This window comes from Sebastes fasciatus, chromosome 14, assembly GCF_043250625.1.
Source record: "Sebastes fasciatus isolate fSebFas1 chromosome 14, fSebFas1.pri, whole genome shotgun sequence".
Taxonomy (NCBI): domain Eukaryota; kingdom Metazoa; phylum Chordata; class Actinopteri; order Perciformes; family Sebastidae; genus Sebastes; species Sebastes fasciatus.
In genome coordinates this window covers 12,093,760-12,382,117 of record NC_133808.1, presented here as the reverse complement: position 1 = coordinate 12,382,117, position 288,358 = coordinate 12,093,760, and the positions used below count along the sequence as shown (strand labels likewise).

General features: G+C 41.0%; 7 protein-coding genes and 1 long non-coding RNA gene across 33 annotated transcripts in view; 5 read left to right on the top strand and 3 right to left on the bottom strand.

Annotated features, from left to right (window-relative positions):
- The window catches only part of arhgef7a (Rho guanine nucleotide exchange factor (GEF) 7a), a 37,223-nt gene extending 36,030 nt beyond the window's left edge, over nt 1-1,193 (top strand). For both annotated transcript variants that reach the window (XM_074658862.1, XM_074658861.1), the window contains one exon: nt 1-1,193. This exon is cut by the window's left edge and continues 283 nt beyond it. The gene's annotated coding sequence lies outside the window, so the exon portion shown is untranslated.
- Nucleotides 1,194-2,245: 1,052 nt separating this feature from the next.
- Nucleotides 2,246-4,235, bottom strand: LOC141782460 (uncharacterized). Its single transcript, XR_012597119.1, has 2 exons — nt 3,669-4,235; nt 2,246-2,975 (listed from the first exon to the last, which is right to left on the bottom strand). It is a non-coding gene; the product is annotated as an uncharacterized LOC141782460 (long non-coding RNA).
- Nucleotides 4,236-7,292: 3,057 nt separating this feature from the next.
- On the top strand, nt 7,293-106,268 carry sox1a (SRY-box transcription factor 1a). 5 transcript variants are annotated; one of them, XM_074658868.1, is made up of 5 exons: nt 85,428-85,628; nt 87,786-87,851; nt 88,562-89,807; nt 93,806-93,854; nt 104,950-106,268. In XM_074658868.1, the coding sequence occupies exons 3-4, from the start codon at nt 88,956-88,958 to the stop codon at nt 93,824-93,826; spliced, it is 873 nt and encodes a 290-aa protein (XP_074514969.1). In that variant the 5' UTR covers nt 85,428-85,628; nt 87,786-87,851; nt 88,562-88,955; the 3' UTR covers nt 93,827-93,854; nt 104,950-106,268. The 5 variants fall into 5 exon arrangements, with proteins under 5 accessions (XP_074514965.1, XP_074514966.1, XP_074514964.1 ...); XM_074658864.1 differs by lacking the exons at nt 85,428-85,628; nt 93,806-93,854; nt 104,950-106,268 and adding an exon at nt 7,293-7,308 and having other exon boundaries at nt 88,562-90,302; XM_074658865.1 differs by lacking the exons at nt 85,428-85,628; nt 93,806-93,854; nt 104,950-106,268 and adding an exon at nt 11,184-11,297 and having other exon boundaries at nt 88,562-90,302.
- A 20,261-nt stretch (nt 106,269-126,529) lies between these two features.
- On the top strand, nt 126,530-173,228 carry LOC141782457 (phospholipid-transporting ATPase IH-like). Of its 6 annotated transcripts, none has more exons than XM_074658858.1 (31): nt 126,530-127,021; nt 139,472-139,594; nt 139,854-139,943; nt 142,422-142,502; nt 143,126-143,233; nt 145,606-145,734; nt 146,929-147,032; nt 147,156-147,206; nt 147,334-147,398; nt 147,504-147,585; nt 147,685-147,835; nt 147,926-148,123; nt 148,219-148,392; nt 149,855-150,021; nt 152,198-152,269; nt 154,068-154,141; nt 154,264-154,367; nt 155,220-155,401; nt 155,864-156,097; nt 157,243-157,420; nt 157,517-157,619; nt 158,571-158,716; nt 159,115-159,174; nt 161,116-161,243; nt 161,349-161,484; nt 161,992-162,015; nt 163,000-163,065; nt 163,338-163,441; nt 163,536-163,701; nt 164,326-164,439; nt 169,380-169,517. In XM_074658858.1, exons 1-30 carry the CDS (start codon nt 126,983-126,985, stop codon nt 164,401-164,403), a joined length of 3,417 nt encoding a protein of 1,138 aa, XP_074514959.1. In that variant the 5' UTR covers nt 126,530-126,982; the 3' UTR covers nt 164,404-164,439; nt 169,380-169,517. The 6 variants fall into 6 exon arrangements, with proteins under 6 accessions (XP_074514959.1, XP_074514958.1, XP_074514960.1 ...); XM_074658857.1 differs by lacking the exon at nt 164,326-164,439 and adding an exon at nt 167,230-167,454 and having other exon boundaries at nt 169,380-169,510; XM_074658859.1 differs by lacking the exon at nt 169,380-169,517 and adding an exon at nt 167,230-167,366.
- A 1,221-nt stretch (nt 173,229-174,449) lies between these two features.
- mcf2lb (mcf.2 cell line derived transforming sequence-like b) lies at nt 174,450-235,105 on the top strand. Of its 14 annotated transcripts, XM_074658849.1 has the most exons (35): nt 174,450-174,582; nt 175,720-176,322; nt 204,636-204,719; nt 207,089-207,203; nt 212,144-212,234; nt 216,539-216,658; nt 217,485-217,601; nt 218,629-218,778; nt 218,877-219,001; nt 220,299-220,413; nt 220,506-220,625; nt 221,720-221,911; nt 221,999-222,190; nt 223,355-223,514; nt 224,382-224,452; nt 224,554-224,639; nt 224,815-224,881; nt 224,969-225,084; nt 225,914-225,983; nt 226,082-226,174; nt 226,265-226,357; nt 226,448-226,573; nt 227,732-227,953; nt 228,042-228,134; nt 228,649-228,727; nt 228,886-228,985; nt 229,126-229,232; nt 229,510-229,602; nt 230,003-230,065; nt 230,613-230,678; nt 230,838-230,915; nt 231,294-231,403; nt 233,544-233,656; nt 233,764-233,867; nt 233,983-235,105. In XM_074658849.1, exons 2-35 carry the CDS (start codon nt 176,244-176,246, stop codon nt 234,060-234,062), a joined length of 3,690 nt encoding a protein of 1,229 aa, XP_074514950.1. In that variant the 5' UTR covers nt 174,450-174,582; nt 175,720-176,243; the 3' UTR covers nt 234,063-235,105. The 14 variants fall into 14 exon arrangements, with proteins under 14 accessions (XP_074514950.1, XP_074514952.1, XP_074514949.1 ...); XM_074658851.1 differs by lacking the exon at nt 230,003-230,065 and having other exon boundaries at nt 224,382-224,443; nt 228,916-228,985; XM_074658848.1 differs by lacking the exons at nt 174,450-174,582; nt 175,720-176,322 and adding an exon at nt 189,429-189,980.
- Nucleotides 235,106-238,944: 3,839 nt separating this feature from the next.
- Nucleotides 238,945-248,412, top strand: phf11 (PHD finger protein 11). Of its 2 annotated transcripts, XM_074658824.1 has the most exons (17): nt 238,945-239,204; nt 240,465-240,569; nt 240,667-240,800; nt 240,889-240,926; nt 241,009-241,094; nt 241,515-241,585; nt 241,690-241,739; nt 241,822-241,904; nt 242,014-242,036; nt 242,641-242,717; nt 242,816-242,910; nt 243,657-243,693; nt 243,795-243,859; nt 244,141-244,279; nt 245,815-246,183; nt 246,292-246,363; nt 247,261-248,412. In XM_074658824.1, exons 1-17 carry the CDS (start codon nt 239,094-239,096, stop codon nt 247,335-247,337), a joined length of 1,632 nt encoding a protein of 543 aa, XP_074514925.1. In that variant the 5' UTR covers nt 238,945-239,093; the 3' UTR covers nt 247,338-248,412. The 2 variants fall into 2 exon arrangements, with proteins under 2 accessions (XP_074514925.1, XP_074514926.1); XM_074658825.1 differs by lacking the exon at nt 243,657-243,693 and having other exon boundaries at nt 242,816-242,904; nt 243,764-243,859.
- LOC141782448 (RCC1 and BTB domain-containing protein 1-like) lies at nt 248,160-263,509 on the bottom strand. 2 transcript variants are annotated; one of them, XM_074658827.1, is made up of 13 exons: nt 263,414-263,509; nt 260,402-260,638; nt 257,600-257,750; nt 257,346-257,512; nt 255,572-255,730; nt 255,374-255,481; nt 254,408-254,550; nt 253,613-253,803; nt 252,270-252,396; nt 252,014-252,165; nt 251,783-251,913; nt 251,025-251,117; nt 250,255-250,386 (listed from the first exon to the last, which is right to left on the bottom strand). In XM_074658827.1, the coding sequence occupies exons 2-12, from the start codon at nt 260,525-260,527 to the stop codon at nt 251,073-251,075; spliced, it is 1,500 nt and encodes a 499-aa protein (XP_074514928.1). In that variant the 5' UTR covers nt 260,528-260,638; nt 263,414-263,509; the 3' UTR covers nt 250,255-250,386; nt 251,025-251,072. The 2 variants fall into 2 exon arrangements, with proteins under 2 accessions (XP_074514927.1, XP_074514928.1); XM_074658826.1 differs by lacking the exon at nt 251,025-251,117 and having other exon boundaries at nt 248,160-250,386.
- Nucleotides 263,510-265,586: 2,077 nt separating this feature from the next.
- On the bottom strand, nt 265,587-288,125 carry kpna3 (karyopherin alpha 3 (importin alpha 4)). Its single transcript, XM_074658819.1, has 17 exons — nt 287,927-288,125; nt 283,579-283,623; nt 278,842-278,931; nt 276,439-276,468; nt 276,289-276,341; nt 276,095-276,190; nt 274,127-274,212; nt 272,376-272,462; nt 272,112-272,281; nt 271,752-271,796; nt 271,497-271,628; nt 271,231-271,359; nt 270,359-270,463; nt 270,014-270,085; nt 269,544-269,706; nt 268,570-268,664; nt 265,587-268,471 (listed from the first exon to the last, which is right to left on the bottom strand). Exons 1-17 carry the CDS (start codon nt 287,993-287,995, stop codon nt 268,373-268,375), a joined length of 1,566 nt encoding a protein of 521 aa, XP_074514920.1. The 5' UTR covers nt 287,996-288,125; the 3' UTR covers nt 265,587-268,372.
- Nucleotides 288,126-288,358: the final 233 nt, after the last annotated feature.

Below are 288,358 nucleotides of genomic sequence, written 5' to 3'. Positions count from 1 at the left end.
CAGGTAATTGTGTGCTTGTTTGAGATGGATGTGTGTGTTTGCTCTACGAGGAGTGTCGTTACTGGTGAAAAAGACGGGAACCACTGCGACGTGACGCTGAACAGGCTCGACCATCTATACCACGATAACATTCCAACACCAAGCAAGATGGTGAGGAGATGACACACTTAACCCTCAGGGTGTCCATCACTTCAACATCCACCATCAGTGTCTTTGGTCGTGTTCACTGGAGAGAAGTCTTCTTCCTCTGTTTACAATCATTTAACGGTCCGCTGTCCACTGGTACATAAATGGTACTTTAATGATGTTAATGGTCACAAAGGCTTTGGACAAGTCTGAACTTGAACCATACCATTGCATAACCTCTCTTATGTTATTTAATTTTTTATGATTTGATTTTTGTTCTGTCTTTCCCTGACACACAGGCTTAGGCTTCGTCTGAAATCACATACTATGCACTACATACTCAACATGTGTACTGTCGTTCAACATACTTTTGTGTGAATAAACAGTAGTATGTATCTTTTCGGAAGCATTGAGCAGTAATTTACGTCGTCACTTCCTGAGAGCCTCCTTGCCGGTTGGAGACGTGTAACCATGGTAACTCGAGCCAACTTCATGTGACCAAAACGACTGTTTGTGAGAATCAAAGTCTGAATTCATTTAAATGTATAATATATATAACACCTAACAAAGTGAAATCTCAGTTAAAATGAAGCGTAATTGGCGTTACAGAGCTGTCCGTCAACGTCTGTTATGAATGTTGTCATCACTACCGCATTGCATTGTGGGATATTTATGCTGCCGTAGTGTCCAGCATTGCATACTGTAATATTTCACCGGAAATGGTATGCAATTCGCATACTATTAGTTTCATACTAAGGTTTGGGACATGCTAAAAAATCTCACACACTGTTTTCTAGCATGTTAGTATGGGATTTCGGACGCAAGCTTAGCCTGGTGTTATTAGCCTGAGGTGAAGCCTGTGGCAGGGAACTCATCTTTTGTGTCTGTTTTTATTTTATTTTTTTTGCCTTTTTTGTCCTCTCTATTGTTTGACCTCTTTGCGGTTTGACTTTCTTTCTAGGGATCCTAGGGAATTGTAAAGATATTGGACTTGTACTGTATAATGTAAATACTGCTAAAAGATGAGCCTTTGTCCTTTGGGAGAAATAAATGTGTTTTTAGAAGAATGACTTTGAGTTGCGCTAAATCTGCTCCAACACCATAAAGGAACAAGAAAACTCTGCTCTCTTTGTCTCTCAGACAAAGACACACACACACACACACACACACACACACACACACACACACACTCTCAAAAGCACCATTGGTGCAATCTGAAGGTCGGCGGTTCGACCCCCGGTTCCTCCAGTCCACATGTCGAAATGTCCTTACTTAACCCCAAATTGCTCCAGAGGGCAACATATGAAACGAGAAAGCCGAAGGAATCCATTGTTATACTAGCTTGTCATGAAGGATCCTAAATAACGCTCCAAACTTGCACTGAGTTTTGGCGAGGAAAAACGGTCTTGGCCATTTTCAAAGGGGTCCCTTGACCTTTGACCTCAAGATATGTGAATGATAATGTGTTCTATGGGCACGAGTCTCCCCTTTACAGACATGCCCACTTTATGATAATCACATACACCAGCACACTGACAGCTGTTAACTGTTGGGCTGCAGTTTACCATGTTATGATTTGAGCATATTTGTTATGCTAAATGCAGTACCTGTGAGGGTTTCTGGACAATATTTGTCATTGTTTTGTGTTGTTAATTGATTTCTAATAATAAATATATAAATACATTGCATAAAGCAGCATATTTGCCCACTACCATGTTGATAAGAGTATTAAATACTTGACAAATCTCCCTTTTAAAGGTACATTTTGAACTGATAAAAAATGTGTGATTAATTTGCAATTAATCCAGATTAACTCTGGACAATCATGGGATTTATCGTGATTAAATATTTGAATCGATCAACACCCGTAATTATAATACAATAATATAATATATATGTATCTGAAATAGATCATTCTCTATGAGTACTGTTACGTTTGGTACTGTTAATACTTTTGTACTTTTACTTAAATAACATTTTGAAAGTAGGACTTTTGCTGTGGTATTAGTACTTTTACAAGATCTAAATACTTCTAGTGTGTGTGTGTGCGTGCGTGCTTGCGTGTAATTTGCTGATTTGATGGAGGAGTTAAAGCAATAATAACAGGTGACGACTCAAGTTGTATGCAGTATCAATTCTATTGAAATATTTTCATGACAACCTTTACAGATCACATGTCATGTTTAACACTTAATAGATTCAGCCAGTTCAGGTACACACTCTACACAGCGTTCCAATGAGAAACTCGTCCCGCACTCCTTGCAAGTGTGAGTTTGTTCTCCAACATGACTACTCTGATGAATCTGTAAATTTTCACGTCGCGTGAAAGTCTTCCAGCACTGCTCACAGGTGAAGGGCTTCTCTCCAGTATGGGTCTGCTGATGACGCTTTAAATTTTCAGAGCGTGCGAAACTCTCGCTACACAGGTTACAGGTGTAGGGCTTCTCTCCAGTATGAATCTGCTGATGACGCCTTAAATTTCCAGCCACTGCGAAACTCATCTCACACTCTTCACAGGTGTAGGGCCTCTCTCCAGTATGAGTCCGCTGATGACGCTCTAAACTTCTACGATTGCTGAAACTCTTCCCACACTGGTCAAAGGTGGAGGCGTCCTCTCCAGTATGAGTCCGCCGATGAACCTTTACATTTCCAGAGGGTCTGAAAAACTTCCCACACTGGTTGCAGGTGTAGGGCTCCTCTCCAGGGTAGATACTCTTAGGATGCTCTGAGTAAGACCAGTCACAGGAGTATGGTTTCTCCACAGTGTCGGCACTCGGCTGTGGATCCACTTGTTCTCCCACAAAACTCTTCTCATCCTCGCCATAAGGTTCGGCTGGATTTATGACCATCTGTTGCCATGAGGCAAAAATATGTAGACAGAGAAAGATAGAAAGAGCATAAGAGGATATTAGAGGTGCCCTGTCAATAAGTTGTTTTCCATATTAAAACATCAGAGAGGGACAAAGACGCGCTGTGTTAAGTCATCGTGAATGTTATAAAGTATGTTTGTTGTACACAGATTTAACCACGGTTATAGAAACAGGAGACTCTCCCTGGTGATGTAACGATCCTATAGGTTTATATTATAGTTTGAATGATTTCAACTTGAGAAATCATGTTTTGTCTGTAATTTTGGCATGGCGGACCAGTCTAGATACCACAATACCCATGAGCCTCAGCCGCTGTTGCCATGGAACAGAAGCCAGTCAGAGGTGTGAATCATAGCAAATTCAAAACACTTCATTGTTACAGTTTAGAACAAAAGATGCCATAGTTGCTCAATTCACCCACAATTTAATAAGAATAAATAGATATAAGCTGCAGATTGTGTTTACAGTAACATCATTTTAAGCTCTGTGATTGGATGTTTCTTGCAGAAATGCACCTTGGGAGTCGTAGCTAACGTCTTACGTTTTTATGTACACACAATGTCTTACACCTTTGAGTTTTTATACAATAATCAGATTTCTTTCTGTCAGTCATGTAACATTGTCTAAGGGACTTTTACTTGAGCTAAACAGACAACAACTCTTTATGTTTACCTCTGCTGGTGAGCTCATGCTCCTGGTGGTTATCTCCTCTTCTTCCAGATATTCCTCCATCTGTGATGTCAACTTTGTCATCATAAAATAAAGACAGTAAGACAGAGAAACACGACTAAACAAGTAAGCAAGATAATCCAGTCAGACATGTGTAACTTTGAATAATAACACACAGACATTGTTCCTCCCTCCCGATGCATTTTTTAAATAACTGCACTTAACTACACAATTAATTACAAACGTCTGATAAATATTAGTGAAAATAATGAACAATTTATATTAAATTTACATTTATTTTACCATAAAAAGAAGAATACTATAGAAATGTATCATTTCTGTACATACAGCTAAAGCAAGAGAGAGCCAGCTATATGTCTGTTTAAAGCCAGCTGGTGAGGTAGCCATGGTAACCGTGGATACAGCTAAACCCACATCTTAATAACAGAGTTTGTTATCCTACATAAATAAGGCAGTAGCTAAATCCAATCATTATATAGAGAATATAGTCTAGTCCTGCTAAGCTAGTCCTGCTAAAAGTTATTTTGAATTCAACAGTGTGTTTCACAACACAAGTCTTTACTCTAGCTTCAACTTCACAAGAGGACCAGCAACAAACTTATAAATCAGCTGATTCCTATAGTTATCTTAAATGCTAAAATGTTTTACAGTTTCGTTGTGCAGTGTAACATTGAAGACTAAAAGTATACATCAGTTGCACAAAGCTTATCTTGTCCTTACCTTGTTTCTGTGTAGATGAAGTTGAACAGACTGCTGCAGGTGATGATGGATCTTCACTGAGCTCAGAGTTGCAGTTTGACAGATGCACTGACGGTCTCCATGGTAACCGTGACTTAAATCCGAAATTAAAAATAAATAAAAAAATAAAATAAATAATAATTTAAAAAATAATAATTAAAAAAAATAAATAAATAAACGTGCTAAACAATGAAGCAGTCAACCTTTTAATTCAGAAGATTGTGTCTAAAATATTTATATTGGAGATACTATAATATACTGACAGAGAAGTGCTATAACAAAAATATTAGAAACACATTTCCTGTTTCTGTCCCTTCATGTAGATGTGTTTGGTTTCCTTAGTTGAGGATATTTGGTGGGAGAAAGCTTGGAAAATGTGTGATAAATACTGTATCAATAACAAACTTAAGGAAGTGTCTTTTAAGATATTACATAAAGTTTACCTGGTAAAACTTGAGTTAGAAAGATTCAAGCTGGATATTAAAGTTTGATTATATATATATATATATATATACTGCTCCTATTTTTATACTTCCTTCTATTTAAATGGTTCATATTTTGTTACACTTTGTTTATCTCTTTTTTACTGTGTTAGCTGATGCATCTTGTTTTTTTGCACTATCCCCTTTGCTGCTGTACACTGCACATTTCCCCACTGCCGGACTAATAAAGGTATCTTATCTTATCTTATCTTATCTTATTTCTGTGGACTTGAAATAGAGACTATTTCCCAATGCTAAAAACAAAAAATCCATTAAGACTTTTAAATTATTAAATGAATATAATATAATGTATATAACATTAACTCTGGCATTATGAAATGTATATGCAATTATTTTTGTTTTGTCTTCTTTTTGTCTTTTTTTTCAATTTATGTATCTGTTTGTACCTCTGTTAATGAGAATGTGAGAATGAGATGTGTTAATGAGAATATATATATATTTAAAAAAAATTAAAACAAGTGGAAAAAACATCATTTCTGCTTGGATTCTGTTTTTTCTTTAGGCCTACAGAGCAGGACATTTTTATGTTTTTTTGACTTGTTGTGAATGTTAATCATCCTTCAGTTGCTGCAATGATAACTATATTGCATTTTTATATTGCAAACAGCTACCATGGAGCTAAGCAGCAGCTAGGTGGTTAGTTGTGTCTTTCTAGCCAAACAGCTACCAGGGAGCTAAGCAGCAGCTAGGTGGCTCATGATAGCAAGATGCAGCCTGCAAGATGGTAGTGTCTTGCTTCAGGTACTGTTCAGGTAAGGAGTGTTTGGCTTTGATATTTGAGGGTATTTGTAATGGTAATGTGCTAATGTGGCAAGTATTAAGCCTCATATTGTATTCCTTTTCTCTTTTTTGATCAAACTTTTGGTTTTGCAAAGCAGGTTTATTTGTTTATTTGTTTTGCACAATTTAAGACTATACATAACAAAAAAATCAATGAATAATATACAGTGCAGGAAGAGGGAAAAAAACACACTGGGCTTATCTGAAGCCTCCACCTAGAGACAAGAGTAATATAAAGAAATAATATGACTACATAATAGTGATAACAAACAATTAGGACAAGATATATATAATAACAATAACAATACAGTAAATATATCCAAAAAGATAAGTGTGTGTGTGTGTGTTGCGTGGAAGTGTATGGTTAGTGTTTGTGAGGAGGATATTGATTTAAATATCTATAAAGACTTTTGGGCAATCGTAACCAAACAACATTGTGAGTGGGAAAAAATAAAAAAACATAAAAACAGATACATGGACAACATGGGGAAAAGCAATTACAAGACAGCAATTAAATGACCCTTTAAACGACTTTTGAAACATTTGACAGATGAACAGTTTATTGACAGATGTGAAAAGGTTGTGAACTAGTTGTGTCACTCCACCCACACGCAATACACTGCCACAGTATCCAACACACCCTTCGTAAGAGAAAGGCGGTCTGTTTTAAAACTACTTCCGTCCGCTATGTTGCCCCTGCACTGCTTAACGTTATTTGCTAACTGTTCAAACACTACTGCTGTAACAAGTGTGTGTATTCCGTCCTGTCCGTCTTGTGCTCGCTCTACATAGACATGAACGAGCATCGTTCAAAACAGTGAGGTGACACACGTCAGCTAAAACCACAATATCACTCTATATTTCAGCTGCTTGGCAGTAATGTTAGCTGACCAGACGAAGGTCTCTCCATGAATCAATGCTGATCCTAGTGCTGGCTTTTCCTGCTTCAGCCTCCCGACCGCGGCCGGAGGGAACAGGGAAGACACTTGAGTTTTGGTCGGAGACGATAACGTTACTCATTGAAGAGCCCCGTCACTTCACAAGACACGGGAAACCTCTGTTGGTCTGGAGGAGCTGCAGCAGTTATTTCTGCACAAACGTCCACTGTACATTCACTAGATATTCTCAGAGCTACTAACTCTCCTGCAGTGTGTAGTGTGCTTGTATAAACGTGAGAGTGGAACGAAATAGCGAGAACGAGCGCGGTGTGTGACTGAAGGCAGGCAGGCAGGCAGAGGAGCAGAGTACAGCAGAGACTCCGGCCCTGGAGACCAAAGCTATGGTCTCCCCCGCGTCCTCCGACTGCGGCCAACACTGTTTTGCAAGACGGGCTTCACTAGATAGAACTTTGCTGTTTTGGTGCTTCCGTGTAGTTTGTGTTGGAGTCTGAGTCTGAACAGCGTAGCCACACGTGAGCGCGCATGGGACACTGACCAGGATTGATTCATATGTGTAAGAAGTTACAAACAGCCCCTTTAAGCCTGAAGAAGAGTTTTCCTCTCTGTTGGCAGAATCGGACCTTCAGCAGCACCTGTTCCCAAACAACTCCACCGGGATGTCAGAGATAACTCGAGGATAACTACTTCTCTTCACCAAGCCAGGTATGTGCTGCTTGTGCAAACAGATACTGTATATCTTGAGATGTCTTGGTTCTGTTCAGTTGATGTTTTTTGTACTTGGCAATATGGCTGAGGCTGCTGCTGGGTCTTTGTTCTACAGTTTACACTGCTGTACTGATGGTAGCAACACTACTAGGCCTAAGTATTGGTGCCTTCAAATTAAACTCGTGAGCTTGTGTTAACAACACGGGAAGTCGTATACACAATATGCATGCCATTCAAGTGGTTAAGTCGTGAGAACGCCGCTGCTAAGCAACGGCAATATTAACGTTACTGTCGGCGTCTAGAAACCACAGAGGAAAACAATTTAGAAAGCTAGCAAGTGGGAAACATAATGCAAGAAATGCAAAGGCATAATGACAGAGGAAAAAGATGAGACTGTTGGGAATATCAACATTTTCCTCCGACATATTATAAAATGAACATATAATAATTCAATGTAATAACAATATACGACTAAAATTACAATATATTCACTTATTATGTACCGAAAAATTAACTTCCATGGCCTCTGCCATTTCTGACGTCAACAAACACGTCACAACTCGTGAATTTGGAGCTTTCAGAAACTTTCCACTTACAAGGTTGTGAATACCACAAGAGGGGGGCGTTCATATGGACTCTTCTCGTGAACAAGGTAAACACGACCCCAATTGAAGGCACCATATGCTTAAGTTTAAGCAATATTAATATATTTTCTTTGGCCACTTGGGGGCAACTGAACAAGCTGTTAAAAAACACTGACATATTTTCACCTTATCAGTGTTGGAATTACAGGGGAGCCAGGTGTTGGGGCTTACCTTTCTTCCAAAAGAGACCTGTGCTTCCCCAGGAGGCCACAACATTTAGAGTCAAATTGAAATCTAATGTCCTGTCATTGGTTATTTTAAATGCGTGTGCTGCTCCTCTCTGGTCAGAGCAGCTGACTTTATCTTCTGTCAATAATGTGTGATTGATCTGGACATGTGCTGGTTGTTTTTTATGTATCATGGCTTGCTTTGTTTTGTGCTGGTGTTATTATTGTGCATGGATTTGGTGTCAGATTGGCGATTCTCAATAGTTCTCAACTGGAGCGCATTCAGTTCAGCATTCTCAGAATTTTTTCCTTGTAATATTTAGTATTCGAGACGGTGATAACTAAATAAAGCTATTTCTCATGTAGCAATTCATCTTGGCTCCAGTATCTGCTTGTTAGCTCTTAGTTAGTTGGTTTTATCATCACTCTCCAATCTCTGCTGTTGCTGAAGAACGTGTATGTTTGCAGGTGATGACGGTCAGACTTATGTGAATACATATTCAATGTTCGCATTATGAATCGTTCCACATGAGCTGGCTGACTGAATTGAAGTTGGAACATGAAAATGACACATGGTGGCATTTTGAAATGAATGGAAAAAGTGCAGAAAATAGGTTCGCATGGCAATGATATTGATTGCATCTTGTCGTTGACCTAACAAAAAAAAAAACATTCATTGTGTGTGTTTGTATGCGTGCCACCTCTTTTTGAAACGACCGGCCTATTGAAATCTTTTGTGTACCCTGATAATCGCGACGAGCTTTTGTGGGGGGAGATGATCCCATTCTGCTGCTGTTGGATGAATAAGCACAGATGTCAACCTTTTCACTGTGACTCTCACCTTGTCCACTCATTAGGAATGAAAACAGTTGCCTTTTGTTTCACGTTGAATATTACTTCATCGGAACAACAAAGGCACAATTCCCATTCATCCTGTGAAGCAGATCTCGGCAGATAAAGCCGGGCCAGCGCTGTCGAGCTCTGACCTTGTTGGCCCGACACTCTCGCAGTGTTTGGCTGGCCGACTGCCACTCAGTCCCCAGTAATGAACCAGAGCGTGAAAAGAGCCGCTGCTTCGCTACTGGGAAGTTTACCTGCAGGTCTCTTAGCTGATGTTACCTTATTTTCCAGGTGGAAGCACATTGCTGTAACACTTGGGCTCCAACTTTCCTTTCTTTCGACTCCCACTTTACCACGACAAACTTAAGAGCCTTCTTCTTCCTGTCAAGTGTCTGGTTGGTGAGAAACTTGTGAATTGAAGAGGCCGACGTGTATTATCAGGATTCTGACCTGCCCCAGCCCCTCTTTACTCTCTCTGCCTCTTTCTTCCTATACCGGGATGGAGTGACAGCTTGTCACTATGGGTGCTCCACAATACGGCTCAGACTCCCCGACTATTGTGGAGCGCAGAAAAAGCATCAAGGTCTTCCTCTCTCTTTCCTTCACTCCTTTCTCTCTCTTTTCAAAGCAGAGAATCAATCAGCTGTACACACACACACACACACACGACTCACTTCTTTTCCCTTCCATCTGTCTATTCAGCAGCCAGTGATCATTTAGACTTGACATGTATTGTGAAAAACTGAGCTGCTCTGCCTCTTTCTTCTTCTCTTTCTTTCACTCCCTTTCTCTTTCAACTGTCTGTCATTAATGTCCAGGTCTTACAATATACGAACAGAGGAGAAGAAGAAAGCGAAGAGTGAGGGATGAATTGATGGATGGGAGGATAAGCACTCAGTGTCCTTTCTTTAAAGATTTGTTATTGTACAGTACTGTCTCCCAGTCATTTTTGGTTGGTGTTTCAGTCTGAAAGCCCGTCCACGTGCTCTTTTGTATGGGAAAGCAATAAGGCCCCATTGAATGAAGCTGAATGGACCTGCCATCCTTAGGGGCTGAGGCCTGAGGACTCCTATTCTTTAGCCCCCAATCTAATTGGAGCTGAAATGAAATGGAGGTTTCTTATGAAAATAGGCTTTGTTTGGCCGCAAGGCTGGTAATTCATAAACAATAAGCAGGGCCCCATTGTGTAGATAATAATATATTCATGCTGCTGGAGATGGGGAGAAGGCAAAGCGAAGGCTGAGGATATATAAGGAGGATAGGCAGAGACACGGATGGAGAGTGGAGGGATGAGAGGAAGGGGAGGAGGAAGACTAGGGGCTAATAGCAAATAGTGGGTCAGAGAAAATTGGTAATGGTTGGGTAGAGGCAGAGGACTTATTAGAGGAAGTGAAAGGACTAAAAGTGGGCAGCAGTGAAAACGGAGTGGGAGTTGGGGGTGAAAATGACGGGAATAGGAGAGAGATGGACAAGATAAGAATGAGGCGAGGAGGGCGGGAGATTGGGAAATGGCTTTGAGTACTCCCAAGCCTACAGGTGACTGGTTTGGTAGCGGTGGGGGGAGAAGGCAAGTGAGCGAGAGTATCTAAAAAATTAAATAGGTTGCACAGTGCAAATCTGTGTGGAGTTGAGAGCGGTGGAGCTGATGGAGTGGATTGGTCAAGTGCAGAGATGAAGCAGAGCAAAGCAGTCAGTGTCTAACAGGCGAGGGGGAAAGACGAGAGAGAGGAGACCAGTGTGTCTATGAAACTGACAGGAGGGCTTTCACCGCCTGGAGACACGATGGAGTGGCTGAGAAAAACAGGTGAGCTTTCATGCCACTTTGATGCATCAGTCTGCGTAGATTATCTCTCACTATTATCGTCTGTAATCGCACAGGTCATAGCTGCTTCTGTGAGATGATCCTCAGCTGAGTACACACTCAAACTTAAAGAGTTTCTCTGTCCGACATTCTCAAACAGAAGGACCAAAACAAGTGCTGGACTTAAGTGCTCTGTGGAGTGACGGACTGACCGAAGGGGACCCCGCTTCCTGTATCTGCTCTGAGCAGCTGTCACAGTTCATGTCACAGGCTTTTTTACCCATTTCATCGGGGGAGTGATTCCTACAAACTGTGCAACTGGAGACCCCCCATTCCTCTGGATGCTTCCTCTGTGCTGCAACCTTGACTTCCGATTTTTTTTTTTGTCTTATCTTTTTGACTAACAGTATAATCCTGGACAGAGTTTTGTGACAGTGGAGGGAGAGGATTGTTGAGGACTTGAATGCAAAACTGAAACTGTAAACACGTCTGATTTGATTTTACTGCCTAAAGAGATAGATGTCTTAACTAATGGTGAGTAAACCTGGCATGGCATTTTAAGTGGGTGGACTTGAACTGAGTTTGTGTGCGTCTGTCTGTCTGTCAGAGTGTGTCAGGGAAGTTTGCATGCTCCTGCACAGACACAGGAAAGATTTGATCTGCATGCGTGCACACAGTATGGAGAAAAAATGCAATGTAGTGCAATGTCAAGTGTCCGAAGTAATCCACGTGGTTTAACTGTGGTCCACAGTCCACACCAAGTCTTTCTTATGAAAGTTATGTCAACACTATGTGCAACTTCTTAGCAGTGAAGGAGTCGCTAAGATATTCAGAGAACAGAAAATGTCATATTTAATTATATAATTAATTAGTCCTGGTGTTAACAGGACAGTTAACATATCACTTTGTATCCTCTTAAGAATGCACAACAGTTCTTTTATTTATGATTTATATGGGAAGATTAAAATGTTCTCTAAATATTTGTTATACTGACTGACGGGAAACAATTGTTTAAACAATGCATTTATCCTTCTGTTTCTTGTTGTTAGATGGGTGTATTGGCCAAGAGGTGGTGGTATTTACTTTACTTAGGTCCAAATGTGTGATCCTTGTGCACTTGGTACCCTGAGTTTTTAGGTTGAGCCACTAGATGTCAGTATTTATCAACATATGAACCACAATTGCAGCACCTCACCTCTTGCTCATTCCACCATGAGACCAAATTCAGCTGAACATATGCGCCTGATATTCTCTTGGTTTACTTGCCTGCGTGTGCACATGGTGTTTACGCAAATTAATTGATCTCAACAATGTGACTATATAATATAAAGTTAATTAGTAAATTAGTGTGAATGCTCTGTTTTTTAATGCTTTAGCAGTGTTTTAGATATTTAAAATGATACTTTCACTAGCTTAATCTCAGCAGGCAGGTTGAAGTCCCTGAAAGAAAAAGCGGAGAAATTCCCTTTATGTTTTGGCCTTGGCTAAGACTGTAGACTTGAATATTTAATTGCATGTCACAGTAAAGGTTATGCATGTATTCTTAATATAGTTACTTCTACCACGAGATGGCAATCACACATAATGAAAATCCCCTCAGCTGTCTGGATCTGTGTGTGTGTGTGTGTGTGTGTGTTGGGGGGCATGGAAGGGGCTTGGTGTTTATGCTCTCCACATGTATGCTTTTGCATATAACAAGATGTCTTCACATTGGTGTTTTTGGATTTGTTTGCCTCTATCCTTTCGTGTGTGTGTCTTTTCATTAACCTGCAGTATTTAGTGAGTATCTGTGCTGTAGCGGAGCTGGATGTTTCCCCGCTTGAGGTCCTTGTTTGTTTTGTTTATTTGCATGCAGCAAAGTGGTTGCTGGCGGTGCTGGTCACTACAAGTGGCTGGCATTCGGCGCCTGGTAATCAGGCTGCGGGCAAACTGGGTGGCAGCGCTCCGAATGGTTTGCTGGAGATTATCCCAAAATTATCCATGAATTATCCCCCAGAATTACGCCATTCCTGTCAGGCCTTGTCCATTGATGGGACTCGGATGAGGGAGAGTGTTGGACGAAGAAGTGTGTGTGTGTGTGTGTTGCACGCGTTGTCAGGGGGAGATTTGGATGGAGCAGCGTTGGTGTCTGTGTCATGGAGCGTGTATTTCTCTGTGTGTGTGTGTGCTCTGTAATGACTCTGGCAGTGTTGGTACATTGGGGTAATGGAGCATGTTAATCCACATCAAACAGCTATTAGCAGCAGATTTTACTCATAAAAGTCACTAGTTACAGTACGAGGAAGGACAGGAAATTAACACACATCTAGCAACCTGTGTACTTTTTTATTTTAATTTTTTTACTCCCGCGGCCGGTGCTTTGTTTTTCCAATAGGCATTTTTTTATTGTGCCAAAAAGAAACAATTGTGCTCAAATCTAATGCAACAGAAGTTTGGCGTCCAGCCCTCTAACTAAACTATCATCAAATCCCTAAAATCTGCAACAAGCTGCTGTGTAAATGTGTGTGTCAACATTTTCATGAGAGGTATTTATTCCCAGAGCTACAGGTTTTCATGCCATTTGGAGCATTGTATTAAATTCATTTTCTGTGTGGCTGCTGTCACTGCACATCGCGCTGTCATTATAGTCTGGGTAGATAGGAGGGACTAGTTCCCTGCTTGTGTGTGGCTGCTGGAGCCCCAGGAGGATGAATAGTGCTGGTGAACCTCTCTGCGATAAGTGTTCGGTAAACGGGTCAGTGGATTGTCCTCCGAGGCTCAATCTGAGCTATTTTCCCTGACTGAGAACACAAATTATCCTTCGCATTCATCCCATAAACAGACCACCGGCGGCGCAGACTCCACGTAGTTTGTTGTGGATGTGTTTGTGGGCTCAATCACCCTGTTTTCTTGTGCTTTGGCTGAACACGAGGCCGCTTGTACATGTGAACCACAGTATGGGATAACACATGCACGCTTTCACCCACTCAACAACAAAGTCCATATGCAGCGCTGGCGAGCAGATGAAAGCACGACTATTGAAGATGAGAAAACAATTACAGTAGATGACGTAGCGGGTGCAAGTGGAAGATAGAAATGAAACACACACACACACACACACCGGCAAGAAGAGGAAAATGGTGAGAGGCAAAGGGGAAAGAGAGGGAGAGGCCAAGGTGGCGAAAGGTTAAGTACTCTTCTTTTTTTTGGATGCTGTACTTCCTGCAGGGCCTTGTTCCTTGACCTGCTGGTTAGGGGAGGGAGGTAAAAAAAAAAAAAAAAAGAGAGGGAAGGGGGGAGAAAAGGCTAAAGCTGCATGTGAGGTTGCAAGGTGAGAGCTAAAATGGGAGGAGTATTTGCCTCTGGCTGATGGGGAACAATTGGACACACAAGGAGGCACGCACACACACTCGAACCAGAAGCAAAAATGGACATTCTCACACAGACACACAGAGACACACACACACACACACTCATGCACACACTTAGAACTACAGTCCCAGCAGGCTATGAACTTCAGTGCAGTTGTTGCCATGGCGATACACTGAGTTGCTGACCCCCCGACTCCATTTTTCCTGCCGCTTGGCTATTGAAAGAGATGATTGACAAGTGTCCAAATGTCAGCCGACCCAGCCGGCCGCACAGATGGGGGGGTGGAGGGGGGGATGGAGGGCGGGAGTGGGGGAGCCATTTTATGTTACTTTCACTCGCAGGGAGGAAGGTGTGTGCGCGTAGAGATACATATATGCATGCATTGAGTGCCAGTTAAGGCTGAACAAGTACTAACAAATAGTCCTTAAACATAGCAATCACAATAAATTGGGTCTACCCCCTGATGCTAAGAATACTTTGAACGAACAAATCACCAGAGATACAAACACACACACGTACTGTAGATGTATTTACACACACACACATATACTGACCGGCACAAAGAAAGCTTCCAAATAAAAGCCCCTTTTGAATGCGAGACAGGGTCGTATATTTGTCTTTTGAGCTGCACTGATAACCCATTCAGTGAAAAGCTGGATTGGTCGGTGGTGGTGGTGGCTATTGAGTTTTTTAGTGTTTAGTGCTCTCTGCTGTGCCGTGTGCATATTTATGTGTGCAGCCCTGATGGACTGAATCTGCATAAATAAATCCACTTACATCAAATATGATAAACCGTAGTTTACATGTTGGCGGTGAGTCTTACACAAACAGCTCCGTGTTGTCTACAAGGCTTTTTTCTTATTTCTATATATTTTTTTCCCCACCTTTTTACCTCCTGGTTTTTGTATCCTCTCTCCCTTTCTCACTGTCTCATTGTCCGCAGGCTTAAAGGGATCAGTCTTATCTTGATCACCCACAGCAACACATTAACCTCTCCTCTCTTATCTCTACACTGGTCATTAGTGCCAAAACCCTTAACGTCCTATTGACAAGGGCCACCAAACTCTGCATCTGTGTGCGTGTGTGTGTGTGTGTGTGGATGCGTTGAGTTATCGTATGTGACATGCGGTTGAGATCTGCTGAGTTGGTGATCTGAGCCGATAACATTATTAGCCTGTGGTGTGTTATGTGTGTGTGTGTGTGTGTGTGTGTGTGTGTGTGTGTGTGTGTGTGTGTATGTGTGTGTATGTGTGCAAAATATAACAAGAGAAAGTGAGAGGGGGAAAAATGCTGTAATATTTCTTTAAAATGTATTTGAGATTATGAACAGGTGATAATGGATATTTATGTGCTTTTCTTTTTGTGCTTTGAAAACATCTGGTTAATGAGTTTCTGACTTATTTACTCGATAGCATAAAATAAGGTCTGAATTACCCTCTCCTCCCACCTGAATACTTTGCAGAAAGATGTAATAATTCAAAAGCTAGTCATCACGTTTTGCCATGAGACCATTTAGAAAGTATTGAGGGAGAATAAAATGTACTTCCTGTCTCTAATGCGGCAGTAGTGGTGTTGAATGGGTTACTCCATTTGCTGCTGATGGAGCATTACACTTCAGCTCAGTCAAACAGCTGTGAACAGTAGCGAGTGTATTGCAAATGAAATCAATTCAATGATATCATGTCTTGACACACAGCAATCAAATCACTTATAGCAGTAATATTAGCACCTGCTTTAAACACTCCTTGAAGGGTTTTGAAAATACAAAATACAACAAAATATATCCTTAAATAAATCAATGAATTCGTTTTTCACTTCAATCTGTTCAGGGTCACAGGTGCTACAAATGTACAATATAAAGAAATAATAAAATGTTGTTGTTGTTTTGAATTAATATATTAGTGTCTCTTTTCCAGACGCATCATTAAAATCCGTTCATTCTGACTGGAAAACAAAATCCCGTTTCTGATAATACATGTCATGGAGGAATTTAGTTTTGAGTTAAATGTGTGCCACTGTTTGTCTCTAAATGCAGTACTTATCTGTCTGTCTGCTCCTGGCCCCGTGTGTTAGTGGGGCTGACAATCTAACAGGTTAAAAGAATAATTGCAACTCTATTTACCCCAAACAGCCTCTCCTCTGCACATAATTACATCCACACACACACACATGTGCACAGACACACTATCACATACTGAGGCACACTCAGAGAGAGAGAGAGAGAGAGAGGAGAGAGAGAGAGAGAGAGAGAGAGAGAGAGAGAGAGAGAGAGAGGGAGAGTCCCTGCACTAATATTTAGGTAGTAACAGTCATGTGTTTGAGTGAACCCTCCTCTTGTCCTCCTCTTCAACGCAAAGCACTGTTAACCACCGGCACTCACTGAGAGAGGAATACACCCCGCATTGACCGCACTCATCGGGTTGTGGGTGTGGATGTGCTGTATGTGTGCGTGTGAGAAAGATTGAGAGATGTGTATGTGAAAATATTATGACAATACCATCCTCCAAGGTGAGGGGCTCTATAGTAAGAGTAATTTATGAAAATACTGTGAATAATAGGACTGTCACTAATGATTATTTTCATTATTGAATACTCTTGATTTTTTTTGTTGAGAAATCGATTGACTGTTTAATCTATGAAATGTCAGAAAAATGACTGATTCCCAAAGCTGCTTGTTTTGTCTAGCCAAAAATATTCGGTTTTCAGTGATATAAAACAAAAAAATTGCACTGGGAAGGCTGGAAATAATAATAATAATAATAATAATAATAATAATAACAATAATAATAATAATAATAATAATAATAAACTTTGGCCTTTTAGCTTGAAAAATTACCTAAAGAATTGATGTCAAAATCATTGCTCTGACTAATTGATGGACTTATAAAACAATACATATACTGTATATACATATCTTTTTCAGGAACTATAAATAATATTTATTGACTTGTTGGGATTATTTTTATAAGCATACTGTCTTAATAATTACCGCAAAATTATTATGTCAGTGCTTCATAGAATGGGATCAGCCTAATCAGTGATTAACTCCACAAATTCAAGTTTTATGAAGCTCACTTTTACTCAATAATCAGAACCAGACTCAACTTTATTGGCCAAGTATATTTTCACAAACAAAGAATATGACTGGTTTATAGTGGCTGCTGTCTTATAAACATTAACATACAGCCAAAACAAGGACAACAAAGCCGAGCAAAGATTAAACTTGAGGGGCAACGATTGGTTGACTAATCGAGAAATAATCGTCAGCTATTTTGATAATCAAATCATTATTAATTTTCATGCAAAAATTGCAGAAAACGCTCTTTTCAGTCTCTCAAATATGGAGATTTCCTGCTTTTCCCTGTTACATATATATTATATTATATTATTAAACTTAACATTTTTGTTTTTTGAACAAAACAAGACAGTTAGAGACATCATCTCGGACTTTGACAAACTGGGATGGACATTTTTTTTACAATTTTTCTGACATTTTATAGATTAATTGATTTAATCTAGAAAATAATCGGCAGGTTAATCGATAATGAAAATAACCCAAGTTGCTGCTCGATTAAACATAACTATTATGTGCAGACAAGTAGGTGAGAAGCTGTATATTAATAAAAACAACAAATAATATCTATACAGGTCAAACTGTAAAAAATAGTGCTGTAATTATTTTTTGCATCGGTAATGCAATAGTTAGTTTAGTGTTTTATGTTCAGCGCATGCATATACACATCTATGGACAATATATAGACAACTTCAATTTACATTTGACAGTGATGGATAATATGTAAATGTTATTGCACAATCTGTATATTCAAACTCTAATATATATATTTATAATTTGTAGGTTCTGTAGATGATTTTAATAGAAAAACATTATTTACATGAACGTTATATATATATATATTTAGACTTGTGCTCCAGGTACAGTCTCTGTATCCAGTCTTCAGGTGTGTGTGGTTTCAGCCTGCAGCTCAGTGATGCAGTGCCTGTCCTCGGACAGTGGTGGCGCTGCTGCTGCATTGTGATTAACGACTGCTGCGGCTATACTGTGGATCCACTCATGGCCCCGGCATTACATTAGGAGACATTATCTAAATACTCAACAAAGTGAAATTGAATTTAAGGCTCCGTCTCCAGCCCCCCCCCAGCCTCCCCCACCCCCTCTGCTGGTTAAACTGGGCCGCTCTCGGATCCCATTCTCTCCTTATTGTTGGAGCAAGTCGAGCAGGATCCTCTGCTCCTCATCCACTCTCAAATTGAATCAGTCTCAATTTGACCTTTTATGTACCAGAATCTGCTACAGATGTACAGTACGTGCATGCAAGTAACGTTTGACACGTGTGTGTGTGTGTGTGTGTGTGTGTGTGTGTGTGTGGGTGGGTGTGTGTGTGTGCGCGCCCACATGTGCCCCCGTGTCAGCTCGCATTGCTCACAGTGAAGTGGGGAAACAGCATCTCCCTATTTGCCGCAGAATAGACCAATTAGTGTTTAGCAACAGAGCAGGAACCCATGTGAATGTGTCATTGATTAGCAGGATTTGGCTAATCATCACATCTCATAAACTCACCCGCTAATGTCAGCTGGATCTCCTACAGTACGCCTCCTTCTCCTCGCTCAATCTATCCCTCCATCTCCTCTCCTTCTCCTTTCAGCTCCCTCTTCCCGGCTGTCTTTCCGCACTTGTCTTTTTGCCCATCTGTCTCCGTCTGTCTTCTCTCCCTTCCTTCCTCTGTTTTTTCTCCCCTCTTCTCAATTTCTTCCTTCCTCTCTTCTTCTTCTTCTTTCTTCTTCTCTTTTTTTCCCCAACACTGGAGGGTTTACAGTAGAAGGAGCTGAGCGGATGCTGACTTTCCTCCTTGTGCATCAGGAAAGGAGAGTCTGCACTGCTGCTGATCTGTAAAGGCACTATGTACTTTTTCATTTTAATTGTCCACTCTGCTTTTATATTTTACTGTCTTTACTGTACTCCTCACCATTGCTGGGAAAAAAAAGCATCTTTTCATGTTTCTCAATTTTTGACATCTCCTTAAAAGACATCTTCAACAAGAGAAAGAAAATGCCTCACACTATCACTATCAGCCATCCAAAACTATGTTTAATTGTTTAATAACCTTGTTTAATTGAATTTTGTCATTTCAGGTCAAAACAGAGAGAAAAGACATGAAATAAGGTGTTAGAAAAAAACAACAAAAGCTGATGTCTGTGACGTGCCTTATCCCAAATCTAAAGTAAATTTTACGACCTTGGCTTCAGATGCAACTGGGCAAAGTGACAAAGCAACAGTATGTTGTTATGAGCGAAAATGTGTTTTCTTTTTCGCATTTAATTAACAAAATGTCACTTGCTTTCAGAAGATTTTAACTACTCTTTTATTATTGGGCTGCAACTAACTATTATTTCCATTATTAGTTAGCCTGCAGATTATTTTTCTTGATTAATCGATTAATTCTTTTGTGTATTAAATGTCAAAAAAAGGGGAACAATACCTTTTACACTTTCTTAAAAGTGACATTGTTGCGTTGCACATAAGACAAAGAAAAGCAGCAAAACCTGACAATTTAGAAACTTAATAGTTGCAGGTTATTTTGGATTGACTAATCATTTCAGTTCCAGTATATTACATTGTTTTTATTTGTTAAATAGCACAAATATAGCAAATAGAGGACAAACCTTTACTGTTATAGAAAATTGTAATTTGACAATAGTGACCACAGTGTGATGATTTTAACTGCATTTAATAAATTGCCATAATATTTTAATTAGGGATACAAAACCGAACTGTTCAATGATGTAAATAAACAAACTGTGGGCTTGTTGAACTGTTGCACCACCATATTAAATACAGGCCTGCTAATTATTTGATGAGGCGCCAGAGACGTAGAAGAGACAATTATCTGAACATAGGCCTACTTGACCATTAAGTATCCCGCCTTATTTCATGTATACAATCAGTGTTATTGCTTCATATAATATAGAGATATAATTTAATACTATCAATCAATCAGTCTTTATATATTTTGGAATTCAAACACTTTGGAAATGGTTATGTTTTTATTCTCCCTAATGTGTAAAACAAACCAAACCGAGGGCTTGTAGAACTCATTTTAACTGAGCTTGTTTTTTAATAAATCTCCAAGTACACTTAAATCTAACCACTTGGATATTAGCTGTGATACGAACAGGAAGAAGAGTTTTTCTCGATTCATTTCATCTCTCTGCTTTTGAATAAGAAGAAATTAAATTAGTGGTTTTGGAGCTTTTGTATGTTGTGTAATAGGTATTAGTTATCATATTAATTAGCATCTGTTTGACACAGTATGGTGGCCAGCTGGGAGCATGAAGGAAGACATGCGGTGTGTGTGTGTGTGTGTGTGTGTGTGTGTGTGTGTGTGTGTGTGTGTGTGTGAGAGAGGTTGCAGGGGGGGTGAAACTCACAGCGTTTGATTTGTTGTGTTGCTAATGTGACACTGATTATACAGGTCAGAGTAAAACAAAGCGGTGAGACGCTGCAATGCTAATACAGACGCCGTGATAACAGGGTTGTCATCACACACACACACACTCTCTGAAACACAGATAGGCCGATATACCTTCATGTGAACGTATACACATGTACATCTATGCGTTCTCGTGTCCTTGTGAAACACGTGCAAAGACACACCAACACACTCATGACACACACATTCGCAGGTCATGGAAAAACGTCTCACAATGACTTCAGCAAACCACACTGAGCCGTTTCTTTTTTTTTTGTTGTTGTTTTTGTAAGAGGTAGACTGTTGCCATGGAGAGAAGAGGTTAGTGAATTTGACCTATGCTATCATGCTAGCTTTGGTCCCGCAGCTGTAATTTCAAATGAGAGAAAAAAAAAATATGTTTCTCACTGAATTGATTTATCCCTATGTTTATGAGTAGATAAGTGCAGTGATGCTTAGATGGAGGGTTATTTTCATGGGGTGACTCTTTTGTGTGTATTGTGTTTATCTAGGCCACTGTTGAAGTAGGGAGTACTGTAGCTCTTTTGCTTTCTTTGTGTTTGCGTGTGTGTGTGGGTTTTTTTTTTTCTGTATGCGCGGCTGTTGTGTTTGTGTGTGTGTGTGTACGCCAATCTCCACCGCAGGTAACGGCAAAGGCATGGGAGACATTGTGGTTTTATGAAGAGCGGTGCGTGATCAGACTGCCCTGCAGCAGTAACGAAATCAATCACAATAGGGAATGGAAAAACTAAAAGTGACTAAATAACATACGGTTTGTTCTGATTTAGTCACCGCATAACCTGCTCTTCCATTTAAACTGAGCCGGTCTCGTGGCCTTGGTTCAGTTTGCACTACCTAGAAGAAAATAAAATGCATTTCTTCTAGGGCCCCGATGATACACCTATCTCCCAATGCGATACTATCACGATACCTGGGCATCGATTTGATAAGTATTGCGATTCTGCAAGTATTGCAATTCGATATTATGATTTATTGCGATTTTTGTTTACTTTTTTAACACTAGAATATGAGGAAAAATTTAATCATACACTTCTAGGGACTTTTACTTTGGAAACTATCTAGATTGATACAATAAAAATGTTTGATTTTCAGTATGTATGTATTTAGAGATGTCCTGAGTAAAATGTATCAGTCACTGTCAGGCATTATTTATTAATTTCTTTCCAGTAACCCAAAAATATAAAGAATAAAGACATTTCCCTCACAATTTAGTGGCAATTTCGTTTTAATTTTAAGGGACATGTAATGTTTTATACTTCTTGTTAATATAATCCAATCAATCTATTATTTCCATATATGTATTTTGTTTAAACAGTTCCCTTTGTTAACATCTTATTTTGAAACACGTGTATACTTCCGCTAACTTCATCAAGTCCGTCGCTAGCTCGCCGGTCCGCTCCGTTCTCTTTATACATCCATGGTCAGCTCCATCGGGGCTGTTTGAATGTATTTAACATGAATGTCAGCATATGGCTGCTCTACAGTTGTAGCGTCGGCTGATTTGACCACGGAGATGAGAGTGGCGGCTTTTCCCCATCCCTAATCTCTTATTACCTGCAGCATCATCCAGTTTAACATCATTTTACACAATTAATCCAAAACAGAATGTGTGTGCAATATATAGAAGACGACAAGAGAGCAAATAGGGAGCCAAGATATGGTCGTCTGTCTGGCTTTTGGGGTAATTTGCCGAGGCGGGTGAGAATGTTGGTCGAGATGGGCGGCGACTTGTCAATCATGTGTCTGACAGGGCCTTGTATAGGTTGTCATGTTGCCCGGCAGCAGAGGCAGAGGAGCACACGGACCCGGGGGCCACGCGGGGGTCACCGTCTGCCCTAAACGGTCCCCTCGACAGCACGGGGGTGCAGATAGGCGAGGCGTTGCTCCGAGGAGGTCAGCCCAGGGGTGATTCAATTCTCTGTGTTTGGGCGTCGGGAGATTGTGTGCTCACCTCTGTCAACCCTTCCACATACAGGTCAGCAAAAATAAGATGGGAGACTCACAACAGCGGAGACGAGGGTCGACATGAGACAGAGAGTATAACCTGAATGTATGTATAATTCACCAAACAAGGTTGTGTCTCTTCCATTCTTTCTCCAGTCGTCTGCGCAGGCAATGTACTGGACACCAATGTGCCTCTTATAGTTCTCAGCTGACCCTTAAAGGCCCCAGTGGGGATACCGAGGGGGTGACTTTGCTCCTGCAGCCTGGGAGACTTCCATATTCATTGTTTCCCTTTTTTCCTCTCTTCATATACCTGTTATCTCTCTTTCATTGTCTGTCTGCACTTCTCTATTTTACTATGTACTCTCAATTTGTCTTTCAACTTTCCTCCCCAGGGACACTTCCAACCTTGCTCCTATATGCTGAGGGTGTTTACACAGGTCAGTGTTAGGTAGTGTGTGTGGCCCTGTCCTTATTGGGATATAATACCAATCAATCATGTGCTAATTCTCTCAGGAATGTCAGCAAAGTGTGGACTATGGAGGTGAAGGTTTTTGCAGCAGTGATCAGTTTGCGTTGAAGAGCTTGAACATGTTGCACCTGCTAAAGGACACAGAAGTAGTAAGTCCTTCAACCCAGAATATTATGGGCATAAAATGACTATAATTGAGGACTTGCACACAACAAATGTGTGTGTCATATCACATCTTCACTCGTGGTCTTTGTGTGTGTTTGTGTGTGTGTGTGTGTGTGTGTGTGTGTGTGTGTGTGTGTGTGTGTGTGTATGCGTGTGTGTCAGGAGAACGAGTGGGATCTACCATCTGTTAGTGAAGGCCAGTAGACCGTTGGAGCTGTGCTGCCCTACCCTTGTCAGTGGCAGCTGTGTGTGTGTGTGTGTGTGTGTGTGTCTGTTGCACATGTATGTGAATGTGTTTGCACAACATTATGTCTATGTGTGCGCGCGTGTGTGTGCTCACTATAATTACGACCGTCATGGGTGTCACAGCACGATCAGACCAGTAACGGTCATCATGTGTTGACACTTCTAGTTTCCGTTCCTGCCTTGTGTGGTTCTGCAACAGCGAACCTCTGACTGACTCGTACAGTAATGGCTGTGGAGCGGCCGTAACTTGATGTTTTGATGTTTCGCTTGTGTCTAATGCTCGGTTTATTTGATTTAATTGATTTAATCTCTGGCTGCAACTAACGATTATTTTCATTTTTGCTTAATCTAACAATATTTACTTGATTCATCGATTCATCATTTGGGCTATAAACTGTAAGACAATAGTGAAATGGCCGCACCTAAGGGGACGTCAAATTGCTTTTGTCCAACCACCAGTCCGAAACCTAAAGATATTCTGTTTAGGATCACATCACCTAAAAAAAGCAACAAAACAATGAATCAATTATCAAAATAGCTGTCAATTAATTTAAATTTATCATTGATTAATCGACTAACTGTTCAGCTGTCAGTGTCTTATTTTGGTGGCACAACCCCGATCACAGATTAAGCCTTGTTTAAGTGAATAACGTGAGGATTAGTAGATAAATCTACTAGTTGATGGACAGAAAAACAACTATTTTGATAATGGATTCATTTTTCAAGTCATTTTCGAAGCGAAAAATATTTTTATATCATTGTTAAAGGAATATCTTTGAGTTTTTTGACAGGCTATTTGAATATGTCACAAATTTTAATGGACATTTTTCTCTATTTGTCGACATTTTGTGGACCGAGTGATTCGTCAATGGAGAAATTAATTAGTTATGTGCAGCCCTAGCGAGGATTGCCCTTTTCCATGAAGTACTGGATTATATGACTGATGTATGAGCAGTGACCACAAATTAAATGTGTCCCTGACACCTACTTGTGACTTGAAAAAGTTAGCCAATGGTTAAATTGAGCCAGGAAAAAAACATTTCAAGGCTATGATGAGCAGACTGCCCCACATTTATATGATTTCCTTTCATTTCAGTAAAAATCAACATACAGAGGTTCTTATTTTGTAGTTGTGAGCAGGGACACTTTGGAAAACTGTGGGTGCACTATGAGCTCCTGTTTATTTACTGTACTCTGGGTTTGATTTTCCCAACAAACCTCATAACCACAATGCCACTGGACAGCCAACTCTGTGTCGGAGCTTCCATGAACACACCACCAAGGAAGATTCAAGGATGTCCCCACTTGCAGTAACATTATAAATTAAGTAAGGGATAATGTACAGCGAGCCGGTCATTGTTATGAAAGAAACCACGACAGGGCGTGCAACAGGGTCTCATCGAACTGAAGGGGTTTCTTTCACAACAATGACCGGCTCACTGTACATTATCCCGCTTATTACACGGCTACTTACTTAAGAAATCAATAATTTGACACAAAAACGACATGAGAACTCCGCCCATAGCAACGGTCTGCTATACATAGCAACGGTCTGCTATAAAGAATTAACAAACCGTGGAACGCCGTGATTGACCAATCAGAATCGAGCATACAACACAGCTGTGTAATAAGCAGATAAAATGTTTACTTTACTGGTTAAACTCAAACAAGGTTAAAAAAAACTTGATGAAACTCAATGGGCTTAAACACGTGAAATGGAGTGGTATTTTAAGATGAGTAAAATGAAGCAAAAGACACGTGTTCTCGGCATGAGTTGGGGAAATGTTCCTGGGTCTTTGAAAATAAATACTCTAAATCCAGCTCACCAATCACCTGTTACTTTTGACTGTACAATTTCTATTTCAGTCGAGCATCCTTCACATAAAGAAGAAATGATGATTCGATTTCAACACTTGGATTAAAATGTACAAAACAAACGATTTTGATTTGTTAATGCGGTAATAATATGAGTTTTTCACAATCCTAGCTTGTTCTCAGTTTGAGGCATTTGCCAACTTTTCAAATATAACTAAACCCGCTAAGTGTCTCTTCTTCCCCTTCATCTCTTCTTGTTCATTCTACCCCTCCTCTGCTCCCCCCTCACTCCAATCCCAAGGGCAAGCCAAAGGCTGACAGCTTTGTTTGTGTTCTCCACTAAGTGATTTTTAATCAACTGGTCTGCATGAGTCCTCCCAAGGGCCGGAGCAGCAGAGGCTGTGAGAGATTGAGCTGAGGGCTGGTGGATGCCTGGCGGGAGATAGTGGAGGTGAGAAGAGCAGCACATTACGTCCACAGTAAGCCGGCTAATTTTGAAAACGCTATTTATGTGTAAAAAAAACCAAACAAATATGTGTCCACATTAGCGTTTTCAGGTTGATGTTGTCTGGAACTCTGTCTACTCTGTCTGAACAATAAGAGAAAGGCCAAATCGCTTCCCTTTACTGACAGCAAACAACAAAACTGCTGACGTGATCACCTACACTTTTTTTTTTAATTCAACCCAACAAATTATTTAATTGTTCTTATTTACATATTTTTTCTCCTCTGCCCTATACACACACTCTCTAGACAGCGGATTATCTTTGAGGTTTCTACAGGAAGCAATTGTGAAACTGCGAAAACGGTATTAGACAACAAATTCAATTGTGATTACAAATCAGAAAAAGAAAATATGCCGCTTAGTTAGAGCAAAGTTATTGTATCGGCCAATATTCGCTCTAAATAGTTTGATTGGTGGGCTCTATAAAGGCCGATCAGAAGAGACGATCAGATGACGCATCAATTCTGAAATGAAATGCTTTTAATACTCATTTGCCTGCTTTCTCTCCTGCTCTTTAATTTGCTCTGAAAGCGACACAGCTGGACACACACGTGGGCCCAGCGGTAGTTTCACCGTCTGTCTGATCTATTTTTTCCACAAGCTTGATGTGAATACGGCAAGAAAAAAACACACTGGTAATCCATTAAAACAAAACAGACTTAAACGATATATTCTATATAAATGATAAAATAAGCATTCCACGCTTGCCTCCTCTTTTGATCTTCCTGCCCCGAGAGAGACGAGCAGATACACACACCGGTCATAATATCCGGTGAAAATAATTTCCTCTAAGCACAATTTGAATTGTATTAAAATAATGGGGAGAAATTTCCACATATCTTTCTATAAATTAATCTTCATTTAGGGAGAGCAAACCGTTTTGTTTTTTTTACCGCTGTGAAAATTTTATTTTTGAAAGGCTAAACACCAACAAATATGGATTGAAGCAGAATATTTTGTGACATAAAAACATGTCGTGAATTTTAGAAATGCTATGCAGCCACCACTGGAATGTAATTCTACAAATAGTATAGCCAAATATTCACTACCGAGCCTGTTTGTAACCGGTACCAACAACGTTATCTTTAGTTTGTGTTTGTGTGTGTATGCCGAGACTATCCCAACGCACTCTGTGAAACACGAGAGCAGAGCGGTGCGCCGCTACAGAATAAGTATAGGGGAAAACTTGGACACCTGTTGCTGCTTCTGTGGAAATTTTACACTACTGAAATAAAGTATTGAATATATATTGAAATAAATTTGGCGGTCTCCTCCCTCCCTGAATTAATAGTTGGATTGGATATCAATAACATTATCGTTAAACTCCACAATACTCAATGAACGCTGGTTGGCGGCATGCATATTGAGTGCTGTACTCAACTGTTGGTTAGGTTAGTTTCTCCATTTACGGCAAATAACATTAGCGCTGGCAACTAACGTTAACGTTTGTTGTCGTTAATGTTATGGTGGCCGAGGAAGCTGCGGCAATCACAAGGTAGCCACACCCTAAAGCATATCCTGCTTTATCGTCTATTTTGCTCTAAATGGGACCATAATTTACTAAATGAACATTCGGCTTCACTTCTCAGACCCCGGAGTTGCCCACTGGTCGAATCACAATTTTCCGACTGCAAAGTCATCTCACAAAATCAACATAATTACAGCTTAATGACAACACCTTTATTGTGTTGTCAGCTTTAGTAACATGTATATGAGTCGTCACAGAGAGAGTTAGAGGCCACAGGAAGTTCTTAACAAAAACTTCTTGTTGCTACACAGTCCCCAACAATGTCTGTGCAGGCTTATTAGGGATGCACCGATCCGAGTTAGGGATGCACCGATAGCGATACCTGGGCTTTGGGTAGTGGCCGATACCGAGTACCGATTAGATACCAGTGTTTAATTAACAAGCTGTATGCCTCACTGTGTAAAAGTGACTGGGATCATTCTTTTATGTGTAAGGCAACAACAGGCTTGACTTAAACATCGCTTTATAAAACAAAAAGTAACAAATAAATACATAGATACATAACATAAATTTAGTGACTTGTTATTTATTATTAAAATAAGAAATCGTACACCAACAACTTGGCAAAGAAGGAATTACAATTCAAGTGTAAAATGCAGAAACAAATTGGTCAAAAGTTAAACAGGAATTAAAATGCCAGTATATGATATATATAGTATAATGTATACTGTAAACATAGAATTGATTTGAATAGATCGTCCGCATTGTCACCGATATCCGATTCAGCTATTTGAGTCAGCATCGGCCCGATATCCGATCCGATATTGGTATCGGTGCATCCCTGAGACTTAAGTTATTGTTTCCAAAAAGCTCAGTTTTTTCCCGTTCATATTAATGAACCATTTTAATATTTATCCCGTCTGGGGACTGTTTTTGAAAAGCTTAGATTTTGAGGAGAAAAACTGCTGCTTAGTGTGAAATTAAGGGCAGAAATTATGAATAGTGGAGGCTGGTGCAGGCCTGGGACAAACAGGTGGTGCTTTAGAAAATCAGCAAAGTTGAATTGGATTCATTTATTTCCGTATTACAGTCTTTTCTATGGACAGGGCTGCCAACTTTTCAATTCAGTTCAGAGGGCGATAGTAAAATTACTTCCTATTTTACATGTTCACTCATAGTCAGGGACATCCTGAACAGGACCACATTGAAAATTTCAGCAAACCTTTAAGAGTTTGACATGGGGACATTTTCATTTGTTACAATGTATTTTGAGGAGATTTTTCATTAAATTTTCCAAAAAAAAAAAGTGTACTGTGAAATAACTTTAAATTTGACATTGTAATAGTCAGGGTCATTCTGAAGAGGACTCCATTGAAAGTGTCAGCAAACCTATTAATGATTTTTTTTTATGACAGTTCAAATATGAGGAAATTATGAATGTTATAATGTAATTTGAGCTTACTTTCCCTTAAATGTTCTCCAAAACTGTCCAGTATAATATCTTGAAATTGTACATTGTCATAGTCAGGGACACTCTGAACATGACTCCATTGGAAAGTTCAGCAAACCTCTGATTGAAAACATTCATTTATTTAATTCATGAGAGTTTAAAAATGAGGACATTTTCAATGTGTTACAATATCATTTGAGCTTTCCCTGTTCAGTAATGTATGGTAAAGTGACTTATGGTCATAGTCAGCATAAAATGAGCATAAAATGTGAGAAATTATTGCTGCAATGGTATAAGGTGCCCCAAAATCCAAACGACGGCTCACTTGACCGCAGTGTTTTAGGGTGCTGCAGCTCTGTCTTGTCTGTCCGTGTGCTGTCGGTGTCAGTTTTTCATGCTGTGACGTTGGCAGCCCTGCTATGGGGGACACTGAAGAGTGAAAATGCACATTTAGACTTTTCTAACTTCCTATAAATAGTCTTCTCCCAGTTAGAGTTGGGCCATGACATTATATCGACTTGTTGTTTTTTGTTATACTGTTTTTATTGAGTTAAATATCCATTTAAACCTGCAGAAGGCAGAATATTTTTGGCATCATTGGGCAAAAATTCCATAATAACTTTTCAGCATATTGTAATTCAAGTGCTCTGAGAGAAAACTAGACTTCTGCACTTCCTCGTGGCTGTGTTTTCAGGCTTTAGAAAATCTAGCCCATGGCGGGAGACTTATGCCAATCACAGGTCATTTCAGAGAGAGAACATTCCTATTGGCTGTTCAGTCAACGGAGGCAGCTGTAAATCACTCGCAAACTCTGATTATTGATTCATATTTGATCAGCGCTGCCTACTTTGACCGTTTGATCGGAGTTTGTGAGTGATTGACAGCTACTCAGAGACGTCAGGCTCCAGCTCGGCTCTGATTGGTTGTTTTCCTCCGGTCTGTGAAATCTTCCGATGCCATTAGGAGCAGGTATTCAGGTATTAGCTGAAAACAGACATTTACATCTGAAAATGGAGTATGTCATAATATATATGGCTAATAGTGATATAAAATGATTTTATCCACATTACCATCCCCTTGTCACAGTCATGGAAATGTCAGTTTAAAGTTTATTATACGGAGGTTTCCCTGCCACTCAGCTGACATTTTAAACCACGTGGTGCGGCATAATATTGAAGCGAGTGTGTACTGATGGATTGCCGTCTGGCGGCTGTCAAAGTGGAGGCGTTGAGTCTATGATGCTACTTATTAGGAGATGGGATTAGTCTACAGATTATTTATGTTGTTATTTATGTGGTAATCCACAGACAGAGCGGCGACAGAGATTCTCACCTTATCAAAACATACAGCCATCAAATGTATCTACATGCAACATAACGCATTCAGCCCCCTCTCTCTCTCTCTCACAGCTCTCTTTCCTGAAAGGCTGAAGGAGACTGATGGAGAAAATGGAGAAAACACAAGTTGAAGGATGTATAGCAGTCATTCATGACTGGATCCGTTCCCCTGTACTTGTTTTGCTTCATAGCTACCACAGTGTCATTTAAAGCACTTAAAGTTCAGGTGTAAAAATATCATGTAACAAGCCCTGTAGCAGGACAGAGTGGGGAGAAATGACAACGTGGATGAATCAGTTCGCTTCCGCACGGAGCGAAAGAGAAAAAGAGAGTTCTGTGTTCAGTTTTTTACCTCTCCTTATTTCATTCAATCCACTTTGAATGGTGGGGTACTAGTAGCCGTAAGAGCTGTACTTGTGTTTTCCCATTGTTAAACAACCTTCAGGGATAATGGCAGTACTACCTATATAACCAATCAGGCCTTCGAGTTGGAGGTAGAGACAAGAGATGATGGAGAGGCTGCATCTGTAAAAGCATGAGATGTTGAAATATGATTCCTTCCTCGCTTCATCACTGCTTGGACCCTCTTTCTCACCGTGTTCCTCCTCTTTTCGAAATAAGTCACACTTTTGCCTCCTTTTTCATGACTGGATTTGTCCAGTGATCGCATCACGGAGTACCAGTTGCTCACATTTGGACAGGGCTCAGGTAGAAATGAGATTAGTCTTCCTCACTGACTCAACTTTAGCACCAACAGATCACGGCGTACGATGCACACTGAATGCATCCAGCATCCTATACACACACACGCACGGACTCGCTCAGCTGTTTGCTATCCCGAAACGTCTGGTCTCGTTCCCTCTTTCTGCTCTGCAGAAGCAGCTGTGGAGGAGCAGAGATAACTCTTAACTTTGTTTTGACACTTTTGATTAAGGACCATTGAAGGAACACCTGTATGGCGGGAGGGAACAATGCGCCGAGCCCGTAGAGAGATTGATTTTGTGCATTAGAGAAGCAGCCTTTGTCTAAAGCCACGAGGCCCTTTGTTATGCTAACCAGCCGTGGAAGATTTCCAATTCAATTTCACCTGAACGCTGGTCAGCAGCACGCTCCATTGTATGGCGTCCCTCGGGCCCCGGCAGCCCCCCCACCACCACCACCGCTGCCACCGCTGCCTCTCCCCTGTCGTCTCTCAAACTGCAATTTAGCCGCTGAGGAGGGTGTGTGTGTGTTGGGGTGTGTGTGTTGGGGGGGGGGGGGGGCTGTGGCCTAGATTGACAGCCGCCTAGATACTCTTGCCACAATATTCACTGCATCCCGTCCTTGTGTGTGCAGTGGGCCGCGGAAAGGATCACAGTGAAATGAGATGATATTAATTATCCTAATCCTGATAGCTCTCTCTGGAACTCTGCTTCCACTCATCAGTCTCAGGAGAGGACTTGGATGGTCAGACAGAGAGAATGTCAGAGAAATGAAATGAAAGCCGACAAATTCAGCAGAGAATACTCTCAACAAAAACACTGCTCACTGAATAAGGTAGATTTGCTGCTCTGTCTGTCTTTCGCTTTTCTTTTCATGATTTCATGGTCGCTTAATTGCCCTTCTATTTTCAATATTCCGCTCTCATGTGGTAATTGAGAGTTCTTTTTTGGCTCATTGAATATCTTAATTTGAAAAAAACAACAACCTGTAAGAATAAAAAATAGTATAAAAAATATCTAATTCCTTTTTTTAATTCATAATTTTATTTGTCTTTTCAAACAAAATGGAAATTATTTATTTATTTATTTATTTAATTTATTTAACTTTTATTTAACCGGGAGTAAAAACTCATTGAGATTAAAAATCTCTTTTCCAAGAGCCTAGATAGGTGGCAGTCTGTTGCAGACATTAAACAAACATCATTTAAAAACGGAGACAAAGGGCAAATTACAGAATCATAAGGTATCAAAAAAAAACAACATTCAACAGCATTCAAAACATCTGCAGCCAGATGTGCTTGCTTCCAAGTCTTTCAGAAGCACTTTAAAGACATTCAGTGAGACCAGCTCTCAGAGATTCAGGTCATTTTGTAATCGATTCCAAGAAGAGGGAGCAACATACTTGAATGCCCTTTTTCAGAGCTAGCGACAGACTTGGCGAAGTTAGAGGAAGTATAGACGTGTGACTATGTCCGGTTTTCAAAATAAGGTGTTAACAAAGGGAACTGTATATACAAAATACATATATGAAAATAAGATTGATTGGATTATATTCACCAGAAGTATTAAACATTACATGTCCCTTAAAAATTAAAAAGAAAATACCACTAGTTTGTGAGAGAAATGTCTTCAATCTTTGATATTTAGATTGCTGGAAAAAAAATAATAAATAATGCCTGACAGTGACTGATAAATTTGACTTCAGGACTTCTCTGACTACATACATGCTGAAAATCAAACATTTTAATTTAGATGTTTTTCAAATTAAAAGTAAAAGTGTATGATTCAACTTTTCCCCATGGGCTAGTGTTAAAAAGTTAACAAAAATTGCAATAAATCATAATATCGATTCACAATACTTGTAGAATCAGCGATAGGCGTATCGTCCCAGCCCTAATTAACCTGATTAAGTCCTGTGAGCAAAGACAGTAACTTCCCGTACTTTTTTGAAGGATGCAGATCCGTAGGTAAGATGAAAGCAGACCAAGAATAGCCTTATAAATAAGAATACGCTAGTGTTTCAGTCTACAGGTGGACAAGGCAGACCATCCTACCCGAGCATACGAAGAGCAATGGTGCGTAAGGACTTTAAAATTCATTATAAATCTCAGTGCTCCATGGTAGACAGCATCCAGCGTGGGTAGGCTTTTAGAAGATGCATGAATCTATAAACAACACAGTCTCACGGCAGTTCGTGAAATCTATTTGATTCATGTACATAGACACGAATTTCCCTTTTTTTTGTGATGCTCAGCACAACTTTCAACAACACGTGATGATTTCCACTCCAGTCTTTTCAAAATAAAACTACTTAGTTAGGATATGGAAAAGATTGACTTGGTTAGGCTTAGGCAACAAAACTGCTTAGTTAGCTCTAGAAAAAAGGTTGTGGTTTGGGTTAAAATAACTCTGGAAGTGCAGTAACTTAAGTAGGAAAGTTTTGTGGCAAATAAATCAACTTTGACTTGTGGTTTCACACGGGACACGAACACAACACCTGGTCTCCTGTGTTTTTTGACCCACCCATCCACCCCGACCTCCTACCTAAGCAGCGTTTCATGCTGACCATCACAGAACAATATGAAATTTGTGTCTATGTACACAAATTTATACATTCAATTTCATGACTATTTCACGAACGTCTGTGCGACTGTGCTGCTATATTACATCGCCGTAGTCCAGCACAGACATAAAGGTGGCAGCGACGAGTCTCTTTTTAGCCTCGAAGGAAAAGCAAGACTTGTTTCTAAAATAAATAATGATAATAAAAGACTTTCTTCTACTTTGACTAAGTAAAACATTCATCCTCTCACACACAACAATGACATTATTATTTATATATTGCCAAATTTATTTTCTGATAAAACTAAAGGAGGAGCCTTTTTTTTTTAATTGAATATCTCTGCAATAGAACCCATGATAATTGAACCAGAGGGGAGAGGCAGGCTGCATGAATAGGCCTGTATTACATAGAGATTTGTATTAAGATCAAGCCTCTACAGTGATGAAATAACACAATGCTCAGCTGCAACCATTTACTCCGATACATGCATTAAGAGAAACTTCTTAACTCACTCATTATGCTTGATGATTGTATTATTTTAGTGGTGTCACACTCCAGTGGGCTGGATTTGATAACATGACTCTCAGAGCTCGCAGTCATTAATTAGTTTTTTCTTCTTCTATCATGAAAGAAGCTGCTTTGGTTTTGAAGAGTGAAATGCAACTTAAAGATTCTTTCAAGTCCTTCTTGAAGTTTCAGTTAATGCGTCTGTGAGAGAGTAGCGTGTATACGTACTGATACCTCCTGCTTCCTGTGTCTGTTCTGTATTTGAGTGCATTGTACACAGTAGGGAGTCTCCTGTGCAGAATTTCTTTGTAATAACCATTCATATTTCAGCAATCAAATACGGCGTTGTTTGTACAGTTTTATTTCACCACGTTTTCAAATTAATTGATTTATCTGTGCGTTTGCATGGTTGTTTTCGATTCTGATAGTTCTTTGTTCCGTAATGCGGCACATCAGCACAAATGTGTGCACAGAAAGGCCTAATCCTGGCCTGAAGTGGAGGTACAGTATATTTAGAGCGTTTTTGATTGTGAAGGTTGTTATTATTGAATTTGAGTGACGATCACGGTCGTTTGATCATGAATCAATGCCTCGCTGTTCGTCGCGATGCGCTCGAGGGGGGACGCGGAAGTGTAGAAATTGTTTCATGGGGCATTTTGTGTTTCTTGATCTTTGAGGGGCTCTTGTCTTCTCTCTTGAGCTCGCCCTGTAGCCTGATGAGACCCCTGCAGGCACCAACCTACCCCCCCCCTTTTACTTACTCACTCACGCCCTGAAACCACTGCACCAGACGAAGTGAAGTGAGGAGAATAGCTGTTTACCCCTTGCGCCTGAGGTATCAGTGCCAGCATAGAGTGGCACATCTTCTCCCTCCCACCCCCCCACCCTTCAATAGGCTTGTGAAGTGTGAAGTATATTTTTGTTCTCGTGTTTTTACACCAATTTTAATTCCACAGCTGCATATCTGAGAAGCAGGATTTCCTTGGTTAGCTTCCCAGATTTTCTTTCTCTCCATCTTGCTATTTTCCCTCCCTTCTATCCTCCCTCTCCCTCACCCACCCCGTCTCCTTCTCCTAGCCCTACAATCCCTAACCTCTCTGTGTCTGTCCCCCCCCCCACCCCTCCGCCCCGCTCGCTTCACAACAACCCCCCACCCCCTTCCGTTGCCTGGGGGCTGATTATTTTAGTGGAAATACCGCCATCGTGTACCGCTGCCAGATTCTGCCAGCCCAAGCCTCTGCCACCCCGCCCCTCCCTCCCCGCCCCCATACCCACATCCCTCCACTTAGAATAACCAATCTGATGATGTGACAGTTTCTTTCTCCCCGTAGAAAATCTGCCTCTAACCCTTTTTCTCTCCCTCTTGCGTTTTGGATTCCAGCGTTGTTTGACATGTTATGGAAGGGTTTCAGCTTCCCACCTCCGCAATCCTCATTCTATCCCAGGGAAGCGGTTGGCATGGGAATCTAATACTTGGCAAAGTGGGCAAGGAAGGAGGTGGTGATGGAGGGGAGGGGGTGATTTAAAAAAAAAAAAAAAATCTTTTTAACACACTCAATTTCTGTGTAGTTTTTCCTAACTCAAATATCCTCTTCGTTTCCAGCCACGCGTTTTGATTTAAACTTTGATTTCCCCTCTTTTTTCTTGTGTTTTGAATTTGTTGTCGCGCAACTTCACACCAAGTTAAAAAAGTAAATATAGAGTATGTTGTGAGTGATTATTTCTATGTCTCCGAGTGCATGCATCCATCTGTTTGCTTGTGTGTCATCATGTAACTATGCCAATGGTCTTTGGTTCTTAGGTCGATGGTCATCGGTTGCCATGGCGCTGGCAAGGAGGAGAAATCAGGTCCGGTTACAAAGCTTTGATGAGAGAGACATGAAAGCCTCTTTCTTCATAACACCAAGATGAACCATAAGAGTTGTAACTTGGATGTATCCGTCGGTTTGCAGACGTGAGGCTAAAGCGAAGTCTGAAAGCTCGCCCTGATGTCAATCACGCACTTAACGCCAGATTCAAAATGCATCTTTAAAAAATTTCACTTCGCCAACCGGTGCGATGGTGGTTCCGTGAACTAATTTTTTGCCATCATCTGTCATCAGCTTCATTGTCATGCAATCATATAGTTAGATATTTGCCAATTATGATTCACTTCTGTTGGTTTAAGGTATTTTAGGCACAGGGAAAGCCTGGAAGAGGTTAATCAACGCTCTCTTGTTACATTGTCTCAGTTAATGTATTGCCCAAAAGTGCTCTCTCTCTCTCTCCCTCCCTCTCTCTCTCTCCCTCTCTCTCCCTCTCTCTGTCTGTTTTTCACAATGGCTCAGCCTTGGTGGGATCTGGCCGCCTACAGATAACTGCAGTCTTTGTGCAACCCATTCTAAGCAGATACATACTGTACCATTCAGACAGGGTTAGGTTATTTATTTGTCCATTCTGATCATTTACATGCATTTCCATCATACGTCCGTGAACTGATATGTTTATTCAGTCGCAAATCCGTATGGTTTTTGCATGCCACACAATGCACATAAAAAGTGATCACACAGAGGCTGCAAATGTAAAATAGTGGTAATTTAATCTTGTATCAATCAATGTCCAATCTGCAAAATGCAAATGGGACACATATGCAAGGAGATGGGTGTAGATAGCCTCCGCGTCTACACCGAGTTGTTTATCAATGTGCGGTTCCTCTCGGCATGCAGAGCAGCCCGGCAGGCCCCCAGTGTGAGGCTGAGCAGGCAGAGCTGTCATTGTTTAACGCCTCCCCTGATTAGTTTACTCTCGCCTGATTAGAAATTAATTAAAATGATGACACAGATCCCAGCAGAGGAGAGGGAGGAGGTGGAGGTGGAGGAAAATGAGGGATATGCGCTGAGGGGGGAGGGAAGGAGGGGACGAGGTGAAAAGAGGGTTAGTGGTTTGTTGGTGACGTCCATTGGGAAGGGGTGATGTTAAGTCAGGGAGCTTTTAGCAGGAGAGTGTGCAGTAGGAGGAGGGGGGGGGTTTGGTGTGGAGTGTGTGGCAGGCATGAGGGGTAAGTGTTTCGGGGCAGCGGGGGGTGGCGTGCAGGGAGTGGTGCTCTGGCGGGGGACAAACATGGCTTAATGAGTGACTCTTGTCGCAATCAGAACATCGTTTCCTCATGCATTCTAATGAGCTGGATGTTGCGGAGGAGATCGGTTCGCACTCTAATTTATTCAATATATTTTGTGTATTCACCCTGTTTATTTAATAACAGGGACCGTGCACACATTAATCAACATCTCAGCCATCATCACATTAGCACAAATATTCCAGAGTGACTTTTTCCCTTCTGTTCCGCCTGGGTCATGTCACAGCTTCTCAGGACAACGCTGCTGCTGCTGCTGCTGGCAAACATTGTGCCGCCGCTGCTATCTGCTTCTTGTTTATTGCATCTGTAGACATGGTGAGTGTTGCCGCGCGAGTCAGAACAAAAGCTCTGAGTATTACATCGAGGCCTGATAGCATCGCCGTTGGGCAAATATCAGTGGTGTAAACATTTGAGTGTGTAGCTGAGGCTTACATGTCACCCATGGATGAGCCTGTAATTCTCCCTCCGCTAATAATGCTCCCTGGAGTCCCGCCCCGTGTTATCCCACCACAGCCTTGTTTGTTGCTTTCTCCCTCTCTTGTTTTCTCTCCCTCCATCATTGTCTCAGTGAAGGTTGGGCTGACCAGAAAGCACGGGGAGAGTTTATCCCTCTTAGCAACCAACTTTTGATCTCTAACATCAACTTCTACTTTTCCTTTTCGCCTCAACCGTCATTTTGTCCATCGCACGGCAGTGTCTTCTCCTCTTTTCTACCTTCTTTTTTCCCCCTTGGCCTCCCCTTACTCATGTCATAATGTAATCAAAGGGTTGAAAAAGGTAGCGCATGAGGCCATGGGTGCGAGTGTGTGTGTGAGGGGGGCCGTGTGGCGCAGAGACTAGTGGGTTTCCCATAGCAATGAGGGCCCGTGGTTCTCCTGGTAACCTAATTGGCATGTGTTTCCTGGCAGGTCTTATTGTGGCCTCTCCTAATCACTGTCCCCAGCCCTAACAAGAGCGACCTACAGTATTGCTGCCGCACTGAAGGAGCATGTCTTTTGTTGTTTTATTTCTTTCTCTTTCTTCCTCTTGTCTGTCCTCATCCCCCTCGTCCTAACAGAGGGACTCGTTGAGACAGCCTGATTACCACAGTCAGATCCAGAAATGTGCATGTGTGTGTGTGTGTGTGTGTGCGCGCGCACATGCATGTGTATATGAATGAGCTTGCCGTTTTTCCCCCCACTATAAAACCAGTTGGTTTATCGAGGCAGACTCCTGCCCAACTGAGCATGTAAACCCTAATTGGGAAATGCTTTAAATAATTTCTAATTAGTACAAGTGTGGTAATAATTGGCTGGGTAATCTGAGGATTAATTAGCGGTGTTGTGTATGTGTGTGTGTGTGTGTGTGAGTGAGTGATTGTGAATGAGTGCATGCGTGTGTGCTCGTTGAGCACGCGTGTGGGTCAGTGCGTGTGTGTGTGTCTGTGCGCTCGCGGACACACTCAGTCGGGCCTGGACGAGCGGTTGAATAGACCCCAGGTTCTGCAGCTTGCTAATGGAATCCTGCCCACTCAAGGAGGTCTGTGGAGGAGGGAGGCCAAGACAGAAGCAGCTTTGTTGGCCAAGTTGTACTGTGGGTGGCCCCCCTGCCTGCAGACCCTCATTTGTATCACGGTGGGCATCCACCCCCTCTCTTATGACCCCCACCTTATTTAACAGCTAACCTCGCCTCCACCTCCCCTTCACCTCGCCCAGCCGTCCCAGCTCCAGCCCCCCCTCGTCGTGCATACTGCTCTCATCTTCTTTCTTTGGCTAAATGACACATTTTATTTTCTTTGACCCAATATGCTCCCAAGCCCGGCTGCTGCTCCCCCCTCTCCCCGTTTTCTTTTTTTTTTTACCTAGACGTATTCTTCTCCCACTTTCTCCTCTCCAGCCATGTTCACCCTCTTCTACCCACCTCCACATCTCCCTCTTCCCATCTTCCTGTGGAGGAGAGGGCGAGCCAGCGCCAGGGCTCTTGAGTTGTGTACTTCCACCTGGTCTACCCTCTAATTACTGCATCCTTTCTTTTGAAAAAAGAAATGGAGAAAAAAAAGAAGGAAATGAAGAGCAAGGAGAGTACAACCACTTGTTGCTCCAAGCATTGCTTTTATAACACTCCCCATTGTCTGGTTACAGGCCTATTCCTGTCTCAACTAGACCATAGCCCTGTCCAGACCTGGCTTTAACATGCGTTTTGGGTAATCCGATCACAAACGGCTCTATTTAAATTTTTTATTTAACCTTTATTCTTCCGGGATAGTCCCATTGAGATTTGAAATCTCTTTTCTGTGGGAGTCCTGGCCAGGATGGCAGCATAAACATTTCTCATATAACAGACTAAGCAGCAAAAAGTTAAAAACAACTTGAAAATTTCACATAACAGAGACAAATAACTGACTTAAAAAAAAACAAAAAAACAGCAAATTGCAACAGCCAATGAATTTGCATTGTCTGTCAGGACCAGTACAAGTACATTCAGTGTTCAAATAGTCCTTAATCCTGTTTTTAAAATCTTGCACTTTTATAAAATAATGTAGTTTAAAGTGTCTCTCTGTAGCTGACACCAAGACGAGGGTGCAAACACTTTAAAAGTACTTTCACCAAAAATGGTGTGGGCTCAAGGAATGGTGTACCTAATTTGTCCACATGACCGAAGGTTGCAGCTACTGATGGTTTTAGGGGTCAGTAGAGAACATAGATCAGGAGGCAGTTCATGTAATGTGGCCTTATAAAGAAAAATGTACCAGAGCTCCATTCTGCGGTTATATTAAGTTTAAGGAGGACAAACTAACTTTCTCATACAAACTGTGAAGATGTGAGCGGAAACCTGAATCGGAGAGAAATCGTAGCACAGCATGATATACTGAATCTAACATTTTCAAAGAAGATGACCTTGCATGTGTATATAAATTATCACCATAATCAATTTCTGATAAAAGCGTCGCTTGAAGTAATTTTTTTCTTGCACCAAAAGCAGAAACACATTTATTTCTATAATAGAAACCGAACATCAGCCTGAGTTTTTGCATGAGACCCGGTATATATAAGTTGAGGCTCGTTCAATCACCTTGTTATTAAAATAACAATTTGATATACACCAGCAGCTGTCTTCTTTGACCTTGAGAAACGCATCCTTCTGGACCTGTAAGTACGTCAGTTCAGATCTGGCATTGGAATGTGACTTCCCCGCTCTATATACAAATAAATACGTGCATTATTTCCGTTTGCAAAGACCAAATTTGTTTTTGTGTTTGTGTTTTTAATGATTTGATTTACATACTTGTGCCAACCAAATGAAGCAGTTAGTTAGCTAACCCAGCCATAGCTAGCTAACCTAGCTATAGACTGAGAAAAACAATTTGAATTCACTGTGCCGCTCAATGGCTACCTGCAGCTACCGGCAACTTTAAAAGTGGAATGTTTTCTTGCATGTTACTCAGTGAAGGAGTTGACGTCGTGATTCAGTCAACACACCTTAAATTTCCGTATGACAACTTTGACCATTAAATCTGTTTCTATTTGCTACATATGATCAGCCATAACATTATGACCACTAACGAACATTGATTATCTCGTTACAATGGCACCTGGCAGTGGGTGGGATATATTAGGCAGCAAGTAAACATTTTGTTCTTGAAGTTGAAAAAATGGGCAAGCGTAAGGATGTGAGCGGCTTTGACAAGGGCCAAATTGTGATGGCTATACGACTGAGTCACAGCATCTCGAAAACTGCAACTCTTGTGAGATGTTCCCAGTCTGCAGTGGTCAGGACCTACCAAAAGTGATCCAAGGAATGAAAACCGGTGAACCAGCAACAGGGTCAGACCCAAGGCTCATTGATGCACGTGGGGAGCGAAGGCTGGCCCAAGTTGTCCGATCCAATAGAAGAGCTACTGTAGCTCAAATTGCTGAAAAAGTGAATGCTGGTCCTGATAGAAAGGTGTCAGAACTCACAGTGCATCGCAGTTTGTTGCGTATGGGGCTGCGTAGCCGCAGACCGCTCAGGGTGCCCGTGCTGACCCGTGTCCACCGGCAAAAGCGCCTACAATGGGCACCAGAACTGGACCACGGAGCAATGGAAGAAGGTGGCCCGGTCTGATGAATCACATTTTCTTTTACATCGTGTGGATGGCAGCGAGTTTGAGGTGTTGACTCGGCCTCCAAATTCTCCAGATCTGTGGGATGTGCTGGACAAACCAGTCTGATCCACGGAGGCACCACCTCGCAACTTACAGGACTTAAAGGATCTGCTACTGACGGCTTGGTGCCAGATACCACAGAATACCTTCAGAGGTCTAGTGGAGTCCATGCCTCGTCGGGTCAGGGCTGTTTTGGCGGCAAAAGGGGGACCTACTCAATATTAGGCAGGTGTACATAAAGTTATGGATTCTTGTAATCTTGCGTCGCAACGTCTGCTGTATTCCCATGTGTTTACTACGTGTTTATTTGCATATAGAGTGAGGAAGTAAGATCTGATCACAAGTGGTCACTCAGGACCAAAGATACAGCGGGGGAAAACAACGTGCGGAGCCGACGTACTTTCACCTCTAACTCTGTGAATTAAGGGTTTATTTCGACCAAACCAGAGTTGCTGATTGTTGGAAAGACTAACCACGATGGTTTTGGTGGAACCAGGAACAACAGATTTTGCAGCTGTGAACACAGATTTTTCAGTCAATATAGCACCCGCTGAGGAATTTGCTTCAATCGACTACATTTTACCATCAACACTGACTGGACATCCACATAAAAGGTGGCACATTTTTCCTTTAAGTCTCCACTCGTAACATATTGGAAGTTTTCCCATCCACCTTTATCTCAGCACTCACAGTGTAAATCACTCTCCCTCCCACTCTTGTCACCTCCTGCCTCTCTTCTCTCACTGTCTCTCTATGTGACAGATGGCTGTCAAGGCCGCACAAATGGGAAGCAGTAAGCAAGTAAACAAACAAGCCGGGATCAATATGGGAGACTAATTGGGACGACCTCTAGCTCACCTGATAGAGCGTGCGACCCATGTAGGCTGAGCGGCCCGGTTTCGATTCCAACCCGCGGCCCATAGCTGCGTGTCATCCCCTCTCTCTCTCTACCCCCTTTCCTGTCATCATTCTCCAGCTGCTCTAATAAAAGCCTTAAAAAATATCTTTAAAAAAAGGATTCCGAAAGGAAGAAAAAGGCCACAAAGCAGCGTCACTCCCAAATAATGTTATTGCAATGAATAATACTTATTCATACATAATTATTGATTTATAGATGAGCACCAGGAGGAACACGTTCACAAATAAAGCAAGGTTAGTTTTTTCTTTATTTTTAGCTTTTCTTTTCCTTTTCATGGGTGTGATTTGATTTGTTTTGTCTGAGTATTAAGTCTAAGATTTGGGGCATAGGGGGCAACAATATAATTTAATGAAATGTGTTATGTACTGCAAGAATGACAGGTTGGACAAAAAAAAAAAAAGTGAAAATATGCGCATCGCTGATTCTTTTAAGTACTGATTTTTTACCGTACTTATTTCCATCCTCTCTAAACTTGGCATGGCTTTATGGTGTTTCTGTGACTGATAACTCACAGATTTAGCTAATGGTGCTTAAAGGTGCTTATCACTTCCTTGCTAATCTGGTGGTTCGTGACATACATTAACAAAGGTTGTAGATTTATTATGGCACCGCCTCCCTCTCCGACGCTAACACACACATGGGGAGGATGTGGGTTTTACAGTGGGTTTAAAACTGTCCCCATTTTCTCAGTGATGGATACTCAAACTATGAGGCTCGTCCGGGTGCTTGGCCCATTCTCTGACATTTACTGGGCTGGTACAAGGATGTACCCTTTCCCTTCCCCTCCTCTTCCTACCATTCCTCCCAGTTAATCAGACTGGTGTGAAAAGGAGGCTGATAAGCCCATTGTCTGGCTGACAATGTCTTGGTGATAGGCCCGTAGTGGCCAACTGGATGGTGCTCTGTCCCCTCTCCTCCTGCATCAACTCATCCCACATTTCCGTGCCCTGAACCCCTCTGTCCTCGCCCCCTCCTCCTCTCTCCTCACCCCTTTATCAACCCTTCTTCACCCTTTCCTAAAAACTCTCTTGCCCCCCGTCGCCTTTGCCATGCCTGCACCTTTCCCCTCCTGCAGCCCCGTGCTATCCCTCCCTGACCCCTCTCCTCTCTCCTCACCCTGCTCTTTCCTCTTCTCCATTGAGCGGCGCAGAGCCACCAGAGGGAACTCATTAGTGCACTGCTCCCAGGTTAATTGGCTAGCTCAAAGAAAAGGACTGAGAAAGAAGAAATGAATGAGAAGAACACCCACTCTGTCCAGGGAGAAAAGGGAATCGACCTGTGTGTTTCTCACGCTGGCAGCTCCTCTAAACAGTGATGCAGCTGCTGTCAGGCCAGATGTGATCCTCTCCCACTGATTAGTGCTGCGGTCCAGTTAACTGTTCATGCAGAGGGGGCAAGGCCCTGGCCTCTATTGTTGGATTTATCTACCGTGGAGCTATGCAACAAATCTGTAAGGCGCCCCATGTGACAGGTTCATATTTCTCTAAGAAAGGAAAAAAAACGATAACATCAAGCTGAATTGAAAGTGTTATCCGTCGGCTATCTGGATGAGTCTATGCAGAGATGGCAGCTGTGGACTCGTGCGCGTTCATGTGTTAACATGTCCACGAGAGACTCGCCAGAGTGTGTTTCAGACCAGACCCAGAGGGCACGGCGTGGCCCTCCATGTCCTAAGAAACAGAGGGAAATGACTCTTGAGGGAGTGTGTTGTAGGAGTGGTGCTTATGACAATACCAGGAGTGTGTGAGTGGAGTCTGGAGTGCTGTCCACTCTTTAATTAACCACGCCGCTTCCTGTCACCTCGGGCAACCAGCACATGGCAGCCAGAAAACGACTGGCCTCACAGTGTCAAAACAATAACAAATAAATCTAGATTACATTCATTCTGGCACATGCTAGTGCTGGGCAAAGTGGTTGGATTTATTATCAACAAAATAATGAGGATATGTTCCACTATTGATATGAATCACTACAGTACAGTATATGGCAAATATGCAAAATCACCATAGTATAATTAAACAGCCAAGTCGGACAGAAATAGTCACAAAATGTAATGTATTGATTCGTGTACGAAGACCTGAATGTTTTTTCGTGATGGAATTTGTATGTAATCCACGTAATTGTGAACCAGGAGTAGAAAAGTGGCGAACGCTACGTAGGGAGGAGGTTGGGATGCATGGGTGGGTCAAAAAACACAGGAATTTCACCAAGGAGACTGGTGTGTGTGTCCCGTGTGAAATCACAAGTCAAAGGTGACTAATTTGTCACGTAACTTCCGTACTTAAGTCACTGCACTTCAGGTGTTATATTAACCCAAACCGCGATCTTTTCCTAAACTTAACTAAGTAGTTTTGTTGCCTAAGCCTAACCAAGTTGATCTAGTAGTGTGTTTTACAATGATCAGCAAGGTAAAATTCCAGTTTCTGTCAATAGAGTTTGGTGGCAGTTTTATTGTATATTTTGTACGTTAATGTATTATAATAATTGTTTAAATCCCTGTTGAGTTTAATTATTTTTTAATAGGCATACATTTGCCATTTTGGACAAGTAAGTTTGGCTATCGGGTAAGTAAAACATCTCATCTACTTGCCCGAAGGGACTGAAAACGGTTAATGTCAAGTCCTGAACCTTATGCACTTTCACCTGAGCTACAGATACTAACATGACATATTATTGGAAGAGGTCCCTTGAGGTTCATAATTGATGGAGGAATTGAGTTTAGTGGTAGGGGTTATGGGTAGACAAAGTGCTGTTGGAGGACACGGGAGGCCTGAGTAAAGAATAAACAACGCACATCCCTTTTCTCTCTCTCTCTCTCTCTCTCTCTCTCTCTCTCTCTCTCTCTCTCTCTCTCTCTCTCTCTCTCTTCTCTCTCTCTCTCTCTCTTTCTCTCTCTCTCTTTCTCTCTCTCTCTCTCTCTTTCTCTCTCTCTCTCTTTCTCTCTCTCTCTCTCTCTCCGGTGAGATGATAACAGGATCAGTGGTTCACTGGGCTTCAGCCAGCGCAGGGATCATATTCATATGAGAGGGGTTGAGACTCTCTCCAGATTGGCTGCTGCACCTGACAGTGTAGAGGGGATTAGGAGTAGGGATAGCAACAGCGTTAGTCACAAGCTCATCTTCTGCCGTCTTCACTTGCTCTGCCTCGGTTTGTTGGACATCACTCCTTGTAAACCCCCCTCCAACTCCAACCCTCCTTGCTTCGCTACCAACACACACACACACACACACACACACACACACACACACACACACACACACACACACACACACACACACACACACACACACACACACACACACACACACACACACACACACACACACACTCCCCCTTGTCTTTTCAGCTGGGAAAGAGAAAGCAAAAAGCAAGACAGGGGGGCACTGCATAGATTCGCTGCCATTGTGTGTCAATCATCCTGTGTCTGTGTGTCTGTGTGTGTGTACATGTGTGTGTGTGTGTGTGTGTACATGTGTGTGAGAGAGAGAGAGAGAGAGAGAGAGAGAGAGCCCTTGCCTCCAGTGATTAGCTCTGTCCATGCTGGGCTCTTGCTGCTTACAGAATAATACAGTAAGGCCTCGAGGGGCAGGAGGGAGAGGAGAGGAAGGTGCATGGTCTGCCTATAGCCCTGTCGGCTCAGCGGTCAATGGTTTGTGTTATTGTGTGTGTGTGTGTGTGTGTGTGTGTGAGTGAGAGAGAGACTCATCTGTTTGTGTGGGAGTGTATTTTTGGAAATGAATTCAAGCTGAGTTGCTTGGTTTTGTTAGGCGACGCATGAAATAAGTGGATGTCCTGAGACTGGAAGTTTGAACACACAAAAAGAAAATGGAACAATTAATACAGTCAGATCACACACACACACACACACACACACACACACACACACACACACACACACACACACACACACGGGATATTCCTTCATCTGCAGGTCAGTTAGCTGCATGATGCACCCTCCTCTCTCTCTCTCTCTCTCTCTTTTTTTATTCTGTAGTCTCTTGCTCTCCGTCTCCCTCACACACACACACACACATACACACACATTTTTTTGCTCATGTCATAAGTGGGTGTGCAGAGTATCGCCTTGAGCTGCAGATGAACATGAAATAAACACAAACTAGGGTAGTGACAGTTTTAAATCGGCTTTAGATCACTATGAAAGGTAAAGGATTAGGATGCTTTTTCCAGTCCTGAGGAGATGGGACACAGTCTTGGAGGAGAGCCCACTCCTCTCAGCCCACTGTGGGCCGGGTGTCTATCTTCTAATCTTCTAAAGCACTCTTACACCATTTGCATGTAGTATGGCCTACATAGTTAGAGCATATGCCCGTCTATATAGGATATGATTTTTTTTTTTTAAATGGATCTTTTACACAATGATGGAAGAATAATTTTCTTGTGTGATATAGTTGTCAATTTCACCCTGATTTTTGTTTAATTTCTACCTCAGTCTAGATTACAAATTGTCCACTGCAGGCTGTTTTAAATGGTCTGTTCTGAAATAAGGTTCTTTGTTTTTAATAAACATTTATTATGTTATAGGCAGTTTAATGTGCTGTAGTGTGGCCTTCAGATCATTAAATCATTCAAATGTATATTTGTGTTATTATTTCACAAATTAATATATTTATTTATTTATATGTTTATATATATATATATATTTATATGTTTATTTATTTATTTATATGTTAATATATATATATTTATTTATATGTTTGTTTATTTATATATATTTATTTATTTAATTTTGAATGAATTTCGTTATAAAATGAGGACAAACGATGACAAAACTTTTCGTCATTGCTTTCATAATTTAATTAAATCCATGTATATAGTCCGTATGTTTCTGTATCTAATTGCAGTCTAATAGTGACTCTATAGGCTACCGTATAGGCCGTACACTCCTCTTTTGATTCTCGTGGGTTTTGTCAGCTTTTTTTTTCCAACCAAATCAGGCATGAAACCGTCCCGGGAAGACGTTTTTTCTGTTTTTTTGTTTTGTCCTTATAATGCTTTTCTTTCAGTTTCCCTTTCGAGTGCACGTAGGGAACTCGCAACAAAATCAAATTAAATTTCCCATTGAAAATGTTGCTCTTGTTATTCAGATGCTGGTTTAGGGTCTTTTGTGTGAATCTAATTATTCTCCACTATCAGGCCGGTCCACAGGGTAATTAGTCACTTCTCACCAAAGTCCTCCCTGCATCCTCAGATTCTTATCACCATAACTCTGACATTTTAAAAAGAGACATTTTTCTCTCTTTTATGATAGCCTGGAGTTTTTCTTTTCTTTTTTTTTTTTTTCATTCCTTCGCGTCTGCTTATTTTTTTTTTTTTTTTTTAAAGCAATTTGGTGATACAGTACGCGCGTAAATAGCCATTTCTCTCCGAAAATGCGCCTTTCAATTGTGTCGTTTTTGGAGGAAAAAAAACCCAAAAAAACCCGAGGACGTTGCTGTCTGTGTGGGGGATCCTGTTTTTTTGCAGCAGAAATGTTGCCAATCGGAGCAATAATGGCGCAGCAGAGTTGGGAGGTGAGGAACAAGCGAAGGAATCAAAAGGAGCACATGAATAAGATGCTTTAAGGTGCTTTAAGGTCCGGAGCGCATGCATGACTCTTTATGAAATGCACTTGGGGTAAATTGGTAAGAGTGGCTATAACAGTCTCTCTCTTACAGGAGAAACACGTTTTTTTTTAATTATAACCACAAATATCATAATAGGGGCCTATAAATAAAATAGCCTAAAGAACACTTCCTATAGGAGTATTAAAGGAATATAGATGTGATTTGCTCAATCTTCTCCATCACCTTTTTTTTTTTTATAGTTTCTCTATTTTTAAAAATGGCCAGTAAAATATTTATTTTTCCTTCAGCTCCTGTCCCTGCATATTTACTTGCTGAAAATCGACACCGGCTCCTGATTGTTGCACAGCATGACATGATTTTTTTGTCTGCAAGCATTTATTTTATTGTATTTTTTGTTCCCTGTGTTTCCCTGTGTTGTTTTCAAGAGCATTTTTTTTTTTTTATATATCAAATAGTAAAGGCTGTGGAGTGTGGACTAATAACGGCTCAGTCTAGTCAGTGATTAGGCATGGCATACAACCCCCCTGGTTGTAATTTAAAAGAAAACTTTTTTTTAAATATCTAAATCGGTTTAATACTGTCTGATGCAGCAGTCTGTGCAGCACCAAGCAATATTTAAATTTTCCAGAGTATAAATATTAAGTTTTTTTTACAGCAGTGCTATACTCCTGACTACATCCTCTACTTCTTCAATCCACAATGCTCATTTCTGCCACCTGTAGGCTGTGACCTTTAGGCAACAGGGGGAGTATACACCTCATAAAAAATGCCTGAAATATTTGTGTGCATCAAATCTAACATCCAGCCAAATAGTCAGGGCCCTGCAGTCTGTGGTGGCTTTAACGAAGCAGACAAAATATGAGTCACGTCCATTAAATAATTACAATAACAGGAGAGGAGCGGGCAGACAGACAGCAGCGGTCAGATCAGCAGATCATGGCTCAGGCTCTATCAGACTGACAGCTGGAGCGGTGACGACTTACCAGTAATTAAGATAGGAAGATAACAAAAGCAACATGAGTGTGTGTCTGTGATGCGGCAAGTTTTGCATGTCCGTATGTCTGCCTGCAAATATCAATTTATTTGTGTTTGGTAGACTACCTGGCAAGTGTTGATAATATGTGATTTTCAGAAAAAGAGAGAATGGTGGTGGGGGTGGAGGGTGTTTTCTAATCAGAGTCACTGTCGTTTTGTTGTCACCTGCTCCCAGACAGACAAAGTGGCATTTCCTGACTGTTCCCATCCCCGTCTGAGTTATCTGACACCCAAAAAATACGGCTACGGGGAAGCAGGGAGACGAGGCACCACAGCCTTATCCCGGTAAGGAGATGGCTTCTTATCAGATCAGGCTAGGAAGTTTATTTTATGGAGTAAATCTGTATAGAGGGGATAAAGAAATGACACATCCCTTGCGGACACAAAGGGAGAAGGAGATTAGTCCTCCAGCAGCATATATGGCTTTAGTTCAACCTGACAGGCAGCGGATTGAAAGGTCATGAAATAATAATCCCCCTATTCTTCTGCTCTAATCCTACGAGGGTGTGTTTCACTATGGGAACGTATAGGCTGAGGCTATGTGCTGCAGGGTGGATGTTCATTTAGTGTTGTCACTGTATTTAGATAGGCATCCAACACTGATTTAAATTAATTAGACTAATTATGATTGAAGAGGGATTTTTCTTATGATGAATGTCAGTGCCAGTACGTCTGTCAGTTGTTAGGGGTTTTTGCTATTTTTGTAGTTCACGTTTGTACATATGCTGGAGGTTATTTTCTCTGTGCCTGGCTTTTTTTTTTTTATATATATCCGACAGGTTGGAGGTTAAAGGGACATTAGAAAAAATCTCCTATGCACCACCTCACACACACATCGAGCATCAGGTGTGATGCAAACACACACTTCAAGCCATTGTGTGAGTTTGTGTGTGTCCACGCATGCACACGAGGAAGAGGGGGAGATTATTATGCCATTTAGGGAAGTGTGATCTAACACGGTGGATGTGTGTGTGTGTGTGTGGGCATGTGTTTGGAGTGTGGTGGTGGGTAGAGAGGTGAAGGGAGGGGGCAGAGTCTGCCCAACAGCCTGATAATCAAGCATCGAAAATGAGAGAGAGGGAAATTCAATGCAAACTAATGTGTTCCACACAATTACTCGATTAATAATTCTTATTCCATTACAGTGCCATGGAGACTCAGAGAAAGAAAGAGAGAGAGAGAGACGGTGGGAGAGAGAGAGATTTTCAGAAACAGGGAAGGAGACAAGAGAGGGAGGCGGGAGGGGAGAGAGAGAAAGAGAGAGAGAGAGAGCACATCAGGCTAAGAGATCTGCAGTGGCTGTATATTTCCCAATGCCTAGTTAAGGCTGCAAGGCAGGGGTCAGGAAACTTAATTATAGCGTAAGTGGATAGAAACTGCAGAATGATAAAGAGAAACATGCAGGCAGATTGGAATGGCAAGGACAGGTTTAATACTATTTTCTATTTTCTCCTGTCTGCCTCCCTCCCACAATACAAGCCAGACCTGCAATCACACGAGGAAGCGGCCCATATACCCCCGTCTGACAATAACACTAATGCATATCAAAATTACATACTCGACAACTGCGAGGCATTTTGCATGGCCACTATTACTTTCCAATTTTGTGAGTTCAAGAAAATACATATCCCATGTAATGGTGATATCAGAGGAACTTATTTCCATGCTGCGTGTGTCAGAGCTCCAGATAAGCGTTCACCTGTGGTTGAACAAGAGTTATTAAACCGTATCTGCCTGGATGGACCGGCTGAATAAATAATCTTTTTTAATTTGTAAGGTCTGACATTAATTCTTCCTCCTTTATTTATTTCCCTTAATATCTCAAAGTCCAGATTTTTTTTTTTTTTTTAGGAAGCCACATGTGTGTCTTGCAATTCCTTGTGTCTTGATTTGGATTTCAAATCAGAGGGCCTCAATGGGGCGGCCCAATACACACCGTCCGCCGCGCCGAGCTCTGCAATCTATTTGCACTGTGTAAGATTTGCATATCTGCAGCTCATGAAGCAAGGCTTTAATTTCCTCCTGCCGGAGATAAACATCACCTTGTTGGAGCAGATGGGTGGAGGCAGGATGGGGTCAATGAAGAAGGAGCAGGACAATGGCGTTGGTTCAGGCACTGAATGGCCAGAAGTAATAAAATTGCACAATTTCCATACGCTGGCCAATTCTTTCTTTTCTTTTTTTTGATAAATTAGGATCAAATGTGATATAAGGAGATGCTGCAGCATTCTGTCTGTGAGGGGAAGAAATGTCGGAATTATATTCAGTTTGTAGCATACATATAGAGGACTGACAGTATATTCCTCATTTATAAACTATGCTTGATTCCTTCGGACTTTGAAAAGGTGAAACAAAATCACTTATTTTGGTAGATTTTTGACTAAAGCTCCTAACCTGACTATAATCTTTAATGTTAAGTGACTTTATTTCAAACTAATGCCTTTTATACCATCATCTTCATATATATTGTCTTGGTCAATGTCTACATTGAATATAATTAATACTCTCTATAGAGCTATATTCTATTTCTTGCTACTGTTGGCATATTGTACCGATCACACTAGACGAGAGGTGCCATATTCTATGAATTAGAACGTCAACTAAGCACCTTTCTTATGACAATATTAGCCACAATGGAAATGATTAATTAGCTTCAGATAGATAGAATTTATTCAGTGTCTGAGCTGGAATTCAGTTCACATATAAGAAGGTAAATTGGACGTATACGGTTAAACAAAGTGAACTTTTCTTTCATTTTCACTTTAACTCATAGGATGTGCATTGTGGGAGCTCACACATTTGTATTAGAGGGGGAGACAGGGATAGCAAGAATAGTTTTTTGAATACTGAGCAGCTCATGCGGGAGTTAAGCAAACCTCTTGTTATTTGGATTTATAACCTTGTAATTAAAGTACTACTACAGGGGATGGTTCCGCGGGCAAGGCTGGAGGTTACAGAGGGTTAGAGGAGGTAGATGAGGTGGAGAGAGAAGAATACTCCCGTCTTTTGTTCGCTCGCATTGTCTTATATTTATTTATTTATTTATCAAAGACACCTATGCAAATCAGAATCCCAAGTCATGGATCCTGCTAATGACACCAACAAGAGCAATTAATTAAAAAGCAGATGCACATATACACACGAGCGTTGCACTTTGTACATGTGCAAGCCCTCATGTAACAAGTTCATCTGATTTTCAAAGACGCCACACAGTCGGATAAGGCGAGGAGAAGAGAGAGAGAGAGAGAGAGAGAGAGAGAGGAAAAAAGGCAAGAAATCTGCATCACAGTGTTAATTTAATCAGACTTCAGTAATACCTCTTCTTCTCCTCTCTCCCTGGGCAGCTTCGCGGTTTCTCTGCTAGCTTGAGGAGAAGATGAAGGGAGCTTTCAGCCTCTTAGAAGATGAGGGTTAAAGAACGGAGAGATTAAGGAAGTGAGAGTGCGAGTGAAAAGAGGGCTGGGGATTATGTCATCTACAATTGATGTGCTCTCTTAATGTACCTTTAAACATGTGCCACCGGGGCCCGCTTTTATAATATCTATTCACTCATGGGAGGTGGGGCTGGGGGGGGGGGGTTAAAGTATTAACTCAGAAATACTTTGCAACATATGTGTGGCTCATGTATTGAGAGGAGTTATCAGGGTTTGTGTCACTTTGATATGTATACGGCATGTGGAGAGATCGTCTTTGTCAAAGGAAGTCCATTTCTGCTCGGCTTCCCATACACTGCCATGCATTGTACTGATCTCCATATCAAAAAAGAGATCCTTTATCAAAACGATCATAGGGACAAAATGTGTCTTTATTCCACGTCTTCGGCTCCAATGGAAATGTTCCCGCAATCTAGTCCAACTTGGACTATGAGCAAAGGATTTATTAAATTGACTGATTCTCCTCTAACCGCCGAATGAATTGTCTCTCAAATTGCTGCTTGTCTCAACAAAATGACAGCGGAGAGAGTGTGTGGAAGATCTGCAGATCTTATCCATGAGAATGTTATGGGGTTAAGTGTACTTGGAGGTGTGTGTGCGCGCACGTACACTTGTCTGAGTGTCTGTATAGTGTGTGCAACCATTCGATTAAATCCACAGCTATCACTAACAGGATTAGCTGAGTGGACAGCAGAAGTCTATCATTGCTTATTGATTTCCTCTGATTCCCATCAGGCCATCAGGGCAGGACATTCTGTGAGCGGCCCCGGTGGGAATCGCTACTGCGGGCCGGGGTTAACGTATTGTGGCGAACGTATCTGAGAGGCTTCAAAGCAGGCACCCATCGTTCTGTGTCAGGAAAAGTCAAATAAGTCAAAGCTATCAGGGGCAACAGATGCTCCCGTCTCTCCTTCCTTCCATCTCAAGTGAAACACTCGGGGGGTCAATCTAATCAATGAATCACTAAGACAGTAGTGTTGAGCAAAAGCAAGTGAGTCTCTCCTGACGCTGCGGAGGACGATTTCCTTTCTCTTCGGTGGTCAATTTGTTTGGTCTAATTAAAATTTGGCATTTTGTCTTACCGTTGCCCAAATCTGTCCTGTCAGTTTGTGTTAACAAGTGTTCAGCTGGATTTATACTTAACACAAGGCCGTAGATTAATAGTTCAGCGTCTGATTTCACCCCACGATATCACCACCGCAACAGTAAACCGGTATATCATATGTGATTAGATGCTTTAATTACACTCAGTGGCCATTTTATTAGGTACACCTGTACAGTCCAAGGCAATCCAATACAATTGTTCTGGCATAAAGTCTACTACACTGTCATTTTAATTAAATTGTAGGGCTGTCAATCGATTTAAATACTTAATCGCGATTAATCGCATGATTTTCCATGATTAATCGCAAATTAATCACACATTTTTTATCTGTTCAAAATGTACCTTTAAGGAGATTTGTCAAGTAATTAATACTCTTATCAACATGGGAGTGGACAAATATGCTGGGTTTATGCAAACATATGTATATATTTATTATTTTAAATCAATTAACAACACAAGACAATGACAAATATTGTCCAGAAACCCTCACAGGTACTGCATTTAGCATAAAAATATGCTCAAATCATAACATGGCAAACTGCAGCCCAACAGGCAACAACAGCTGTCGGTGTGTCAGTGTGATGACTTGACAATGATTTGCCCCAAACTGCATGTGATTATCATAAAGTGGGCATGTCTGTAAAGGGGAGACTCTTGGTTACCCATTTCCATTCACATATCTTGAGGTCAGAGGTCAAGGGACCCCTTTGAAAATGGCCATGACAGTTTTTCTTATCCAAAATTTATTTATCCTCCTCAGATTGATCGTTAATGCGTTATAGTTTTAACTTTCACAGCCCTATAAAATTGTTGATTAATTACGTTTATTACACGACTGTGTTGAATACTCAATTCTGATTGGTCAATCACGACGTTCTACAGGTCTGTTATTTCTTTATAGCAGACCGTTGCTATGTAAAGCAGAACGTTGCTATGGGCGCAGTTCTGATGTCGGTCTCTGGTGGACTATTTTTGTGTCAAATTATTGATTTCTCAAAAAAGTAGCCATGTAATAAGTGGGATAATGTACAGCTAGCGGGTCGTTGTTGTGAAAGAAACCCCTTCAGGGCTCCGCGTCGGGGTGCAGCATCGCCCTGTCAGGGTTTCTTTCACAACAATGACCCGCTAGCTCTACATTATCCCTTACTTAAATGATTTAATTAAACATGTTTTGGCATAGAGGTCATAGTTAATGGTTGCATCGCACTGGATTGCATTATATTGAGAGATGTTTCTAGTATTCGGCTCCCCTCATAATGTTAATAGGGAAGACAACACCTCAATATAATGTAGTCCAGTACAACACCACCTTTAACTATGACCTCAACTGTAAACTTATATAATGTACACATTTCAGACAGTGTCACCAAAAACTGAGTATGGTAAAGATAGATGATGTGGTAGGGCTGTTGTATTATCTGTGTCACAAGGATTCACCTCACTGTAGAATGTATTGTTGGGAAAAAAAATCACCTGTATTGATTAGAGATGTAACGATCGATCGATCTGGATTGATTCAATGATCATATCATCTTTCAGAAATATCTTTATTTTTAGATTCCAATTCAATGCATGTTTGTTTTACCATTTCCGTCCAAGCCCGCCGGGCCTAAGTTAAGGAATAACTGAGTGCGTAGGCTGTGTGCGTATCGTTAGCGAGTGTGCGGCTCAAAGAAAGAGAAAGCGCGAGTTGAGCGTGTGTGACGGTGAGTATGAAGTTAGCAGTAACGTTATAGCGGTGAACGTAGCAGTGCAGTGTGTACAGTTTAGGCTGTTTGTCGATGAATAAATGCTACAACTCCTCAAGACCCAAGCCAAGTTCCTGTGTCTTGCCTGCTGCTGATTGAAGTGAAGGGGGTTAGCCCCAAAGTTGGTGACAACTTTGGCCCAGGCTCACTTAAGGTGGACTGATCTTAAAGGTGGACCAGCTGTTCTTATTTTAGTGACAAGCCACTGACCAGCAACCAGACCTCCAACAACTGGAGGTCTGTTTTTATTCTTTTTATTTAAATGTCTGGAAGAGCCCAGTAATAAAATTGTCAAATCATATCTTAGTTGCTTATTGTGAGGTGATATAAATGTAACTGATTTTGTTAAATGGGCATACAGTATGATGTTGTCTCATATCGATCGCAGACCCCTGAATTGAATCTAGTCGAATTCGTATTGTGGCAGATTTTGTGATACAGTATCAGCAAATATTGTATTGTTGTCCAAAGAATCTGTATAATATTTTCTTGTGATGAGATATACAATATAATACTATAATCACATAGATTCTTGTATTATAATGCAAGAATCCATGTGATTATTTGCACAGTAGAAACAAAAATGTATTTGGAGTTCCTCTTTAAATCAGCCACAACAGACGAATAAGTGACTCTTCTGATGTTCAAGCGTCACAAGTAGATTGAGTCAAACTGAAAAGGTGACGACTGGATTGCATTGACAAGTTTGTTTGTCCAAAAGATTCCGTACACATTAAAAACTCATTTGTTAATTGCAACCATTTTCCTCCGTCACAAATGACTCCACCTTTGTCTCCTTCCTTCAAGAATAAGAGAAGAAGGAAGTGATGGAGCACGGAGGGATGGAGGGCGTAGTGCGTCTGTGTAAGAGCGACATAGAGATACTAACGGAAGATAATAATCTAGGGGAAGCTGACAGCAGTTCACCCTCGATGGCTCGGGTGTCAAAGGCTAAAAGAGGTCCACGGAAATTTGTGAAATTAATAATAGCGTTTGTGAAAGGGTGAAGAAGACATGTTCGAGGAGGTTTAAAAGTGTACCTCTGGATGCAGCTGTGACAGGACCAGAAGAATTAGTTCCAATTAAAAGTGGTAATTGCTTTGCTAATTTCTCCTATTCATTTCTCGGAGTGTACAAAGCATAATAGGCAAAATCTTTTAACCCTTCATTGCCTTAAGTTCTTCTCTCATCTTCTCTTTACTGATGCTCCTCTTGTATTTTAATTGTCCCCCCACCCCCCACCCCCAACCACCTTAATGCACTCACCTGTGATGTCTTTTGCCCAAGCGAGGATTCCCAAATAATTTTTTTGACACTGGCAGTTTGTGAGAAATGATAATTGCATCATGGATTATAGTTTATTTGGATCATGGTGTAACAGATGTATTACTCATCAGCATGACAAAATAAAAGCATTAATATAATATCACCAATAAATTTTAATTCTCCACGTTTTGTTAAAGAAAATAGGTAATTTTCTATTTTTCAAAAAAGGATAAAACCATTTTTGGGGTTAGTGATGCTAGGAGACAACTATCGTGGTGCGCTCCTGACTGCAGCACGTCATAGCCCTGAAGCCTGTGAATGCTAATCAATCGGGCTGTCAATCGATTAAAATATTTAATCACAATTAATCGCATGATTTTCCATGATTAATCGCAAATTAATCACACATTTTTTATCTGTTCAAAATGTACCTTTAAGGAGATTTGTCAAGTAATTAATACTCTTATCAACATGGGAGTGGACAAATATGCTGCTTTATGCAAATGTATGTTGTATTTATTATTGGAAATCAATTAACAACACAAAACAATGACAAATATTGTTGTGTTGGTTGTAGTCCACTCGGAAAATGGAAGCTGGCAAGCTGGCTAAATAGCTTAGGAACTTGAAAGTCTGATTAACTAGCATTACTTTTTGTTATTCCATCACCTGCACGGCAGCAGATTCTTGTGATATCACACCAGAATCACAGAGAGGCGACTGTTAGTTCAAAACAACAATGGTGGTTCTTAAAGAGGTTAGTGTTGATGCTGTAATAGCATCAGATATATCAGAACTGGAGAGTATTTCTTCATTGAAAGAAGAGCAAGGAACAGCTCTGAAGGGTTTTCTCGATGGAAAAGAGGGTTCTGCTCTTCTCCCGACTGGCTTCGGCAAGAGTTTGATTGACAGATGTTTCATCCAATCATCTACCAAGTATTTTTTCGAAAGCACCTGCCCTGTTCCAAACTGTTTCCAATGACGGATTCTCAGATGCTTCCGTGTAACAAATCATCTGGCGCGTCAGGTTAAGAGTCATCGGCAGCTCCTGCACACACTCATGCCCCATTCATGTAATATCATAGTTATCGTAATTGCGATTTTTCTCAATGTGAATACATCAGCTTGCAAGTCGTAATTATGACTGTGAAACTCAGATTTTTCCGAAAAATTCTCTGATATGTCCAACATTGTCATTATGAATACAAAAGTGCCTGAGAACCAAACAAATATGGATGTGCCACATATTTTATCCCTGTTGAAAAGTTTTTTTCTCATCCAATGCGAGGGCAAATTGTGATTTGTGATATTGGGCTATACAAATAAAATTGACTTGATTTGACTTGACATCAGCAAATGACCCTTGTTCAGTGTAATTTAACCCACATTGAATGTATATGGTGTTTATTGTCAACGCAGACTATTTTAATCCCAAAAGGGGGCGGTGTAGCTAGCGTTTAGTGTTGTGCCTGTTTCATGAGTCCAGCTGCGCTGATGGCAACGGAATAAGAATTAGTAAAACTTACCTTTCTTCTTTTGGTAATTAAAATTTCGACCAAATAAGTAAACAAGTCAAAACAAACACCAAGGATACTGATTTCTTAGCAAAAGTAAATTTTAATCTCAGTTTAAACATTTACTAAAACACACCAGCTTTGAAGCTCAGCATTCAACTCACCAATGGAAACTGCCTCATCATTGTCACATATTTTGAATGAAGGAAGCACAGCAATGCACTTTTTTCCCCATTAATCAACACATCATTGTGTTGTGACTGGACATTACTACTGCAGGGTCATAGAGGAGGATTTCCCTCAGAATACTTGTCATGTCTGACTTGATTATAGTCCGTACACGTGTCAAAAAAAATATTCCGGTAACAAATGAATCTTCTCCTCTGCTGTAGCCGACAAGGTGGTCAGCCACGTAATTTGTTCCCGTCTATCTCAAAGTGTGTAGTGTAGGCAGTCCATTGAATTCCCATCCGTCATGGTTAGTTACACGCTTGTCAGCTGCTCTCCCACTGCCCAGCGGTCTAGCCATCACCCCTGACCTGGAAGCATTATATCTAAATCACATTACATGGCCCTGTGTTCTTTATTTCCCTTTTGAAGTCACCAGAGTGAGACATCTGTCCGGCCTTGTTTGAGTTTACTTCCCACTCAGCCGCCACATCTTAATTAGCTGATCTGATTTTCTATGTTAGTGTGTGTGTGTGCCTTTTGTGCGCGTTTGGGTGTGTTTGACAGTGGGCATCTATGTTTGTGTCGGCTGATAGGGGTTTGTTTGTGGGCTGAGGGTGATTGACAGGCTGATGGGAAGATAATACGCTGAGAACGACAACCAAAAGGACCTGGAATTCATTCATTGTGACGATAATGAATCCGAGAGAAAATCCTTGTGTTTGTTCATTAGCCATTGAGGCTGGATGACACGGCCTTCCAGGCACTGTCAGCCACAGATGTCCTTCACTGAAGGATTCTGCAGCACCTGAGTCCTTCCTGGCTAATAAGGTTGTAATTAGCACAGCAGCGAGAGCTGCATGGCCCTGAGATGAGCTGGAAAAAAAAGAAAAAGTAAACTTCTACTCGTTTTTTAAATCAAGGCAATTCCAGCTCCACTCAGAACCAATGTACAGTTTTTTTCCCAACCTGGAGTGTGTGTGTAAGTGTGCACTTGCATGTGTGGTGCAGCCTCTCAACATGAGACCAAATGTTTCCGTGCAACCCCCATCAATTCGTGCTCTTTGCGATCTACCTGGAATTTAATGCGACTGAATGCTTGCCTAACGTTGGTGCCTATACCGAAAGGAAATTGGTTTCAGTTCTCTTGTGTCCTTGTCAGTGCCGTTATGTGATTACGGCCCAGTGTACATACTGCAGTGTCCCTTTTCATGTCCTTTGACATAGTTTTGACTAAACAGCAGAAAGAGGAAGGTAGGAAAAGTCAATATAAATTTTTAGCAATGTGAAAGACGGAGAAGTGATCTCTCACTTCTCCGTCTTTCACATTGCTAATGTGGAGTCTTTTTCTTCAACCTCCATCTCTGGAGGTTGAAGAAAAAGACTCCACATTAAGGTCACGGCCCTGAACCTGTAGCTAGAAACATTGTGCTGTAAAATAGTCTCATTTAGACTCTGCTAGAAAACTAATTAGCCTAGCGGCACTCGACCCCTACCATCTCTCCACATATAGTCTGTGGGCTGTGTATGTAGTGCTCAAGGCGTGCTATTACTGCATTACAATGATTCTACATGGCAACTCTCAGACATTTGTGTGATCAGGGCCATTAGACTCAAAAATTAGACAGCTATGTTGCTCATTGGATTTTGTTCAGAAAGTCCAAATTTGACACTTAATAAAAGATCACTGATGTGCCGGGTATAAACTGAGCTGAGTGCTGTCAGTGCCTAGTTGAAATGGTAAACACTTCCAGCAGTAACCAAGATATTGTGCATGCACAGAAATAAACCACTGATAAAATACTCTCTATTTAATCGCCGTGCACTCTATCTTTGACAGCTGATACATATACAGCATTTACAACAACCGAGGTGGAACCCGCTTTAAGTGATAGCTCATGTTGTTGGGAAACTTTCACATTTTATTACACAAACCTTAATGAATGGTGCAACCCTAACGCTGGCTCGTTTGCAGACCTGCGGTATCACCTTTCACTTAACCGGTCTCCGACGGTCTACCTAACATCCATTTTTATAAACACAGCAAAGTGAACACAGTTAAGACCCCGTTTTATCTTGTGCTCACATCCGCTGCCCCTGAGATCCCATGGAAATGTGCAGGCTAGAAAAATATCTGTCTTTTAGTCCGGGCAAGAAGAGGGAGCAGCTAAAGATAGGATCAGGTTCTTGTAAAGGGCAGGTGAAAGTTAAGTGAATCCAAGGGTAAGCAAATCTTTAGAATAAGACTCCGCTATTGATGGAGTAATGTTCAGGCAGTGGTTGAAATTTTCACTCTGCTATTTTCTGCTGGTTCTCAACTGGCATGTAGCATTCGGTTGGGGAAACACTTCATACATTGAAGCTCTACAAGTAATATACCACTTTCTGTGGGCCTCGGTGAAAAGGACACAATCGGGTAGCGTGCTATATACTTCATGCTGTATAAAAGCACTCCCAATTAAAATCTGAGAGGACCACGCGTCTTATTTCCATATGGTATGTGCTTTGTTGGATTACGTGGTGTTAAATGTGTCTCCATGTCACATTGAAATGAAATGGTTCTTTACATTGAAACATCCATATATGGATATTATTTTTTCTCCTAATATTTACATCTCGAACAAACGTGTCAGAAGCAGTGGGCATACAGGGGAATTGTTGCCTCCCGTGCAGAAGGAAGTACATTGTCTTTTGACAAAAGACACATTTTTCACAACATGAATCAACCGAGAGGCCGCTGACTCTGATTGACATTTTATTGTGACATTGATTGCATCACAGCCAAATTGATCACATAGGTTGAGCGTGATAGGGTGAAGTAATTTTAAAGAAACAAACCGTAATAATTGTATTCTGACCAATCTATAAAAAGAAAATCTTGATGAGAGTGGTTTTCAGAGTGCAGAAAATTGCAAGTAGACTCTAGTATTAACAGTGACCAGCAAGAATTACCAAAAAATGTGTCATAGTTAATTGCACTTCCCAGCAAATCCAACATGCATAATTATACAAGATTGTAATACAGCTTTTAAACAGCGTAGCCACATCACAGGATGTGGATCTAAGGTTTTTCATGCCGTAGCAACGAAGTGGCAGGAGCTACTGGCATGTAGGGTGGCACCAAAAAGGTCCTTTTTGTGACATCCGAACGATATATCAGCCAAACTGTAAACATTAATAAACTTAAAAGTATAGTTTGAAAGTTTTGAAGTGGGTTTGTATGAGGTACTTATTATAGAAGCAAAGCAATGTACTGCTGTTGACATAGACTGTATATAAGAAGTGGACGTAGTCACCGTGTCATCATTCATTGGTTTGTTGTTGTTAAAGCCTCAATATTGGCATTTTGGCTGTCGTCATCTTGTTTTTTTTGCAATCAGAAGTGACACAAGGGTAGAGCAAAGTACAAGTGAACGCTGAATAAGACTAAGAATAAGATTTGAAGGCGACCAAAATGTTACAATTAACTTTCATGAACCGAAAACACACTGTGAGAGGGTTAAAGTTGTAAGACAAAAACACAGACAACTCCCAGACCGGACAACGCTGTCACAACTTAGTCACGCCCTAAAGCATCCCCTGCTTTATGGTCTATTTGACTCTAAATGGGACCATAATTTACTAAATAAACATCAGGCTGTATTGAAGAAGACTTAAAACTAGCGATTGAGACCATAAACTCATGTTTACAACGTTAATGAGGTAATGAATCAAGTGAGAAGTAGGCTCATTTTCTCATAGACTTCTATATTATCAGACTTCTTTTTGCAACCAGAGGAGTCGCCCCCTTAGGAATAATGCAAGTTTAAGGTACTTCCGCTTCGGCTTTACTTTTCAGACCTAGAGGTTGCAACCTGATTTTACCCACCTAAAAGAGATATATCAGTATAAGTGTATGCTATATTTATATTATTACATATTAAATATTTTTCGACAGGGAACTAAACTGAAAGTGAAACTTATCTGTACTGTTTTTGTTAATGGAGTCTGGTGGCTTTGAAAAGAGCATAGATAAGTTTTAATTTCAGTTCAATTCCCCGTCAAAAACGTCTGTTTGACGACAAGATAAAGCAGTGAAAATATTCTTAATATAGCATACACTTAAACTGATATTGATTTTTTTAAGTGAGCCTTTCTTTTAGGTGGCTAAAATACAGTATACAGTACATTACTTTGCTGCTGTGCGGTAACTCCTGTCTGTTTCTCCAAACTAGGGGCGTGCTGACCGTCATCTACTGTAGGTAATACACTAACTATGGACAAGTATCTCATACAACCCCACATCAAAACACCTGAACTATCCCTTTAAAACACACTCAGTTGCCAGTTTATTACTGTAGGTACACCTAGCTAAAACTAATGCGGCCTAATACAACAGTCCTGCAGTAAATCCTATTTTCATGAAGGTTATAAAGTTCAGTTTTTGTTGAAACTGTTTTAGAGAGGTGTTGAATTAACTCTGATCATTGTGGAGGATGAAGGTTGAATTTGATTGTGTTATACTGACAGGTGTTATTACTTTCTTGTTTATATCAATGACTTTTTTAGAGCTACTTCATTAATCCATCATTTGGGAAATTCAGTTCTTAGGCTTAATAACAGAACTCTGTATAATGCAATTCAAGCACCAAAAAACTAGATCCTCCAAAATGACAATAAAATTGAATCAACTGAATCAAAGTTGAAACATGTCTGGAAGTCATTAAGAGTTACACACAACTGTAGCACATAAACCTGTAATAAAGGTGCCCTATTTCCCCTCTAATATTCTCTACATTTTCAAATGACTGAATGAACATTTATTAGGGTAATCAGTAAATGTGTGTACAACATTTAATATTACTGCAAACAAAAATGTAATACACAATATGAAATTTCCCCACATTTCAGCCTTCTTACTGCACGATTGCTGTGTGATTCTTCTACTATGAGGATTGCTTGGAGAGATAACATTATTTCCTTTATGGTTGTATATGTCTCTATTATGGCCTGGGCATTGTCCGAAGGTAAAAAAAAAAATCTTTCTCTTCTGGCGTCTACAGAAAGTGACTGCATTTCATAATAAAAGACAACTGAGAAGACATTATCCTCGGTCATGTGGTAAACACTTGAGCGGTCCCCTCACCTTTCCCTCTTCTTTCTCGATCCTCGCCTCATCCTCCTCTCAGAGCAACCTTCACGACCCTCGCTTTCTTCACCTGAAAGGTTTTCTATAGTTCTTCCGTCTCCATCACATCTTCTACGCCTCTACAAGCAGGAAGCATACAGAATTTCAATTAGCTTCTTAATACTGTATATTACAAGCATTATAAAATTGACACAACAAAAAGAAAAATACTTTATTAGTGTTATAACTTCTAGCAGCCACTTAACTGCATGTAAGCTCTAAAACAGCACTAGCAAGTTGTGTTCACTTGCCAACTTCCAACCTGTAGATCATCACATCACCTACTGCAGGAGTAAAAGTCTGCCAGAGGCGTTTCCTCACAGACTGAGAAGTGATTTTTGCTGGTCAGCCTTGTAAGCATGTAAACTTGTTATGTGTAATTTCCTGCTGTAACATAATTTCTCTCAGCAACATGGTTTCTAGTATACATGTCAACATGTTCACTGATGTACTGTGGGTGTGTACAATTGCCCCCTAATTCAGTAGTATAATACAGTACACCAAATTGGATTTCTGACACTGATTAGGTGTATTGAACACTGAGCCACTGATCAATCAATGAAATGCAACACAATTCCAAGGAGGCTCGTTAAAATGCCATGAACAGCATCTCCCAAGAGTTAGGTCGGCTATAATGCAAGAGGTCCTAACAAATATACCAGTAGGCCTGTGTGTGTGTATTTGTTGTATCTTTATGGAGAATACAGGTAGAGTTAAAAGACAATATATAACAATGCAACAACGCACGTCTTTTCCATGTTTTGTTTCTTTTACAGGAGAACATGTACAAATCTAACTGAAATTGCCTTAGTCCTTAAATCCTCTTTAAATGTTGCTACGGGATCACTCAAAGCAAATGGTGCAAGCAACGAACAGAACAAATCTACACATTATCTTTCAAAATTGTATCAAGCAAGCATTTCTTCCAGATTTATCCTTTTAACTGCATTCCCTGCATATTAACTTAAAATCTGAAACCTATCAGTGTAAAATATTCAGGGAGATTTTTTTTAAGTGTTGTTTAAGTAAACGCCCTAAATTACTGTAATATAACTCAAGAAATGTAAAAGTTACAAATCAAAACTTGCTAAACTTGGCTAACCCATACCGGTCTCTTACCCTGTGCAATACTCAACATGCGTCGATGGATAAACTGGTGAAGAAATAGTTACACCGACCTTCCCTAAAATCACAAATTGTTGCATTTACATTTCTGTTTCCATATCGATTAAACAAACGAGATTGAACAAAGTGATGGACAGAGCCAGGCTAGCTGTTTCCCTCTGTTTCCAGTCATTGTGCTAAGCTAAGCTAATTGTCTAATTGAATGCGATGGAGACACATGAGAGGAATCGATTGACACATAAAAACCCCGAGAACCTCCATCACCGTTCACAGAATAAGAGTGTCCGTATACCCACTATAGTTGCAAGAGTATACACACCGCTTTTAGCTCCTTCTATTCTGGTGTTCTCACTCCAAGGCCGTGTGCCATTCAGGCTCTCAGAACTCACATCCAAACCTCTGCTGCCTTCAATTAGCATTTAACTCATGAGTGTCAGTCAGTGTCTCCTTGTTCACCAAAGTAGCTGGGAATTCAATTTCTCCCTGTCCTTACAATCATCTGCTCCCCCTCCGTCCTCCACCTCTCTCTCTCTCTCTCTCTCTCTCTCTCTCTTTCCTGTGCTGTCTTTTTTTTTATTCATAGTTTCACTCATTGAGCTGTTGAAGCAAATCTAACATTTCATTTAGATAATTAATCTGTGTAATAAATCAATAAGACTGTTCATTTTCCGTCATCTTAAACAAGAGCAAGTATGCATGAAAAAGGGCAACAATAAGAAAATACTAGTTAACTGATTTGGTGATAAAGTCTGAAACCTGCCTACACAGAATTATGATGGACACAATGTCAAATATTCACACAGCAATTCATTCAGCAAGACGTGTGCTTTAGATTACTGGCTTTGGGTAAATCAACTAGAGCTGAAATGAGTGGACGATTAATTGATTAGTCGATCAGCAGAAATTTAATGGGCAGCTAGTTTGACAATTTGAATACCCATTTAGGTATTTCTACAAGCAAAATATGCCACATTCTCAAATGTGAGAATTTGATGCCTGTCTGTCATAAATGATAAATATTTTCGGGTTTTAGACTTGCGGATAAACAAGATATGTTAAAATGTGGTCTCTTAGAAAATTTTAATTTTTTATAACATTTTATAAACAAAATTATTCATCGATAAATTGAGAAGATAATCAACAGATTAATTGATTTAATCAGAATAATTTTTTGTTGCCCTAAATTATATGCATCATTGGTTTGATGAGCAGCACAAACTTAACAGTTTTATAAAAGCATTGTTCTACACCCCCACTTTTTTGTTCCATGTAGCCTACAGGTGTCCGCTCATACATATATTGCTTTTATTGTTTACATTTTATTCTTTAAAGATTATTTTTGTGGCATTTCACCACTTCACTGACAGTGTTGACAGTGCGTCTTAACCACTCGGCACCATCTATTTTTTATATTACAGCTGCGCTCCTAATATCAGTGATTTAGATACTGTCAGAGAGTCTAATCATCACTTTGTCAGTCAAATCAGCAAAAGGCTGTTTTTCAATTCCCTGCATCATTTTGTGCTTAACAACTTTCAATAAAAGCATTATGAGCAGTTAGGCGGCCGTGCACCAACTGAGCCATGGATGTGTTGCCCTTAGGGTTGCACCGATCCCACTTTTTCAGTCCCAATACCGATAGTGATACCTGGGCTTTGGGTATCGATCGATTCTAATACCAGTGTTTAAGTAATGAGCTGTATGCCTCACTGTGTGGAAGTCACTGGGATCATTCTTTTATGTGTAAGGCAACATCAGGCCTGACTTAAATATTGCTTTCCTAACTTTTTAAAACAAAATGTCACAAATAAAGACATAGATATACATTTACTGAATTGTTATTTATTATTAAAATAATAAATCACACACCTTGGCATACCAACCTGGCAAAAGAAATTAAGAGGAATTACAATTCAAGTGTAAACCTTTTTAATACAGCAACAAATTGGTCAAAACTTCAACAGGAATTAAATTTCAGTATATAATGCGTATAATATATAAACATAGAATTGAATTAAATAGATCGGCCCCATTGTCACCGATATCCGATTCATCATTATGGCGCTTCGGTATCAGTATTGGTGCATCCCTAAGTTTCCCTGTTGCACACTTCTGTGCATTTCAGCAAAACCAACTTAGAAAAAAATTGCTTCACTTACTGTATGAAATCCATCACAGTGAACAGCATGATTTAGTTTTATCAAGGTCACAGTATGCTATTATGGATGCAGTGCAGAGCGTTGTTTTTGTGTGTTGCCACTTCAGGTACTTGTTGGAATATGAGAAAAACACATTTATCAATCTCTAAGACTATTGCATGTTTTGGAAAACATTTCCGGTTCTAAGTGAGATACAGCCTTGTATTCTGCTTTTTTTTCTGTCTACATTTACTACTTGCTGTTTACCAGCTAAGACCAATACATTCTGTTATGATTGTTATGATTCTGTTATGATTATGTTTGCTGTGACAGTACTTTGCTGAACATATTGCAAATGTACAGAAGGGGTTTAATATATCAATATGCCCTTAAAATGATATCACAATATTACAAGATATTTGTTTTCAATATTTATGACCATATACAGGGATTGTTTTACTTCTCTAGCAACCAATGATTATTTTCATTATTAATTAATCTACCAATTCTTCGTGATTGATCTGTTAAACGTCAGAAAATTGTGAAAAATGTCCATGATAATTTTCCAAAATGACATAGTGATGCCCACGGTGACTTCTGCAAATTAATTCTTTTGTCCTGCCAACAGTCCAAAACCAAAAGATAATCAGTTTACAATGATGTAAAACGAGAAAAATCTTAACATCTTCACATTTGAGAAGCTGGAACCATCAAAATGTTTTAATTTTTGCTTGAAAATTGACTTACATGATTAATCGATTTTCAAAATAGTTTCTGATTAATTTTAAAAAGTCAATGGACTAATCAATTAATAGACTAATCTTTTTAGCTCTACTCGCATCCCTAACTGACTGTGACTGATTGACATTTGCCTGTAGTATTTTCTTTTTTCTCCTACAATTTACCACGAAGCAAACGTACGATGTGGTCGATCAATTTTTGTCACCTGAGCTGAATCCGATCCTGATATGTCTCACAGTTAATGTAATTACTAGATGATGGCCTTAGATGGTCTTTATTGTGGGATGTAGCTCCTCTGCTTTTTTAATTTGAATGCATGTTATGAAACCTCTTCCACATTACTGAAGTCACTCCTTTTTTGTTTTTGAATTTTTTGGGGCTGGAAATAGACATGAGAGAGAGGGGACGACATGCAGCAAAGGGCCGCGGGTTGGATTCGAACCCTGGATCGCTGTGGTAAGGACTCAGCCTTAGTACATCACCAACTCCTCCACAGCCAGCATGTATATAACAACTTAAGAGTGTCCATATACAGTGTTGTACCCACTGCTTTAAAGTACTTCCTGTTGTTGTTCTTTCGTTCCAAGGCCGCGCGCCACTCAGGCTGCACTCGCATCCCATCTGCAATCTGCATCTGCATATGGGCGTTGTCGTAATAATGCTGTTACAGCCGCCATATGATCAGTTATTCAATTCATCTGTCTGAGACTATAATCATCTCTTTCTCAGTTTAATCAACAAATGGTTATTTTACCATAATAACTGACAATAAAAAGCACACCAAGAGCGGTCCAAACTTCTCAAAACATCTGCATACACGTAACAAGGACACACATATGGCACACACACGCGCTGGTCCATCAAGCCGCACTCCATCTGTATATCCAAGGGTCTCCTGCGACCTTCCTCCCAACAAGGCCAAGGGACATTCATACTGATTTATTCAAAGGGACGGTTCTCATTCAATTTTCTCCATATTCATAAGCGTGTTTCGCACCCCCGCTCTCGTTTTCCTTTTCAGCTTTAAATTAAAGGTACAGGAACGAGCCAGGCCTTTCATCTAGGGCTGGGGGTGGAGGGCTGGGGGAGGAGAGCAAAGGCGTGTGTGTATGTGTGTGTGTGTGTTGGGTGGTGGGGGGGTGCGTCGGGAGGGAGGGATCGGTAGTGGTGAGACTCTCTCCACTCCGTATTTATTAGCCCCCTCTCCCTCCCCTTTGCCCCCCACCCACCACCCCCACCACCCCCCCTCAGCGACACCTGGCGAAAAATGATTCATTAATTCAAAAAGCAGCATTTTTGAAAGCCGTATTTCAAAGGCTTCGACAGGAAAGCGAGAGGAGCTGAGTGGGGTAGGGTGAAGCCGGGAGAGCTGAGCGAACGGGAGGGAGGAGGAGGTGATGGAGGAGGTGGAGGAGAGGGCAGGGGAGGGCAGAGCCAAGGTGTTTGAAGGGGCAGAGTACACTTCAAGTTTCTGTCACGCCAAAGATCAAGCTGGGGATTGGGGGGGAGAGAACGGGGGAGGAAGGTAGAAAGGGGGTTTACTTCAAATTTAGTCGGCTCATACTTACTCGATCTCCATGCAGGTGGCTTTCATTTAGCAATTACAGATAACAATATAGATAGATAGATAGATAGATAGATAGATAGATAGATAGATAGATAGATAGATAGATAGATAGATAGATATGCCTATTATTAAATATCTGTTGGCTAAATAAGAAGATTCTTCCAAGTCACTGTGGCTCCGACGCATTAACTAACACACACACATTTATACACACGAGCGGTAAACACCAACAGCGGGATCATGTGTCGGCCACTCCCAGTCCAGCTGAATCTTTCATACGGCTGCAGATGATGTGGTTAATTATAGATGGCAGGACAAGCCGGGATCCTTAGCCTCAATTAGACAGGGCCACAGGGTTACTGACCTGAGCAACGACTGTCAGTGCCTATTACACACTACACATGGCCAGTGACAGCGAGAGGGGCTGTAGGTGGAGGGCAGGCCTGGGTTACAAGGGCTACTGCTGTATTCTTTTCTTTGCCGGCGAAAAGCGCCCATAGACGCAGACGCACACACACACACACAAACACACACCCACACACAGAAACCCACAAATCGAAACGCAGTTCTCTCAAGCAGGCTGATTTTGTAATCAGTGGAATTAATCACATTATTAGCTTATTACTCTTGTGTGATTTTGTGTGTGTGTGTGTGTGTGTGTGTGTGTGTGTGTGTGTGTGTGTGTGTGTTTGCACTCACAAAGTTTCATAGTTTGTTTTTTTCTTGTTCCAAAAATAGTGAAGTTGTTGAAGTTGTGTAATTGTTAAGTTTATGTCTGTCTGACCATCCTGGTCAAACTGTAATTGGTAAACACATTCTATAACCTGGTGAGATTAAAAAAGCAGAGATGCAGTGGCTCTACTCTCACGATACAGTGCACAACTTGGATCTTATTTTTTGTAATTTTTGCCATTATTTCTTTTAATTATGATAACTTTACAGTTTATGAGTAAATTGCTGAGATCGCGGAACACGGCAACATCGCTAAAAAGAAGTCAGACAGAGAAAGAAAGAAAGAAACGCGAGCAGGCCAACAATTATCCAGGTTTTTAAACAAACCTCCACATTAAGGCTGGCCCACCCAATCTTAAAAGATTTTGAAATTGTGAGAGAGCTCACACATAACATGACATGTTGGTTGATTTAACAATTTTGTTCCTATAGTGTGTGGAGAGCAACAATTTGGCCAAAACAGCACACTAACAGATTCCATTCATGAACAACAAGAATCCCGACAAAAAAAACGTGACTTTAGTGTAAACAAACATGGAAGACGACGGGCAGGAAGAATTAGCGTGTTGGTTTTTGCACTACTTTTTCACGAAGGATGGATGAATGAAGTCATGGAGACATGTTAAATAAACACTTGTGTTGTTGCCACAAATCAACAAGTTGGTCCTCCATGTCTGTGGTCCATCTTACTACTACTTTGTGCTTTGTGTTTTTGCATTAGTTCATGCATTAGCCGCAATGACGTCAGCTTGGTTCCCAATTGGCTAACGTTCTTTCCCACGTGACTGCGTCGTCAGCTGTCCTCGGGGTTCCCCACACACAACAGGATATCGGTTCGTAAATAGTGAACATGTTTAATATTTAGGATTTGAAACCGGTGCGGTCAGGATCGACTTCAGAGCTGATCGGGGGATGTAAAAAACACTCTTATCATACGTCACACCACAGGAATATCTGGAAAGATAATATTTAGAACTATCAAAAATCAGGGCTTTGCTGACGATTGTCGAGAGGGGGAATCGGTCCCTAAAATTGGCTTGATTCTCGTGTAGTGTGTACCCATTAGCTAAACCTATCTGAAAGTGAAAATGAAAGTGAACTGTAAAATTATGATCCAAAATGTCATTCAACTTTGACCTACCATGCTTACAACGGTAAGTTTAAGTGCTCTGCAAAACAACACATATAGCTGTTTTCTGATCTGACACCAAAACAGTTACAAAATAAATCACATTTATGATCTGACAATGTTATGGCTAAGGTTTTGTAAGGAACAATTTCCCCATGTTTTTGTGTCTTGGTGACTAATAGGAATCATTTTTGAAATTGGTTCAGTATTGAGGGAGAACACTGTAAGCGGCAGCATCAATGTAACATTACGTCCACTAAAAGGGCTTGCTTTTGCCACTGACCGGCTCAGATTGTTATTATAAGTGTCTGACAACATTATGGAAAGGACCCTACAGAGAAAGAAAAAATGTTTTTCTTACCTTTCGCTTGATCTGGTCTGTTTGTTATTGTGCCCAAGTCCCGCTCAAGGAGAAGTCTTGTGAAATCTGAATATCTGTATATTCTGGCACAAATAAATACCATTGAATTCAAAGACCTCATCCACATTGTTGAAATCATCTAAATATTCAGCCATGACATTGAAAATCTTTTAGATAACACAAAGCTACGCTTTCTGTACTCCAACACAACAATCTCTGCCCGACTGGCACTCGCGTTTCCACCATGGATGTACTCCACTATTCCACCGCTGTCTTCTGGCAAAATTTCAGAACGAGACTTCTCCTTGAGCGAGGCTCTTTAATATCAGACACTTATAATAACAATCAGAGCCAAAAACCAGCACTTTTAGTGGATGTAAATGACGGTGCCAGCTTGCCCCAATGGCACCATATTGCTGCCATCTACAGCGCTCTCTCTCAATACTGGACCAATTTCAGAAGTTGTTGTTCCTATTAGTCAGTTAGACACAAAAACATGGGGAAATAATGTCCAGGGCTGGGACGATACACCTATCTCCAGATTCGATACTATCACGATACTTGGGTGCCGATTTGATCTGTATTGGGATTTTGAAGTATTGCAATTCTACAAGAATTGTGATTTGATATTACAATTATATTAAGATTTTTGTTAACTTTTTTTAACACTAGACCATGGGAAAAAGTTTAATCATACACTTCCAGGGACTTTTACTTTGGAAAATATCTAAATGAATACAGTAAAATATTAGATTTTCAGCAAGTATGTAATCAGAGATGTCCTGAAGGCAAATATATCAGTTATTGTCAGGCAAGGCAAGGCAAGGCAGCTTTATTTGTATAGCACATTTCAACAACAGGGCAATTCAAAGTGCTTTACATAAACATTCAAGAACATTGCGACAAAGTGCAAAAGAACATTAAGACATAATTAAAACAGTTATAAAAACATAAAAACATAAAAACATTAAAGATTAGAAAATAAAAACAAGCTAAAAATAAAAGCTAGGATAGAAGCTAAAATAGCATAAAACACAAAAGAGTAAAAGCTCTAGTGCAGTATCAGATCATTATCTGGTTTAATAAAAGGCAGCCGCAAACAGGAAAGTTTTAAGCTTTGTTTTAAAAGAACTCAGAGTTGAAGCCTCCATCCATCCATCCATCTGCAACCGCTTATCCCGTTAGGGGTCGCGGGGGGGCTGGAGCCGATCCCAGCCGACATTGGGCGAAGGCAGGGTACACCCTGGACAGGTCGCCAGTCCATCGCAGGGCTGACACATAGAGACAGACAACCATTCACGCTCACATTCACACCTACGGGCAATTTTAGAGTCCACAATTAACCTAACCTGCATGTCTTTGGACTGTGGGAGGAAACCGGAGTACCCGGAGAAAACCCACGCTCACACGGGGAGAACATGCAAACTCCACACAGAAGGGTCCCAAGCCGGATTCGAACCTGCAACCCTCTAGCTGTGAGGCGCCAGTGCTAACCACTGCACCACCGTGCAGCCGAGTTGAAGCCTTATTTATAAAAAAAATTCCAGCAACATAAAAATCAAAGAATAAAGACATTTCCCTCACAAATTAGTGGTATTTCTTTTTTTATTTATAGGGGACATGTAATGTTTTATACTTCTGGTGAGTATAATCCAATCAGTCTTATTTCCATATATGTATTTTGTATATACAGTTGCCTTTGTTAACACCTTATTTTGAAAACCGGACATAGTCACATCGGGGCCGTTTGAATGCATTTAACATAAATGTCAGTATATGAGTGCTCTACAGTTGTATCGTTGGCCAGCTTGACCGCACGTTACCGCAATACGATAACGTTTCCTGTCCATGACAGAGTTAGCATGCAGCTTTAGCCATGATGTCTAGCTCTGCTTTTCCTGGTTATGTGTGAAACCCAAAATGTTTCCATACTTTACTGTATGTGTAGTGTTTACCACTTTGGATTTAAAATGTGAGGCTGCAGATTGTATCCATGCAGACCCTCCGCCGTTTTCTACTTCCTTGTTTCGGCTCGCTGCGCTTTGTTTTGGTTGACGGATACGGAACGGATATGACGTCACGTTATTACAACAATAAAAGTGGTAACTTCCTTCTACCTCCATATAGACTCAAATGAAGCAAATATATCAATTCTGGCATTTCAAAATCGTAAAAAAAAAGAAAAATTGCAATACATAGGTGAATCAAATTGTTTCCCCCACCCCTAATGCTAATACAAGACAAAACTTTTGAACACTCTGGTGTAATTGTCTAAACTTGTTCTTTCACTTTCAAACACTTTCTCTTGCTGTATCATCCTGCGTTGTGATATCTTAGAATCTGGTGCTTAAGCAAGCGAGTCTAAACATCAGTGTCACCCACAGCTCGGCACAGAGCACTGATATTTCCCGTGTTTTTCTCACGGAGGTAGCTATTGGTGTAGTATGTCCCATTCCCAGGGTGTCTCTCGTAATACTGTCTCTGGGAACAAAACCAGGCAAATAGCCCTGAAATCTATCATATAATGATCCAGCCCTAATGACTATGGCTTCAGGAATAGGACAGTCCAGTTAATCACTGCTGTCTACCTTAAACTCTGTATCTTGTAATTACAGTGTCCTGCTGGCCCCCCGTCTCACCACTTTATCCCTCTATCTACTATATCTACTCTCTACAGGAAGAAAGTTTCCATGCAAAACTATATTTCCCTGAAACTAAGGTTGTGTTTTGTTCAGCCGTTGCCAATTTATTTTGCTCGAGGATGCTAAGTTTCTATTTGTTGATCAAAACTCCAGTTAAAGCCACTGCCTCTCACATCAAACCAGCCTCTCTGCTCCCCATCCACCTCCTCCTCACTCCCTGCTGCCTTACCTGTACTCACCTGTGTCTGTCTGTGCGGGTGAGTGAGAGCCAAGCCCCCTTTGGGACCTGCTGATTAGGGTATTAAAAATAAATGGGCTCAGTTTAGGGGGGGTTTGGTGGCACGGTGGTATATATTTCTGTTAATTTTTCTTTGCCCCCACCCCCTCCCTTTCTCCTATGTAGTGACTGATCTGGCAGAATATGATAGCATGGGCTGTCACGGCAATAATTAGGCCTATTTTCCGTGAGGTCATCTTACAGGGACGCTGGGCGGCTGTGGTTCACACACAGGGTGCTCTGTGCTGCTCCTCCTGCCCCAGAGCCCCCAGGATATGATCGTCCGCGCAAGGCAACAAAGAATCACTCCGCAGCAAATGAACGAAACATAAAACACCTACAATCTGATATGGACCGCGGTTCCCAACGCTTTATACGCTGGGAGAGTTTACCTCGCTGGGCTTTCACAGCTCAAAATCAAACCGCCTTTTATTAAATTGTGTCCAGTCTAAAATATTAAACAAGATCTGAAGGAGGATTAAGTTGTCAAGGGAATTACCTGTGATGAATTTCAAAGGGAGAGCATGTTTTTTTTTTAGTTTGTTTGTGCACCAAAGTCAAGTAATTAAGTGTGAAAACTTTGTCTAAATAAAACCTTGAAGTGTGAGGTAGACATGAGGGTATTTGGTAATGATTCTGCTACCAGAAAGCCAACAGTGCCAAGTCAGAGCGCAACATATTTCAGCTCCATTGAAAACACTCCCTGGTTGGGTCAACAGCTGCAGGCTAGAATTAGAAATCAATTATTCAGCTTCGACAAGCTCATTAAGTCCCTGAATAGGATTTTCTGTTCTGAGTCTGCCTGCTCATTTCTCCTAGCTTGCAGTTTCTAATTAGTATTTCTTTTCTCTTTAAAGTTTGATGGGAGTTTGGGTGAAAACGTGGGCACTGACTTAACACTCACAGGCCCGCTGGCTCCTCTGAACAGTATCATTATCTGTAGAAGAGGCTGTATCGGTACATTGGAAGACCACTGAGGTTGTTTGCTTTCATTTTGGGCACCATCTAATGATTGGAGTCATCAGGCTAAATTAGGCATTAATAATCAAAGGAGTGTAATCTGGGTAAATTAAGCATTAATAATCAAAAGGATGACTGGAAATTATCACACGCAGTAAATGAAGCAGCGCTAATCAGCAGGAAGAAAGAGGGCACAAGGCCGACAAAGTATTTTGAGGCAGAAAACGGAAGGATGTGTGCGGGAAAATGCATTTATAGTCAGCTCCCGTTGAAGGACTGTTCCGTGCTAAAATGATTGATGTTGTCATAGAAACTTCCATCCGCCCCACTCGATGGCATCCTTCGAGTGAAGCCAGACATGAAGCTTGCATTTCATAATGTCGCCTACTGTTGCCTACAGCACCTACAGTGCAAGAAGGCTTATTAGCAAACCTGTTCCATCCCTCTCTCTCTCTCCCTGCTCTGCCTCCTCCCATCCCTCCCTCTCTCCCTCTCTCTTCTCTCTCCCTCTCTTCCTCTCCTCTCCACATTGTGTCTGTCTATCTGATCCCGTGGCCTTTTGTTGCGCTATGAAAGGCCTGATGCCACACTCATTATTTTCTCCTTTATCTCTCTCCCCACTGCTCTGATTAGAACAGTCGCCCCTGACAGACGCCCTCAGCCAGCTCCTATCCATTACACTGTGTGTGTGTGTGTGTGTGTGTGTGTGTGTGTGTGTGTGTGTGTGTGTGTGTGTGTGTGTGCGTGTGTGTGTGTGTGTGTGTGTGTGTCATGTGAAGCTACCCACCTATATCAATCATAAGTGTTTTCAGCACAGTAAATGTCTGTGTTATAAAGGAATATATGAAAACATAGATATCGCATAAAGGGGAAAATTAGGTGCATTTTGATAATTTTGAGGGTTTTATGAAGTAAAATTACACTCTCTGCCTCACATGCACACAATACACACTCTTTCTAGCGCTCACACACACACACACACACGTTCACACACCATGGGAAAACTGGCTTGTCCAAGCCAAGTTTTCTGTTTGGGCTTTTGTGTTTTGATGCGGCAAAGTTGGAGGGCTCTGAATTCTGAATGCTGCTGAACTATTCCTGTGGAAAAAATACCCAGACGTCTGTTGCTCAGCTTTATGTGTGCATGTATGAGGATTAATAGACCTTTACATCCACTTTCCCTCTCTTCCTCTTGTAGTGAAAACACCGAAATACAAGTACGTCACAGACTTTCGGAGGTTGTATTGTAGAGGGAAGATGCTGGCATCATATGAAACTATAAAACCTATGGAATCCATTGGTACCAACCATTTCATACTAGCGTGTCGAGAAGGAGGTTAAATAACGCTAAATGCGCTAAATTTTGGCATGGAAAAACTGGGGGAAATGGCCATTTTTTTCAGGGTCCCTTGACCTCTGACCTCAAGATATGTGAATGAAAATGGGTTCTATGGGTACCCACAAGTCTCCCCTTTACAGACATGCCCACTTTATGATAATCACATGCAGTTTTGGGGCAAGTCATAGTCAAGTCAGCACACTGACACACTGACAGCTGTTGTTGCCTGTTGGGCTTCAGTTTGCCATGTTATGATTTGAGCATATTGTTTATGCTTAATGCAGTACCTGTGAGGGTTTCTGGACAATATTAGTCATTGTTATGTGTTGTTAATTGATCTTCAATAATAAATATATACATACATTTGCATAAAACAAGCATTTTTGCCCACTCCCATGGTGATAAGAGTATTAAATACCTGATAAATCTCCTTTAACGGTACATTTTGAATAAATAAAAAATGTTAATTAATGAATTAATTAATTTGAGATTAATCACGATTAACTATGGACAATGATGCAATGACCCGCAATTAAATATTTTAATCGATTGACAGCCCTAATATATACATATATAAATATATATATATATATATATATATATATGCCCGTTGAAGTGGGGACATTCACATTTTGTCAACCTTACAGCGTCATGGTCATCTTGTAATATAAGGTGTCATATATACAAAGTGTGCAGAAAACCGGCAGGGGGAATTTAATACATCAGTCGCTAATCTCCAATAAGCTGTTTACAGTTTAATTTATGCATAAATCAGCCACGCTGAATTATGGGAAACACTTTCAAATATTTACAGATACATGTAAAATGGAACAAAAAGCCTTTTTCACATATATTATTTTCTCATAGGTGTTCTCCCTCCCTGAGTACTGAATATGTCATTTGCTTTTAAATTGCATTATCATGCAAAATGAAGCAGAAATTTGATGAAACTCAGATGGATTCACCTGAGTTAATGGAATATGGGTTTAAGAGGGAACTAATTATCCCAGTTTAGCGGGGAGTGAATGTATTTCTTTGCAAGGCCCGATTTTGAATGTAAACATTAATGGCCTCCTTGATTAGCATAAGAATCGCGTGTTATTGTCCTGCTCACTCTGCGTCCTATTGGATATGCATCTGTGCTGCTCCAGACACACGCACACACACACAGACACACACAGACCACAGGCTTTAATACACTTATTACCTGCCTTATCTACTAATGATGCCATTTCTGTTTTTTTTTTTATTGTTTTGCTAATCCATAAAATTAATTTCTCCAATTAAATTACAGTTTTAAGGACCAATAGCATTACTGGAAGCTTCTTTTTTTTGTAGCAGCCAAGACATAAACAAAAACACAAACAAAAACGAGCTCCAACTGTTGAGGTAAAGGACGATATTTAATAGAAGCACAACTGAAGAGGCTGAGTCATTGTGATGTCCGTTCCTTTGCTGTTCAGGCTCTCTTGGGGAAGTGTGAAACGAACCAGACGAATATGCCGTCACGGTATAAACAAAGGAGGAATGAAGGGAAAGAGGAGGTGTAAAAGGAAAGAAGGAATCGTGGGACCCAGGTGAAGAGTTAAATTAAGAAAAGGAGGCGATGAGGAGAGTTAAAGGGCAGGTGAAGAAGGGAGGCTTTGACTTGGGGCCTCCCGGGGACGATGACCTTATTTCAAATTCTGGGTGAGGGACTATAGTTAGGCAACTGAGGAGCCCCCCTCCCCAAGTCTCAGATACACACACACACACACACACACACACACACACACACTCAAACCCACTTTCAAGGCTGAGTTTAGGAATAGACAGCCTCCCCCCCTGAAGTCCTGCAGCTCCCTCAAAGGCCAAGCTGCTGCCATTGTGGTTAGTAAAGCTACACAATAGGTTACAGCGTACAATATTTCTCCAAGGTTCAACTCCATATCCTTGCTGGAATAGTAGCAAACTAGGAACTAAATCCTTCTTTAACTATTATATGAGATTGTATGGATATGTTTCCCGTACATTCTGGATATACTGTATGAGGCCTTTGCCCTGCAGTATGTTTATATGCACAATGTAAATTCAATGCCTGTGAATAACTACACTAAGGCTACTGCGTGGGAAGAACATTTCCATATTTCACAATAAACCAACTTCCCCAGTGAGTTTACAAGATATGTTTAACTGTTGGGTTAATGTATTGAAACATGTGTGGTAACCTGCAGGAAAAATCTTATCAGCAGAACAAATTAAGAGATAGACAAGAGGTGACTTACGCCCTAATCACACAGGGGGACCTCTAGCAATTTGTAATAAATGAGGTCTGTGATCTTAATACCGTGCAAATCCAGTGCTCGAAGTGGGCCGGTAGTGTACTCAACCATACGCAGTAACGACACTTCTACATTTTACTCCTTGGCGTACCGTGACTGGTTACTGTAATTTATCGATACAGTGTTCACTGTACTTTTTGTGTCCTTTTTGTAAAATAATTAGAGAACTGTTTGTCATAACTTTTTTTTTATTTGTGAACAAATATAACATTATTTAAAAGATAATTGAATCTGCTCCTCTGATTTATAGAATATAATTTTACAGGGCAAACATTTCCAGAAGAATTGAATAAAAATAATAATTTAATAAGTAATAATAATGGTCCAAATTGTTTTTAAATTACATAGTTTTAAGTCAAAAACCTTCAAATTTTCTTTAAAGGGCCCCCAAACTCGATATAGTATCTTTTATTCACTGTGGAAATTCAGAATGTGTCTGTATAATATGTAGGAGCATCTTTACTGGGACTCCCAAAACCTGAATGAATAGCTCACATACCTCAGCTCTGCATGCATACCTGCCTGTCTGGCTGGCTGCTGTTGATTCCAGGCTATAGGCATCCTATAATATATTATAGAGTGATACGACAAATAACTCAGGGAAGCACTTTAAATATTAACAATATGAGTAAATATACAAACACACCACCTTAACCCTATAATGTTCCAGTGAGAATATTATTGAAGTATTATAGGCCAACTATAGAAGATGCATAGCCCAAGTATAATAATATATTAAAATCACAACTGATTATGACTGAAACAGTATAACATGCTTAAATTAAAGAAATTATGAATAAATAGGAGTAAGTCATAAGAGATTGCTGATAGCAGCCGATACACACGCCAACATGTGAATTAGGGGAGTACCGGCCCTTATTTTTTCCCCACTTCAAGCACTGTGCGAATCAGCCTTGTCCATAATTAGTCAAGTAAAAATTCCTATTTAAAAATTCCAAATTACTTACCGTATTTCGACAAACACAGAGGTTATGTGGTGATAATTAGTACTGTGCCAACCGGCATCTGTATTTTGTAATGTTCTTACCTTATGTTGACTGACCAGATGAAGGAACTGGTCTCTGCTGGAACCAAATTCACCCCACTCTCATTTTCTCTCCTCTAAATCCCCAACAACTGTTTTGATGTCTTCTAATCAGCACAGCACTGAGATTGCTCATGATAAGGTCTTCAGTGACATTCACTTAAACACAGTCAGTGGCAGAATTTCAGTCTTATTATGAGATCTCACGCTACATGTCCATCGGATCCAGGACGCTAGGGGACTTGCTGCTCCACTCCGGTGATGTATGATGGAATGAGTGGTCCCTGGTTTTCTGCTCACCGTTTCAAACAGGGAACAACATCACGCCAGATCATAAACTTTCTGTTATTAAGTCTAAACAATCCGGCAAAATCTATTTCTGAAAACATTTTAGGCAAGAAATGGGCTATGCTACTGCTGAATCTCATTTTGCCTAATTTGACAGCTTGGTCTAAGTTTAATGAGCCGGACGCGTCACGCTGGACCGGCTCATTTGCCCCTCCAACTTGCCGCACACTCCCACCATGCACTGGGCGACTGCTTCGCCTGCTTTCCTTAAGAAATGAATGGAAAGGGTTGAGATGCCCTCAATCACCGGATTTAGTGGAAAGGTGCCGTCAGTGCTGCATTTGACAGGGTCGACCACAACATATTACTAGGCCGACTGGACAATTGGGTGGGACTTTCTGGCGCAGTACTCAACTGGTTTGAATCCTACTTAAATGAGAGGGACTACTTTGTGTCTAAGGTAAGGTAATTACACATCGGAACGGACAAATATGACATGCGGCGTTCCCCAAGGCTCCATTCTGGGGCTTCTTCTGTTTAACATCTACATGCTTCCACTGGCTCAGATTATGGAAAACAGCAAAATAATTTGTTTGAGATATTTGTTTTTGCACCCGCTTCGTCAACGGTTTGCATGATATACATGTCATCTTATCAGCATGTTGGACGATACATTAATTTCTACCTAATGCCGTTATTTCTTTTTAATGCCTTTTTTTTGCCAATACGGATGACGCACCGATATCATCGTGCATCCCTACCACCTGCTCTTTAATGCAGCGTTTTTGGCTGCAGGGATTTTCAAAAGACATTGATGCCACCTTTCAAAAGCCCTTTTACACAAGCCGACTTGTACTGTTGTACATGTTGTAAAATTAAAGCTGCTTTGTTGTCGCCCCCGAAATAGGTTTTGCTGTATAGGAACACTGCTTTGCATCCAGTTAATTCTCATTCATACAGACTAGTATTCCTGCTGTTAATTAAGTTTTGCTCTCTTTGATCATGACCTTAGTGGGTCAAAACTCCAGCTCCAAACTCCATTTGTAGTATAAAGAACCACTTTATTATGATATGCATGTGTGTATTTGATACATTTAAAATTATTAAATGTATTAATTTTATATTTTTCAATCTTGTGATTGTTTCATACAAATCTTGAATGTTCTTTGTAATGTGTTGTGATGACCCCGATGAAGGCTACAGGCCGAAACACAATGGTTTCGCAATTAAGTTGTTCTTTATACTACAAGTGTTGCTGGAGTTTTTACCTCTTCAGACTTTTCCCCTTCTCTGTACACCTTTTTAGAAGTTGTTGAAGTTGAGCCAGAAACTCCTACGCTGCTTTGATCATGACCTTAAGAAAATAAACTGTGTACGTTGTTTGAATACAGTTATGATAATTATAACCAAAGTAGTGCTTTACTCTGACATCCCATCCTTTACTCTGATTCTAGTTGACTTAAAAGACAACATGGGTGAGACATCCTAAAGGTCAATTGAGCAAACTCCATCTGATGGTGAAGATCATGTGATAATATCAAAAGCGCCAGGACAGCTACTAAATGGACCTTGTGGTGAGAATGTTTTTCTCAAATGGCTTTTTAGTGGTAAATGCACAGTTTAGGAGGGGTCTTATTGGTGTGAAAACCAGAACACCAGTTTACACCACCACCAACAATGATGCTTTTTACATCATTGGCCTCTTCCCAAACAGGAAGTAAAACAATACAGGTTCTCTATATGATATCCAGAGCATTAATATAGCTGGAAACAACTATGTAAAGATATAGAGTATTGTCTACATGAGCAAAGAATGAAGTCAGAATATGCTTGGCGTTCAAGTGGATAAGTCGTGAGAACATCGCTACTAAGCAACGGCAATATTAACGTTACTGTCCGCGTCTAGAAGCCACAGAGGCTAACAATTTAGCAAGTTAGCAAGTGGGTAACATAATGCAGGAAATGCAAAGGCATAATGACAGATGAAAAAGAAGAGGCTGTTGGGAATATCAACATTTTCCTCAGACAATTATGAAGAAAAACAATATAGGACTAAAATTACAATATATTAACTTATTATGCACCGAAAAATGACCTTCCAAGGCCTCCGCCATTTCTGATAACGTCAACAAACACGTCACAACTCGTGAACTCTGAGCCTTCAGAAACTTTCCACTTAGGAGTTCGTGAATACCACAAGAGGGGGCGTTCATATGGACACTTCTCGTGAACACGGTAAACACGACCCCGTTTAAATGCACCAAGAGGGGCAGCTTCTTCGGAGTCAGATTGTCCACTTTAATGTCCGTCAGAAAGTTGGACGACAGAACTCTGACAAAAAAGGTAACACTACAAAAACATGCATAGTGTTAGTTCCCCATCTGCACATAAATAAGGACATTTTAAACTATATGAAGTATATATTATTAATAAAATAATGTCAGTCATCCTAATAAAGATGAACATAAAGTCTCATTTTACAAAAGCTGCCCAGACTTCAGTTTAGTGCGGTGAGGAGAGCTCTCTTTACAAGGCTCTCACTTTTCATTTCTCCCAACATTGGTTTCCCGTCATCCACCCCTCCCTATCTTTACCTCTGTCACTCTGTTTTGCTACAGCCACTGCAATTTAGTGCCGAAAAGTGTAAAAACATGCATCACCACCACACCAGCTGAATGGGCTGCAGAGTGCATCATTGCTAACAAGGTCTAAGGGCCAAAGTGGTTAACTAAGCGTCTGTCTCACTGCCTTCCTCCCTCACAGTCACTCTGGCTCTCTTTCTGTCTCCTGCCTCCCTTGAATCACCCGGCTGCTTACACCGCCTTTACAGTATCCATTTTTTGTCTTGTCGATCTCTATATCTGGACAACATGACGGATTTCGCCATCATCAAAGAAAGATTTTCCATTAATGGGCCTTGACCTTGTCTGACTACTGTACTTAAAAACCTTCTCTGCTGCTAGGCGCACTTTCCCCTAATCACTCCCCTCACTCCTTGACCCTCCTTCCCTCCACACCCCCAACTTTCCATTTCACCTCGTCTCCTCGCCATAATCTCCAGATTTCTTTTTTTTTTTTCTTCCTCCTCCATAAATTTTCTGCTCCTCTCACCTTACAAGAACCCCCCTCTGTTGTTTGTGGGGGCTTGCCTGATAGCCATTAGTGTTACACCCTATTACATGAGTAATGACTGACTGTGAGCTCTAATTAGAGATGTGTTAGGGAGAGCTGACTTACCCCCCTCCTCTCCTCCTCCTTCCTGCTTTTCCGCAGAGCTGTTACTGTGACTCCATCACCGTGGCGACACCATTAGCACAGCGCCTCTAAGAGTTGCAACTCCTGACTGTTAAAACCATTACGTTCATTACAGACCAATCAGAGGGGAAGGTGTTATGGCTAATTGATAAGCTGAACAGTGCATAAAATCTTGTCTCTAATTGCCCTGCGGGAAAAGGAGAAAGCGCCCTGGGAGAAAGAGACAGTGAGAGAATGAAACAGAGAGAGAGAGAGAGAGAGAGGAAGCGACTGGCGTGCTAATTTCAAAATCTGATATTTTTCCACTCGAATAATTTAGGCTTACAATATGTCTTCATCCAAACATGCTGTAGATTTTTTTTTCCCTTCTTGAATAATGGGATGTTTCTTCTGGGTTTGTCATCTGTGATAAGATGATTATCTGAAAGGTCTGGGGCACATTGTGAAGAGAGTCTCGCCTTCTCTGCTGGAGTAGGTAATCCTGGGTAATAGCATTATGGACACAGTGTTTTCCTAAAGCCCATGATTATCCACTGCTGTTTGCCGTGGGATTGACATTGGCCTCCCTGGTCTCTCTCTCTCTCTCTCTCTCTCTCTTTCTCTCTCCTCTCTTTTTTTCTCACTCTCTTTCACACTTTTTCATGTCATCCTGTCTCTGACTCACCACTCCATCAAGTCCTCATATGCTCTTCTCTTACAATTCCACCAAGAGAAGAAGATGAAAACAGAGCACATGGAGCAACAAAAGAACAAATTGCTTGTAGACAAGGGTGCCCCAGATTTGAATGGCATGTTATGCTCTCTGTCGAAAAATCACACTTTCAGTTTGTCAGTTTGGGGTTACCATCCTGCTCTAAAACTCAATAAGGACACGATGCATTATGCTATTACTAAAATATGTTTACATAGAACCTAGTTTTAGCCATTACTAACACTAAAGATTCTCAACAATTGATTTTTATGCTTTAATGTCTAAGAATTGTATGTTGAACATCCTGTGTTCTGTTACCTTAATTGTCTTTTACGTTATATGTTCTTATTCTGCTTCCATGTTCTGGTGAGCTAAAGACAATTTTCCACTTTGGCGGGACAATAAAGTCTTCTTCCATTCTTTTCTATTTTTTTCTATAGGCGTAATAAAACATACCGGATTACATGCTTTCTTTTTCAAGCGTGTACCTCATAGTTTTCAATATTGAATCATCTCCACAAACATTTTAATTGTTTGTTTACTTCAAAAGCAAATAAGATAGATCCATCCCTTGACTTTTTTATGGTGTGTGTGTGTTGCTTTCCTCGCTGTTTTAGAGCTCTTTAGGTTTTTGAGTGTGGTGTTATAGAGGTTTGTGTGTTGGAGAGAGACCATATGAACTGAGCTAAGACCTCTGCTTTTAGCCGATTGGCTCACTCTTCCCTCAACGCTTTTAGGCCTGAACCTGACCTGATCTCTCTCTCTCTCTCTCTCACTCTCACTGTCTGTCTTGTTTTTTTCCCCTTAATAGTTTTCAACATTGCCTTTTACTTAGCTTTACCACTTTGTGTCAATCTGCTCGCGTGGTTTGTGTGCGCGTGGTACTTATTTGATGCAGTACATCTCGCAAAGTGACAAAGTAATCTGTGGGGAATCACTAAGAATGGCAGGATGTATAAATTGTTTTAATCTGCAGCTAGGGGATCTTTCTCTTGGGCGGAATGTATATGAAAAGGTTGGTTAACCATCATGGGTTTATTGAGTGTAAGTCAAGAAATACAACAAGGGTTATCTTGACATTTTAGTGTATTCTCACTTTAAAATTAGAGATTTTTGAAGGGAATGTAGAGACCTTGAATGAGCTGAGCTGTGTCACGTGTGTGTGTGTGTGTGTGTGTGTGTGTGTGTGTGTGTGTGTGTGTGTGTGTGTGTGTGTGTGTGTGTGTGTGTGTGTGTGTGTGTGTGTGTGTGGGTGTGTGTTGTATCAAGTGTGTTTGTTTCCCCACCTAGAAGCTGTCAGAGCCACATGCTTGCAAGCTGTGCAGCTTCATATAAACTAAATCTAATTGGATGCTGTGGACTTCACAGTGTGAAGCAATATTTGAGGATCACATTGTTGGACACAGTGTATGTCCCGAGTAAAAACAGCCTCCAAAGTCAATACCTCCCCCCCCCCAACCTCTCCTCTCCTTGCATCCTCCTCTGTTCCAGGATCAGTAATGGGAGTCAGTATCCAGGAGGAGGCTGAAGGGGGGTGCAGGACTCCTCCCTAAAGTCCTCGCCCCTCCTCTCCTCCCTGAATGCGGCACAGCTGCCTTTCAGAACCCCAGCAGCTCCAACTCCTATTCATCCTGGAGAGCCAAAAATGAAAAAAAGAAAAAAAAAAAAACACTGGCTATTTATTAGAATACTTGTTTTGTATTGTTCTGTGCCACACAAAAGACGCTTCATTGTGTTATAGAAGCAGGCCCCCTTTTCGCAGAGAGTGGAAACAATAACTTGGAATTGTCTTTTTTTAGAGTGTATAATAATAATAAATGTCATTTCTTCTCGTCTCTGCCCCTCAGTGTGTGTTGAGTGGTGGTGGTGGGTTTGGGCACCGGGCACGGATGGCCTTATTGGCACTCGAGGTGGCCAGATTGTAGTGGGAGTATACGGTCTTTACATGAGGCTTTGGAGGGTTTAGGACGGCTTTAGGATGGAGTATGGAGGGAGAAATTTGCCCACTCTGATCTGGAGTAGAGGGAACGAAGGGAACATGCGTAAGTTTGCACATGACAGCTCCTTTTACGCACAATTTAGTATTTAACCTGTGGATGCTTTATTATAGGTATCTGTTGTGAGAAAAATCTATTTCTGCGGAGTGGAATTAATGCTAAAAAACAGAAATTGCGCACAGATTGCGCATACTGAAGTGTTATTATTGGCAAGCTTTGTTTTTAGGCGCTCTGCTGTATTCAATTGAACGCAGATAACGTTGTGCGTCTCGCTGCAGGCTGTGGTTTTATTTTGGGACAAGTGAGAGAGACGCACCGGCTGCACAGAGCTGAACAGAGCGGACTGACTGCTCTCTCTGATGCTACTAGTTGCTCTCTCTCTATAACCGACTTGATTTTTCCGAGGTGACATTATCAGATACTGATCTGTTCGGGAGTGAGTGGTTATCACATGTCTTTGGCTGGATTAACGAGAACGATCTGTTGCATGATGTAAAAATATGGAACAGTTTTATTCAATTGTGAGATGTTTTACGCGGCTCGGTGGCTGTCGGTAATAAGGTTACATGATGGAGGAGGCGGGTGGTTATTGAGGTGGGGGCTGATCAGCACATCATTGGTTTTTTTAAGGGTGTGTAGATTGAAGCTCTTAAACAATGACTTTCTCTTGCTTTACCTCAGTTTATGTCCTGGTCATCAGCAACTCTTTTTCTTTTTTTTTTCCCCTAAGCAAAACACCATCCCTGTTTCACGCGCGCTGACACACACGTGGACATTGTTGTTCTGGTTTATAGGTTAACTGCTTTATAGAAGAAAAGATCCCAAATTAAAGGGGGTGAACCAGATACAATCGCTCTCGTTTTTGTGTTTTGTGCGAGATTTAGAAGTTTTGCTGAGATTAAAAGACAGAACGTGTGAGACTTGGAGTTGTATTTATTCACAATTCTTCTCTTATTTAATTTTATTTAAGGTGGGGGTGTATGGATAACTGCTTTGACCCTTGCTCCCCCCCTTCCCCAGTCGTGCACCACCATCGCGGTGCGCACATCCTGTTGCTGGAGGCCGCGCACAAAGGAGCGAGGAGGAGGTTTGAAAAGAGGTTTGTTAAAAGAGGAGTAACTGATGGGGGCTGACAGGGAGAGTAAACAGGGGCCACCGGGGTCCCAGTGTCACTGGAGAGGCTAATCCACTACATCCATCTAAATCCACTACATCCATCTAAATCCACTCCACAATGAGAGGAACATATAATCATAATAATAATTCATTAATAATCCAGATCGATCCTTAAATCTACACCATGACAACTGGTCCCTTTTTTATTTATTTATTTTTGTAATCAATTTACTTCATCAGATTTAATGCCATTGTGGATTTGTGACGTATATTAATTTAGACCTATTTTAATATATGCTTTTAAAAAAAGATGTATTTTGTTAAATTTTGAAATAACAAATATGCCAAATTATATTGGCTTGTATTACTCATCTGGTTTGGTCAATAAAATATGAATCCTTGCTTTTAAATTCAGAAATAAATATATAGGCTACATACTTTTTATGAATTTGACTTGTCATGTGATAAGTATTAATATTGAGTGTTATTTCCATTTCTTTATTATAAGAAGAAGTCAGTGTTGTTTTTCTTTATTTTAGTTGGTTTATTTGTTTTGTGGTGTGATGGCTTCACTGGTCCTCTTGTTGCTCTCCAGGCGTCATCATTATATTGTCATCTTCCTCAGGCCTTTAAGCCACATGGCTGGAAAACGTTTATTGACCATTGTGATATCCCGTTAACCCTATTACAACACAGACTCATGGATCTGTCCGAGTGATCCCGCTCCCTTAGGCCCTAAACACAGAGCTACATCAAGCTTAAGCTCCAATTAAAATAAAAAAAAAAAAACAGCAAAGAATGATAGAATGATTAAATCGTTAGTCTCGCCGCGGGAAGTGGTATTTCGTTTTCCCTTTCAATTAGAGGTTGATTGGGCTTTTCAGAGGAGGTCAGCTGTGAAATCTGGATTAGATATGCGCGCAGGACTCGGAGACACATAGACCGGTTTTCCATCTCACGGTTTACAAAACGGGCTGCTGGGTGTTAAATAATGGACTTATGGTGTAAAAAAAAAAAAAAAAAAAGTCCACTGAAAATGACAACAGCAGATTTTACACGTGGCCTTTCTTTTCCATCTTTACGCAGAGACACACAGACCTGCAGGACTCATCCACCGCCGCCAGCAGACGGCGGTACCGGCGCTTTGCCCCGGTAATCTCACGTCATTATATGGCTATCCATCCATCCTCAGGGGCTTCTCCTCTTTTAGACCAACAGCTTCTTTTTTTTTTACCAAATCTCTTTCACATCATCTTCTGCGTTGAGTGTGTGTAATTTCTCCTCCTGACACCTACTATTACTACATACCTTAATTATACCTGGAGGGAGAGAGCGAGAGAGAGAGAGAGAAAGAGAGAGGCATGGTCTGAAAAATGGATTTTGATTCCTGATGTTGAATTGGTTTTGGGCAGACTGTAGTGTAATTCCAGTGCTGGCAAATACAGTTGGGCCCAGGTTTTTCTAGGACTCACAATAATCCGTTAAAGATAGGAGGAAATGTTCTGACTTTCAAGCACAAATATAGAAAGTGGAGAGTAAAAAATAATTGCAACCCAAACTTTTATTGAAGCCTGCATGTGGATTTAAAAAGCTGCTTGATATGGAAGCTATATTTTACACAAATAAAACAAGCTATTCTTTTGAAAATATGTTGAGATATGTTTGACTCATGGTAATAACACACTGCATCATCACTGCTAACAAATCTTAGTTATTTTTGTTTAGCTGAAGTCTCTGAGAGCGTGTTTGGAAATTTCAAATGCGCTTGTGCTATTTGTGGGATTGACCCTCCTTTTCTGCCTCCTCCTCCTCCTCCTCCTCCTCCTCCTCCTCCGGTGTGTTCTTCCTCTATGGTCCTCTAGTCACCTGACCAAACGCCATGCAAATCACTCTGCTGCTAGAGCCCCATTGGCCTGCTTGTGGCTCATTTAACCGAGCTGTCAGTGCGCATCATATGGCCGCCCAGCTTTAACCAACTTCTCCAACTCCGACAAGGGAAAAGTGGCTCTCCAATGCGCATTCTTCTATCTTCTATCACAGTGGATGTGAACCAAACCCAAGGCGACGACGACAGGGGTTGAAAATACTGGTTGGAGAAACATTTTATATCCACTTTTCGGATTAATTTTCATCTTGAATCGTTTTGGGGGTTAGAATAATAAGTTTGTGTGCGCACCTGATCTCGTGCGCGCCTATAGATTTGAAATTGACTTTTTTTTTCTCTGTTGGTGGCAAAAGTTTAAAACAACAGCTTGAATGTATAGCATGATGATGGAGACTGACCTTCATTCCCCCGGCCCCCAAACGAACACGACCACGGGGCAAACGGGTCCAAACGGCGGCTCCAAAGCGAACCAGGAGCGCGTGAAGAGACCCATGAACGCCTTCATGGTGTGGTCCAGAGGCCAACGCAGAAAGATGGCACAAGAAAACCCCAAAATGCACAACTCTGAAATCAGCAAGCGACTGGGCGCCGAGTGGAAAGTGATGTCCGAGGCTGAGAAGCGCCCTTTCATCGACGAGGCGAAACGGTTGCGCGCCATGCACATGAAGGAGCATCCGGATTACAAGTACAGACCGAGACGGAAGACCAAGACGCTGCTGAAAAAGGACAAATATTCCCTCGCCGGTGGACTTCTTTCTGGGCCCAGTAGTGGTGGTGTTGGTTTAGGGGTCGGAATGGGTTCACCTGGGCAAAGGTTAGAGAGCCCCGGAGGTCACGGAGGCTCCGCGAGCTCCGGCTACGCGCACATGAACGGCTGGGCGAACGGTGCGTACTCCGGTCAGGTGGCTGCAGCAGCGGCGGCAGCGGCGATGATGCAGGAGGCTCAGCTCGCCTACAGCCAGCACCCTGGCTCTGGACATCACCACCACCACCATGCACACCACCACCACGCACACAACCCGCAGCCCATGCACCGCTACGACATGACTGCGCTGCAGTACAGCCCCATCTCGAACTCTCAGAGCTACATGAACGCGTCTCCGTCCGGCTACGGAGGAGGGTTAACCTACACACAGCAGCACTCCTCCGGCGTGTCCTCCTCCTCCTCCTCGGTGGCCGCTGCCATGGGCACGTTAGGGTCGCTGGTGAAGTCGGAGCCGAGTGTAAGCCCTCCCGTCAGCAGCACACACTCACGGGGTCCTTGCCCCGGAGACTTGAGAGAGATGATAAGCATGTATTTACCGACCGGAGAGCCGGGAGACCCGTCAATGCAGAGTAGACTCCATGCCTTGCCGCAGCATTACCAGAGCGCCTCGGCAGCTGGAGTGAACGGGACGGTCCCTCTAACACACATTTAAAAAAAACTCACAGAATAATTGAAAAAACTTGCAAAACGAACACATAACCAAATATTTACCTCTTTTCTAAAAAAAAAATAACCCCCGGTACCCGAGAAACTACCTGCATTTTTTTGTACAGAATGTTTATGATATTGTAAAATGAAGGGTAAATAATAGTTTTCTTTTTGAATAGCCACCAGTGGAGTTATATATAATGATGCTGAGATATTGTGCTATATCATCTTTTTGTCCATTACTTCACAGTCTTAGTTGAAGGGTTATACGCCAGGTTCACATTTGGGGTGGTATTTGGTTCAATTGTCTCATTTTTTGGGGGGGGGAGTGGGGGGGTTCTTGTAAGTTATTGATAACGTGTCATAATCTTAAGAAAGTGCTTTAAAAGATATGGGAGAAAATCACGTTCTTTAAAAACATTTGTGTTCATTTTTGCAGAAGAAAAGCCTGTGTCTTAATTCTTGGGAAAATCATCTCTTTTTATTGTAACACTCTTAATTATTGTAAATTGTGAATAATTTTAATATTTTCAAAGGATGACGGGCAACTGCTGTTGTAATTTAAAGTGCTTTTCTGCTAAGTGAAAAGCCCTGATACTGCAATGAAGAAGAATTGAATAAATTTCACCAGATGTTGCTTTGATTCTTAAGACAACGGTCTTAGATTGATTATTTTTCACAATGTTCTCACAAGGGTTGTTTTCACGTTTTAGGACACAAGAATATCACCGAGCCTCTCCTCTCTCTCGAAAAAAATAAAAAAATAGCCACCTGTTTAAATTTTGACACCAGAGATCCCACGAGCTTTTAAATAGCCTAATTGTTTGTGCGTAATTGTGCGTAAAAGCTGCAGTCTGTAGGCCTCCGAGGAAACCATTTTGGTAGAATGATGATGTTTCATGGGCTAAACTCTTTAATTACAGATGTTTTAAAAAGCTTTTTATTGTGGCAGGCCAAACTATATTCAAGATGAATATTTAAGGAAGATGATGGGCCACATTTTCCTTTTAATATAAAAATGATTCCTTACACATGACATTATATTTTCTGAACGAATCTGCTTATATCAGAGTACGTGAAGGCCTCATATGAAAAACCACCTGTTAGTGTTATTAATGAAACCTCCTCATTTGTAAACAGGAATAAGAGGTTTTACTTAAATTATGCATAACAATTAACTATAACTTCCTCCCTTGTAATTGCTTATGAGCTGTGGCATTATTTATTGTAGCAGTATGTATTTATTTATAGCAAATTTAAGCAGCAGAAATGGTTTTATCAATTTTTTATTTGAACCAATTGATATTCATTTTATTGATTAGATTATTTATTAGATTGCTATTTTTTCTAACGAATTACAAAGTTGTTTGACTTTCATTTCTTGGTTAGATCACATCAGATTTTAAATAACGAAATGTTCTTTAAAGAAATGTAACAACCTATCAATATAACTCATTTGCTATGATGTTGACTTTTTAAAAAATGGGTTTATATATAAGATTTAAAAAAATATGAATATCAATTTATACATCAAATTATTAAAATAGATTCATATCTTTTTGATGCACTAAGAGACATTTGATGTAATTTTACTGATTCTGTTTTGAACTCGACGTAAATCATAAGACTCGGGCGGGAAAAAGTAAATAACAGTAATATATAATGAACACTTTAGTGATAAAAGGATTGATCTAAAAGAATAAATAATAATAATAATAATTAAAGACTCGATTTTCAGTGATCTTTCACCTGAACTGGTTTATTTTACATCCACTGTTCTCTGGACATTATTAAATCATCCACTTCATCTGTCTTTTGGCATTTAATTGTTTATACTTGAGAGAAAAAAAAATACATGAACTGAAATATGATATAGCTTAATTAATATATTGATAGATCACCACGTAGCTATTAACATATTGATAGCTACGTGGTGATCAACAACACAACAGATCACAAACATCTTAATATCTTTAGCTGTTTGTTTATCTTGCGATCAAATGAAGTGTGTTCAAAGATGATAAATGTAATAACTATTATTTTATCCTTATTGCATGGTCCCATCATCTTTTAGTTTAGCTGTGAGGCAGGAAAGTAAAGGGAACCGGGGAAACTACACGAGGCACAAACGGTGATTTGAACAATAAACTCATGTTTTATTATAACCACTGCAAGAGACATGGAGGAATAAACCATCTGTCATTGTAAAGGAAGAAGAAAATCTTTAATGCCACATATATGCCCAAATGTAAAACTCAGTTGCACAAAGCAGAGCATGAAATAATCCAAGATTCAATGCGTAATATCCAAAACACGCGTTGACCCAAAACCAAACCAAAGATCCAGCCTAAACTGTTGCACAAACTGGACTTCAACTTTCCCAATGGCCAAAAGCACGCTCGTGACAATGATGGGGTTACTGATGACTCATCAGAATTTCACAATTGTAGATGTTTGAGATTTGACATGAGTTACCTTTTGTACAAAAAGCACCTTCATTGCGGATTAGAAGTGTTTAAGGAAAAAAAGAGATGTCATTCAGATTATTAATCCTGTTAAAATAATGAAAAATTGATCTTGAAAAAATGACGTAATTTTTTGACAGCTGGTTTTTGACGTGTACATCTTTTTTAATCGCCCTGTAGGCCTCATAATATGTAGATACAGGGCTAATAGCCATACACATGCAAATGAGGAAGGGAATTTATGCCTATTTAGGCATTTTTTTAAAAATCAATTAATCTGAAATACATAGTTAAAGGGGCCTATTTCACACTGATGAAGACTTTGCATGGCATGTCAATTAAACCTGTTATAGGCCTCATAGTAAAAAAGCGTGTAACTGTCTGGCTGCGCGTTAATCTATTGAAAGAAATCAGAGGAACAATGTCTTGGAAATTATAGTTTCAATTCCAAAAAAAACACAAATAAAACAGTCTATATGGAGACATCTCTACAAGCTCAGCGCGCATGCATGGCCTCGTGTGTTTTTGCATCTGTTTCCATCTTATCTGTTGATGTGAAGAGATGCGGATTAACAGTGAAAGCATGGAGAGGCGGAGCGCGTCACGGCGCATCGCCAGGCTAAAAAGAGGAGCGTTCTGGCAAATTTAACCCGAATAAATTACACCTTGAGGTGGAAAAGAGGGGTAAGTGTAGGGTGTAGTGGCAGAAATGTGTGTGTGTATGTGTTTGTGTGTGCGTGTGTTTAGCTGACCGGCCAATAAATCTCTCCACCGTGCGCTCCTCTTATCTTGTAGCCACCGATATATTCCGTGCTATAGGAGGCCATCAGCTCCAGCGCACACTACTGGCTGCTCGTAAAGCCCCGATCCCTTGCACTCCCTGTCCTAAATGGGGATAATTAGCGTCACTTTATCACGCCTCTGCATATTTTCTCCCCCCTTTTCCTAAAAAAAAAAAAAATTACCCAAGCAGGCTGCTCTCTGTCACAGAAGATTATGGAGACAGATTGCACAGAGCGAATGTGCCCGCACGAGATTAGCGCGGAATAGAGAAAGCAACTGGGCCAATGAATTCCTCGGAAGGGGCCTTATCGTGCAATTACACGTTGACATGTTTAACAATCTTGCTGCCTCTTAATCCTGCAGTGCTGCTCTATCTACCCACAGCTAACCACCATACAGCTATATAGCACGGCACACACAGACAACCTAATGCACCGAAACACAGCAGCACAAATGTGTCCCGAAAAGTTTATGAGAAAAAATTTGATTCATTTTCACAACTTTGTCCAGCAATTCAAAAACCTTCTTTTTTTTATTTTCTTTTTTTTTTATTTTTCAGATTTCTCCGTTGTTGGAATAGCATCTGCACTGGAACTTTTTGACAAGAGGTGAGATATGAAAATAAAATGGACACAAAAATGATATTTTGGTTTATTGTTGCCCCCTATAAATCATTGTTTCACTTTAATCGAAAAGTGACAAAAAAACCAAGAAAATATGTGTGTGCCATGTCTATCCAGATTAAGAAACCAACGTTGTTAGGAGGAGGCTTGTGAACAGCAGTCTCCCAATGTCAAAGTCAGACGCTTTGTATGAGTTTCAGAGTCAAAGTTGTGTGTTTAAAATACCAAAACATCCATCCAAAGCTCCTATGACTTCTTAGGAAGGTTACACACCCTGGATTGGAAAAATATTGACAGTCAGTGAAATTCAGCAGCTAAACATATTAAGCAAAGTATATCAGATATAAACTCATAAACAGGTTTATAACCTACTGGTAAGAGTGGGATTTATTTTACCTAACTGTACTGACATTCCCTGCTTAAACCACATTTAAATGTTACATGTGATGCTATACCTTAAATGCATCTAGAGTTTATTTTTTTTTATAATAATTTTGCTGTACTTGTGACACATTTTCTTAGTATTTAGTTTGTTGACAGAATCACCTCATTTCCAGCTGACAGACGTCTGCTGTCAGAGCAACGTTCCAACTCGAAAAGGGACAAAAACACAAGAAAATATGTGTGTGCCAAGTCTATCCAGATTGGCGATTTTACGCACAAAAAGTGTCCGTTTTGTTAGTTAAACGTAGACTTTCCCATCTCTCTGCCCAACACACACACACACACACACACACGCACACACATACACACACACACACACACACACACACACACACACTCACACACACACACACGCTCCCCCCCCCCCCCCCTCCTGCCTGGTGTTACCCCGTATATCTGGGTCTGTGTGGGAGTGATTGTGGAGCTCCACTGGAGGAATTTGGCAGCGGCCCTGGTTTGGAGAGCCGCCCCACGCTGAGCTCCATTCAGCGGCCAGCGCGCTGTGAGGTTGGGAAGTTTCAGTCAGCCGTACAACTCAATGGCCCCCACAAAGGCGATTACAAGCCCCAGCGCATTCCTGTAGGGACCTGGGAGCGGCGCAGGTGCGAGGGGGTCCGGGGGTAACCCCGTCAGAGAAGTGATAAAAACGGGACACAAAACCAGCCACTCCACAGGAACCGGGGAGTTTTGGGGAGGAAGGAGGAGAAAGGAAAGAATAAGTTTGAAGAAGATGGAAGTTTTGGGGGGTTTGGGGTGGGGGGGTGCAGCATACTGAGTGGCCTCACTGTCCATCACTGAATGAAAGGATCTCTATCAGGATTTTTACTGAGGTCATGAGTCCCCCCAGCACAGCCCCATCCATCCATGAAAATTTGCCTAAATATCTCTATTTGAAAACACAGAGGAATTCACATTTTATTAATTGATTTAAGTCCCCTTTTCTGTAAACTTTATTATGGTCTAAATGTTTCAAAGCTTTCTGCCAGGTATGTAATTCTGGTGAAAAATACTTGGTAATCCTTTTTTAATACGCTATATGTTTTTATTTTAAGACATTTAGTCGATAAAGTATTATAATTAGGGCTGTCAATCAATTAAAATAGTTATTAATTAAGTAAGTAAGTAATTAATTGCACATTTTTATCTGTTCATACTGTACCTTTAAAGAGAGATTTGTCAAGTATTTAATACTCTTAACATGGAAGTTGGCAAATATGCTTGCTCTATGCAAATGTATATATTTATTATTTGAAATCAATTAACAACACAAAACAATGACAAATATTGTCCAGAAACCCTCACAGGTACTGCATTTAGCAAAAAAAATATGCTCAAATCATAACATGGCAAACTGCAGCCCAACAGGCAACAACAGCTGTCAGTGTTTCAGTGTGCTGACTTGACTATGATTTGCCCCAAACTGCATGTGATTATCATAAAGTGGGCATAGTACCCATAGAGCCCATTTTCATTGACATATCTTGAGGTCAGAGGTCAAGGTCCATGACAGTTTTTCCTCGCCAAAATTCAGCATAAGTTTGGAGCGTTATTTAACCTCCTTCCTGACAAGCTTGTATGACATGGTTGGTACCAGTGGATCCCTCAGGTTTTCTAGTTTCATATGATGCCAGTATCTTCACTAGCTTTAAAACTGATCTTGCTACAACCTAAAAACCGTAAGTACGTTAATGTGTTAAAGAAATTAGTGGCATTACCGCATTAACTTTGACAGCCATAATTATAATCTCAAAAACCCAACATGTAGACTGCTGTATGTCTAATCATAGTGTAAACTCCTCCTGTCATTAAACCCTTAATTAATTAATCAATAAATGTATTAATTAAGCCCAACATTTGGGGGGATTTGGGGGCTGACCTCGGTGTCTACAGCCCAGCCCCCAATATGGAACTGAAAACTGCTCTGAAAAACATCAGCCTTTATTCTATGCAAGTGAAATAAGTCCAAGCTATACATCATCCATTATGCTCACATTCACACCTACAAACAATTTACCTACACCAACAATTAACCTAACCTGCATGTCTTTAGACTGTGGGAGAAAACCCACGCTAACACGGGGAGAACATGCAAACTCTACACAGAAGGGCCCCAAGCCGGATTCAAACCTGCGACCCTCTAGCTGTGAGGCAATAGTGCTAACCACTGCACCACCGTGCAGCCCCCAAGCTATACAGCTGATGTAAATTTACTCTCACATAAAGGCACTTTGTGAAGAAGACTATGAAACTCTTCCCATTCCTGCTTTGAAATAACTTAACAGGGTCAGTCAGTTTGTTTAAAGGGGACATATCATGCTCATTTTCAGGTTCATATTAGTATTTGGGGTTTCTACTAGAACATTAGTACACATTATTGTGTTATAATATACCTGTATATTGTACATTTAACTTTAAAATGTACAAAATAGTTATTGTCAATTTGGTGCACTTAAGAGGCTGGATCTATAAAGAACTTTGTGCGAGATGGGGTCCGGTTTTCAAGACGGGTCGGGTGGGTTGCCTACATCGCCGCAGACCCCTGACGCACTTGATGACAGTTCGCCTCGGTTGACAGTCGTGTCGGGTCCTTCCCCGTTGGGAGAGAGGGCACATCGAGCACTGAAGTGGCGATGTGCGGGCCAGGGTTACTGTAAAGCTCTCTGCCAGAGCCGCAGGTCACCTTCACCCCGGGCCTTTCCAAGCCAGCACCAAGGAGAGGTCCCATGAGTGGATCCCCCCCCCCACAGCGGTGAGTGGCTGTCCCCAACCTACCGAGCTGTATCCCCCGGGCAGACTGTGTGGACCCCACCCGCTGAGAAGTGTAAAACTATTTTCGGTTCATCATGAAATTGTGGCAGAGACTACCTAGACTGTGGCGGGCTGGATGTCAGATCAGTTTGATTTCATTTGAATTAGGCTATACAGTCGTTGATTATGATTGGATAAAGATCCATCATGTTAGACGCCATAGACATTGTCGCCAACGTTCTATGACCGTAATACCATAACACCTGAAAATGGGGGGACAAAAAGTCTTGTCCTCCCCTATTCCAGCGCCAGTGGTTACACGTCATGCCTCTTTTGCCTCAGGAATGCTGGCATGCTATCTAAAATCACACACCGGGGCAGCTTTATGCCGGCTGTAATGGCCGACCTTCTCTAAGACAGTATTGCGAAATTTCTGTTTAAAAAGGCTTAAGTTAGGGACTAGCTGTGAACATCGTGGATTTTAGCAGAGCCAGATGTTTCCCTCAGGCGATAGGCAACAGTTGGCTAAACTGTTGGCAGACTTTATAAGGTGATAATGTGTATGGATTGACTTGCTTTTGGAGCCAGCCTCAAGTGGCCATTCGATCTGCAGTTTTTGGCACTTCCGCGTTGGCTTTATTTTGCAGTCTCGGAGGTTGCCGCTTGGCCTATAAGGAGGCCTGCCTGTTAAGTTGCCCTCCTTATATGTTGTACCCATAAATTATCTGATAACATACAAGAGCCCAGGCCGTTGGGGTGAAGACCATCCCTCCCAAAGAAAAATCGGCTGTTCCAGAAATCAACAAAGTCAACAAACATTACATTGTGGACTCTACAGGTTTACTGCATTCAGGTGTGGAAACTAAGAGTTCAGCTAAATTGAGCCATGCCCATAAGGGAGTCGAGGAGATTACTGAAGTCAGGTTTTAGTATTACCGAGCTCATGCTGGGAATATCATTGCCTCCGACATGGACGATAATGTCCCAAGCAAAGGGTTGCTTCAGAGTGCTACGATGCTGGGAATCTCGTCCATGATATCAGTCACCTTAGTGACTGGAAAGCAAAATGTCGCCACTAATTTAAGGTGGACCAGCTATTCTCATTTTAGTGACAAGCCGCTCCACTGAGTTGCAGCGGCTGAGTCAAGTGCGAGACCTAGTGGTAAAATTCACAATACCGGCCCGGTGTTGTGGCTTAATATCAAACGTTTGAACATTTTTACATCGGCCCAACTCCACTGCGGAGGAGCTGAGGACGGAAGCAGCATTGCCCGTAAATGACACCAAAACATAGCAGCATTCTGTTCATTTGGTTATGGCGCTGTGAAAAAAATGCTTACGTGTGATTTAGAGACATGTTTTGCTAGCAACAGGAGTGAATGGAGAGTGAAAAAAAAGCATAAAAACGTAATCCGCTAACGGAAGCACAGGAGCAATTGATCACGATTTTCACCTTTGAGTTGGACATACTGTATATCACGGCTAGTTAGCGACACAACCCAAAGTTCAGTATTGCATTAACTGTGATTAGAGGTTAGTGCGTACCAGAACTTTATCCAGCGATATATCTCTGTCAATTTTTACTGTTAATGAAAAGTGAAATGCACCGATGGAAAGCTAAAGATGTTCTATAGATGTTTTGGTTGTCATTCTATCATGAGGGCAAGGAGGTGAAGGTTGCCCCTGAAGTGACCATGCTCCTTTTTTCAGTTTTTTGCATTTGTCTCTGGTTAAAAGCTTTTAAAAAGCTCCCTTAAAAAATAAAGAGGGAAATAAATACATGTCTGTGATCTTCTGACATCTGATCTAAGCAGCTTGAACACACCTTGGAATTGGAATAAAATCATTTTTCTGCAATAAATAACAGTACTTAGTGCGTATTTGGTGGCCATTTTGAAAAATGACAGTGCCCCAATATCTATATCTTTTCATAACATATGAACCTATGTCTGTGCCAAATTTGTTGCTTTTATCGGAAAATGTACAATTGTTATGCTTAACTGCCCCGCTAAATATGTCAGTGTTGTGTTTTGCAACTTGTTCCACTACCCCCAAGTGGCCAAAAAAAATATTGATGCACCTTTAAGTTTAAGCAACTAAATCTTCTTTGTTAAAATTAGGTGAAGATCCCTTTGTAAAAGAAACCAACGTTGTTAGGAGGAAGCTTAACAGCAGTCTCCCAATGTCAGAGTCAGACTCTTTGTATGAGTTTCAGAGTCAAAGTTGTGTGTTTAAAATACCAAAACATCCATCCAAAGCTCCTATGACTTATCGAGGCATAGGAAGGTTACACTCACTGGATTGGAAAAATATTGCCAGTCAGTGAAATTCAGCAGCTAAACATATTAAGCAAAGTATATCAGTATAAAAACTCATAAACAGGTTACCTAAGAGTGGGATTACTTTTACGTAACTGTACTGACATTCCTGCTAAAACCACATTTAAATGTTACATGTGATGCTACCTTAAATGCATCAAGAGTTTATTCAAAATATTTTTTTAATAATTTTTCTGTACTTGTAGCACATTTCCTTAGTATTTAGTTTGCCCTTGTTGACAGAAATACCTAATTTCCAGCTGACAGACGTCTGCTGTCAGTGCAACGTCGGAGACTCAATTAACACCAAAACACCAACAAATTGCTTTGCACTGCTTCATTTGAATGAAATGCCCACTTGTTTGCACCTCTCCTCCCGCCTGTGTGCCGTGTGCCACCTCTGTATCCAACAGAAAAATACCAAACCGCATCTTAAGGGCAGCAAAAATCAGCTTGTGGTAGTGCTACTTGCTCTAGTTGTAGCGCTGCTATTAAATTCCTGCTGACATCTGAGGAGAGCAGGACAAATATATGTGATAAGCCTGCAGCCCCCAGTTTGAGAAGTGCACAATGATCCACTGTGTTTAAATGATGTGGGTGCGACAAAATAACCCCACTCTCCTCCACACACATCAGACTGCATGGTGGCTTATAACTAACTATGATAAGTTTATACAGGAGATACATTAATCTTTTGCATCGTGGCCTCCTTCCAATCTCTCTGGAAAAATGGTGTTTTATTATTTTTTTCCAATATTAATTGTGATATGATGTGATACAGAATTATTTGAATTAACAGATTGATGTTATATAAACAGCTTAGATATATTGGTGCTAGGGCTGTCAAAGTTAACACGATGATAACGCGATTTTTAAGTTTTAGCAGGCTCAGTTTTGAAGCTAGAGTGACGATATTGGCATCATATGAAACTAGAAAACCTAATGAATACCAACCATGTCATACTAGCTTGTCAAGAAGGAGGTTAAATGACCCTCCAAACTTACGCTGAATTTTGGTGAGGAAAAACTGTCATGGCCATTTTCCAAAGGGGTCTCTTGACCTCTGACCTCAAGATATGTGAATGAAAATGGGTTCTATGGGTACCCACGAGTCTCCCCTTTACGGACATGCCCACTTTATGATAATCACATGCAGTTTGGGGCAAGTCATAGTCAAGTCAGCACACTGACACACTGTCAGCTGTTGTTGCCTGTTGGGCTGCAGTTTGCTATGTTGTTAATTGATTTCCAATAATACATATTTACATACATTTGCATAAAGCAAGCATTAAAACAAGCAACCATTTAAGGTACATTTTAAACAGATCAAAAATGTGTGATTCATTTGTGATTAATCACAATTAAAAAATCGATTGACGGCCCTGATTGTTTCTATTTTTACTAGTTTTATTGCAGCATCCAAGAGAGTCAGCAACTGCATAATAACAATGGGTCTGTAGATGTATTTGTAGATTACTGTGTTGCAAAATAAAACTGGCAACATAAGCAGAATGACGTGATCGAACTTTCTTTATCTCCACAAACACAAACTCGGTTGCAGAAGCACACCATCTGGCTTTGGCTGCAGATTTTTTTGTGCCATGCTTTCAGGTCTTGCCGCTCTGCACTATCCACACAACAATAATACTGTCACCGTAACAACCAACCACAATCGGCATTTTATTTTGGACAAGTCAAAAGACCACGGCAAACAGTTCAATGTCCGTTCTGTTTCTATGAATATACTTTCTCAAGAAGAAGTCTCACAATTTGGTGTGCCAATTTGTCCATGCCCCCCTGTGATTACAACTGTATTAGTGGTGCAAGACCAGTAATGTGATTGCCTAAGAGGATGATGATTATTCACCATATCCTTCAATTTATATTCCACTTTACCCAGCCCTTTATACCCCGTATACAGCACTGCAGCTCCTAGCAGGTGTGCTTGGAAAACCGGTGTTCATTATAACTTGGATTTTTTACTTCTGGCCATCAGTTCTACAGTATTAACATTGTACTCACCAAAGTAATCGCTGAGATCTCAGAGTGCAGCTACGTCGCTAAAAATAGGTCCAACAGGGCAAGAAACACTAGCAGCCAGACAATCAGACGAGACCCCAAGGACGAGTAATCAGTGCATCTACAGCGAGCGTACCTCTCATTCCCCACCGGAGTATCATAGACAAGGTGTAATGGATGCAGAGATGAGTCTCATGTACTGTAGACTACCTTGTTAGGTTCACATAAATGTATAATATGAGACATGAAAATGTAAATGAACAAAGAAGTCTTTCGTATGAAGACATAGCACTTTGAATGTCTCTCCAAACACTTAAATCAAAAGAAGAGTTACAGGAGCGTGGATCTTTTAAAGTTAAACTCCATTTTGTCACAGTCTCCAGGTATCTTTTTCAGGTCAGACAAACTTTGATACCAGTGTCCCAATCATCTGATGCAAACAGAACAACAAGGAAGGGTCACACAATATGTTTTAAGGATCCTCTACAATCCTCCCGTTTTGTCTACTTGAAGGAAGGATCTTTGGCCCATGTTCGTTTCTTTTTTTCTCTTTCAACACAAGTGGTTCCACAAAGAGTTTCTTTCATGGAGACAAACAAACTTTGACAGCACAGGTCGGACTATTACAGGTGCCCAGGAGCCAAAGAGGGAATTTAGAATAAAATGTTAAAGCAGCAGTAGGCGAGATAGGAGCAAATATGATTAAAAAAAAGTTATTTTATAAAAACGGTCACTATATCCTGATGGAAGTGCATGAGACATACAATCTGAAAAAAATCATGTTCCTCTGTGTCCTCCGGTGCTCTTAATGTCATCTGCAAGATTTCAAAGGCCGGAGGAAAACAACCAATCAGAGCCGAGCTAGAGCCTGCCGTCTCTGAGCAGCTGTCAATCAGTTTGTGAAAGAGTTGTGAGGAGTTGAGGAAATACCAAGCACCGCCCACCAGCTGGATTCATATTTGATCAGCGCTGCTAGTTTGACCGTTTGATCGGAGTTTGCGAGTGATTGACAGCTGCCTCCGTTGAATGAACAGCCAATAGGAACGCTCTCTCTCTCTCTCTGAAATGACCTGTGATTGGCCAAAGTCTTCTGTCACAGGCTAGATTTTCTAAAGCCTGAAAACAGAGCCATGAGGAGGGGCAGAAGTCTAGTTTTCTCTCAGAACACTTGAATTACAATATGCTGAAAGGTTATTATGGGTTTGCTTTAATGAAGAGAAGTGACTTCCTGTTCCTCACTTAATAGACCCTAGCTCAATTCAGATACTTCTGTTACAGTGTTACATGTACACAGTGCACACTATGTGCTTGCGTAGGTTGGGAATTTCGACAGGGTAGTGTTGTCTCAAATTGCACACGGCTTTTGTGCCACGGATATCACGCCGTATCGACAGTAATTCCATTCAAACGGGTAAATTAACCCAATAATGGCTTCTATCTGACTATAGTGGTACTTAGTGGAAAGAAAACACATTTATAACTTAAATTTGTATAGTTTGGTGTTCGCGGTTTTAATCGCCACTGCTGCAGCTTCCTCGCCCGCCATTTTCACAAGTTTTCAAATGAGTTGGTGGCCCCTCCCCTTCTGCTACGTAGCAAAGATGGTGACCGTTGAGGGTGAGAAGTGTCCAGCGTTCCACCCTCAACGTTTTGACCGTTTTGAGTACAACAGCCGGGTACTTAGAGTGCACTTCATTTTGCCATACTTCTCAGTGTGAATGCATTTATGCACTCAAAATAGCAAGTGTAAGTACGGAAGTACGCAATTACAGTAACAGAATATTGATTTATATTCAATCAGCGCTGCCTAGTTTAACCGTTTGATTGAAGTTCACGAGTGATTGACAGCTGCTAAGAGACGGCAAGGCTCCAGCTCGGCTCTGATTGGTTGTTTTCCTCCAGTCTGTGAAATCTTGCAGATGCCATTAGGAGCACCGGAGGACACCAAGACAAGTGATTTTTTTCAGATTAACCTGTCTCATGTCCTACTGTCAGGATATAGTAATCGTTTTATAAAAATAACTTTTTTATAATCATATTTGCTCCATCTTGCCTACTGCTGCTTTAATAGATACAGTGTTATATTGTCAAGTATTTTAATCTGACTAACTCTGTAATCCTACATCTCTCTTGATAGCCCGGTCGCACGAAAAGGCGTATGAATGACACGATAATGCGAAAGGTATTTAGCGTGCGATAAGAACGCCTTTCTTGCTTTTGGCGTGTCATTTGCACACCATGTAGTCTGTACTGACTGCAATGTAAACGCAGCTTTGTAAATATGCTACGCTCGTAGAATAAAAAGCGAGAAAGACCGTTAATGGTGGGTGGGAGGCGATGCAGATGGTGATTAGTGATATTTGTGACGTGTTTTCCGTACTTATGTTAGGTTGTTTCCGTACATATTTTATTTAGTTTCCGTACTTATTTGAAGCCTAACCATGACATTTTTCCTCAACCTAACTAAGGGTTTTTTGTTGCCTAAGCCTAAATGCGGACGTTATTATAGTTTTGTTGTATGGCGTACAAATGACACGCAAAAAGCCTAAAATACGTCCTCATGACACGTGGAATGTCTGTGTAATGTCGTGCTATTTATGTGCCTTCCTGTGAAACCGGGTTGATCCTGATGACGTAACCTGTTGCAAGATGTTAACAGGGGAATCTATCCCATCTCTACCATCCATTAGCATTGTCACTGTGAGCATGTTAGCCTGCTGACGTTAGCATTTTGCACAAAGCATCGCTGTGCCAAAGTATCTGTAGACTTTTAGTTTTGTTCTTATAACTACACGTTACAAATAGCTCACTGTTTGACTGACAGCCTCTTGCTCTCACTGATTCTCACTAACTCGACAGTTTACTCAATAGAGGATGGCGAACGACGCACCTGCAGTGTTTCTCTATCACTGGCGCGCACACATGCGTACCCACCAGATGCTGTAAAGGATTTCTGCTCCTCTGTGGCAGGTGATAATTCTCCGTGCGGTAGAGAATGAGGTTAATGTGGGGTCAAAGAGTTCAAATAAGAAACAGCAGTTTTATGGTGCCTGCTGCACGCTGATAGCCGTTTGAACCAGCTGACCTTTGAACCCAGCGGGGTCAAGTGATCAACAAACCGGCTCGTTTAGATAGGTCAGATTGGAACAAGTGAAAGATGTGTATGTCACAGCAATATGTCCGAGAGGAGCAGATAAATAGTTTTTAATGATTATAACCCTATTCAATTTGTTTCCAGAGCCATTAGATTGTTGTCAGCTATCAGACTGTTTAAGGTGTGGGATAAATTTCAGTAATTTTAATTGATAACCTGTTGGCTATTAAGTATTCAGTTGACTCAACCATGTATGCGTGTGTATTTATCTATTTATGAATACATACATGTACATATTGTACACTGTATGTATTCTTTATATTATAAACCTACAAACTACAGGGTTGCTCTGTTCTTCTGTGTCTTTATTTATTGGCTTTTGACATTTGATATCCCCACAAATCAATATCCTCTCTTTGTCCATCTCCCTCTTTCTCTGTCTGTCTCTCTCTTCCAGCAAACTGTCCATCATGGCTATCACCAGTGGACATGGATCACTGTGGGGCCTGTGATTAACAGATAGCACCTCGTCTCCTCTGCTGGCAGGCCATCATTACGACGAGCACTAGAAGATAGGTGCTGTGGGCGAAAAGACCTTTAGGAAAATGTCAGCGACAGTCAGAGCCCCAAATTTCCTCCATTCACTCTCTTTCCCATGTGATGCTACCTACTCTAAACCCCTTAATTACGCAACCCCTTCCTCCTATTGCCCAATGTTTTGTATCTAAGTGCAGTGTCTGATTTCAGAGCATGTGGAGGTTTTATTTTATCTTTTTATCTTCTGCGGCTTACCTAAAAATCAGTTAAAAAAACAGCAACAAAAAAAAAAAAATTCCAGCCCTGTATTTCACCCATCTCAATAAAAATAACAACAACAAAAAAACAGCTCCCCTTTCCCATTCCCTTTCACTGGAGCCAGCTTCACTGTCTTAATACTCTTAGTCCCTCAGTTGGCATGTTTTCCAAGAACCCGCTGCATTTTCAGATTTGTAAAATCCGTCAAAATGCCTGTAATGAATATTTCTACAGCCTTGAGTGTATTTAATGTGCTGTGTGACCAGCCCAATGAGAAACATGTACTGATCTGGCACTAGGGACCAGAGCATCAGTAGACTGTGTGGTAAACAGTAAGAAACATTTAATTTGATCATTTAAAAACAAACCTTTTATCAAGAGAAGAAGAGGAATTAAACATTCTAGGGCTGACCTGCATGCTTCAAAGCTTCGACCGTTGCCATAGTAATCAACCTCCAAATCAGTATTTGAATGCTTTGTTTCTTTTATATATATATAAATATATATATAAAAGTATGTAATAATAATGTATAAATCCCCAAATAGCCAATGAAATAAGGAATAATCCCACAACATTATTAATTATTCATATTCAACATTCATTATTATTAGTTATTCTCAGACAGTCTATTATGAATAGAGGTGTGTGTGTGTACAGTAGTGCGGCAACGGCACTGTCCCGAAGCTTCGAAGCCCAAAAAATGGTATTTGGGACACCTCTATATTATTCATATATATCATATATCTCATCTTAGGTGTCAATTAACATCTTTCCAGTGCATGAAGCGACATGTCATGTATATTTCTATTTTAAATTTTCAAACTACTATTAGTGCAGTTTTCTTAATGGGTTAATCGTCATCTTGTGAGACAGGTCTTTGTTATACACTTACATTGTAAAGACTGTTTTATTGTAGCTTTTGCTGGAAAAAAAAAGAGATTACATATTAAATAAAATCTTGCATCTTATTGCTGCCTAAGAATAAAATATTGTGCTTCCCGTTTTTTCTTGCACATTCAATTTGGGAGGTAAATTAACACTTCAAAGTGAGAAGTTATGGAAAAGTTTGAACGTTTAAACTATGTGTTAATTTCAAGGCTTAAATGCGCCCTCAATTATTTTACCATTGCCCCTAAGTAATTGATTTTAGGTAGAGAGAAAGCGAGGGGCAGGGGTGTGATCTGTGTTGATGTATTAAAACGGCAAAAGCCAACAAATGAAAAATAACTAACGGCATAATTGCTATGAGCGTTGTAACCTTGCTTTATTGATTTTTTTTTTTTTCATCAAGGCATTTGGCTAACATCAATGTTAGGCCCATAATAACACAAGTTGTTTCAGCGCTTTCTGTGATCGTTTATATTTTGTTCCCTCGCTCAGCCTCTCGGTCTATCGCTGACTCGTTCAGGTGTGTGCAGCCAACCGCACAAAGACAAACACTTGTGAGACTCGAGTCCGGCGGTGTGTTGTGTGTGCAGACACAGACAGAACGTGCACAGGGACTAGATAATGAGCATCTCAGGTGACTACATGCAGTGATTACCAGGTTGCTGCTGTTATAGGAACTATATCACATAAACATACACTCCCACTCTGTGCACACCCACACACACACACATCTAGACGCGTACACACACACACACACACACACACTCTTGAGAGATCCTTGGTTATCACACCCTTCCAGATTGTTCTGAACTACTTATGGAAAACACACACACACACACACACACACACATCTCAAGATGTGGCCACTCTTGCCAATATGAGCCCAGTGTTAAGAACAGTTGTTGTCGTCGTGTTTTTTTTTAGCATCTCTAAATTCCTAGCGTTGCTAAGGTGCTTTGGGAGGGGATTAACAGAGGCTGGCGCCGATGAGCAAGCCTCGCAGATTTCCAACCAGCAGGAAAAAGACAAAGAACGAGGGGAAAGAAGGAGGAAAAACAGCAGAGGGTTAGACAACAGGGAAATGGCAGTAACAGCTTGTGTAAACATGATGACTTGAGAGAGGTAAAGAGGTAGAAATGAAGCAACGGAAAGTGAGACTAAATAATAAGTATCCTAAAGAGGAGGCCTCAACTTTCACACATACGACGCAGAAGAGACTTTCTCTCTGTCCTCTTCTTTTCCTCCTCAATCTACAAAATGTTTCTTTACCCCGTCTCTCTACATATCTCCTCACTCTCTTTTCAGGCGCTCCCTCCTCTCCTCTCTATTTCTTCCTATCTCTTTATTTCCCCCCAAGGGCAGTAGTTTCAGATCCAGACACTTTTGTCTCTCTTTCTCCTCTGTCACAACTTCAAACAGCGCCGGCGTTCAGGTCATACTGCTGTGCCCGGAGCATCGGTGACTGTGCCGTCTCAGGTGAACGTCTCCCAGCGTGTCCTTGATGACACTCTCTCCCTTTCTCCCATCTCGCTGCTTTTAATTAGTGTAGTGAGGCAGCGGAGGCTGCAAAGACAGCTGAGCCACGTTTACCAATTATCAACCTGCGCGGATGTGCCTCTGCGATGGCAATGCTTTTAATATTTCTGCAGTTGAGAAAAAAAAAAACACTGACTGACTTGATTTTCACTAAATCCCTGGATATATGCTCAGGGAAGAAATCAGAATGTGTTTTTCTAAGAGTGAAATCTCTATAAGCAAAAGAAGGCGCACCAAAGGGAGGGAGGTCCACATGCTTTTCTTTGAATCCTCTCCTCAGGCTCGGCGTCTCAGGTAGAGTGTAACTGGATGCGGCCTGTTTGTGGAATACAAGGCACTTGACCAAGGGCCAGCACTGCTCCTCCCTCCCCTCCCATGCCCTTCCTCCCCTCTCCTTCCCCTACCTAGGTCAGGTTACCCTCAGCCCCCCACCTCCACCTCCTCCTCTCCTTGAGTGGTGGCAGGTAGTGTGTTTTGCGGCCGCATCGGTGTCTGCGGATGTTGAAAAGCATGTGTCTGTATGTTTGTACTCTACCCAGACAGGTGTTTGTGACTCCGTTTGGGCTCGGCAGCTGGGCCCCTGTAACTGTGCCCGTCTCGGGGCCGCGCTGGCTAATGTGACTGGGTTGGCCGAGGCGCGGAGGCGGCTGTCTTTCAACCACTGATCCCTCAGAACTACTCATCTGATCAGGCTGGATCCGCGCTTCACGGCTGCCGGGGTCACACAACCCAACCCCGGGGTCAACCAGCTAATTACAGACCCCTGTGTCCTCCGTCTCTGTCACCACCGGGGAGATGGGGAAGGTGGGGTGTGGAGGGAAGAAGCCCGAGAGGGAACAAAAAGAGAGAATATTGACTTGGACATCAAAAGGTCAACAGCGAGTATAACCAAGCTGCACTCATTTCCCCCCTTTCAGTTCACTGTGAACAGAGCAAAGAGCGTGAGGCTCTGGTTTGCAGCATCTTGGTCGCACCCTTCCCAGCCCTCAGGCAGAGATAGAAGCTTAGACCCATGGGACCCGAGCTGCGTCAGTGTATGTGGATTTATGTATCAGCCTGACGCTAACTTCGCATGCAAGGGCTGTGCCAGTTTCTGTGCCTTTGTCTCTAAGATTTACTGTAGCAGGAAAGCCCGATACATCGCCCCTATCGTGACTCCACTCTGCTTTTTTTAAGACACAGATACTCCAAGTGTTGAGCGTGATTTCCTGTAGCATGAACTTTGGCTGTGACCATTGACTGAACTGGGATTTGAAGGATGCTACACGCTGGTACCAGTTATAAAGCGAACACACATACACGCACAAAATATGTAGCAAACCATCATTATATTCTATTAGGCTGCAGGTTCATTAATCACAAATGCGAGGGCTACTCAGCCAACGTAGGAAATTAATAAAAAAAGGGGACATTAATCACATGCATGAACAGCAGTAGTTACACCTGTGACAATGCCATCTGATTTAAACGTGTTACTCCAGACTGTGTTAATGATGCCACCCAGGGCCAGGAAAAGCAACCTCTCTGCGTTCACTGAAACAATAATGCACTAACTATGAAGCAATTTTCTTACATGTAGTCATGGGGGTATGCTGATGCACGTTGCACAGGGGTCAGTGGGTGTTGCAGCAATTACCAGGTGCAGCTCTTTCCTCACAGCTTGACCACTGGGTTTTTCACTCTGACTGTTGAAATGTCTGTTGAAATTATATTAGTCATACTTCTTTTTTTCTCTCTCAACCATTTCACCTTGACAAATATCAGTTGGAGACAAAAAATAAGTTGCTGCTAGAGAGGTTTGATTTGCAGCGATGGAAGAGTGGAGCTAACGTAAATGTACATGTGGTGTTTAGAAATAGTAACATTGTATATATGTGTGAGAGATAGATAGTGGAATAGAGGAAAGCCTCAAGCAAACCCCACATGTGTGGTTACACTGCCCTCTCTTGAATGCACTGCGGTGCATCCCGGTGATGTGCTGCAGCAGTGCAAAATGTAGAAAAGAGATTTCAAATTAATCAGGAATCCAACACAACTGATGGTAATGTTGAATGAGACAGATTGAATGAACATTTAAGGACAAATGATAATGTCATAGGGAATGCTGCACAACAAAATACAATTCTAATTGACGTTGTAAGGCAGTAATACTGCTACATTGATTCATCCACGCATACATTCCTCCTTTTGTCCCCCAATTGCAGAATCTTATGTCTTGTTCCACTCACAAAAAACGAAAAAAAAGTGCCTCATAAGAAAGAAATCCTTTAATTTCCTTAGAAATTAAAAATTAATTTAATTGATTTACTTAAATTTCCCTTAAATTTAATTTTCCTGATACTGCTCTAATCTATTGTAGATGAAAGATGGTAGTTATTATATTATGCAAATACACTTATCTTATCTACACACTTATCTTTAATTTTATTAATTTTAAAATGTATTAATTTATTAATTCAATACCAACAATCCACTAAAATGCACAGATATTTCAGGCTGTGTAAGCGTCAGCCTGTGTGTGATGGTATTAATGATCATAAAGACATCAACTCCATCCATTAATGATATATTATAGGGCTATTAGCTGCTGGAGTATTTACATTACACTTCAAAATAAATCTTCAACTCAAAGCACGAGACCGAATTAAATATTTGAATTTAACAAAGAAAGAGTAAAACCTGTTCCAACAAAGAAAGAAATAGTTGAGAAGACCTGTGTTTTCAGTTCTTTCAGAAAGGCCAAATTCCCAAGTATCTATTCATTTAAATCTTTCTGAGGTTGGAGAATAAAACCTGCTAATAAAAGCAAAAAGAAAGTGAAGTTCAAGTAGATGTGTGAAGTGTTTTTATTTAGTGTCACATCAAGAACAGCATAAGATGACCTTTAGCTTTATTCAGTTAAGTTTTGAATGAAATAGTAGGTCTATTTACTTGTTTACTGCTAGTGGTAATAATGAAACGGTTACATACTGTACAGACAGTAGCTGTAATATCGCTTAGCAGTCCCATGATGAATTCTTGTCTTCTGTTGAGCCTTTTTTAGCTTGAAAGCTTGAGCTTGAGCTTGAAAAACCAAACAGACAGGATGTTTTTTGATCTCCTCTCTCATGGCTGAGTTAGTGCCGTGGCTCAGGCTGCTGTCTGGTCCAACAGCACCGTTCTCTGACCCCTTGCAGCCTGACAGGCAGCTCTGATAAACTCATATCACACATGACGGGGAAACCGAAGACCTGGCCTAATTAGCAGGCGGGGACAACAAAGATGGAGGGAGAGAAAGGAGGGAGAGAAGATTGAAAATCAAAACGAGGAAGACTTTATTAACAGAGCTGGTGACCCCTGGTTATTTATTCATGGGATTACTAAAGAGGACTTTGGAACAGAGTGCCCTGCCAAGTTCCCAACAACCATGTTGCTGTTTTGCTCCTGGTAGGGTTGCTAAGCATCACCCTCTTCTGTTCGTTCCCTCTCTCTCTCCTTCTCTGCCTCACATACAAACACATGCATGCACTTGACACCTTCCTCAGTAGACTTACCTGTCCAGGTATTCCAGTAATCCAGGCCAAGCCTTGTCAGGTGGAAGAAAGTCTATCCCAGGGTGGAGACATGGGGGGGAAGAGGAGGAGGAGGAGGAGGAGGGGGGAGTTGCAGTAAGTCTAGCCGGTGGTGGGGTGGAGGAGGGAGGCAGAGGACCAGAGACAGGGGGCAGGTAAAGGGGATCGTATTCAGGCTCCTGGGGACAGGAGGCTTGGCGTGGCACCGCACTGCCCACCCAACATCAACACTCTCAGGTTCCCTGGCTCAGATGGGCCAGATAATCACCCTCTCTCCACAGGGACCATCTGGAGGCAGGCAGGGGAGGGAGGTGAGGGCCATATTTTATTTCCATAAAACATAAATTCACTCATCTGCTGGTGAGATGAAAAAAAAAAAAAAACATAATTTTTTTTTTTATTCCCCTCTTCTTGATTTGCACAAAACATCAACACACGAGCACAACATGTAAACACCTGTTTTCCGGAGACGACAACATCACACACGTGTTCACGCTCACAGCAGTGTTCCCTCTCATCTCTGAGTGTCTCCAGTTTGATTGACGCCGCTATCCCTGTAGAGATCAGAGGACAGGCTCTGTGATTATCATCTCACCGTGGTAACCGAGACACCCCTAATCCCATAATAATCCTTCACAGTCAGTCAGCACAGTAGTGTTCTGACCTCCTGCAAGGAAAACAACATGCACACAAATACACGTGCATGCACACACACACACTTTTTTTTTTATACTAGACGAAACAAACTCTGACTACAGTTTGTCATGCACCACCATTTAACTCTATCGCTGCCAATAACTGCAGACATGAAGCAGCACCTTGCACGTGTTTTTGTCCTATTTTGTACATTAATGAGAAACACTTCCTCCGAACTCTGTCACATTCACTCTCCTGCTGCCTCTCATTTCCAACGACAATATCTGCTGTATTATAGCTGTCAGGTTTGGAAACAAATCAGAGATACTGTTGCACACTTTGAACATAGACGCAACAACCTGGTGACGTCTGTACGTTCTCACAGTTAAACCTGTAGTAGGCGGAATATTTTTGGCATCAATTGGTCATAAATTCCATAATAACCTTTCAGCGTATTGTAATTCAAGTTTTCCGAAAGATAACTAGACTTCTGAGCCTCCTCATGGCTCTGTTTTCAGGCTTTAAAACATCTATCCCGTGACGGGAGACTTTGGCCAATCACAGGTCATTTCAGAGAGAGAGCGTTCCTATTGGCTGTTCATTCAACGGAGGCAGCTGTCAATCACTCGCGAACTCCGATCAAACGGTCAAACTAGGCAGCGCTGATCAAATATGAATCAATATTCTGTTATTGCAATGCTTATTTCTCGCCTCAAATGTTTTCAGAAACATCTCGTAGTGAGTTGTTTAGCTGTAAAATGAGAAAGTTTGCTCCGGCTGGTGGGCGGTGCTTGGTATTCCCTCAACTGATCTCAACATGGCTGCCGGGTCACAAACTTTCAAATTTTATAGCTAAACAGTACACTACAAGATGTTTCTGTAAACATTTGAGGAGATAAATAGACATCACAGCTGCCTAGTTTGACCGTTTTCCTTCGGAGTTCGCGAGTGATTGACAGCTGCTCAGAGACGTCATGCTCTAGCTCGGCTCTGATTGGTTGTTTTCTTCCGGTCTGTGAAATCTAGCAGATACCATTAGGGGCACTGGAGGACACAGGGGCACATGATTTTTTTCGGATAAAGATCTCATGCACTACTGTCAGGATATAGTGACCGTTTTATAAAAATAACTTTTTTTAATCATATTTGCTCCATTTCTAGTTAAGCTTTAATGACGTATGTTCACAGTGCACATTCATGCTCTGTGAAGTGACTACAGCTCCAATTCTGCCCACTGCAGCTTTAAGTTGCAGTTATTTCTTTTAAATTATTATTCTCTTCTCTGTGGTATATTTAGTGTTTTAAAAAGTGGAAAATTAGAATAAAACTCTTGATAGTAACATTTTTAAAAGTTACCATCCACTAACAACCTCTGTGCATTAGCAGCTAATGTCCAGTGAAACACTAAGGTCACCAGTTCAGACAAGTCTGATCAAATCCAGAAGCGACTTATGTATGTATAAATATGGATATACTAAAAATACATACATTGCATTGCACATGGATAAAGAAGTACTGATGAAGTCAAGGACAGGTGGCCTTTTTCAGACAACCACGTACATTTTAATTAATTTAAATTCACGGAGATTAGGCTTTTTATATTTCCAGCAGCGGCGATGTTTTTTCAAAATACTGTAAAGAAGAGAACAGCAGTGGTGTAGCACTAAGTATTCACAGCAGAGCCATTTCTTTTTCACCGGGCATTGAAGACATTTAAATAACACCATGCCAACTCTTGATTCTGGTTTTAAGGTATATGAAATCCTTTTTCATTATCAATATAAGGGCAAAGTCATGCCTGGTTTCATGCCATACTAACAAGTTATAGGTGGGTCAAACCATCTATGAGTGTTCTCACTTTTCTTCTCTTCTTTTAATGACATGTTTTGCCCTCTAACCTGTGTTTATTCATCCCTCTGTATGTTCACAGTGCACATGCATGCTCTGTGAGGTGTCTACAGCTTTTCTGGAGAAGTGGAGTGATGGCTGGTCCGCTCCCATGAAGCCCTAAACTGCAGTGAGATGTGCTCAAAGGGGGGTCTGGGAGTCAATGGATGTCACTGTTTAACAAGCTGTATCAGCACTGGTCTATAGACAAGAAAAACTGCACACTGCAGACAGGACAAAGAAAGAGTGTGTGTGTGTGTGTGTGTGTGTGTGTGTGTGTGTGTGTGTGTGTGTGTGTGTGTGTGTGTGTGTGTGTGTATGGTAATAACACATGACTACGGTTAGCAAGTTGAAGGGGCGCACACCCTATGCACACACTACGGGGGGTCCAAATGGGTCATTATTTCACCTCCTGGGAAGAAATTGGTTGCCCTGCTTTAAATTTCTCTTTTTTTTCTTGGTGGCAAAGTGAGCCACAGTGAAGCTCTCAATATCCAGGTATACCTGTGATTACTTATGACAATTTGGATTTCATTACAATACTTGAGGATTTGATATTCCTGCCGTTCTTTTATTCCTTCCACTTGAGGTGAATTCGTTCTCATAAAGTTCTCATGTATTGTAGAAGTTCAGGGTAAACACAGAGAGGAAAACTCTAGTGATGATGGCTTGAAACTCAAGATAGATTCCTCTTATAGGCTAGATTAGATTGCTATAAGTTATTTACATCTCACACACACAGTAACATGGTGCAGTAAAGCTGATTAAAGGTGAAATGTGTAAAATCTGAAAACTTACACTAAATTTTGGCAAGGAAAAACTGGCATGGACATTTTCAAAAGGGTCCCTTGACCTCTGACCTCCAGATATGTGAATGAAAATGGGTTCTATAGGTACCCACGAGTTTTCCCTTAACAGAGATGCCCACTTTATGATAATCACATGTAGTTTGGGGCAAGTCATAGTCAAGTCAGCACACTGACACACTGACAGCTGTTGTTGCCTGTTGGGCTGCAGTTTGCTAATTGATTTCCAATTATAAATATATATATACATACATTTGCATAAAACAATCATATTTGCCCACTCGCATGTTGATAAGAGTATTAAATACTTGACAAATCTCCCTTTAAGGTACATTTTGAACAGATAAAAAGTGTGTGATTAATTTGCAATTAATTGCGATTAACTATGAATCATCATGCGATTAATCATGATTAAATATTTTAATTGATTGACAGCCCTAATTTGTTTGCATGTTTGAACTGAAGGGGCTGCAGTAACTGAAAGTTAGTGAAAGAGTCATGCTTAGGATTGTAAATAAATATTTTTACAGAGAAATTAAAAAATTACCAACAGGTGGCACCACAATGGCTAAAGTGTGAGGTTTTCAAGTTAAATACAGTTTCATTCACATGTTCCTGACAAAAGTTATGGTCGAAAACATAATCCATCTTAATTTAGTGCAAATGGACGTGATTATATGTTGTTTGTTTTCTTTCAATCAAGCCTGGCCTGAATAATAGCTTTTAGTAGTGACTATCTATACTGGAGCTTTGAATGTTGCGACAAATGTTTGCAACTAATTGATGAATTGATAATGAATTCTGATTTAGAAATGCCAAAAAAAGTACAAGAAAATTAAAATGAACATCCCATTTTACATCATGGACAGTTGTGTATTCTCCTCTTCCTTCTGCGCTTCATACTGAGAAACATTTGCTAAAGATAAGATTGTTGGCATATACCCATGCTAGACCGTTCAAATTCAATCCAATGGACATTTTTAAGTATCAGAATCAGAATCCGCATGCGCCCGATTTGACTGTTATCAAGCCATTAAATGTACATTGTCACTCGCTATAAGCACCATAGATGTGGGTCAGGAGGGGCCTCCTAAGTCTACTACGTCGTAAAAGTGAAAGCGAAACTTAAATCCAACACTTTCTAACACGTAAAACTGCATGAAATTGCACTGAACATAAACAAAACAGCTTGTTTAGGTTTAGGCAACAAAACCACTGAGTTAAGTTTAGGGAAAAAGATCATTTTTTCGCTTAAAATAACAACATTTTAATAGTGAAACTTAACGCTTGTGAACACCAAGACAACTACACGTTGTTGGTTTCACATGCTGTCTATACTGCAGCGCCTCACTTCGGCTTCTGCTCCTGTCATAATTACTACAGCCTCTAGAGGTCGCTGTCGTCTTGTTTTATTCCTTCTTTATCCACCATGTGAATAGATGACAAAACCTACTATAGCAGGGCCCTACTGACCCACATCTATGAGGTTTATAACCTCTGATAACGCACTGATAATGGCCTGATAACAGTCTAATCGGCTGGATCCCAGAACAGTTTTCAGTTGTTTGTTGGACTTGAATTGACTTTTAATCATTTTCCCTCCATGAATGAGCTCCAATGTGTTCAGCTGCTCCTTTTCCATTATATTTCTTCTAACTAGAGGGCCTTTTTTGGTTATTGTCTGTGCATTGTGCAAGGTCACATTCCTGACAGAGCCGCATTGTGGTTGATATTTTTAAAAATATTTCACTTTTCAATCACATCACAAACATAAAAACATAACAACATCCTGGCATTCTCACCCATATTCACATCTAGAAACACTTAAAATAAATCAGGAAAAAGAAATATTTTTATTTTAAAAAAAGGAGGGAAAGATAAAAAGGATACTGCGGCAGTTTTAGATGACGAGTTATCAAATTACAAGTTATTCCTTACATCTCATTGTTTCACTTCACACATGGGCCCATTGTAATGTCTATGGACTGTCTTGACAGAGCGCCCTGTATAACATAATTCAGATACGAGTATGTGGCCAACCAGTATTCCACGGATAGACAGATGCTGGATTCAGACATCAATAGTCATGTATATAATTAGAATGTAATATACACCCACCCACACATACACATGTGTTAGTGCAATGCCGTATATTCAGCTCTTTTCAATACATAAACATTAGTAAACGGTATTAATTCATGCATTATGGAGCATATTAATAAATTCAGTCAACCAGGATTTAAACTGTGGTATACAGTAGATGCTTTATTCCAACGCATTAGAATTAATTTCTTAGCTATACCATTCAATACTGAACTGCTACAAAAATTACAAACTGCTAATTTTGGTGACCAACCAAAGTTTTCAATTTCTGGATCTGGAGTGAATTCAATATCATATGAAACATGCAGCTGTTGATTGAATCTACACTTTGCAAATACATTTTTATCACAGATGCAATACTCAGTTCTCCAACGTGCTAAAAAGGGCAGAGCACTGTGTAGATGAGCGTACAATAAAATGTGTCAGAATGTGACATCTGCTAGACTCAACCAGCATAGTACGACTCATTTATTTTGGCATGGTACACACAGAAATATACTTTAAGAATAATCAGAAATGGCCTGTGCAAAACAAATACAGTCCATTTATGGCATATGATCTACACGTGCTTTTTCTTTATGTTAACAGACAGCATCAGACGCTCAACGTCACTTTGTCTCGCTCCCCTCTTCTTTCTGTGTCTCAGGTACACACACAAACATGCATAGACACACTTTGGGAAAAGAGTGCACGAGCTCGCTAACGCCACAGGATTTCACATTTTTATGACTGGTCTCAGTGGTGTAACTACAGTACACATCCATCTCTTCGGCATTAGCGTGATAGATATATTTTTCATGCTGCCATTAGGGCTGAAGCCGTATGCTGTGCAAGGCTTGTGTATGCTAATGTGCCCTCTCACACCTGCAGTTTCCAATTACCCCTGAGGAATGGAGCCAAGACTCGGTTTGCAGCCACCAGCAATAATATGAGTAATGGCAAAATTGCACAAGTCCTTTGTGGAAAATTGAAAAAAAGAGAGAAGAAATCAATCAAGAGGGGGTTGGAGAGGGCATGGAACAAGAGGCAAGAAAAGGAAAGAGAGGTGAAGGCAGGGAGGGAAAGAGGAAGTGTGAGGAAGAGAGCGATGCAGCGGTAAAGCACGCTTTTGCCTTGAAATTTCTGTCACCACACTTCTACTGTGTGCTGATTTCCCCCGCTTTGAGCAACATTTTACAGCACTCTAGCTCAGTCGCTATCAACTTTTTGGGGTTTGATGCTTTTCCTCAGATCAGAATTCAGCACAGAGATGAACAGAAAGATGTGATCTGAAATAGAAATGCCCAGAAGCATCCACTCAGATACATCCATCTTGCTTTCCCGAATCATCTCAGGCTCCTCAATCATCTGTGCTCGGCTTCCCTAACTGATTTTGTTTTTCCCCTTTCTTGTGCTCGGGCGAACCGAGCCAACTGTGTTTTCCCTTTCTTCTACTCTCTCTGCTCCGCGCAGACAGAGCCAACTATGCTGATTAGATATTTGTTATGACCACGTGAGAGAGAGAGAAAGACAGATGATACTTGATAGGCCTATTTTCTGGGTATTGAGATGCTGATAGTGTGTGTGTGTGTGTGTGTGTCAGACAGGGGGGTATTAAGGGTCCTGGTGGCTGCTGGCCTCGATAACAGGGGGCGGAAAATCAATCACCCCCTTTGACAGCCATGTGAGTAGCCCCGCCCCTCTATTTCCCCCCCTCCTCCTTCCTGTTTCTCTCTGTTTCTTGTCAATGTCTGTCTGTCACTTATAGAGGATGATGTACAACATACATGCAGGCAACCATAAGCACAGATATAAGCCCATATAGACACACACAAATAGAGTTTAAGCAGGCACGGGGCACCTGGTAAAAGCCCTGGCAGGATTAGTGAGTTGTATGAGTCGGTTACGGTGAGGAACACATGTTCAGGTCACCGTCTCTCTGACTGCACTGTGTTATTGCTCCAAACACTGTTCTCCTTAGTACACTCCCCTCTTTGCTTTGCTTTTCTCTCTCCCTCTCCATCCACAATCCCCCTCTCTTTCTCTCCCTCCATGCAAGTGTGTGTGTGTGTACACAAGCTGAATGTGTTTAAGGGGTGAGGAGGGGGGCATCAAATCCGTAGAGAGGACTTGGCAGTTGCTCTTCTCCCTCTCGCTTCATTGCTTCGGTCCTCCCCAAATCCTATTTCACGGTGCCAAGCATCCGCTCCCTGGGATCTCCAACAGCTCCCATCTCCAGACGCAGGTTTAAGCCCCTCTCTTGGCACCCGGACCGGGCATGGAGAGAGAAGGCATGTGACGCACATCAGCACCGCCAGAGACACAAACACACCTATTATCTTTTGCTCAGAGAGGGACCGGCGTCCTGCAGCGTGTGCAGTGCTTACTCACATAATCTTTAGTCTCACAAGCCGCTGTTAGCTACGTTCAGTAACCTCTGACACGAGCCGAGAGGTCACGCATGAACCTGTGAGCCGGTTCACTCCAACGCACATTCACTCATTTATCGTGTTAAATCACTCAAGCAGTCACCAAACACACTCAAAAACTCATTGAGTCAAGTAACAACAAATCTGTTGAAGCTTCATGAATTAATAAACAGTAGACAAAACACTATAGGCCTAATTGTCACCTTGTGTTAATTTGCTCCCCCATGATACAGGGTTAACTAATGCTTTAACGGTACTCCAATTACAACTAATCAAAGCATTTAATTAGCTGCCAAATTACCTGAATCTACACCAACAGGGCCATGGAGTGAGACGCATGTTGCGTTTTAAGAAGCAACTAATGTGTTTTTGCGTAAAGGCCACTAGATGGAACCAAATACCTGAGTTTACTTTTCTGTTGCACATAAATAGCCAGTAAGAAAGGTCCTAATTTTCCTAAATAATACACTATTACCACTATTAGCCTTTGAACTCACTTTCAAATCTGGTGATGCAAATTAAGGAAATCAACTGAGGGAATCTTGATTCCATTCAGATCCTTGTAGATATCTTCACCATCAGCCAAGCTGAAAGGGCCAGTACGACTCTGTTGAGATACAGAAAACAGCTATAAAGTACAAGAGTTATAAAGCTACCAGGGATCCAATGACTTACAATTTGTAGAATATGTATATAAACACTACTTTAACACCAATTTTTATAAAAATAATGACAATAATGTCAATAATAACAATAATATTCATAATGATAGTAATAATGACAAGAAGTTTATGATTATTATTAATACTACTACTACTACTATTATTATTATTATTATTATTATTATTATAAAAATACTGTGAAAATTAAAACTACTGCATAATCATAACATCTCCTTTATCTTTGTCCTTTTCCCCTCTATGATCCTCAAGGGCAGGAGTACTCAAACGTTTTGTGGCCAGTGACCTCTTACAGGAGATAAACTTTTGTAACACCAATTAAGCATTATGCTTAGTACCATTTGTACCCCTAGATACCATTGTATGTACTATTTGTATAGTATTAGTATATAATATACACACTAGTATCTATTTGAATCATGTTAACATAACATAAGATAATATAAGATGAGATAATCCTTTATTAGTCCCACAGCTTGGAAATTTGCAATGTTATTGAATGTTAATAGCGCTTATATACCTTTTAAACAGAAGGTGATTTTATTCAAATTCAGCATCTGGACTCAACTTGACAGCATTTATACTTTCCAAGTAAGTTATCTTAAAAGGTTTCAGAAAATGAACAGTAGCAAGACTGGCATAGTCCTAATAAATCCAGATATTTAAACATATCAATCTAAAGCTGACTTTCAATAAGTGCTTCAACTTAAAAATAATGAACCTATTGTTGTGTGTCACAATCAGAGTTTCTATTGGCCCAAAGCTAACATGGGTGGGAGTAATTGACACAATATGCTTGTTTTATTGGTGCAAATGGTCCCCATCTGTAGATATGCACTTATTAATACAGCACAATTTTATAATTTATACAAAAAAAAAAATCACGAACACCCTGACAGAGTGCCACGGACCCCTGGGGATCCCCGGCCCCCACTTTGATAATCCCTGCTCTAGGGGTCTTGCAGCAGCCAGCACAAACTCATGACTCATTTATTAGGATTCATTCATATATAATTTTTTTGTTTATAATTCGGTTATATAAAATATTCCCACCTCTTTTTGTACCCAACAACTAATGTATTGCCAATTTGCTTTGATAGACATGAGTTATGTTTACAAGCCAGGCAAACCACAAACACAAGAAGCTCTGTTTACATTTCTAAAATCTAATGATATAACTGTAGTCAACTCTGTAGGCTTTTATACTTGATTACATTTGGGATTTGAAGAATATCTACAGAGCCCATGCCTTGCAGCAATATCTGCTTATCCAAACCTCACAAACCTCTTGCCATGCTCTATATTCTTTATTTTCAGCAGCCAGCGAGTTGATACAGGGATAAATTCAAATCTACAACATAATAGGATCCACTGTTTGTGCTGACAATAGTACAGAGTCAGCTGCTCGCGCCGCAACGAGAGCTGTAATGATTAAACAATATATGAAAAAAAATATACTAAAAATGTGGTCACCGCTGAAAAAACATCACTGGAAAGCAGTTTAAGGTTTCAGCCAATAAACAACATGTCAGCATATAGCAGTGGCTGACTGAGCCTTCATATTGTCTCAAGTTCAAGCTGTTTTTTGTTTTTTTACAATATTACAATAAATAATGTTCTTTGAACAGCATATTGAGTATTTGATATGTCTACCATGTGACTGAATAAAGGGCCCCAGGCAAAAATCTGTTGTTGGGCCCCTAATGACCCCCCCCCCCACCTGCCACCATATGTGCATTTGGTATGTACCCAAGTTCTCAGTATAAACAGTGTACACAGCAGACTATACATGGAACTTTCATTATATGCCCCAACACCAATAATCCAACCATACTGCTATGTTGAAATAATACGACCTGGCCCCAGCTTCTCTGTGTGTCACATACAGTAGTTTGTGTTTGTTTGTTTGATTAAAAGAATATGCACCATGTGAGCACTATATAAACTAAGATAATAAAGGTTTAAAACTAGACTTTGGTACAGGGCTCTACAAGACAGAGCCACAAGATTAGCTAATAAAGCAGGATCCATCTTTGTTGATATTTTACTTTTAAATTAACTTGCAGTTCATCATAAAATCAACTAAAATCAACTGACATGCAGTGAACCTGGGGTTTTTGGAGCCCCTGGGAATACATCCATATGTCTAAACATATGGATACTTCACAAATATTGAGCACTAAAACCTAACATGACAAATCTTAAAGAGGACCTTTTATGCTTTTGTGCTTTTCCCTTTTCCTTTAGTGTGTTATATAGTTTACTGGGCATGTAAAAGGTCTACAAAGTTACAAAACCCCAAGTCCACACCAAAGGGAGTTACTCTCCCCCACAGAAGCTCCTGAACTGCCTGAAACGCTTCGCTTGAAGTCACGCCTTTTCTTCCGTAATGTGGTGATGTCACTAAGTAACACATTAGCAGCCGATTACACTGTTGTCAGGCTATTAAATAGGTGTTTATCAGTCGCTATAAGCCCCATAGATGTGGGTAAATAGGGGCCTACTACACCCATAGGTTTTATCATCTAGTCACATGGTAGATCGACGAAAGAAGGAATAAAAGAAGACAACAGAGACCTCTAGCGACCGTAGTAAATATGACAGGAGCAGAAGCGGAAGTCAGGGGACACAAAACACAGGGTTTTCACCCAGGAGACTGGAGTTCACATCCTGTGTGAAACCAACAAAGTGTAGTTGTCTTTGTGTTCGTGGTTATTTTAACCCAAGCATGGTGTTTTTCACCAAGTTTTTTTTTTTTGCCTAAACCTAAAGAAGTCATAGTTTTTTTGCCTAAACCTAAAGAAGTCGTAGTTAGTAGATTATAGTAGGATGTAAACATGCCTCATTTCAACATATTCCGCCATCATCTGATGTGTGTGTCTCGGTGTCTGCAGAGAACGTCAGCAGCTAAATCAATTTGTAAAGTAATTTGACATGTCTTGATTACTACCATAGCACTCATTACCTTGTCATATTAATGTGAAAATCTGTTACAGATATTCAGATGGCAGGTTCTTCCCACGCAGGACCGATGGCAACATGAGGAAAGTAACCCACTGCCCCATATGTAGCTCTCCCTCGGCCACACAGAAGACAGAAGGAAGGCGTGAACAATGACCCAGTTCTTCCACTCAGACGGAACAATAATAGTCGGTCAGCTGTGTGATAATCACAGCAACAGCAGTGGAAACATCAACCTATGCTTCAAAATGAGTCGCTGCAAAATCAAGAACAGCTGCTCTGGAAAAAAAATCAGATATAATCAGATTTGCTGATCAGTACATGAGTTTTTTTTTATTATTATTTATATTCAGACAGTGAGAAATAGTTACAGACTGGATGGAGAAGTCATTGCTGTGAGTTCATCATGCAAAGACTCTAGTCTGTGAGGTGGAAAAAGTGATTTTATCAGCCAGGGATTTAAGATGCTTCTATTCCAAGAAGTCAGCTTTTCTGGTGTTCTTATTATAGCACATTATTCGTATACCTGCTGTGGTGGCACTGTATAAGCTATCTTTTGATTACTATTGTTCTTTCTGTAGGTGTGACCAATTAGAAAAAAGGGAAGAAGAGGCACTCCCATCTCAACAACATGACAATGACATAAAACCCGACATGCATATAATCGTCACAGCCCATAAACAAAGAGCATGTTGTAATCTGTCCACTGAGGAAGACTCATCATTAGACAGTAAGTGCCCCTGGGTCTTGAGGGAGGTAAACAGCAGCATCAAGCATTAGTAGGTCGGAGCTGAAAGTGCTGGATCCCTATGCATTATTAATAGTGTCTGTGCTAATTGAAAGTCATAACTCCCCAAATGAAACGTCTGGGGCAGACATCACGCCCTGCCGCCCCGCAGACGGAGGATCCCCCTATAAATGGAGACGCAGCTAATTTTAGATTTTTCTCTTTGCTCATAAATGCAGCAGGGTTTTGTAAGATTTCTGAGTCACATTGTGTCACAACAATGGCTGTTGTGTAGCTGCAGTAAACATGAGCTCTGTTACATAACAGACTGTGAGCTTCAGTGTTTGCTTATTCTGTTAACTTATTATTTCTGCCTGTAGACTTGTAAAATTTTTAACTTCATTGTATTGATGATCATTTTGATATTTCTTTCTATTGGTTTGTTGGTAATATGATGTTAACAAGTCACCTGAACTCCTACATCTTTGCTCTCAACTCTGACCTCAGCGGAAACAAGTCTTTGACTTTATATTGTCATCTTTGACATTTTGTAGTTGTATATGATTTCCACTTCCTTGTGTCAAATAAACTTCTGATCAATATGCTTAAACTAACGTATGGAAAAGTGTGGCAACGAAAAATAATTGTTCATAGTTTGCAACCTATCTAAAGGCTTTGTTAATGGTTATTAAATAATTTACTAATTCTCCATTAAAAGCAATTAATAACAATTTATGGGTTGTCAGGTTGTAAAAATACTCTTTGACTGCACTGTTTGAGCACTTACTGTATTTCTACAAAACGGCTGATATAATCTGATGATCTAATAATTAACCTCTTATGAACACTTAAAACAACAGACTTGATGGCTTATTAGAAAGTGAGAGACACATTAGCATTTATCAATGGATTATAACTGCCCTATTACCACATAAACACCAGCCAAAGGGATTTTTCAGAATCTTCTAATCCAAAATTAGTATTCCAAATTAGTATAACTAAAGCATATTAATTAACCATTAATAAAGCCATTAGTTACTAGCTTATAAAGGGTTTGGGAAAATGGTACCAAGGACAATTACAACACAGTGAGTTACACTACAAGCTCACTGCTGAGCACAGATATGTGTCTTGTAGGATTATTACTATCGTTGTATAAATATTGCAGTGACTTTCCTGCGCGTGTATGTGCAACACATGAGAGAGAGTGTGTGCTTGTGTGGTCAGAGTATGCTGTGGAAACAAGCGGCTGGCATTTAGGGCATGTGGTGTCTCTGCCTAAATATACTCAGAGGTTAAATATACTGTTACGTGTATTATATATGATATATATAGAATCACCATACAACAATTACAACAAAGAGTTAGACATTCAATTCATTGGGCACACTAACTTAATATATTTACTCAAGTACTGGACTTGAGTACAATACTAATGGACTTGTACTTAAAGCTGAAGTAGGAGAGACTGGAGCAAATATTACTAAAAAATTATTTTTTATAAAACGGTCGCTATATCCTGACAGTAGTACTTGAAACAGGTGACCTGAAAAAAACCATGTGCCTCTGTGTCCTCTGGTGTCCTCCGGTGCTCCCAACGGCACCTGCTAGATTTCACAGACCAGAGGAAAACAAGCAGTAAGAGCTGATCTGAGGTCTGCTGTCCATCTGCTGTCTATGAGAGCCGGATGTCAATCACTCGCGAACTCCGACCAAACTGTCAAACTAGACAGCGCTGATCAAATATAAATCAATATTGTGTTACGTTAATGCCTATTTCTCATCTCAAATGTTTTCAGAATCATCTTGTCGTGCATGTTTTAACTATAAAATGAGAAAGTTTGTGACCCAGCAGCCATGTTGAAATCTGTGGAAGGAACGGCAAGCACCAGTCACATGACCGGAGCACAGCCAATAGGAATGGTAATGATAGATTTTTTAAAGCCTGAAAACAGAGCCATGAGGAGGTGCAGAAGTCTAGTTATCTCTCAGAACACTTGAATTGCAATATGCTGAAAGGTTATTATGGAATTTTTGCCCAATGATACCAAAGATATACTGCCTACTGCCACTTTAACTATTTTAATTGTATTCTACTTTATTCTCCGACGCAATGGCTGACAGGCTGTTTTAGGGGCAGGGGCGAAAAAATAAAAGGGGCACCAGCTGCATGCGGTGGGGCACCACGCACGGAAAGTTTTCTAGCATGTAGGGCAGCCTATATGCCTCTGCATCATGTTTTCTCAGTTTTAAGGGCACCCTAGAGGGCACTTCATCATGTTTTCTCAACTGGAAACATAAGGGCACTTTATCATGTTTTATCAACCATAGAGGCATCCAAGAGGGCACTTTATACTGTTTTCTCCACTGGAAACATAAGAGCACTTTATCATGTTTTATCAACCATAGGGGCATCCAAGCGGGCCCTTTGTACCATTTTCTCCATTGGAAGGGCACCCGAGAGGGTACTTTATCATGTTTTATCAACCATAGGGGCATCCAAGAGGGCACTTTATACCGTTTTCTCCACTGGAAGGGCGCTCTAGAGGGCATTTTTCAAGTATTTTGAGTATTTTACACTGTGGTATGTATTAAAAATGACTCAAGTTTTTCAAAAAGCCCTCCTAGCATTGGCATCGAGGTATAAGCTATGGGGTTGCTTTTGCTGTTGCTGCTCCTAAACTATGGAACAAGTTACCCCCTGATATACGCACTGTCACTGACCTAGTACTTTTTAAACCTAAACTCAAGACTTTTTTTATTTAGATTGGCTTTTAATACCTAGTAGCCCAGTGACATTTTTCCTGTACTTTTTATGCACCTTTTTATGATTTTATGATATGTTATGTTTTTATTCCTGTTATTTATTGATGTTAATGTAAAGCACTTTGGGTTTGATTGATTGATTGAAACCAAAATAACTAAGATTTTTTTGATAATGTTCTGGCTTTGATTGCATGATTTTAATTGATGCATGTGGATGTAATTATTTCTCACAGTGCAGATATATACTCCACAGAAGAGGTATAGAGGAGTAGCCCCCAGTGCGCCTGCGCAGCGTAGTCATCTGACGGTGTGAGCGCTGTGTGTTGCCGCTACACCGAGTAGAGAGGGCCACCGCTGCAACACAGAGCGGGACACACAGACAGACAGCCTCCATGAGGGACCGTCTGCTGCAAGAATAAAAACTGTTACGAGGAGTAACCAGGGGAAGACTACACAGAGGTTTTTGGAGGGTTTGCATGCGGGTGAAATTCTGCTCCTGAAATGTAGCCAGCAGCAGCAGCGTGAGTGCGGCTCGTTGTAATCGCTCGGTAGCCGCTGCATGGCTCTTCACGGGGATGCCATGAAAATCAGAAGAGCCGACTGAGAGACCGCTGCTCCTCCTCGCTATCACAGACACGGTGGCGGCGGTGAGCGATGATGGATACCGGTGGAAAGATCCACGTTAGGTAGCGGTTACGCAGACCCGAGGAGAGCTGAACGTCTCTGTCACAGTTTAGTCTCAAGGATGGATTTCACCCAGCTCCGGAACATCATCAGCAGATACGTAAGGGCCCCCTCGTCTGTCAACACTGTCACAACTGTAGCTCTGTGTCTGCAAGTGCATGTTACATTTATGTTTCTCTACCATATACAGTATGTGTTGGGAATGAACTTGCACACCACTGTCTTTGATGATGGACACTTTGCTCATCTGCAATGGTAAACATTTCACCCCAGGCTGCTTTGGGCAGGCCATTCATTGACTGTGGGGGCTTTACAATGTTTTTTTTGTGCAGCTGAATGGAGAATGTGCCAGTAGGTACAGATGCAGTGATGGCTGGTGAATGTGCAGAATAGAAATGAACTTGGCTGGCCCAGTTAAATTGTTTTGGTGAGCTACAATATGCATGCACACACACTATCAACCATCTCATGGCTTTCTCAGTTTCCCCTGGTCTTCTGCAGAGGTAATAAATCCCAAGCGGGACTTGTTGGGACTCTGCAACACTGATTTTTTACACTTGCCTGTGTTCACCTCCAGCCTGATAAGAGTGATACTTTGTGCAGGGGCTTTAAAGTTGTCACTCTCAGTAGAAAACACTTTTAAAGAGGACCTATTATGTTAATTTTTCAGGTGCATACTTGTATTTTAGAGTTCTACTAAAACATGTGTAGATGCTTTAATGGTCAAAAAACACTTTATTTATCCTCATACCGGCTATGCTGCAGCACTTCTTTTCATCCTCTGTCTGAAACGCTCTGTCTGAACCCCGCCCCCCCTTCCCAAAAAGCCCAGTCTGCTCTGATTGGTCAGCTGGCCCACTTTGTTGTGATTGGTCAACCGAACCAAACTCTTCTGACTCCGCTCTAACTAGTTTTGTTTTTGGGTGTGCCAGACTAGCTGCTATAGGCAGGTAATTTGCAAATGTGTTACTTGGTGACATCGCCACGTTGCAGAAGAAAATGTGTGACTTCAAGCAAGGCGTTTCAGGCAGTTCAGGAGCTTCTGTGGAGGAGAGTAACTCCCTTTGGAGTGGACTTTGGGCTTTGTAACTTTGCGGACCTTTTACATGCACAAAAAACTACATAACACAGTAAAGGAAAGGGGAAAAGCACAATAGGTCTTTAATAGAGAGTCCAGCAAGGCCTCGTCATTATTTGCAATTAGCAGGAAATGTCCCCGTAATAATAAAGTAAACGATGGTGAGCTGGGTAACCACATTACCGGTTGGTCTGGTCTGAACAGGCCTGCCGGTGCCATCATCAGCAGTGTCTGCTTATCAGCCAGAGCAGGAAGCAGCTGGTTGGTGGGCGGCTGAATTAGAGAATAAAGTGTCTAGTGGGAACCAACTCTGACAGGTCTGGTGATGTTCATCAGACTGGACACCTCTGGAGTATCGTCACATCTGCTACATACAGTCTGCTGCGACCCTTTCACCTGACCTTAAAACTGGCTCAGGTGCTGTGAAGATAACTATCAGTCCGAACGTGTGTGTGTGTGTGTGTGTGTGTGTGTGTGTGTGCTTATTTATGTATGTTCGTCAGGCTTGAGCGTGTGTGTCTGGTGACAGTGTGTAGGGACTGACGGATGCTCCATCAGGGCTATAATATCAGGGGAAATCAGATCCACGGGTGAGGCGGAGGGCAGGAGGGAGGGATGGGTCAATGAACACGCCCCTCATCTCTCCCCCCCTCTCCCTTTGCTTCCTCACTCTTATGAAGCAGACAAGGAATCAATCATTAATTCAATTATCCAGATATTGATGCAGAATCGGAGGGATGGTAGATGTATATCTGCTCCTCCTATTACTTGCGTATCACCCTCTATTAACCCTGCCATATTCTGAACAGCTGCTCCCTTAATGAGGCTACATAGAAGAACAAACATTACATCATGCAGGGTGATTAACGTGTGATAAGCAAGGCGCCCGGCCCGAGCCTTTTCTCTGGACAGAGAGAGAGAGCAGTAAACTCCCATCAAGGTCACTGCCCAAATAGCCATCCTCTATTACTTTCACAGTTTTGTGATTAAAAGAATAATAAATGCTGAATTAGTAAAGCTTCTTCAGCCATGAAAGGATCTGATTTAGTCCGCTTTACTCCACTTAGCAAGTTTATGAGTCTTTCACTTCATACGTTGTTCCCATGTTATCGCCCTGTCATTGACTTGTTACTTGTCCTTGATGTATTTTTTGTGTGAGGGAAACGTTTTTCATTTATGTCACACTCTTCTATGCTTGGTTTTAATTTGGTTTCAGTGACAACATTGCATTGTATTTTTAAAGTACAACATATTAGACTTTGTTGGGGATATAATTATAAAGTCCTGGAGTTGTTTCCATTGTTGTCTGAGGTGTTTACACAGTCGAACAAACATTGTGAAGATTAGGGCTGTGTATTGGCAAGAATCTGGCGATACGATACGTATCATGATACAGTGGTTACAATTCAATATATTGCGATGCAGGGCGGTATATTGTGACTTTTTTAAAATCTGATTTTAAGAAAAATGTCATAGTATAAATAATACACCACCATATGCATGAAATCTGAGTAAAAAAAGATGACTTTTTTATGCAGTCAGAACAGTGGGATCTGTATTTACATTTATCACAGTCCCTGTAACATCCAACATCATAGCACTACTTTGAGAGGACACATACACTGAGAGGACGCATCTCTTTGCAAATGAAATAAAGTATTGACTGAGTTAATCTTTGCATGTTAACTATTAATTAAAAAGTGTTTTTGAGAACCGATGCAGTATTGCAAAATATAATATCCAAATGTGAAATAGTCACCAAATTGAATCTATTTGATTCGTGTACATAGACACAAATTTCCCTTTTTTCATGTGTTTTCCTACAAATTTCCAGCAACATGAGACGGGGGTGTCGATTTCCTCACCTGTCTTTTCAAAATAAAACTACTTAGTTAGGTTTAGGAATAGATTGACTTAAGTACGGAAGTTTTGTGACCAAAACAACTTAGTTAGCTTTAGGAAAAGGTCACGGGTTTGATACCGCTGTGTGATGTGCTGTAAGTACTGAAGTTACGCGACAAATAAATCAACCCTGATTTGTAGTTTCACACGGGACACAAACAGCGGACTCCTGGGCAAAAGTCCGCTGTTTTTTGACCGACCAATCCACCCCGACGTCCTCCCTACGTGTCATTTGCCGCTCTCCATTTTTGCCGGTTCACAATTATGTGGATTACATATGAATTGATTTCTTGCTGACCATCACGGAAAAAAAGTGAAATTCGTGTTCATGTACACGAAACAATACATTCAATTTTGTGACTATTTCACAAACTGCTGTGCGACTGGGCTGTAATATCGCGATACTCTATATTTTCAATATTTTCTTACACCCCTACGTTCAATGTTTGACATTGAAAAATAGGAACTAAAAACAAGTGATAGATTTTTTAAGGAAGCAGACATGTTAAAAATTCCTGACATCCAACACAGAAGGGCCGTACATTCTTCAGGATGCTCTGTTCAAAACAAATTGTGTTTGTTATTATTGATTATGTTTTGTCTGATTCCTTCACTGTGAAGTGAGTGTAAACTGTGATACTTTATTAGTAAGTGCAGACAGTCATTCAGATCTATCCAGTACAGCACTTAATAATGAGAAGGAAATGTCATTTTCTGAAGGCAGTGCATTCTGTCCTGCTTATAAGCCTGTTTTCTGAGCCTGTACAGTTCAGTAAATAGTTTTTGTGAAGAGGAATATGGTGTCAAGGTGTTTTGCAGTACGTGAAGTTTAAATGGGATATTTTGTTGCTCTGTTGGCATCAAAGAACGGCTAAGCATACATGCAATAAGATATACATTATAATAGGAGTGTGTGTGTATTATATGTGTCTCCACTCTCTTCTCTTTGGTGCCTTTTGGTCGTCTGGTAATAATAATAGCGATGGCGAGTGGCGCAAAGCATGAGCACTGCATGAGGTCATGGTCTGGATAAGAAGGATGCCGGTGGTCATATTAAAGATACCTTATAGGGGCTAAAATATGTTCTCCTATTTTTAAAGTTTACCTTTTCACTTTCACAAAACAGCCTCTTGTGATAACGACATCTTGATTTATATCCGCCACTGCTTTCTTCTGTCCTCAGCTTGTCCCCCCTCTATCCTCACCATCTTTACATCTTATCTATGAATATATGACTGTTATTCTTGCAGAGACCTCTCACAACCTCAGCAGATAAAAGAGAAAGGCCAGCCACGTCTCCCTTTGATCAAATGGGCACCAGCAGAGTCCCGGAGTGCTGAAGGGCTTTAGAAAGGTTTTCTAGCAACTTTACAGCTTTGAGTCCCCTGGCTGGTGTTGAAAGGCAGAACTCAACCTGCTAGATTACTGTTCGCTACATTAGCTGCTGCAAACAGTTAAGGGCAGTCTATTCCTGGCCACCGCCGCCGCCGCCGCCCCCTCAGAGATAGGGCCCTGGCGGAGAGGCCGAGGCTGTAGGTGACAAAAACACACAGGATTTGTGTTTGAGCAAAGCTTTGCCCGCTGGCCCCGTGTGTATATCAGAGAAAACAGCCATGCATCGGTGTGCCGGCTCATAAGAATTATTTAGTGTCCCGCAGCGTGCCTTGTACAGAGAGGTTTCATTATAACACACAGCCTGTGTTCGCTTGTTGTCGGTGTTAAAAAGCATATAAAATGAGAAAGAGGGTTTTCTTTTATAGGTTTCAGATTACGGTGGCGGGAGAAAAGGAAAGAAGAGAGAGAGGGAGGGGAGAGGAGAAGTAGCACAGCTGGATTAAAGACTTATGTAACAGTTGGATCACAGCAAGTCAAGTGGGAGAGGAAGCTGGGGCGACAACAGAATACAAATGTTGTCATTTTATAGTAATCTTCTCATATTTATCCTTTGATTTTTGCAGGTATATTTGCGTCATCAATGTCCGTGGTTGAGACAGTATGTGCAGGCTGAAGGTCACTATTTTTTTTTTAAATTTTCGAACCAAAATACTGGCACGTGTGTTTTCTGTCTGCACCCGTGTAGCAATTTCTCCAAAATATTATTGTCTAATAATAAATCATTATAACAGCGAGTGGCACTTCCTTTCCCCGTGAGCTACGTCCCCTCTCCTTACTTCATTAGTTTCGTCCTCACTGCTGCTTTTGATGTTTACTCTTTCATCCTGCTTTGTTCCAAAAAAAGGATTGTCCACAGAGAATACGGTCTGAGAAGTCCTAGTTGAACCAAATGAAAGCACTAGGAAGATCTGGAGAATATTGTCTGGAACAGTAACACTTATAATCTCTTGTTAAACCCAGTTAAATTAATGAGAAAATCCCACATATTTGATGTTCAGTCTATACTTAATGATGCTCTCTGTGTGGTCCTTTGCCTTATGAACCTGGAGACATAGCGTAGCTGTCTGTTGATGCATACTGTGTTGCTATGGTGATTAATGGCAAATGAGTAGAGTGCATGTTGAACAGGTAGCCTCCTTCATTTTCAGCTGATCAAGGTCCCAAGGCTCCTTTTATCTTTGCTCAATGTTATGGCAAACTTCACAGCTTCTATTAAGAATGTTGAAATAATTTAATATTTGTACCCTAAATGTCCCCAGGAGAGATTGTCTTGGCAGCTGTGCTACTTTCTCTCATTTGAATGTAGTGTAAAAGAAACGCTGTCTGTTAGATCCATAAAACTTGGCTCATACCATTGGGTTGCACCAGCTATTCATAAATTAGGTAAAACCCATCTCAAACTAGTTGAAAACTAGCGATTTATTCAATTGAAATGCACCAATAAAACTTAAAAATAACATAAAAAATATCATCAATATCAAAAATAAATATGTATTAATTTAGATGACTAATTTCTACATGAAAACTAGTTTGTGTGGTGTAACCCATTAGGGATGTGTAAACGTCCATTTAGTAAACACGCTAAGTTTGAACTTACAAAGAGCTGGTGCAACCAGGTCTCTAACTTTCATGCATTCACTATAAATCAGGGGTGTCAGACTCATTTTAGTTCACGGGCCACATACAGCCCAATTTGATTTCAAGTGGGCCGGACGAGTAAAACCATTGCATAATAACCTATAAAAACAACACCTCCAGTTTTTTTTCTCTTTTCTTTTAGTGTAAAGAAGTACAAGTACATTTTGAAAACATTTACAACTATTATTGCACTGGAATGGCTCAGACCTCCGCCAACGTATGCCTTTAAAAACAGATCACAGCTCACAGCTGGCGATACCGTGAGGTGGTCGGCTTATTATTAACACGGTGTGTTTCCGTGTAACGTATCGGCGGATGCCTCTCTCATTCAGCAGCCTTGTTATGTCTGTATAATGTTACACTACGTTGTCTCTGATCCTGTCATCTACCGCTTCTTTCTTTCTTACCGCGGACGGCCAGCAGCTCCACACATCCACACACGTATCTCTCTGCTCTCAGAACGAGGCGGGGTCATGCGTCATCAACGCATCATCAGTTACACTGTGCATGTGTTATACCCAGAGGTCTTAATGTTCTGGCTGATTGGAATCCGTAAAAAAAATCCTGAATCCGGATCATGATTCGGATCACCGCCAAAATCTAATGGATTGTTCATTGAGCCACACCCCACCCCCTCCAAAACATTTGATTCAAATTCACCGCAAACTTTTGGAGTAATCCTGCTCACAGACAAACAAACAAACAAACAAACAAACAAACCAACGCCTGTGAAAACACAACCTCCTTCCTAGGCCTTTGGCCTTGGCGGAGGTAATTAATGAACAATCCATTTACAAAACCAATGATGAACACGAGTAAAAACAGACTGTTGTTTCATCAAACCTGCCAATTTAATTTATTTTCTTTATTCTCAGTTGTCCTTGCAAGTTTTTGTATTTTTCACCATGATAAGTCTGACAGTGGCCCCGAATATTATAGTCCTCGAGCACTGAAAGGTGCTGTGAACACACCAAGCACACTGGCTTCTCATTTACCTCTGGCTAGAAATAGGAACTGGTCCATTGTTCTTGGAAAACCAGACACACTGTGTCCACTTGGACAAATAGGGATAGCTGTGTATTTTATTGAAAAATTGCAATTGACGACATCACTGCAATTTTGCACACTTTTGGAAGTCATCCAGTGGGCCGGATTGGACCTTTTGGCGGGCCAGTTCTGGCCCTCTGGGCTTATGTTTGACACCCCAGCTTTAAATGCTCTCAAGGAAAAACTTTGTTGTTTTTTTTACAATTATTATTTAATATATTCCCGTAACATTGACTCTTAAATTGATACTCTATGGGCTAAAAAGCTACCACATCCTGATGTTTCTACATCCTCTGTCCAGTTAACATGAGTAGTTCATTAAGGAAGAGCTCAATCAGAGAAATTTGATCTGTGAGTTAATAAGGGATACCTGCTCAACATGCCGTGTGCTTCTGCAGCTGCAGCGTGGTGGGACAGTGGAGGAGGGATGAGACACGACCATTTAATCAGGCCAGTTAATGGTGTATACCTTTTATTACACCTCTGCGGTAGAAAGAAGCTGCATCATGGGAATAGATCATGGCACTGCCAGGGTCAGGGGTTGCTTTCCCACAATGAAAATATGCACATCCATTTAATCCAGTGGAAAAAGTCTGAACTAGAGAGGCTGTCTGGGCTTTTAAAGCAGCATTTTAAACCTTTAATATAGCAGACCTGCTTCTGTTCTCTCATGTTGAATCCAGAGTTCAAACAGTTGAAAACCATCTCCCCAAGAGGGTTGCACCACTACACACATGAAAGGAGAAGTTGCAGTGGTGAGATTTTTGCTGTTATCAAATCCATCTTGTCATAGTTGATGATTGATGGTGATGTAAGAGCAGCCTCTGTGCTAAGAGGCTGTTCCAGTGTTGTTAATAAAGACAAAGCCTCCATGTCCCGCAACCAACCAGCCAGCCACTTTGTCTGATGGAGCAGTGGAGTGAAGAGGGAACAGTGGACCGGGGGTTGATACGGATCAGTGAGGATTAATGATCAGATAACTGCAAACCACAATGCAATCTCTCCATGTCTTTCTCCGTCCCTCTCCCACAGTCACACTGACAGGGTGTGACACACACACACTTGCCAGGAGGTGGAGGGAACAAAAGAGAGGAAACGGTGCAGATAGAAATATGACGGGACGAATCAGAGAATTGTGGATTTAGGAGGAAAATGTTTGAATAGAAGTAGAAGTGAAATGTAGTGGATATGCTGTATCATAATCATGATTTTAACAAGGACCAGTGATGAATGATAAGTTGGTTTATCAATTAATGGATCAATAATTGATTAATCATTGCAGTCATTTATCAGACAATTATGCCAAAAACTGTCAACTGTTTACTTTAGGCATGTTTATATATTGAATTTGCACCTTACTGTTAGCCTGTCTATATTTATGACACTTACCGTGAACCTGTTTACATTTGATACCCTTTATTGTTAATATTATGTTTATTTGCACTCTTTCCCGCTTTGCATTGTAACTGTACAAAGTCTTATCTTAAAAAATAGCCGGTTTCCTGCTTCCCGTATTTGCTGCTTTTCTCTGTTTTATCATTTTTAATTGCCAAATAGCTTTGGCTTGGGACTGTTGGTTGGATGAAAGACGTTTAAAGATGTCATCTTGGAATTTGGAAGTTGTGATGGCCATTTTTTTTTTTTACATTTTAAAGATTAGATTATTAATCAATGAAACCTGCAGTAGGCAGAATGTTTTTGGCATCATTGGGCAAATATTCCATAATAACCTTTCAGCATATTGTAATTCAAGTGTTCTGAGAGAAAACTAGACTTCTGCACCTCCTCATGGCTCTGTCTTCAGGCTTTAAATAATCTATTCTGTGACAGGAGACTTTGACCAATCACAGGTCATTTCAGAGAGAGAGTGTTCCTATTGGCTGTTCATTCAACGGCGGCAGCTGTCAATCACTCGTGAACTCCGATCAAACGGTCAAACTAGGCAGTGCTGATCAAATATGAATCAATGTTGTTTTCCTCCGGTCTGTGAAATCTTGCAGATGCCATTAGGAGCACCGGAGGACACGGAGGCACATGATTTTTTTTCAGATTACCTGTCTCATGCACTACTGTCAGGATATAGGGACCATTTTATAAAAATAACTTTTTTTAATCATATTTGCTCCATTTCTACCTACTGCTGCTTTAATTAAAAAAAATAGCCAAGGGAGTTATTTTTGACACGGTTTTGTTTTGAGACCAACATGACACTCTCTATCCCTACGGCAGATTGTGAGTGTTTTTAGCTGTTTGTTTTTTTCAGTTACACTAGTGCTTCATCATTTGGTCAACATTTCGGCAATTACAGCTTCTATTTTTGAACCTTCACTCTGTCATCATTTCATTCTTTTGTCCTCCTCAGTCTCCTGCTGCTCGCTCCACTTCAATCTGGCTGCTACTCTTTTTCCGCCTCACTTTCCATCCCACTGTATCTCTCTGGGTCATGTTGCCCCCCCTAATGTTTTGGAGGGGTCTCAAGTCGGCTGACACTGTTGGCTCCGTGTCTATTTTTATCCCACTGCCAAGCGCCTGTTGATGACAGGGGATAAGTTTAGATCTGTGACTCTGAGTTTTTGACAGCATCTTTTATTGCAGACTTCATGTGATATTGTGTCCAAACTTCATGATTTTATACTAGTATCCCCGTTTAAACTTTTGAAAACATATGGATTTTGAATCTACAAGGTTACCGAGGAGAAGTGGTTTGTCTCTGAACAATAAAAGATTTGGTCATTGGCAGTGATGAGCTACAGCTCTGCCAAAATGTTGAGGACGTTTTAAGCAGTGAAGCGCTGCTATCACTGAAGTGCTTGTTCCAGAACTTTTCGCTAATGGTCAACACTTCTGCTTTGAGCTGTGTCAGGCGGGCGGCTTTGCCAAAGGCTACGCTCACACTGCCCACTCAGGCCAAAGCTTCAGGACCCACGTAGGAAGCCAGATGGAAACAAACAGCTGAATGCCGTGGTCTCTAGACCCTTGTCTTTTCTTGGAGAGCTCTCTTTCCACGATAGCGTTTGATGAAGGACACCTTGGGAAAAAATATGTGCTGCGCTAAACTCCCAGAATGCACTCTGTTAGTCCCTGGGGAGCTACTTAGATGTAATATAGATGAGAGATGAACTGAGATGGAGGTTTGCGTGCACACGATCCAATGTGCTTCCATTATTTCGTATCAAGGCATCGGACTGTTGTAGTAAAACCAGCAGTGCTGTTTTTGGATCTGTGTAGAGGAGTAATGGAAGGACGGAGCAGACTGCAGAGAGGTCCTGCAGGAAGAGGTGAAAAGATAAATCCACACTTGTGTGACTCAGAGCCGATCCCACATACACACATCAACAAACATAGACTCATCGTTCAGTCGGGCCGGTCTGGTCTGTGTGAGGTTGTTTGTTAAAAGAAGTGTCTGAAGTCGTGTGACAGTCTTGTGTAACATTCTGTTTGTTGGCTGTTTAATCCAGGACTGTTGGGTAAGATTCTGCATAATTCACTCGTTCCTAATTCATTTGAACTTTATTTGGTGTTGTGCACCGATCCGACTTTTTCAGTCCTGATACTGATACCGATACCGAGTACCGATCTGATACCAGTGTTTAATTGATAAGCTGTGTGCCTCACTGTGTGGAAGTGACTGGGATCATTCTGTTATGTGTAAGGCAACATCAGGCTTGACTTAAACATTGCTTTCTTAACTTTGTAAAACAAAATTTACAACACAAATAAATACATAGATATAAATTTACTGAATTGTCATTTATTATTAAAATAATAAATCGTGCACCAGCAACTTGGTAAAACAATTTCAGAATTAACTGTTTTAATGCAGCAATAAATTGGTTAAAACGTAAACAGGAATTCAAATTCCAGTACATAATGTATATAGTATATACACATGAAACGAATAGATCGGCCCCATTGTCACCGTTATCCGATCCAGCTATTCCCTGGTTTAGGGCCACAACTTTCATCTCTAAAATAATCTGTTTTTATTTAATCATAGTGTATTTATCGCCACAAAAAAAATACATATCCATCTCACTTTCCAATGGTGACATCTTCAAAGTGCTTGTTTTGTTTAACCAGTAGTCCAAAACCCAACGATATTCAATTGATATAAAAGTGATATAAAATAGAGAAAAGCAGCAAATAATTTTATTGCAGAAGCTTAAACTGGTGAATCTCTGTCATTTTCGCCTGAAAAATGACTTAAATTATTAATTGTTTGTCAAACTACAGTTAGGGCTGGGTCAACCCATTATAGGTAATTTCATATTACAATAGTCTGACAATATCACATCTTTCAAATCCCTCCTCAAAACACACCTGTTTAAACTGCCCTACTCTCTCTAGTACTCATCATCACCCATCCTATGTGTTTGTACAAATATGTCACTGTCATGTCCTGTTGTTTTTATATTGTTTTATCTGTCAATGTTTTAATTGATTTTTGTAAGGTGTCCTTGGGTGTCCAGAAAGGCGCCACTAAATAAAATGTATTATTATTATTATTATTAATGAATTCTAATAGATGAATACATTTGCATTGGAATTTGTCAGTCTGCATTTATTAAAGGATGGTTGTAAAGAGATTGTAGTTGTAAGGTGTGTGTGTGTGTGAGGGGGGATGACAAAGTGTAATAGGTGTTATTATTAGTGCTGTCAAAGTTAATGAGATAATAACGCGTTAACGCAAGTTCGTTGTAACACCACTAATTTCTTTAACTTAACTTGCCATTTTTAGGTTGTAGCGGGCTCAGTTTTAAAGCTAGAGTGAAGCTCCTGGTATCATATGAAACTATAAACCTACCAACCATGTCATACTAGCTTGTCGCAAAGGAGGCTAAATAAGGCTCCAAAGATTAGCTCAATTTTGGCGATGAAAAACTGTCATCATTTTCAAAGGGGTCCCTTGACCTCTGACCTCAAGATATGTGAATGAAAATGGGTTCTATGGGTACCCACGAGTCTCCCCTTTACAGACATGCCCACTTTATGATAATAACATGCAGTTTGGGGCAAATCATAGTCAAGTCAGCACACTGACACACTGACAGCTATTGTTGCCTGTTGGGCTGCAGTTTGCCATGTTATGATTTGCGCATATTTCTTTATGCTAAATGCAGTACCTGTGAGGGTTTCTGGAATATAATTGTCATTGTTTTGTGTTGGTAATTGATTTCATAAATAAAATGCATACATTTGCATAAAGCAAGCATATTTTCCCACTCCCATGTTTGAGTATTAAACACTTGACACTTGAACAGATAAAAAATGTGCGATTCATTTGTGATTAACTATGAATAATCATGCGATTTAATCGTGATGAAATATTTGTACTTGCCCTAGTTGTTATATTCCATAATAATAGTGAATAGCTTATGAGTTGTAAGCCAGCACATTACCGAGGCTGAACAGTGTGATTTAACCCCGTTTTTTTTCTCTCCACCTGTATTGCTATTTATAACTATCCATATATCTCTCTCTCTCCGTCAGTGTGTGGGGGAGGAGATCTGGGTGGACAGTCGGACAGTGTACATCGGGCATAAAGAACCTCCTCCGGGAGCTGAGGCCTACATCCCTCAGCGTTACCCCGACAACCGCATCGTCTCCTCCAAGGTGAGCGAGCAACAGCCACATACAGTCAGAGCCACAACATTGTTTATCATCATGCAGTTCCTTTGTTTCATATTTAGACAACCATGTAATCTCTTTTGTGGCTACGTTTTTAAGGATGACACATTTCACTTTGCTTGTATTCGTCAAGCTGTGCATCACCATTTGTCTTGCCAGAGGGACCGGATGATAATGTGGCGTTGTCTCCCTCTCTGTTTTTATGTGCGTGATAATGTAATTCTGCTGTCACTCTGTCCCACAGTATACCTCTTGGAACTTCATCCCCAAGAATTTGTTTGAGCAGTTCAGAAGAATCGCCAACTTCTACTTCTTGGTCATATTTCTGGTCCAGGTGAGATTTTCATGAAAGCCATAAGCAGTGGTAATTTTTCCACCTGTCTTTGTTTAATCTGAAAACACAACACTGAAGCTCTAAGGAAATACTCTCCAAGCTGTCGATTTGGTAAAACAAAACTAACAAACAATGCATTTTCTGGGTCCATTTTGAGCTAAAGAAATACCAACGCTGGCCTAGTTTTAATTAAAGTCCATGGCTTTGCATCAAGATATTTTCAGGGCAGCTGGAGAAGTTTGACAGCTGAACACTGCCCCATTTTTCATATATCGGTAACTAAATAGTGTAGATTAGATTTCCTGACGATTTTCCAAGAATCTGGATTTTTCAGTATTTTGAAGCAGGTTTAAAATTGATGCCGCACAAATCTGCAAACATAAGGATTATTTAAAGTTAGCTGCTGCTGTCGTACTTGTTATTGGATATGTGGAACCAGAAAAACTGGTGAAAACATTCTAACGATGCAGCTAATTTGGTGAAGTTTGTTTGACTTTATTTGGAGCATCAATGTCTGTACCAAAATGTATGGCAGTTCATCCAATAGTTGGTGATACATTTCAGAAGTCAGTGAGTTTACTTTACTAACTTTTCTTATAGTTTGTAATAGAATTTAAATGCATCAACATTGGAAACAGCGGAAAATATTTTGGGGGGTTTTGTTACTTTCAGTGATATGAGCTGCACGTACAACCCTGTTTAACCTGTTTCATAGATGTACGTCACATTTTTGCATTTTCAGACATTTTCTGTCCCTCATAGCCTTAAATTAACTCATGGTTGGTAAAAAGGTGCTGCCTCCCACTCAGCCATTAGCAAACAGCAGTGACGTAGGTTACCACAGTAAGCTAACCAATGAGGGCATGAATAATGAAAGGGTTACTCTGGATTTTTTGAAGTGGGGTTGTATGTATACTCCCGCATTCTGCAAGGTAAAATTACTGTTTTTGTGAATGTAGTCTGGTGGCTTTGAAGAGCGTGATCACTTAAAACGGCTTTGGTTCCCTGTTGGAAAGGTAACGGCGAGGTAAAACGGCTGTGAACGGGAGCAGCAGAAAAACTTATTTTAGCCACCTAAAAAAAATCAACATCACTTTGAGTGTACGCTATATTTAGAATATTTTCACCGCTCTACTTCGCCATCAGACAGCCCTTTACGACAGGGAACTGAAGCCGTTATATCACTGTCTTCAAAGCCACCAAACCAGACTCCATTCACAAAAACACTCATTTTACTTCACAGAACACGGGAGTTGCTGGTCTACCGCTGCATCGATCAGTTAGTTTGTTTGTGTTATTGTGTGACTTTCTGATCTGAACTAACGTGGCATCAACAGCAGTATGTTGCTTAGCTTCCGTGCCGGTACTCCTGCCTGCTTCTCCAAACTGGGAGCATGCCGACCGCCATCTAAATGACTGTATGTAACGTTAGTACCCTAACTATAAGGATGTATATATACTGTACATGTAGCAGCGTCATCATGCAGAAACCTACGTCAGGTCACGTGGGAAATTTTTTTTAGAAGGGCTTGGGAAAATAGCATTTTTTACATTAAAACATACATACTTTGACCAAAATTTGAATGTTCGTATTCGAATACATAAGGAACACCACTGTGAAGCTACAGAGTGATATTAAACCCTAAAACAAAATAATAATAACCCGCCCTTTAAGGAGCCATGTGCACTAGCCAATCATAAGAGTGCGGATGGCAGCTCAGACCCTGCTCTCATTGTTCCCTGATTTCAAAATAAAAGCAATTATCCAAGATTAACAGTGAAATCCTGCACCTGCATTTGAGGTTACCTGGATGAGGATTAGCAACATAATTTGAATTTGCTAACATCATATTATCCTGAAATAACGAGTGCTGTACTGCTCAGTGTCTGTCTGTCTAAATCAGAATCAAAGACGAGCAGCTTTTTCCTTGAGCTACTATATTGCACCAAATGTTGAATAATCATGCAAGGACAAACTCATCATAGAGGAGGAGGAGGAGGAGGATACAACCGTTTCTTTACCAGCAGTCGCCTTAGTAGACCAGAATGCAACAGAGCCACAGCTTTGTGTGCTGTATGTATCAGTAACATGTGAAATTCTGCACCTTCTTAATGGGACGCAGCAGCAATATTTGTACTCCTCTTTCTTTATGTTGACTGAAAAGGTCCTACTTTGCTGTTATTACTTTCTACACACGCACATGTACTGTCTCTAAAAAAAAATAGGAAAGGAAACATAAAAAAAACACAAGTTAACTATCCCAGAATGGAGTGCAGATGGAGGAAATCAAACAAGATTTGATTACTTGGACACTCTAACGTTGCCAGATTGGTGCTTGATTCCTTATTACAGAAGCTTTTCCCTGCTGCACTTCCTTACTCAGCGTTGCATTACTTGGCATCCTCTCCCTTCTCCTTTCTCCTTCATCCCCCTCCCTTCCCCCCGCACCTTCCTCCCACTCTTCCTCTCCCTTGCAGCTTATCATCGACACCCCCACCAGCCCAGTCACCAGCGGCCTGCCCCTCTTCTTTGTTATCACTGTCACTGCAATAAAACAGGTAGGACGCACACAAACATGCTCACATTTCTGGGAAAAATTGCCCGCAACGATCCCCCCGCTCGCACACACACCAACTCCCGGCCTCACACACACACACAAACACACACACACTCTCTACCAATCGGCTGCTCTATTATCTGTATATACACATTCCTCTCTCAGCGAAAGGACATGCCATTGAATATGTCTGGTGATGTGAGAAATATGATAATGAATGGTCTCCTCTGTTAATCACTCTAACTGAGGATCCCATGCCCCTGGGAGATGCATCCTCTCTACCGCGTCCCGTTACTGAGGGATGGGGTACTATCAGTGATAGATAGAGCTGTTCTAGCTAAGGAAGCCTGAGCTTTGCCGGGACATAAATCTAAAACATGACGTGTTGGCTAGAAATCCAGGAAGCAGGTCACTAAACTCAGAGAGCACAATGCTAATTAATTACAGTGTATGACTTTCACCTCTCCCCCTCCTATGCTCTGGCCTCTATTCTCTCCGCACAATAATCTATATTCTCTGTTTCCCCCCCTGCCAACAAACACATTGGCGTTCTCTTCCTCCCCCCCCCCCTTATGATCTTGTTCTCCATCCCTCCCTCTCGCTGCTTCCCTCTTGCTCTCTCAGGGCTACGAGGACTGGCTCAGACACAAGGCTGACTGCTCTATAAACGAATGTCCGGTGGACGTGGTGCAGCAAGGGAAGGTGGTGAGGACACAGAGTCACAAGCTACGGGTAAGAATGGCCTCATTAGAGCGGTATAGCACCTGAGGCCACAAAGCAACACTACAGTACTGCTGCTGCATAGCTCACTTTTTCTATAACTGTCTCCCCCCCGTCCTTCTCTTCCTCTCTAACTTTGTTTCCTTCCTCTTGTCTTTCCCACCAATTAATTGCCCTGAAGCTGTAGTAGAGGAACAACAATTATAGTGTCCCACTGGTGCACCATGCAACAGTCCCTCGGCATGTGAACGGGACTGATGTATTTCATTAGTTGTGATATTCCTGTCATCATCCCGTGATGTTCTCTTATGTCATTCTGATGCAACAGCAGATCACTGCTCGGTATTGTGCCTCGGTCTTGAAAATTTCTCATAATCCATTAGATTTATATTATATCAAAACCCATTTATGATACTATTTATAGCCTGCATTTTTTTGGCAATAACATTCAATATTATTCGCAATATTATTGCCTTTTTTTATATACAGTAGTAGTTTTTATTGTTACTGAAGGAGACTGTCTTTCCCATGGGTCTTGCACAAGGGATTTCATTTAACACAGACATTTGATCATGAGTTCAGTATTACCGTTTCAGGCGACTGTTGACTGCCCTGTTTAGTCTTCTTTATTAAAGCAAAGTTACGCACGTAGTCCTCTCGACTCAAAATAAACTACAGTGCCCATGTTCATCGTAGTGAATGAACATGTCACTCATTGCAGCTGTGTGGCTCATTTATATGTTTTAAATAGCTTTTGGACCACAATGGAGGTTTGTGGCACTGAAGAACAATTACTAACAATTGTTAGTCGGGTCAGATCATTGTTGGTTTTGGTATTTTAATGTTTTTTTTTTTTACAATTATCGTTGTCTAAAACATCATGTACAAATGTAATAGCACAAAATAAAACATTCTAGCAGGGTAAATAAAATGAACACTGTCAAAAAACACGTACAGTACTTACTTACAGTACTCCAAATATTAACCTTTCAGAAGTTAGAAATAGTTTGAGGTCACTGCTGGTCTATATAAATGATTCTCACGGTATCAGCAGGTCTTCAAAAGTCTTCAAAAGCGTTGAATTCAATTCCTTTAATAAAATGCATTAGAAGATATTAAAGCAGCAGTGGGTAGAATCTGAGCAAATATGATTAAAAAAATGTTTTTATAACTTTGTCATCACTCTGTCAATCACTTGCGAACTTCGATCAAACGGTCAAACTAGGCAGCGCTGATCAAATATGAATTAATATTCTGTTACTGTAATGCCTATTTCTCGCCTCAAATGTTTTCATAAACATCTTGTAGTGTACTGTATCTATTCTATATGGTGTGAAAAGGGTCTTCAAAAGTCTTATATTTGATTTGGTGAACACTGCAGAAACCCTGACTCTATAATGGAGATGAATAATTCCAACTGTGTTAGTTTTTCGGGACAGATTTCAGAGTGCTCAGCAAAATACAGCAACAAGAATGGTAGCGTGACGATAGAGTCGAGTAAATAAGACACCCATTAATATTGTTTTGTTTTATTCAGTAGTGCTATTACTGGTAGCAGATGTAGGAGCGAAGATTTCTTTGGAAAAAAAAACGTGCACCAGCTCCACTGAGCTGGCATATTACTCTGCAGATATCTATCTCGCATCATCCCAGCGTGGATGAAAACGGAGGTGTCAGAATACATAACGTGAGTGTCTAGCTCAGCACCTCCTATGTAGATGTATAGATGCGGTATATCTCAGTCTTGATTGTGTCGGAGGAGGGTATATAATGGGTGCAGGTACATCTCATTTCTGCTGCGTCTGCTGCTCCTGTCGAGCGTGCAGAGAGAGACTCTGTGGGATGTTGAGGGTCAGCTCAGAATGAGGCTTCAACACAGCCGCCCAGCCTTAAAAGGTTACACAGTCTTACAGTTTGTGTCGCCATAGCAGTAGTTTTCACTGACTGTCATTGGTCGAAAAAAGACATTTTACATGGTAAAAAACAGAAACTGTCTCGTTCTGTCTCCCTTTGTCTGTCTCCCAGCGTTTTCTGTACCAAGGTTTCTCACCAGCGTAGATCAGACAGAGAGGATTAGAGTGTGAATTGGGAGCAGGAATAATGATGAATATATTAATCATGCAAAATCAGAGAGCGTGTGTCATGTGTATGGTCACCGTGGAGATGGGATTTATCAGAGCTTAAGCTGCTCCGCTCGCATAATCCGTTATGCAACTTCTCAATCCTTTGGGGGGGGTGGGGGGGGAAAGGAATGGTAAAGGATGAACATACAATTACCCGCAGGTCTGTTTGTCTTTTACTATCTGTGTTTACGTGACGCTCTCGTCAAAATACTCCTCATTTATTATTGATGTCATTCATGTGTCTGGTCTGCTGTCTGTCAGGTGGGGGACATCGTCGTGGTGAGGGAGGACGAGACTTTCCCCTGTGACCTCATCCTGCTCTCCTCCAGCCGCCATGATGGCACCTGCTACGTCACCACTGCCAGCCTGGACGGGGAGTCCAGTCACAAGGTGCCAAGACTAGTGCAGGATTTTGATTCATTATATTTTAACTTAAAGGAACGGTGTGTAACATTTTGGGGGCTTTATTAGCAGAAATGGAATATAATATTCATAACTATGTTTTCATTAGTGTATAATCACCTGAAACTAAGATGAATTTTGTTTTTGTTACCTTACAATGAGCCCTTCATATCTACATAGGGAGCGGGTCCTCTTCAGGGAGTCCGCCATGTTTCTACAGTTACCCAGAAAACCAAACACTGGCTGTAGTGAGAGCCTTACGTTTTTACGTTACCTGAAGGCCACCGTAGTTCTCCGACACACTTGGGAAACTGCGGATGGCCTCTGAGCGAGGTGAACGGCGTTACCACGGTTTTGCACTCAGCAGCTCACGTTATTGTAGTATTGGAAAGGGAGGAGTGAGCGTAGGGGTACTCAGCTGGTTGCAATCACACCACTAGATGCCACCAAATGTTTACACACTGTACCTTTTAAATGTAGATTAACCATCTTTGATCCCCAAACAGGAAAGCTTTATGATCACTAGGTCTTAAAAAAACAAGTCTGCTAAATGTAAAGCCTTCAAATGTGAGAATATGGTGCTTATCTTTGTCATACAGTATGTGATAGTAAACTGAATATCTTCTAATCTCTAAGGTATAATATGTAACAGTTACTGGTTGGTGTTTGTAGACACGCCGCATTCAAAATATCCAGCTGATCAATCAATAATGAAAACAATTGTTGGTTGCATCCTGATACTTATCAATCAAAACATGAACACAGACACACAATTGATGTAAGTGACACACCGTCACCGCACGGCATTTCTCATTTTCACTTCCCCTCTGATGTTCATTGTTGTCACTCACACCACCATACGCATGGCTGAGCACACACACACACACACACACATATCCCACAGCGTATGGTAGAGTACTACACCCGCTCTCCTCATGCATGCCCCCAGGGTAACCCCCCCCCCCCGATGCGCTCACCATCCCAGCATGCTGTCCTCTGCTGACCCGGGGAGCGGTCTATAACAGCTCACCTCCCTGACTCGCCCAGTCATTTAGAAAATCTGCTGGAAGCCAGACCGAGGAATCAAATGAACCCTGCTCTCATTAGTGGCTGCGGGTGACATTTTCCTCTGTTGTCTTCTTCTTCTTCTTCCCCTCCTCCTCCCCCACCTCTCTATCTCAGACCTATTATGCTGTACAAGATACCCTGGCCTTTAGAACGGAGCAGGAGGTGGATTCGCTACATGCCACTATTGAATGTGAACAACCACAGCCTGACCTCTACAAGTGAGTGTGACACACACTCACTGATGCATCTGTGTACACACATTATCATCCGCAACCTTCTTAGAAGCGCATCTTCCCTCGTTGCTCCTCTTGATTTTATTATGCCGTGACTTTTTTTCGCAGATTTGTTGGACGCATCAATATTTACATGGACAAACAAGAACCTGTGGCTAGGTGAGTACTTTTTGTTGTAGCTCTTGGGTACAGCTTTTATTGACAACTCTTTTTTCTCAATTAATCAAATGTCTTTAATGTTTTTTCTGAAATAAAGTCAGCCAACTACTCTGTTTCATTCCTGCAGACCACTTGGGGCTGAAAATTTGCTCCTTAGAGGAGCCACACTGAAGAACACACAACATATTTATGGTAGTAACATGCGGTTTCACTCTGTTTAACGAATGTTTGAGCTAAGTTAGAGGAAAGGCTGATGTCGTTACTATCTTGATAAGTCCGTGTTTTCTCTCCCCTCAGCTGTCGCGGTCTACACTGGTATGGAGACTAAGATGGCGCTTAATTATCAGTCTAAATCTCAGAAGCGCTCCGCTGTTGAAAAGTATGTCCCCACTCCTTTAACGGCATGATTTAGATTCATAGTATGATTGCTATATTTCCTGTTTCCTCTTCCTGATCTTTACTCTTTGTCTCTCTGCAGGTCGATGAACGCCTTCCTGATAGTGTATCTGTGCATTTTGATCAGTAAAGCGGTGATCAACACCGTTCTGAAATACGCTTGGCAGTGGTCTCCAGACCGAGACGAGCCCTGGTACAACCACAGGACGGAGAACGAGCGCCAGCGCCACGTGGTCGGTTCATCTACCTCTAACTTAAAAAGTCCCAAATGTCATTTCCACCTAAAACTTCATAGCTGTTGTCTTTCTTCCTCCCTGCTTCAGGTGATCCGAGCATTCACAGACTTCCTGGCCTTCATGGTCTTGTTTAATTACATCATCCCGGTGTCCATGTACGTGACGGTGGAGATGCAGAAATTCCTGGGCTCCTATTTCATCACCTGGGACGAGGACATGTTCGATGAAGAGCTGGGAGAGGGCGCTCAGGTCAACACGTCTGACCTGAATGAAGAGCTTGGACAGGTACATGAGCAGCACAGACATTTGCATGCAGCATCTGCATTTAAAGTATTTGCAGACGTGCCCTTACCCTTCCCTTTCTCTCCCTTCCCTCCCAGGTGGAGTACGTGTTTACTGATAAGACGGGCACCCTCACTGAGAACAACATGGAGTTTATCGAATGCTGCGTCGATGGGAACGTCTACATCCCGCATGCCATCTGCAACGGCCAAATCCTCAGCGCCGCCTCCAGTATAGACATGATTGACTCCTCGCCCGGAGGATACAGGAGAGTAAGTTTCACAAAGTAAACAGGCTCCTAAATCCAGCCTGAATAGACTCTTGGCTGTGCTAACTCTGTTACCGAAAAGAGATAGAGACAAGAGTAAAGACAACTCTTCACATATTTTAGTTGAAAATGTGAATGAGCCACGCTCGCAGATTAACTAACATGTCACATTTTCTAGCAGGAGGACCATTAAAGTAATTCTCTCTGACATTTTTCTTATAAACAAATATCTGTTTTGCTGATAAACACAGTAGGGATGCAGGCTGCAGATCTTTGACATTTTCTTTGTAACCCCTAAGTGTTTGCTGTGTCTTACATGGGAAAGAATAAGTCCTCTGGTGCACAGAAAAGTGATGAGCCTTGCATTTCTGGCAGTGGCAACAGTGATTTGTTTAGATTTAATAGAAGAAAATTGTGTAGTCAGCATGAGCAGCAGAAGCCACCATAGATGACCAGAGAGAGAAGAGCACTCCCTGCCAAAAGTTAAAGTGCAGAAAACTTAAGAAAAAAAAAGATTGTATTGATATGCTGCTTTATTGCTCTGTAAATTGTAAGTCTGGGAAATGTAGTTCAAAACTAACTGACTAAATAGTACCAAACATGTACATAAAATGGCAAGGAACTTCAGGATTACTATTTCAATACCACAAAAAAACTAGAAAAAACTCATTTTTGCTTCTAAAGGGGTGCTGAACTTTTAGATTTCATTTCAATGATGCACTTTTTTGAAATTAACTTAAAGGGACTGTTTGTAACTTTTTAAGCGTATAAATGTAGCGGGTCACCACACATGCGCGTTCGCATATGCACGCTCGCGTGTGGCCGGAGCCTCGTCTCCGCTGCCTGCTTACCTTCACTCAGACAGCTCGCGTACTCGCTCCACCTCTACTAGACGTGAACGCTCGCTCACTACACACTGCAGAAGAGTTAGTTTAGCTCTGAGAATATCTAGTGAATGTACAGGGGACGTTTGAGCAGAAATAAATGCTGCAGCTCCTCCAGACCAACAGAGGTTTTCCGTGTCTTGTGAATTGACGGGGCTCCTCCACGTGTTACGTTGTCGTCTCGTTACCGACCGGGTGCCGGTGTCTCCCTGCGGCTGCCGGCTGCGGTCGGGAGGCGATCACGTAACTCGTTGAGGAGCCCCGCTGCCTGAGCCTGCGCTGAGGCAGGAAAAGCCAACACTAGGATCAGCAGTGATTCATGGAGAGACCTTCGTCTGGTCAGCTAACATTACTGCCAAGCAGCTGAAATATAGAGTGATATTGTGCTTTTAGCTGACGTGTGTCGCCTCACTGTTTTGACCGATGCTCGTCCATGTCTATTTAGAGCGAGCAAGCGCGAGCTCGACACTGACTTTCGTTGATTTCAAGGCCACAGGTGTCGCTGTTAACAAGCATTTCTGAAAGTTACAAATAGTCCCTTTAACTATTGCAAGTGTATAATGTATGATTTTGTGTCTGTAGGAACACGAGGATCTGTTTTTCCGGGCGCTGTGTCTGTGTCACACGGTGCAAGTGAAGGAGGAGGAGACGGTGGACGGCATCAAGAGGGGCATCCACCAGGGCAGGCCCACCTCCTTCTACATCTCCTCCTCACCGGATGAGGTGGCTTTGGTGGAGGGAATGAAAAGGTAAACACACTAAAACACACAATTTGCCAAATTGACTTTGCAGTCCTCAAGTAATAGGGCAGTGTGTCTTTTTTGAAATGGGATGTGAAATACAAAAAGTTACGACTTTCAGCTTCAATTTGAGGGTGTTGGCGTTCACATCAACTGAACGGTGTAAGAGAGCTGTAGCTCTTATATTCATTGTGCCCCTTTTTAGGGGACCAGGCTAAATTGAACTTTAAAGGGGCTAGAGTTAAGAATCAGAAATCACTTGTTAACAGTGACACCTGTGGCCGTTAAGTTAACGACAGTCAGCGTCCTGTTGCTCGCGCTTGTGTTGTCATTACGTAGATGCGAGCGAGCATCGGTCAAAAGGCGACACACACGAGACTGAACGTGATTGACAGGCATCATGTTGATTTACGTTAGCAACATTAGCCAGCTAAAACCACAATATCACTATATATTTCACATGCAGTTAAATCAGTCCCTTTAAAGCTGCAGTCGGTAACTTAAAGCAAATATGATAAAAAAGTTATTTTTATAAAACTCTCACTATAACCTGACATTAGTGCATGAGACAGATCATCTGTGAAAATAAATCATGTGCCTCTATGTCCTCCGGTGTTCTCCGGTGCTCCTAATGCATCTGCAAGATTGCACAGACCGGAGGAAAACAGAGAACAGGAGAGTCAGAGTCGAGGAGTCTTTACAGCAGCTGTCAATCACTGCTTGTGAAGCTCCTGAACTCTGATCAAACAGTCAAACTAGGCAGCACTGATCAAATATTAATCACTATTCTGTTACGGTAATGCCTATTTCTCGCCTCAAATGCTTTCAGAATCATCAGCTGCTGTGTTTTTGTTCGGCGCTGGGAAATCTTGCAAATGCCAATTTGGAGCACAGGAGGACACAAAGGAATATAATTTTTTTTTTTCGATTACCTGTCTCATGCATTATTGTCAGGATATAGTGACAGTTTTATAAAAATAACTTTTATCGTATTTGATCAAAGTTACCGACTTCAGCTTTAATGAATCATCGTGTTTGATATTTGGTTGGAAATCCTTTGCTGTCAATCACTGTCTGAGGTGTCACACACACACACACACACACACACACACACACACACACACACACACACACACACACACATTGCAGTAGCAAAAACTTGCCTGGTGAAATTCTGCCAGACCTGTAATACAGCGTGCTTGTTTTGGGGGCTTCTGCCTTAATTTGGTCTTCAGCAAATGACACAATCGAAAACAGATTGAGGACAGAAGACTGACTTATGGTACACAGGATCCATCATTTCCACGCTTCCTATTCATTGTCTATGTAAGCAGCCATGCAAGGCATTCTGGTAGCGCAGCATTGCGCTTCGAGAGACGGACCATTAAAATGTCCGCTCCTCATTTGCATAAAGTTGAGGTGTATGTTATTTTATGTAAATGAGGGCGTCCGTCCTGACTCGCCGCCTCGACTTGCCGCCTCTGGAAACTCCCTAGAAACCTTTACACTAACTTGTCGATCCAAAAATAAAGACATATTCAACAACTGGCTAATTTATTTCTCGCCTCAAACGTTTTCAGAATCACATAAAGGTGAACTATTTTCGGGATATAAGAGAAGAAAGTTTCCAAATGAGCCGTCATGTTGGTTCCGGTTTGAAAGCTGGGAGCAGCAGCCCATGAGTGAAAGCGTTCGTCCAGTCTAATCTAGTGCCTTGTGTGTAGTGGCAGCCCATCAAGCATCCAACGCTGGGAAGCGACGCGACCCCCTTGCGTCCAAAAAAGCCTCTGTGAACACGTAGCCAGTGAAGAACACGCTACTGCTTGACCATAAAAGTAACTTTCTCTGTATATAACTCAACTTCCTGGATTGTATTTCACCTGAGGCAACATGCCAACACCAACACGGCCCCTTACGTTGTTTTTAACACAGTGCTATTTTTGGTCTGGACGTGGCCATAGACACATGTGAGACACATGGTCCAAATCACAGTTTGTTGCTCTCTCACATATTACTTTCACAGATGTGAGGCACTGTAGTAAGTGTATGTGTGAGCTGTGCTCAGGTTACGCTAAATGCGTCAGAACACCTTTCCAAGTGTGACACGACAAGTGAGTAATACTGCATAGTGTATATTGATACTCTGACTAAAATGACGCCTCATTTCCCTCCCTCTCATTGCCAGGCTGGGTTACACCTATCTGAGACTGAAAGACAACTACATGGAGATCCTCAACAAAGACGATGAGATTGAAAGGTTGGTCTGCTGAAGGGCATGTTGTGGTTACACCACAGGAGATAAAGTAGGAGTAATTCAGTTGATGGAGTTGTATGGTCACACATCAGCTACCCGGAGAGAAAGGGCCCTTGGATTGTGTTACATTTTCAACAGAGGTTACAAAAAAAACACAGAGGTTTGTTTTTAGAAGCTGCTCAATCAGATCAAAATGCTCCGACTGATCTGGATGAATGAGAGGCAGCAAGATTCCATTAGAGAGTGGTTTTGTGGAAAGTGTAATGTTTTGATCCGTAGGAAGTGCTCATGTAACCGCCCTCTCGCTCCATCACTCTCTGCTGTGGCCTGTCAATAGTGAGCTATTTTAAGGAAGCAGGGGAGCTGGAGAAGGGGTGGGGGGGGTGGGAGGTGCATCAAGCAGATGTGAAGACTTTGCAGGGAATGGAAAGGCAAAAGGTTTTATTCTCACACTTGCTATTTTTCACCATTTATAGGGAATTTGAATCTGTTGGCTCTTTACACAAACTACTAGTCTAAAATGTTCGTAATGTAAATATCAAACCTCAAACTGATATTTTCAGGTTCACTTCATTTGATTTACAGTTTGCATATTAGAAAGTTTAAGGATCATCTACAATACTAGAAACAGAAAGGGGTCATTCAGTTAGAAGTGGATGTGATGACACTGCAAGAGTGACTTACTTTAGAAATCGTATTATAAAATTACAAAGAAAATGTATTGTCAAATGTCATGAATAGTCAGATCCAACCCTGGAATACCTGTTTTGCTTTCTATTTTTGATGTTACCTTCTTTTTCACATTACAATCAGACAGAAGCATGAACAAAAGGTAGAGTGGGTACTTACCAAAATTGTTAAAAAAAAAAAAAGGCCTTTGGCTGAAGTGGACTAATTACAGTAGGTTCGTCATTTGCAAGACTTTGGAAAACCCCATCAAAGAAGGGAAAGTTAAAGGGTAACTTCAGTATTTGTGACTAATTGGGACTACAATGTGTGAAATTGGTTCAGTATTGAGGGAGAACGCTGTAAGCAGCTCATTTTGCTGCAGCCGATTAGGGATCATTGTAACGTTACGTCCACTAAAAGTGCTTGTTTTTGCCACTGACAGGCTCAGATTGTTATTATAAGTGTCTGACAACATTATGGAAAGGACCCGACAGAGAAATAGAACGTTTTTCTTGTGTTTTGCTTGATCCGGTCTGTTTGTCCCGCTCAAGGAGAAGTCTCGTTGTGAAATCTGAATATCCGTATATTCTGGCTCTAATAATAAATATGGACGGCCATTGAATTCAAAGACTCGTCCACATTGTTGAAATCTACTAAATATTCAGCCATGACATTGAAGATCTTTTAGATAACACTAAGCTGCGCTTTCTTTACTCCAACACGACAAACTCTCTCTGACTGGGACTCGCATTTCCACCATGGATGCATTCCACTATTCCACTGTTCGTCCTCCGGCAACACGTCACCTCGCCAGATGTCAGAACTAGATTTCTCCTTGAGCGAGACTCTTTCCATAATGTCAGACACTTATAATAACAATCAGAGTCTGTCATGGCAAAAACAAGCACTTTTAGTGGACGTAATTGACAGTGCCAGCTTGCCCCAATAGCACCATATTGCAACTCATGAGCAGCTGCCGTCTACGGCGCTCTCCCTCAATACTGGAACAATTCCGAAATTGTTGTCACTATTAGTCAGTTGGACGCAAAAACATGGGAAAACAGGTTGAAAAATACCAAAGTTGCCCTTTTAAAAAAAAGCCTCCCTCATGCAAAGACTGTGTCTCTTTCAGATTTGAGCTGCTCCATGTGCTGAACTTTGACTCCGTCAGGAGGAGAATGAGCGTCATAGTCCGGTCAAGCTCAGGTAAGATGTACTCAGATGATATCAATGCTATGTTCATATGTTTTATAAATCCATGATCAGACACCAGATTGTTCTTGCAGTTTGTTTGAAATGTGTTTTTGTGTGTGTTTGTGGGATCTCAGGAGAATACCTGCTGTTCTGTAAGGGGGCAGACATGTCCATTTTTCCTCGGGTCGTGTCTGGGAAGGTGGAGCAGGTGAAAGCCCGGGTGGAGCAAAACGCTGTAGTAAGTGTACAGATATACAATTAGTTTGATGGTTCATTATACATCAGGTCAGTTTGGGAATGTATTTTCATAGTTTAAAGCAGCAGTAGGCAAGATTGAAGCAAATGTGATTAAAAAAAAAAAGTTATCTTTATAAAATGGTCACTATATCCTGACAGTAGTGCATGAGACAGGCAATCTGAAAAAAATCATGTGCCTCTGTGTCCTCCGGTGCTCCTAATGGCATCTGCAAGCTTTCACAGACCAGAGGAAAACAACCAATCAGAGCCGAGCTGGAGCCTGCTGTCTCTGAGCAGCTGTCGATCACTCACAAACTCCGATCAAACGGTCAAACTACACAGCGCTGATCAAATATGAATCAATATTCTGTTACTGTAATGACTATTTACTGTAATGTTTTCAGAAACATCTTGTAGTTTACTGTTTAGCTGTAATATGAGAAAATTTGCTCCGGCTGGTGGGCGGTGCTTGGTATTTCCTCAACTGATCTCAACATTGCTGCCGTGTCACGAACTTTCTCATATAGTTTGACCGTTTTATCGGAGTTTACGAGTGATTGACAGCTGCCTCCGTTGAATGAACAGCCAATAGGAACGCTCTCTCTGAAGTGACCTGTGATTGGTCAAAGTCTACGGTTACAGGCTAGATTTTTTTAAAGCCTGAAAACAGAGCCATGAGGAGGTGCAGAAGTCTAGTTTTCTCTCAGAACACTTGAATTACAATATGCTGAAAGGTTATTATGGATTTTTTGCCCAATGATGCCAAAACTATTCTGCCTACCCTCGCTTTAAGGGCATTAATGTATCCTCATATGATGACCCTCTGTCTCTCTCTTTCTTCACTGTGATGCAGGAGGGGCTGCGGACTCTGTGTGTCGCTTATCGAAAGCTGTCAGCGTCCGAATACGAGGAGGCGTGTCATCACCTGAACGAAGCCAAGCTGGCCCTGCAGGACAGGGAGCAGAGGCTGGCGCAGGCCTATGACACCATTGAGAAGGACTTTGTGCTTTTGGGCGCTACAGCAGTGGAGGACAGGTCGGTCACCATAGAGAGAGAGAGAGAGAGAGAGAAAAGAGAGAGATAGGAAAAACAGTGCAGCAGCGTGGGGACAGAGGGGAAGATGAATGAGTCATGAAGCCGTCTTCAAAGTATTGTAATGACTCATGAGGGCCAAAAAGATTTAGTCTGAGCTCTGAGAGGTGACTCACTACTGTTAATGCCTTTTGTTTCCGTTTCTCCATTTTATTTTCTGCTTTGTTAAAGATGTGTAAGAGCTCTTACAAGGTAGACCTCAGTACAGTTTTCCCTCACTGATTAATCAGCCGCCTGACAGTTTGACTTCCTCGTAGATAAACTGGTGATGGGCAGTGACAGGGGTGGTCATGCATTGATAAGTTATCACCAGTTGGTAATTGATTGGTTGAAGTTTGTGATGGATGCTTTAACCTACCCCCCCCCGCTTGAGGCTGAAACACTTATTGACTTATTGATGCACAGGCTCCAGGAGAAAGCTGCAGACACCATTGAGTCACTGCACAAGGCCGGGATGAAAGTTTGGGTCCTGACGGGGGACAAGATGGAGACGGCGGCGGCTACTTGCTACGCCAGCAAGCTGTTCCGTCGCACCACCCAGATCCTTGAGCTGACCAAGAAACGTACAGAAGAGCAGAGTCTGCACGACGTTCTGTTCGAACTGAACAGGACTGTTCTCAGACAGCGCTCTATGTCTGGGTATGATGAGATAATGCATGTGAACGTCTGTGTTGATTATTTTCTCAATTAATGGTTCAGTTTATACAACATCAGAATTAGAGTCCAAGGTGACCCAAGGTGAATTTACTGAAATGTAAGACATTACATCACATTTAAGAAGCTGGAACCATCACAGTTTTTTCATCACAACCTTAAAAAAGTATTTAAAGGAATAGTTTGGGTGTTTTGAACTGGGGTTGTAAGAGATACTTGCACATCCATAGTCAGTGTATTACCTACAGTAGATGATGGTCGGCACGCCCCATATTGGAGAAGCAGACAGGAGTTACCGCATGGAAGCAAAGTAATGTACTGTTATGGACGGGGTTAAACCCATTTTACCCACCTAAAATAAAGGTTCAACTAAAAAATAAGTCAATATCACTTTAAGTGTACGCTATATTTAGAATATTTTCCCCACTTTACCTTGCCGTCTGACAGCCCCTTTCGACGGGGAACTGAATCTGTTGTATCCGTCTATGCTCTCACCAAAGCCACCAGACTTCATTGAAAAAGCTGTAATTTTACGTCGCCAACACAGGGTTTGCTAGTCTACCACTGCCTCGATCGGTTACTTTGTTTGTGTTATTGTGTGACTTTGGTTATTTTGAATTCACCAAAGTCACACAATAACACAAACAAACTAACCAATCAAGGCAGCGGTAGACCAGCAACTCCCGTGTTCTGCACAGTAAAATGCTGTTCTCAATTGTGTCTGGTTGCTTTGTCGAGAGCATAAGTAACTGTTTAAGTTCCCGGAAACATAGACTGTATAGCTGTCCCACGGCAAGTGTACACTTAAACAGAAATAGACTTTTTTTAGGTGGGCCTTTCTTTTAGGTGGCTAAAATACGTTTTGCTGCCGGCCCCGTCCAAAGCAGTGCGTTGCTTTACTTCTGTGTGGTAACTCCTGCGTGTTTCTCCAAACTGGGGATGTGCCGATCGTCATCTACTGTAGGTAATACCCTGACTATGGATAAGTACCTCATGCAAACCCACTTCAAAATACCCAAACTATCCCTTTAACACGTGGTCAAATCAGTAGAATATCAAGCCTGCAGACTGATCTATAATTGGTTGTGTGAAAAGCTTCCTGTTGATCGGTCTGTGATATTTTGTTCCAGGTTGTCAGTAGACTGTCTCGACTTTGGTCTGATCATCGACGGGGCCACTCTGTCTGCAGTACTGAAGCCCAACCCAGAGGGCGCCAGTTCTGGCAACTACAGAGAGATCTTTCTAGATATCTGTCGCAATTGTAGCGCCGTGCTCTGCTGTCGCATGGCACCGCTCCAGAAAGCCCAGGTGAGAGAACTGCACTCCACTTTACAAATATACTCCAGGCACTTTCCTCAGTGACGGACAGTGGTAGTGACAGAAGTTGGGCTTTTGTTTCTGCAGATTGTGAAGCTAATTAAAGCCTCCAAGGAGCACCCCATAACTCTCGCCATCGGCGACGGGGCCAACGATGTCAGCATGATCTTGGAAGCACACGTGGGCATTGGTGAGCTCATTTCAACACTGTAATGAGTAGCCATTAATATATGAAAAACGCTGCTTCTATAAGAGCCCAAGTTGATTTCTAAAGCCAACTGATATTAATATTAGAGAGTAAAACAAATCTGATGGAGATATATGGCTCAAAGTTTGTTTTTACACACACACATAATGTAAGCAAACATTTTTGGCTAAAATCCGTGATATATACTGAGACAGGATGTTTAACAATTGTCAGTAAAGTTTTATAATCAGACTTTTAAACAGAAAACTTCGCTTGAAATTAAATAATTAGAATTAGTAACTATATAAAAAACAATATATTCAACTTGATTTTAAAAATGATCATATACACCTACAAATTCAGTTAATAAAACAAATGTATGTATATATGTATTACTGGAAATCAATTAATAACACAAAACAATGACAAATATTGTCCATAAACCCTCACAGGTACTGCATTTTGCATAAAAATATGCTAAAATTTGAATATGGTAAACTGCAGCCCAACAGGCAACAACAGCTGTCAGTGTGTCAGTGTGCTGACTTGACTATGACTTGCCCCAAACTGCATGTGATTATCATAAAGTGGGCATGTCTGTAAAGGGGAGACTCGTGGGTACCCATAGAACCTAATTTCATTCACATATCTTGAGGTCAGAGGTCAAGGGACCCCTTTGAAAATGGCCATGACAGTTTTTCCTCACCAAAAACAAAGTTTGGAACGTTATTTAACCTCCTTCACGACAAGCTAGTATGACATGGATCCTTTCTCGTTTCATATAATGTAGTATCTTCACTCTAGCTTTAAAACTGAGCTCGCTACAACCTCCGGAAGATCGATTGCGTTAATGCATTGAAGAAATTAGTGGCGTTAAAACGATCTTGCATTAACGCGTTATTATTGCGTTAACTTTGACAGCCTTAGTAACCAACCTCCCTTTTTTTCCTCAAGGCATCATGGGTAAAGAGGGCCGACAGGCGGCGAGGAACAGCGACTACGCCATCCCGAAGTTCAAACACCTGAAGAAGATGCTGCTCGTTCACGGCCACTACTATTACATCCGGATTGCCGAACTTGTTCAGTACTTCTTCTACAAGGTACAAGACGAATGCCTTGTGCGCTCCACTGGCTCACACGTTTTAATCACTTTATCGTAATTCCCAGTGAAACACTGAGTTACAAAGAACCAGATTTTGCAGCGACTCTGACAGATTACCGGATTCATGAATCCCCGGTGCGACATTCTCTCCTGGATTCATGGCTACGATGATCAGTGTGGGCGGCTTCCACAGCAGGCAGTGCTCTGCCAACTGATTCATTTTTTCCTTTTGGCAGGCCAGCTCTCTGCGGCCCACTCAGTGAGCTTATAGCGCACAATCTCTGCATAAACAGAAATGTGTAGATCGTAGCTTCTTTAGAGTCTTCAAATCTCCTCACGTGTACTTGTCACAAGCTTAGCACTTATGTTTTTTTTTCTCCTCTTATATCTTTCCAGAATGTATGCTTCATCTTCCCTCAGTTCCTGTACCAGTTCTTCTGTGGGTTCTCCCAACAGGTAAGTACTTTGTACTGAGTTGAGACCTCCAGTCTGCCAGCACACAGTGTAGTACGTACATTACCATTACATATCCTCACAGTGTCATGCATTAAACTAGCTTCTTATAGTAATTAATGCTTTTGGTTGTCTGTGCGTCCGTCCGTACTGTTGTCGTGAACGCGATATCTCAGGAACACCTGGAGGGAATTTCTTCAAATTTGGCACAAACATCCACTTGGACTCAAAGATGAACTGGTTCAATTTTGGTGGTCAAAGGTCAAGGTCACTGTGACCTCACACACGTCCCATTCTCATGAAAGCTATATCTCGAACGCCTAGAGGGAATTGTATTACATCTGGCAGAGGCATCCTGTTGGACTCAAAGATGAACTGATTAGAATATGGTGGTCAAAGGTCACTCATGAATTCATATGCTAATTATGACAATTTCATACAAATGTCTAACAGGATAAAATGATGTAGTGATGATATTTTGGACAAACATGGATGTAAACCGCAGCCTGACTGGTTGGCAGAGGCATACAACCGCGAGTCGATAATTCTAGTTTAATGTTTACGTTTAAAGCTGCATAAATTAGTGGCGCTCGTAGAGACGAACTCACAGAGAAACATCACCCGACTCTGCAGTTCCCCTCAGCTCTACTGAGCATTTTTTTGACCTCTTTCTTGTTTTGATTTTACGGCCCAACAACTCCACTCTCATTAATCTCGTTTCCAGCTCTAATAAACCCACTTCACTGTACAGTGCCTATCCAGCACCAAAGTTAGCAACTAGCTGGTCACATTGTAGAAGATCTAACAGCTGACGGGGTTCCTACGCAGTATGGAAAAGTATGGAATTTGGTTTTGGTAATTTCCAGGTCTGGATAAGTATGGAAAAAAGAAAAGAGAGTGTGGAAAAATGAATTAATTGCCCTTATTCTGTTTTCTAAAATATAAAATTCTGAATTTTTAAAAGCAAATTCATCATACAAGCAGCAGAGTGTTTTTCATGGCGTTTGGAGCAGCCAGTGCAGCCAAAATGTTTACCACTGTGTGAAAGAGCACGGGCCAAAGAGAGCTTGATGTCGTCGAAAGCAAAGCAAGAAGAAGGCTATGACGTGCGACTGGACGCATACTCCAACGCAGAGCTTCCTCTGCGCCTGTACGTCACAGCCAGGGCCGACGCGTCCATATAGGTAAACTAGGCAATTGCCTAAGACGACCCTTTGGCGAGGGCAGCGAAATGTGGGCCATGTTTTCATCATGAGCAAAATAACAATAATAATGTAATAATAAAAAGTAACCATAAACTGTCCCTGTTGCTAATAGAGGGGCAGCACAATTGTTTTTCGCCTAGAGCGGCATTGCCCAAAGTGCAAGATGTTTGACAGTGGAACATCGTCCAACTTTCTGCGTAAGGCTGTGGACTGAACGACCACATGGGGAAATGCAAGTTTTCTGAGGGCTGGCTTGACAATCCCAAATACAAAGCCTGGTTGGTTAACAATTCCAAATGGGAAAAGAGCTGCAAACTTTGTGTAAAATCTTGTCATAGCTTCCTCCCCAAGTCACAAAGTCAATTATGGTCTGAAAAATCTACCGAGAGGTCTGGAAATTTTAGTCTGGAAAAGTATGGCATTTTTAAATGGAAACTGTGTGGGAACCCTGAGCTGAAGGACCGGCTCTTTTTCTTAGGAGTTGGTGGAGATCAAAACAGAGCTAAAAGGAGACTGAATATTTGACTGACGTCAAATAGCCAAAACCACAACTGTAAATGAAAGCTAATGTTGCCTGCTGTATTTGTCACGCAATTATGGTTAACATGTTCATGATACAAATTTCATAAGATGATAATTTGTCAATATTTTCAGCTTGTTCTGCTGCCCCCAAGTGGCCAAAAAAAACAATTAACACAGCTTTAAATTGTAATATGGCCTTGTGTTTGTCCCTCTGCAGCCTCTGTATGACACCGCCTATTTGACGTTGTACAACATCAGCTTCACCTCACTCCCCATCCTCCTCTACAGCCTGGTTGAGCAGCACGTCACCATTGACACGCTCAAGAGGGACCCCTCCTTGTACAGGTCAGCACAGTAAAAAAAAAATATTTGTACCTTTTCTGTGGCGTTTACGATCCAAATGTTTGTTGCTTTCGCTCAACTTTTGTTTTTTCTGCCCATCTTTCTTAGGGACATAGCAAAGAACTCCCTCCTCCGCTGGCCCGTCTTCCTCTATTGGACGTGCCTGGGTGTGTTCGACGCTGTTATCTTCTTCTTTGGTGCCTACTTCCTGTTTGACAACACCACCTTCACCAGCAATGGCCAGGTAAGCTTATCCCTGTCTCTATGTCATCAGAGATCTGTCATTTAGTGAAACAAGTAGAAGTAGATCAGCTTGTGGGGTGTTCGAGGTGTCCTTTAGGGAAATTAAAAAGCGAATAATGGACACAAAGTTAGTGCTTTCTTTTACGAACACTCATCCATCTCCATTGGATTCTCATGAAAGAGGAGTTAAGTGTTACAGGAGGACTTTGTGCTCATGTTTTTGTTATTACGGGTCTGTAACAGTAAGGTTTCTGTCCCGTGCCCCCATATAGATCAGCAACATTGGATCTCCATTCATATGCAATAGCATCTTTCTCTGTATTGTTAATTTGTATCATGTCAACTGTTTTCGATTGCCTTTGGTCCTGTTTTTTAAGTTGAAACATCCTGAAATTCATTTTACCCTTTGTCCTGATTCCTTTCTCTTTTCTTCCCCCTTCCTCCTCTCTGCTTCCTCTCTCTTTATTTTGCTCCCCTTCTTCTTCTTCTTCTTCCTCTTCTTCCTCAGCTTATGACCACCAACACACAGATGGTAAGCCTGTCTCCCTCCCTGTCAGCTCTCTCTGTCTTTCACGCTTTTTTAGTTCCTGTCGTACCGTTTAAGCTTTCAGTTTGACCGTCTCATCCAGTTTCATCCCTCCTCACTTCACATCATCCATGCACTTTCATTTGAATGTGTAGTTTTCCAGTGCTCCATTATTCCCCTAATCTCTGTAAAGCCCTGAATCCTACACAGTACCTGATCTTAACAACTCCCCCTGACATAGTAGAAACCTTAGACGCTCCCCCACATTATCCTCGTGTTTTGTTGTGGTAGTAAATAGAGTAATGCTGGTATGTGCTGTTGATTACGATCCAACATCTGTTTGTTGTTCTGTCTAACGTGTTTGTGCATCTGTGTGTGTATGTGTGTGTGTGTGTTTGTATGTCCATGTATTTGTGGTAGCAGTTCTTAGGGTTGGGTGGTTTTTAATATCTCTGCTCCAGCATCCAGTGGACTGTTTTCAGCCTGTACTCTTTGTGTTCAGGTGACAAACAAACAAACAAACAAACAAACAGAACTGGTTTAAAATGGGTTTTCTCTCATCTATAAAGAAAGGGATTAATGAATGAAGGGATTCTAGCAAAGATAGGTGCACCTACCAACAACCAGCTGTGGTTACTATTACATAAATTCCCTGCTTTCTTCGTCTTGATCTCTCTCCCTCCACCCTCCCTCCCTCTCGGCTCTCATTCCATCTGTTCGCTCCTGATGTCTGCTTAAACCTTTTCTAGGATTTCAGCAGGTATCAATATTTGGATGCGATGAGGTGAAGTGAAAACATTCTCAGTTTATTATCCCAGAAGCTTAAAAAGAAATACCCTTTTCCAAAACAGATCACCTCTTGCCCTTTTTTGTGCTCATGTATGCACTTTAAAACCATAGGATGTTCACTAATCCATGGATGCAGGGCGACAGGGATGTGTGATCGATGTGGCCGCTAACCCTCTTCTTTCTTCCTCTCTTCCCTCGCAGATGTTTGGGAACTGGACCTTCGGGACTCTCGTCTTTACTGTGCTGGTGTTCACCGTTACGCTCAAGGTGTGTGAGCACATGTCTTTCGAAGTGAAATGGGGGGGGGGAAAGAAACACCCATGTCTATTGTACTGCATAATCCCTCAATTTAAATGAGTTAATTGCCATTGCACGAGTGCCTCATCGTATGCGTGGACAAGCTCGCGGCACACGCACGTTAACTAGCATGTTACGTAAATGATCGACTACAGCTTGCACAACAGTAAACCCTGAAGGCAAAGTCATTGGCTTCATTGACTGGTTGAGTGTTTACTATGTATATATTCTGTCTGTTTCAGCTTGCCTTGGACACACACCACTGGACCTGGATCAATCACTTTGTCATCTGGGGGTCGCTACTTTTCTACGTTATTTTCTCTCTTCTCTGGGGAGGCATCATTTGGTATAATTTTGTTTTTTCTTCCAGCATGTACAACATTTACGTAGATTAGGACATTTCTGAAACCCTTTTTTCTGTCTTTCCCGTCGCTGCGCAGGCCGTTCCTGAACTACCAGCGGATGTACTACGTGTTCATGCAGATGCTGTCCAGCGGTCCGGCCTGGCTCAGCATCATCCTGCTCATTACGGTCAGCTTGCTGCCTGATGTCATCAAGAAGGTCCTCTGCAGGACCATGTGTCCCACGGCCACCGAACGTGCACAGGTAAGATCTTGGCAACACAGTGAAACGAAAGCTTTCAATTGTCTTGTTCCCAGTTTTTTTTTTTTTTCCTGTAGGGGACTTCTGCTTTGCTAAAATCATTAACCGATTAATGCTTTCCCATTTTTGAGAAAATTTAAATTGTGCCATTTCAGTTCACAAACTGATATAGTAAGTAGAATCCTCTCCTATGCCAGCTAGTACTTAATATCTTGTCTGTAATAAACCATATGAGAAAGCTGCAAATCTATTCCACTCAATTAATCATCCAGGAAGACCATTAGGATCCCTAATAGCTTTGAGCAACAGCGTGCTTTAGAATGACTTTCTGTTCCCTATGGCTAAGCCTCACCTTCCCGTGAATGTAAAAATGAATGACAGGTCTGACAGATTTCTCCCTCCTGTGCTCTTTCTTCTCTTTTCTCCCTTCTCACTGCAACCTGGTGGACCACCATAATCCACACCATCCTCCATCGTTCCTTTCTCCCTTTTCCTTCCTTTCACCTCCTTTCACTCTTCCTCCTTTTTTCTTTTCCCTCCCTCTTCACTACCGTTCCCTCTCTTGTTTACCCCCACTGCTCCCGTGACTCTGCACTCACTCTGCACTCTTTCGGGGAGTAACTGCAGTCCTCTCGCCCGTGCCTTACTGTGGAGCCGTCCACCATCTTCATGCTTTCTCAGTCCTCGAGCAGAATGAGTTTCTGATTGGCCCCAGAGAGACGAGAGGAGCAGGAAGAGGAGGTGACTCTCTCACTTTTAAGCCCTCATCTCTGTATGCATGGTGGCATGTCCCAGTGTAAACCATTTATCACCGTCTCAACACCTCGCTTAATGTGAAACTAACTACTAGGACGCTATTGATGACAATAGGGACGCAGTGTTTGGTTTGTAAGCCAGGTTAGGATTTTATATTTTCTTGTTTCCTGACATTTTTGAAGTCACCTTTTCCATTATATACGACTATATTTTTTTAGGCTTTTTTCCATTATATACATTGTGTGTGTTTTGTGTTCGGTTTCATAATTACTGTTTAAGATTTTTAAATTTCATGCCATGCTATGTCTTTTATATTGTCACCCTGTTTGAAATGATAGACCATAGTTTTTCTAAGATGGTTTGTCAGAAATGCAGTATGTCTTCCATGCAAAACACCAGTTTGATATTTCTTATTTATTGTAGAGCTGAAGTTTCAGCTCTACTGTTTTGATAAATTATTAATTATTTTAAATAGGGCTGTCAAACTTCACGCGATAACAACGCGTTAACGCAAAGTCGTTTTAACGCCACTAATTTCTTTAACGCAATCGATCTTTTGGAGGTTGTAGAGGGCTCAGTTTGAAAGCTAGATTGACGATACAGGCATCATATGAAACTAGAAAGAATATAAACGTAAGGAATCCACAGGTACCAACCATGTTATACTAGCTTGTGGCGAAGGAGGCTAAATAAGGCTTCAAAGTTATGCTAAATTTTGGCAAGGAAAAACTGGCATGGACATTTTCAAAGGGGTCCATTGACTTCTGACCTCAAGATATGTGAATGAAAATGGGTTCTATGGGTACCCACGAGTCTCCCCTTTACAGACATGCCCACTTTATGATAATCACATGCAGTTTGGAGCTGTTGTTGCCTGTTGGGCTTGAGTTTGCCATGTTATGATTTGAGCATATTTTTATGCTAAATGCAGTGCCTGCGAGGGTTTCTGGACAATATCTGTCATAGTTTTGTGTTAATTGATTTCAATAATAAATAGGCCTATAGTAATTTTTAAAGCAAAAATTCCAAAGCTCCAGCTTCTCTATTCGGAGGATTTGCTGTTTTCTGTTATATCATTGTAAAGTGAATATGGTTGCATTTTGTACTTTGGTTGGACACAACAAGACGTTTGAAGACGTTTGGAAAGATTGAGAGGCAATTTTCTCTGACATTGACATTTTATAGACTGAATAATTAACCGAGAAAATAAGCTTTACTTGACACCCTAAGTTGTCATCACTAAACCCTTCCAGACCATGTCTTAGCTATCAGATTCAGCTTCAGGTTTGCAATCTCAAAAGTGGGGTTGGCAACCTAATTTTCCAAAGATCCATGACACCGTTCAAACTTTGCTCTGAAATGTGTCCTTGGTGATCAGATCACAATTGGACAGTGGTAAATACAGCTATGCCTAACCCAGAGTGCACTAAGGTCTTATCTAAAGTCACATTCAGAGTTGGTCAGGAATGTGAGTTAACAGATACTGAACATAAACGTGTCACCACTGCACTGAAAGCCTTTTCAAATTCTTAGTGTGAAGAGACAGACAAAGCTGTAACATTTGCTACAGTTTATTGGTTTAAGCTAACCAACCACAGCAATGCTTTGAAGTCCATATCCGTAGTAAGATTCCAAAAAGCGACGCCAATCCTATTCTGTAGCTGCATGGATGAGTGAAAATGTGTAATGTTTCAGTTTAGTTGCAGCGGTCACACACAAGGGCTGCGGTTGAAAAATCTTTTTTGCTTAGGAAGGTTCCTAGCGGAGTGAAATGACCCGGATGTATCTAAGTAGCATCAATGATAAGAGCTGTTTGAATTCTCTAAATGCAAAGGAAAGGTGCTTCAATGCTTCCTTTCTTATCTCCTTTAGCGTAGGATAAACTAGACCGTCCTTTACCAAAGGAAAGGAGATAATGCCGTCCCAAAATTCCTTGCAACCGCAACACTTAAAGCGACGCACCATTCGGCCGTTCATGAAAACAAACGATATGCTATTATTTTCATATGGTCATGTACTAATTGGGATTCATGCTGATTAATATGAGTGGGCATTGACAACCATTTTGTTTCACTTTATTTTTAATTATTTATTTATTTTAAACATGTAATAAATGAAAAAACAAAACAAGAATTATAAATACAATTAACAGTAATCATATAGCAAACTGCCAATAAACAAATAATCAACATAAATAAATATTAAATTTCCAAAAAGGAGTAGGAAGAAGTACAGCACTATTCCTCTTTTATTTTCAATTCCAACCTTAGTAATGAAGTAATATTCTTCACCGGTTGTCCATGTTAGGTGAGATAATCCTTTTATTATAATATGATTTTAAGTGTTACACCAGCAGAAGGACCTGCGGTGTCTCGCTTTCACACACCGCGGGTGAAGCAGCCTGTCACTGAAAGAGCTGTTTAATAACGCACCGGGCAGAAATGCGCCTTTTGTAGTCCATCTTCGGAAAACATCGTAGTTTTACCACAGCAGACTCGCGTCAATAACATCCGTAGCAGTCGCATCATAATTACAGAGTCTAGTGAAGTGCAGTCGGATTCTCTTCATGATTCTCTTAACACCACAGTTGTCTTTTTCTAAGTCCTTTTGAATTCTCCTTCACATCTTTCCTTGACCTCATGACGTTTTCCATCGAGGTCAAGGTAAAGTGGTTAGGAAAAGACATTAGGATGTCTTTTTTTTTCTTTTTTTTGACCGCAGCCAAGGTGTGAACAGGTTCCATTATCACCTCCTTTCCTTTAACGTCATCCACAGAAGGTAAGGCCAGCGGGGGCCCCGGAGGGCTGTGAGGCTCCTGGTGCTGCTGCTGGTGGAGGGGGCGGCAATGAGAGGAACCCGCTCCACCCTGATAGGACCTGTGAGGGAGACAGTGGAGAAAAAGCTGCTAGGACCTATGACTCCATGATGTCACACAGCCACAGCACCCCTCTCAGCAAACCCTAGAGTACACCCCCCGTAGGTGGGCCTAGGGTCACCATGGTAACAGCACACAGAGGGCGTTGACTGCGGGGAGTCGGGTTCTTAATGCTGCTGCCATGATGCTTCCTGCTGCTCTGCTCTGCATGGGGCATGCTGTCGTGCTATGGCTCAGGCTTGGCGGGGGGACGGACGGTGGGGGCCTACAGTATATTACTGCATCTACACAAGACATTTCCTTCTGTCAAACCTACTCTCAGGATTCACAATTAACTCTGCAGTGCTGGTTGCAAAGCCCGCTGTGCCTCTCACTGCATGTGGGATGGGGAATTAACTTGATCTGGGTAGCAGCCAAATGAGAATTTTTTATCCTCTTTATTAGACCTAGGCTACTTAAAATCCATTGTCACTTGTCATGTGGGCTCCAACAAGTAGCAGGCTTGTTGTGACTCCTCTTTGGTCCTGGACTGTAGCTTATAAGAGAGATGTGAGCTAGAGGAGCTCAGACTGAAGGTTCTGGGTCAGAGGAGGTTTAGTTGTGAAGTTTGAGATGACTGTCAGGTTTTAGAGGGTTTTATACAGATTCGATGAACATTTAGCCAGAAACTGAGGCCATATTTTATTAGGCAGGGTCACCAGTAGGTTATCTAATCCAACGTCGATGTCACAAACTGATGTGGACAAGTCCAGGTTGCCCAGGCAGCGTGTATCTGAAAAGTGCCATCTTGTATCAGGAACACTGGTGACATCTGGTGTTGGAAGATGGAATAGCAAGTGTAATCTAAGGCCCTGTTCACACCTGGCATTAACATGCATCCTGAGTGATCGGATCACAAGTGGACAGCTTTAAATACGTGTGGTCACACCTGGCATTAGAATGCGTCTCCACATGCGTCTCCAGTGACCACTTGTGATCCTATCTCACTTCCCCGCTCTATATGCAAATGAACACGTAGTAAACACATGGCTAATACAGCAGACGTTGTGACGTAATATTACAGGAATGTCAGTAGTAATATCCTACATATTCATGAGTTCGGGTATTCAGGCATTTTATCAACATCAAAATAAAAGGCTATTGTACCGGAGGTCCCCGGGGACCTCCGTGCCACCGACGTCGCCGCCTTTGCCAGGCGACAGCGGGGTACAGAGCTTCAGAGAGCCGGGGATAAGAGCGAGCGAGTGGGCGGGCGGGTGTCTGCCCCATGCAAAGCACCGGAACAAAAACACTGACACATCACCAACAGTATGAAAATAATGCCCTTTGCGTGCCTAGTCTGATAGTCTGTAGATCATGTAGCCTAAAAGATATATTTTAATAAAATACAGTTGTAGCGACAGAATACAGTAGAGCACAAAGGTCGTTTCCTTGCTGCGAGGCAGACTAGCGCTGGCGTCTGCCTGTCTATTCACATGAGGAGCGCAGTGAGACCCCGGGACACATTCACGTACACACTGCTAAAAGAATGTGGCCATATGTGGCCCAGACCACCTCTGAATGTGGTCTGAGCGATCGGATCTCAATGCGTCCTCACTGCGTCTTGAGTGCGTTCCCACCTGTACTTAAAGCTGTCCACTTGAGATCTGATCACTAAGGACGCATGTTAATACCAGGTCTGAACACGGCCTATGTCTTCAGTTCATAAGCATGCTTAATCTAACACAACTGTTAATCATAAAGGGAATTTTCAGAGGGTTTCTCATCATTGATCAGTAAATGATGTCCACACTTAATGGATTTATTTGTTCAGTAAATTTGATCCAAGGGTTCATAACAGGGTGTCATTAATCATTCAAATTAACATCTGGATATATAAACCTTCTGAATACAACCCTGCTGTTCGATCTTGTGCATCAAGCCGTCTCACATCTGTTCTCATTCACAAGTTCTGTGATTTGATCTGCATGGTGCAATTCTTTTGATTTCCTTTTCTACTTTTCTGTGTTTTGGATTTTCTTGTGACGATGCGTCCTCCATCTCTCCGCAGGATCACGAGAAGTTGTCGCGGGGTCGCGTGGCCGAGTCGACTCCACTGTCCTCTCGTCGGTCCTGCAAAGGCACGAGCGCGGACTCCTCTCACCTCCAACTCGGCGCCGCAGAGACGCTGTCGCTCAGCAGGTCTGATCCCCTTCCCCAGAAACTGCTGGTCCACTTGGCAGAAGGTGGAGGGGCGGACTTGTGCTCTCTCAGCCCCTATGTGCTCCGTCTCTCCGGGGCGGGATTTGCCTACTACGCTCCAGGGCCGGAGACCTCCGTGTGAACACAGAACACAGGCTCTGAAACTATGCGGATGTCGTGGGCTGAAACATAAAGTGCATCCCCAGGATGTGCGAGCAAGATCTGCATCTCAAGGATCAAGGATTTATAGAGCAAAATACAAACACACATCCACCTCCATGCTGAGTTCACCATGTGCATTTTTCTGGGCTACACCTGAGTGAACAACCCTTTAGATATTATAGCCCTGACGCCTCATCTTCATACTTTATAACATCTTTTTGAATCAGTGTCGTCCTTGTCTTAGTCTCATTAAAGTTCCTACCAAACTCTTACTTGAAAAAGTCTAAGAACAAAAAGGGGAACCATGTGCAAAGGTGCATTGTTTATGCACTAATCGAACTGTCCTGTTTCAACGTGTCAACAGCCTTTTTGTATTCCTTGTCCTCATTTTCAGTCTCGCGATCTTGCCTGTTTCTTATGGAGGACCAAAATAGTCACGGAAATAGTAATAAAGCATTTAATTGATTAATTACTAATTGTACAATAAAAATAGGAATTAATACATTTGTTTGCAAATTAATTTATTAATCTATCAATAATTAAACTAAATTACAAAATAATTAATTATTTGACATTTTAATTGGCAATAAAAAGAAGAATTATATAAATAATTTACAAATGAAATATTAATCCATCAATAAATAGTTCAAATTAAAAAGGGATTTACAAAAACACCATAAAACAGTCAATAAGTAAATAATTTAAAAAGACATTAATGAATTCATAAGTAAATAATGGAATTCAAAAATCTATTTGAAAATGCAGTTTAAAAAGGGAAATAAATAACTGGATTCACATGTTGAATTATGAATACTGGTTTTAAACAGGCTTCTAAAAGGGCAATTTCTTTTTCCATTTGCATTTCCCTGCTGCTTTTGCTAAACCCGTTAGCTATTCATTTTGCTAAGTCATTTAAACTCTGCATTTAGCTTAGGCTAATTATGTTGTTTTTGTAAATCCCTTTTTAATTTGAACGATTTATTGATGGATTAAAATTTCATTTGTAAATTCCTTTTATAATTCTTCTTTTCATTGCCCATTAAAATGTAAAATAACAAATCACTTTGTAATTTAGTCCATTTATTCATAGATTAAAAAATTAATTTTGTAAACATCTATAATTCCTATTTTTACTTTACAATTCGTTATTAATCAATTAAATGCTTTATTATTATTATTATTTCCATGACTCTTGTGGTCCTCCGTACTTCCTCGACTTTCATGTGCTTCATGTGTTGAAAACATTTATGTACAGTTACGTGGTCTGGCCAAGTAAGGGGCGGCCGTCAAAGCTCAGCCCTTTAGGTGTGCGTGCGTGTGCATGTGCGCGAGTGTATGCATGAATTTGCCTGTTAACTGTATGTTTGTACGTGACACACCTTTGCCTTACAGGTAGCCACACAGCAGCAGGCTAGGAGCCAAAGGAGAAAGGTGTAAAAAAAAAAAGAAAAAAAAAAAAGCAGAAGTGGTGTATTACAAAGCCTTACACACACACACACCCATCAGCTGGAGGAGAGAAACGGGGGAAATCTGAAGAGGGATGTGCAGTATTCTAGCCACCCTGCCTTAATTCATAGATACTGATTTTTAGTGGGTTATATTTCTAAGTCAGTTTAAACATGTTTGTGAGTGGACGGGTTCAGAGGGCATACATGTCTGGTACAGTGTGTCTATTCCTCTTCTTTTGAGTCCACTTTTTTCTTATCTGCCGGTGTAGCATGTCGTCTCTCCCCGCTGCATGCTGATCTGCTCTTCTCTCAGTTCTTCCTTATCCTCCTTCGTCCCAGACATCATTCATCATGAACCATATCACCACACCTTTTCTTCCCCCCTTCAACCCCAGCAATAAGCACACTGTACCCCACTCCTGCCCCGATGTGGCCGTGCAGCGTAACAGCAGCCTGAGACTCGTGCAGTCTTTATTTATGGATGTCCTAAATGACTTGCTATTCCTCACCGTTGCATTGTGCTTGTGTGTTTGCTGCCATGCTCTGTGTTATGCAAAAGTTAACGTAAGAATGCTAATGTCACATTATAAGGGTTTTTTTCTCCACGTTGCATTTATCTATGAGGTTTTTTTTTTCCGTATTGTTCTAAAATTATTGATGGCGGTCACTGTTGATGTATGGATGTAACTTAAAAAAAAGAATATCTATATATATATATATATATATATATTGTAGTGAGAAGGGGTGGTATATAGTCTGTTGTAAAATAGGAGGGAGACTTGAATCGGCGATGTCACAATCAAATCAATAGAATGTACAGAACTGATTTGTCCATCATGTCCTCCAGCTGAAGATTGTAGCTCATTATGGATGAACCTCTTTTCTGCATCTCTAACGTCCGAAGTCCTCTTTTGTCCAAAGCATATCTGTCCTGTTGCACAGCAAGTGACTGACTCTGGAAAGTCTTGAATGTCCGATTGCGAAGCATTTTTGTATGTTTATACAGTTTATTTTCATACACATCACCATCTGCCAACATGTATAATAGATTTAATAACAGGTGTTCAGTATTTTTTTACTGGGGCACAGATGATTTATAAGTTTGGTTGGAGGTCTGGATTTGTCTCTCAGTTTTCACTCAAAAGCCCACACACCTCCACAAGTGTTTGTACTTGGGGGGGCTCAACGTCATGACCTCAGTAGATTAATAGAAGGGCCTTGGTGCTTGTTATGCAGTGTCCCACCTCACTGTGCTGTTGCCATACTGTATCCAGACATATTCTACATGTCACATACCACAATAATATAAGGTCTATTTTACTTTAATAACGAAATGGGGAATTCTTTAGTCATTCATCAAACCCAGTTTGTTATTCGAGTCCTACACGGCTCCGTTTTTCACTACTACTCGTCATTTTTTGTGTTGTCCATTGTGAATATTTCTTTTGCTACTTTTGTATCCCAGAGAGAAGACTATATTTTAACTCTGTTAGAATGTGTGTGTTCAAGTTTGTAACCAAAATTAGAGCAACATATACATTATATGATTCATTAGAGATTTACCAATAGGTCTACACACTGCACTTTGTTCTACAACAGATCAGTTTTTCCCCTAAAACAAGGTCTATTGTCTGTCAACTGGGGTTTATAAGTGTTCACTCTTCCTCACAAGTTATTTTTCTAAGAAGAATGTAGTGGGTGAGATAAAAAAAAAAAAAAAAAGTGACCAAATAACTTGACTAGGAACGGACTGTCTGTAGCCTCCGTCTCAAATGGGTTTATCGCACCAGCCTTCTACTGCTGATCAGAATGTCAAACTGCTTTTTCTAAGTCCATCAGCAGAACAGCAGGTGCTCATCCTGTCACTCCTGAGCTTGGCATAATGTCTGAAATGTCGACTTCTGTGCTCGGGTCAGCACGCCTCATATCATACCTTCAGTACAGCACTGTTTGTATTACTAAACAGGTTTTTTGAGAATTTACTCTTTTTTTTTTTTGGATAAAGATTTTAAAAGTTCACCTGTTGACTTTTTGCCAGCCTGTCTGTAGCAAATGAGGGCAAAGCACTGTATTGTCATTCTGCTTGTAATAAAGAAAGAGTGAAAACACTTGTCACCTGTGTTAATGTTTTATATTATTAATGTCATGTCTGTACTTTTTTCTGCCATTATCCGTGTCTGCCTAAACTCTCCTGTCATTCCCTGTCAGAGGGGCCAGCCCTACAAATGCAAAAGTCTGTCACTGACTGAGGACCAATTCCAAACCCCCCCCTACACCCTCTCCCTACCCACTTCCAAGACGTTTGCGCTTCCGCGTGGAGGTTCCACCGTATTAAAGGGACTGTTTGTAACTTCTTACACGTATAAATCACTGCAGGTCGGTGTTCCATGCACGCTCGCGTGTGGCTGCGCTGTACAGACAAGACTCCAACACAAACTACACTGAAGCACCAAGACCGTAGCTTTGGTCTCCAGGGCCGGAGTCTCTGCTGTACTCTGCTCCGCTGCCTGCCTGCCTTCACTCACACACCGCGCCCGTTCTCGCTATTTCGCTCCACACATGCATGCGCGCACACTACACACTGCAGAAGAGTTAGTTTAGCTCTGAGAATATCTAGTAAATGTACAGTGGATGTTTGTGCAGAAATAAACGCTGCAGCTCCTCCAGACCAACAGAGGTTTCTCGTGTCTTGTGAAGTGACGGGGCTCCGCAGAGAGTAACGTTATCGTCTCCGAGCAAAACTCCGGTGTCTCCCCTATTCCCTCCGGCCGCGGCCGGGAGGCTGAAGTAGGAAAAGCCAACACTAGGATCAGCAGTGATTCATGGAGAGACCTTTGTCTGGTCAGCTAACATTACTGCCAAGCAGGTGAAATATAGAGTGATATTGTGCTTTTAGCTGACGTGTGTCGCCTCACTGTTTTGAGCGATGCTCGTTCATGTCTATGTAGAGCGAGCACAAGCGCGAGCCCGACGCTGACTTTCGTTGAATTAACGGCCACTAGGTGTCGCTGTTGACAAGCATTTCTGATTCTTACAAACAGTCCCTTTAATAAGAAAATTGAAATACTATTAACCTTGCATACTGTATGTCATGCTCATACCTTTTCACCTTGTATAAAATGTATAATATACTAACTAGTAAATGTTACCATTTACTATTATTGAATGCCATTTGCTTCATTATAAGTTTCAATCAAACATTAAGATATAGGCGGAAAAAATTGTTAACAAAACATTATAGACATGACCACTGACTATTTGTGTAACAATTTAGCCACAAATTCACATTCGTCTTCATTGTGAAAACTTAGCGTCTACTTTACCCACAATGCAACTCGACCGCCGACGAGACAGGTAGTTTTGGAGATTCCTGATTCAGGTGTGTTCTGCTTGTAGCGGCTTATGTTGCTTTTAGCTGTCAGCATCAAGCAGAGATGAGGAGAGGGCGAGTCTGGAGGTCTGGTAAGATCACTTCATTCTAACTCAGCACCCACAGATTGTTTTGAGTTTCAATTTTAGCCTAAATTGATCGCCAACTTAGATACCCAACCCACATTGTGACAAGTGACATCACTTGAGGGAATGTATCCAGATGTTCCCTGTGGAGCCACAAAAAGCTTTATACAATTTCTTTCCACCTGAGACCAGACTCTAATGTGTTTTATCAACTTGTCCTACCATTTTACCACTTCTATTATTATTGATATGTTCTGTGATGTTCTGTTTTAGCAGTTACCATATTTTTTACTTTATTTATCTGCTTTTATTGTCTTGTGAAGCACTTTGTAACATCTGTTTTGAGAAGTGCTATATAAATAAATGTATTATTATTATTATTTATTATGACCGTTTCTTCAGTAGAAACTATTCCCATGAAACATGTAGACAATTAATTATGTGGATTTTCTATTCAGCTCCATTGTATTGAGCACTGATTCTGAAAAGAGATGTTGAATTTGACATGCTTTTTTAAAAAATCTGTGAACTGCACAAATAAAATAGCATTCATCTGCAGATAGATAATCTACAAACCTACAAAACCTGGACAAAATAAATAAAATGAGAATAAAGGTGTTCTGTATAAATAATACAATACATTCCATGTTTCACACGGCTGTCATTTAGGTTGGTCAAGTAGCTTAGTGTGTAATGTAAAATGTGCATGTGATCAGCATCCTTAACAGAGCCATGGGCATTTTTTAGGTTCCCACTTCTGTCTGTATTACCTAGCAGAATGTGTTGGTCTGAGTAAAGTGTGTTTTAGGAAACCTTGAACAGTGATACCAAAAGGAGCATAAACCTTCATTTATTTAAAAAGACCAAAGTATTGCAGTCAAGTGAAAAAAATGCAACTGGAATTTTCTCTTTTGTAAAGTAACCCAACCATTTTTGTCATAGCCAAGTGTCGTCACATGGTGGCAATGCAGCATAATCAATGGTGCATGACCAGGAGTACTGTGTATGTATCTGCAGATGACAATGTTCCATGACACAGCTGTCATTGCCATGCCTCCACACTGGATGTCGCCATTGGATCAACTGTTTGTGTAAAACTGCAACTGCTGACCTTCACTTCCCCTCCCCCTCTCTGTCTGCCAGGTCTGCACAGGTTTGCACCATCATGTTTGCTGAGACTGAAGCATGCATGTGCGAATGAGGCTTCCTCCCGCTCCACCTCCTCCCCATCTCCACCGCCGGCTTCCTGCGATCCGCATCCCTCTGCGGAGGACTCGTCACTGCAGCTGGGGCTGTGACCGCAGCTTCAGCATCATTCCCCTCATCCGTCTCTGCAGCAGCATCCTCGAAAGCATCCATTTCTCACAAGCATCCCCGCACCTCCGAGCTGCACACACCCCCTCTCTCTCACATCTCTCTCCTCCGGCATCCGTGTGTCGTTCAAGACGGCGGCCAGGCAGTCACATCCCGGGCGAGCTTGCCCTGCCGCATCCCCCTCTTCCCTTCTGCTCGGCTGGGCTTGCCACCGCAACACTCCCCGTCTCCCGTCCTCTTCACCATCATCCGCTCTCTTCTTCACCGTTCAGGAAAAAGCAGGCAAGCTGTCTCTTTTCCCTGCAGAAGTGTCTCTTGGCTGGGCAGCTGGTCTTCCGCTGTCCCTTTGGAGGATGATCCTGTGGATGAAGACAGAGGAGATGGCCCTGGGGGAGCTGCTGGAGAGGCTGAGGACAGTCACTCAAAGCATAGGTGGGTGACAACAACACACTCAACACCGACTGGTGTAGTCCCTGGTTATTGTGTTCTCTATTGCAGAGGATTATTCATGTTTGTCTTAAACATGGATAGTCAAAATCTGTATTCAGCCACAATACGAGACAATATTTGATCTCTTGTTTGGTTAAATTCAGACCAAATAAAAGGTGAGACAGGGGTTTATGAAGGAAAATGCAGGATCATCATGTCAGTGAGCTACAAATCTTTGTTCCCGCAGGAAACCACACCAGGTTTCTGTGTGCCTCGAGCTAGGGAGGTGTCCGGCCAGTAAGCTGTGTTTTTCCGTCACAAGGCCTGCTTTGCAGTTGATACTTTCAGTGGAAAATGTGATATTGAGTCATATGATTTGATCCAGTAGGAGTGCGTGGTGTTGTGACACGAGTTGAAATTATTTGTAACGCAGTCAGATAGTTCAGTTATCACAGGCAAAGCTTCCTCTATTATAATTTTATATTTATATGCATGAAATCTGACGTGTAATCTATATCTCTGATGTCTGTAAAATTTACAAAAACATTGGCTGCAGAAGACAGACTGATTTATGTTGTGATACTGTACCTCTCTGGCCCATTTCCTCAGTACTCCACCCTAATCAGTTACAGTATTGTTTGATCAGTAGAGGTGTTGACGGCAGAAATAGGAGACCGTGACCTATATATATATATCGTCCTGTCACCCCTGTAACCCCTGCACTGATTACTTAACATGGACATGCCACGTCAGGTAGTTAAATCACCTCTTAGAGATTTTGCTGTCAGGGCTTTGCTATTGTGTTTATTGCAAAGCTCCACTGTGTGTGTGTGTTCATGGCTTTCCATATTGGCTCAGATCAACATTTTAAGCCCTTCATTTCTGACTGCAGTGAAAATTCATCACGCAGTCATGGAAAAGAAAGCTATTTTGGAGCCTTTTTTAGCTGACACAAGACTTTAGATGTGATTTCCTGACGTTGATCCTGCAGCCTTGTGATTTATCGCCACTGACTGAAGGGCAGATCTTTCTCTTTTATAAAACTAATGCCCCTAAGATGAAGGAATATATATTCCTGATGTTTGCTTTTCTTCTCTTTTGGTCCATTTATACATAGAGATCTCCCCTTTTAATCCACTCACCGCCAGCACACAGCCACTCTCACAAGCACACACACACACACACACACACACACACACACAACACACTCGTGGACACCTTTTTCATTACATGTTGTGTTGATCTTGTTTCATTGGAGATCAGTGATGCTGGTCGCATTTAGAGGAGCCACAGCTGCTCACTTAGTATCATATGGTATTGTAGTTTTCAGATCATGATTCTTTTTAGCCGTATTTGTGTGTACAGCTACATTATGTTTGCTGAGGGAAGAGGAATAATGACTATTATTATTATATGCTTATACTTTGAACACACTGTGTCCATTTTACTTTTGTATGATTTTTGAATGTTCTGTGATGGCGAGGCTCTTGCTGCAGTCATAAATACAGCACAGTTGCATCTCTTCCTTTAGCACCAGAGATGGTGAAAGTATGGCGGCAGTGAGTGGGTGGACTTAAGCGAGGAGTGGGTCATGGCAATGCCGAAGCTAGAGAAACAAAACTGAACAGCTCGGAAGTGTCTAGAGCTACATCACTCCAGACATGATAGAACAAAATTGCATAAAAATTGTAAAACAAATTATTGTCTACAGCTGCAACTATTGTTTTAATTTCCGATTAATCTGTCTATTATTTTCTCGATTAATCGATTTGTTGTTTGGTCTATAAAATATCAGAAAATGGTGAAAAATGTTGATCAGTGTTTCCCAAAGCCCAAGATGACGTCCTCAAATGTCTTGTTTTGTCCACAATGCAAAGATATTCAGTTTACTGTCGTAGGGGAGTAAAGAAACCAGAACATATTTCCATTTAACAAGCTGGATTCAGAGAATTTGTACTTTGCAGCTCTAAAATTGTCGTGTTTTTCATTTTTTTTATTTTACATGTACAGGCATTAAGTGGGTGACATTCTACTAAACATTTGCAGACATTGCAATCATTAGTAGCACTCTGTTTATAAGGAAATGTGACAGGAATGTGCTGTGGCAGGAGGACGAGAGCAGTAATCGGCTCAGAGAAGAGACTAACACTGATCACAGAAGACAGCAGAGAGGAAGGGAGAGTGAGGAAAAGAGAGATTCAGGGAAACAAAGTCAACTGTGGATGAAAAGGATTTAGCATTGTCTAATCTGGCGAACCGCTCCTCGCTTCCCTTGCGCTGAAAAGGAGGTGTCATGTTGTGAAATGCTTTCCTTTTCCCCAGAGAACAAGTTGCAAACAGATCTTGTCTCTGACTGACATGACTGAGCTTGCAATATCCTCAAACTGATATAAAATCAGGAAGATCTATTCGCATCCCACACTGTGGCTGACTATATTTTCCTTTTTTATTGGTGAATATTGTCATTGGCAGTGATCCAATCCATCCATCTATCAGTGTGGTCGTTCAGTCGGCAGTGAGTGGGCAGAGCTGTTTAGCACATCTTATCTGTGCTCAGTCGGCACAAAATTATCCATGGAATGGAGAAATATGCATTTCTTCATCATTACATATAAATAAATAGCTGGGTGGGTGTCATTTCTTTTGGCTCATGTATTAACCTAATCCATCCCATTATTTCTGGTATAGTTTTGTTTATATTTTTGTTTCCTACAATGTTATGTGTATCCCAACTTGTCAGTACATTGATTTCAACGAACTGCCATTTAAAAAATAGTTGTTTTAAAAGCAAATGCTGCTCGCTTAAAGATACGACAAACTAAACTAACTTTCGTTTTGTATACTGTATTCGTTTTTCCAACACAACATAGAAGTCCACTGGTCACACATGTTTTTGCAAGTATTTGGTCATAAACAGAAGTATTAGACAAATTAAGATTTTGACCTGAAGATGGCGGTAGATGAAAAGTCAAGGGATCACCAAGGTATTCTAATTAATCCTTAGGGGATTATGAATGTGTGTACCAAATTTTATGACAATCCATCCAATAGATGTCGAGAGATTTCACTCAAAACCACAAATGTCAACCTCATGGTGGTGCCGAAGAAAAAGTCAGATGATCACCAAAGTCATTAGGAGACATTGTCTGGGATCCATGAATGTCTAACCAAAATGTTGTGCCAATCCATCTAATAGATGTGGAAATATTTTCCTGGATAAGTGAAAGATTTGACCTGCTGGTGGCGCTATACAGTTAAAGTCAGGGATCACCAACGTCTATGTGCTCCATACAGTGGGAATCATGAATATCTGTACAAAATTTCATGGCAATCGATCCAATAGTTGCTGAGATATTTTCAGTCTGGACTAAAGTGGTGGACCAACCGCCTGCCATTGCTACCCATAGAGCCACGCCGTTAGCATGGCTAAAAAATATGATGCAGTTTAAGCTCGGGTGTGAAGTAAACAGTGTATTTTTTAGTTTAGTAGTTTTTTGATTAATCAGTGAAATGAAAGTAATTGTTACTTGAAGCCCTAAGAACAAACCGCCTCTCCGTGACTCTCTAACTGGGCATTTGACCTACTTCCAGTTGATTAAAAGGGACACATCCAGTTCAGTGAGTCACAGGTCTCAGCTTTTCCAGCAGGAATGTGTTCGTCTGCAGCCGGTGATGCTTGGGGGGGGCTGCTTTATTTATCGTGCAGTAATAGTAGTCACATATTATATATTGTGGTTGGTGTTTTTTGTGTGCTAAGTATGGCTAGTACAGTATGGATTCACACCTCTCTGCGTGTGTGTGAGAGACTGTCTAGTGGTGTATTTGCTGCTGAGCCAAGCAGGAGCTGAGGTTTATATGAGCTCCAGGCGGCCCAGCTGGCTCATGACTTCATGGTTGCTATTTGATCTCAGTCATTTGTCATTGATTAAATGCTCCTCTGTTGCATTGTTTTGGATTGAAAGCACAACAAGGAATGCTGCTTATAAAATCAGATATATGTAAGAGTTTATTGTTACCATAATGTGAGTTTCAGGTTTAGCTTGAGGTCATTCAAGCTGCCTAAGTGAGCTGTGCCGTAAAGGCAGAGCAGGTGGATCCAGCAGGTCACGATTAGTCTCCAGCTAGTCAGCTGTGGTCAGAAAGACGCAAGTAGCCAGAGCCAGGTAGAGTGCTGCATTAATAAAGCATTTTCTATTTATGTCATTGCATTTTAGTGAGGGTAGTCACAATGTATTTGATTTTTCCTATCAAACAAATACAATTTTAACTGTCTGAAGAGGAATTTAAAAGCCTTATTTTAAATGCTTCCAGTAATGTCCTGCTTCAAATTATCTACTTTATATTTATGTAACTTTTATCATGTATATAGAAATAACTGTAATTAGTAATTGTATTCATATTTAGTTTGTTTTTTGTTTTTTTACAAACATTTTTATTAGGGCTGTCAATAGATTAAAATATTGAATTAATTGCACATTTTTTTTATCTGTTCAAAATGTACCTTTAAAGGGAGATTTGTCAAGTATTTAATACTTTTATCAACATGGGAGGGGACAGATATGCTTGCTTTATGCAAATGTATGTATATGTTTATTATTGGAAATCAATTAACACAAAAGAATGGAAATTATTCTCCAGAAACCCTCACAGGTACTGCATTTAACATAAAAAATACGCTCAAATCAAAACATGGCAAACTCAACCCCAACAGGCAACAACAGCTGTCAGTGTGTCAGTGTGCTGACTTGACTATGACTTGCCCCAAACTGCATGTGATTATCATAAAGTGGGCATGTCTGTAAAGGGTAGACTCGTGGGTACCCATAGAACCCATTTACATTCACATACCTTGAGGTCAGAGGTCAAGGGACCCCTTTGAAAATGGCCATACTAGTTTTTCCTCGCCAAAATTTAGCTTAAGCGGTATTTAGCCTCATTCCTAACAAGCTAGTATGACATGGTTGGTACCACATGGTTGGTGTTTTAGTTTCATATGATACCAGTATCTTCACTCTAGCTTTAAAGGTCACCTATTATGCAAAATGCACTTTTCCATGTCTTTTAAACATCAATATCTGTCCCCAGTGTGTCTACAGGCCACCATAGTATCATAAAAGACCATCCTCTCTCTTTTTCTCCTCCTCCGTTTGTCCGGAAATGGGTGCAGAAAAAAAAATCGCTTTTTTTCCTTCTCTTCTGACGTCATTAGAGAAATGCAAGCCATGTAAGGGTTTCCTGGTCGAACCAGAGAGAACCTTCAGTAGCTGACCCCGCCCCACAGCGCGTCACTGTCTCTCCTCCTCAACCTAACTTGAGCAAAGTCTGCAAGAACCAGCAGAACAGGCTTCATGTACTCCCATCATCTAAATATAACATGTTCTTTCACAAAGGCTTTATGTAATTACACTGTTTAAACAGATGATATTTATATATTATATATATTTGATGTCATGCATGTAGCAGATTACAGGTAGTAAATAGTGACTTGTAAGCAACACAACACATTTCTGTTTCACAGTCAAACTTTATTTGAGTTGACAGATGACAATATTAATTATTCACAGCATTTGTAATCATCCCACCTGTTAGTTAGTTATGTGACATGGTACAGGAGAAAGTCTTCAGCTCTGGTAAACTATGGTAAGCTAAGCTCCGGTGGTCTGTAGTCATGGTAACACAGAGACAGCTACTACTGTAAATAATATACCATTACTCTGATCTTCCATACATTTATCTTTTAGCAGAAATAATGAACTGACTACTGTTTCACATCTTCTATTTTCCACCCTGATGGTCGCTGTGTTTACACACCGTGTCATAGCGGTAGCATGTAGCTAACCCGTTAGCATGTAGCTACATGCTAACGGGTTAGCTCTGTATCTCCCATCTGCTTTCAGCTGTCTGCTCTCCTCTGGGATGATTCTGTCGGTCATTTCTCACAGATGGATCTGTAAAGACAGACGTAAAACAGAGTGTATGTTTACGGTTTACAGAGTTGATGCATGAGGTAAACACTGAGTTAACTAACAGAGATATAAATAGTATTATTTACCTGAGAGAAACCGTCAGGAAAACCTGGAATCTGGACCGCAGATGTTCATCATGTGTCGCCGATTTCTGATCAGATTCCTCCGGTAACGTGCGCTGGGTGAAGTTTCTGGTTTATAAACTTTAAAGTGGTTTATAAGCTCTATTCTAGCTGCCTCTCCCTCCACTCCTCTCTCTCTCCAGAGCTTCTCCGGGAGGGAGGGGGAGGGTGACGCTGTTGTTGTTGAGGAAGTTTGATTGACAGAAAACGCTGACCAATCAGAGCAGAGTGGGAGGAGACAGGCTGTGAATCAGTGGTTCTATTTCGTTCTTCCTGACTGCCAGAGGCAGTGTTTAACACTGGATGTTATCCATCTCGCGCACGCGCAGGTCGAGTATTTAATATCAACAAAGTCACATGTGACCTGGGATGACGTAGTTTATATAAGCCCACGTCATCATCAGATATGTCCCTTAAATCTTCTCGCGGCAGGTAATCCGCGAATGCAGGTTGAGTAAAAGAGATAAGCCGTTGACTTTTCGCTGGAAGCCCTGCAACCGCATGGTTGGAGCTACGGTTTCGTCCTCCAAGGGCTGCGATTAGTTAATCACGGCTACACTCTAACACTTTAGACGCTGTAACACCGGTGTTTTCGCCGGTTCAATTCAGCGAGGCTAACGACAGGTGAGCTAGGATCACAAGGTGAGTATATCCTCCCGTCGTTAGAGTTTAAGTTACGTTTGTTGATAGGAGTCTGTTTTCGGTCTCCTTTATTGTTTATGGCCGCCGAGCTAAGTGTTTGCGCTACAGTATCGGCGAGCCTCCGTCGGACAACGAGCCCCGTTGGTCTGTTGTCGGCTAATTCATTTCCTTTTACAGTGTGTGTTGCTCAGCAGCGAGTGATTTCGCTCGTTAAAGCAGACATCTCCTTTGTTGATAGATAGAGCGACCGCTCCCCAGTAAGTGATTTCGCTTGTGGGTTAACTTATTTTGTGGCTGCTGTTAAAGGGGAAGTTATTATCTTCCCTGTCTTTTGTATAATAACAGTCCTAGTTCAAAGCTAGTGTCTAGTTACTGAGACAGTTTCCTGTTAAGCAACTTGATGTAATTTTTTCTCTCTGTTACTAGAGAGTGCTTTCACTCCAGTGTAACCAATGAGTTGCATAACAAAGTAAACACATTATATAAGTAAGAAAAATACATTATTTAATTAAATATAAGAGTATAAAATTCATACTACGAATTATTATAAATATCAGCAGCACCATGTTAGGTGAGCATGTTTGCCGTGCCTGCATGGCTCCACTGCTAGCTACTGATGGCCATGATGAATGCCCCACATGCCTCGGTGTGGTACACCTGAGGGAGGGGCTGTCCGACAGTCAGTGCATGAATTGTAGTTTTATGCCACGGGAGCTGAAGATAGCTCGATTAGCTGAGCTAGAAGAGCAGCTCGAGTGCCAGTTGCCCCTATCGGGTGTACCTTCAAATGCACGGAGTGGGCGGAGACGCGCCCCACCTGGGGGGGCCCCACCTACAAAAAAAGGCACGGAAAGTGGACTGTTTGGCAACTAAGGTCGACACGCTAACATCAGAGTTTGCTGAGATTAAAGCGCTGCTCCTTAACCTTCAGCCAGGCAGGGTGAACGCAACCCAGCCTACCCCACCGGGATGGGATGAGGATGCCCTGTCTACGAGGGCTTCCTGTAGCCAGTTCTGTGAGGACCGGCCTGGACAGGGAGAGCTAGTAGCTCCTCCCACGCTTCTGACACCTGTTCCCAGCAGTCAGGAAGTGGGTCCAGGGCAGGCTCAGAGTCTGCTCCAGCGACAGTTAAACCAGTGGTCCGTATGGCTCTGGCATGCTTAGGCGTGGATGAGGCCCCGACTGCGGGCACCTCATCCAGTGCATTTTTTAGGTGGGCCCCGCCCCTGGCGGGTTTCTCTGTTCCACCCTCCCAGCCATACATTGAGGCGGCAGGGCCTTAGCTTCAATGCAGAACGCTGACACTTACGGACTGGGTAAGATGCCAGCAGTGGAGCCATCTATTGCGCCCTTATTGTGTCTCCCAATGAGGTCTTGAGGCCTGATGCTCGCTGTCCCAGGCCCCAGTGTCGCATCACAGACGACTTTCTAGTCAAGGCTTATGAAACAGCGGCACGCATGGGCCGTCTTGGAAACTCTCTTTCCCATCTGATACTATCCTTGTCCCAGTCCCTGCAAACTGCTGGCGTGGATGCTTCCGTCCAGAGCCTCAGTGATGCATCCCTGCAGGCGTTCGGTCTTATCACAAGGGAGCTTGGCAGACTAATGTCGACCCTTACGCTGACTCGCTGGCAGGTATGGCTGGCCCAATCTCCGCTTTCGGAGCCGGGCCGGAGAGCCCTCCGCACTCTCCCCGTGATTCCGGGGGAGCTGTTTGGCCCAGCAGCACAGCAGGCCTTGGAGCGTGGAATCCAGGCGAACCAGACTCGGCAGCAGTTTGCTAGCTTCCGGGAACCTACGCCTTTATGGCGACAGCGGCCCCCACAGGGTGGTGGTACCAGTCGCCCTCGGCTTCCAGCTCGTCCTGATACGTACCCGAGGACCTCGCAGGCTCCGGCACGGCCGGTGCCTCAAGCGAGAAGGGGTCGGGGGTCAGGGTATCGCCCCCCCCCAGATACCCAAAGGGCCAGAGGGGAAGATCCTGATGCCCCGGGGCCGGCAGTCGGACGCTTCTCCCAGCAGCAACTCAGCTGCTGGGAAAGCAGCACTTCAGACCCTTGGGTGGTGGCTACGCTTTCCCAAGGGTACAATCTCCAATTCCGACGCCGGCCCCCAGTTTTCAGTGGGATCAGACTGACCACGGTCAGAGATCCCACAAAGTCCCAGGCACTCAGACAAGAAGTAGCCAGAGAGAGGGTGGGTTTCGCCCTATACTGGACTTACGAGGGCTGAACACATTTCTGAAGGTGTTGCCCTTCCACATGCTGAGTACAGCAGATGTGCTCCAAAACGTGACACGGCACAGTTGGTTCACATCCATCGATTTAAAGGACGCATACTTTCACGTCCCAATAGCACTACCTCACAGGCAGTACCTGCGCTTCGCATTCGAAGGCAAGGCCTTCCAATTCAAGGTGCTCCCATTTGGTCTTTCCCTTGCCCCACGGGTCTTCACAAGGTGCATGAGGGCGGCACTCGCCCCGATGCAAGCCAGGGGGATGCTTATCCTCCCATACCTGGACGATTGGCTAATTTGTGCTCTGACCAGGGAACAGGCAGAACGGGACACTGCGTCCCTTCTGCATCACATGACGAGGTTGGGCCTTACCGTCAACCATGCCAAGAGTTGTCTCATACCCAGCCAAAGGGTAGTGTTCATTGGTTTAACTCTGGACTCCCGCCATATGCTGGCCTTCCCAACACCAAGACGAGTAAACGCCATACTCCAGCTCCTCCTCCGGTTCCGGAAGAACAGGAGGTTGAGGTACAGCCTGTTTCTCAGGCTGTTAGGTATGTTGACGTCAGTAACATCAGTAGTGCCACTGGGCCTCCTGTACTTACGGCCATTCCAAATTTGGATCAATGGTCTCCAATTAGATCCAAAGTCCCACAGATCCAAGAGAGTCAGGGTGTCCTGCCGATGCCTCCTTGCTTTGCGGCCATGGTGAGCCGGGGCATATCTGGCCAGGGGCATCTCATTGGGTTCGATTCCCTCACGTCGCGAGGTGGTGGTGACCGATGCTTCGCCCTCCGGCTGGGGGGCAGTATGGCAGCACAGAGCGATAAGGGGGCTCTGGACAGCACAGGAAGCGGCGGAGCACATAAATGGGCTCGAGCTCCGTGCTATATATTTGGCACTTCGCAAATTCCTACCACATTTGAGAGGCAGGCATGTTATTGTACGGTCCGACAACAAGTCAGCTGTCTACCATGTGAACCGGCAAGGGGGCACCAGATCAACCCGGTTGCTACAGGTGGCACGGAGACTTCTGGTATGGGCTTTCCCTTGTTTTTCCAGCCTCAGGGCCATGTATCTGCCAGGGCCACAGAATGTGGTGGCAGACTTTCTCTCCCGCCAGAAACCCCCTGCGGGGGAGTGGAGGCTCCACCCAGAGGTGGTAGAGGAGATATGGCGCAAATATGGCGCAGCAGAGGTGGACCTGTTTGCCTCAGAAGCCTCAACGCACTGCCCTCTTTGGTTCTCCCTGACGGAGACAGCAAGCCCGTTGGGACAGGATGCCCTGGCACACCCAGGGCCAGATTGCCTCCTCTATGCCTTCCCACCATTCCCACTGATAGCAGTAACGCTACACAGAATACAGCACGGCAACAACAGACTCCTGTTGGTCGCCCCAAACTGGCCGGGGAGACCCTGGTTTCCGGGGATGCACAGGCTTCTGGACAGAGTTCCATGGTGCCTGCCCAAGAGGCAAGACTTGCTCTCACAGCTGGGGGGCCGCATCTGGCATCCGAACCCGGATCGCCTACAGCTTTGGGTATTGCCCCTGAGGAGCCGGACCCACTCCTAAGGGTATGTGACCAGGCGGTAATTCAAACCATTTCTGACTCAAGAGCACCCTCCACCAGGGCACTGTATGCCAACAGGTGGAAAATATTCTCAGAGTGGTGTAAAGTGCATGAGGAGGTACCTCAGAGTGCCTCTGTGCCAATAATACTGAGTTTTTTGCAGTCTTTGCTGGAGAAGAAACTCTCTCCTTCTACCTTGAAGGTTTATGTAGCTGCTATTTCAGCCGGGCATGTCAGAGTGGATAACCAGACCGTGGGGTCTCACACTCTGGTGACCCGATTTCTTAAAGGAGCCCAGCGGCGGAACCCCCCCGCAGGCTGTCAAGGTTCCCTCGTGGGAACTGCATCTGGTGCTAGAAGCCCTTTGTCTCCCCCCCTTCGAGCCTCTGGAGCAGTCGGGGCTGGAGTGGTCTTCAGTAAAGGTTGCTTTCCTTTTGGCGATGGCATCAGCAAAACGTGTGAGTGAACTTCACGCCTTGTCAGTGAGTGAAACGTGTATTCGCTGGAACTCAGATGGCACAGGGGTAGCACTTTGGCCTAACCCATCATTTTTCCCGAAGAGGTTGGCTCCGACCCACTCTAATCAGGTCATTGAGCTGGCAGCTTATGACCCTTCATGCCTACAGGGGGAAGATGCTAAGTCAGCGGAACTGCTCTGCCCAGTGAGGGCCTTAAGGCATTATATACAGGTGACTGCGAGCTTTCGCCGCTCTGATAGTCTGTTTGTCTGCTATGGGGGCCATAGGAAAGGGCACACCCTGTCCAAGCAGAGGCTTTCCAGGTGGATTGTTCAGGCCATTGAGGAAGCATACAGGTCAAAAGGACTGCCTTTACCTCTTAATATCAGAGGCCACTCCACCAGGAGTGTCTCCACTTCCTGGGCAGCGCTACGGGGGATCCCCCTAAGTGATATCTGCGCTGCGGCCAGCTGGGCTACTCCATGCACCTTTGCCCGTTTTTACAGGGTCAATGTTGCTGCTCCCCATGCAATAGCATCGGTGGTCTTTCAGGAATCCACAGGCCGTTCCCGGTGAGGTGGGTTTTCCTCGTGACTACGTTGGTAGTAGTCATCCAGTGTTAAACACTGCCTCTGGCAGTCAGGAAGAACGAAATAGAACGATAGTTACGTATGTAACTACGGTTCTATGAGTTCTGGATGACTGCCAGAGTTGGCTGTCACTCGGAATCTTGGCGAGAAGATTCTGGAGGGACATATCTGATGATGACGTGGGCTTATATAAACTACGTCATCCCAGGTCACATGTGACTTTGTTGATATTAAATACTCGACCTGCGCGTGCGCGAGATGGATAACATCCAGTGTTAAACACTGCCTCTGGCAGTCATCCAGAACTCATAGAACCGTAGTTACATACGTAACTATCGTTTTCAGACAGAGGCTGAATTAGGCTCTGAGGCAGGCAGACTCAGGCTGCAGTATGAGAAGAATAAAGGGTTTTTTGAACATTGCAGCATGTAAACATGTTCTAGTGCAACATTAAAATACATCTATGAACCTGGAAATGAGCATAATATGTGACCTTTAAAACTGAGTTCGCCACAACCTCCGAAATATCAATTACGTTAATGCGTTAAAGAAATTAGTGGCGAATTTGTGTTGACTTGACAGCCCCAATTTTTATTTATTTATTTATATACTGTATATAAATTATTTTAAAAATAAATAAATAATAAAAAATAAAACAAATAATAATAATAGAAACCAATGTGTTTATGGAGTGGCAATACTATTGAATTAATAATGTCAATTGTGATAACTGTGGTGATCCCCTGACTTTTCATCTAGCGCCATCATCAGGTCAACATTTTAATTTGTCCAGTACTTTTGTTTCTGACCAAATACCTGCAAAATATATGTATATGTACACGTGAGTGTGAAATCAGTGTGGCAGCAAACAGTAATAAAAGGCTACAGATGAAGTAACATACAGAAGGTGGGTGATGCCGTAAACAACAGATCAGACCTGATTAACAGGGGAACAGGAGAGGAGAGGGGGGAGACAGAGCGATGGAGGGTTCTGGGTAGATGGCTGATGTTGTGTGCCTCGTCCTCCTGCAGTCGCCTCATCAGTATGTGTGAGAGTGCAGCTCCTCTCTCATCTCTATTCTAAGCCTATAAACTGCAAGCTGCCTTTTGCTTGCCAGCTTTAACACAACCAAACACACACAACACAAAAACGCACACATTTAAAAGCCAGCCAGCAACCTCCTCCACTCTCCCATCAAAGAGGACCCTCTATATGTTTGCTCTTCCACCTCACTTACTGACACACCCTGAGCTGTCTCATGTCCACCACAAAGTTTTAAAATTTTAAAATGTTCATGCTTTCCCGGTTCACCGGAAAATGAATGCATGAAAGAATCTGGGGAGATAGAAAGAGGGAAAGAAAAGGCAGATTAGTTAAGGAGTGGAGGAATATAATTAGCCTGAGCAGCAGAAGGGGATTTGTGCTCCACCGGCTGCCCTCTGCTCCCCTCCACCCTCCTCCCCTCCTTGGAAACCTATGCTACTCTGAGCCGTCAACAGTTGCACTCGCGACGAGGTATGCGTGTGCATCAGAGTGTGTGTTGGTGCAGAGCAGAGCTGGGCCCTTTCTCACCTCCAGTGTGAACACCGTTTGTTTCAGAGGTTGTGCAGACAGTGACTCAGCTCTTTTTGGATCTGCACTGCCGTTTCCTCGAGTCCCCAATGTGGCACTGCAGAGGACACCGGGCTTGTTGTCTTGTATGCAGCCAATGCAGATATCTCCTCACAGGATGCATGTGTGAGCTTGATTCCGAGTGACCCGGCCCCGTTACGACAAAGAAGATCCTTCCCATGCCTGCATTTGGGGGCTGCGATTTGGAGTCTATTAGAGTGTGCAGCGGAGCTTTGCAGGTGCAGCGAGGGGTCTCCCTGGATGACAAGAGTTTGTTTGAGTGTGTGAGACCAGCAGACTGCTGTCATGTCTCTGCATGAGTTTCTGCGGGAGGGTGGTGAGGCGTCTCACCGGATCGTGAACCGGCTCAGCCATCTGATCCAGAACCTGGACATCTCTGGACTGAGCTCTCCTTTCCCTTTCAACCCCAACAGCCGCAGGAACTCCTGGAGAGACTGCTATGGTAAGACCAATACAGGAAGGGAGATAGTGTGTGTGTGTGTGTTTCTGTTTGCATTCAGGATGCTGTTATCCAGTGATAATGCCTACATGTGTGTTATATTCCTGACTGAAGCTTTGGCCAGAGTTGTGTAGGGCATCACGCCCAGAGCCTCAAACTGTGTTTCCTGTGGGCTTCCTTTTGCTCCCCACTAGGCTGTTTCTGTGTCTCTGTGTGTATAACAGTGTGTGTCTGTGCGTGTGTGTGAGTGAGAGTGCAGCTTAAACAGCCGCTTCAGTTTCCAACATACAGACCTCTGGGCAGCTGCGCTGACATTTTTTCCGTAGCAGCAACAGATTCCTCAGCAAATGCAGAAATTGCAGCACGCAGCACCTCCCCAGCAGACGAGCTGGTGCAAAGGAGCAGGAACTGCTGATTAAAGCTGCTGAGTTTTCAAGTTGGTGTCCTGTCAGACAGATTGTTGCCACTCTGAGACCTTGGTTTTTTTCCACTGCATAGATAAAGGACTTTTGCAGGTCTCACTAACACGCAGGGAGAAAAGCATGGTGAGGAAAGCCAAGAGGAGCGCTTCTCAATGGGATAGTGGGATGCCGATGGTCCCGCTTAAGCCACGTGAGTCAGGAGACGTATATGGATGGTATTTTTTGTCTCTCTGCGTGGGTAGGCTGCTTGTGTATTTTTCTTTGTCTAGCTAAATCTGACCATAAAACTGACCTTGTATCTGTAAGCTATTTTCCTATAGTCTGCTGAGATGATGTATGTGAAGACCTTACCGGTCTTTGTCTCTCACCGAGGCTGTCCTCAGATATTTATGTCTGTTCTGTCCCTGGATGAAGGTCACTGCATGTTCAAAGCTACCGCGGTGCCTGGCGCTTATGGATCGTATGCGTGTCTGCACATACTGTACAGTATGTGTTGGCATGCATGGACTCCACATTCAGTATGTGCATGTTTTTCTTGTCCGCTTTGCTTTTCTGTACCTCAAGCTGTGTGGCTTCAGGGAGCGTTCAGCTCTGTTTAAATCATTAGCCATGAGGTGAATTCATACCAGAGAGGATATGTGTTTTTGACCTAGCAGTTGTTTGGTTTTACAGGCTAAGGCCACATAGCACTGATAATGTATGAAAATCTGGCAAAGAAGGGATCTTTTTTGGACGTGTGAAGTCTTTCATTGATATGCAAGTTGTTCCACCTACGACTGATACTTAAAATGATCTCAGAAGAAGCATAAATTAAACCAAGTTGTGTCTGAAGCAACCTAATGGGGCTCCAAAAATGTTTTAATCAAGTGCTTTCTGGGTAGATTGTCCTTATTGAATTGACACCCTAGAGCAGTGGTTCTCAACCAGGGGTCCGGGGACCCCAGAAAAATGGGTAATAGTTTATTTTCACTATTTAATTCACTATAAAAGAGAGCCCAATGTGAGTAAGAATCATAAGAGTAACCACTCTGATCATAGGTTTCACTTCCTCCACGGTTATCTTCTCATCTGTAGTTGACAACCATAGAATTGGGGTCTTAATAATATCTAACAACCAAAATCTTTTCAGATGGATGTCCCTGAAGCAAAATCTTATCAAATCGAGGTCCGTGACCTAATGTGTATCAATTAAGGGTTCCTTGACACATAAAAAGATGGGCACCACTGCTCTAGAGGGTATTGTAAGGTCTACAGATTGCAAAGTGACCAACTTGTGATTGGAGGCTGTATAAACATATAAAGACTTGACTTGAGGACCTTTAATGACTGACTTAAACAAACAGTAGGTAGGAAAACAGTGAGAGGGCAGTGACGAGGATAAAGCCATACTTAAAGCAGCAGTAGGCGAGATTGGAGCAAATATGATTAAAAACATTTATTTTTATAAAATGATCACTATATCCTGACGGTATGTATGTATATGTAATAGTATGAGACAGGTAATCTGAAAAAAATCATGTGTTTCTGTGTCCTCTGGTGCTCCTGATGGCATGTGCAAGATTTCACAGACCGGAGTCTGCTGTCCAGCTGCTGTCTATGAGAGCCGGCTGTCAATCACTCACGAACTCCAATCAAACGGTCAAACTAGGCAGCGCTGATCAAATATGAATCAATATTCTGTTACTGTAATGCCTATTTCTTGTCCTCAAATGTTTTCAGAAACATCTTGTAGTGTACTGTTTAGATGTGAAATTAGGAAGTTTGTGACCCGGCAGTCATGTTGAGATCAGTTGAGGAAATACCAAGCAGCAGCCAGAGCAAACTTTCTCATTATGCAGTTGAACAGTACACTACAAGATGTTCCTGAAAACATTTGAGGTGATAAATAGGCATTACAGTAACGTTGGATCGGAATTCGCAAGTGATTGACAGCTGCCTCCGTTGAATGAATAGCCAATAGGAACGCTCTCTCTCTGAAATGACCTGTGATTGGCCAAAGTCTCCCGTCACAGGATAGATTTTCTACAGCCTGAAAACAGCCATGAGGAGGTGCAGAAGTCTAGTTCGCTTGAATTACAATATGCTGAAAGGTTGTTATGGATTTTTTTGCCCAATGATGCCAAAAACATTCTGCCTACCCTCGCTTTAAGTTATGATACGATCTTATTGCGATTTTAACCATTTTGCAATATGTTGAGAATTGCGATAAGATATATTGCGATTTATTACCTTTTTTCAACTGCAGTTTGTCAACATCTGTTTTATCTAATAAGATACAGTTTTCAATCTGTTCATCTCAGGGTTTTCATCCACATATCTTGAGGTCAGAGGTCAAGGGACCCCTTTGAAAATGGCCATGCCAGTTTTTCCTCGCCAATTTTGCGTTACTTTGGAGCGTTATTTAGCGTTCTTCTCGACGAGCTAACATGACATTGTTGGTACCAATCGATTCCTTAGGTTTTCTAGTTTTCTAGTACCAGTATCTTCACTCAAGCTTTAAGACTGAACTGCAACCTTGGAAAGACAGAATAGCGGCCGTCAATAGTTTATATAATAAAAGATCGATACTTGACGTCCGTGTATTGGTAAAATATTGCCACGCAAAATATCGCGATACTATGCTTTTTTTTTTTCATTTTCAAATTTTTAGTTTTCAGCCCCAACCGACGCTGACTTGAGTGACATCACTTGAGGTAATTTATTAGATCCCAACAGCTCCCTCTGGAGCCACAAAAGCTTCAGACAACACATGTAGTAATACTAGATAAGACTTGTAAACAGACTTTGATGAGTAAAAGATGTGGATTCCTCCTTTTTAACTGGGCAGAAAAGAAAATGTCGTTCAATTCCTTTTTGTTTTTTATGTTAAACATCTTTTCTTGGCATTTTGTGCTGACTGAAAATTTCTGATGGATACATCTCTGAGTTCGAGGAAAAGTATATTTGATACACTAGTTGCTTTCAGTCTTGGTACTCGCTCATTGTCTTTATGTGACAACAGCACAATGAATCAGTGTCTTTAAATTGCACTCAGACTGCGAGTTGATCGGCAATCTGTTCCTTTGTTTGACCCTCTCTTTCACTTTGCAGTTTTTTAACCTAATGGCTCTCGTGTTTATCTCAAGGTTTATGACACTGATAACCTCGTCCTTGCCCTTCGTCATAGAGCAAACACGTGTTAAACACAATGCACCGCCCACTCAGCATACACACATAAACACAGGCATAAAATGACACACTTAACTCAAATCTGTTGCCCGAACCTTTTAGCACACTGAACTTCAACAGATTGGTGTCTTATTAGCTCATTTTGTCTGAAATATATCTTTTACACAACTCATTTGAAATGGAATATAAATCGCCTCATTCTGTTTAAGAAACAGTATCGTTCTTTGAGAGGTCTCATTAGAATTAAGTCTTTCAGTGAATTTGTAAGAATGGGGTCTTTTATAAACAAGAATAGGGGCTTATGAATGGATACAGTCTGTGAATGGTTAAATGGGGATGCAGGCAGTGTTTGAATGGGCTGCTCAGAATGGAGCCTTTGTACTTTTGGTCCACATCTCCTGAGATAAGGCAGACGAGGAGCGAGAGCTTTGTTGGCCTAGGTAAATGAGCGCTGCATGGGGAAAGGACAGGGAGCTGCAGTTCCTACCTAACCACTGTGACACAACATGGCATGACATAACTTAATGCTGATAAACTCAAAACTGGATCCCTTTTTAGTGGTCAGACTAAGTCATTTATTAGCAGGTTGGAGGCATTGCTATTCAACCGGGAGGGGTCAGGTAATTGTCTTTTTTAGGGGAGGGGAAAAGGGGAACTTGGTGAGCACGGAGGGTGGGGTAGGGTGCTACACTGTAGCTTTTGTCTGCAAGGGAAGGTAACCTGAGGTTGCAACAGGAAGTCCCCACAGTTACTGAGTGACGTGCTGCAGGCTGTAGAGCACCTGCAGCCTGACAGAAGAGCGAGAGGCTGAATGTGGAGTCTAGTGAAAGGTGGAGTCAGATGAGAGGGTTATTAATACCTTTTTTTGCAAAGCTGCATGGAACAAGCGTTGCAGAAGAGGAGTGAAGACCGGGACAGCAGGATGGGGGGACAGGAGACGGACGATTCCGGCTTCTTGATGGAGGAGGATGTTGAGGTGGAGTTAGTCTCTGGGTTTTGCATAAAGGTGGACTCAGAGCTGAGTTCAGCCCGAGAGGTGACTATAGGCTCAGATGAACACCCAGATAGAGAGGACTGGTTTGTGATTACAGGACACACAGATGCTCTGTTTAATGAGCAAAGAGAGGAAAGTCCAGGTGGAGATGGAGGGAGTCAAACTCAAGAGGAAGGTGAGACGGAGGCTGATTCAGGATCGATGGAGAATGGAGAGACTGAAGCAGAGATAGAGATGGATGATCGAAGTGAAGAGATGAAAGAGGAAGAGGGATCATTGGATGTGTGTTTGTGGCCAGTAGAGGAGAACGGGGGTCACGTACGGATCTCTCTGGAGGAGGTGGAAAGATACTACAGATTTTCTCGCCGCTGCCACTGGCTGTGTGGTAGGTGTCAGATGTTTCAGCATTTTCTCTCTTCTTTTTTTGTTTATATATCACAAAATGACTCATCCCTTGTCCCAGTCTTTCTTTCACCACACTGTATTTGCCTACCTGCCCTCTTCTCCTGTTTGAGTTAACCTGCCCTCTACCTTTGCTCTCACTTAGAGTTAGGATTGGGAAAACATAGCATTTGCTTTCTTTGTTGTCTTTGAGTCCATGTGGCTGTGCAGTTTCACCTGAAACTCAAATACAAGTAGAAGAAGAACAAAACTCTGTAAATCCTAGATGCTCAATATGTGTCCTGTTGTGTGTCCCGTTGTGGGATCTGGTATAGATAACAGTTTGATAATGATCAACAGCGATGCATTACTGCACTATATTTAGACAGAACTATGGGTAAATGTATTTATGTTCTTGAACTGGTTAGATCGGGCAGAACAGAAGAGACAACTGTGTTCGGTCTATTAAATATACAGTATCTTTTGGAGACATTCATCTTCTTTGGCCATACATTTTTCATTAATTTCTACAGGATGATTGCTGTTTTACAACTTTTCTCCTGTTTTTTGTTTTGTTTTTGTTTTATCACAAACCATATCCTTTTTTCACCCCTGATATTATATGGACATCATCTGTCACTGCTCAGCCTTATTTAGTGCTTTGCTTTGTTTTTGTCACATGACCGTGACTGTAAGCCCCTTAGTCCCACTTGCTGCCCTCCCCCATCTCTCTGTTTGTGGGTGTCCATTCTGTGTCCCCCCCCCCCCAACTCTGACCTGTACAAGACTTATAAATATATTATGAGAATGATTTCAGGTTCCAACTCTTTCTGGCCTGATGAACCAGAGTTAGAGGCTTCTGCTCTCGTCCTATTTAATCTGTGTCAGTAGAGGCAGGCAGTCCAGGTGTGTGACTGTGACCCACTAATGTTTGACTCGTCGGCCACAAACGTGAGCGTGAGTGGAAACTAATCCTCATCGTTAAGCCTTTTAAAGAACATTAACGTCTCAACCAGCAGGTGGTTTGTACGTGTGTGTGTGTGTATTTACGTGTGTGGATGCAGAGGATGTTGATATAATGTAATGTTTGTTCAGGGAGTGTATTTTCTTATTAGCCGAGTTACTTTGCCAGTAAAGTGCAGAAACAGTGATTTAATTAAATTATTGTAGTTTGTATAGAATATATATAGAATGGTGTAGAATATAAAACAGCAAATACTTTGGTAGCTTCTAATTATCTACCATGTAATACAATGCAGACAAGTATGAGTAAAATAATCACTAAAAGTCATTTGAGCCCTTTTTTGTGAGCTCCATAATTCTGTTGGGAGGATGTGGCCTTTGTGCTTCATTTGGACCACTTCCAAGTCTTTAATAAATAAATTTTATATATATATATATATTATAGCTGTCAATCGATTAAAATATTTAGTCGCGATTAATCGCATGATTGCCCATGATTAATTGCACATTTTTTATCTGTTCAACACGTACCTTAAAAGGAGATTTGTCAAGTATTTAATACTCTTATCAACATGGGAGTTAGCAAATATGCTTGCTTTATGCAAATGTATGTATATGTTTATTATTGGAAATCAATTAACAAAACAAAACAATGACAATTATTCTCCAGAAATCCTCACAGGTACTGCAGTTAGCATAAAGCATATGTTCATAATCATAACATGGCAAACTCAAGCCCAACAGGCAACAACAGCTGTCAGTGTGCTGACTTGACTATAAAGTGGGCATGTCTGTAAAGGGGAGACTCGTGGGTACCCATAGAACCCATTTTCATTCACATATCTTGAGGTCAGAGGTCAAGGAACCCTTTTGAAAATGGCCATTCCCGTTTTTGGAGCGTTATTTTCCTCCTTCCCGACAAGCCAGTATGACATGGTTGGGACCAATGGATTCCTTAGGATTTCTAGTTTCATGTGATACCATCATCATCACTAGCTTTAAAACTGAGCCCGCTACAACCTCCGAAAGATTGCGTTAATGCATTAAGAAATTAGTGGCGATAAAACAAATTTGCGTTAACGCATTATTATCATGTTAACTTTGACAGCCCTAATACATATATACCGTATATACACATATATATAAAGTATTTAATGCTCACGGGAGTGGGCAAATATGCTTGCTTTATGCAAATATGTATATATGTGTGTGTGTGTGTGTGTGTGTGTGTGTGTATATATATATATATATATATATATAAATAAATCACAAGTTACGTTAATGCGTTAAAGAAATTAATACGTTAAAACAAATTTGCATTAACGCATTATAATCGCGTTGACTTTGACAGCCCTAATTATAACATCATTAATAGTTGCTGTCCATTATTAAGATCCTTGTGACATCATCGATACTTGTTGATAAAAAAAGACACCTGAGTGGTTTCACTGTTCTCTTTTGTGATAAATACAGTAGTATCTGAAACTGGCTCATCTGCTCCCTTTCTAATGGCCAGAGGGGCTTTTAACGTTTGTATAATACTGTGTCAACGATGAGTGGAAGTTTGGAAGGAAGTAATGAATGTAGTAGGAAGAAGGGAGGTGTGACGGGATGGAAAAAGTGGCCAAAAAAGTGACTGAAATTTAAATCTGGCATCTTCCAGGAGGGGTTTTTTCAGTAACAGAATAGCCTCTTTCTGTAAACAAAGTGCAGCTATTGCTGACCTGGGTGTGGGGTTGGTTTTGATATGTGTGGGAGTTGCTGGGGGCAAGGTGTGGCTGGCTGAGTAAGTGAGGCTGGGTCAAAAAGTGGAAACTGTTGGAGGTTTCTGTGTGAACTTGATTCCATGAGGAGCATGTGAACGCTCTGCAGATGGCTAGACAGTTGCAGCTTTGTGTCCTCAGGCAGTGGGTTGCCACTATTAACACGGCGACTCTGCTTTACCAAGTTACAAACATCAAAGATACGGTCATTTGTTTAGTCTCTTTCTTACTTGTCTGACTTCTTTGAAGGAGTTATTTTGGTGCACGCACACCCTTGCTTGAGGTTAAATTGAAAGAAAAGAAGAATAGTAAACTGTCTGAAATAACATCTGTAGATATCAGTCAGTCAGTTGTCCCTAATCAATAAATGTTAACTACAGATGTCATTGGAAATAGTATCCTATCAAAGGGAGAAGGGTGATACAGAATACCATATTCTCTATAGGTTTGGTAAGAATAAACGAGACAAAATTGATGTGGTTATAAGGTCAGATAATTTTTCTGAAGACAAAAAATGATAATAGAAACTGGCACAGATTGCAGGTTGCACAATCAATAATGTTTGTCTAGCCAGAGGCAGGCTTTTAATTTATAATAGATGAACTTGTGCAGCCTTTGCCATTTCACAAACGGAAGCATTTCAAGAAGAGGAAACAGATCAGACCTCAGATCACGATGAGTTAACAAGGTTTTAATCCAACTTAATTATCAGCCTGTGTATGATATGTACAATTTACAAGATGTTTTGTACATGTGTGTATGTGTCTGTCTGTATGCCGTCTGGACGGGGTAGAATAGAGTAATCTATGCGTCAGAGGTCTCCTGCTGTCACGCAAGATTTAATACCACCTGCCTCAGTGAAAAGAAGCTGTAGAGAAGTATTTGTGTCATGTTATGTCATGTTTTAAAGGAATACTTCACCCTCAAAATGACACCCTTTGTAGTGATGTGTGGGTCGACCCAGAACCGCGGGGTTAATAACTTACAGAAACATTTAATGCAATAGTCTACCTTCTCTCCCTCTCTCAAACACACACCAGTCGTGTTGGAGGCACGCAATTTGAACACATTCTGTGCCGTGTCGTGGTCATTTCACGATGTTTGTGAGATGACGTTGCACACATATCGCCAGCCGCGGCACTCGAGTCCGCTTGTCTCTGTCCTTGTCTCAGACCTCTGTCCTGACAATTGTGCTATTATAATGCATAATGTTGGCGTTTTGCGGGTCGGGTCGGGTTCAGGTGGTTGATTAACGCATATTTTTGCAGGTCGGCGGTGCGGATTGGCTCTCATAATGAGTCGGGTGGGTGAGGTTTATAAAAAACCCTGACCCGCGCATCACTAAACATTTGTATATCAATTACTCACCCCATGGTACTTTGAATTCTTGAAGAATTGCTTTCTTTGCATGCCCCCACGGCCAACGGAGAATCAAAAAACAGAGAAAACCGTAGTGGCATGCGAGAAATTGCTCACCCCGTGTTACCTTGTGTTGCCTGTCAATTACTGTACTTGATATACAAATGGTCATTTTTGTGGGTAAAGTTTTCCTTTTAAAATGTTAACTGGTTGGTGGGAAATCAATCTAAAATCATATGGTATGCTCTGTAAAACAGAATTGTAGTGTACAGTAGTCAATGCAAAAAAACACAGGTATGGTCCTTTAAGTCCCCTGAGTAGCTAAAACCTTTGATTGATGTTGTTTTGACACAACAGGCATGGCACCAGCTGGTCTCCGTGGAAAAAGGTTTAAAGGAGGCAGGAGGCTGAAAATGCCCGACCAAGAAGACACGCATGAATGAATCCTGTCCTCAAACAGTTTGTGTGTGCGTGTGTAAGAGACAGAAAGAGAGAGATAGAAAGCTAGCAGTGAATGTCAGTGTACTTATACCCTAAGGCCAAGATACCTGATAGGTCCCATTGCCAAACAAAGAGTTAACAGCAGCGACTCCTTGGTTTGTTTAAACTGGAGTCAAAGGAAGGCTTAAAGTAAAAGGGCTCCGCCTGTAAAGAAACTAACATTCAGGATAAAGAGGGGAAAGACGTCCATAACGATGATGGATATTTTGTGATACTCCGACTCCGAGTTGGACTGAGCTCCAGTGAGGATGAAGCCAGACTAGGTGGACGTGTTTTGGCCCGGCTCTGAGCCTGATGTCACAGGGCAGGTAGGATACCATACAGGGAAAGTTGTTGGGACAAACTGTGTATTCATCCATGTCCTGTCAGTATAGTTTCTTGATATCCTCAAGACTGTGTGTGTTTTATGCGTGATCGGGATCAGGATTTTGGAGAATTGTCAGACAAATCAAAAATGATAATTAGACAAAACAGAAAATGGGACGTAAGCTGCACACTTATATCTCTTGCAGTCCTGTAGCCAGGAGCAGAAGTCCACTGATTTCATGTTTAAGTATAGGAATGGTCAGAAGCTTCTTTGTAAGGGGACTATTTCTAATAGTAAATATACAAATTAAAATGCCATGGGGAAATTTGTGAGTGTTTGCCCTAAAGTTACATACAAACTTAATATACAATTTTTAATCACAAGCTGCCGGTACTCTTTTACTGCCCTCTCCATATCAGGTTCTCTGGGCGATTCATAATCATAAGGCGCAACGCCAGCATTTTTGCGCCTTAGAAGCTGTATGACCATAAACACGCCTGAGCTCTGCATGCATACTTGCCTATCTGGCTGGCTGGTGTTGATTCCAGGCTACAGGCATCCTATAATATATTATAGAGCGATACTATAGGCTACAAATGACACTGGAAAGCACTTTAAGTATTAAAGGAACAGTGTGTAGGATCTGGCGGTATCTAGCGACGAGTTTGCCGATTACAACTTCTCCCGTATGCCAAGCGTGTAGGATTGCTACGGTAGCCGACACGAATGGCCCTCTCTAGAGCCAGTTGTTGTAAGAATAGAGTGCTTAGAGTGTGTGTGTGTGTGTGTGTGTGCGTATGTGGGAAGTAAGTGGTGAAGCGAGAGAGAGAGAGGCGACGACGGGAGTGAGTAACGTTATTGATTCCGGCCCAAGCAGGAAAAGTTAAGTGTTTGGTTTGTCCGTTCTGGGCTACTGTAGAAACATGGCAGACTCCGTGGAGAGGTCCCGCTCCCTATGTAGATATGAAGGGCTCATTCTAAAGTAACAAAAACACAACTCTTATTTTCAGATGATTATACACTAAAGAAAAGATACTTATTAATATTATATTCAGTTTCTGCCAATATATCCCCTAAATGTAACACACTGGTCCTTTAAAACTGTGGGTAAATATAAGGGCTCTCAATCAATTAAAATATTTAATCGTGATTAAATTGCATGATTTTCCATAGTTAATCACAACTGATCGCAAACCCTCATAGGTACTGCATTTAGCATTAAAAATATGCTCAAATCATAACATGGTAATCTCAAGCCCAACAGGCAACAACAGCTGTCAGTGTGTCAGTGTGCTGACTTGACTATGACTTGCCCCAAACTGCATGTGATATCATAAAGTGGGCATGTCTGTAAAGGGGAGACTCGTGGGTACCCATAGAACCCATTTTCATTCACATATCTTGAGGTCAGAGGTCAAGGGACCCCTTTGGAAATGGCCATGCCAGTTTTCCTCGCAAACATTTAGTGTAAATTTGTAGGGTTATTTAACCTCCTTCTGGACAAGCTAGTATGACATCACTCTAGCTTTAAAACTGAGCCCGCTACCACCTAAAAATCGCAAGTTGCGTCAATGCATTAAAGAAATTAGTGCCGTTAAAACAAATTTGTGTTATTATCACGTTAACTTTGACAGCCCCAGTAAATATACACCACCTTAACTCTATAATGTTTCAGTCGGAAAAGTATTATAGACCTACTATAGAAGATGCATAGCCCAAGAATAATAATATAACAATAAAAACACAACTGACTGGCACAGTATATCATGCTTAAAGAAATAATAATGAATAGGAATAAGTGGCAAGAGATTGCTGTTAGTGGCCGATATACACGCCAAAATGTGAATAAGTAGTAGAGTACCGGCCCTCATTTTTTTCCACTTCAAGCACTGTCCATAATGATCATTAGCTTTACAAATAAAAAAACTAAAATACAATTTTTGACATTAACCTGTTTTCCAGCGTGGGGATTCTGTATGATTTGCCTCAAGACAACAGAGCAAACAAAGTCAGACTAAGATGAAAACTCAATATTGCTCTCTACTGTATGTTTGCAACCATGTTTACAGGATAGTGTCTGTCACTGTGAGAAACTCTCTTCCTGTAATCTTCTGGCTTTTCTGGTCCCTAGATCCCCCATCCTTTGCTGTTTTTCCCATCATTTTCCACTTGTATTTTCATGCCTCCAGCCTATTTTTAACTGAAGTACAGTATTAAAATTCAGTTTTGTGGATGCTAAAGAGGCATGCAGAAGAACTACAGCTCTCTAGCCCCGGGCATCTTGGTAGTGCTTTCATACAGAAAATGGAAAAGTAAAGAAAGAGCTGAAGAGGCCAACAGTGCTTCATGTTTGTCATGACTCTGAACTATATGTGGTCTTTGAGCTTTAATGACATAGACGCCTGAGCCTCATTTGGCTGGAACTAAAAATATGCATGTGTCTTTAAACATCCGGTAGGCAGATGTGGCCATAAACTGAGCAGTTGTTTTTCAGGTTCTTCTAAAATGCAGTTGTCCTGATGGAAGACATCATTGCACAAATGTTTGCACAGCAAAATGCCCCTAGGATCGATACTGAAAATGACTTTACTTTACAGCATGCTTCTCACAGCAGTATCTGACCACAATGTGCCAGATTACTTTTATATCCCTCAGGCCTCTCGCTATGACGTCTTCGTCACAGACTGCTGTTTAGTTCAATGAGACATGAAGCTGATGAAACAGCACAGACCTCATAGATCTTGTTTTCTTCTGATGTGTGTGTTGTGTTTCTGTGTGTTGGGTGTGGCTCTATGACTCCAGTGATAAACATGTTTGATGTAAATGTTTTAAGCTTAAGGAACCTGTATAGAAGCCACAGATATAAACAGAGAGATCCATATCAAAGCAGCAGCATTATAGCACTGGTGCCAATTTTCCTGTATTGATCTGTTTTGCCCTTTGCTGCACAGCTCTCTATTTCAAGTTGAATTATGGCCAGGTTTCATTCAGCGAGCAATACTGAAGTTTCTCAATTACAAATCAATGCATACGTTGCATATTGTAGGGAGACTGTTTACGTTTAATGCATATTATTCATGAGGCATAGCAGCTGGCAGAGACATTTGTCTTTCAGTGTAACCTACTTCTTTTTCACATTAATTTTGTCGAGTAAATATCTATATTTATGCTTTGTCTTGCCACTTAGACCACAATGGGAATATACTGTATTTCAATGTCCAACATGTGATGATATTTTGATGACATACAAAGGTATACAGTCTGTCACCTAAACCCAAAAGTCTACTTGCTAGACTGCTAATATCCCCCCATGCCTTGTGAGTGTCTGCCGCCTCCAATTTGATCCCTGGTATAATCAGAATCTCCGTGGGGTAACGAACCTTAAATCTGATTATTTAAATCCTTAATGAAGGGAGACCACGGGGGATGGAGAGCCGGGGATTGAGGGGATCAACCAAGTCTGTTAATTTATCAATACTGTTTGTTATCTACAACAGAAGAGATCTGTGGGATCAAACGGCCCCAGTGGTCCATTGATCACCACTAACCTTAAAGGAATACTTCACCAATATGACTAATTATACTGTGTATATCAATTACTCACCGTGTGTTACCTTGAATTCTAGTAGAAAACGTTGTTTCCCTCGCATGTCTCCATGGCGAAAAGGAGACCCCGAAAACGGAGAAAAGTCTTAATGAATTGAAGTAAATGGGGGCCGCATTTAACAACAGCAAAACTATATTAAAACATCCGTTTACAAACTCTCACACAACTCGTGCAGTATAATCCAAGTCTCATTTATTCAGTTGTATGCTCACTACTTCCCCGACACATGCATCGTTGCTAAAATCATACTATTTAAAACACTTCAGACTCGCACGGGCGAATAGCGCGCCTGCGAAAGCATAAGACTGTTTATGTGGAAGTGTTTTAAATAATAAGGTTTTGGCAACAATGCATGTGTTTGGGACGTATACTGAGTTTACGACTGGATAAAATGAGACTTGGATTATACTGTACGAGTTGTGTGAATTTGTAAATGTATGTTTTGACATCGTTTTTACATTACTTGAAGGCCACTGTAGTTCTCCGACACGCTTGTGAAACTGCGGTAACGTGCGTTACCTGCGTGAGCCGCGGAGTGCAAAACTGCCAGCTGCCTTCTGACTTCCGTTGCTCCTAAAGTACTGTTGTTATGGTAAAGATGGCATCTGAGCGAGGCGAACGGTGTTCCCACAGTTTTGCACTCTGCGGCTCACGTTACAGCAGTCTTGGAAAGGGAGGAGTGAACGGAGGCATACTCAGTTGGTTGCAACCTACAACCACACCACTAGATGACGCCGAATCCTACACACTGTACCTTTAAAACGTGGCCCCCATTTATTTCATTTCATCAATACTTCTCTTCCTGTTTTGATTTTTCGTTCACCGTGGAGGCATGCGAGAAAAGCAACGTTTTCTTCATGAATTCAAGGTAACACAGCGTGTGTTATTGATATACAAATGGTAATTTTGTGGATGAAGTATTCCTTTAATGGACTGGAAATGTTACTGCCATAGTTATATTTCTTGGAAAATGTGCGTTTTAAGTTTGAATTCTCCCTCTCTTTAGTATGTATGATAAAGCCGCTCTTTATATTGCCTATATATTAGTTGGTTATGCGTGGAAAGTGCCAGATGAAACCAAACAAACAAACTTGATTATTAAACAGACCTCAGAGATCGACTTCAGGCTCTCTCCATACTGTACACCTTCAGCTCTGATGTCACTAATATTTGCCCTTTTCTGTTTTCTCCAGATGAGATCATGCAGCTGGACAGCAGCCCGCTCCATGCTGCTGACATCACCCCTGACCTCAAGAAGCAGTTTGCCTTCCTTTCAGGTGACACTTCTATATCTTTCTCTGTCTATCTGTCTGTTTGGGCGTATGGGGATTTCTATTTCTCATCTCATCTGCTGTCTGTCAGTTAGTTTCTTAATTAGCACACTACTAATCACCAGTCTCATCTCTGCCACCTGAGGAGTCATTTATATTTTAACTACTCCGCTTGATATTTGCATAGTTAATGTGAACTGTTTTTTCCTGGCAGTTAGGATTTGCTATTCAAATGTTGCCTCCATCCTTTTCCTCTTCGCTGTTTGTCTGGTTTTAGTCTAAATACCCTGCATCTTCTTGCTATTGTTGCCTGTATCTGTATTTCGGTTACTGCCTCTGCATGTCTAGTTTATGATGAAATCCATGTTTTGTGTCTTTTCACGACATTTAAGGCGTCTCTTACAGAGATTGCCAGATATTAGTGACACCTATTATATCCTTTCCTACAGTACTGTAAATGCTCTGTGTGTGTCCGAGGTGACCTTGTGGCTGCAGCAGAGTCAGGAACCATTTTGCAGACAAATATTTAAGCAGACGTTGAAACCATGACCATGCTTTTTGCTGTTGCTATAGCAATGAGAGAAGAAAAGGCAGACGGATTGATATTCCAGTCACATGCACTGACAGAGCAGCTGTTTCACACGGGGAGTTGAGACTGATCGTGTTTGTGTCGGCACAAACATGTTTTACCTTTTCTTGTCTCATTGTTTTTTTTATTTTACTTTTTATTCCATCTTTGTTGTGTTCGCCACTATTGAGTCTAAAATTCCTTTTTCTTAAAGGCCCTCAAACACATTTTCTCCATCAGCTTCTTACTAAGAGCGATGAGGTCCGACATGAACACACAACCTTCTGCCAACATAAGAACAGTTCTGGTTTATTTCATATGAGAGATTTTTCTGTATTTGTGTTTTTCTCTGTCTTCTTGGTTTGAGGGGGGTGGATCTCTGTTGGGAAAAGTGATGTCACAAACGTCTGTGCACCAATCAGGATTTAAGAATATTTAAATCTGAATCTAAGAGTGCTGAAGGGATGATGTATTTTTGTAGGCCAACCAGGAAGTTAGCATCGCCCTGGTTCCCCCAACAAAAAGCCAATGGGATTTTTCTTTTGGATTTTGAATTATTGCAGAAAATAAGCTCTGTGGCAAACAAACGTTTATGATACTAACACATTTTGTTCAGCAAGATAATCTTCACAAATGAACACCACTTTTATCATTTTTGAAATGTGAATGCAATCGCCAGAAGTAAAAAGCTAACGTTAGGCTACAGACGAACGGAGTTAGCAACCTCCTTTTCTAAGACATAAAAGCTTCAAAATTTACTAGTGGGATATTTACTGACATAGTTTAGGTCGTAGAACTAGGGCGGTGGAGTATTTAAAGACTTGCCCAAAATTGCATATGATTATCATAGAGTGATGCCCACTTCATGTTAATCATATGGTAACCATAGAGCCCATTTTCATTCACATATCTTGAGGTCAGAGGTCAAGGGGACCCCTTTCGAAAATGGCCATTTCTGTTTTTCCTCGCCAAAATTTGGTGTAAATTAGTAGTGTTATTTAACCTCCTTCTCGTCCAGCTAGTATGACATCGTTGGTACCAATGGATTCCTTAGTTTTTTCTAGTTTCATATCAGATCAATCAGATCTGATTTGACCACATCCACAGTCCAGAGGGAGCAGATTAGCTTCATTTTTACGTGTTAAATTCATTTTTTTTTTAAACATTATCTTTGATTGTTGCTTATTTAGTGGTGAATTAAAGGGAGATGCTTAATATTGGAAACCAGGGGCTTTAAGGTAACACTTTGTGGTAAGATGGGGTTGTTAGGGGCTAAAATAATGAGATTGCACTTTTTCAGTGCAAACCAGTGTATTTTATTATTATTAAATCAACCGTTGACTCTTGTGGGCTATTTCGAAATCCTAGTTATTTTTAAATAAACAATTTATCTGTATTGGAAGAGAAATACATACATGTTAAAGCACTATTTTTTGTTTGTTGAGTATGAGACTAAATAATTTAATGGATACTGCAGTTTATTCTGTACATCCTCCAGTCATCACAGATACAGCTTTAACATCAGTGCCCCCATGTGGTCAACATTTCTTCTTCCTCAGTGCTCTCTTCCTTTTAATCTAACTGTAATAAATCGAAAGACATTTTCCTTGTCAGACTGATTGACAGAGGCCTCATCACAGAGACTGACGGCATGAACGTTATGATCAGTTTAAATGGTTTTGTCTTTACTGTCCTATGCTGTACTAATATGCAACATCCCCAAGGAGATATACACAAAACCTTCTTATGTAATTCTTATATATTCTTGCATAAAGTATAAATGTTCCTCTGTTTTTATATTTTCTAGGAGGTCGGGGAGATAATGGCAGCCCCATCATTGTGTTCCCAGAATTCCCTGCGTTCGGAGAGATCACAGACGGAGAGTTTCACAATGTGCTGACCTACCTGACTAGTGTGCCCAGGTAAAGTCCCTCACATGCAAATCATTTAATCTTAATGGTGTCCCCTTTTCTTATCTCTTGCATCACCACTGATTTTTTCCTCTACCTCATTTCCTATCCTCCACTTTTTTTAACACCATCCACTCTCCTGGGGCGCTTCTCATTTCTCGATTTTGTGCCTCCTCGTCTCCTCGCTCGTTGCTCCTCCAGCTTGTGACCCGGAAATTGATCTCAGCGCTCCATCCTTCGATTGAAGGACATCCCAATTCTTAAAATGCATCTCGAGGTGCGAGGGGTGAGGCTCGAGGAGGCTTGCCGGAGGAGCTATAAGCGACGATACACAGGTGTATCCCTTACGGTACCTGCAACCTATAAAAGAGGCGTAACATTGCTGGAATTATCTCAAACCATGGCAGGACTATACAAATGTCACTGTTCCTTTTGTATTCATAAGTTGCAGTTATTTAACATGATCAAATGCGCGATCAAACTTTCTGCCCTTCACCGCTTGTGTAGTGCCTCATAAGGAACTGTTCTGACCGCATTCCTTAATGACATTTCACCTTGATATTACTTATGTTTCTATCATTGAATGTGGGTTACACCCAGTTCAACTGCTGTAATCGTGACGATGATGTTTACAAGTGCAAACAGCTGGATTAATAGTGAATATATAAGTTGTCATGAGCGCTGTTATGCTCATCTGACAGAGACCATAAAATACAGCGGTATAACTAAGCAATGGACAGATGTCATATTTAGTTGAGGTAGCTTTAAAATGACGGCTCTCAGGCCAGGATGTCTCATTTTATTACATGCCTGTTGCCTCGACTCCTCTCTCCTCGCGTGTCTTCCTCGCCACTTCCACTCACATCTCCTGTGGGCGGGACTAAGACACGAGGAGATGAGGCGAGGAAAGGAATCAAGTATGTTTTCTCCCTCTTGATGCTGCAGCACTACACTGCTAATGAACCTTTATGGATAAACTGAGAGCCACAGTCATGCTTTTAATATTATATATGTAGCAGACATCATGTGATAAAGTAGAAGTTTGCTGTGTTTGAACTCAGAAACACATGCAAGTCAAGTGACCTCAAAATAAATGGTCGGGGGAATGGATGTAAGGAATTAAGAGAGGCAATAGAGATGAAAATGTAGTTTATGAAGATGCCTTATGAAGTCTGCCAGTAGGTGTCAGTCGATACTTAAATACAGTTTCACTGCGTAGGCTGCAGAGGATTTGTGCAGTGGATGAGACCGTCACTGTATTGCATAGATATCTGTATGGGTAAAGTGATTCCTTTACTAATAAGATGGCCAATTAATAATCCAGGGTCTTTATCAGTCCTCTGCAGACTCTCTTTGTACACATGGATAGACCAGACGAGACATGGGGGGGGAGGGGAAATGTACGAAACCATCTCCATCTCCAACTATTCCTCCAGAAAACCATCTCCTGTCTCATTTTTCTGTACATTTTAATTTTTTCTTTGATATTTTCCTCACTATTTAGTCCTGCATTTTCTTGATTTAGCTCTCCCCCCTGACTGTCCCACCGTTCCTTCGTCATGCCCGGACTGGCAAAGTGCGTAAAAATAGAAACTGCAATGACTTTGACTGTTTGGATCTGAATAATGCATCCAGACAGCTGAGCAGAGCGCTGTCCTGAAGTGTATGTGTGATGAATTCACATGAACGCCGAATGTCCAGCCTATTTAAGCACGGCTAAGACTTTTTTTTTTCAGTCATGATTTAAGTTTTCAAAATGATCTTATGTAAACTGTATTACAGTTCAACCTCTGGGCCATGAGGGTGTTTTTTTGCCAACAGGCAGATACAATTTGCATCCATTACGAGTGTCTAAATTCACCTCCTTCATGATCTGACTGTGGAGGTTTCCAGTCATCTTAAGGAGGGTCATCCACAGGGGTGAGATGGCGTCAAGCCTCAAGCTGTTCTGAATACAGAGGCAGATGGCTGGCGCTACCTGAGGGACCGACACCCCCAGCAGGGCACACACACAGTCCCCAGCCGGGGGCAGATGTCCTACAACTGTGTAATGTGCCCTTGAACAGCTGGTGCTGGTTTGAAACAAATACCTTTGGATCAATATTAATGGCAGACAAAATTTCTAATACTAATTTCATCATACCACACGTGTGCATGCCTGTTATCATATTATATATTAACTCTAAGATGTGTACATTTTTTTATTAATTTCAGTCTTGCCGCATGATTTTCTCGATCCTAATAAATTTACTTTCGGCTTTGCATCTATAAACACACTCAGGAAATGAATTAATAGCTATGTCCTCTGTCAGACTATGTTCCCATCTCTCTCCCTTCTCTCTTTTTATCTCTCCTTGGCTTTGCAACTGCATGCACGCATGGATCTTTACTGATTGGTTTTATGTTAAAACGATACAGTTGGCACTAAGATATTATCCCAGAATTGAAACACATTCTGCCCTCATGGCTTATTTAATCTGTTTTTAATTTAATATACCACTGCTCTTATATTCAAGCAGCCACTCTCTCTCTGCTCTGTGCAGTACGACAGAAGAAGGGGAGGGTGTCGCTACGTCCGCATATGCGTTCATGCAGCAAATTTCCCTCATCGCTGCATCGCCATCAGGCAGAGCTTTTTCACAACTCACAGCTTCAACACTTTGTCCTGACGAATCCAATTATTATTAGGACACTCATGCATGTGTAGCAGCAACACCACCAGGTGGTTTCTATGAATATTTTAATTTATAGTGAGGAAAAATATATTTTTAAGAAAAAATTCAAATGTAAAGAAAAATGTGACATGGGATGGTTTACTGGAGGAATAGTTGGAGAGAACAGTTTATATGTGAGACGGTGTCTGTTTACAATATGACAACTATACAAAACTTTATATAATATGATATAAAGTCACGTGTTCATTTTAGGGCTGTCAATCAATTAAAATATTTAATCACGATAAATCCCAAATAAATCACACATTTTGTGGGAAAGGGACAGGGAGATTTGTCAAGTATTTAATACTATACTACTATACCATTTAATACTCTTATCAACATTGGAGTGGGCAAATATGCTTGCTTTATGAAAATGTATGTATATATTTATTATTGGAAATCAATTAACAACACAAAACAATGACAAATATTGTCCAGAAACCCTCACAGGTACTGCATTTAGGATAAAAAATATGCTCAAATCATAGCATAGCAAACTGCAGCCCAACAGGCAACAACAGCTGTCAGTGTGCTGACTTGACTATGACTTGCCCCGAACTGCATGTGGTTATCATAAAGTGGGCATGTCTGTTAAGGGGAGACTCCTGGTTAGTTTCATATGATGCTACAACCTAAGAAGCGCAAGTTGCGTTAATGTGTTATTATTGCATTAACTTTGACAGCCCTAGCTCATTTAAATTTTTAATAAATTCAAAATAACTTTCCTTTTAGGAACAAAATCATAATTATTATTTTTTTTTATAGGGTAATAGTGCATTTAATCAACACTGACATTTTGAAAACCGTGTAAATGCGCCTAATTTATACCCACAGTCCCAATAAAATGAAAAACTGAGAAAACGGATAAATATTATTGACATATTACTGAAAATCAAATGGGAATCAAGCAATAGCTAACACGCAGTTTGTGACGTTGCCTTTTAGCAGCGACAGCAGAGAGTCATTTCACCATGTTTTCTTTTTTTCAGCCTCAGGTGCTGCATGTTCACCATAAACCACCCTCTCTCATCTCAGCCACCGTAAATGTCTTAGGGGCAGTAAAAGCTCTTGTCCCATTCTCCTCCTCCTCCTCCTCCTCTGCGGCTGAGATGTAAAGCCATTTCTGCTTTGAAAGCCCGAGTGGCTGTAAGAGTCTGCGTGGACGACTGATCGCAGAGCTGAGAAAAGGGGATGATGGAGAAAGAGAACAGGAAAAGATGAAAGGGGGTATAGGGAAAGTGCAGGAAAAAAGGATGAGATGTGCCACTATGAATATAAATGTGAGCGACCGTAGAGAGGCAGACATGGATAAACTGTATTTTCCTAATAAATGAAACCCTCATGCTTCCAGTGGCATCCTCCTTTGAGTCTGTCCCCTCCCCCCCACATCTGTAAAGATCTGCTGACTGGCTTCTAGAGCTGTTCATCACACTGCAGCCATCCTGTGATAGGCTCGTGTCCCAGCAGCTCCCAGTGTCGCATTGGATGGCTGATAGATGCAGTGCAGGGGGTGGTGGGGGCAGGCTGGATGCTGTGATGGTCTGAAGCATTTGGCTCCTTCCCCTTTAAACAGCACAGCAGCGTGCTGGGATCTACCTCTGAGACACATCCCCGACTCCTGTGTTTTTATTTTGGCTTTATTGTTCCAAGGACTGCTCTTTTCATCTGCTGCCACCCTGTTTAGCAGTTGCAGACTGGTGGACATGAAAGTAAATACTTGAGGATTACTGGGATATTCCTGCATTAAAGCATTGAGGTGCTCATGTGCACCTATGCATTATATTTTCAAGTATACACTGCCGGTGAGCTGCACATGCGGTTGTCATTGATTGTTGGTGGTGGTGGTGGTGTGTAAACCATCCAGCCCTCCTCTCTCCTTGGACCAGAGAGGACGGATTGGGGGCCAAGAAATCTGGAGGTTCTTCACAGCTTCCTTTTATGGAGGGCACCAGCTGTCTGAGAAGATAAAGAGCAGCATAACAAAACAACGAGCTGTGAACAAGCACTTCTCTACTGTCTCACTGTGCACTCGACGACCAGCATGTATGTTTTATGTCTTTGTGTTTTTTCCTCTTTGGGCTCTTGGGCTAACTTACTTTTCAGTCCTTAAAAGTGTCTGTTAGGAGTCATTACATTGTAGCACAGACTTTCTCTGTGGCCCTCCACACTGTGCTGCAGTGTGGGAGTTAAAAGTTGATCTCTTCTCACCATTCATTGTCTCTCTGTGTGTTCCAGTTTGTCTTCGACAGGCGTGGGTTTCATCCTGGTCATCGATCGCCGGCAAGACCGATGGGCGGCCGTCAAGGGGACCCTGCTTCGTATCGCAGTAAGTTGCTCTTTGCGTACGTTTAGACTGCCTCCTCTTAGTCGATTTGTCGACTAATCGGTCGTTTTGGTCTTAGTCGACTAAAATTTCTTTAGTTGATTAGTTGTTTTTTATGCTTTTTTTTCATGCTGAATGACTTATTTCCATGAAACTTATGAGCTCATCTCCAGTAAACAAACGATTTAAAGTGGTGCTTTTTTGTGATTCTTTGTGGAGAAACTCACAGATCTGTCGATTAAATCAACTAACTGATTAGTCGACAATAGTATGTGAGTGCTAGACGACTAAAGAATTTCTTTGGTCGAGGACAGCCCTATTGTATGTATATGTGACCGTGCACTTACATTCTCTCTGTGTTGTTAATGTCTTTGTGTCTGTGTGGGAGAGAAACAGCCCGTCTTAATCAACTGTTGAAATGAGAGGAACCGGTTTTTAGAGGTGCTGGCCTCGCACCCTCACCCATAGGGAGAGGGGGTTTGTCAGGTTGGAGAGAGAGGTGTTAGAGCGTCTCCATCTCTCTCTCACAGCTCCACCAGTAATATCAACACCACCCTGGTGGGGGTTGATATGAGCCAACCTCATCCCTGAACTCTATCTCATCACCATCACAGCCTGCCATGTGTTTCCATAGCTACAGGGACAAATAAACAGTCACATGCCAAAAAAAAAAAAAAAGACAGAAGGAGATGACGTTTCTTTTGTTCTCTCATTCATTTAAATGTCTCACTTATCATCTGAGCATCATATTATTTACTATTTTATATATACAACACATTTATTTACACATCACAAAAGGCCAAAACAAAATGAAGATGGTCTGCTTAATTAATAAATAGCCCAACTTATAATATTCAGCCTGGTTTAGGGATTTCTATGCTGTGTTATAGGAGATTTAGTTTGCGTAATATTTTTTTTTTTTTGCACTGTAATCAGTTGTTGCACGCTCAAGCAGGAAGAGAAACAGCTTCAGCACATAATTTATTTTCCAATCACTTCATTCGTTCCTACTTAATGCTTCATCACACCTTTTTTTGGAGACACAGAACTGATAGTAGTTTGTGTAATTTATGTTGCTGAATAAAATGCAGTTGTGGAGCATCAGAAGTCATCAGGGCTCTTCTTTTTTTCCCTGCTCATTTCAGTTGTTCTTCTCTGGGAGCTGAAATGCTATCTGTTCATCTGTGTTTCATGTTTTGTGTGGGGAGGTGATGAAGCACTGGCAGCTCTCCATAATATATGTGGGGGAGAATCACCCCCATCACACAATCTCTCAGCATATTGCTTTTATGGGCTAAAACAATGGGCAGTTGACTAAAGCACCATGATTCATGCTCTATTTTGAGTTTTAACAGCTTCATTCATATCGACATTCAGCTTCTATTCCCTGCCAGTGTGGTACAGAAATGTTTATTGTTGTTGATATACAGGAAACAGGAACGTTTGGGTCGGACAGCTCCATCATTAACGCTGAAGGCATCAAGGTAGTAACTCAACACACAGAGAGAGATATACGAAAAGATGTCTGAGAGAGAGAATGAGAGATGAATATCACCACCACGCGTGGTCTCAAGAGACATCATCGCTCATTTCAAATTAAATCAAGCTTTATTAATCCCACAAGGGGGACTTTTACAGGCTGACAACCCGGTAATAGGGGGCGTTCAGTCATCCCCGCAATAATGTCCTGTTTGGGGCGATTCAGCCAGGCTGCTAAATGGATGGTGATGAAAACTGGCACTTTTCAAGCTGCTGCTACTGTATATATTTGTAGTGGAGTCTAGTTCATCATGGGCTAAATTGCCGTATGTGCTGATGTATTCACTCAGTGAGGTATTATTCACTCAGTGTGTGCATGTTAAGGGTGTGTGTGTGTCTGTGTGTGAGAGAGAGGATAAGCGAGGATAGAATGAATGTTTATGCTGTCAAAGGATTCTCTTTGTCTTTTTGTGTGTCTATGTATACGAGCACACTTGTGTATACTTGGGAATGTGGGTCAGTGTGTTTCAAGGAAAAGCTGCCTCGCCGTGGCGTGCATGGCTGAGTTTGATCTGACAGAAAGTGTGTTTATAGACTGGTCCCAATTAAGTCTGCAGAGTTACTGTCAGTCCCTAAAGCAACCCCTCCTCCCTTGTCATTTATCTGGCTCTTCTTTGAGGATTTGTGTGTGTGTGTGCGTGTGTGTGCATCTCTCAGCCTACAATTGACAAAGAACAAAGAAGAAGTAGACCATGACCATGACTGCCAGCGACCACATATCCAAGCAGCACGGTTGACTGGTTAGAAGCTACAATATGCATTTAAAGGTTAAGGCTGCAGATTTTCTTTAGTGTTGCGGTTGTCAACAAAGCCCATGAAAAGACAAAAAACAACAATGCTTTTAGTGCATCTCTCAATACTTTCTGACTTCTCTACCCTGTCTGTTGCCCTACTTAGTTTCAACTTTTAAAAAAAGGCTAAGATAATTTCCTAAAACAGCTGGCCACTGTTGTTTTTTAGCAAACAGTGTATTAGCCTTCAGATGCAAATTTGGTGTTCTAGTTAGGGATGCACCAATCAGACTTTTTCAGTCCCGATACCGATACCTGGGCTTTGGGTATCGGCCAATGCCGAGTACCGATCCAATACCAGTATTTAATTTATAAGCTGTATGCCTCACTGTGTGGAAGTGCTTGGTATCATTCCTTTATGTGTAAGGCAACATCAGGCTTGACTTAAACATTGTTTTCCTAACTTTGTAAATCAAAATGTAACAAATAAACATAAATATATATTTATAGAATTGTTATTTTTTTATTAAAATAATAAATCGTACACTAGTAACTTGGTAAAACATCTTCAAAATTAGTAGGAATTACAATTCAATTGCAAGCTTTTTTAATGCGACAACAAATTGGTCATAACATAAACATTAAAATTCCAGTATATAATGTACAGAATATACATCCAATCCAGATATCCAATCCAGCTATTTCAGTCATTATCGGTCCGATATCTGTATCGGTGCATCATTAGTACTAGTGAGGAGTTATGGTACTTGATGTTTGTTGGATTGACTCAAAATAAACTGCAATGCCCCTTGTTCATTGTAATAAAAGAACAGCTTAGTTAATGTGTTTTAATAGTTTTTTGGACTGGGCTAAATGGAACAGAGGAATAAGATAGATCAGGCGTTGGTTATACAGGACATACTTTTCAGTAGGATCAGTTAGGATCAGTTTTTAATTTGGATCTTCATCATTTGTTGATAAGATGTATCCTTTAGGAAGCCAGTTTCTGAGTGAACTGCATACCATATTCAAAACAATTAACCATACATACACTGAATATAATAGCTCTTTGTTGTACGGTAGCACCTACTACTACCACTTTATAAAATCAGCCGTATGTCCCACAATCATTTTCATTCCTCCAGATGGTGAGCGACCATTTTCACAGTGCTCCTCCTGGTTCTGGCAGGTCAACAAGGACAAACACTGAATTGATTTATTAATTCCATTAACAGCGCCTATCCCAAGTGGTTTTTATTAACGATGTATTCATTGTCATTTCTGCTTAGACCAGCATTCCCCAACTCACTCGGGAAGGGCAGCCAATCGGGCGAAGCAGCCGTTTAGGTCATTAGCTAATTAAAGTAGCATTAACAGTCGCATTGCCTCAGGAGGGGGAGATCAGTGTCCACCCTCGACCGTCATCCAACTGCTTTCACAGCACTACTTGGTTTGCCAGTGGGTGTCAATCATGACGTTTGAATTAGCATTTTATTGGCTCTATTGGCAGAGCATGATGAATATGAGGGAAAATGTTCTGAAAGCATCTAGCAATCCATTTATTTTTGCTTAGGTAGGATATCTTTGCTTTATGCTGAGTATGTTTGTTAGCAAGCAAAACTTTTCTTTGTGCATCATTGCATATTAAATCTCAACGATGCCATCTAGGTACAGAAAACACATACACACATGTATGAGTTGGTGGTGACTCCGACTACCTCATTACTCATGTAGAAGCATGCCGGGGACATGAAGATTAATGTCCCCGCTGCCACAGGATGGTGCCCGACATCCCCCACGTCTTTCCCACTCTCTTGTACTCTACACACTCCACGTACATGCTTTAATGTGTTTGAGTGAGAGTTTTCACATTGGACACAAAGGCAGGGAATGATATAAAGGAAGTGCAGGCTGTCAGCAAAAAGAACAGAACCTGTCCTGCCGACGTGTGATGATGTACGATGGACTCAGGGCGGAGGAGGATCCTGTCTGCTCTGTTGCGTTAAGTGACCGTCTCCATCCACTCTCTCATTTCAGGGCTCCTTCCCAGGGAACCTCCAGCTGGTTCTGGTTCTGAGGCCCACCACCCTCCTGCAGCGTACTCTCTCCGACATCCTCTTCAAGTTCAACAAGGATGAGTTCAAGATGAAGGTGCCGGTGCGTACAGTCACTCTTACCTCTGGAAACACTGGCGTCAGTGACTTGTGTTCTTTCCTCTGTGGGTCAAATCAAACTTATTGAAGAAAGAAGATTTTAAAATGCTCACAAAAGTGCATAGTACACACATATTCTTTTTCTGCCCATTACTAAAAACATTTTGGCAATTAATTATAACCTTTATCATGAACATTTTCAAAATACACAAAAACAGGCACTTGAACCAAAATGTATTATTTTAAAAGTATAATAAAAGTAACCTATAGAGGCAGAAATCAAGAACAACAATATTTACAACTGCAGAATAAATGGATTAAATACGAGCATCATAATTAAACAATAATGAAGGAATTTAGCCCTGAAGAGTTTGAAGAGTTAATCTCTTTATTTTTTTCATTTTTTTCCTGTGTACGCACAGGTGTAAGTATATATATTTGTATGTATGTCTGTGTATATACGGTATATGTGTATATGTATGCACACCATCATACTAGCTTACTTTTTTCTTATTTAATTATATATTTAAAAAAATATATATATTTATATTTTTTCCCTCTAATCTTTCCTTGTTTTTATTCCATTTATGATTTTCTTTATTTTTCTAATTTACTATCAATTTTTTACATTTTCTCTATAAAATATATAAATATTGTAGGAATGATACAAGTATGTACAACATCATATCTAAGCAAAGGTTGTTATGTTAACTCCTGCACTCCTGCAATAAAGAATACAAAATAAATAAAATAAAAGTACATAAAATGATAGTTAGTATGATCATTATCAAATGATATGTGTGCAATAATTTCAGGTGTTTCTGTTTCAGGTGATTATGCTGAGCTCAATAACTGAGCTGCACTCTTACATCGACCGCTCCCAGCTGACCCTGGAACTCGGAGGAACGCAGGAGTACTGCCATGACAAGTGGATCTCTCACCGCACTGTATGTCCACACTGAATACACCACCTTAGCAGTCAGCATGGACAACATAACGCTGTCGCGCATTACAAGGCACTTTATGAGTATGATAAATGAATAAACACTGTGAAATAATTAATAAAATAAAACAGAAGACAGAGAGAATTATAGGTTTAATTCATAGGCTGTATATAAGAAGTGGACGCAGTCACCGTGACGTCACCCATTGGTTTGTGGACAATGGTTTTGTAGCCTCAAGTTCGGCATTTTGGTCATCACTATCTTGTTTTTTTGCAACCAGATGTGACACAAGGCATTTTTAAACGACAAAAATGTTACAATTAACTTTCATGAAGTGAAATCACACTGTGAAAGGGTTAAAGTTGTAAGACGAAAACACGGACAACTCCCAGACCGGACAACGCCGTGGTAGCGACCTGTCAATCACAAGGTAGCCACGCCCTAAAGCATCCCCTGCTTTATGGTCTATTTGACTCTAAATGGGACCATAATTTACTAAATGAACATCATGCTGTATTGAAGAAGACTTGAAACTAGAGATTGAGACCATAAACTCATGTTTACAATGTTTACTGAGGTAATAAATCAAGTGAGAAGTAGGGTCATTTTCTCATAGACTTCTATACAATCAGACTTCTTTTTGCAACCAGAGGAGTCGCCCCCTGCTGGCTATTAGAGAGAATGCAAGTTTAAGGCACTTCTGCATTGCTTTCACTTTTCAGACTCAGAGGTTGCCCACTGATTTAATTTGAGACGCTCAGGGTCAAGCTGTTTTGCATACATGTCAACATATTATAATGAGAGTTAATAAATGGCAATGACATCATCAAAACATGGCCACTACATTAAAAGCGATGATTAAAATCAGCTAATTGCAGGCCATAAAAACTATTTAAAAAATGATTACACAGTATACTATATCAGCATCAGCTGAACCTGAAAAATAAAGCCACTGCAAATGTGGCATTTTCTTGATTGTCATCATGAGCGTTGCATGCTGACAATCGTTGTTGTGTCTTGCATGCATCAGGCTATCGAAGGCTTCGCATTGATGGTAAAGAGAACCGCGCAGATGCTGCAGTCGTTTGGGACCGAACTGGCTGAAACTGAACTACCCAATGAAATCCAGGCCACAACCATCCTGCTGAGCACACACACCCACAAGAAAGACAAAATGAAGGTAACACCGTTAACATACACATACATTATTCTATGTATACTAGGTATGTATGTTAGTATTTGGATTATATCACTCCATCTGTCTGTGTGTGTCTGTAGGAGGATCTGCAGGTGGCTCTGGGTCAGGGCGGCAGGCTGCTGGAGAGCATCAATGAGCCTGTGGTGCAAGACCCCGACCACAACATGAACCAGGATGAGCTGGAGAACCTGGCTACAGTGCAAAGGTTAGAATCACGAGAGCTGATAAAGCTGCAGGATGGCTACTAACAATAAGTCAAGACTATTTTTAACATAAAGGAACCAGTTCGACGGAAGTGATTATGTTGCTGATCTGTAACACATCTGATTTTGTCATTTTTCACAAAAAGCTCAACCATTATGCATCAGTATTTATCATTAACTGGAAATGATTATTATACAATAACATGTTATTTGGGTAGCTGTTGACACTGACATTAGGTGTGACACTGTGTCACTATTCAGAAACTTAATATAAAGCTTGCTTTTTAAATTGATCTTGTCTTTAAGAGATAAGTGAATTATTAAAACAGAATGTTGAAAGAAAATGGCCATATAATTTGATATTTTGTAATTCATAATGTTCATTCTTTATCATTTAAACCTATTTTTAAACAAATACACCAGACATTTTCAGTTTAGAGTTTCTTAATGTGAATAGTTCCTTTTCTCCATTACACATAAAAATTGAATACATTTGGGTTTTTTCAATATTAGTTAGGAAAAAGTACCACTTTTAAGACATACCTTTGTAATGTGATTACATTTATCAATATTCAAGAGATTTATTTATCACATATACATTCATATAGTGAAATGTGTCAAACTCCCAGGCAGTGCACAACACATGTACAAGAAATTATAAATAGCTAAGTAAACAAAATACCAGTTAAAAATATAAAATAAAATATTATTAGAAATATACCAGAATGAGCAAAATATACAAAATAGTAATTAGATATACAAAATGGTAAATATATACAAGACAGTAAACATGGTTAAAAGTGAGGTAAAAACTGAAGGGAACAGTGCAGATAAAGTGACATTTAATATACACACTGTAGTCATTTCATAGTAAGTTGAGTGTCTGCACTGGACTAAAGATTCAGTGCTATCATTGTTCATTGTTCTCTGATTGATCCATGTAACAAAGATAAAGCCAGTAGACCATTTTTTGTTTGTTGTTGTTGATGGCAGGTGATTTGTTCACAGCTCTCGCAGCTCTGCCGTCAGTATAGTTTGAATAATAGTTGGCGAGGCAGTGTGCTTTGAGGTCAGTCAGTGCGGTTTTAAGCAACACTGACTCCCATGTCAACAGGCATTAACTCTACATAACATTCACACACAGAAAAGATATCCAAATACCTCAGTCAGTATCTCCACTTCATATTCTACTCTATTCATTTCTCCCCCCACTGCTGTTGGTCTACTCTACTGCCTGTTTTTTAACAATCCATCTCCACATCCTCCTGTCCCCATCTCCTTCCCTGCTCTTTCTTTCAGACTGTTGTCTCAGCTGGACGAGACGAAAACGGCTTTCGATGAGTTCTGGGTGAGGCATCAAACCAAACTGGAGCAGTGTCTCCAACTGCGCCACTTTGAGCACAACTACAGAGAGGTGAGCCTCTTAGCTCAGGTGAAATTATCCATACTGGACTCCAACAGAGACCACATGAAACCTGAAAACCGACTATGGTGTTTCTGCTGCAGGTGAGGGCTCTGCTGGATCAGGTGTCTGAGAAACTTGCAACCTTCTCTGAGGTGGGGATCAGCCCGGCCCACGCTGACCATATCGTCTGTGAACTCACCACCTATGAGGAGAGAGTCTGTGTAAGTAATACCCAACCCCTCACAATTCAAGCTTTGTCTAACCATGGCACAAAGAGATGGATAATATCTCTTATAATGTGGGTTTGTTGTTGGTGGGATGAAGCAGACTTCAGTGAGCCAGTCAGTGTTACAAAATAACGTCATTACTATAATTATATTCTTAAAATCATAATACATGTGAAAGAATCTACATGGTACTTCATTAAAGCAAAGAAAGCATTCTGAGAGTTTATTACTCTGCACAGTCATCTCAATTTACTCAAATTTTTTGGATCCAGATCTGCATCAAAATACACATTTCAGTCACGTTGATTGGCCGATGGTGGCCATGATTTTGGGGTAATACTTAAACCCTGTAATCCTGAATATTAGGGCTTTGTACAAGAAGAAATTCTGCAAAAAGTCACATGACCACGACATAATGGCTACTTAAAGGTGCAGTGTGTAGGATCTGGCGGCATCTAGTGGTGAGGTTGCAGATTGCAACTATCTGAAACTTCTCCAGTGTGCCAAGCGTGTAGGGGAACTATGGTGGCCGACTTGAAAACGTAAAAAGGCAAATGGCCCTCTCAGTGTTTGGTTCGTCCGTTCTGGGCTACTGTAGAAACATAGCGGCCGTCTCCGTGAAGAGGACCCGCTCCGTATGTAGATATAAACGGCTTATTCTAAGGTAACGAGAACACAGTGATTCATATTTGCAGGTGATTATACACTAAAGAAAACATATCTATTAATATTATATTCAATTTCTGGCAATAGATCCCCCAATTGTTACACACTGTTCCTTTAAATATATTGTGTTGCTGTATAGCACCATCTATGGGCAATGTGGCAGCAAATTTTGCAGGATCTTTCAGAGTTGACATGTGCGTATTTGCTTACATTTTGGTTGCTATGGACACTGCATTCAACAGTTACGGTAGTTTGTGTCAAATATTTTATGGCTACAAAAAAATCACAACCAGTATTGGGCAACTGTATGAAATATGTGCAAAAAAAAAAATCAGATTTCAGGTTCATCCAGGTATGAAGAATTCGGTGAAAATATAGTTTGAAGGAATACTTAATAAGTATGACTCCACACTGGTCCACAGGAGGTGCTGGACAGAGCCTCGTCGTTGGCCCGTGAGGGTGATGAACTGATCCAGAACTCCCACTATGCCGAAGACTCCATTCAGCCCAAATGCAGCGAGCTCAGAGCGATCAGTGAGACTGTGAGCAGCAACCTGAGGGCCAAGAAGGACCACCTCCTCAAAGCCATGGAGCTGCACCACTGTTTGGAGAGAGTAAGAAGACCACACACTCCCGGTCTAGTAGCTTTGTCTTGCTTGTTGTTGTTTTTGTACTGATTCTTCCTCTGCCATCCTCCTCAGGCTTCTAAATGGGTTGATGATGGTATATACCTGCTGGCGTCTCAGCCAGTAGACAAGTGTCAATCACATGAGGGGGCGGAGTTGGCCCTGAAGGAGCTGGAGCGTTACCTGGATAACGCCAGCCAGAACCAACTGACAGACCTTAGTACCATCTGGGGAGAATATGAGGCAGTGCTCAACCAGCAGTTCAGAGTAAGACCACCAAACAAAGAATAATAATGGCTTTTTTAAACATCACTCTGTCATTGTCAAATGGTGACCATTTGGGGCAATTATTGAAAACAGATATGACCAATGTCCAGATTATTGTCACGTCAGTGTGGTATAATTTGTGTCAGAGTTAATCAAAATGTTTGACCACATTTTAAAATGAAGATGTTATGTCTTAAGTTTTATCTTTCACTACACAGAAGAGGATGAATGTGTTGTGGAAGTAATTTTCCCTTTTTTTTTTAGTTATCTGATTAGATGTAAACCATGACATTATTTGTGCTTGGAAAAAAAGTAACCAACATGATTTTTTAATACTGTAAAGCTATCCCAAAAATGTATTACAAAATCCATGGCACACAGTAGCCGTGTTTCCATTCACATATTTTTATGCGCATTTTGAAGTATAGCGTTAGAAAAGTTGTATGGAAACTGCAAAATTTGATAAAACTTCCTGAATTGCGGAAAAAAAAGTTTTTGCTTCGCTTGAGGTGGCCTTTATCGAAAAAGAATTGATGTGCTAAATGGATTATGGAAACGCCTTTGCAGAATAAATTCTGACCGTGAACATTTAACTCACATGACTGATCAGCTGTTTCTGCTGTCGGCGTCTTCTCGGATATTCCCATAACGTTCAAATGCTTGTCTTCGTTTCCGGACAGCATGAAACATGGCCGATACTAGCTGACATGAAAAGAACAATTAAAAACTTGTCCAGTTGAATCCATTCCTGAAGACCTCTCTCTGTTTTTCTATTGTTTTGTTTCCGGTTCGCAACCTCTGCTTCTTCTACTACTCTGTTTACTGGCGGATTACAACCATGCGTAGCCTAAAGTGCCAACTTCTGACCAACCTACTCTGTAGCCAAGTTTATTTGCTTCAAATCAGTTGATGGAAATGCGCCTAACTCGCATTTCTTTTCTTTTTTTTGCGACATTTCAAAAGTTTGCTTAAAATTTGTTTGACTATGAATGGAAACGTGGCTACTGTCAGATGTAAGTTTGTTTATAGTATGTCTCAAAATTGAGATAAGGTACTAGACATAACGCATTTATGTTCATTTCAAATGACGTGCTGACAGAAAAATGACTTAAATAAGCAGCACATGTCCCGTATTGACACTCCTGATAACTTCCTGTGCACCAGGACCAAGTGGAGAAGGTTTTCCAGAAGCAGGCGTCCATGCAGGAGATGTTTGACAAGAGGAGGGTCAGCCTGAAGAAGCTAGCAGCCAAACAGACCAGGCCGGTGCAGCCGGTCGCCCCCAGACCTGAAGCCTTCATCAAATCCCCTCTCAGCTCGCCCGGTCAGTCTCCGCACATCCACACCACATGGATCAATTATTCCACATGACGCAGAGCCTTTTAGAGGCTTTTATGCTCGTCTTTCTTTGCATAACCTTAATGCTATTCACATAATTTATAGCTCTTAAATGTACATTATCAGACTCTACATTTATGCCACAGCCGTTGACCTTTTGATAAAGTGGATGGATAATGTGGATCACTCTTATGGCTCAGCCTTTCAGACAACATGAAAGCTACACTTTTAGAAACATTAATTGTAGACACACATAACCGAGAAATTATACGTGTGGGATAAGTACTTGTGAATTTAGAAATGTTAGTGATTTCTCAGCAGCCATAAGCATGAACTCATGGGTGGCTTTGGGTCTGTGTCTTACAGTTTTAAAAGAAAACACAAAGCAGCCGAGGACTAATATTACAGTCTTTTCCAGTATCTGAAAAGATAAACTCTAGGGAAATGTTTGTATCAACATTATATCACCAATACAATAAACAAAACAACAACAACAACAACAACAAATAAACACAATTTAAAAAATCCTTTATTTTAAAGGGGACATACTGTAGCATGAAAAAGTCACTTTTGGCTGGACCGCAAAGGGCCAACCCTACAGACGCTATGAAGTTACACGACTGGTACTGATACTTGAGATTGAGCCAAAAGTGCTAAAATATATGGTGTTCAAAAACTTTGAATACAGCCTAAATGTTTACTACCAAGAATGTGATGCTTGAAATATTACAGAGGACTAATGGCCAACCAAAACTCGGCCTAGATATTATACGTCTGATATCAGTAGATGGATGCAACATTTATTTATTTCCCCACATATATTCTGACTGTTTTTCTTCGTCTCCTTCCACAGCACACAGAGCACAGCAGGAGGGGAAGTGCTCAGAGGCCGACTCTGGGAACAACTGTGAGAAAGTGAGTGAGGTATTGCCATGATTCTGTTTGTGTCTACACGCTGTCTGTTTCTAAAGTTTGTATTGTCTGTCGCTTATCATGGTGACCCGATGTTTTCTTTTTTTCCCCAGGGAAACGACCAACTGCAGAACGGAGACAGTAACAGCAGACATGCCTCGCTATCAGAGGAGGAGGAGAACCTGGCGGTGCTCAGGAGGTGAGGGATTAGCCGTCGCTCTTTCATCTGTAATCAAATTACACAGCAGATGGACTGTGTGAAAACGGTTACCTCATTATCTACAGACCTGTGCATCTATCTTTTCTTCATACTTCATTTGATCTCTTTTTTTTTTGCCTTTCTATCCATCTCACTATTCTCTCCTTGTCTGCAGACACGTTATGAACGAGCTGCTGGAAACCGAGAGAGCGTACGTGGAGGAGCTGCTCTGTGTATTACAGGTGTTTATTCACTCCAAGCAATGTTTATTCTTCTCTGTCTTTTACTTTTGTCTAGAATTTCATGTTTTGTTTTTGTGTGTGTTACAGGGGTATGCCTCTGAGATGGATAATGCAGCGATGGCTCACCTCATCCCTGCTCCTTTGCAGAACAAAAAGGAGATTCTGTTTGGCAACATGACAGAAATCTACCACTTCCACAAGAGGTGAAAGAGCGCCATCTGCCTGTCATTGATGATACTGACATGTATTTAGTAGGGCTGTCAAAGTTAATGCAAATTCGTTTTAACGCCATTAATTTCATTAACTCATTAACGCAAATTGCAATTTTTAGGTTGTAGCGGGCTCAGTTTTAAAGCTAGAGTGAAGATACTGGCATCATATGAAACTATGAAAAAACCTAAAGAATCCATTGGTACCAACCATGTCATACTGGCTTGTTGAGAAGGAGGTTAGATAACTCTCCAAACTTACGCTCAATTTTGGCGAGAAACAACTGGCATGGCCATTTTCAAAGGGATCCCCTTGACCTCTGACCTCAAGATATGTGAATGAAATCGGGCTCTATGGGTACCCATGAGCCTCACCTTTACAGACATGCCCACTTTGTGATAATCACATGCAGTTTGGGGCAAGTCACACACTGGCCGAGCTGTTGTTACCTTTTGGGCTTGAGTTTGAGCATATTTTTTATGCTAAATGTAGTACCTGTGAGGGTTCCTGGAGATTATTTGTCATTATTTTGTGTTGTTAATTGATTTCCAATAATAGATATATACATACATTTGCATAAAGCAAGCATATTTGCCCACTGTCATTTAAGTGTATTAAATACTTGACAAATCTCCCTTTAAGGTACATTTTGAACAGATAAAAAATGTTTTTTTTGTGATTAAATATTTTAATCAGTTGACAGCCCTAGTATTTAACTAACAAAGCTAATCAGCATTTTATTCAATTATCTTATTATTATTTTTTCTCTCATGCTTCATCATCTTTGCTTTTTCGTCAATGGCATGATTTTATGGTTTCCAGGACGTTCCTGAGGGAGTTGGAGCAGTACACCGACTGCCCACAGTTGGTAGGAAGGTGTTTTATAGAGAGGGTGAGTCAATTATGAGATTTTCAGTACAGAGATGTGAATCCAAATGTGCTGATGAAGAGGTTTCTTGAATACAAGTTGTTTTCCCTGCCGTCCTCTAGATGACAGACCTGCAGATTTATGAGAAGTACTGTCACAACAAGCCTCGCTCTGAAAGCCTTTGGAGGCAGTGCTCAGACTGCGCCTTCTTCCAGGTGAACACCGTCAGCACCGTCAAGTTTTTAAGTAAATATTTGTTTGTCTTATTTACACAATTTCTTTTCTTTTCTTTTTATTTCCATCAGGAGTGTCAGAAAAAGCTGGAGCATAAACTGGGCTTAGACTCCTATCTGCTGAAGCCTGTTCAGAGGATTACCAAATATCAGCTGCTACTGAAGGTACGATAGTATCTGTTGTCTTTTCAGTGGGATTCCTCCCTCTCTTCAGTCGTCGCTGAGCTGCATGCTTTATTGTGTTTCCCACCACAGGAAATGCTGAAGTACAGCAAAAGCCTTGAGGGGGCCGATGACCTGCAGGAGGCGCTGACCTCCATCTTGGGCATCCTCAAGGCTGTCAATGACTCCATGCACCTCATCGCCATTACAGGATATGAGGTGAGATGTTAAACAATCACAGAACACGTGCTTTAAATAGGTGACTGACACAAGATGGAGGACAGGGACATGCTGAGAGTAGTGTTTCAATATGATGTTGTGCAAAAGCCACACTGACTACGTTTACATGCACACTAATATCTGACTATTATTCCAAATTTGACAATATTTCGAATTTGATACGGCTCATGTAAACAGCATATTTCTGTTTGGATATTAGACCTTATTTTGAATGGAGCTTTTTATGATTAAGACATATGGGATATGCCAATATTATTCAGGTTTTAGGAGCATTCTTTGGACATGTATATAGCGTATTTGGAATATGCGTCTCAATTGGAGTTTTTATCGCCATTTGCAACACTCAGCCTCTTCCCTGTTTACGGCCAGCTCTGTGCGTTGTACACAAACAACTAGCCGACAGATTGCAGAGATGCATACCCAAAAGAAAGGCCCACATTTCTGGTCCGAAGGAAAAGAACACCTGCTTTTAAACATTATGAAAGAGTTGAATATCAACAGGTTTTTGGATATGCGCAAATATCACGAAGGTGGTTGAAAGACTAGAAGAGCCGGGGGAGAGGCTGTTTTTGCACGGTCGAACAAGTCGGCCACCGGTTACGTTAATCGGAGTGTGCACGCCGCATGTAAACAGGAGTATTAATGGAATATTCATTTTCATTAGTCATGTAAACAGCTTAGTAGGAATATTGTCTTTTTTGGAATAAGGCTAAAAAACTGAATATTTTGTGCATGTAAACATATGCACTGATCTGTGGTGAAGTATCATGTTCTGACATTGCACCAACATTTCTTGCATGGTTGTCTGTGATTTAAAGAAGGAAAAGACTAACAAAAAAGAAGAAGAAAACTAATTTGATTTAATTTGTAAAGAATGATATACAATATATACAGTACAGGTGAAATCAAGTGAGCATCTCTAGCAGCTCACTGCAGGTCAGAATACAGACACTCCAGATGAACACTGGCACATAACACAGAGCACAGAATAAACAGGAAACAGAAGCATTGAATGAAACCGAAACTAAGTTGTTGAAATATCACATGATGACCTCTATACAGTATTTTAGAACGGAAAGAGCAGTATGTGGCCGATCGGCTCCATCTTACAGCATCTTTAACTCTTTCTTCTCTCAGGGTAATATGACTGAACTGGGTAAGCTGCTGATGCAGGGGTCATTCAGCGTGTGGACGGAGCACAAGAAAGGTCACGCCAAGGTCAAGGACCTGGCCCGTTTCAAGCCCATGCAGAGGCACCTCTTCCTCCACGAGAAGGCCCTGCTCTTCTGCAAGAGGAGGGAGGAGAACGGGGAAGGCTACGAGAAGGCCCCCTCATACAGCTTCAAACAGTCTCTGAATGTGAGCACCGCATACGGTTCCGTTTGTCTCTTATACTGCCATCTATTTGTATTCATAAAACATTTTAACCTTTACCTTTTTTTAACAGATGAGTGCTGTCGGCATTACTGAGAATGCTAAGGGAGACAACAAGAAGTTTGAAATCTGGTGCAACTCCAGAGAAGAGGTCTATATTGTTCAGGTATGTTAACACATAAACATTTATAGTGTTTGTATTCTACATTTTTTCTAATGGTCAACAAATCCCATGAAATTGATCCGATTAATACGTACTGTCTTTGTACCCAAACTCTGATTCCTGTGTGTGCGCCATAAATAAATCTTTCATCTACATTGTGGTGCTGTAAAGTCTCACTTGCACTTATTCAAATGAGGCTTAGAATCAAAATGTACAGTTATTTTAGTCAACAACAGTACATTTTGAGTGCCTAGCTGTTTTGTGTTTGGTAGTGACAGGGTAAGGAAGGTGGAAAGTTTTGAGAGACGGGCTGACACATTGCTGGTTTTTAATCTTCTTTTATGAATTTGTTGAAAAGTAGAAAAATGCAAAATAACAACAGGCCTTATCCTTTAAGTGCAATGGACTGTATTTGAACAATAGGCATGCATATGGATGTGTACCTCTTGGTAACAGTGGTAAGCATAAAACAGTTTACACTGAGCTTTTCAATATTTGTTTAACCGTTTTGTTTCAGGCGCCAACAGCTGAAGTAAAAACCACTTGGGTAAATGAGATCAGGAAGGTTCTGACAACGCAGCTGGAAGCATGCAGAGGTACAGAGAGAGGATGTACTCTAAAACCCTGTTTCTAAATTTAATGTTCACACTGATATCCATGTTTATTATCATTTATTTTAATATTATTACCAGTAATTATTATGAAAGAAAAATCTTTGCAAAATGTTCCATCATGGTTCATCATTATTTTGAAGGGGTCGCTCACCCTCTCTGTGTTTCAAAAGCGAGCCAGCAGAGGGCACCAGACCAGGTTTTCCAGTTCCCTCCTGTGCCCAGTGGAGCAGTAAGTCTCAGGTGAGTCTGCACTCCCCACCTCATTTTATTCTCTCTCACAATTTAAACGTGCAGTTTGGTTTTAATTAATCTGTCGAATCAGAAGCATATTTTCCAGAGACTGTTGAAAGTTCTTATGTTCCACTTTTGTCCACCCGCAGTCCATTCAAGTCCGGTCAGAAGAGCCTTAAGAGGGGAGAGGAGAAGAAAGCTGAGCCCTGCAGCCCTGATGTCAACTCCTCTTCTTCACCAAAGCCAACAGGAAAAGGTGAGTACACAGACTAAGAATCATCCAATAAGACAAATGAAACTCCAGTGTTTTTTAACAAATCTGCCTTTTGTTATTTCGTGCATGTATTGTACAAACTACACTTATTGTGTACCTCTTTGGGATCAACTCATGTCTTAACGTCTGTCTTTTCCACTGAACCATTTAACTTCTTCCCCCTTAATTCCTCCCTTTTCTTCCTCTATACTTGGTGCTTAACTTACACTCTTCCTTCCTTCTTTTCTTTTTGTCCGTCCCGGCTTATTCTCTGGGTCAGATGAGGCTGTGACAAGTCCTACCTCAGACAGAGCTGCTGTGGCTAAAAAGCGCTTTACTTTACAGGGCTTCAGTAACCTCAAAACTCAGAAAGGTAAACTCCAGGCCATTCAGTCAATCTCATATCCAACATATCACATCATCTTCTGCATTTGTGAAGTGAAAAAAAGTGTATTTACATTCAGTTAAAGTCAAAGAATTATGTTGAGTTATTTATAGAATAGACATTTTGGAAATACACTTACTTGCTTTGTTGCTTGAGAGTTAAATGAAAAGTTAGATACCGCTCTCATGTCTGTATGGTGACGACAAGTTACTGATCTCGGCCTTAGCTTTATTTTTACTGTACAGACATAAGAGTGGTATCGATCTTCTCATCTAACTTAAGCCAAGTAGGTTAACCTAAGTGTCTGAAGGACAAAAATAAATAAAGATGCAACATACTTCAAAGAGGTTTGGTCAGTAGGTCAAATACCGCATGCTTCCCTCCACAGAGCCCTCAGCTACCGATGATAAAAGTTTCACATTACCATCCATGAAGATCTTCCTGTCACCAGGTATCACACAGCTCTAGACCCTGGTTTCATTCAATCCGGCACAATGCCTTTTTCACAGCTTTGACTTGCCATAATAGGAAACGCACAGGTGTTACTAATAACATTAACACTGGCTCCGTTTTATTCAAGTGTCCCAGTAAGTCATGACAGTGTGACAGTGAGCCAGCATGCACAATACCACCGCCCTGAAACTGAAGCATCATATATTTTATTATTTATACCTGTGCTTTTCCTACTGCAACATGTTAAAATGTGTTGCTGACACTCCAAAAGTATCACCACATTGAGCTGCATTTTGCAGGTGCTCTCCTTATTAGATTTAGTTTTCTACCTCTGTTTTAGTCGTCTTTCCCTCAACCTTTCTGATCCAGCTGTTAGTGTCTACGTCTGTGTCATTTTAGTCAGAGATGAAAATTTGCTGTTCACCATGTGACATTCGTGCTTTTCTCATCAAAATATTCTTTTTGAATGTCAATATTTTGGTCGTTATTTCTTTTCTTGCCTCAAAAACTGTCTTTGTCCCTCCCTTTTCTTCCTTTGACGGCAGGATCTCCCACGAGCCCCGATCACAAGACGAAACGCCAGAGCGATCCCACGCCATTCGGCTTCAAAGGTAGTTGGTCTGTCCAACAATTAACTGCATACTCTCCCTGTCTTGTTACTTTGCTCATCCATGATGAGCACAAGTTTCTTAACAATGATGAGTTTCATTGGCTGTAGCTGCTGGCTGCAGGGTGAGTGAGCTGTGTTTCTATTGCCTCCTGTCCCTCAGATGCAGGTCCTCCCCCTCTCCACCTGAACAGGGCCAGGTGGTTCAGCACTCCTAGTCTCTTACAGACAAAGTGGAGAGGTACACTGTGTTGGGCCAACTGTTTCACCACTAGAAACCCTTTATAGACTCTTTCTCAGTTTTTGCTTTACTGCCCCCACATCTCCACGAAAATCATAGAAATACACACAGATTTGGAGGAATATCTGCCTGCCACTTTTCCTTTGTTTGAGTCAGAGTTTAAAATATGGACGTGCATGCCCGTCTCTCCAGTCTTTGAGCTGATTGTGTCATGCTGGGATTCCTGGGATTCTCTGTTCAGAAGAGCTTTTTGTTTCTTCCTATCACTCTTTCACACTTTGTAGATCTCTCACTGCAGGCCACGCACATGTTTGAGAGCAGCTGAAGATGAGCGTAGCTGTAAACTAAACACCTGCTGTGTCTCCCTCCTCCCCTCAGGCTGGAACAAGACCTCCCTGTCCCTGGATGCTTCGGAGGAGCATGATGGCTATTCCAGTGCTGAGGAACCTCTTAACTCTGACCCAGAGGACGACACTGGCAAGAAGCTGGTGAGTCACTGTGTGTAACAGACAGGCGTCAACCTGCCTGTACCGGTATTCATCACGATGCAGGGACAAAAATCTGTTTACACAGTCAAATTATGGGGATTTGCCTCCCATTGTCAAATGAGAGGCTGATCCCCACAAGCTAAACCTGCTGTGTTGTTAAGTTTAGGGTAAAGTTGGGGTTAGGCATGTAGTGGTTATGATTAAGGTTAAGGTAAATCTCAGGGAATAATTATGTCCTCCAAAGCGATAAAAACAAGTGTGTTTATGTGTGCTTATTTAGTGCATAAGTGTATGTACAGAATTGTACTTAAAAAGCCTTAAGGAGACATAAAACTGATTTTGATGTGATGTATTATTAGTATATTATTGCACATGTAATTATTAGCAGCTGCATTAATAACATGATCAGATCACGATGATTCATTTTATTGTGAACACTGATTTGCCTTTTTTGCCTCAACTACTGTCTTTGCATTTATGTAGATTTTAACATGTAATCAAACATAAAACACAACAAAATAAGACATTTCAAACACTTTAGACTCTGTCTAGATTACTCATGCAACACACTTGTCTATTTGAATCTACCTTCATAACAATAGGCCCTTTTCACTGCAGCCATACTGACATATCATTGCAGGATAAACAAGTTTAATCAGTAACATTAATTATGGCCCTGTTCCATTTAGATGAGCCAGGGCCCTGGTATTGTGAATGCTGGCTCACTGGAATGGCTGTGACTCACAAAATAGAACAGGACCATAATTAATTTTATCAATTACCCCTGTGTTTACCCTGCTATGACATGTCATATTGGCTGCTGCGGAAATGGCCTATTACCAAAGAGTATAGAAGCAAAGAGACGAAAATCTGGTGTTTTTTGACAACAGCTGCTGCCACCATTTTGGACTCAAAACGCTTATTATATTTATAATATTTTATTGTTCAACACAGGCCATTTCAGTAGAATATGACGATAGAATAGAAATACTTGTTTTTACTTTTGTACAGCACTTTTTAGGCAGATGTTTTACTGGTATCTGGCAGTCACTTTCAGTCAAAAAATGGCGGAAGCGTAGCTTTGCTGCTGGGTGCTGATGTTGCAATGGAACGAACAATTGACTTTAACTTCTTGGCAATATAAGTTCTTTGCTATTACTGCATGTTTCAGTAAAATCGACTTTATTATATTATATATTTCTTTCCATCATGGCAGATTATGGGAGTAAACTGCATGTAATGTACCACAAATTATGTTCTTCATAGCTAACTTTACAGTTTTAATAAATATTGGTGTTTCATTTGCATTTTCTTACAGCAGCAGTACATTTTTGGTCGCTTAGAGGCAGGAGAACAACAGCACAACATTAACATAATATTATCAACCTATTAAGTTGTTGTTTCAAACATGTCCGCAAGAAAACTGTAGCCTTTTTACACTTAAAGCAGACACAGATCAACATGAGAGTTATTAAGAGTTGCGTTTCTGGTAGGACTGGGCGTTATGGAGAAATTCAAATATCATGATTTTTTTTTTTTACCAAATACCTCAATATCGATATTGTAGGGTGGACTATTTGTGCTTTCACAAAATATTTACACAATGAGATTATCGATTTAATATTCATCAGTTATGTGGACATAATGACTAAGTGGGTAAAGGCAAATAATAGAACAGCTAGGACAGTCTGATAAGTACAGAAAAGTACATCCCTGTACTGTAATGCAGCTTTTAAAACCAGGAAAAGACAATACTTATGTCATATTACGATATCCAAAATCTAAGACGATATCTAGTCTCTTATCACGATATTGATATAATATCGATATATTGCCCAGCCCTAGTTTATGGCCACATGACATTTGTCTGGTTTGGCCTCCACCAACTCCTGAAGGAAATATCTGTCTCTTTAGCTGCTAAATGCTCCACTATGTTCGCCAGCTAGTTGCTAACTTTGTCTAAAAATACAGCTGTTAAAGTTGACACATGTTGATCGGTTTGTCCATTCATAACTCAAAACTATCATACATGTTACTGTAACTCTTGATATGTGTCGACTTGTGTACATTTTTGGCAAAGTGCTGATTTTCTCATTTCAGTATGTCTCCTTTTCTGTTTCCTTATCTCCACTTTGAACAGTGTGTTGGCAAATACACGGTGATGGCTGACTATGAGAATGGCGGCACTCAAGAGCTCTCGTTGAAGAGCGGAGAGATGGTGCAGCTGGTCAAAGAGGGGGATGACGGACTGTGGTGAGAATACAGCCTTACTGCTGCCTATGAGAAATAAAAATAATATCACAGCAGCGCTGTCATAATATTGAGTTTGTGTGTGTGTGTGTGTGTGTGTGATCATGCAGGTTGGTACGTAACCTGAGCAGCTCGAAGGAGGGCTGGATCGCAGCTGCTAATCTCATCACGCTCATTGAAAAGTCCAAGTCTCGCCAGTCTCTCACCAGCTCAGGTATTCAAACAAGCAATCCCAAATAAAGTGTGTGACTCATGAACAGATAGGTGTTAAGCAAGCGTACTACATCTGACATTAATCATCAATATATATGTGTGTGTGTTTCTATCAGAGGGCAGTGGCTCTGGAAACCTCAGCACGTCGTCGAGCTGCAGTGAGACCTACACAAGCTTCTCTGACATCAAACCCTGAACTCAGCACCTTCCTCCATCACCAATCTGCCCTCGCGAATGCTAGCATCATGTGGCTCTCTGTGCTGTATTGCCAACATCGGTACTCTTAAAGATTTTGTCAGGTTTCCACAGAAAGCTGTATTTTTTCATTTTTTTTAAATCATGCACATTGCACCAGTTATTAAGATAATACGTTATTCATGTGCACATGCTCTAGACTTGACTGTGGCACAATTGTGCTGTGAAGATACTGGATAGATAAATACATCACGGACAGTAATTTCACAGTATAGTAAAGTGATCCTTCTCTAGTCATACACTTGTCTGTATATTTTTTTTTACGAAGAACAGAGGATCCCTGTGTTTATAATGGAATAGATGTATGAATGGGCCAGCGGGACTGATCTCAGTTAATGCATCTATTTGTGTTCACATTAAAAGTGGAGAAAGATTAGTGATTATATGTGGATGAAAGTTGTGTTTGTGTTCATCTGCAGTGATTCACCCAGGAGTTTATAATTCCACTGTTACTGTAAATACAACGGAGGGAGATAGATAAATGCATACAGCTTGTTTAGCTTGAATGAATGTTCTCTGAGAGTCTAATCACCCCCGTGCTCTGCTTTTCCCTTTACATGTGTTTATTTATTTGTAAGAAACGAAAAAAGGCCACATATATTTAGTTACTTTTTACTCTCCTCCTGTCTTGTCGTTCGTCTCTCTGTTGTCATTAGAAACCTGTTCTGCCACCAGCTGCCCTGACTATGTGTATGAGCTTTTTGTCTTTTGGGGTCTCTGACGGCCTCATGCTCTAACTCTGTGAGTTTTCACGTACGCTACAGTTTAAAAATGTTTCTCCATGTGAATAATCAGACATCGCTGTACAGTATAGCGCTAACTTATTCCCCATGGAGGGATCATGTTCTGAATGTAGATATTGTTCATTAATATCCGTCTGTCATGAAATGTTTGTTATTTGAGATGCTATATTGTACATTAAGTATGGTGACGTCACTACTTCGTGACTTTTTTTTTTTACATAAATGACTTGTGATAATTCAATCATTGTGTCCTCTTTTTTTATATAGATGGAGGCTTGATACCTGATTGCTCTGTGAGTTACTCTTATGTCTTGCACGGGTGGAATGTAACTAAGTACATTTACTCCAAGTACTATACTTAAATACAGATTTGGGTCTTTTCTTTTCTACTTCTACTCCACCATATTTCAGAGGGAAATATTGTACTTTTTACTCCTACATTTATTTGATAACTTTAGTTACTTTACAAATTGAGATTTGTGCATACAAAACCTATGAATAGCATATTAAAGGGACTATTTGTAACTTTCAGAAATGCTTCTTAACAGCGACACCTGTGGCCGTGAAATCAACGAAAGTCAGCGTCGGGCTCGCGCTTGCTCGCTCTCAATATACCTGAACGAGCATCACTCAAAACAGTGAGGCGACAAAAGTCAGCCAAAACCACAATATCACTCTATATTTCAGCTGCTTGGCAGTAATGTTAGCTGACCAGACGAAGGTCTCTCCATGAACATGATTTAGATCTGATCCTATTGTTGGCTTTTCCTGCCTAAGTGCAGGCTGAGGCAGCGGGGCTCTCCAGCGTGTGTCCCTGCTCTCTCCGCCCGCAGCCGGAGAGAGCAGAGGAGACACCGGCACCCGGTCGGTAACGAGAAGACAACGTAAATCTCTGTAGAGCTCCGTCACTTCACAAGACACGGAAAACCTCTGTTGGTCTGGAGGAGCTGCAGCAGTTATTTCTGCACAAACGTCCCCTGTGCATTCACTAGATATTCTCAGAGCTAAACTAACTCTTCTGCAGTGTGGAGTGAGCGCGCGTTCACATCTAGAGGTGGAGCGAGCTGAGCTGTCTGAGTGAAGGCGAGCAGGCAGAGGAGGAGGGTACAGCGGCTACACGCGAACGCGCATATGCGAGCGCGCATGTGTGACGACCCGCTACATTTATGCGCGTACAAAGTTACAAATAGTCCCTTTAAAGGCTATATTGATAACATTTTTATGTAGACAAATAATTAAAAAAATAATAATAATACATCAACAGAGCTTTTAGAACGGTGCCAAATAAAAGTATGGCTTTTCCTCCAAAAAAACAAACTATGATTGAGAATTAATCATTTAAAAAAATTGTCGGGTCCAAAATTAATGTTTTGTTTATCTATGTGGAGGAAATCTGACTTTCGGTTCCCACTTCTTGCAAAACTTGTGAGCCAGTAGTTTAAAAACGTTGGTATCATGTGGTATCTCTGTGTTGTCGCTAATCCAGTTGCCAGTTAATATGAAAAAAACGGATAAATGGCAGTTTGACACCGGTGTCTCCATCAGGCTGCAGAATACGTGAATATTATCAATTGTACCTTTTAAATATGTCTTGTTATAAAATTAAACTACCCAACAGTATATACAAGTAGAGCGGAAATGATAAGTCGATTAATCAGTTAGTGGATTGACAGAAAATGAATTGGCAACAATTTTTTTTATCGTTGTTCACTGATAATGCAAAGATGCCAAACATATTATGGTTACAGCTTTTCCTTTTACTTATTTTAATTTATTTTTAATCATTTTGAGGTTTTGGTTTGACAAAACAAGGGGAAGATGTCACTGTGGGCTATGAGAACTTGTGATGGGCATTTCTCACTATTTTCAGAATTTTTACAAACCAGTAGATTAATCCATAATGAAAAAAAGCATTAGTTGCAGTCCTGTACAAAATAATTCAACATTACTGTACTTCCATCTCAACCAACTTCAATCCTTTAATACGTGTATAATTTTATAATATCTTATAGCATAACACTCACAGGAGCTATTTTTCTCCATTGAGTAATTCTACTTTTAATACTTTTAAGTACATTTTTTCTGATTATACTTACATATTTTCTCTTGTAGCAGAGTATTTCTGCAGTGTGGTATTTGTTAAAAGTCCCTATAAAGAGATCATGTGACCACACCTGAGGCAGGGAGGATAAAACAAACACTCCGCCCTCCTCAGGTGAAATCACTTTCACTCAATCAGAGCCCATATAAGCTGCCTTCCTCACTTTGTTCTTGTTCTTTCACCTCAGACATGATGTGTGGGTCCTGTGAGTACTTTACTCCTTTATTGCTTTGCTTTTCCTTATTACTGCACAATATCTGTTGAGATGGTTTTATTGGTTAGTTTTGTCTTTGCAGAGCTAAAATCACACACATACAGAGGCAAAGAGATAAATAATAAGAAATCTGCCCCATAGAATAAAATGCTCTGCATAACCTGCTGACTGCTTCTCTTTCTGTCGCTCATGTCATTAAGTCAGGTCCAGTGTATTCCTGTCCAACAGTATTAGTGCTGCTTTTACTCTGAATACTTCCTTCACCACTGATTTTTGTCTCATTATCACTCTTTATAGTATAATACTGATCCATGTTTCTATGGCTAAAGAAATAAATAGTGCATTTCTGAAACATCTGGAGCATTGGTGGCTGCAGTTATCATACACAAAGGCAGACAAGGCCTCAGATAGCTTGATGGGAAAAGTCATTTTCACCAGAAATGAAAGTGAAACTATGCATCTGGGTTGCCAAGTTTGTCTAAATCCCACAATTTATGCTTAAATCCGATTTGTTTTTAGACCATACAGTATACATTGCAGTAAAAAATGAATTATGAATGTTGGAGCTCCAGTTGCCAGGAAGCCTTAAAAATAGTTTATAAAGCCAAATCATATCAATAAAACCAGACAAATCTCAACAACCGCACAAATCTTTGTTGACTGCAGCGATGAAAACTTTCTGTGGTAGACAATGATTATGGAATTAATAAGCCTGTTTGTGTTAGGATTAAATTAATATACATATTACAATAAAGCTGAAAGATTATATCATTTTGATGTTGAAATAAAAACAGGATGTCAAAATGTGCATTTAGTTCATTACCAACATTACAGAGGGCTGCTGTTTCATGTTTTGATGCTCTGAATGTGAACTATAAATTAAAATGTATGTAGGATCAGTGATTGCTGTGTTTTCCTTATTATATAAAAACACTATACTATTTTTTGGAACAATAATTTACCATCTTCATGGCCATATCTCTATCAGGGAGGACGCCAAAGTCATGTCCATAGTAGCCTAATATTTTTGAAGATTATGAGCACTTATAATTAATTACACACACAGTATTATACATGTTTATTATTTGTTGTTGTTTTTAAGGCTGATTCTCATAGGGCTACTTTGTGTGACTAAATCTGACTGTTTCGGGGCCAAAAATTAAATAAATTAATTTAGTGTTTCATTAATGGCTCCAGATCCTAAAAAGGAGGGAGTCCAAGGCACTCTTCTGGCAAGAAATAAAAGGGTCTTTATTCCATTGGCTATTTCATGATGAAATGCTAAAAACAATGCTGGTACATGTAAGATTGGGTAACAGCCCACGCATAACGGCACAAACAGCCTTCTTCAGGGTGCAACCCTCAGCACACAGCTTTCCCTTTTGTGAGTACACAGACAATTGATGATTGCAAAACACCTGAGCAAGAGGCCAATAAACTCTCAGGTGACAAGTGCAAAATGTGGTCACTAGATGGCTCTACAGGATGTCAAGAAAGCAGAGAAAATAATGAAAATAAAATAAGAAAACATAAATCTACAGATAACAAGACAGAAAAAAGTAAATAAGTAATAATATATAACTTCAGATCCTAATTGAACAGTTAAAGGGTTAAATTAAATTCATAACTTCAGTGTTATACTAAAATCCAGGCTACAGTTCTGATTACCTTGTGGGGAAAATATAATACAGTTATTCAAAATCCCAACATGTGTGATTTTGGGAGGTCGGGGGATATTTAGGACACAACCTGGCAACCAAAGAAGTGGGCGTCGAAATAAACAGGATGTAGCTAAATAGTGTGTGTGTGCATAATATATACAGCAGCTCAGTCCTGCTGTAACCTCACTACAACATTATTAAACTACACTTATTGTAGTCAAACGAAGAGTTTATCTGCAGTTAGTGGACAGAAATGGAGGACGGAGACAAAGTGTCCTGCGTACTTTGTCAACTGTCCGAAGAGACGAAGACAACCGGAGCGTTATCCACTAAAGATGAAGTCACGGCTCACGAGAACTGTCTGGTAAATATGGAGATGGAGATGGAGACAGATGAGAGGACAGAAACAATAGAAACTGCATGCAAAGTGTGCAGCTCCTTCATTCATACTTAGCTGGTGAAAAGATGTTCTAATGATGATGAAGGATGCACATGTTTACATTCAGAGGGAGTTTCTTTTGTATATATACAATATATATATATATGTATAAAAATATAATCACACAGGTAAGGTAAAATTGAGAATCTAAGAAGTCTAAACATGATGGTGCAGAAGTTAAATATGAATAAAATACAATATAATCAAAATAAGATTGAATATAAAAATGTAAATATAGTAATGTGGTACACAAAAACTATTTATTATTGCAAAAAAGTTCAAGTATCTTCAGATTGCGAGTGGATCTCCTGTGTACAGCTCTCTGTAGGTCATTAAACATGGTTTCGATTGTTTTAAAGCTCATTTTCAGGTTCATACTTGTATTTTGTGTTTCTACTAGAACATGTTTACATGCTTTAATGTTAAAAAAAAACTTTATTTTCCTCATACTGTCTGCTTGAATACACCTGTATTTACCATCTGTCTGAAACGCTCCGTTTTAGCGCATTTCAACGGAATTGCAACAGAATTGCGTTGAACTGGGATACATTTACAATGTTTACGTTTAAAACCGTGGAATGGTATAAATATTGTATATTTGTGACATCACAAATTCTAACGGCTTGTTTCAAACGCACAATTCTGAAATACGGGCTGTGTGTATTTCTCTGTATATTGAGCACTTAAATACTTTCACGGTATTTATAAAGCACTTAAATCCGCTTTATAATATAAAAGACATGAAAATCGTACTTTTTACAATATGGGACCTTTAAGCAACAATAGCCTTTTCTGAGGTTCCTACTTCTCAAATAGATATGTTTCAGGTTTTCTTCTATGGTAGCAAACTGAATATCTTTGGGTTTTGGACTGTAGATGTCCTCCTGGGAACTTGTGATGTGCATTGTTCACTTTTTGCTGATATTTTATGGACCAAACAATTAACTAATCAAGAAAATAATCAGCAGATGAATCGAGAATGACACGTTCTAAATTACTTACTACGTTTTTTTGGGCATTTCTGTGCACTGCAGTTTCCTGTTACATATCAGCCGGCTTTGTTTTTTAATTGTGGTTTATTCCTTCCCCTATAGTGAAATACTTGAATGTGTATCTTTGAATTACAGTGTATCCAAGACATTTTGTCTTCACTCATCTTCTTCAACTTCTCTTTTTTTTCCTCAGTTGTTTTCCTCTGGTCTTTTTTGCCGGAACACTCCCCAGTTTGACGATCTGTTTGGTTTCTCTGTGGACGATGTGTTGGATGAGGTGAAACGAGGAAGCAAACTGGTAAAGATCATTTTCCAGATTTGAATAAGCCTAATCCATTGATAGTGTGCTGGTGAAAGCTATTTTTAAGTTGTATTTACTCATTTGTTTGCATTAGATATGTAACAAATGCAAGAAGAAGGGTGCCACTGCTGGGTGCGAACTCAAACGCTGCAAGAGGTCATACCACTACCCGTGTGCTGTTCAAGAAAGAGCTAAGATTTTTGAGGATGCAGACCAGGGGAAATATGGGTAAGTCCAACAAGACTGTTTGCCTGTATGTCTAGAAAATGGTTTTATGTACTACAACACCCTGTACTTTTGTGTTTTTATGCTCCAGGCTGTACTGCATCAATCACTGTCCAGATAAAACACATGGTAGGTGTGAATTTTTCCCCTTCTTCCTAATGACACTTTTTTCAGTGTATGACATATTATGTATTACATTTTTCTTTTCCAGAAAACAACGGCTCTGTAAATGGACATCCCTCTTCCTCCACAAAACCCCGGACTTCCAAAAATCCCAGTGAAGCTGGATCATCTAAGGTTTGATTGATGGAACTATTCTGCTACATATATTTCTGGCAAACCACTAAAAAGTTTCAGTAATTTCCTAAAACAGTCGGGCACTGTAGCTTTCAGCAAACGTCACACAAGCAAGAGGAAACAGTGCATCTGTTGGGGACTATTTTCAGGGGTGGATTAATACATATTTTGTGCTCTAGTGAGTTTTTTCGGCAGCAGGATGGTATATGTGGGACTCAGAATAAAACACAGTGGCCGACGTGTTCATGATGCAGTGATGTGACGATTTTACGATTTATTTATACAGAACATTTTTATCATTTCTGTATTTATGTCTAGAAGTAAATGATAATTTTTTGAAATCTCCAAAGACACAAGTGGGTCACACCTGGCCCCAAACTTTGTTCTGGAAGTAATGAAATCCATTTTTATTTTCATGAGGTATTTTGCCTTGCTTGTGAGAAGGTGGAAGGAAATATCAGCTTGGAAAGTTTGTCTAACAGCATTGCTATGTAAGTACTGTATTCTGACATTTTGCAAACATCTTTCATTATGAACATAATATATGAACATCAATATCTAATCCCATGTAACAACCAGGCACGTGTGTTTTTAGGTTATATTGTGACAAACATGCTCCTACATCACAAAAGAGGAACACCAATGGTAAGTCCTGATAAGAGTGCACGTTTGTCACGTGTTTTTCTTCTTAGTATTACAGATACAGAAATGTCTTTCTTCTTGACAGGTGATTCTACAACAGCCGGACGGCCGTCTTCGCACGGCAGTGACTCCAACTCATCCAGCAGTGCGACGGGTTCATCTTCCAAGGTACACACATTATTCGTAGTCATTTTAAATAAAGCTTTTTAATGCTATTTCATTTCTTTTCAAAATGATTCAGTGATTTTAATCGTTCTGCTTTTGCTTTTTGAAACAGAAACGGTTGAGTTTCAGAGACAAGTAAGTGGCGCTGTTTTTTAGGTTTTAGCTTTTTCCTTTTTCTTTTTTCCCATTAATGTTTTGAATTATTTATGTAAAGCTAATAGCATCTCATAGCTTCAGCCATTATTATTTGTATGACAAATGTATTATATTGCTCTTCTGGCACCTTATACCTTCTGCTCGCAATTCAAAGTGGTTCTTGCACACCATCAGGTTTTAGTGACAAGTGCGTAGGATCAAAAACTCTCGACTTGGAAAGGAAACAAACAATCCTGCACAATGTCTTGTACTCACTTTAAGCCCTCAGACCTTTATCAGGCACAAAACAGTCCCATGTTACACATTGTACCCTGTAGTCTTCAAAAGGTTGAAAAATGCAAATGGGAAAAAAAGCCTAATAATCACGATTCTCCAAAATCCATATCAACGAGGACAAAATATTAAAAGAAAAAATACATAAATAGATAAAGAATAAATAAATAGCTAAATATAGTATAACGTCAGGTTTTTTCTTTACATCCTTACTTTTGTTTAAAACAGGCCCATCCCTTTTTGCTTTCCATAAACTGTTTATAAAGTGTAACAGTTACATTTGTTCTAACGGCTCTCTGCTCTGTCACAGACAGGAAGGGACCCCCTCTAAACAGAAATGTAAAAGCCGGAATCTGATGGTGGTATCAGACGATTCTTCAGATTCAGGTTAACACACTTTCAGTACACACGAGAATGTAACCTATTTAACACCCTTGTGTGAAGCGGTTAACGCGCGTATATATTTAATTTCCCTGCTTCTACAGGTGAGGCTGAACCTGATTCAGAAATGGCAATATTTGCCCCATTAGAGACGGATTTAGATGACAGTGCAAACTCTGTTTCAGAGCCTAAGGTAAGTCTAATCTTACCTCAGCAACATCGTCATTAGAGGCTGAAGATGTTCAACAATCTGAAATTAATTGTTCTTCTCTTTGATTTTTGATTTTTCTCCCACTTTCTTGACTGTGCATCAGTTGATCAGGTGAGATCAAACCTCTGTGATTAACTGATTTTAAGAATATTTACAATGTGCTATGATTTTTTGCTTTATACATTGTGTAACCTTGTTGATGCCTCTATATCAGTTAGTCAGTCAGTTTTGCGTGTTGACTCATTTCTGTGGTATGTTTTGTAGTTTGTGGTGGTGTAGTATTGTATTGCATTATATTGAAAGATGGTGCTCATCTCAGTTACTGTACTTAGAAGGAACAGAAATACCACAAACACCTCACCTCACTGATGAGACAACTAGTTAATCCATCAATTAGTCAAATTAATTATTTAGCTAATTTAATCAATAAAAAAAGTAAATTCTTTGACGTTTTCAGCTTTTTGAAGGTCAGGTCTTTGTGTTTTTTTCATTGTAAATTGGATATGTTTGGTATTTGTACTCTTATTTAGACAAAACATTCAGAACTTGTGATGGGTGTTAATTTTTTATTTTTTATTTTTTTTTTAATTTCAATAATTTAGCTTTTATTTAAAAATTAAATAATAGTTTTAATGGCAGGAGTGTTATTGGATTCTATTAAGATGTTCAGATTATCTTTTGTTCGGTCAGTCAGTGTAAAATAACAGGATAATTCTTTGATGTCCCCCACACACAGAAAAGACACGGAGCGTCCCACTGGGTCCGCATCAGGTACAGTAGGCTGTCACAGCAGAATCTGTGGATATAGAATATATACTGTACATATATACATAACATACAGATGGTTTGTAAACTCCCGCTGTCTCCTATAGGAAATCAACTGGAGGATGAGAACAGAGATGGAAATAAAGATGAAGATGAAACAATGATACCTTCAGTGATATACATATCGTCTTGCCTTCAAAGTGTATGTCTGTTTTTCCATAACAGCTATAACTTCTCATCTTTTCGTTACGCTCTATTGAACATTTTTGCAGTTCTTCTAATTTCTCATTTAGTCCTGGAGTAGGTTTGGTCTTTCTCTCTGACAGTCAGAATAGTAACTCACAGCTTCTTAAAGCTAATTTGAATTGATCTGTGATTCACATATAGTGTATCATCACCACTAGCAGAACAATATTAACACATCTGACATGAAATGTGTTTGCTTCCTGTCAGGATGCAGAGTCAGAGAGTCTGCTGCTTCCTGTGTCGACTGGACTCGCAGTGCCATGGGCTGCAGTCTCAACTCAGACTGCACCTACTTTACCTCCTGAATGCAAGACGGAGGTAGAGGTGGTACAGAGAAAAGATGAAGGTAAAGCTGACTCTCTACTTACTGTTGGTTTCACATGATGCGGTCAGATGGTAAGATTAACTTTTTAAAATAGTGTTAAGAAATTTAAAAAAGTACATTCAAATTCAGTATATAAATATACATCAGACCGACACATACGGGTACTTTGCAAAAAATTCGAGGCCGGGCCTCCCTTTGGGGGGAAAAAAATAATGCAATTTGACATATGTTTGGATTGTAATTTTGACAAATTCTTGTTATACAAACGTTTGTTTTATACACGTCTGATAATTATTTGCGATCTTGCCTGAACCTGAGCGTTCGTTGTCTGTAAATAACGAACCTGATCATCATAGCCTACAGTATTTAACCCACAGAGATGATTTAGCTGTCCAGACCCCTGTGGTGCTGATTAGGCTGATTACTGTTCACAGCAGCTTGTTTTTCTTTCCCTCCACATCCAACTGCGACGACTACTTGGGCTACTTATCTCGTTAGCTTGAGAGATCTTTCTCGAGAATCAACATACATTAACTCTTTGTTATCTTGAGATGATGAAATAATTAATTGGCTTGAAACCAGGTTCTTCCTTTGTGCTACAGGCTTCATAGGGTTGGGCAGTAGGGCTATAATAAATGGCACCTTGATAAAAGATTTGGTTGAAAATATTGCCCCAGTATGGGATGGATTTTAATCACCACTATCAGTGCAACGCATTGCATGTTAACCAGCTGTGAGAACAAAAAAATCGGCATCATTTTGATAATGGCAGATATCAGCTCTTCCCGTGGTAAAAAAAACCCCTCAACTTTAAAATGCAGAGATGTTGCTCTGGACGGGATTTAAATTGCAGGAGGACCAGCGAGCTCTCTGAAAAATAGTGGGTAATTGCGGCTGTCATTATTATTTTGGTGGGTGTGAAAAATTACCCGTATACACGCATCCGGACGGGATTAAAATCACTAACCAGCTCAGGTAATGTTAAAATAGCTCCCCATTTCCCTAGAGAAGTGAATCATTGTCTGGATGGAGCTTCTGTCTCCATTTTTCACCATTTTCCACCCAGCCATTGTTAGTATGAAAATGTTTCTTGCAGCAAAAAAAACACTTTCAAATTATGACAGAAAGAATTATACATAGTGATATACTGTGTATGATTACTGGCCAAAATGCAAAAAAAAAAAAAACCTTGACAAACTGCAACGGCATGACTGAATTCTGCACACACTTATAAATACTCTCATATAAAATGTCCTAGAATAGAATACAGTACTCTTTTTTTTTATGGGTTAGCCATTCACATCAGATTTATTTATTAAAATAACATTTGTAAGAAACGTGCTCAAAAATATGTGTATGGTCTTGACAGTGATGTGAGCTGTAATACTGCTACAGGTCACAGTACAGAGAGCATTTTCATGGGTGAATGAGGCCTTTTGAAATAGATAATTTATGGGAAATGGTAGCCCTTGTCTGATAAAGATGCTGTTGTTGAAGGAAGTTATGTCACTCACTATGTAAGCTGTGATAATACATGTCGCAACCTCTTTTTCCAGGGTCCAGTCCTGAGCAGAGTCCTGTCCACAGTCCTGATCAACACACCGCTGGACCCCCTGTTCCACAGCAGAGCTCTGATGGACTCCCTCCCTCTCCATACCACTCCAAACCTCGCAGTGTTCCCCGCCCACCTCCGTGGACCAGCTCAGCCATATCCTCAGCTCCACTTGAACTGATCTGTGTGTCCCTCCAGGCCTCTCCTTCCACTCCTATGGAACCTCTCTCAGAACAAGAGCCCATCATCGACTCCACCAGCTTCTGGAAAAGCTGCAACGCAGCAGGATGCACACAGGCCGTCTTCACTGGTTTCATTAATGAGATAAACAATATCTCCAGCAGAATTCAGACAGACCAGGCCAGCCAGGAGGGTGAGGGAGGATACAAGACACTTACAAGTTACTGTGACAGCATCTCTGTCTCACCCTTACTTAGGTTTCAAACACTGGAATATAAAGCTCTCACTCTTCTTTCTACAGATTATGATTTTGCACTTACAGTGGTGACTGCTTCTGGGAAACTGACAGAGCTTGTGGCCAAGCAGCAGGAAGGTAAAGTAAACCAATATTTACCACAGCATTTTGTGAGCTAGAGCTCCAGGGGGGTTCTGGGGGCTTGCTGCCCCATTAGAACATCTTTTACATTTTAAACGCTGAGGAACTTAGAGTAATTTAGCAGTGCCACATTACATGTACTGTAAATATGCACTTTTTAAAGAAGGGCATTTTCAAATAAAAATTTAAATTATGAAATAAAAATGTAGTCCTATAAATGATCAGGGTGTCCACAGGGCAAAAAAATAAAAAGTCAAAGTATGTTGAAAAAAGGGCATAGCATAGTATGTCGAAAAAATAAAAAAAAGTCTTAGTAGTATGTCGAAAAAAGCGATTAAGAAAAAGTCATGGTATAGTATGTTGAAAAAATAAAGTCATAGTATAGTATGTCAAAAAAATAAGTCATACTATAGTGTCGAAAACAGTGATAAAATAAAGTCATAGTATAGTACGGCGGGAAAAAAAAGTTTGTGTTTCTAGCTCTCACTTATTACTGATTTTACTCTTTTCTAAATAACCTTGCATTGGGTTAGCCACTCATTTCATTCTCTTATCCTTTTATCCCGCCCCGTCTATCTGAATTATGTTGCATTGATACAACAGTCATCCTAAAGTAAGACTGTTTATTTGTGCTATCTTACAATCAATATATAGTAAATGTAAGTTAAAGTGTGTCACTGATATAACCAGTTAGAACTCAAAGTGGCATTGAGGTCTTAGAATGTATAGAAAGGGTCTTAAAAACGTATTGAATTAAACTTCAGGATTCCTGCATATACCCACTTCATAACACTTTGGAGCTCCGTAAAGTACAGCTTCAGTTTTTAATGTACTATACTTCAGCATTGCCACTTGGTATAATGATAAAATTATGATTCCATATTGCTTTTACAGAGTTGCAAAGGAAACAAATGGAGCTGCAAAAGGTGACAGCAGCTATGGAGGAGGTCATTTCAGCACTGAGGAGATGAGTCCATTAGCAGCTACTGTAAGAACAGATATCAGGGTTTACAGTTAACTCCTCTTTTTTATCTATGATTCCAATTGTTTGTATTTTAAATTACTCATGTTGCCATTTTTAGCATTTGATACAAATTGTATATGTATATTTTTATTGTTTTTGCCTCAATATTTCAGTGGATAGAGCTGGATGTGGAAATGCAATACTGCACCAATATTTGGCATTGATAATTCAAAAAGCACTGAAAGATGGAATATGTTGAATTCTTACAATATGATCTCAGATTTCAGCCTGATGCTTTTAGAAATTAGTTGTAAATGGTGCCGTTACATTTTAAAAAGATGTCACAGAAATGTGCCATTGTGAAATATATTGCATTCATAAAAAAAGGGGTTTCATTTAAAAACCTGTAGTGCACATGAAGAATTGGAAAGAATATTTGTCTTGAAAATGTTCCACATCCAACACTACCAACTGAACCAATTTTGCCGTTTTTTCTTAGATTTTGAAATTGTTAAAATAACTTAAAAAAGTTATAATAATAATCAAGAAATGTTTGGCATCCTGAGTGCACAGGAGTCCAGAAGTCTGTTTTGTTTACATTATTGATAAAAGGGGAATGAATGTTTAGTCTTATTGTTCAGGAATACATTTTTATAACTGTTAGAGTAAAGTTTGTTCGCATGAAACATGTTGGTATACATTTTTTGTCCTTGAAACTTTCCTCAAGTCACATCAGTCAAATAACTCATGCCCCTAATACACAGTGAATTGATCCAATCTTTGAACTATTCCTACCAGTTATTGACAAAATATAGCCCTAATTGCAATATATTTTTGAATATTTTTTATTCATTTGGTTGCAAATGTAACAAAATTGAACTGGCAATTCATAATACTCAGTATCAAACAATAGACATAATTATTGGTTTTGAAGTAAAAATGTCCTGCATAGAAATTTGCAAATATATGTTCTTCAAAATACTCACAGCAATAGTGCAGATGTCACTAAACAACTTTATAAATGTTAACACTATAAAAGATTGTTTTTAAAATACAGAAAATATCATATAGATGAAAAAGTATCCAAGAAAAGTTTAAGTCCAAGCCCATACAAACTTAAGCTTCTGCAAGGCCACATGCCTCACTGTAAACTGATTTATAATGGCTCCATACATTTTGTTTCAGCTGGCAACTAGGCAAGTTTAAGTGCCAGTTAACACCAAATGAATTGCTCTGTGCAATAAAAAATAGACAAATTAAAAGAAGCTTTTTTTTAAGGTTATGGAGTTTTAGCTGCACAAAACATTTCCCAACCTATGGAATTAACAAATGTCGCACGCAAATGATCACTTTCGCATCTGTAACAGTTTAAGACTGAATCTCACTCGGTTCTGAATCTGAATGTATCCTGAGTTTTACGACTTGAGCCTAGTTCACACCACACGACTTTCAAAGTCATCAAATCGCTGTACTGTTCACACAACACGACTTTCTGTCTTGTAATCGGGAGTCTTTAATCGTCTTTAGTCATTATGGATTTCACTAGGGATACACTGATACCGGATTGGATATCATGACATTGGGGACGATATACTAAAGTCAATTATATGTTTATATACTGGAATTTTAATTCCTGTTAACGTTTTGACCAATTTGTTGCTGCATTAAAAAGATTTACACCTGAATTGTAATTCCTGTTAATTTTGAAGATTTCTTTGGTATCGAATCGGTACTCCATATCAGCCGATACCCAAAGCCCAGGTATCGCTATCGAGACTGAAAAAGTTGGATCGTGCATCCCTAGTTTTCACACTACATGACTGGCCGGTGATAGGGGGGTCACACACTACAAGATCTTTCACCAGGAGGAATCCCCGATGAGGTCTCCAAACTACATTTTGTCACGAAAACTCGCGATAAATACATGGTAAATGACGTGATACCATACATGAGACACATTGCTGATGTTGTTGGCACGTGTTCACAAAATAGCCTGTTTCCACACTGTCTTTTACTATTTATTCCTCTAGGTGCAACAAATACAGTAAGTTCCTATTGTTACAGGTTGCCCCTCAACCTGTGTCTTGTGTTCTTATTGGCTGTAACATGCTAGATATGTGGAATGTGTCTGCAAGGCATCGGAGAGCCAACCCTGATATGGGGCTTTTGTCGGAGTGCTCAAAACTGTCAGGTAGCGGAAAATCAGGGCTAAAGTCGTGTAGTGTGAACTAGGCATTAGACAGAAGCCACTAGGACTAATAACTGCTGACTGGAGTTCGACATATCAAGAAAGCAGATTCAAGCTTTTTCTAGCCTGTTTAGGTCAGCGTCCAGTCTTCAAAATACGTGTTCTGTCCTGACATCTGAAAGTGCAAAGAACCTCATACCTCAACCTCAAAACCACGATTCCAGATGGCGCATCCAAACTATGATGCGGTCTTCTAGTAAAGAGGAACAAAATCCTATTTCAAACAAGTGCAAACTAAAAAAGTAACATGGTCAATTGCGCAGTATAATAAAAAAAGTAAAGTGATATCAGGCGACGAGCAAGAATAGAAACAGCTTGGTCAAGCGATAGTATGCCTCTCAGTGCGTTTCAAGTCCTTTACACAATATGTGTAAACAAATCGGCAGTCAGGCACTGTGGCAAACAACTACTGTAACTGGACTGTATCAGCTCAGCCGTGTAGTTTCAGTATGTATAGCTCACGTGATGGACACACTGGATCTAGTCTGGAATGAGATGAATAACAGATTTGACAGCGATGGTGATAAAGATATAAAGTTTGTGTGACCACCTGTCAGTGAATGTTCGTGGAGTCGACAGGGAGTGATGAAATCCTCTGAGAAGTTACTCCTTGAGTCGCCACAGCAATCCTCAGCATCTCTGCCCATAAGGATCTCATTGGTTGAGGTCAGTTTTTGAAGGCTCCGCAGCGGCTGGCTCGACATATGAAATCTTTGAGCAGGTTTCCGTCGATCTGCCAGAAAACGGCGGTCTGGGTCACCTCGGTCAGGTGATTCACACAGAACTTAAAGCAGAACTCTTCCAGATCCTGAATGACAAAGGCAAAGAGGACAAATTAGCAAATACCTCTTCGGCGGTACCACGGTTTTGCACTCAGCGGCTCACGTTACCACAGTTTCAAAAGCGTGTCGGAGAACTATGGTGGCCTTCAGGTAATGTAAAAACACAGAAGGCTCTCTAGAGCCAGTGTTTGGTTTGTCTGCGTGTAGTGTCACAGACATGCAGCCACTTTCCCAGTAAAAGGCTCCACCGCACATTTAGTTTAGTTTAGCAGGTTGTCAGCTGTGTGTCTGCCCGGCATAACTTTAGCGACTGCAGCTCTAGCATTGCCGGAGGCTCGCCGCCGCACACGTAGTCTGCGTAACTTTAGCGAGTTTCTAACAGACCGCGTGTGTGTGTGTTGGCGGTGAGTGTGAGGTTGTTGGTGGCGTTATAGCTGTGAACGTAGGTGTAGCAGTGTGTGTACAGTTTATTTGTCGTTAAATAAATGCTACGAAACTTCAACTCAAGCGAGCCAGAGACCGGAGCCGACTTTCTGTAATCCCTGAGAGGGCAATGCTGCACCTCGACGCAAAGCGGAGGGGTCTCTCATCGCCCTGAAGGGGATTCTTTCACAACAATGACCCGCTAGCTGTACATTATCCCGCTTATTACACGGCTACTTACTTAAGAAATCAATATTTTGACACAGAAACGGTCCGCCAGAGTCCGACATCAGAGCTGCCCCCATAGCAACGGTCTGTTATACATAGCAACGGTCTGTTATAGAGAAATTACAGACCACAGAACGCCGTTATTGACCAATCAGAATCGAGTATTCAACACAGCCGTGTAATAATTATCAATATTAAATTCCATTTTCTGCTAATAGATCCCCGAAATGTTACACACTGTTCCTATAAAAGATCGTAACTTTGGAAGATACCCACTTGATTTAGCCAAATCAAACTGCTTGTTATATTAGCGTCAGATAAACTTTGGAATGTCTGTTTGCAGTGAGTGAGAACTGTGGATTTTGTCTGTTTCAATGTACATAATGAGCACTTGATTATTGCTTTAAGACGGACTTGAAAAATTGTGAACCTATCCTTTAATTTTTTTTCTGTATTATCCATGTACTCTTACACTTATCTATACTTCAGATCTGATACTGTACATGCATGTCTATATGCAACCCATCTAGACTGACCCCTACCGTTAACCTGTTTCTATTTTTATGATCCACACTGTTAACCTGATTTTGGCATGGTGCTGTTATTATATTTCCCTCAGGATAAATAAAGTTTTCTCTTATTAATGGAGATACTTCACATCGATAATCGCCAGTCATTCTCCGTTTCTGACCTCAGTGAATATTGTTATATCTTTCATTTGATCTCTCCTTATTGAAATACATATAAGCAGATGATAGTTGATACACTGACCTCTGCATCGTAGCGCACAGCAGCAGACAGCAGGGAGAAGGCGTTCTCAACGGTGATTCCCCTCTTTATAATATGTTGACACAGACGTTTCAGGTGGTTCTCACAGTACGACGTGGCCAGGTCCAGCAGCCCTGACAGAGCAGAGACACAGACAGCAACACATTAACAACCAAACTTACAAACAGAAGTCAGTAAAGATCAGGCTGTGATGTGTGTGTGTGTGGTTCTGACCAATAGCATCCTCAGGAGGCAACTCCACGTTGTCGGTGTAAAGGAACTCTAGGAAGGAGCGGTACACCGGGTAGGAGAACTGTTCTATTTCAATCACCTCCTTCATGTCTTCATTCCAGTGCGACTGGAACATGGATCTGAAGTGTTCACACCTGTTTGTTTCAGCATAGATACAGATGTTATAATTTGGAATTATTTATATTCTATAGTTTTTGTAACTTAAACTGACATGAAGCTGTGACATGAAATCCCCGACCTGATTTTGAGAACTGCTTTGTGGACATAGATATATTTGCCGTCAACGCAGAACTTGAGGTCAGCTGTCTCCGGGTTGTCAAACTCTTTCTTCAGAGACTGAGCCACGGTCAAGAAGTCATCATGCTCTGCAGGGAGAAAAAACACCCACACACATCAAGCTCTGGTATTAAGATAAAAAAAAACTGTAGCAATGTCTTTTTGATGAGGATTTATTTCATGTAGGGCTGTCAAAGTTAACGCGATAATAACACGTTAACACAAAATTATTTTAACGCCATCAATTTCTTTCACATTGTTGTAGCGGAGTCAGTTTAAAGCTATCATATCAAACTAGAAAACCGAAGGAATCCATTGGTGCAAACCATGTCAAACTAGAGAAGGAGGTTAAATAACGCTCAAATTACGCTACATTTTGGCAAGGAAAAACTGTCATGGTCATTTTCAAAGGGGTCCCTTGACCTCTGACCTCAAGATATGTGAATGAAAATGGGTTCTATAGGTACCCACGAGTCTCCACTTTACAGACATGCCCACTTTATGATAATCACATGCAGTTTGGGGCAAGTCATAGTCAAGTCAGCACACTGACAGCTGTTGTTGCCTATTGGGCTGCAGTTTGCCATGTTATGATTTGAGCATATTTTTTATGTTAATGCAGTACCTGTGAGGGTTTCTGGACAATATTTATCATTATTTTGTGTCGTTAATGGATTTTCAATAAAAAAAAATTTAAAAATAATATTTGCCCACTCCCATGTTAATAAGAGGATTAAATACTTGACAAATCTCCCTTTAAGGTACGTGTTGAACAGATAAAAAATTTGTGATTTATTTGCGATTAATCATGGACAATCATGCCGTTAATCGGGATTAAATATTTTAACCAATTGACAGCCCTAATTTTCTATGTTCTTAATAATTTCCTTCAGTCAACAGTCAAAGAACTGTAATTTGGCACTAATTATACATCAAATGTCAGTATACTTCCATTTAATTATTCCAATTATTTAATTGAATCCAATTAACCGCTAAGCTAATCTTTTAGTCAGTGCACAGCAGGTCAGCTGAACTTGCAAAAAATGTGCACTGGGACATTTGAATAAAACATCCTACTATGACAAATCAAAGTGTCTCCTGTGTAAAAGTCCCGTGAATGAATAATGAATAAAAGGGGAATTAAATTGAATATTTCTTTCAAGGAAAGGAACAACAACTGCCTTCAAACTGGCTTTGGAATATTGTCATCAGTAATAGAAACCGGATTTGTGGTTAATGGAATTAAACACACGGGTGCAGTCTTTTAATTGCTACATCATTGGGCACATGAGCCCCTTGTCTTACCCATGGAGAGAAGCCTCCACATAACGGAGGGGGTGGCGAAGCATGCAAAGACGTCGTCGGTGCAGCTGAAGTGCGTGAGGTGAGGCAGCACTATAGACTGGCCCCTGCACTGGCCCCACATGTACACCTGACCGCTCTGAGTCTTAGCAGCTGATGTATGTGAGGAGTGACAGGCAGCGATCTCCACGATCCTGTCAAAGAGACCAGAGGAGAGAGTTAGCGGTGTAAAAGACGAGGAGATGGTTTGTTAAACAGTATGGCCCTGTTCAGACCTGGTATTAACATGCGTCATGAGTGATCCGATCACAAGTGGACAGCTCTAAGTAAAGGTGTGAACACACTCAAGACGCGTTGAGGACGCATTGAGATCCGATCTCTCAAACCGCATTCAGAGGAGGTCTGGGCCGCCACATATGGCCACATTCTTTAAGCAGTGTGTATGTGAATGTGTCCTGGGCCACATTGAGGACCGCCTACTCAACGGACGTCCCGCTGGGATCTGCGGGGTCTCACTGCGCTCCTCATGTGAATAGACAGGCAGACGCAAGCGCTAGTCTGCCTCACAGCATGGAAACGGCGTCTGTGCTCTAGTGTTTTTGTTCCAGTGCTTTGCTCGTGTTTTGCATATAGAGCGGGGAAGTGAGGTTGGATCACAAGTGGTCACAAGTGGAGACGCATTCTAATGCCAGGAGTGAACAGACGTATTTTAAGCTGTCCACTTGTGATCCGATCCCTCAGGACGCATGTTAATGCCAGGTCTGAGCAGGGCCTATGTGTGGTGATGGTCTCGCTCACCTCTCTTTCTCAGCCATGATCTGAACTGGGCTCAGCTGGTTGCTCTTGTTGCCGGTGCCCAGTTGTCCATATGTGTTGGCACCCCAAGTGTACAGCAGCCCCTCGTCTGTTAGTGCCAGGGAGTGGGCATAGCCTGAGACAATCTGGAGAGGCAAACGAAAACTTTAGATGCAAGACCCACAATTTTAACATGAAGAATCTAACATATAGAACATTTTCACAAGCAAAGTCTACTTTACACTGAATAAAAACAAAGAATTGGTTCCTTTAAGGTCCCAATACACTTGTAGCTTGTACAAATATTCTTCTCAAATGTGAGGACTTGCTCAACCCTTCAAACTTGAAAAAAAACTTGAAAAACTGTCATGGCCATTTTCAAAAGGGGTTCCTTGACCTCTGACCTCAAGATATGTGAATGAAAATGGGTTCTATGGGTACCCACGAGTCTCCCCTTTACAGACATGCCCACTTTATGATAATCACATACAGTTTGGGACAAGTCATAGTCAAGTCAGCACACTGACACACTGACAGCTGTTGTTGCCTGTTGGGCTGCAGTTATGATTTGAGCATATTTTTTTATTGCTAAATGCAGTACCTGTGAGGGTTACTGGACAATATTTGTCATTGCTTTGTGTTGTTAATTGATTTCCGATAATAAATATTCCACAAATCTCCATTTAAGATACATTTTAAACAGATAAAAAAAATTTATTAATGTATTAATTTGCGATTAACTATGGACAATCATGCAATTAAATATTTTAATCAATTGACAGCCCTATGGTGCATACATAAAGATTTCTTCTTGTACCTACTCACAGAACTATAAAATTGATAGAACTGCAATGGAAATGTTCATATTTTTGCATTGAAATAAACTGAATTGCATATTTATATGACTGTATAATGATATCAAATCTCACTGGGAGTAATATAAGTTGTTGTGAGTGTGTAATCTCACACCTGTTGCACACACAGACCCAGCAGAGCTACAAGGCGACAGGGAGTGAGCTGGTTCCCATTATTTCCAAGTCCAAGCTGTCCGTTCCCATTGTAGCCCCAACCGTACACCTGCAGACACACAAAGAGAACATGAGTGCTGTGGTGGCCAGAGATGGGATAACACGGTGTTTATAGCTCCAGTATAAATTCAACAGTCACCTCTCCGTTGTCCACTACTGCCAGGGACGAGGTCTGCCCACAGACGATACTGACAGCCACTTTGTTCTGCAGGCAGCTGGACACTCTGCGGGGTGTGAGCTGGTTCGCTGTGGAGCCCGAACCCACCTGACCACAGTTGTTGTAGCCCCATGCATACACCTGGCAGACATGAGGTTAAAGGTGAGAAGAAGAAGAGTTAAATATCCCACATCTCTTCTATTCATTTAAGAGAGTAAACTGTTATTATGACGCAACAAAAAATATTATTTTCATGTGCAGCCAGGCTTCTTAATGCTAAGAGGTAAATGAGTTGTTGGAGTGTTTATGCAATGTGACACTAATGAATGAAGTTCATAATGTTTTTATCATATTCTAACTGTAATTATAGGATTGTGGTCGTATCATAGTACATTGCAGCTTAAAGGAAAGGTTCGATATTTTGGGAAAGAGTTTGATGAGCAGATTGTGTGAAGCTACTGCCAGCAGCCAGCTAACTTAGCTTAGCATAAAGACTGGAAACAGGGGGAAACAGCTAGCCTGACTCTGTCTGGAGTTAACAACATTTGTCTACCAGCACCACTGAAGCTCACTTATTAACACGTTTTATCTCATTTGATTAATCCATACAAAAACCAAAGTGTAAAAACAATATATTGCCATATTATGGGGGATTCTGTACCAGATGTTTTGGCCAGCACCAATTGCCAGGCAACCAGTGTAGAATTTACAGGTCCCTGTAATAGATTGTATATAAGAAGTGGACGTAGTCACTGTGACGTCACCCATTGGTATGCCATTTTGGCCGTCACCATCTTGGTTCTTTGCAACCAGAAGTGACACGAAAGGGTAGAGCTAACCGAGTAAGACATTTTCAGGCGACCAAAAAGGTTCAAATTAGCTTTCATGAAGTGAAAACACACTGTGAAAGGGTTAAAGTTGTAAGACGAAAACACGGACAACTCCCAGACCGGACAACGCCATGGTAGCGACCAGTTAATCGCAAGGTAGCCACGCACTAAAGCATACCCTACTTTATGGTCTATTTTACTCTAAATGGGACCATAATTTACTAAATGAACATCATGCTGTGTTGTAGAAGACTTGAAACTAGTGATTGAGACCATAAACTCATGTTTACAATGTTTACTAAGGTAATAAATCAAGTGAGAAGTAGGCTCACTTTCTCATAGACTTCTTTTTGCAACCAGAGTCGCCCCCTGCTGGCTGTTAGAGAGAATGCAGGTTTAAGGTACTTCAGCATTGGCTTCACTTCTCGGACCCGGACGTTGCCTGCTGGTCCCGGCCAAGAAACAGTCCGGTTAGCTAAGTTAGCCGGCTGCTGGTGGTAGCTTCATATTTACTGTACAGACATGAGAGTGGTATCAATCTTCTCATCTGACTCTAAAAACAAAATGAACAAGTGTCCCAGAATGTCGAACTATTACTTTAATAACTAGCACATCTCAATTAAACTATTCAAAATCCTCTTTTTGTGCATTTCAACCACAGTGAAAACAAAATGTTGTTCTATAACACAACAGGATAACAGCATGCTAACAGTATAAAGCTGACCATGTTAGTTTGAAGCACAATTGTGTCCTTAAGGTTGAGCTTTTTTTCAGCTCAGAGGGATCAAATACTGCTGCTGTGATTGGACTTAAGAGTCCTGAGATGGTCTGTATGACTAAGCAGCGCCTTTGGCCAAAGCTGAATCACATGTGCCATTATAAAGATTTAACACAGGGCTCCATTCTGCTGTGTAGTAGACACTCACTTCTCCTGAGTCAGTCAGAGCCATTGAGTGGTGAGAGCCACAGGCCACCTCTGTGACCTTCCTATTGAGCAGGTTGGCAGACACGAGCACTGGAGCTACTCCTTGGTTGGTTGTCCCATTTCCAAGTTGGCTGTAACCATTGTGACCCCAGGCGAATAACTCTCCATCTGAAACAGAAAAGAGATTAGTCATTCTGCAGCACTTTTTAATCCGAACTGTGAAGAGGGGGATTAAACGTTTTTGAGCAGCTATACCCTCCGTGGCCAGCAGGATGTGGGGTCCGCTGCCGTAGCTCAGGCTCAACACCTTTCTCCCGCTCAGAAAGTCCAGCTTCTTGGGTACAATGGTGCTCTGGCTGTCCCTTGTTCCCAGGCAGTTACTGCAGTTCAACCCAAACACATACACCTGAGTGTGGAGAGAGGAGGGTCAAACACAGAACATGTAATGTAGATCAGTGATAAGCAAGACTAAGCAGAGAGCGACTCCGTCAGCCGAGTAGGTAACGGGTCACATTCCAGACACACAAACATCAACACCAGCGGGCAGCGCCGAGAAGAGCACACAGGCAAGGACAGGAGCACCGGCCTACAGTGTATTTTGATATTTACTTTAACATTAAAGAACCATATCAAAAGGTTTTGCATGTTTCAGCCCACCAACTACAAATTGCATACACAATTTTTTTTTAGATTAAACATATGGCTGCCAAAGGGCAACCTTTTTGAGGCAAGAAGCTCTAGGGATTCACCGATCAAACTTTTTCAGTCTCAATGCCGATACCTGGGTTTCGGGTAACGGCCGATACCGAGTACTGATCTGATACCAGTGTTCGGTATCGAGACTGAAAAAGTCGGCTCGGTGCATCCCTAGAGCTTCTTGCCAACATCCAACACATAACAAGACAACAACATTGAATCACGAGAGCAACAATAGGTACAACTAAATACATTACATCATACAGTGCATTAACAGGACAGCGTGTTGGTCAAGTGTTTGTTATTTAAGGGTTAGGGTTAATAATAATTTAAGCTTGGCCTGCAGATCGCTCCAGGACCAAAGTCCGTACCAGAACAGGCTTGTTTTGCCAGCTTCTGTAACAAGGTTGATGAGAGCGGTGAGACTAAAGCAAAACAGTAAAGTTGCTGGAAGCAACATTTTTGACATTACACATAGTAATTTCATCCATTCAGAATATACAAAAAATGGTGACTAATTGGCCCAATGCCGACAGCAACGGTGGTGAAACACATACACGTGTTCTTGACGAGCATACCTTTATTTTATCCTTGGTAGCTTGCTTCCTCCGTCTTGTTGTGGTTGTAGATTGCAGACTGTGATTTCTAAAGCTGTGTTAGTTCTTGTGCAATATTTAGAATCTAGTTTATTGTTTTGTGTTGCTTAACTGCGTTAGTTTCTTGCAGTAAGAACCATTTCATCTCCCGTGGTCCAAACATCCTGAGAATGCCCACCTGTGTCTACTTATTACTTGATTGTGTGGCATGTTAACTGCCCCCTTGTGGCGTGGCATAGTAATACCCACAAATGGTTAACTAGTCTTTCAGAAAGAAACCAAAAAACATTAGGGCTGGGATGATACACCTATCTGCAGATTCGAAACTATCACAACACTTGGGTGCCGATTCGATATGTATTTCGATTTTTTTGTATTGCGATTCTACAAGTATTACGATTTGATATAACGATTTATTGCAATTTTTGATAACTTTTTTAACACTAGACCATGGGAAAAAGTTGAATAATACACTTCTATGGACTTTTACTTTGGAAAATATCTAAATTGATACAGAAAAAATGCTTGATTTTCAGCATGTATGTAGTCACAGATGTCCTGAAGTCAAATATATCAGTCATTGACGGGCATTATTTATAAAAAAAATTCCAGCAGCCCAAAAATCAAAGAATAAAGACATTTCCCTTACAAATGAGTGGTATTTTCTATTTAATTTATAAGGGACATGTAATGTTTTATACTTCTGGTGAATATAATCCAAACAATATTATTTCCATATATGTATTTTGTATGTACAGTTCCCTATGTTAACACCTTATTTTGAAAATCGGACGTAGTCACACGTGTATACTTCCGCTAACTTTGCCAAGTCTGTCACAAGCTCTGACTGTTATACTCTTTATACATCCATGATCAGCTCCATCGGGGCCATTTGAATGTTTTCACCATAAATCGGTGCTCTACAGTTGTAGCATCGACTGATTTGACCAAGGAGATTGGCGGCCGGCTTGACCGCACGTTACGATACGATAACGTTTCCTGTCCATGACAGAGTTAGCATGCAGCTTAAGCCATGATGTCTAGCTCTGCTTTTCCTGGCAATGTGTGAAACCCAAAGTGTTTCCATACTTTACAGGATGTGTAGTGTTTATCACTTTGGATTTAAAATGTGATGGTGCAGGTGGTATCCACGCAGACCCTTTGCCGTTTTCTGATTTCTTGTTTTGGCTGTGGTTTGTTTTGGTTGACAGATACGGAACGGAACGTTACTCAGACTACAAAAATAAAGCCGTAACTTCCTTCTACCTCCGCATAGACTCAAATGAAGCAAATATATAGATTCTGGCATTAAAAAAAATCAATTTCAAAATTCGTAAAAAAAAAAAAAAATATCGCGATACATAAGTGCATCAATTTTCCCACCCCTAAAAAAACACCCATATTTGCTCCAACAAATGGATTAGTGCAGCTTTAAACACACCATTTCATCACCGTGCTACAATACTATAACTCTGACAGAAAAGAAATAAAGCAGAGTAAATGTCCTCAGTGGTTGATTACCTTTCGTAAGCATGTTTTACTTCTCTTCTTGATTGAAGGCATGAATTCAAAACCAAACTGAACCCCTCTCAAAAACACATTATGCTGAAGAAAATTACAGTTATGTAAAGTAGTAATGTAAAACATGCAAAGCCAAAGTCCTCTAACTATTAATTACGCACCAGTAACAATGACCAGTGATGAGCGATGACTTCCCTCGCATGACTAACTCCACAACCCTGTTTTCCCTCCTCTGACATCTCACCTCATCATCTTTGGTGATGTAGATGGCCTCATTAGCAGACGTTCCAAACACGCATGCTTTCCGTATCGTGGCGAGCTCCTGGGGCCCCATCAGGCTGAAAACGGGCCATTTGGTTACATCCACCATGGCGGCGGGGTGAAGGGATGCACCTCAAGCCAAAGGCAGGGCAGGGTGACAGGGGGAGGAGGAGGAGGGTGTGGGGACGCAGGGTTTCCAGCGCTGCAGTCGCTGTTGTGACTGGGTGTGAAAATATACACAGTCAGGGAGCATCATGGACATTTGTCAACATATATAAACATTATTTCAGTCAATGCACTTAAACACACTAATATGAGAAAAGAAGAACTTGATATTTGACACAAGGTTTAACTTTGGGGGGAAAAAAAGCATTTTACAACAAAGTTTCTTTTTAAAACTGTTAAATATTTTGGGACAAACAGGCTTCACGTTCAGAGATGTTCATAAGTTATGCTCAGGCATGTGATTGGCAAAGGTCCACAAAACAGGAAAATATATGGAGCGTCCGCATCCACCACTTCCTGATCATATACCATCCTCATATATTATATTCTTTTTGTTTGTTTAACTGGTGGAACTTGCAAGAAGCAACATAAATAGGGCTCAATATTACGTTTCTCATGGTTGTAGAGGGTAACTTTGGGCTCCTCCCTCAAGAAAATTTGAAAGTTTTTTACTTAAAGCTATGCAATTTCACATCCTTTTTGGACCATTATTATTATTACTGTACATAACACTCAAAAAGGTTAAAGACAAAACATGCTATAGTTGAATAATTATTTTATTATTTACACATATCACAGCCGTGTTAATAAGAAGTAATGTTAAAGTCACGCATGATCTCACAGAGGAGATTAGGGAGAAGTTGGGTCATGTAGCGTAACATCAGCTCAAACAGATCAGGGCTGGTATGTATAAAGCTCCTCAGGGTCAAATTTTAGTCTTAAGTGTGTCACAATTCTAGGAGTGATATAAATTATAATTCATATGTTTCATGCATAAACATTCCTAATAACGTCCTAAGAGTTCAAACTTGGTCTCATCTCCCAAATTATTCAAGAGAGCTCTAGAGGTATCCTGACCCAGTTAGGACTCACCAGCAGATGGCTCAGTTACAGTACAGAGGCAGAGGAGTCGCACTTTAAGAAAAAAATATATTTGGAAAACAATAAAAAGAAAAAAAAAAAAAATCATATCACAAACATGTATTCATGAGATCATATCTAAGCTGGACAGCAGATACACATGCTGTGGTGATGAGACAAATCCTGGAGTTTGTTCCAGTATTTCCATTTTATGCTACTTTATACTTTTACTTCCATACATTTGAGAAAATTATAATTATTTTTTTTTTACTCACTTAACAGTTAGGCTGGTGACTGGTGATTTCTTCTATTCTTATTGAACTATTGCTCAGAGGAATCTTTGTCTCTTGTTAATTGTCAGTCTGGTTGAATCATTGTACAGCGTTTTGTTCTCCACGTACAAAACATTACTTTTTCTGCAAACCCTTCATACCAAATAATAGGGCTACACGATTTTGAAAAAAAATCTAATTGCAATTTTTTTTTACTGATATTGCAATTGCGATACAATATGCGATATTAGAGGGAATGATCATTTTTACATCATTATTCTCATTTTCATTGAAAAACATTAAATTGATTATGGTGGGATTTTTTCGGGGATCTGTACCAAATAACGATGTTTTCTTAAGTCTGTAGAATATGATGTGTAGGCCAGGACATCTCTGCAGCATGACAAGATTTAATTTAAAATGGTATCACATACATACATATATATATATATATATATATATATATATATATATATATACATACATATATATATATATATACACACACACACATATATATATATATACATATGTATATATATATATATATATATATATATGTATGTATATATATATATATGTATATATATATATATACATATATATATATATATATACATATATATATGTATATATATACACATATATATATACATATATATATATGTATATATATATATACATATATATATATATATACATATATATATACATATATATATATATATATACATATATATATATATATATATATATGTATATATATATACATATATATATATATATGTATATATATATATTTGTAAAGAGGACTTTCTACAACCTAAAAGCATGAAAGACCACTCAATAATGTAGAGTAGTTTTCAGCCATCTGACTGGACACAATCAAGCATTTGCTGCAGGCAATTCCACCATTTTCAACGGTGTTGTATATGAAGAAATATTGGCTAATACATAGAGTAGTTATCAACATTTTGACCACCAAATAACATGTAGGGTTTTAGTCTACTTCTCACTTGGGAAGTCATTTCTCAAACAGAAACTATGAGTTGTGATGTTGATGCTCTGACTTCCAGCTGAGGGAGACAGTTGTAGACATTACTGTAACTTCACTGTGTTAACATCTGCTGTGTTGCATGTCACACTCACACTGTTATTGGTGAAAACAACTCATGAACCCAGAAGGCGTAAGACTTTCTGAGGAAATGGGTGTTTTTAAGTCACAGAGGTTTATGTGTGTTGTAACAGCACATGGGAGAAGTTTCTGCCAGACATCTCCTTAAGTTTAGACAACAAACCTACTTGGTTTAGGACAAAAACATCATGTCCCTGTCTGACAGAAAGCCCTGAGGGCAAACTTCTCCCGCCGTTGCCTGTGTTATATATTAAAACACCCAGCCAACATGGACCCCTTCACTTCAGCTAGCTCCAGCTAATGTTGTCCATTGTTACAAACACATTATTCAGCAAACTGTGGAGCTGACACAACAACATCACAGTGAACGGACAGTCGCTGCTAGACTGATCCATTAGGAAACACTACTCTGACCTAGTGAAAGTAGCTTGCAAAGAAAACACCTTTCAAAACAACTTTCATAAGATATAAGTTACAATATTAACGTTTCCGTTAAACCCACCTGTTAGTGTAGGTGTGTTTCTGGTCGGTATAGCTGGATGAAGCTGCCACACACAGCTGCTGCTGCTGCTGCTGCTGACTGGACGCTTATTTGCGGAAGTGAGGAGAACAAAATGTCACGTGATTACAAGACAAAAGTAGTCGATTTGGGTTCATTTTTGTTGTTTTTACATTTATCCTTTGATATTGCAATATATTATTAATTGTTTTTTATTTGTTTGTTTTATTGACACATCACAACATGAATTATTACTTTATTGTTTTCTTCCATTTTCATGCATGTTCTTTTTAAATATCTATATATTGTAATTTGCTTAATGAATTGTATATATGTATATATATGTTTTTGTTTTATTTTGTTCTTTTTTAATTTTAATTTATTATTGAATTGACGCTTTGGCAATATTGTTCACCTGACAGTCATGCCAATAAAGCAAATTGAATTGAAATTGTAGACAAAGTTCAGACTAGATCAGGGGTCTCTAAGCAACCTGCAGCTCCTCTCCAGTGGCTCCCTGTAGATTTATAAACATGGAAATTAATAACTGTTCTTTTGTTTACATTTTCATTTTTATTTATCATTGTTGTAGGTCTATGGTACAACAGAGTATTAGGGCCACATTGAGGAAAAAAAAGAAAGCTGAGATTTCGAGAATAAAGTCATAGGTTTACGAGAAAAAAAGTCGAATATTATGAGAATAAAGTCACAAGTTTATAACGTAGTAATTTTTACGTGTTATTTTCTTTTTTTCGCGTAAAGTTATGACTTTATGCTTGTAATATTCCGACTTTTTTCTCGTAATATTACTTTTTTTTTCTCGTAATATTACTTTTTTTTTCTCGTAATATTATGATTTTATTCGGAAATCTCAGATGTTTTTTCCCTCAATGCGGCCCTAATACTCCGTAGTACATTTGCACTTTGGCCCTCACTGAATTAGACTTACTGTATATACTTAGACTATAAACTGTGTTACCTTCATCACAATGCTCAAATGTTTTGTGGCTCCAGACACATTTTTTTTTTTCTTTGCCTAAAATGGCTCTTTTGATAGTAAAGGTTGCTGACCCCTGGACTAGAAGGATCACTCTAAATCCAGACTACAAAAACTGTTAAAGGGCAATTTCACAAAATTTTGCACATAAAGATCAGTTTAGCACACAACAGTGTAAAATGATTTGACACAAAAAAAAAAGGTCTAACACTGTCTTTCCAGAGCTTTTTACCACATGTCATGGAGTTCCTCAGCTGATGGAGTATGCTTAGGTGTAGTAGAGTATTTTTTTTAAATGTCTGGAGGGGATCTTTAAGTATTAAACCTGCAGTAGGCAGAATATTTTTAGCATCATTGGGCAAAAAATCCATAATAACCTTTCAGCATATTGTAATTCAAGTGTTCTGAGAGAAAACTAGACTTCTGCACCTCCTCATGGCTCTGTTTACAGGCTTTAGAAAATCTAGCCCGTGACGGGAGACTTTTGCCAATCACAGGTCATTTCAGAGAGAGAGAGAGAGAGAGAGAGCAAAAATTGCAACCAATCATATTGTCGCACCATAAACCCGATGCCTGGATCTGGATCAAGCAGTGTTAATGTTCCACTTGGAGACCAGTTTTCTTATTTTGCACGTTTTTGTTACACACTCTGCTATGAACCCAAATTCAGGTCTGCAGGGTGAGTTAATCATTGCCCTCGAGTCAATGTGTTCACCAACACACACATACATGAATTCAGCAAACGGAAACTGTGCCACTTAAAACAAACATGTTCATTACACAATGAGACATTTGAAGTGTGATCTATTTTTAAGCACCAAATCTGGCCTGGCCTGGCCTGGAGCCGGAGAAGAGTCGAGCAGCCAATGACCACCATCCTGTTAGTAGATGCTGACAGATCTCACCTGTAATGTAAAGGATGTGCCACAGAAAAACAATGATAAGTATTAAAAATTTCTTTTTTTACAAGATATGATGGTCAATTTTGCTCTTACCCATGGAGAGGAAGTGACGGCAACAAATTCAGGAGCATAACAACTCATAAGCTCAAGGGGAAAAATGTGTTCCTCCCACTCCCACAAATACTTGAAAACCATCCCCGCTAAAAGCTTCTTTCACATTCATGCAACTCAAATTTGACAGCTATTGTACGTGTGAATCACAACACTTGCAAGCACGGAGGATCCAACGGCTAAACAGCAAGTTTATTTTGGTTAGGATCAGAAACACAGATCATGTCCTGAGGGTGAGATGAGTGGAGATGATATCAAAAAATCCCCTGACTTAAATATGGCAATGGTGGTTTGTGGTGTTTCGGAAGGGTAAATGAGTGGGAGAAATGGTGTGTTACAATGTTCAGTGAATAAGATTGAGGGGGGGAGCAGTTACTCTCAACAGCAGAGAGCAGCATTGACCATTCCCATGGCAAACTCCAACAACAGGGAGACCACATATTACTGCGTCTCCCTTTTCAAAAAATTCTCCAGTTGCTCAAAGAATCGTTTCTATTCAATAAAACCTAGTTTTAGTTGAAATGAAAAACAAAAGGCACAATGATTTTCAACTCATTCTTGTCTTTAATATGCACAAGAGTTGAAAGCATCAATGAGCCACCTTAAAGAGAGGAATTCAATCTAAAATTTATAAAAAGATATAAACAATCAGAGGCCAAAACGCTGTCTGTTGCTTTTCTCCTATTATTTTATTTAAAACAACTTTTCATTAGCAAGTAAAAATCTTGCAACAAACATAAGCTTGTATCCAATTCGGATACAAGGCAACGAAATTGTAAATCTTTAAAGTGGCTCGGTCTAGTCTGCTAGTTCATGACTGTACACCCTCTCTATAGTTTTTGTTCAGTAATAAACAGCTAGTCCCAAAAACAAGCCTGGGCTGTTCATAAACAACCCCACCCAATATTTAAAACCCCAGTGTGACCCCCCCCTCCCTCCTTCCCCCCTCCCCACCTGTTCTGACCCCCTCTCAGTAGTTAGCAGCCAACCAGAGGATCATCAAGTCTTCGAGACCCGGGCTAGGGTCGGGTTCAACGTTTGACACCTTGAACCCGCTCCCACACACCAACTGGGACATGGGACGGCACATTTTTAAACAGCCCGTCACCACTACGAAGAGAAAAAAAGAAAACAGCCTGTTCCAATTCATCAGCATGTCATCACAATACATATGCAAGTCAAAAATAAAAACATTGAAACAAAGAAATATTGCTTCAAAAAAAAAGAAAAAAGAAAAAAAAAGAAAACCTCCCCAGCCATCTTTGACAGTAAAGTTATCGTCCATCCAATGACTGTCAGCTGCAGCAGCTTTGTACAGGCTTTATGTAAATATATTCATTAGACGGCAAGGAGAGATACACATCACATTTTTGTACAATTATTCAAATTGAGTGATGACATGTGACCTCATCATCGAAAAAGTAGTTAGGTACTGTAATCAGGACCTGTACTCGTTATATAAGTCTAGTCTTCAATGAGTATAGGTCCCGTTCTGCAGGCAGACATCAATATGCCTTCTCAGACGTGTGCATAAGACTGAAGAAAAGTAAAAGACGTATGGAAGCTCCACAGACTCAACCAGGAGAAGATGGAAAACCTAAAAGATTTGTTTGAAGAGAGAATTTGAAAGAATTAAAACACAAGTTTAAAGGTCAGATAAGCGTTTCGGGCCGATTTTAGCTCAGTGTTTTTTTTTTTTTTAAACCCCCTCCCCCCCCCTCCCCCCCCCCTCCTTCCAGGTTTCACATTACAGGGGAGTCCCGAGCAAACACTTCACTGGATCACAGGACGTAACCGAGCTCGTGCTGCACAAGTGGATGTCCTGTAGGGGGATAAACGCTACAGCCGACATTCCTCTTCTCTCAAGTCTCTTTGCCTTCACCTTAAGGTGCTTCCTCCCGTGACAGGTGTTCGTATCCGTAAAAAACAAAAAATTCTTGTCGCTCTGCTGAATCAGAAGCAGGCGGTTAGCAGGTTTTACAGTTGTATGTGTTGAACAAAAAAAAAAAAAGTAATTATGGCATTTTCTTCACATTTTTGATGACTTTTTTTTTTTTAAACAAATGTTAATTCAACAGAGGTCACGTTAAAAAAAGTGACGTCATTGAGTCAGAAGTCCCCGTCAGTCAGTTTACCACGGAGTCCTCTTTTTGCCTGGGAGCCCTTTCACCCCTCCACCTGCTCCGGGACTCTTCTGGGAGGAGGGCAGTGGAGGGTCCGTGGTTAATCATGGCTTAGCTCTGGGATTAACTCTTTAAACTGGGTGAGAGGGTTATTGGGGGTTGGCCCGGCCATCGGGAATCTGTGTGACTAAAAGTGTGTTGATGTGTGTACTTGTATGTCAGTGTGCGTGCGCGTAGGTGAAGTAACACCAGAGGACAATCCAGGGGAGGGAAAGCACAAAAATAAACCACAAACAAACAGCAGTATTTTCTTCCCCGTTAAGTGATATGATGGCTTCTAACAAAAGTATGCACACAAATTCTAAGTGTCAAAAAAGTGTGTATAATGTGTGTGTGTATTTGTGTCTGAAAATGTGCTTGTGTTTTTTTGTCTTTGTGAAGACTCGACATTTGGCAATTAAATCTTGCCACGAAGGCTGTTTCTTCCTTCTGGTTTTATTTTTGTGTGATATTCAGAAGCACTGGCAGAGAACACGGACAACCCTCCTGATGCAGGTTGCCAGATGGTGATGGTGCCTGTTGAACGACCAGGACTCCTATACGGTGGTTGCCGTGGTTTGGTGAAGGATGACCATTAACAAAAAAAGAAAAATACCCCGCAGTGCAGAGGTGGGGTGGGTAAATCCTTCAGTGGTGACGAGTTTCCATGTTGAAGTGATGCTAAGTAAATCCTTCGGTACCAGGTTGCCAGGTTGGAGGAGAGATGGATGAATGTCTGGGGTGGTTACAGAGTACCCGTGCAGCTGGTTGAACCAAACATCCTGGCTTTTTAGAAATTGAACTCCTTCGTTTGCATGTTGGAAGCTGGATCAAAGTTGAAGGTTCCTCCTTGAGTGGTGTCGGGGATCAAGCTGGGATCCTCATCAATCTGAAAAACAAACAGGTACAGTGAGATCACAGCGGAGGAAGTGGTTGACTAAGCAGGAAAAGACTTTTAGAGGTGTAAATCGCTGGTGGTGAACTTACATCATCTCCTGAAAAGTACTGATCAATAATCTCAAAGGCTAGTTTGTAGATATCCTCATTCTCGTGCTGCTGCAGATTTTCTATCTTTTCCAAACCTGAAAAAAAAACAAGACTCGGTCAAAACAGAGTATGAGGCTGGACTGTGTATGGTCAGTCTGTGAATTTCTGACTAAACTGTTAAACAAATAGTCAGTGGTCATGTCTTTAATGTTAAATCCAGAGGTACATGTCCACTAAGTCTGGCGAGGACACTAGGGGGACACGCTGTGCCACTCAACTGGCCGTTCAAGCGGTGACGCGGAACACACCTGATTGGTCCCTGGTTTTCTGCTTGCCGATTCAAACAGGAAACAACACGGCGGCCTGCTCGTAAACATTCTGTTATTCCATCTAACAATCCACCAAAACCTACTTCTGAAAACATTTAAAGCGAGAAATAGGCGATGCCACTGCTGAATCTTGTTTAATTTTAGAACTAAATCGCCTTGTTTGACAGCTTGGTCCAAGTTTCGTGAGCCGGACGCGTCACTCTGGGCAGGCTCATTTACATAAAGGACTGTTCCCCGCTTTTACATTTTGAAAGCGCAACGGCCAATGAGGATACTCCAACACTCGGCCGACCAATCGTGTAACTTCATCACTCAGTCACTCACTCAAGTGACAGACTTTTGCATTTGTAGTGCTGGCCCTCTGCGGTCTAGCCAAATGACGAACACATTTCCTTTGTTGTTAACAACATAAGACCCTTTTACAGTTTGCAAACAATGATGACGTACACAAGTGTGTGCACTTGTGTATGCAACCAAGAAGTCTGTCAAAATACGTACTCATTTGCCAGATAAGACAACATGGAAATTATATACCAAAAAAAAAAATTGCCCCAATTTTCCACATAAACAAATACATCTTAAATTCACAAGAGGATAAAAACAAATGAAGAAAGCAGACTGAAACATTCAGCCAGCCAGACAGACCTCCACACTCCTCTATGATCTCAGCAATAGTGCTGGCTTCAATTCCTGCCATGATGAGGATATTCTTCAGGCCGTCCAGGACGACCTGCACCACCTGGGAGTCCTTCACCGACAGCAGGTTACAGAACGGAGGGATGACATTCTGCTCAACCAGGAACTCCACCTACACAAACCCACACATACACACCACATCCATACTTGATTACAACATAGGTACATGGTTAACAAGTGTGGAACACAGCCCTTTGATTTCACTCATCACCTACTTGCATCCTTCAATAACAGGGACAGTTCTGCCTCTTGAAAAAGTGTGAATTGGCGAGTTAAACATTTACTACTGAAATGAATGAATATTATATGACTGACATCCTAGGTAGGGTTTCTGCAGTTTAAATAAAAACACTTGTGCAATAAAAGAATTGAAATGAGCTCCAGGTTTCTACGTCATTGGTCCAAAAAGCCCAGCTCACCTGGTCTTTCCTCCCACTGATGGTGAGGTTGCTGATGGCCCATGCTGCCTCCTTCTGTGTACCAAAGTCACCCTGTAGAGAAACAGGCTGTCACTAAAAATGTGCACATAGCAGGTCTTTTCTACAACAGCATAACGCCGAAGCACACAGAAAATCTAGGTCGCATTTGCATTCAAGAGTTGTTTTTCTTCTCTGGCTGCAAAATATAGAATGTGTCGATGCAACTGAATCCATACAATTAACGCCAACATGTTGTGTTATACCATCTGTTGAGAAAACTGAACATAAAGATGGAGAATATAAAGCTTAAGGGATTTATTTTCTGTTCTTGCACCATGCACAAACCTTAGCCAGTTGGTGAATGATCATAGGAATCAGTCCAGCATCGATCACAGCCTGGACCTGCTGCTGATTCCCAGCTGTAATGTTGGACAGGAACCAGACTGCTTCCTGCAAACAAACCAATCGCAAATGTTCAAAACCTGCTCTATATCTTCCACACACACACACACACACACACACACGGATATTCTTCCAAACCCACGTGCATTTCTCTTCCACTACATTATCTTTTCTCATTGGGCAAGTAAACGAGGAATACAGCAGATGACTGACCTTCCCAATATTTTTTGGAATATTTATTTTTAACTCTGGTGTTACCCTCCAAATCCATACATCTTTTGCACTTGATTGTGTATATAATCTGGCTACAGCACCTTCACAATTAAATTAATGTGCTCCAGTGCAATCAGGGTAATAGACATCCACATATTAGGGATGCCACAGTGAGGAAATTCTCCCACCGGTTAAGGAACTCGTAAACCGGTGTTTACCGGTGTCGATTACACCGGACATTTTATATATGACTGGTGTGTGTGTGTGTGTGTGTGTGTGTATATATGTGTGTGTATATATATATATATATATATATATATATATATATATATATATATATATATATATATATATATATATATATATATATATATATATATAAGCCAGTGAATAAGTAAGGGAATACATTCAATAACAAACCTGCTCCAGATATATTATACTTCCTGACAGTGAAATGGATAGCTCTCATAAATGCCATGAACTTTGCCGCAGTTCGCAAGCCGCAGACACTTTACTCCCATTTCCGTATTAAGTCGTAAAAAACTGGCAGACTTACAAAAACAATAAAAAACAACAACAACATGAAGGTGAGGCTGTGATACCTTGTTGATCTTTTCTTTAGGGTGTGTGAGCAGGTTAGGGAAGTGTGAGAGGACGTCACAGTCAAGCACAACCTGTGTCTGCTCGTCTGTCCCTGTCACAATGTTACCCACCGCCCTCAGAGCTGCCGTCTGCAGTTTGAAGACAAAGATAAAAAAAACAACTTGAAGTGACGTTTGCTGATTAATTCTATGAGGGTGAAATTTTCATCTTACTGTAGACAAAAGGAAAAGACCAATGAATTCAATCAATAAAACAAAAGTCTCACCTGAACTTTGACTTCCTGATGGCTGAGGAGAGGCACAAGAAAAGGAACGACTCCAGAATCAATGACCATTTGGATCTGCTCGTTGCCCCCGTCCGTCAGATAGGACAGAGCCCACACTGTGTCTACTAGGATCTAAACATGCAGACACAAGAAGCTTGTAAGACAGCACAAATAAAAGGGATTTTTCCGTACAATATATACTTTAAAAAAATCAGTAAAAACAAAATGTCAATCACCCTTCGCTCTGATACTTACATTTATATCGGTGTGATATATTAGCACACAGAGGGCGGGCAAAATCTGTGGTGAAAGAAAAGTAGGTTGTGAGTGGGTTGAATGTAGGCGGAGGAATTGATGGATCAGATGAAGGCAAAAACAGGGCAGAGTGAAAAGACAGAAATCACAAAGAGGAATAGCTGTCAAAACCAGACTTCAAATGTCGAATAAAGAGCTTTATAGTTAGAAATTCCCCTGGGTGATGAAGCTGATTTGGCTACTGAAAAGGCACAGCAGACACTCTGTGTGACTCAGCCTGCAGTGACACAGTCAACGGCGAAGCAACACATCCATCTGTCTGGCAGATGAAGGCCTGCACACACACACACACACGCCCACCTCTTGCACAGTTTCCATAGGTGGTGGCGGATCCTTGTTGCGGCAGAGGTTAACAATGACCCAGGTGACATTGCGGAGGAAGGTGATGGGGATTGATGGGTTGATGAAAGAAAGCAGGGGCTTGACCACGCCCAGGGAGATGACATAATCCCTGCACTGTGGACCATCACCTGGGAAGGCAAGAGGCAGAGGTCAACCTAACCGTTGTTTCCAAGCTGTATATATACACACACACACACACTTCAAATAGAGGGCACTACTTACCTATAATGTTTCCTAAAGCCCATACAGCCTGTTCACATACGTTCTGGTGGGGAGAGTGTAGCAGTCGCAGGAACAGGGGCACTGCATCTGGACACACAAACATCAAGGTATCAAAAACTTGCCCAAGGTGACGGATTGTGAAACTCCAGTGATAAGCCCCGTTGCCCGGTCCCATTCAAAGCAGAATTACACAAACCCATGACTGTGTCACAACTCCCGTATATAACGGCTGCTCTAAAGCTACGTAGTAACACAATTGCAGAGGGAAAAAATGTCTATTCACTACTAAAAGATTCCTTTCTAGTAGCCAAAGTGGACATGCCCATTTAAAGCCAAACAACTAATGTACCCTCTCAGAGAATGAAAAAGAAAATAGTATGCCTTATTAAACCTCTTCTAAGGAGTGGTGAGCATGTACAGACAGTAATTGATTGATATCTTGATGACTCTCCTGTTAGTTTTGTTGCACCTCTTTAGACCGGTACAACTCAACTATTAAATTAATTGCCAACTATTTTGATAATAGATTAATCGGTTTGAAAAAATTTTAAAAGAAAAAAAGTAAAATTCTCTGATTCCAGCTTCTTAAATGTGAATATTTTCTAGTTTCTTTAGTCCTTTATGACAGTAAACTGAATATCTTTGAGTTGTGGACAAAACAAGGCATTTGAGGACGTCATCTTGAGCTTTGGGAAACACTGATCGTCATTTTTCACTATTTTCCGGCATTTTATAGACCAAACAACTAATCGATTAATCAAGAAAATAATCAACAGAATAATCGACAATGAAAATTATTGTTAGTTGCAGCCCTATCTTAGTTATTAAAGGGATGCGCTGATCCGATAATCAGTATTGGTCCGATACTGGCAAAAATCACTGGATCGAATATTGGAGGGGGATATAATCCGTTCTGATCCATTTCCGTCACATACGCTCTTCTATGTCGGCGTCTAGGTTTGGGGCTCAGTCCATCACATACACTCTTCTAAGTCGGCGTTGACAGCTCATTTTGCCGGGGATAAAGTTCCGAATGTTTTGAGTGTAGCCCCGACAGAAAACGTAATGTGTTGGTATCGGTATCAGCAGATACTCAAAGGTTGCGCTATCGGTATCAGACATTAATACGTGGTATTGAGCCATCTCTAGTTATTAATAAAGTTTTGATGAGCTCACTCAATTCCAAGAATCTCTACCCAACTTTAGCTAAACTCAAGCTAAGCTTGGGCTCGGATAGATTCCTCTACATGATGGAAGTTGGACCAATCGGAAGATGAAAACATGGCCATTATTCAGAAAAGTTTGAAGTAGATTTCTCATTTTGATGCTAAAATACATGAAATGTTCTATGTAAACGTATCAATTACATGCTGTGTACTTTGATTTAAACAATTGCATTCAATTTAGATTACTGGGTTCAATTCAAATAAAGTCAAACAATTTCATCTTTAATTTCGTTTTGAATCGGATGTTTCACTTTAATTTTGGGGTCTGTTTTTAGATAAGAGACATTCCTCACTTCCTAACTAGCCATGAGGGTAGAAACTATGATCAGCATTCATGTGATTAGCTGGCTGTTACAGAGACAGTCCTGTTGGCTTGGTTTCAAAATACGAGTGCACTGTTATCTAATAAAAACATAATCCAAAAAATTACCGACTGCCTCATTGAGTGAAAAGCAAATAAACACGCTAGCTCGGCAGATTGCAGACAGTATACAAACAGAGAGACAGAATGTGGGGTCAACTTACTGGATTTAACCACAGCCTGAGTCTGTGCTGACGTCCCAGAGGCGATGTTGGTCAGAGCCCAAGCTGCCTCGAACTGAAGAGAGGGGCTGCAAGACAACGAACACCAAACCACTTAATCATCAAGTTAAAGACATAGAGAACGCTCATTTAGTTTCCACAGTAGATTGGGAGAGAAAAGGGGAATACTAATAATGATACATTTTGATGTGAACACTTCCTGAATACTCAGCTGCCATCACATGTTTCCCAGGGCTAATTTTTATAGTTCCCTCAAGAACCTAATACCCTCGTGTGTTTTTGGCCTCCCAGCACTAAAAGGGGCTTTTAGAGCAATGTGTCTCAAGCCTATTTTAATCACAAGCCTATTGCTCATCAGGGCGTAGCAACGTTTCAATAATTACTTCCTTTAAAAAAGATTCATAATCAGTTTTACAATCTATATGAATTCCTAATGAAAACAGAGTCTGTATGGTGGATAATATATCCAACACCTGATCAGTGGACTAGATATTGTGCTGTTGGGTGTATTAGTGCGGTGATCACAAGGGAAAACTATCATGAAATCTTTTTTTTTTTTTTAAAGTGATGCAACACAAAATATTAGAAATCACACAGTCACAAGTGCTCCTCACACCACCCACCAGCCAAATGCTAGTAAATCATAGCAAAGGGTGTTAAGTGTGTCTATTTCACTGAATATTTCATCAGGCAACGAACCGTGATCTGGTTTTCCTACTGGTGTCTTAAGCTTTAGCTGGGATGTAAAAACAGTAAACGGTGTGTGGTGCCCTTTTGTGATGTAACCAGCCATTGTGGACAGAACAGTTACATTTTCTGCCTCTTATCAACATGTGAGTGGGCAAATATGCTTGCTTTATGCAAATGTATGTATATATGTATTATTGGAAATCAATTAACACAAAATAATGAAAAATATTGTCCAGAAACCCTCACAGGTACTGCATTTAGCATAACAAAATATGCTCAGATCATAACATGGCAAACTGCAGCCCAACAGGCAACAACAGCTGTCAGTGTGTCAATGTGCTGACTTGACTATGACTTGCTCCAAACTGCATGTGATTGGGTGTGTAAAGTGGGCATGTCTGTAAAGGGGAGACACATGAGTACCCATAGAACCCATTTTCATTCACATATCTTGAGGTCAGAGGTCAAGGGACCCCCTTGAAAATGGCCAGGCCAGTTTTTCCTTGCCAAAATTTAGCCTCCTTTGCAACAAGCTAGTATGACATGGTTGGTACCTATAGATTCCTTAGGTTTTGTAGTTTCATATGGTGCCAGTATCTTCACTCTAGATTTACAACTGAGCCTGGTACAACCTTTTTGTCTATTCTTGCTCACATAAAATGGTCCTCATCTTCATGCTGTACTTTGCATTGTGGGTTTGTACCTCATTATGTCATTAAGCTGAGCTGGCGTTCTGCCATAATGCTATGGCAACATAGTAGACAATTACTTTCTCTTGATGGAGGTACATGGGTCATACTGCATTGCTGCATTTGCAACTCAAAAAAATAAAAACAGAAATGTCCAATATAAGACAGTGCTCCATGTTGACATGATGCTGTTGGTTGCCATGGTAGATTCCTTACAACTTCTTCCTTACAACTTCTTCCACCCCAACTATTCATTCTCCCCCCTCAGTGAACACAAGGTCCTGGGAATTGGGGAACTCGGAGAGACAGGAATGCTGTTATATTTGGCTTGGCCTGGCCTGAGCCAACTGCCCTGCGTGCCTTCACACACTCTCACGTGTGGACACAGTGGGATACACACCCACACACACACGCATGCACATAAAGCCTCCGTTGCGGCAAAGACTTGACGTAGCAGCGTCAGTAATCCATCACAGCAGTCTGCAGTCTTAACAGCTAGAACACTCAGTTCATCGCATCACAGAGAAACAACACTGAAGGCAAACACAAACTGTTTTGGAAGCAGGCTTACTTGTCGTCCCTTTCCAGGCATTTGACTAAAATGGGTAGGATCCCAGACTTTATCAAGTCGTCGATGGGAGGGTTTCTGTCACTCGAGAGCAGTTTTCTGACAAGGAGCAGGGAGAAAAAAAATCGTCAACAACTTCATATACAAAAAAAAAAAACAGCTGGTGCCTGTATGCGTGTGTTCTGTCAGTCACTCACCTGGCTGCTTGTACAGCACTGAGCTGGATAACTGCATTATCACTGGTAGCGTTCTGCAGTGACAAGGAGTGAAGGTCATGATAAATGTTAGCACAGAATAATTATACAGTTTAGGAGCTATTGCTGGTACATTTATAACGGAACTCTTACCTGTAAGATGGCATCAAGCGTAACGTTTTGCTGAACAAAGAGAAATGGAGAGAAATATTAGCACAGTCATAGTCATAGTCTGCTAAGCATACTCCATCATCAACTCTATCAACAGCCAATTGTAGGCACCTGACTGCAAAATTGTGCAAAACAGTGCATTTCCCTCATGTCATTAGGGCGCATAGATACAAATAGGGCTGTCAAGGTTAACGTAATAATAACATGTTAACGCAAATTCGTTTTAACGTCACTCATTTCTTTAACACATTAACGCAATCGATCTTTTGGAGGTTGTAGCGGGGTCGATTTGAAAGCTAAAGTGAAGGCATCCTATGAAACTATAAAACCTAAGGAATCCACTGGTACCAACCCTTGACCTCTGACCTCAAGATATGTGAATGAAAATGGGTTCTATGGGTACCCACGAGTCTCCCCTTTACAGACATGCCCACTTTATGATAATCACATGCAGTTTTGGGCAAGTCATAGTCAAGTCAGCACACTGACAGCTGTTGTTGCCTGTTGGGCTGCAGTTTGCCATGTTATGATTATGAGCATATGTGTTATGCTAACTGCAGTACCTGTGAGGGTTTCTGGACAATATGTGTCATTGTTTTGTGTTGTTAATTGATTTCCAATAATAAATATATACATACATTTACATAAAGCAAGCATATTTGCCCACTCCTATGTTGATAAGAGTATTAAAATACTTGACAAATCTTCTTTTAATGAACATTTTGAGCAGATAAAAATGTGCGATTAATCGTGATTAAGCATGGACTGTCATGCGATTAATCACTATTAAATATTTTAAGCGATTGACAGCCCTAGTTAAAAAATAAACATTTAGTATGTCATGCTGCTCAAATATCATTTTCACAATGTAATATGTAAGGTGTGGTATGGATTCAAATTATGAACAACATTAGGCAGATGTTCTAAATACTCTTGCAGCTTAACAAACTAAAAAAACATAACTGTCCCTTGATTAACGCCACTTTACACAATATGTTAAACTCAGGTAAATGTGCTTTTTGTTCACAATTCTATATATAGAGACTTCAGCAGCTTGCCCCACTGCACCTTGATGTCTCACATGAAAATGAGTCACGCAGAATATACAAAATGCTTGGTGGCTTTTAACTGAAACGGATGAAGGAAATTACAATGAGCTGCACCCTCTTTTTACCCTGAAGTATCAAGTGACTCTGAACATTCAATAGGGCTGAAATGATATAGCATAGAAGTCCCACCCAGCTTCCAGGCTAGCTTGTTTCAGTATCAAGTGGTATATTTAATTAAGATACATCTCTCTACTACAGTACTGGCTCGGAAATTTGAAATCCTCATCATTTTAACAAGCAATGATAGCAGTAGCTTTCAATCACAGCTCCCATGAGACAGTGCTTCAGTGTCTAACACACAGAATTAACATAAAGGGACAACAATGACGTTGTTTGGAACAGCTTGGGACATGTGGTGGCACACAGTCATCCAGTTTTTTCATCAGTACTACACATTTCCTTTCTCACTGCTGCTGCGGGCCACGAATTGAGACTGCAATTTCAATTTGTGATTAAAAATGCACCGATTGGCTCACTCTGCAGGCTATTCCTCATCATGTCATTAATCTACTATAAGAATATCAACAGAAGTCAATGACTTTGGAGATAAATACATGTTGGGCAGCATATTGCTATACACCGTCGACATAGAGCATATTTCATTATGTGGAGAAACTAAGAGAGAGGGATATTGCAGTCTTAACTGCAATGTTCTGGATCTAGAAACACAGATTTTATAAACCGTATATATTTGTACATGCTATACAGTACATTTCAAGCCATTTCAAAATATTGAAATATTACAGTATGCAAACGCTGGACACTACAGCAGCATAAATATCCCACAATGCAATGCCGTAGTGGAGCTTCCAAACATATCTTACTCAACATTCTGAGTTTACCCAGTTGTCATGGAATTGCAGACGTAACACGAAATTGATCTTGGAAATTTTAAGATTTATGATTCTATGACAACTGGGAGATCTCCATCTGCGTGAGGAATGTGTGATATGATTGAAAGCTCCAGAACAGCCACTAAATAAACTACTTGGTGAGATTTTTTTTTTTTATTGTCAGCTGCTTTTTCCAAGATCAAGAGTGAACTTTCAATCTCACCTAAGGAGAAAATGACGTTTGTAACGTGGGAGGAAATCCCAGTAAAAAGACACATTTCATTCTTACTGAAGCTGTTCAGGTTTCTAGTGTGTATCGCACACGCACTTTCAATTAAATACACTGCCCACTTGATTTGAACCTCTCTGATCCGTCATCCAGACGGTCCAGTCTCACTACATCTCTCACGCCCAGGCACAGACGCACACACACCCACACTTACTCCTTTGAAGTCTGAGTCGACGTCAGAGTCCTCCAGACTCTCCTCCAGCGGGACATTTCTCTTCTTCAGTAGATGTTCGTCTCGTTTGTTCTGACAAGAGGAAAAAAAAAAAAAGACAGAAAAGCAATGAGGGGAGGAGATGAAAGTGTTCATTAATGCATTCATGAATTCTTAAAGTGCCAGTGAATCTAGGCCTACCTCAAAAACAATTCCAAAAACTTTTACTTTCTGGAATATACGTTAGAAATCCCAATCCGAAATGTCTAAGTCAGAGAAATCTGCCTGCAGGCTAGTCCACAAAGCAAACGCACACTCATCTTTGAAGGACACTGACCCATAGCTGTCTAACCCCCTCAACCCACTCTGCAACCCCCCCTCAGCAAGCACACATTCATTCAGCGTGGAAATACAAAGACACATGTACATACAACCAGGAAGAAAGACCCACACATCCCATCAATTTACATGCCATGTGAGTCAGTGGTAGGAGGAGATTCCCTTGCCCTACATTCCTGTGTATCATGCCGATGTGCGTCACTGATGACTAATCAGCTAGTGCAGTGCTTCTTGCTGCTCTGATCCAGCTAAATGGAATGTGCTAGACTTGAGACCACCTCAGTATTTCATAGCGATGACGTTCTATGTCTTAACACCCCTGGCTGTGCCAGCGATCTCCAAACGTCTGCCGGTGGCTGTACTGCTCTACGTGCTTGTTTACCAGTATTCTCAGACTTTCTCAGGAAGCACGAGTCCCTTGAGTTTTGTTTGTTAGAATTACTAGTTCAGATGGCCCTATACCAAGACATGCACGTGAATCTGTCCACCGTCTAATATGATGTTTACATGCTTTTCTTGATGGCGTCACTTTTGTGCCATGCTGGGCTGTCAAAAACACATTTTTCACATTTCAATTTCTCTCATTTTGAGGCCAGAGGGCACCTTCCTCTTCCACAACCTACATATGCCTTTCATATATTTCAGGACACTAAGAAGAAACAAGTCTGAATTATATCATAACACTCTACTAATGCAGATAAGACTCGTGGGCAAAATGTAATCGGTAATGTCAATAGATAAACCCTGCTAAAATGATCATTAAATGTGCTGTGGATATTCATACTTAGAGGACCACCACTACCCAATTTGGACTTTTAAGTGGATATAACCCTGATGAATGAGCCATACTGATGGTGTTAGTGCTGTATTTCTGTAAGTCATCATCTTCTACAAAGAAAATTCTTCACTGAGAAAAGAAGTGGTAGTTGTGATTGGTCTTCCTGTTGTCAGATATCACATTCAAACAGAAACTTAGCCCATCCAAGACGTGACTGATCGATTCATCTGTTACAAACTAGGGATTTCAAAAGAAAAGAGTCGATTCCATTCTGAAAATCTGACGGTACTTGTTTTTGTACAGCCGGGGCTCGAGACTATGGCGCCCTGTCGTGCCGGAGATGATAGAAAATGTGTTTGGGATGCAGTAAACTCACTATCGATGCGTCCCTATTTTTCCCCTGATAATCCACGGCGAACAACAAATCTGTTAAACTTTCAATGAGGCTGAAGATTTATTCCAATAATCTCAACATCTCCACAACTAGAATCCAGGTACCAAGTCTGATCTTACCGAGCAGCATCTTGAGGATCTGCTTACAGTTTATGACGATTTGACCACTAAATATTTTTAAGTTTGTTTCCAAGTAAGTTTTTATTCACAGTTCAAACCAGAGAATGCATTAGTATCAGCAAGAAATATCCCACCAGGCACTGTTGCAGCATCCACAAAGGCTGTCTCCAAGTGACACGTGCTGAAGTCTAGGCTCAACTCCTTCAGACTCTGGTGACTTGTTTGCCTACAGCAATCATGATTATACTCACAAAAATTAATATCAAACATGACTTGTATTTGCAGAGTTGGGTTTTACATTGGTAGAAAAAACTGCACAGTCTTAAATATCCCCGGCTACAAAAGCAATGTTTATTTTTCAGCTCAGTGATTGCACATGACCTGACAGAAGGATACTTGGAAAGGTGAAAAAAACAACTACCAACAGATTAAGATCCTTCTGTAGGATGCAGGCATGGTTGCATCAGAGCGCAATCAAGATAAAGTGACACCAACATAACCTCAGAGGATTCATCACAAGATGCAAAAAAACCCTGTAGAACAAGTAATTAAAAGCCAGGTTAAAGGTGCTAAATTCGAAATTCAGAGCATATCTAGTACCTCCACACGGCTCTCAATATGGCAACGGCTGCTTTATACATCCATCCACCCATGCTCGCAGCTAACGGTGCTAACCTGCTAACAATGCAAACAACGGCAACAATGCTGACACAGCTAACAGTGTTAACCCCCTTAGGTTAACACTGTACCAGAGGGTGGGTGTTACGCTTCTGCAATGATGCCATCGGTCGGGGCGGTGTTATCAACTGTAACCGGCGTATGATACAGTACATACAAGATGAATGGAAAGAGTTATGTGTGTAGGACAATGTGATGTCAAGGTGTACCGCATCATCTGTGAAACATGGCAGTGGTGTTTATACTTGGGTATGTATGAATGCCAGTGGAACCAGCTCACTGCCGACAGTTACGTGCATATGTCTGTCATGTTTGTTCAGATCAAATTTGATGCGTCAAATCTCTTTGGGCAATGGCATCATTAAGCAGCAGCAGTACAATGATCCAAAGCAATCCCCTGAACTAACATCAATCCAACTGAGCATGGGTCTCACTTACTGAAGAATAGAATGAAGGCAAATATCCCCTGAAACAAGACCCTCATCTTCAAGCTGAAAGTTACCATTTTAATCTTATAGTCCTTGTTTATTTTTAAGCACAGGGTGTAGAGTAAAGGAACCAAACTGCTTCGGCGCCCCTACTCCAGAGGACCATATTTTATTAAAGAAATAAATTATTAATTAATAATAATAATACTGTCGCTTTCACTAGTTAAAATGACAAACGTTGCCAGCGGTAAATCACATTAGCTGTCACTACTTAACATAAATTCTGTTTGTAACTTGATGGCAGACCAAAAAATAAAACTTGGTTGTTGTCTGGTGTTTGTGTGCTCTGGACGGTTTACGAGGTAGTTAAGAAGTTTCACTCTGTAACACCACTGAACAACTGCGAGTGGACTGAGTGTTTTTGTAGTCCGAACAACTCCAACAAAGTGATGCGTCTTCTATCTAGCAGATCGCTTGACGTGAATTTCACATTATCTAGTTAAACTTTCATCCATATCATATCAATAATTGAATCTTTAGATCAAATTAAAAGATTAACGGGTATCGGCAATATACAAACATTTTGCCTAAATAGCGACCTTTTCCTAAAATGCCTGCATTGCGCCATCAGAGCATCGATTGACGCGCATCACATGAGGCGTGTTATTTAAAGCTTTCAGTGCGTTCGGGTCTTGAAGGACCAAAACACCAAAATATACATCACATGCACAAACTACACATTTTACAATGCTTATTAAAAAAGTATATGCCCCCTTTGTTCATGTTTTGTTCCGACAATCAACACAGACATTAGCACTACTGTAGCTCCTCTTTCCTTTCAATTTCATCACCGTGCAGGAACAGTGGGAGTGCAGCGAATAAACAACAAACACAGTAGCCTAGTAACAAAAAACCTGCTCCTGGCCCAACTTTTGTTGCAGTTCAACATCATGCAACAAAATGTTGGCCAAATTGAATACATGCCGAGTAGAATACCTCGTAGCCTGTTTGTGCCAATTCTACTCTTTACATGTAAATCCTATAAACAATCAAATTTTTCCTTGTAAAGAGAGATAACTGGTTGCTCTGTGTATTCAACCGTAAGGCAAAACGTGTCAGGTGCTCTTGGAAAACAGGGATAGACAGGAAGGCAATCCAGGCACTCCAAAACACTAAAACAAGTGGCAACGAAGAATGCCCTGACGAAGACCTACAGTGGTCAAAACATGTTGGCTTTTTTAATGATTTAGTCACCACAATAAAGGCTTTTTAATAGATTTCCTCCCTCGTTGCCACTTGCTTTAGTATTTTAAAGTGCCTTCCTGTCTAATCTATTTTGTGACAAGCCATTTCAATAAGAAAGCTAGCCCAAAAAAGCTTTGTTTCCGTCATTAAATGACAGAAAGCGTGTAAAAATTAGAAAAATTCAACAACAGAAATGCATAAATGCTCAATAGATCCACACTGCTTTAGAAGGTGTCTGTTTATAAGGGATCTTGATTATTGATGGACCAACCAAACAGGTAATTCGGGGTGTAATTACTGACTATGGGGGGAGGAAATTACACAGGTGTGCCTCCACACAGAACAGACAGAATTATAGAAGTACAGAAGGAAACCAGAATTGCATGGCTTGCAACTGTTCTCATGACACATTCTTAGTCAGTTGCAAGAGACAGTGTAATAGTAGGTGGGGGAATCAGGCTTTGTTAAAAATCGAGCCAGTTCACTTAAGGGTCAAGCAATATTTTTGACATTAACGATGAATTAAATGGCTGGTGTTGCCTGGTGCATTGAACTTAAAAGCCCAACTCTACAGTTATTTCAGCTTTTAGCTGTTTTCTAACTATGTTGTATAGACTGTATGTTTGCCTCCCAATGGTTTTGTCTGAATTCTAAATTTTCTCAACAAGTCCAACTCCACTGGTCTAGGATTTGAGACAGATTTATAATACTTTGACTGGGTGGTGTATGTGTGTGGACAGATGTTGAATCTTTTCTCACCTTTCTCAACTCAACCGTCACCTCATTTCGATGTCTTCGCATAGTCTGTAACAAAGAAACGAAAAGAAAGACAGCAAATGAGGAGAAATTCAACCATTTATTATCGTGGAAATATACACTGTAGCCTTTTACATGGATAGCAAAATGACCTAATAAATCACAAAATACCATGAGCAAAAGATATCAAATTGAATGTTTTCCATTAGATGACACGCCACATTAATAAAACAATTTCATTTTTGGGATCTTATAACCATTTAAATTTACAAAATGTTAACAACATGGGGCACATAGATGACTGAATCCTATTAACAGAAACCACCACCAACATATTTGAAGGTAAGAGATCTATAAAACAACTAAAAAAACAGCACAAGCGAAGAAAGGCTGTCTGTTGGGTTTGCAGTTCATCCTGAACAGTTTGAGATGGTCTAAGATCTTGTGACTGTTTGAAGAGGTTCATGTTGCCTTCCTAAATAGCCTGTTACGTAATCTGGGACAGTCATAACTCAGGAGGCTGTGGAGCAAAGAGGTGTCTCCCAACCACTGCAAAACAACAATAATGCCTACTACATTGACCCATACTACATTGACCCAAACAACATTGTCCCTTAACAGAGAGCAGAACATTAAAATATAATAGTCCAGCCTGGATGTCAAGAGAAATGAATGCAGTCCAGTACACTTTAATTGGCCTGATTCTGTTGGTTGCCGTACCCAAAATATGAACTGTTCCTAAAACTAGGGATGCATAGATACCATATTGGATATCTGGCCGATACTGACTCAAATAGCTGGATCGAGTATCTGTAACAATGGGGCCGATCTATTAAATTCAATTCTATATTTATATACTTTATACATATTATACTGGAATTTGAATTTCTGTTTAAGTTTTGACCAATTTGTTGCTGCATTAAAAAGGTTTACACTTCAATTGTAATTCCTGTTCATTTTGAAGATTTGTTACCAAGTTGCTGGTGCGCATTTATTATTTGAATAATAAATAACAATTCAATAAAAAATATCAAGGTATATATTTGTTACATTTTGTTCTACAAAGTTAAGAAAGCAATGTTTAAGTCAAGCCTGATGTTGCCTTGCAAATAAAACAATGATCCCAGTAACTTCCACACAGTGAGCCATACATACAGCTTATTAATTAAACACTGGTATCGGATCAGTACTCGGTATCGGCCGACACACAAAGCCCAGGTATTGCTTTCGGTATCGGGACTGAAAAAGTTGTATATGCCAATTAAGACAAAATTGCTGGAGCCCATAGAGGCCCCACAGTACATAGTCAAAAATCATTATGAAACCAGCAATTCTACAACGCAAGAACGATATGGTATTTCAGGGTAAAGTGCTAAACCAATCTAAGGCATAAACACATTCTATATGATATCCTGGAAAACAAAAGGAGCTTATGACCTGCGGCATGTGAGACTTTACTGCTTTGCAATTCAAAGCTGTTCCTAATGATGTCAGCAATGAAGAGCAATCTGTTATGCCTGACCTAAATAAATAAAACCCGAACTGGCATGTTCTGCCCTCCTGTAGTCTGAGTCATCCGTTTAGGAAAACTCAAATTCATGCAGAGGCTCTAAAGGGGACCCGGGTCAGACATCCAAGATGCCTGAAATAGCATCAGGAATGCACTTGGCAGAGTCTGTCTGTCATAGTAGCCATGTGCTTGTCCAACTCACTCCAAGTTTCAAAACAACCACCTATGGGGTATCAATCTGTGCTTTCAGGCATTTGGAGGGAGAAACAGCACCCTGGCAGATTTTGAAGGGCCATTTTCAGACCAATCTTTGTTGGTAAACCCTTAGGCTAGGGTGACCAGGTGTCCCACTTTACGAGGGACTGCACAGCCTTTTTATCCCTTGTCCCAAGTCCCACATACTGAGACGATGTCCCACATTTTCACTGGCTCTAGTTTTCAAAAGTCAAAGCACAGCAGGACAGACGCTTTTTAAAATCTGGCTTTGATCCAATGGCTGTGAAGAAAGCAGGGAATAAGGCTGTCATCACGGCGCTGTGTTTGCTGTCAAACTGCGAACACGTGGGTCAAGTGCAGGTTAACTTGTCACCATCTTTGCTACGCTATGCCCAACGGAGAAAATTGCGAGTCACCGCAAAGTCACAAGCTATGCAGATTTGATGGAGACTTCCACAAAGAAAAGGAAGAGCAGTTAAAACAAAGACTGTGAAACTACTTATAAGTATTTATAAGCCGGAGGAAAGCGAATCTCAGAGTTTTTAGCAAAATTTGCCAGTTATTTTTTAATTTCTCAGACATGAAGCGACACAGTTCATGTTAGTCTCACAAGAAATGTGCGGCTAAAAAAAGAGATGTGCCGATCTATAGATGCATTTGGGCAAAGCATAGAGATGTTACAAGATAAGGGGCAGAATATAAATGTTTATTATTTAAGTTACATATACATTATATCAAAATTGTAGACTACCTCTCAGCCTTGGTAATGTGTCCCACATTATCCCACATAAACATACTCTTTGTCCCACATTTAGTTTGTTGGGATCTGGTCACCCTACCTTAGGCTGAGTTATGTATATAACCTAAAGTAGATATGTGTTACTTTGATGTCTTCCTTTGATCCAACATTTGTTAGCTTACTTTATTTTAGATTGTCTGAACACAGCCTTTCCCAAATGTGTTTGGTCATCGTGTCAATGGGAATTACATACAAATGTTGTCACAGATATTTATAATTAGACTAGTTAGTTGAATGATGCTGCAACACCCAGCGTATTAGGCAACCTGAAGTAAGGGGCAGAATATAAATGTTTATTATTAAAGTTACATATAAATTATATCAAAATTGTAGACTACCTCTCAGCCTTGGTAACGTGTCCCACATTATCCCACATAAACATAATCTTTGTCCCACATTTAGTTTGTTGGGATCTGGTCAACCCTACCTTAGGCTGAGTTGCTTTATGATAAATTACATACATATAATGTATATAACCTAAAGTAGATATGTCTTCCTTTGATCCAACATTGTTAGCTTACTTTATCTTAGCTTGTCTGAACACAGCCTTTGCCAAATGGTTTGGTTATCGTGTCAATTACAGACAAATGTTGTCACAGATATTATCAAAATTGTAGACTACCTCTCAGCCTTGGTAATGTGTCCCACATTATCCCACATAGACATACTCTTTGTCCCACATTTAGTTTGTTGGGATCTGGTCAACCCTACCTTAGGCTGGGTTATGTATATAACCTAAAGTAGATTACTTTGATTGTCTTCCTTTGATCCAACATTATTAGCTTACTTTATCTTAGATTGTCTTGGTTTGGTCATCGTGTCAATGGGAATTAGAGACAAATGTTGTCACAGATATTTATAATTAGACTTGTTGGTTGAATGATGCTGCAACACCCAGCAGATTCAGGCAGTAGGGTTCACAGTATACCGGTGGTGTTTTCTAGAATAAGATGGGACAGCACAGTTGTCCTTCACGTCTGCGTTACTATAGCAATGTCAACCTGAAGTATGACCATCCACACATTAGTGAGAAGACTTTATAACATTATAACCATGTTTTAATTAATACTAGCTCAACGTTATCCAACTCTCACTGACTAAACATGAATTCACTTCACATTAAACAGTCAATTCATGACCTTAAATGTTTAGTTAGCACCACATTTTGCCCATTTTTCCCATGCAAACAGCCCATAAACTAAAGGTCATCGCATGGTTACCATTCACAGCGAGCTCACAGTTTAGTGGGCTTTAGCCAGCAGCTCAGTTTAGCTGGCTGAGCTCACCTGAGCTTTAACGAGCTAGCAAGCTAACAAGGAGGGGCAATGTTTGGTTTGGTCAGGGTGGATGAGGACCAAGCATGTTAATCAACCTTAAACCAACAGTTTACTAATAATGACTAAATGTATGTGATGCTCAGAAGCTAGCCTTGGTGTTACTGAAGGTCAGCTGGCTGTGAAACACAGAGAAATGAGGAGATTAAGGAGCCGGGTTCAGGCCCAGCCTCGCTTCAGACCGGTGTCCATCCAACTAGCTAGCAGTGACAGCTACACCGCCTGCCTTTAATACTCCTAACTGTGATGTTGCTGCCTCTTTACACACATTAACTACTGAGTATTGTTAAACCACAGCATAACAAACACCGGGTGGATTCACCGGTAACAACATGAGGCCACTTTCTGATGGCGAACTCAGTTAGCTTAGCTTTAGCTAGCTTAGCTAACAGCTGCAGGTCCTCTCAGCGAGAGGCCCAGCAGACTCTCGTTTATCTCCGTTAACACTAACTATTCTTATTGACATGTTAGTGTGTGTGTATGTCAGCTCACCTCGACATCTCGTCCTTTATTTTTAAAGCTCTTGATGCGGTGGTTTTCCAAGCCGGCGTTTTCTGCCATGGCTGTTATGGGTGTTTAGCTGTTAACTCCGGCTGGTCGGGATCTCCTCTGAAGAGACGAGAGGCAGCTCCCTGTAGCTGCTGCTGCTGCTGCTGGCTCCGGAGAGAGGAGAGAGGAGGGGGGAGGAGAGGAGGACGGAACAGCAAGTAGAGGAGGGGGGAGGAGTTAACGCATATATACCTCCTGCCTGCATGGGCTGTCCCGGCTGTCCTCTGGTGTCCACCTTCCTCCTCCAACGACGCAGTAATCACCCTATTAAACACCATCCTTTTAGCCATCATTCTTTTACCTCTATCTATTTACCTATTATATTTATCTCACTTTATTTTATCTTATTCTATTTATATTTATTTTACTTTATTT

Coding starts and splice junctions, on each gene's coding strand:
- mcf2lb (XM_074658839.1), top strand. CDS start 194,445: ATGGAACAAGCGTTGCAGAAGAGGAGTGAAGACCGGGACAGCAGGATG. Junction 223,515..224,381: donor ATCCCCTCTCAGCTCGCCCG/GTCAGTCTCCGC, acceptor CTCCTTCCACAG/CACACAGAGCACAGCAGGAG. Junction 230,066..230,612: donor GAAGATCTTCCTGTCACCAG/GTATCACACAGC, acceptor CTTTGACGGCAG/GATCTCCCACGAGCCCCGAT.
- LOC141782448 (XM_074658826.1), bottom strand. CDS start 260,527: ATGGTGGATGTAACCAAATGGCCCGTTTTCAGCCTGATGGGGCCCCAG. Junction 257,513..257,599: donor CATCCTGCTGGCCACGGAGG/GTATAGCTGCTC, acceptor TTTCTGTTTCAG/ATGGAGAGTTATTCGCCTGG. Junction 255,731..257,345: donor CTCTGACTGACTCAGGAGAA/GTGAGTGTCTAC, acceptor CATGTCTGCCAG/GTGTATGCATGGGGCTACAA.
- LOC141782457 (XM_074658854.1), top strand. CDS start 126,983: ATGGATTTCACCCAGCTCCGGAACATCATCAGCAGATAC. Junction 142,503..143,125: donor CTGTCACTGCAATAAAACAG/GTAGGACGCACA, acceptor TTGCTCTCTCAG/GGCTACGAGGACTGGCTCAG. Junction 147,207..147,333: donor AAACAAGAACCTGTGGCTAG/GTGAGTACTTTT, acceptor TCATTCCTGCAG/ACCACTTGGGGCTGAAAATT.
- sox1a (XM_074658864.1), top strand. CDS start 88,956: ATGTATAGCATGATGATGGAGACTGACCTTCATTCCCCCGGCCCCCAA.
- kpna3 (XM_074658819.1), bottom strand. CDS start 287,995: ATGGCAGAAAACGCCGGCTTGGAAAACCACCGCATCAAGAGCTTTAAA. Junction 278,932..283,578: donor TGACGGTTGAGTTGAGAAAG/GTGAGAAAAGAT, acceptor TCCTCTTGTCAG/AACAAACGAGACGAACATCT. Junction 276,191..276,288: donor AGTGCTGTACAAGCAGCCAG/GTGAGTGACTGA, acceptor GCTCCTTGTCAG/AAAACTGCTCTCGAGTGACA.
- phf11 (XM_074658824.1), top strand. CDS start 239,094: ATGGAGGACGGAGACAAAGTGTCCTGCGTACTTTGTCAACTGTCCGAA. Junction 239,205..240,464: donor CGGCTCACGAGAACTGTCTG/GTAAATATGGAG, acceptor TTTTTTCCTCAG/TTGTTTTCCTCTGGTCTTTT. Junction 242,037..242,640: donor CGGTTGAGTTTCAGAGACAA/GTAAGTGGCGCT, acceptor GCTCTGTCACAG/ACAGGAAGGGACCCCCTCTA.